At 43.1% G+C, this 288,358-nt stretch overlaps 3 protein-coding genes across 6 annotated transcripts; all 3 read right to left on the bottom strand.

Annotated features, from left to right (window-relative positions):
- Window positions 1-56,311: 56,311 nt before the first annotated feature.
- On the bottom strand, window positions 56,312-58,247 carry LOC147616180 (uncharacterized). The gene has a single exon (XM_086778822.1). It carries the CDS (start codon window positions 58,184-58,186, stop codon window positions 57,029-57,031), a length of 1,158 nt encoding a protein of 385 aa, XP_086634948.1. The 5' UTR covers window positions 58,187-58,247; the 3' UTR covers window positions 56,312-57,028.
- Window positions 58,248-126,359: 68,112 nt separating this feature from the next.
- Window positions 126,360-267,304, bottom strand: LOC147616178 (uncharacterized). 4 transcript variants are annotated; one of them, XM_086778817.1, is made up of 14 exons: window positions 267,163-267,291; window positions 266,462-266,571; window positions 235,202-235,293; window positions 234,854-234,946; window positions 234,500-234,681; window positions 234,244-234,379; window positions 184,274-184,375; window positions 153,636-153,692; window positions 129,929-130,056; window positions 129,407-129,605; window positions 128,985-129,171; window positions 128,744-128,799; window positions 128,386-128,469; window positions 126,360-126,776 (listed from the first exon to the last, which is right to left on the bottom strand). In XM_086778817.1, exons 1-14 carry the CDS (start codon window positions 267,180-267,182, stop codon window positions 126,609-126,611), a joined length of 1,614 nt encoding a protein of 537 aa, XP_086634943.1. In that variant the 5' UTR covers window positions 267,183-267,291; the 3' UTR covers window positions 126,360-126,608. The 4 variants fall into 4 exon arrangements, with proteins under 4 accessions (XP_086634943.1, XP_086634945.1, XP_086634942.1 ...); XM_086778819.1 differs by lacking the exon at window positions 266,462-266,571 and having other exon boundaries at window positions 267,163-267,304; XM_086778816.1 differs by lacking the exon at window positions 267,163-267,291 and having other exon boundaries at window positions 266,462-267,149.
- Window positions 150,928-152,165, bottom strand: LOC147616179 (uncharacterized). Its single transcript, XM_086778820.1, has 2 exons — window positions 151,953-152,165; window positions 150,928-151,910 (listed from the first exon to the last, which is right to left on the bottom strand). The coding sequence occupies exons 1-2, from the start codon at window positions 152,151-152,153 to the stop codon at window positions 151,458-151,460; spliced, it is 654 nt and encodes a 217-aa protein (XP_086634946.1). The 5' UTR covers window positions 152,154-152,165; the 3' UTR covers window positions 150,928-151,457.
- Window positions 267,305-288,358: the final 21,054 nt, after the last annotated feature.

Raw genomic sequence — 288,358 nt, 5'->3', positions numbered from 1 at the left:
GTGTAACAAGGTCGGCCGAGGTCTTGACGAGCCTCGGTTTAATTTAAATGGTGAGCTTCCGGTACGGTGGATGAGGGACTAAGGAAGCGGTCTATGAGTGAAGCGATAGGTGACCTGCGAAGGATCCTAGAGGGTGCTGACCATATGGTGCTCGGGCTCTGAGTCGCCGAAGATACCCACACATACGCCGTGGAGGATATTGGAACAAGTAGTAAGAGTTGTTTTCTGAATTCGGGCATGGATCTGGTTGATTTACCTTGCTGGTCCTCAACGGATGAGTCCATGGCTCTTTTATATGGAGATGTTGGTTGATCTTGTTGATCTTCGACGGAGATTCCATTTTATTTGTTTTAAGTGAATATATTACCGGGTACTATGAGCTAGGAACTCTTGAAAAGGCCCCTGAGTGGATAGGTGGTGAGCGTTCTGGTTGCCAATGATGCCATAAGTACATCGATGAAGGAAAAATAGGGAATTAAGATTCAATCGGATATTTTGGAGGTTTATGATCAGTGATACTATAGTTTCATTAAAAGATTGTTTTAAAGACAGCTGAATCTGTGAAAAAGGCAATTTCATATTGGGTGTGTAAGTGGTGTGACTAGTTCTAAGTTTGCATGAATATCCGGCTAGGGGGCTTGGGAACTCTTTTCCCTGGTACCCAGGACAAAACCTAACCAAATTCTTAAATGGATCCCATCACACTAGTGGTTGGGTAGTTGGCTAACCCACGGGATTGGATGGGGTTAGGCTGGACTGATAGATCCCTAAAATGAGACTCAATTCTGTTATGGTATGATAGATGTATTAAATCCTGGATAAAAATTGTTCTATGGAAAAGAATCAACGGCTGTGTCTCTCAATGAGGAAAAAAGCGTTGGTCTCTATGATCCAAGCGCAAGTCTTTTCCTTGATTTGACTATGGGATTTATGGATTCGGTCAGATCAGTTCAATTAGTTAAGGCTCTTGACTACGTTAGAGTAAATTTATCCTGGAGGAATCGCCCGTGCTTTTCGAGCGAGAGAAGTTTTTTCGGGTTCGGTTTTGGAAGAACCGATGGATTACTCATCTGGATATCCATGGGCGAGGCCCTGAGTGAGGGACCCTTCCCCGCATAAGAAGTGCTACTTTAGTTGCTAGCACCCCTGAATTCATTGCGCGGAGGGAGAGGGATCTTTCAGGTGGTATCAGAGCGAATTGGCTAAAGTGGATCAACCGAGAAGCCAAAAATGTCAAAAATTTATGAAGTAACAAAAAAAAGTTGGAAATGTGATGAAATTCATACTAATTGATATTCAGACTGAAATTCATAATTTAGTAATTAGGTCTTCAGATGGAAGTACCACAATTGCATGGAATCCCTGACTTGCTTGAGGCCTAAACATGATGGTATTTACCTTATAATTTCAAGGACTGTGACTACCCGTATATACCGAGGGTATAACTGTAGCTCTTTACTGGCATTATATACGCGTAAGTCTAAGACCTTGAAATTATAAGCATAAATGCTATCCAAATGATGAATTCGAATGCGGTTGATATGATTTTAAAACTCTAGTTGAGAACTGATGAGTTGATTTGGATTCTGATTGAAAAATGATGATTCTTGAATTGTGGTTGAAAAGTGATAAGCTGAGCAAAACCACAATGAGGATGAATGGGACGAGTCCCTGTGATGATGTTCGTAACTGCAATGATGATAATGACTTCAGCAAATCACTATGAGATTAGTGGATTGTGCTGACAGATTGCTGCTGTTAACACTTGACCCAGTGGATCAAGTTAAGGGATGACAAATTAAAAATCTGTATAATTGAAATTCTCATGGAGGTAGTTCTATATAAGGGATCTTTATCCCAGGATTCTGTTGGGTTCACTAGACTATAAGGAACCTCGGAATTAGTTGGATCTTAAGGGAAAGAGTTGTCCTCTAATTTGCGAGATGAGGACATCTCGCGTTTTTTAAGTGGGGTAGGATGTAAGATTTCTCCCTCCAGCTTTTGAGGTGTACAGGTGTAAGAACCTTCCCTTCTGATCTTAAAATGATTCCCCTCTCTGAAATAAAAGACAGATCTTGTTTTACCCTGTTTTGGCCTGGAGAGAGAAAATGTCTAGAGGGAGGTAATTCAAAATTGAGATATTTTTGGATATAAAAATCCTCCTAGTGTCTAAAATGGTTTCCCCTGAAATAGAAATTCAAAAAGAACTTTCCAATGTGCAATTGGAATTAATTGAAAATAGGAATGAAGGACCTTAGCCTAAGGATCCATATTTTTAGAAATTTTTGGATTATGGTCCAATTAAGCTTCCTATGGGTCAATAGGATCAATCCAAGTGTAGGGAGGAGATAAATTGAAGAATAAAAGAAAACCCCTCCAAAAATGAGTAAATGCTCACATAAGATGAAGAGTGGACTAAGGAGACCAAAGAAAACAATTAAAAAATTTGAGTTTTGACACTCAGTGTGGGGATCTCCCCTCATGAAGTGGGTGCCTTTTTCTCATCATTATCCACAATTTTTAAATGAGTTATTTTCATCTCTCCTCTCTCCTATCTCAAAACTAGATACAAAAAGTAAGCTGAACTAACCCAAAAATGGTCAATTATTAACCAAAGTGATCTAGAAAATTCTAGAATCGGTTTGCTTGGTTAGAGGCTCACTTTTTCCTATAAATAGAAGCCTCCCCGCTTTGTAAAAGCTTAATGGTGTTTATGCAATGTTACTCTGCTCCTGTCCTGAGCCATCTACATTGAATTTTTTAATAATTCAATTGTTTTTGACCTAATCCTCTCCAAAGTGAATTGGTTGGTGGCCACTCTTGCTTCAAACACGAGTAGAACCCTCAATCCCTCAAGCTACTTTTCTTACTTTACTTACAAATTTTAATGAAAAGTCTATGGTTTTCTTTTGATTTTTTTGTTTTGCTAATGTTGAATTAAATTCAAATGCTATGCCTTTGATTTGTCCATTGGCTTCTCTTGCAAGACCATTGTCTATAGGGATGAGTTTAAGTTTTCCCAATGGCACCCAAGTGTCTATTTTCATGATGTTATGGCTAGCGCGAGGGCTAATCAATGTGCGTTTACGCTTAACATCATTGCCTGTAGGGAAATCTAACCATACCATGATAGAATCTTCAAGAGGAACCATGGATGTTTTAGTTTGTGTTTTAGCTTGAGATCCCGTTTCGGTTTCATATTCCTATTCACTCTCATCCTCTTTTTGTCTCTCAATTTTTTTAATAGTACCCCAATGTGTACAATGGTACACTCGGTCCTCTGACAACTTTAACTAAGTTCGGTTTGAAAACTTGTGAATCCTTACAATCCTCTTCTATGTAGCTCTTTATATCTTAGTATAACTCATGTTGAGCCCTTAAAGGTGCAAGTGCTGACGCTATGTTGGCTTCACGAAGAGCATTCCTCGAAATAAGGTTTTGAGAGACTGTTTTAATTTTGTAAGGGATTCATCGAATTTCTCATGTGCTTTCTCAATCACATAATTCGTAAAATCTGTCACTAATGACTCTTCTGTAGAGAGTATGTCTTCCTCTTGAAAGGGGAAGCGATACTCCTCCAAGTTTTATATTTTTTGGTTGTTTTTTTAGGATTGGCATTATGAGGTTCAATCACAACCGGTGATCCTATAAGACACTCAACCATGCTAAGCATTCTCTCCTGAGCTTGCTTTTTGTGTTCCGTATATGTCATATGATCATGATTTTCAGTTTGGAGTATTTGGGTAGGTTCTAGTTTCTTGATTGGTATATTAAGTGCAAGTGCTGAGTGACAAATCAGAACTTGTTTCATCCTCACTAAGTGAAATACTAGAACTTGTTTCATCTTCTGACTTTCTTTGGATCGTCAGGTTTTCATTATGTTTGCTCATGCGATGAGATCAAATTTTCTTTTGGGCTTTTGTATCCTATGTCACACATATGGGTTTTGTGGTTTGTGTGGTAGCCCTTGGTGGATGCTTCTTGAGACAATGATGGAAAATAGGTTTTAGGCCCTCCTCTTCCATCTCGGAAGTTACTATCATGTACTTTTTTTCAGACAAATATCCCTAAGAGGTTGTTCATGTTGTCGTGCCACGGCACGTCTATGGTGTGAAACCATGCATGTGAGGCCATTAAATATAAATCTAGATGCATGGGATTAAGTGCCATGACTTGAGTCATTATATGATGCCTAAGTACATATGCTCATATTGTAAATGAGGTTCAATAAGACGAGCTGAGGTTGAGCCAGGTCTCGAACCCTCTATACATAAGTGTGGTGTGAATCATGAAGTTTTTATGCTTATGGTGAACCTTGAGGTCTCACAGGACCATAAACAAAAAAAAACATAGCACTGTTGGAGGCTGGGGGTTGGCTCGGGCATTAATAAGGCAATGATGAAGCTAATGGAGGGAAAGGTCTTGGGTGGTGGCTTTCATCCCCACCACCCAGAATTAAGAACAAGGCTAGGGTGTAGATGGGAGGTTATCAACACCAAGAACCTCCATCATGATTAAGGTTGGGAGAGACTGAAGAGGGCGGCTACTGCTTAGCTAACTGTGAGCTTTTTGAGAGAGAAGGCAAGGGAAGAATCAAGAGAGCAAGAGCCCGTTTGCACTTCATGCTGGCGTCAAATATGCTGCTTGTGGCCCAGTTGTGAGAATATCTTGGCGGTGTTTCTATACATGCTTCTTCTATGGATGCACTTGAGAGTTGTTGTGTCATGAGCAGGTTGTTATTGAGTGTTTTTGCTAGAGATGTGAGAATATGAAGGATTTGAGTGCAGTGTGTATCTACTGAAACTGGGGATCACTCCATTAGAAGTATGGTTTGGATGTTTGTATTTTATGGTGTGTGAGTGTCAAGTGGGACTGTGCAGTGTTATTCTTGAGGAGTCGTGTGGTTTTAAATGGATGTGAAGCATTTCGTATAGTATACACTCAAACCCACACAACCATTTCTGGTGGCGATGCGGGTTACACATTGGCTTTGCAGTTTCTCTGAGTGTTGATCTTTAGTGCCACTCATGGGGTCATTGGAGAAGGAAGTTCTGCATGTGCTTATAGAGGAACTAGATGCAATGACCAGGGTGCGTCATATGAGAGTGGGGAGTGATGCGCATCACTCTGATAATGATTATGTGGAACATGCTTTTTACAAAGGCAAAAGCATCATTCGCATGACGCCTAGCAAGGGCAGCAGCTGCAGACGCAAGGTGGTGGCTTGCGTGGCAAAAATGCGAAGAATTTTTTTTAAAAGGGAATATTCGAATATTAAGCATGAAAAAAGGAGGCGCAGCGTATTTTTAATTTAGGAAATCCGAATTTTTGGTTGCAAAAGGGGATGGGGACCGAATTCCCTACGGGAAAGAGAAGAAAACCAGAGAAACAGCGCATATTGAAGGGGGGTGCATAAAAAAAAGAGAACCAGAGTTGAATTCGACCAGAGATTCAAAAATTGTGAGGAAGGCTGCTGTTTAGGGCATCCTGGGGTTTTAATTAAAGAGAAAAGGGAGCACTATCGAATGACATGATCTTCAAAAATCCCACAATACACAAGCGAAATGATGTCAAAAACATTACGAATGCTGATTTTGGCGCATACTGCAGTGAAGCAAAACATGGGAGAATCAAGATTCATGAATTCACTTCTTTTTTTTAAAATTACTCTGAGATAAGTATTTTTGTTGTTTTCTTACTTACGATTTTCTATAATCGTATAGTCTTTGGATAAAAATATTACCCTTTTAGCTTTTTGGTGGAGGAGAAGGCTTTGAAAAAGAGTCTTGGTATATGAAAGTAGAAAGGTACAGAGAGTTTCCTGGATTTGGATTTTATTTGGTAAGAAGCTACTCGGTTGGATTTTGGATTTCTAAACATGGAGTTTTCTAAAATCACATGAATATATTGTACATATGCCATATGCCATCTTTTGCTTTGTGAGTTGTTGGAATCTGAAAGCAGGTTTTTATGAGATCAAGAGACATCTTGAAATGATGGAGTTGGCAATATATAATATATGTGATGTGAATGGTCACATGTATATGGAAATCTTTTGTAGATTGTGTTATGCCTACATGTGATATGATTGAGGCATTTGGAAAAAGAGTCAGGAGATCTATGCTTGGAACTGGTCATGCTCTTGACACACAATTTATGTGCAATCATCAAGCTGAATTTGGGAATGTATTGAAGTGAATTGGCACATGTACATGTCATCAAAAATGGAGATGTCTTATGCTCCTTGAAGAGTTATGTGTTTTTGTTTTCCTTGCTGGGATTTGAAGCTACTCTCACAGCTAGAAGTCTCGCACTTTCCCAGCAATACCGTCCACATCACGACAGCTTTTTGGTGAACCCGACGTGAAACTGCTGGGGCGAGAGTGTGGTGAAATACACAGGGAAGCTATGGCTGAGAATCCTAAGGGACAGGGGGTTCATTTTGACCCCGGGGTTATGCAAATGTTTCAGATGTTTACTATGTATATGCAACAGCAGCAAGCTGCTGAGAGGGGGCAAATTTCCACGACTAAAGCACTGCAGTCAATTGTGAAAAAGGTGGATCAATTTGATGGTAAGGACATCACAAAGTACCTGCGCAATTACACAAAGGAAATGGAGCTAAACAGGGTGACTGAGGAGGATATGGTTCGAAGCTTTGAGCTGGTATGTGTTCCTGAAATAAGAGAGCGCATAAGAGGATTACAGGCAGCACATGGTGGCAGGAATTGGGAGGAGTTCAAGCTTGCTTTGAAGGATGATTATTTCATGGAGGATTCCGAGCGGGTGACCAAACGAACTTTCTTGGAATGGGTCACAAAACCCAAAATGGGAATTTCTGCCACAGAGTTGCTAAGAGAGTTTGAGAAGCGCTATGCCCAGCTGTCAAGTCAAAAACCACAAGAGCAAGCAAAACCTTCTAAACCCAAGAAAAAAAAGGGGCAACAAACTATCTAATCCAAAGCTAAAATAAAGAACATGTATAAAGAGCTTGTGGAGGACATAACCCCAAAAGAGCCAAAAGCTACACATGATGCAGACGCATCCACCTCAAAGGCCACCACTCAAACCACAACACCCACATGTGTGACATAGGATACAAAAACCCGAATTCGATCTCATCGCATGAGCAAACATAATAAAATCTAACGATCCAAATAAAGTTAGAAGATGAAACAAGTTCTAGTATGTTACTTATAGTGAGGATGAAAGAAGTTCTGATTCATCACTTAGTGCACTTAATAGACCAATCAAGAAACTAGAATCCATCCAATCACCCAAAATTAAAATTCATGATCACATGACATATGCGGAATGAAGAAAGCAAGCTCAGGAGACCATGCTTAGCATGGTTGAGTGTCTTACATGATCACCGGTTGTGATTGATCCTCATAATGCTAATTTTAAAAAAGAAACCAAAATACAAAACCCGAAGAACATACTTTATATAGAAGATTCATTAGAGACAGATTGCAGGAATTATGCAGTTGAGAAAGCACGTGAGGAATTCGATGAATCCCTTACGAAATTAAAGCAATCTTTCAAAACCTCATTTGGAGGAATGCTCTTTTCTCATGGTGAAGCCAGGATAACATCAGCACTTGCACCTTTAAGGGCTCAACATGAGTTATACCAAGACATAAAAAGCTCCATAGAACAGGACTGTAAGGATTGACAAGTTTCCAAACAGAATTCAGTTAGAATTGTTAGAGGACCAAGTGTGCCATTGTACACATTAGGTACTCTTAAAAAAGCTGAGAGCCAAAAAGAGGATGAAAGTGAATGGGAATATGAAACATAAATGGGATCTGAAGCCAAAACACAAATTGAAACATCTAGGGTTCCTCTTGAAGATTCTATCATGGTATGGTTAGATTTCTCTACAGGCAATGATGTTAAGCACAAATGCGCATTGATTAGCCCTTGAGCTAGTCATAACATCATGATAATAGATACTTGGGTGTCATTGGGACAACCTAAACTCATCCCTACAGACAATGGTCTTGCAAGAGGAGCCAATGGAAAAAACATTGAAGTTCCCGGTTACTTTAGCTATGCTACTAAAAATATCGATGGAGATGTGGAATTTAGATTCCATGTTACCACAAATCCCCTTGAGTATGATATCATCCTTGGTGGAACTTGGATACGTGACTCGTTGTATTCAATTGTTATGCAAACAGTCACCTTGAACACTCTTGTAGGCATTGTACAATTGCTATTACGGGAGGAAGAGACCTTACAGGAGTTGGAACTTCTAACATATCTTACTGAAAATATCCCTAGGATTCTTGGATTCCCAAGCGCATCAAAAAGTCCCCTAAGCATGTTCAAAGAAACAAACATCAACACCAAAGGCATCAGCCACACTAATTTATAATGTTCATCAAAGATGGGTGCCTATGCACGTGCTTCAACAACAAGGATATTATGAACGCCATGAATTGCACCTTGCTAGTTCACGATGTGAAAGAGGTTCCGTTGGCAACAAAAAAAACATGCTCACACAAATATAAAAATGCAATCACACACAAAAAACTCCACCCTCCCACCCCGTTAGGAATTCCAAATAAACCACTAACCTTTTCATTGACTAACTAGCTTTTCGCATTCCTTCCAGAGGAACAAAGAACATTGAAGGTCACTCAACATCAAATCCATCTACAAGCTTGTCACTTCTCCCCACATAAAAGTCTTCAACGTGCGATCACGAGGACATGATCGCCATCAGGAAGGGGGGAATGTTAACCCATTCCTAGGGTTAACAAGAGATACCGCCATTATCTTACATCAAGAAGTCAAGGTAAATACACCAAAAGGTCAAGATATGAGGCAATGGTATCCAAAGCTACAACTTGGAAGGGTGCCCGTAATGGTCCGATGGAATACTTAAGGTAATTCCTACTTCAAGAGCATATGGTAACAAGTTAGGATGAAGTCCCAAGTGATGTACTTCATGGATATATTATGAGAGGAATCATTGTAATAGCATTAGGCCTCTTATGAGCCCAAAGTGCTCGGTTGGCCAGAGTTTAAGTGAGTGTGAACACTTATGGCCATGTATATAAGTGAATATCTCTCATAATACAACATACTCTCCCATTGTTCAATAGAGTCTTGCTCTTGGTAATCTCTCTCCCTAATGCATGCTATTGAGTGTGTGTGAGAGTGAAGTGAGGTGAGAGTAGGGACGAGTACACATAGTGCAACGCGGTAAAGTCCCTTTGTATGGCAGGATTCTTGTCAAATGTTAGAGTAGGACCTATTCTGCATGCTCCTTCCCATGTGCTTTTTATGCTTTTATGTATATTGAAGTGCTCTTAGAAAGCAAATATACATGAAGTACAAGAATTGAGTCATATAAACTTTTATTGAACTACTAAGTGTTAAAGTAGCCACTCATTAGTGAAACTTGAAAGAATTACGTCGACTTACGAAGCTAAGATATCTCTACTAAGGATTAGAGATCATTGTGCTGTGAAGATTTTTGTTTAGAGAGATTTTCAATTTGAAAGAAAGTTCTAGGCGATGGATTGTACCATTGACCAGGCTTTTGCCCACCATGACCCCCCCATCTAGAGATGTACCTGCTGGAAGTTGTCGATGGTGAGGCTTTGGTGCAAATTTTCTCTAGTGCATGAGTATGGATATATACTCCTGGAGCAACTGCTACATTAACTTAGCCAAAAGAATAGTAAGCTATAAGCTTAACAAAAATGGAATCGCTATTTAAGATCCTTGTTGGTAGTTGTTTGTGTTATTATATCACTTGTAGGTAGGCCATATGTGTGACTCTGTAAGGTTTCTCCCTTCCAAAATAGGGGAAACACTTAAGATAGTCCACTAACTCTTATCTTGGAGAAAATTTCCTACTCATCGACACCTTAACTATGCAGAGATTCAAGGATACAATTCATAGGTGATAAGACCTAGTGTGATCTTCTAAAAATCAAATCACCCATAGGATAATTGATCATAATTTGGGCAACTACTAGTCTTGATTCCTAGAGACAACACTTTTTTCCTCATCCATATGCAAGGCACAGCCCGCTGGCCTAGTCTTCTAGAATAGAATTGCCCGAGAACCTATTTATCCACCGTAAGGCTTTCACTTAATTTGTTGTAAAGCTACCCGACTAATTGGGTCCACCCGTCCGTATAGGATGGTGCCGTCGGGGCATTCCATCCTCCCACTCTCCACCCTCTTCACGCGTGAATTTGTTTTCTAATTAATCCTACCACACTGTTTGACATAAATAAACATGTTCCTTAATTAAGGCCCTACAAGCCAAACTGGCTCTCTTATTCTTTTCCTTTATACTGTCGCGATGATCTAGAATTCCGTCTTCCAGCCTCTACATGCTGGGCAAAACCCTACGGGACCATACACCTCATCGTCGGCCGCCGCTGGCGAGGACTCAAGCCGCCCCTCAGGCTACTCTATCACTCGATCCTCCCGCCCCTCAGAGGGATGTCTACACACTAGGGTGGGCTAATCACCACACTAGCCTAGGCCCTCAGAACTAGGTAGCATCACAATCACTTGCCTCAATCAGCGAACCTCATTCTCCCAATGGTATGAGGATACCATGGGCCAACTTCGGGCCTTACTAATATCTCCGTCGTCCGGCTATATGAACGGGGCAGCGTCAAGGCAGGGAGAGTTGTACATATACCTTAATTTAACCAAGATAATAATCCATTTACTCAACTAAACCATAGGACTAGAATCCACGTTACCTTCTTAAGAAAACAATCCTTTTCACAAAGATTTTAGCATTTCAACTTGAGATTGTGATAAGACATTCTTTATTAAGGCATATGTTGTTATTTAAAAGAATACAAACTTTAACTAGTAAATCAATCAAATAGATCACTATTAACAATTAATAGAGAAGTCGGGGCTATACCTCAACCCCTAAGAATGATATATAATTAAAAAACAATATATATATATATACCTTATAGAAATTTATCATTTATCATTGTCTTTGCTTGTTAATAAGAGTTTCAGAACTTGATATATGAGAATAGAGAGTCTTCTAATACCTTCTCTTATGAATTGAAATCATCATCCCCAAGATTTATCTCCTCTTACTCGTACTTTGACTTTTCTCTCTTTCGAAGGTCTATGGCAAAATAGCCTTCTCTTGCGACTACGACATACTATTCTTTCTTTAAAAGAAAAGCTATGGAGTTTTTTTGGTCTCTTCCTTTGAAAGACCATAGTAATCTAACCTTCTCTTCTAAGAGATTAGATAAGAATGAAGGGATATATACATCTCAAGCTCTAGGATTACCTTGATGCTACGTGCTGCCTTCTTATAGTTTTTCCTATATAGAGACCTTGACATAATTAGAAAATAATTTTGGCCATAACTCTCTGATAAAAACTTAGAATATGGTCATATAACTAGTCAAAAGAACCGGAAGGCATTTAGTCTACAAGCCAATGCAGGTAGAATAGGCAAAAATATGTGTATATAGCCGTAAACGCACTAGCTTTAGAAATGCATTACTTTTTCACATTTTTAGTATGCATGGACTCTAAATATGACCTCCTATCACCTAAATTTGAATTTTTATTTTTGGAGATACTTCTCTTAAATAGAACTATTCTTGTCTTCTTATTTCTTTTAGGATTTTTGGAGCTAATATTTTTATTCTAACACTTTCCTAATGTTTCTAGCCTTATTGTCTCACTCTTCTCTAAGTGCACTCTCTTTCCTTATTGAAATCTATATTAAAAGAGACATATACATACATGGCCTTGGAGAGACCTTACAATCTCCCCCACTTAAAAGATTCAAGATGTCCTCATCTCGCGATCTAGGGTAGTATCTAAGTAAATCCTCTTGTCTCATCCAAAGTGGTATCCCCACTAGGTAGAAATCTTCTTTTATCTAAACATTGTTCTTAGAGAGTCCCTTATTTCATGTGTTTGGCTCATTTTGTTGTGCCTCCAAAAGGTCTCTAAGTGCACTCTCTTTCCTTATTGAAATCTATATTAAAAGAGACATATACATACATGGCTTTGGAGGGACCTTACAATCTCCCCCAGATTCAAGATGTCCTCATCTCGCGAGCTAGGGTAGTATCTAAGTAAATCCTCTTGTCTCATCCAAAGTGGTGTCCCCACTAGGTAGAAATCTTCTTTTATCTAAACACTGTTCTTTCATGTGTTTGGCTCATTTTATTGTGCCTCCAAAAGGTCTTTATTATTCTAAATTTGATTGGCCTTATTATCCTAATTTCATGCATCCATATACCTCTCATATGATATGAACCTTTTCTCTCTTTCGAAGGTCTATGGCAAAATAGCCTTCTCTTGCGGCGGCTATGACATACTATTCTTTCTTTAAAAGAAAAGATATGGAGTTTTTTTGGTCATCCTCTGAAAGACCATAGCAATCTAACCTTCTCTTCTGAGAGATTAGATAAGAATGAAGGGATATATACACCTCAAGCTCTAGGATTACCTTGATACTACTTGCTGCCTTCTTACAGTTTTCCCTGTGTAGAGACCCTGACAGAATCACAAAATTATTTCAGCCATAACTCTCTGATAAAAACTCAGAATATGGTCATATAACTAGTCAAAAGAACCAAAAGGCAACTAGTCTACAAGCCATCATCACGGGTAGAATAGGCAAAAACATCTGTATATAGCGGTAAACACACTATCTTTAGAAATGAGTTGCTTTTCCACATTTTTAGTATGCATGGACTCCATATATGTAAAAGTACTTTAAATATAACCTCCTATCACCTTAATTCAAATTTTTATTTTCGGAGATACTTATCTCTTAATATAGAACTATTCTTGTCTTCTTATTTCTTTTAGGATTTTTGGAGCTAATATTTTTATTCTAACACTAGCCTTATTGTCTCACTCTTCTCTAAGTGCACTCTCTTTTCTTATTGAAATCTATATTAAAAGAGACACATACATACATGGCTTGGGAGGGATCTTACAGATTCCCTTGTGTTTGTGTTTTTTTTTGGTTGTCACCTTGAGAGTAACAGTTTCTTATGGCTACTCTCCTTTTTAAGAGAGTAGGTTCTTATGTCTGCCTCGTGGCTTCTGCACTTACATTTCACATCTAGAGGGGTGAAAAGAGTATTGTGAGTTTGTATTTGATATGCTCATAAGTCTCCATTTTTACAAATGCGGGAATTGATTCTTGAATTTTTGGCTCAAATATTATCGAGGCAATAGGTAAGACTGCTGGTTGGTTTTCATTTGGGTTGCTTAAACACACAAGCCTTATGTAGGTGCTGAATGCACGAGAGTGGTTAAGTGACTTGCTTGGTGTTGCTTGGGCCTCCATTCTTGTCAAACTTTAGGTGAAGCTATTGGGGTTAAGGAAATAGCGAGGTTGTCTTCACTTTGTTCGATTTTGGCAACCATATGATGGCAGACCTCACGGATTTTATCAAATTTGATTTTGTTTTTTACTGTTCCATGCTATGAGATGCTTAGTGGTTCACGCTGTGAAATGCTTAGGGTTTCACGCCCCATGAATCGGACTTCACAAAAAAAAATTTGATTTTTTTATTTTTTGAGTGTGGATTGTTTCATGCCATGCTTAGTGGTTTATGCCATGAAATGCTTAGGGTTTCACGCCGTGAACCAGACTTTACAAAAAATTTAAATTTGATTTTATTTTTTATGTGGACTCTTAGGACATGAGACGTTAAGGCGTGAGAGTGCAGAAATGGTTCACACATGAACCATTTTTTCAATTTTTATTTTTGGGCACGGACCCCTAGGACATGAGACGTTAAGGCATGAGAGTGCAAAAATGGTTCACGTATGAACCGATTTTTGTTTTTTTTTTTTGCACAGACCCCTATGACATGAGACCTGAAGGCGTGAGAGTGCAGAAATGGTTCACGTGTGAACCGATTTTTGATTATTATTATTTTTGCATAGACCCCTAGGACGTGAGACCTTAAGGCATGAGAGTGCAAAAATGGTTCATACGTGAAACATTTTATTGATTTTTTTTTGGGCACGGATCCCTAGGACGTGAGATGTTAAGGTGTGAGAGTGCAGAATTGGTTCACGCATGAACTGATTTTTGATTATTTTTTTTTGTGCTGACCCTTAGGATGTGAGACCTTAAGGCGTGAGAGTATATAAGTGGTTCACACGTGAACTGATTTTTGATTTTTGATTTTTTTTTTTGCATAGACCCCTAGGATGTGAGACCTTAAGGCATGAGAGTGCAGAAATGTTTCATGCATGAACCATTTTTTTGATTTTTTTGGGGCACGAACCCCTAGAATGTGAGACGTTAAGGCATGAAAGTGCAGAAACGGTTCACACGTGAACCGATTTTTGATTTTTTTTTTGTCTAGTGGGAAATTCAAATTTCCTTGTTTTTGGAGGGAATATTTTTTGAATTTTAAAGTAGCTGGGCATTTTTCCAAAAAGGTAAGTGGGAATCAAAAAAGTCAACCTTTTTATGACACCTCCTTACACCCTTCATAAATGACCCCCAAAATGGACAATTTGACAACTCATGGGCATCTACTCATTGAACTCATTAGCCCTAATAAGTTATGTAGTGATTAAGAATTCATCAAGGATTAATCTTTTCGCTAATCTTTCTCTCTTTTAGAATAATCAAAGGCTCTAATTAATCTGTCACTAATTAATTCACAAAATTGAGTACATCATTGGATAGAGCAAGGAATTTCTAAGCTATGTGCATCAACTAATGTGTAAATTAATGTATAATTAGAGATCAATCAGGCTATTAATTTTGGTCTCTTATTTTAAGGTAAAATTAAGCAAAAGAGAGTCAAATTCCTCCAATTGATGTAATTAGGTGTTTTGATGCATCTAGATGCTCTCAAAACACTTAAAAACACTAATTTTGACTACTTACATGATTAATTTGGATCCCAAATAACATATTTTCTAATTTTTTATCTATTGAAGTGGATTAATCACCCTTAATGACAAAAACCAATCAATTAAAAGAAATTAATCATTTTCAAGAGTTTTTTGATGTTTTTGAGAATGTTTTTCAATGATTAAGGTACTCCTAATGCTTGGTAACACTTTAATGCATACAATTCCAATAAAAAACACACAATTTAAGCTAAAATTAATGACAAAGAAAGGGAGAGAGAACACTGCACTTCTATTGCATAAATGGGAGAATGAGCTACAAACAAGAGAAATTGGCTTTTATAGTTCCAAACTAGGTCGCCCGGGAGTAAGTGACCCAAGGCACTCAAAACATAGTTACAAGAAGGCTTTCTTTATGGTTTGACCAACTAACCGTGATCCTCTTGTCTATCCTTTGAAGCTCAAGAATTGGAAGCGTCTTTAGGACATTTCCCTCAAACGACGAGATTTACGAGTGCCCATTACATAAGTGTGCAGACATAGTTGTCATAGAAATGTGTTAACCATATATGGTTGACATACGCCCCTTGCTAAACTCAATCGTGTCCTCGTGATTAATAAGAAGTTGTCGAGGCACGCTAGGGAGTGCAAAAATGCTTCACGCATGAACCGAATTTTGATTATTATTTTTTTGTGCCGACCCTTAGGACGTGAGACCTTAAGGCATGAGAGTACATAAGTGGTTCACGTGTGAACTGATTTTTGATTTTATTTTATTTTTTGCATAGACCCCTAGGACGTGATACTTTAAGGCGTGAGAGTGCAAAAATGGTTCATGCGTGAACCATTTTGTTGATTTTTTTTGGGGCACGAACCCCTAGGATGTGAGACGTTAAGGCATGAAAGTGCAGAAACGGTTCACGCATGAACCGATTTTTGGTTTTTTTTGGTCTAGTGGGAAATTCAAATTTTCTTGTTTTGAGGGAATATTTTTTGAATTTTAAAGTAGCGCGATGTGGGCATTTTCCCAAAAAGGTAAGTGAGAATCAAAAAAGACAACCTTTTTATGACACCCCCTTACACCCTTCATAAATGACCCCCAAAATGGACAATTTGACAACTCATGGTCATCTACTCATTGAACGCTCATTAGCCCTAATAAGTTATGTAAAAAGTAATTAAGAATTCATCAATGATTAATCTTTTCACTAATCTTTTCCTCTTTTAGACTAATCAAAGGCTCTAATTAATCCTTAATCACTAATTAATTCACACAATTGAGCATATCATTGGATAGAGCAAGGAATTTCTAAGCTATGTGCATCAACTAATGCGTAAATTAATGTATAATTAGAGATCAATCAGGCTCTTAATTTTGGTCTCTTCTTTTAAGGTAAAATTAATCAAAAGAGAGTCAAATTCCTCCAATTGATGTAATTAGGTGCTTTGATGCATCTAGATGCTCTCAAAACACTCAAAAACACTAATTTTGACTACTTACATGATCAATTTGGACCCCAAATAACATATTTTCTAATTTTTTTGTCTATTGAAGTGGATTAATCACCCTTAATGATAAAAATCAATCAATTAAGAGAAATTAATCATTTTCAAGAGTTTTTTGATGTTTTTGAGAATGTTTTTCAATGATTAAGATACTCCTACTGCTTGGTAACACTCTAATGCATACAATTCCAACAAAAAACACACAATTTAAGCTAAAATTAACGATTCTAATTCTATGTTTAACTCTAAAGAGAGCTAACATTCACTAAGAATTATATTCTAATGCATTGTTTGATGTAATGGATGCAAACTAAGCCTAATACACTCTATGTGCAAGCCCTAAGAACATTAAAAACCATATTAAAAACAATAAAAACAAAAAATTCAACTAAAATTTAAGCAAAAAAAACTTTCTTGTACCTCATCTAGTGCGGCTAAAAGTTAAATCAAACCACTAAGACCCATCACCCAACCCACTACCTTGAAATGAGAACAAGACTCTTGTCAAGAGTCGTAGAGGGCAAACACCATGCTCAAATTTATCAATTTAACTAAGTCAATAGTTGACTTACCATGCTCAAATTTATTGAATTAACTAAGTCAATAGTTGACATTGAGCCACATCTTGTTAAACTTAAAAGAATGCTTCATGTTAAGCTCACCCTAACTTGTTATGGGAAGTTGCCGATCTAGTGAGCTCCAGCTATGCTCAAGAGCTCCATTATCGCGTGTGGATAGCCGCTCGTCGCCCGCCCGTAACCTCTCGTACTCATCACACCGAGGTGGTTCCTAATCCTACGGGTGGTGCAACCTCTCTTGCTTCTAGGAAGATCATGTGGGATATGCACCGTGGAAGACAATCACAGAGTGATAGTCTAATCACTCAAGCAAGAGGGAGAGGGTAAGAAAGAGGGACACAAGAGAGAACGTGCGATTACACTAATCACACCCACACCCTAACCCTAAAGCATACCATGCATGCTAGATTAGAGTCGCAAGAAAGGGAGAGAGAACACTGCACTTCTACTCATAAATGGGAGAATGAGTTACAAACAAGAGAAATTGGCTTTTATAGTTCCAAACTAGGTCGCCTGGGAGTAAGTGACCCAAGGTGCCCAAAACATAGTTACAAGGCTTTCTTTATGGTTTGGCCAACCATATGTGGTTGACATACTCCCCTTGCTAAACTCAATCGTGTCCTCGTGATCGATAAGAAGTTGTCGAGGCATGCTAGGAAGTGTCACACTTAGTTGGTTCTCTTGTCTCTCCAAGAATGAGAGGGGGTGGGGAGTTAGTAAGATGGAAAGAAGTTAGTGGAATACTGGCAATTACGTATCCGGCTAGTCGTATTTATGGGCTCTTATATGAGAGGGGGTGGGGAGTTAGTAAGATGGAAAGAAGTTAGTGGAATACTGGCAATTAAGTATCCAGCTAGTCGTATTTATGGGCTCTTATACAAATATTGCTTTCGTGTATGTGCTCAGCAGGAGTTCTTTATTTTGTTTTATTATTTTATTTTATTTTTGTCGCCTTTGTGGCTAGAAATCCTCTTGAGAGGAGTCAGAGTACTTGAATGAGTAGACTAGCACATAATACTAATGACTAGAATCCAAGTGGTGTGGTGTTGATGAGAGGTTAGCAAAACAATGGTGTTAGTAAGCAAGTGGCGAAGTGGGATTCTGAAGCGACAAGGAGGTAACTCACCTGGAAACTACTTACACTCTGAGATGTTGCATTTTTATGACGATGTACATGTAGTTGTAGCATCAAGGAGGTAACTCACCTGGAAACTACTTGCACTCCGAGATGTTGTATTTTGATGACGATGTACATGTAGCTGTAGCATCTTCATCAAGACACCTTAATGGGTATCTTGGCTCCCATGGGTGTTAATCTATTGGGGGTCAGTGTTATCTCTTTCTCTTTTAGTGGTTTGTCTTCTTCTATCATTGTTGCTCATGGGATGATTGGGATTCTCTATTGATGAGAGTGGTAGTTGATGGGGAGGATCCATAGGAGTAGCAACTTTTGAGTATGGAAGTAGAAGTTACTTTGGATTATTTGGCGTCCAAAGCTAAGGTAGCATAAGAAGAAGTTATGGGTAGGATTGATGAGGCATGAAGCACAATTATTTGGGCAAAGCGGGGGTGAGGGTGATTAAGAAGTTCCAGGCGATGGGTTGTACCATTGACCACGCTTGCGCCCTCCATGGTCTCCCCATCTAGAGATGTACCTAGATGGCTGTCGATGATGGAGCTTTGTATGGTGTGTGCATAAATGACAGAGCCCAGTGAGAATTATAGGTTTTGTGCATGGGCGAGGGCAAAAGGTGGGCTTGTGGTCCTAATCACCTAGAGACTTTTTTTTTGGGCCCCCTTGGATGAGGACTTGAAAGATGTTTATTGGTCAGCACCCCAAAAGAGGGTTTTGTATTGATGAGTCCATTTGGCTAGATTGGTGAGCTTACCCTTGAGGTTGTCTTTGAGTGGGTGTATAAGCTCTGACATTTGTGCCAATTCCCTTGGTGTGGTGATGAAGTGGAGGGGCTAGGTGGAGCTTCATGGACAAGGCTCATTTTCATTGAAAGGACTGGGCACATTGAACTTGTGAGTGCCCATGGGCCAAGTCAGTGGTATGTGGTTGATGAAGAGGGGACTTGGCTCCTCGTTGGTGGCTGCCAAACTAGATGTGTGGAGTGGACAGGTATTGGCACAGTTTTTGTGGATATGGCAAACCTTTGATGGTTATTATGCAGGACCCAAATGATGGAGTTACCAAGATTGAAGAATTGGTTTTCTAAGATATGTCTTGGCACCCATCGTAGTGATGAGGGTATGTGGTTGAAAAGGCTTTTTGGTTTTTTTTCGATGGGTTTTTGAGCTAACGGATAGGTTGTCGACATCGAGGAAAAGAGTTGTATTGTGGCTTTGGGGGCCATAGGTGTGTGTTTCCTTCATGGAAGCCTTTAGCTTTGAGAACATTGGAAGGCACCCATCATTGTTGGGCTTCGATGTGCTTGGGGTTGCATAACCTTCGGGGGCCTTTTGTTCGCATCTCCTTGGGGAGTTGTTGTGGTGGATGAGCATAGGTTGCATTTTTGGTGGTAGCCAGAGGTGAATGTTGCCTTCATAGTAGCCTTGTTCTCTTAGCAGGCGGTCGAGGACTAGCCAACGTTGCAGGTTTGGCTTAGGGTTGGTTTTTGTCGAATTGGTTTTCTTTTTGCTCTGGTGTTTTTGAGATGGCCATTTTGGGATCCAAAGTTCTATGTAGCCATCATAGAATCCTTGAGCTTTAAGAAGATGCTTGGGCACCCACCATTGATTATCATGATAGTGGTAAGAGATTGGGGTGTTGGCAGTGTGGATGGTCGAGGATGTAGAGTTGAGGGTGATTATCAACGATGAGGCTTGATTGTCAATGTTGGATGGTGTTGACAATACCCTTGTGATGACTAGATTTGGTGAGGCACAAGGTGTGGTAACATGAGAGACTACCGGTGATGAGGATGGGACTTGAATGTGGAGGGAAATCATCAAGGGTGAGGCTATGTGTATGATTTCCTCTTGTGGTGGACACAAGAGGACTGTGGCTTTTTTGTCGTTGACTTCCATGGTGGTTGTTTCTTCTCACCAATTGATTTGGCAATAAGTGGTATCAATCCACTCTTTTCCAATTAAAATCTGACCTTGAAGTGCTCCTGCATCTATGAGATAAAATCTGCACTCCAACTGGTTTTTTCTAATAGAGATTTTAGGAATGAAATACCCAACACTCATTAGATGCATTTCATGTGAGTTGACTGTACATAGGGCATTTTTGACCCAGCTCCCTCCAAGGATGACTGCTTCTTTGGTCTCACCTATGGGAACCACATAGAACTTACAAGCCAATGGGTTAGAGACAATACGTATCGTTTGTGTAAAGGACCCAAGGTTTCGTATCCATTTTCCATGCTAGGAAGCTGAATTTTGGCATGAGCACTGTGAAGAGATGGTTTGCCTAGGGAGACCCATGTTTCCCATGGCAAAAGATTGTGGCTAGCTATGGGAGACAGCAAGGCATGCTTTCTTTGTATATTTTTGCTAAAGGGAAAATCTAACCATACGTGAAGCGTTGCCGTTCATGTTGGGGAGCTGAGCTTACACTCATGGTGTTAAGTGAGGCAAAGGACTTGTAGGGTTCATGAAGGTACCGGAAGGTTGGGACCACAAATTGTATTCCGAGTTTGTGATTTGGGAGTGTATCAAGTGTACCTAGGATTTTCATCCAGCCATGGTAGTCTGCTTCGGCATCACGGATAGAAGCGACTATTTATGGCTCCCGCGCGCATCATCAAGGATTTAATGAAAACTTTCATAAATAAAGAAATTGTTAGTCCTCGCGGTGGTCACAGAATCTTCAGTGAAGGGACATCTCATCATGGGATGTGTCTTCCATGTACGTAAGTTCACTTTAAGCATGCGATATCGTTTACAGAGGTAGACATGATTTTTGTCCCTGTCATGGACCAGTCATGTCAGTCTCATGAAGGTGTTGAGATTCAAGCTCGATGTCAGTGTGTGCCAGCCATGTTATGTGCTGGCATGTTAGGTAGCAGCATGTGTGACATAAATGACCGCGTCCAGCTGGTCATAGTGTGTGGACATTAGCTAGGGTTAGATGTGTGTGGACACAATTCATAGCGTGTCTTGTGTATTATGGATTATGGCTTTATGCATTGTGTGAGAAGGGAGATGGCTTCCCTCTATGGTTAGGGTTTGCAATATATAGTACGGTTTGCTCCTGTGTGTGTGTCTCCTCTCCCTCTACTTGTTTTTCAACATGGTATCAGAGCTTGGTGCTCTCTATTAGGGTTTATGAGTGAGTGAGAGAAGAGGGAGAAGAAGCTGTGAAGAAAAGCTGTGAAGCCTGCCATTGAAGCTGTGAAGCTTGGAGCACACCAATTTCTATTAGATCTGAGAGCTTGGCCTACCAGGTAAGGTATTCTAAACATCCTTGAGCAGATTGCAGGTGATTCAAGCTGAAACAAAGCAAATTAGGGTTGCCCAAAGCAAAGGAAAATTCTAGTTTTTTGGAAGCTTTCAATTGAAGCTTGGAAGCGGTGATGTATGGGGTTTGACAAAATTGGTATGTACGCATCTTGGATAGTGTTGATATTCAACATTGAGGTTGTTTAGGTGTCAATGCAAGTTATCCACACTTGATTGAACCACTACATTGCAATTTGGAGCCTTGGAAAGCGCATCAAAATAGGGTATCTTGGACTGCGTAAACCAGTTCATTTTGGATGCATACAGCTTGATTTTCTACATCAAAATTGAAGTTTGTTGACTACTTTGGAGTATCTGGAACACTCAGTAGAGTGTGGTTGAGCCGAGGAAGGCTCATTTACAGATTTGGAAGTGTGCGGAAGGTGCATTTACATTGAGCAAATATGTTGGATAATCCAGTACAAATTGTGGGTGAAAAGCTGGATAGGAAGAACTTCCAGGCATGGAAGTACAGAATCAAAAGTTTTCTGAAGGAAAAAGGTTTTTGGAATCTTATTATAGGTGTGCTGAGCCAGAGCCGGAACTACCCCGACAACCTACACAGCACAACAGGTTATCGCTCATAAAAGCAATGGTCAGAAAGAGCATACAAAGTGTTGCATTATCTGTCTATATGTATTTCAGATGCCATACTCATACACATACATGATGCTAAGAATCCCAAGGATGCATGGGATACATTGGTAAAGTTGTTTGATACAGACACGAGTGCTCGCAAGTCTCAGTTACGAAACAACAGATTCATAATGTGAAATGGAATAGAAGGAGCATCCATGATTATGTACAAGAGATAAAGAAGTATGCAGATGCATTGGCAACAATAAATGCCCCCATGCCTGATGATGATTTGGTAGACATTACCTTGCGTGGTCTTGGCAAGGAGTATAAGTCTTTTGATACATCCATCTCGGTTCGGAGTACAGGTTTACCAGACTTTGATGAGTTGGTTTCACTCTTGCTTGTTGAGGAAATCAAACTCAGTGACACTTTTCATGATGCATCTACTAGCCATGATGATAATGGTAGAAATCAAGCTTTCTATTCACGTAGAGGATCTAGAGGCAGGGGGAGATTTGTATCACGTGGCCGTGGTAATGGTCGTGGATGGCAGGACAGGTCACCACAACAGAATTTTTAGCCTACATATGGTGCTAGAGGTGGTTGTGGATATACACCTCAGAGAGGCAGAGGTAATCCTCGTGGTAGAGGACATTGGCAAGGCCAACAATCATCTATGTAAGATGTGGAATGCCATTACTGTGGGAAATTTGATCATATGGCACGTGATTGTTTCCGCAAACAAAATGATTTGAGAGGGGGTAGAGCACATCATGGTGGACATTATGCACAACATGGTGGAAATTATGCATCAAGTAGTAATGATGGCAGTGTAAATCACTTGTTTGCCATGAAACATGTTGTGGGATCTATGATGACAAATGCTGAAAATGATGACACTTGGTATATGGACTCTGGAGCATCAAACCATATGACTTGTCATGGTGAATGGTTTAAGCATATGAAGCCTATGGATGTGAAAGGCTATGTGGAGACTGGAGATGATACCCAACATGCTATCACACTTGTTTGCCATGAAACATGATGGCAGTGCAAATCACTTGTTTGCCATGAAACATGTTGTGGGATCTATGATGACAAATGCTGAAAATGATGACACTTGGTATATGGACTCTGGAGCATCAAACCATATGACTTGCCATGGTGAATGGTTTAAGCATATGAAGCCTATGGATGTGAAAGGCTATGTGGAGACTGGAGATGATACCCAACATGCTATCACACATGTTGGTGGAAGTGTACCATTGGTTATGCATAATGGGTGAAACAAAATCTATGTCAGATGTATTGTATGTGCCTTCTATTACAAAAAGCTTGGCCTCAGTTGGTCAAATGGTGGAATAGGGATTACAGGTTCGTTTCAACGAGCATGGTTGCTTCGTTGAGGATTTCAAAAATGGATGTAGAGCCATTGCCAAAGGCAAGAAAGAAGGTAGGTTGTTTAAGCTGGATGCTGGGATTCCTAAGTTGAAATCAGCCATGTTCTCTAAAAGCCGAAATGTGGCACACAGGACATTGATATATGGCATAAGAGGATTGGACATGTGAATATACAAAGGTTAAAGAACATGCAGGCAAGGGGCATTGTTAGTGGCCTGCCTAGATTCAAGTATGATGGGAATATGCATGTTTGTGAAGCCTGTCAGTTTGGAAAGCAGGCGAGGTTGCGGTTTCCTAGAGAAGGCAACATGAGTAGCAGGCCACTTGAGATAGTGCATAGCGATGTATGGGGTCCTGCACAAAATCCATCTATTAAAGGCAGTTTATATTATGTGACATTCATTGATGATTTCAGCAGAATGACATGGATTTACTTTCTCAGAGAGAAAAGTGAAGTGTTGGAAAAGTTTATGGATTTCAAAGCTTTTGCAGAGAAGCAATATGGCTCTTGGATAAAATGTTTGAGGACAGATGGAGGTGGTGAATACACCTCACATGCTTTTGAGCATTTCTTGAGAAAGCATGGCATAAGAAGACAGTTAACTTGTAGGTACACACCTCAGCAAAATGGTGTTGCTGAGAGAAAGAATAGAGTCATTTGTGAAGTGGCCAGGGCGATGCTCAATGAAAAGAGCATGCCAGATTATTATTGGGCAGAAGCATGTGCCACTGCAGTGTATATACTGAATAAGACACCCACAGCCATACATGGAAGTATGCCAGAGATGCGGCTTACAGGTTTTAGGCCAGACATTGGACACCTCAAAGTGTTTGGATGCATAGCTTATGTACATGTGCCTGATGAAAGAAGGAGGAAGTTGGATCCTAAGGCAAAAAAGTGTGTATTTGTTGGATATGCATAGGATCATAAGGCATACAAATGTTACAATCTACAAACTAGGCAAGTGGTTATCTCACGAGATGTGGTGTTTGATGAACTTGCTAGTTTGGTACAAAGCAAAGGATGAAGGTGTCATTGAGTCACCTGATGCTGATGTGCATGTGAACTTGCCACAAGCAAGTTCTAGTTCTACTTCTATGTCTGGGCCAGCAGAGGCTGAGAGTAGCACTATACGTCCATGGTCAGGACACTTGAGGCATGAGAGTGTGAGCACTGGGAGCAGTGCTGTGGATAAAGGAAAGAAGAAGGTTGAAGGAATTGGAATTACAGGTTATGAGTCGTCAAGTTCAGAGAGTTTGGATGAGGAACTTGGCATACCTGTTTTACGCACACCTGGTGCAAGGCAGGATAGATATGTGCCACCACATGCTAGAGTGACAGGTGTTCAGAGTGATCCGCATGCATTGCGGAGATCCCAAAGGGTCAAATATCTAATTTTGACAGGTTGACATATCGTGATTTTGCTATGCATTATGCATATATGACCTCTTTAGTGAAGCATGTGGAACCTACATGCTATACAGAAGCTATTGGAAAGCATGTATGGGAGAAGGCAATGGATGTTGAGATGGACGCATTGGTTCATAATGATACATGGGATTTGGTTGCATTACCACAGGATAAAAATGTCATTCGTTGTAAATGGGTTTACATAGTGAAATGCAAATCAGATGGTTCCATTGAATGCCATAAAGCAAGATTGGTAGCTAAGGGTTATGCACAAACCCAAGGCTTGGACTATGATGAAACATTTAGTCCAGTGGTGAAGATGGGAACAGTGAGAGTAGTCATTGCTTTCTATGGCTGCAGAGCAAATGGTTGGGAAATGCATTAAATGGATGTGAAAAAAACCACATATAGCAGCTGCATCAAGGCTACTTGGAGTTCATCGAAAGGAATTTTTATGCAGCTAGATCTCAAATGAAGCAACATGACTCACAGCTGTCATTGCATTTGTGTGAGCGACAACGACAACATAGAAGTATAATCACAGAGGAAGTGAAAGATTTAGTCATTGCATATTGGACAAACAATACACGTGTGTCGCCGAACAAAAAGGATGTATGTCGAAAGTGTGTTGGACGAAAGACGAAAGCTATATGAGAAGCATCCGCCGGTGCATCTGCTTGAACAACCTCAGGTTTGTCTTCCTTGTTATGCCATACTTTTTAAATATCCCTAAGTACCTCTTGGTTGTACATTGGTCGGTAGTGCAGGGCTGAAGTTAGTAGGCACCAGCTTCATAGTGTGTAATACTAGTCTACCATGGTAACCCTTGTAGATAAATAGCTACCACTTTCAATTACAGTTTCATCCTCGTAAAGGTGGCTAGCAAAGGAAGCCACGAAGGTGGTGGTAGGCTCACAGATTGGTAGCAAAGGTTTTGCTCAAGCTGATGTGTTATTAGGCCAGCATCAAGCTAGAAGCATCAGGTTAGGATTTCTGTCATACCAATGAACTCCAAGCCTGGGAGCTGATAAGAGTGGTATCTTCATGGTAGGTACTATGCTAAGAGTGGTGGCTCCCAGGCTTGGAGCTCAGTTACCAAGCTTGGAGCTCATAGGCATGAGGCTGGGAGTGATTTAGGTGGTATCTTGATGATAGGTACTATGCTAAGAGTTAAGGTAGCCACCACTGTTTACATTGCAGCTATTGTTCCAAAGCTGGTAGTTACCTTTCTATCCCTAAAAGCCACCATTGTCAACCTGGTAGCTTCCACTCTTAAGATGGTTGCTACCTTACCTACCTACTGGCTTTCACTCTATACAGGTAGCTACCATTGTTAACATGGCAGCTACTGTTCCAAACCTGGTAGTTACCTTTCTGCCTTTAAAAGCCACCATTGTCAACCTGGTAGCTTCCACTCTTAACATGGTTGCTACCTTACCTAGCTGGTGGCTCTCACTCTATACAGGTAGCTACCACTATTAACATGGCAACTACTGTTCCAAAGCTGGTAGTTACCTTTCTGTCTTTAAAAGCCACTATTGTCAACCTGGTAGCTTCCACTCTTAACATGATTGCTACCTTACCTACCTGGTGGCTTTCACTCTTAATAGGCGGCTACCTGGTGGCTTTCACTCTTAATAGGCAGCTACCACTGTTAACATGGCAGCTACTATTCCAAAGCTGGTAGTTACCTTTCTGTCCCTAAAAGCCACCATTGTTCACCTAGTAGCTTCCACTCTTAACATGGTTGCTACCTTATCTACCTGGTGGTGTCCACTCTAACCAAATAGCTACCACTCTTAACACGGCAGCTGTTGTTCCAAACCTTTAACCTAAAAGCTATTGTTTATTTTTGGCATGAAAAATTTCTAAATTACCAAGTTAGTTCTAATTCTTTGACTTCTATAAGCTATATATGTTGTTCATAGGCTGATGTATTGTCCTGATTTATTGCAGGTAGAATTCTTTCTTGCTTTCAAACAGAGTCATCCAGAGGTACAGATTCACCAAAGAGCATTTGAAAAGCTGAAGCCTTATTTTGTATGCAAGCTTCGAGATCGGTACAGTTGTTGTTGCATCACACATGTCCAGATGTCATTCTTACGAGATGCTATCAACCATTTACACCAAGCTGGTCCAGGTGTGCATGGAAAAGAGTGTATATGTCAATGTAACATTTGTGGTGTTGGAGAAAAATGCACAGCTCACACACAAACTTACTCAAGCCTTACAAATTTATGGGAGAATCAGTATTGTGTTTGAAGCTTAGCAATTCAGACTTCTTTGCTTTGAAGTGTTTGATGGGAGAGTGCCCATCTTGTGGACCCTCAAAGAAGCTTTCGACATGTCCTATGGAGGAATCAAGTAGCGTACGCACAATAAAGGTGAAGATTTTTGAAGACATTCAAGTTGGTGAAACAGATTCTGGCAAGAAAAAGAAAAGAAAAGTTCTCTCCCACAAGGAGATGCAACCTGGGGAACTATTTGACCTCTTTAGGGATCACTTACAAAAGTTCATAAAGCACAACTTTATCTACAGATGGCAAGCTGAGCAATTTAAAGAGTGTCTACATGTATTTCCTGACGATGTGGTTGTTTCAGTTTTGTAGACTTTGCTGAAAATTATACATTCAAAGAATAAAATGAGATTCAATCAATGCATTGGTTTTCTTGCCAAGTTACAATATTTGTCCATATCACATATGTGCAGATTACAGGAAGTCTTCAAAAGTATTATCATTTTTATATTTCTGATGATAAAACTCATGATACTCTTTTTGTTTAACATTGCTTCATGCTCCATCATGGATGGTTGAAAGAGCTAGGCTTATCCCTCAAGGATGGGTGTGGTCAGACGGGGCAGCCTCGCAGTTTAAGGCAAAGAGGCCTTTCTACTTTGTTGCCCGGCATGGGACTCTCACAGGGTTAAAGATGACACATCATTTCTCGGGATCTGGTCATGGGAAGGGTGAACATGATGGTGCAGGTGCTGTTATCAAAAGACATTTGACTCAAGAGCAGCTCAGACTATAGAAAATTGCAATGTGCAGAGGATGTGGTTGCCTTTTTAAGACAAACCATGTGTAATGGGGCTGCTGCCACATATGTATCCAAAGTAAGACTGTTACCAGGGTGTTTTGGGAAGTTAAGGAAGGCGACGTGGATAAATCTGTGGATGGCGCTCGTGGGATACATTGTGTCTCAGGTTACTCTTTAACAAATGGAAAAGCTCTCAGATGCAGGCCACTATCATGCTTTTGCAATTCTTGTATGCAAGGCCCTTGGAGGAGGTGCTGTAGGAAGTCACATGTCAAGAAGTGGGAGTATGTTACCCTTGAACCTTCAGAAGATGTCAGAGATACTAATGAAGTTGAAGATTTTGCATATGAAGGACACCATGATGCTTTGAGTGATGCACTTTGCATTGGTGACAATTTTGCTATCATAGCTCCTCATGACAATGAGGAGCTTGCAGATTTTATGTCTTGAAATGCACAGCTCAGAAGCAAAAATCTGATACTAAGCTAACAGATGGCTGGGGGAATGTTTGCCTTGCTGGTTCATTTGTTGTCAAGGGAATATGGTACAAACAAGCGAAAGGAAATCCCTATGAGTATAAGCTATTACGGCGCAAGCCTGAAGCTATTTTGCCATCCCACCTTGTAAGATCCATCAAGTTCCCAATGGAAAAGGTTCAAGGACGTGGGATGAGATTTTTGATTTCCCCAGAAGCATATGAGGCTATTTACAATACCACTCCCTTTGATGTATAGCTTGTTGAAAATAATTCAAGCTGTTTCTTTTGGACATACTTGTTTTTTTTGGATCCTCGTCTACTCATGCTGATCTCTTGCAGGCAAGGGTCACCAAGAGATCTTTCTTAGGGATGCTCAAATTGTGGTACATGGTAAATCTTACTAGGCACATTCCATACATGTCAAGGTATTCTTTTACACTATGGGTCTTATGATGTGGCATGACCATATTGCTCAAGATGCACACTTCTACAGTATACCACTATACCACTACCTAGCAGGAGGACCTTGGTAGCACTTGGTAGTAGGCTACAAGCATCTCGGTAGTAGCACCAAGATAGCAGAAGATAGTGATACGGTATCAAGCAGGTAGTAGTAGTATGGTAGCACCTGCATACTAGCCTAGCAGCACCTAGGAATAAACCAAGCATCTGCATACTAACCTAGCAGCATCTGGAAATAAATCTATCACCCACCAGTATACCAGTACCTAGCAGCAGGAACTTGGTAGCACTTGGTAGTAGCCTGCAAACACCTAGGTAGCACCAAGGTAGCAGTCTACAGATTATACTAGTGTTTCAAATTTAGTAGTGCAAAAACATTATAGCAAAAATTGAAAAACTTTACATTATACCAGTGTTTCAAATTTAGACTAAATGATACCTGTAATCAAGACAATAACTTATATATCCAAGTCTACAGCTTTGCAAGAGTGCAAAAACGGCCATCGCATTATGTCAGTTAGAACACTTCTACAACATATACAAGGTTCCAAAGTGGACTCCATAATAAAAATTTACATTTAGTTTGTTGGGAACATAATGGGCTGATCACAAGTCTCGCTATACTACAGTTCGTTCATATGTTCGTCCATCCACCTCCTTCGCACAGCTATGATATCATCATCTTTCATGATTGGTAGCGGCGTATCTATAGTATAGGTGACGCGATCCTCGACACCAAGCCATGTATCAAGCTAGCCTCTGAGGACTATCGTAAGATAATCCTGCATTTCCCCAGGGTCTTGATCTTCCATTTTCTTTACTATACATGCGGTTTCTTGAGGATTCCATAAAGTTTTGTACTCGCTATCATCCACCATGATAGTGTTTGTTGGTGAATACTGAGGATAAGCCTCCCAAAACACGGTCAACTTCTTATAAAACACTGGTTTCTTGGTAATTCTCTAGAACTTAGTCTCCTTTGTGCAGAACTCTTGCGTAAGCACGCCTTTGAACCAGTGGACATGAAAAGGCATAAAGCACGTCAAAATTCTATTTGCATTGACCTTGTTAGCACAAGTCCATATAAAGACATCAAAGCGTTCCAAGCACCAATGCACAAACCTCTCAGCATCATGCTTTTGCCCTAACAATTTCCTGCCACACCCATATCTGTCACTTCAAGCATATTCCAATAGGGGGGGGTTTGTGCATATCTGCAGTCAACCGTTGTGAGTAGCACTCCATTGAGATCCAAAATTAAAGCTGGCCGTAATTGAAATGAAGGGCTGGTTGGATCCTCCCAGGCGCGATACATCTTTGCATTAGGATGTCTCACACTACCTGCTGCAATCGATTTGATATCATCTCTCAGTTCAGTTCTCTGATTACTCTCATGCTTTTCAAACAACTCTGATGCTTTCTCATCAACAGCAATATGGGCACTTACATCACCCTCCACTGAAGCTATGTCTTGTGCCTCATAATGCTCCTTGCTGGGTCATTTCCTGAGCTCTGAGAGCTGTCCTTTTCAGTCCCACATTCACCTTTTACCTCACTTTTTTCCTGAAATGCATCATAAAAACTAACAGCCTGTGCTTTAATCTGTCTTAGCATGTTAGCAGCATTGTTCACAGGAACACCACAATCCTATGTTTTCCTTGCATTCTGTACTATGGCTGCAAGGCATGATGTCTGGACAAAACACCAAAAACCCGCCTTTTCCCAGACATCATTATCCTCCTCTGTGACTTTATTACCATCCTGCACTATATCAACATCCTGCACTTTTTCACCATCCAGCACTTTATCACCACCATCCTGCACTTTTTCACCATCATCCTGCACTTTATCACCACCATCCTGCTTTTTATCACCATCCTGCACTTTATCACCACCATCCTGCACTTTTTCACCATCATCCTGCACTTTATCACCACCATCCTGCTTTTTATCATCACCATCCAGCACTTTATTTACACCATCATGCACTTTATCACTATCTTGCAGTGTATCACCATTATGGCTTGGGGACATTGCTAGATATTTCAGCTAGTCCATCCACACTAACAGTGTCTGCAATGATAAATTTCATACATTGGAAAAGAACTGAATAAAATACATAACAATGAGAGATATATAAGAAACAAAATAGTCAGACTCTTTTCATTCATTAAATAGAAAATGTCAACAATTTGGTTACAGAGCTAGAATGGCTATTGATGGGACAAACCCAAAAAAGGGGGTTGACATGCATTCATGGGGAGAACTAGCAAAATTTAGGGTTGCAATCTTTTTCTGACTTTGGCAGTAGCACCTTTTCGTCCCGATCCTTCAGAGATATTGGTGGCAGGTTCCTCCTTGTCCGGTTGATCATCTGTTATATTGGAAGCTTTATCTAGGTCCTTATTGCTTGAAGTTGGAGGATGCTAGCTAGAAGATCCTCCTGCATGGAAAACAATCATTAGCAAGTGAAAACATATTAGTCTACATTCAATTATAAAAGTGAACACAACCTTTCATTTTCCTCTTTCTTCCCCTTTTCAACATTTTAAAGGCTTGTAGCAGTGAAGGACTCTCTTCTTGATGATTCTCCTTGTCCATGTCACTATCTAAAGGACTTTCTACACCCAAGTCCACAAGTTCTCTCTCCTTGATAGTGTCATCCTTTGGATCAGGTTCCTTGTTTTTTCCACGGAAATCTGCCACGGTCTCAAGTTCCGTGTCCAACTGTATATTTTCTACATTACAACCTGGTGTTGAAAAAACTTTATCCACTGGCTGAATATTTTTGGCATCCTCATTATCTGCAATAAATTCAATGATTAGAAAATATTTTCCCACCTTAGTAGACAATAAACCATACCAAATTGAAAGTAAACCCTCACAACTTAACACAAGCTCTACCGATTCCAGCTACAAAAGTTACATACTAGAAGCTATCATACTTACTAGAAGCTATCATACTTACCTTCAAACCTCCCAGCTTTGGTAGCTTTCAGCATGCCTTAACATCTTGGTATCCCTTGGTAGCTTTTAGCATGGAAGACTCAAGCCTATCTTGGTAGCTTTTAGGCATCCCTTGGTAGCTACCAAGCTTCCAAGAGTAGCTGTTAGGCTTCCTAAGGTAGCTACGAGGCTTCAAAGGGTAGCTATCAGGCTTTTAAGGATAGTTGAGAGGCTTCAAGGATAGTTACTAGGTACCTCTCAGGCTTCCATGGGGAAGCTCTCAGGCTTTTAAGGGTAGCTGAAAAGCTGGAAGATAGCTACCAGGTAACTACCACGATTCCAAATATAACTTTTAGGATATTAAGGGTAGCTGATAGGCTTTGAAGGTAGCTACCAAGCTTTCAAGGGTTAACACCAGTCTTCAAAGAGTAGCTATCAGGCTTGAAAGGGTAGCTATCAGGCTTTTAAGGGTAGCTGATAGCCTTTCCAGGTAGCTACCAGGTAGCTACCAGGAATCTAAGTAGCTCCCAAGCAGCATAAGATAGCTACCTTGCTACCAGAATCAGCTGCCATGCTATAGATGACAACTCTAGGTGGTACCATTTATCCACATGCATCTTACCCTCACCCACCTTACAAAAAAAGGTACACAAAATAAACCAGTAATGAAGACAAGGGTTAGAGAGCATAACGGTATGCTACGTACCGTGGAAAAAGCACGATTTGGTAGCAGTGTTTGGAAGCATGGAGGGTATTGTGCTTCGTGACTCCCTTGCATAACCGGGGGTGTCAATGTGGCTAAGCATCCATCAAAGACCTTGTAGCAGGCGAGATCATTTGCGTGCATCCCATAGCCATGCAAATCTCTTTGCATGTAGCAAGGTGAGCAAAACAATAAATATGATAAGCATGACCACAAGGAAGTATAAACATGCAAAGACCATCTGAATCATACATGACCAATCCACAAGCAGAACAAATATTGTGCGCATCCGATAAGCCCAGATCTGCATGTGGTAATTTAGGTGTTGGCAAGGATAGGAACACTTTGTTCCTTCTTGCCTGCATGTCTTTCACAAAATCCACCTGAGCACGCACATGCATCTCTATTTGTTTTGCATTTTCTAGAAACTCTTGACTTTCACAGCCCACACTAGCAGGAACAGTACCCATAACAACTCCATCCACAGTTTGGATGGTCAGCGACAATCTGTCCACTTTCATCCTCAGCTCCTGTAACTTCTCAGCATCTGCTGGGTCTGACACATTTTCAACCTTTTGCAACTCAGATTGTGCATCTTCCAAGTGTCTTTTCAAACTACTAACCAGGAGTTGTGCCCCTTCATCTCGATGCATATCCGCTTTGTACTTCTCAACTTTTCTCGTAGCTTCGTTGAGCTGTGCATCCATAGCCGCTATCATGCTCTCAGAAAATAAAGCCTAATTGACTGGCCCTTTTGTACACTCATGCAGAAAACCTCTTGCAAATGCCTTGGTCACCTCCATCCCATAGTTGCTGGGGAGGTTCCTAATATACCGAAGTAAAAAGGGTGTAGAACCTGGGCCACAACTCTAGCTTCAAAGTCCTGCATTTTACTTTACTGCCCCTTCTTGGCACCTCATCAAAACATGATAGCCAATCTACATATGTAAAATTAGCCTCACCCAATGTTCGTGCATCCACTCCAGAATCTGAAAGACTGTAGACTTCATGTGCTTGGGCTTTGGTCATACAGAAAACTGACTTTCTTTCAAACTGGACATATGGAGGGTACCAACGCGATTTGCCCTGCAACATTCCATAGCACAACTAGAATCAGTCCAACACATTTTGCTAACATATTTTCATGTATGACCTGCTTGCTTTGGGCATGCACCTTCCATATATATGCATGAGTCTACAAGTATGCTTATGTTAACAATGCTTGTGCGCATGCATAGAAAGTGTGGGAGTATCAAAGGTGTAGAAAATGTATTCTCCAGTGTGTTGTCAGCATGCAATATGCAATGTAGTGTTACTAAAACTCAATAAAGCACTATTGCCCACAACTTGAATTTTTCTAGAGATGTTTTGGTATGCAACACACTTATTACAATACACGACAAGTGAGGAGTCACCATTGAAGCAAAAAATTTATTTTGTAAGGTATTCAATAGGGACATTGTTTCATGGATGACATTGTGAGCACACTCACTCCATTACCCCCTGGAACAGCATGGTAATACCCTAGCATGTATGTGCAACACACCTCTAGAAAAATTCACACAAGCCAAGCAGCTGAACAAAAAATGGTTGCACAACATGTGTAAAGATGCTCACCTCTGTGCTTGGAGTGGCATTTGAGCCCAGCTGCATGTTGAACTTCTTGCTTGGTGTAGTAGGTGATTTGGGTGAAAGAGGATAATGCCCCTTTCTTATAGCTCCTTTGGCCTTTGCTGCAGCTGAGGAAGCAGAGGAGGAAGCTAGCACCCTGCGAGATTTCCTGGCTGGGGATGGCTCTGGAGAAGATTCAAAGCCTGAGGAAGCAGGAGAAGAAGTGGGAGAGGAAGTTCTGCCTGCAGCATTTTCCCTGTGTGTCCTGCTGTCTAACCTCCCTCTCGGCTGCTTTGTTGTTGCTCTCAAGCTTCTAGCATTTCCACGCTGGCAAGCTTCCCCCCCAGACGAGGGCCCCTGCTGCTGCAACCGACGGGCACTCCTCAAATTTCCACGCTGGCAGAGGCTTCCCCCCAGACGAGGGCCCCTGCTCTGCTACTGCAACCGACGGGCACTCCTCATGATGGTTGCAAGACATGCAAAGGTAGTGCCCCCACTCCTTTGAATAAAATAAAAAACTTATTGAAGTCTTTTAAAATTCCCAACACTCCTATGACTACCAACTGAGCTACCTCCCAGCTCCCAACCCTGAAATCTGGTAGCTAGTGTACCACCTATTCATGCATATACCCTGTAGCCTTTGTGGTGTATTACTTTGGGAGAGAAATATAGAAGTGAGACTTTGTGGAAGCAAGACTATTGTGAGTATATGCAAGTATTATTGTGAGTAGTCATGTATGCTAGAGGCAAGCCATCTATGCTTGCTCTCTTGTGCAATAGATTGGGAATACTCTTTGTTAATTTTTGTGTTGTGTATCTAAGTATACAACCTCTTGTTAATCAAGTACACTAATGTTTGTGTTTATCTTTATCTTATGATGATTGCTAACCAATATTTTGTTATGGTATTAGAGCGACTTTCCTAGGCCTTCATTTCATGTGTGGGAATCATGGGTGAAGTAGTGGGATGTTTTGCTAACCTTATTTGTGAAGATTTTTGTTATTTGTAACTAACCTCTTTGTGAGTTGAGCTTTTCATTTTTCTTGTGGGAAGATGTGGGAATAGTCTTCCTTCATTTATCTACTAATCTTCATTTTGAGTGGCACATGTTGGGATTAGGGAGACCTTGTATATGTTGGAAGTTATATTGATTCTCATTTTCATTGAACTAATCTCTTAATCATTATTAGTTGCAAATCAACAAGGTTGAGAGAGAGAGAGAGTTTGTTTGGGTAACACCATTGTGGGTGTTTTTTTTCACATTGGTGAGCTAATGTATGTGTTACTAATTCTCATTTCCTCTTAATGCTAGTGTCAATAGAGAAAGAGTGAGAGAGAGAGGATTTCATTTATTTGATAAAAGAGAGATTCACTCTCTTTAATTAGTGTGTGAGAGGGAGAGACTCTCATTTTGTGGAAATCATAAAAATACTTTCTACATTCTCTAAACTAAGTGTAAGAGAGAGAGAGAGAGAGAGTGTGTATATTTGAGTGACCCCTTGTAAGGCATTCATTTTGTGTGTGTGTGGGTGTGTGTGAGAGAGAGAGAGAGAGAGAGAGAGAGAGAGATTCTCACTTTTCTCTAATCAAAATCTGTGTGGGAAGAGTGGTTCATGCATCTGTGTGGCAAGAAGAGAGGAACAAGTTGAGTAAGAGTTGCTTGGCATATTTATTTAAACAAGCAATATTGTGCGAGGGTATTAGGGCAAACATTATTACCTTAGGTGTAGGGTTTCAACAGTCCAAGAAAGGGAATACTCATGGATGCATAGTCACCATCTTACTTACTGTGTGGTGGTTCCTCATTTGTGTAAGGTTGTGACTTTCAAAACAACCAACAACTCCATGTGGTGGTATCTCATCGGTGGAAGGTCGACCTCTACAAATAACCACAACTGTGGTAAAGTCTCTATGAGAGAACAAGCATGCTTGCTATGCATGCTAGTGTAGAGCAAAGGCTTCTCAGCAAGCCTTGGAGGGAGCTAGCCAATCTCTCTATAATCTTGAAGAGCTGAAGCTGGACAGAAAGGTTTGAATAGCTATAGCCGGGCAAGTCCTTGAAACACAGCAGTATGGGCCAAGTCTGAGAAGAGCGCAATGATAAAAACTCTGGTCAGCCAGCTTCAAACGAGTGTGTGTTTATGTATGGTTGTGAGCTATGCAGTGGTGGCTGCAGTAAAGAGGTCGTAGTGGCTGCTTGCCTCATTCGGTGGCCTCATCAAGCCGGCACAGTAGAGAACGTGATGGCCTGCAGCATTGAAATGGCCAGCTTGAATCCACTTGGCACTTTCATTCTATTTTTGGGGTTTGAAAGGTATGCCACCATGATTATCTTCTTGAAAAAATATTTTGTTGTGGTGTAAAGTCCACCTTTATGCATTAGTGTTCACACTCTTTGTGAGTGAATAAAGAAAGAAAGAAAAAACATTGTAAAAAAGTCCTCCTCAAATAAATAACTTTCATCCGTCATCATCTGCTTATGGTCCATTTTCTCATGGTGGTGAGGAAGAATGGCATCCTCATGTGAATCCAACAATGTGGTAAAACCAAAGGCTCAAGTGAGATCTAGGAGCAAACACTTGAAGAAATTGAAAAGATTTATAAACTAAGGGGAAGAAAGTTCCATCTTATTGTAGTGCAGCTAGGTCTTGGGGATTTAGGGATTTTTTAAGTAAAATTTTGGATTGGTATGGTGAGGGAGACTTCTTCGTGAAGCAGGAAGAGTAGTAGTACTCTTATCATCTCTTGTTATACAAACCCTCATCTATAAAGCCTGGGGTTTAGTGAAGGTAGCCTTCTCATTTTATAGCAATGAGGAACAATAGAAATGGGTATTTCAAAAAGGGATAAAGATTTGATGGATCTAAGTACCACCCTTGGGCCATCAAGATGCAAATGGCTTTAACACATAGAGAGAGCTTTGGGGAATTGTGAATGGGATTGACAAGAAACCATACGAGGAATCCTGATATGGTTACGAAATGGGAGAGAAATGATGCAAAATCCCTCTTACATTATCAATGGCTTAAGTGATAACCAAATACATCAAGTTAGTTCCTTTCCTACCTCTAATGATTTTTGGCTAAGGTTAAGAGAAATTTTTGGTCAAGTAAATGCTGCATCTCATCTCTTCTTAAGGGAAAAATTATACAAATTGGAGAAGACCACAGTGGCTTCTCACATTAATGACATAAGATGCCTAATAGACTAGCTTAATGGAGTTTCTCTAGTAGTTCAAGAAAAAGAAGTTTTCATTTTTCTTACAAGTATGCCTGCAACCTATGAGCAATATGTTAGTGTCATTGCAAATCAATCCAATCTAACTCTTGTCATTGTATCGTCTTCACTCATTCTCGAGGAGACAAGATTGGAAGGAAGGAAAGCCTCTACTTCAACTACTTCTCTTGCCGTTGATACAACAACCCCTCAACACCCGAGTGAGACAGGTTTTTTGATGGGATGGTCAAAAGAAAAGGTTCAAGACTCCAAGGTCTTGTTTCTATTGCAAAAAGAAGGGCCATGTCATCAAGGATTGCTACAAGAAGAAGAGAGATGAGGAAAATGAAGCTAAAGGCAAGAAGGAAGAAACTGCAAGGCATAAACCAAACCTTGTAGACAACCTGTTCTAGAAATGGGCCAAGGCCTTTTGTATTAGCCAAGGGGCTAACTTTTTTTTTTGTAATAGGCAGTGGGCAACCCATCTGTGTTTTTCAATTTGTGTGATTATGTTAGTCTACATACCTTGTGAGGTATGTATGTAGATCAAGAGAGGGTGTTGAAAGATGTGATCTACATTAGTTGTAGACACACTACCTTAGGATGGTGGATTTAATACTTGGAGACCTTAGACTATGATTTTATCAATCATAGTTAACTTGGGTAACATTGGGAACTCAAGTAGTAAGTGGACTAGGTCCACTTGGCATGGCAAGTGGGATGCAAGTGGCATAGCAACTTGATCTAGGTGCCTTCCTCTCCATTGGTGTATAAATACCCCCTTGCCCTATGTGCGCAGACACTTCTTTGTTGTAGCCTTTGTGGTGTATTCCTTTGGGAGAGAAATATAGAAGTGAGCCTTTGTGGCAACAAGACTCTTGTCATTGTCTCTTGTTTATGCAAGTATTATTTCATTTGTTAGTAGGCCTCTATGCTAGAAACAAGCCATCTATGCTTGCTCTCTTGTGCAATAGATTGTTACTCTTTACTAATTGTTGTGCTGTCTATTTGAGTATATAACCTCGTGTTAATCAAGTAGACTAATGTTTGATGATTGCTAACCAATATTTTGTCAGTCTGTGGGTGCAAATGTTGTGCCACTCCCCTTCCAGTAGCTTGTGTTAGGCTCGCCATGTCAATTTGAGGATCAAGGGGAGGTGGTGGGAATAGGCCCATGGTTATAGGAGGAGGCATGTGTGTGTGCTCGGGGTATCTTTTCACGTGGTGGTGCATGTATAGAGGTGCACCACTAAGATGAGGGCTCTTCGTAAATCATTTCGCCCACACTACCAAACGTGTTTGGCATGTCGGCCACATGTGAATGTACAATGACCGGGGTGCCGTCCAATGGAGTGGGGACACTTGGGACATGTAACCATGGCCGAAAGGTGTCCATGGTGTGCATCAAGGTTTAGAAAACCTTCAACAATGCGTGCACGGATCAAAATTAGAAGTTTTTGCTCTCTTTGTCCTTGTGCTTGAATGCACCCTCAAGGTGAAATAAGGTCTTTTTAGGTGTTTTGTGTGTGTAAAAACCACCCTAGTGAGTCGAGGAGGTAGATCTTAAGTACCTCTAAAGATTTGAAATTTTTAAAAATTTTCTTTTTTTCTCAAAAAATTTGGGAAGCGTACGTCTGCATGCTTAGGTGTGTACGTTTGTACGCTTAGGTGTGTACGGTCGTACGCTTAGGAGTGAACGACCGTGGCCTTAGGAGTGAATCGCCGTCACGGCAAAGTTTTCAAAAAAAGAAAATTAAGGAAAAAAAATTGGGAAGCATACATTCGTACGCTTAGGAGTGAACGATCGTGGCTTTAGGTGTGAACGGTCGCGGTAAAGTTTTTTAATAATAATATTTTTTAAAGAAATTATTTTTTGGGAAACGTACGCCCGTACGGTTAGGAGTGTACAGCCGTGGCTTTAAGTGTGAACGGTCGTAGCTTCGTGAAGGTACGGCCATGGAAAAGTTTAGGAGTGTACGGCCATGGCTTTAGGTGTGAACGGTCGTGGCTTCATGAAGGTACGGTCATTGGCAAAGTTTTTTTTAAACAAAAGTTTTTTTGGGAAGCGTATGTCCATATGCTCAGGAGTGTACAACCGTACACTTAGGAGTGTGGCCGTGACTTAGCTGTGAACGACCGTGGCTTCTTGAAGGTACGACCGTGGCAAATGTTTTTTTGAAGCGTACGGTCGTACGCTTAGGAGTAAAAAGCCATATGCTTAGCAGTGAACGGTCACAAGCTTATAAGTGAATAGCCATGTCTTTAGGTGTGAATGACAGCCATATGCTTAGGAGTTCATGTTTTTTTTTATAAAAAAAAGGTTTTTTTGGGGGGAGAAGCATATGTCTGTACGCTTAGGAGTGTACAACCATACGCTTAGTAGTGAACAGCTGTAGCTTTAGGTGTGAATGGCTGCAGCTTTAGGTGTGAACGGTCGCGGCGGCTTCGTGAAGGTACGACCGTGGTAAAGTTTTTTTTTTCAAAAAAAGTCTTTTTTGGAAGCGTATGTCCTTACGCTTAGGAGTGAATGGTCGCGCATGCTTATAAGTTAACGGTCATGGCTTCGTCAAGGTACGGCCGTGGCAAAGCTTTTTTAAAAAAAAAATTTGGAGGCGTACGTCCGTATGCTTAGGAGTGAAAGTTTGGCCATAGCAATTTTTTTTCCAATTTTTATTTTTTGGAAGCGTACGTCCATACACGTAGTACGATCATGGTAAAAAAATAATAATTTATTTATTTGAAGCGTACGTCCATAAACTTAGGAGTGAACGGTCATGGCTTTAGGTGTGAACGATTGTGGCTTAGGAGTACACGTTTTTTTTAAATCAAAAAAATACTTTTTTTAGGAAGCGTACCTCCGTACTTAGGAGTAAATGGCTGTGGCCTTATAAGTGAACGGCCATGGCTAAAGAGCGTACGTTTGTTTTTTAGCATTTTTGAAAAAAAATGTTTTTTTTCCCAGCTATGTCCATACGTCTGTACATCATGTGATTTTGAATTTGGGTTGGGTGGAGATTTGAATTTTAAGTAGGGGACAACTAAGATTCCCTCTTAATGACAAGTAGGTGGGAGGAGGCTAAAGTTAGAGTTTAACTCCAAATTAGTGGTTTTTAACTAATCTAGAGACTCCCTAACTTAACTTAAAATTAATCTTTCCTAATTTCACTATTAATTACCCTTTAACCCTCTTTCTTTGCTCTCTAATTACTTCCTAATTAAAGATTTTTAAGATGGGGATTTGATAGGTGGATTAGCAATGTTAAGGCTAAACTAATGATATAATCATCCCTAATTAATCCTTCTAATTAAGTCTCTAATTAACCCAGTCAGAAGAGAAAAAATTAGGCTAATAAGACCTAATTAGTGCTAATTCTCACTAATTGTGACCTAATGGGAGTGATCTAAACATGGATTTAGGTCAAGATAAGTGATTAGAACACTAATTCCGCTCCAATTAGTCTAATTATAAGTAATTAGGCTCAATGTTTTTGGTTTTTATCTCTTTAAGCTCACTAATCACACTAACTAGTAGATTAGTGATAATTAGTGATTGTTTGTGATTTTTTATGTTTTTTGATTGATTAGGGTTCTATCTTACATTCTTAACCTACCTATATACACGAATCTAACAAAAAACAAGATTGGAAGCTAAAAATTAGCAAAAAAAGCACTCTAGGTTTAAGCCAAAACCCTCTCTTTGGAGCTCTCTAATCACTCAAACCTCTAGTTTTTTTAGCTTAAACATTTGTTAATCCTACTACCAACCATAAGCTATGCATAAAATCAAACCAAAAACAACCAACATAATCAACAAAACAAATCAAACAACCCAAAAACTGAATGCCATAGTTACCTACTTGGAACTGAGCAATGAAGACTCCGTCGGATTCGAACAAGGGAGGCTTTATGAACAAGAAAAGAAGTGGATTGGCACTCCCCGATGCCAAAGATGTTAAGCTCACCCTAATGTGTCATGGGAAGTTCCTGATCCGCCAAGGTTGAGCTATGCTCAAGAGCTCCACCGTCGCGTGTGGATAGCCGCTCGTCATTGTGATCCTCCTGCACTCGTTGTCACACCGAGGTGGTTCCTAATCCTGTGATGAGTGGTGCAACCTCTCTCGTGAAGATCATGTGGGATCTCCGTGGAAGAAGATCACGGTGATAGCCTAATCACTCAAGTAAGAGGGAGAGGAGAAGCAAGAGGGAAGCAAGAGAGAATGAGTGATTAGCCCCGAGGGATTCAATCTTAGAAAAATTATGATATCACATGAGTATATAACAGGGGGTTTTTGAAATGAGGCATAAGATTATAAGGTAGGGGTAAGGCCATGTATTTAGGTGAATACTAATCTTAAATTTAAGTTAGGGGAGGGGTGGAAAGGGGGGGGGAGGGGGAGGGATATAGCAACATTAAGAATATGTCATAAGTACTTCAATAATGATTCAAGTAGATTGTGGTGATTTATATAGTGATGATTTCCTGGTACTTAACATATATTTCTTGGTTGCATGAAGTACTTACATTCGCTCAATAAGGTTCCAAGTGACATAATTTAATCTAAGGAGAGGGGGGGTAAATGCTAGAGAAAAGACATAAATATAAGGAAGGGGGGTGACATAATCATTTTTAAAGGTATCCTTATAAGCTGAAATAGGGGGTATTATCATAGCATCATATATAGGGGGTTCTCTTGAGTTTCATGCACGGAAGTGATGTCCCCCTTTATTGTAAGTGAATCCCCCAGGCGATTAGCACTAATCACACCCAAACCCTAACCCTACTAGCATACCACGCATACTAGATTAGAGTTGCAAGAGAGAGGGAGAGAGAACACTCCACTTCTATATTGCATAAATGGGAGAACGAGTTACAAAAAAGAGAAATTGGCTGTTGTATTTCCAAGCCTTTTTCCATTAGGCCGCTCGGGAGTAAGTGACCCAAGGTGCACAAAACATAGTTACAAGGCTTTTCTTTATGGTTTGGCCAACTAACTGAGATCCTCTTTTTTTATGTCCTTTGAAGCTCAAGGCTTGGGAGCATCTTGAGGGCATTTCCCTCATCAAATGATGGGATTTGCAATATAGTACAGGCGGGCATTACATAAGTGTGCGGACACATTTGTCATAGAAATGTGTTAACAATATGTGGTTTTTAACACCACAAAACCAACAAGAAGAGGAGTATCGATTCCCCTTTTAAGAGGAAGAAGTACTCACTATATACCAAAACCAATCCAAAAAACCATATTGACGATAAATCAGAAGAAGAATCTATAGATGATTTTACAAGTCATACTATAAGTCAATATTCACCTGAGAATGAGATTGAAAGATCTAGAAAATATGTGATGAAGGATGTTGCTACACCTCATTTCAAATTTACAGAGGGAACCTCATCTTATGATGATGTAACTTTCATCTTTACACACCTCCAATGTAATATCGTGACTCATACCTAGATCTAAAAGCCTACATAGAAGGGTATTCTAATGCCACACATGAACCTCCAAGGTCTTCTCTCACAAGAATCTAAATAAGTCTCAACAAACACATTAAGGGGATATATAGTGCCATTGTTCACATTAGGCACCACATTGGATACCCTTTAGAATGTTGAGAGCCAAAATGAGGAAAAACCATGCTTTAGAAAAATTCTTTAGGAATAAATCGAGGAATGAAGATTCAATGCCTCCATCTCAAAGTGAATGGGAAATTAAAAATTGAAGGTGAAACTGAGACATCCATGATTCCATTTAAGGGCCTATCAAAGTTTGGCTAGATTTCCTTATGAGAGATAATGTTGAATGAAAAAAAGTAGTGTGATTAGTCCTAAAGCTAGTCACAACATCCTCACTAGGAAAACCTGGGTATCTTCACCCCTAGACACATTGATGTGATAAATTCTAATGGGGAATACCTAGAAATTCGAGGCTATTTCACTTTTCTCATTGAGGGAATTAAATGAAATGGGAGTTCTAGTTTATATGCTGATGACCTCAAAAAAATCATATTGGTGGGTGGCTTTTGGATCTCACTGCTCTATTAACCAATCAATGCAAACTATCACTTAGAACACCAGTCAATACATTCACACTACTCTTACAAGAAGAAGTGGCATTGCTAGAAATAGAACCTTTACTAACTAAACCCATGGAACTTAAAACCCCAGACCCTACTCTAAATCTTCCAAGAGTTAATGTTGGATTTAATCCATTTGGAAAATCAACACACTTCAAGCTCAACTTTGTCCATGGCATGAACATAATCTCATAACCCTTGAGCTATGCAAATTATTAGGTTAACCTACAATACGAGTGGGTTCCCCACCATGACATCGAGTGGGTTCCCCACCATGACATGAATATACCATGTTTGGTATACTTTGAATATATAATCTATATGCAAACTAACCCCCTTAACTGTAAGTTCTTTGTGATTGAGTTTATGTTAGAAACACACTTTATTCTAGGATGGGAATGGATTATTACTACCAATGCTAAACCATAATTTGTTAGCAATACAATCACCTTGAAGGTCCAAAACAAGGATATTGGTAACACCATTTTGTGACAAAAAGGATATAACTGACCCGCTCCTAGAAAGATCCTTATCCTAAAAACTTACCTTCTCCATCAAAAGACCTTCTCAATAAAGCCTCTATCTATTCAACTCCATCCTCATTACCTCTAACTTCACAACCTCAGTAGGTTCATAGCCACTCTAGAATGTGTCCCTTCTTATACCCTATCAATACCAATGACGCAGATTGAATCTTACTCTCTTAAGGTAGCCCCCCACCAAGCTTCAACATTAATAGATATTTTGTTTGAGTAAATAGCTAGTCTAGTGACCACCATTGATAATAAAGACTTACCCTCTACATCATAAGTGCCTGGACTAGTATAGGGTCTACTCTGTGAGAGCCCCTCTTTAACCAACCTCACAAAAGGCATTATAGGCTTCTATCATACAAACCTCGTCATTGACAACCCCTCTTGAAATCCATCCTAATCAAATATTATCATTGTAGCTAACAAAAGTAAATCCATCCAAGTGACCTCGCTCACCACATCCTCTCCCAAGCCTCATCATGATCTATGATGCGTCCAAACCAATAACTATCACTACACAATTGCAAGCAAATGAAAAAAAAGGTACCAAACCTTTAGTTCCATAAAAAAAGGTATGTCTGCCACATTAATCAATGTCAAGACATCTTCATAGTGTCAAAAAATGGGTATAAATGTAGTTACCAGTAGCTCAAGACTTATATAAGGGTGACAATCCCATTTGCCTACCTCACCAACACAGGCAACACTCACAACAATGCTTATAATATAAATATCGAGAGCTTGGAAAGTAGAGTATTTGTCAACCTCTCCACTAAAAACCAAAAATATCTCGACAAGATCTTCTTCTTCCATCTCATTAGTCATGGGACCTATTATGAGACTAATAGGAAACACTTTAAGGTAAGACTAGAAAAGATTATTCATATGTAAAAGATTTTCATATAAATAAGGTTCAGGGGATTTCAAATTGGAAATACCTAAAGCAATCGTTAATAGGGATTAAGGTTAAAGTAAAAGGGATGTACATGGTGCACAAAGGAAGCCCAAAGGCCACAAAAGTAGGCACCCCGTCTAGGGAGAGTTGAGGAGGCATTGGAGAGTGAAAAGGCCATGCCTAGCCAATAAAAGGTCAAGGGGATGATGTTGGAAGGTCATGCATCACTTACCATGTGTGTAGCGTCCATTTAGGATATGGTTGGGTGGGTGGAGAATCAAAGTTCCAGTTTTACCAGCCCTCAAGCTTATAATGCAAGGAGCATTACATTGGTATCCAAGCTAAGTTCTACCTCTTCCATGTTTCCATTGAGCTACTCATTTTGCTAACTCTAATCTCCACTCCTTAATCTCTTCTATATTCATTTCAATAAGCTAAATACTTCTCAAATCTTCTCCATACAAATACCTATTGCTTAATAGAGTGGGCATACCTCTTGCCTAATAGATTGAGCATACCTCTTGCTTAATAGATTGAGCATACCTCTTGCTTAATAGATTGGGCATACTTTGGAGAATCTACATGAAGCAAGGGGAGTACATGATAACCTTGAAGAATCATTAAAGCAAATATCAACATGGAGGAATCAACAGAAGTTTTCTTTACATCATTAGAGACAATTCATAATTACCCAACCAAGTAAGGTCATTGTGTTGCATCTTTTTTGCTTTATAAGAAACTTTCCATTTTGCTTATTGTTAGAGTAAATGGCATCTCAAGGTGGGAAGGATGAAAATGGGGAGAAGGGGGAAAACCCAATATCCTCTTTCCACATGGAAGAGGATATTACAAAAACAAATGAAATAGATATGTAAGATTTAGATCTTAATGAGTATGAGGATATAGAAATGAAAGAAAAAATATCTAATATAGAGAATAAACTTGAGGAAATGATGGGTCTTCTTAGCTCCTTGATGGGAGGGGAAGGATTGGGAGTAAAAATATTATCTAAAAATAACATTGATGAGGAAAGAGAAAAAACTCTAGAAAAAGGATTGAATGAAACCATAATTGAAGAGGGTCCCAAAACTAGAGACCAGGGTATGGTATTTAAAGATTTAAAGGCACCCACTTTTAGTGAAGAAGAGAAGGAGAGAAATAAAGATGTGGTCCATACTTTTCTACAAAAATTACAAGATTTGCATCTTTTAAGAAATGTGCTTGATCATAATCACCCCATTGAAGCTAGCCTATCCTTTACAAGGCAAAGTTTATAAGTGGTGGGAATGAGTTTAGCAAGATCTAGGCAAGTACCTAATTCTTGGGATTCATTCAAGGAATTGTTCTTAAAGGAATATCTTCCTAAAAATGAAGAAGATCAAAATTGGGAGGAGTGGGATAATTGTTCTATGGAAAAAAAGAATTTAAATCTCACTCAATATATAGCTTGCTATAGAGAAATTATCTTAAAATTTAAGGGCATAGACAATTTTCAAAAAGTTGGAGGCTTTATTAGAGACCTAAAAAGGGAGTACAATCTCCAAAAAAACTTAGACGAGGCTATAAGATTTGAAAAAAAATTTAACGATACCATGGGTAATGGTAATCATAAAGAAAAAGATAAGAATTTTTCATATAAGCCTCATGGAGAAAATTTTGGCTCTTTAAATAAATAAATAAATAATCTTTAAAAGAGATGGACCTTCAAAAAAGCAAAAATCCAATCCTAGTAAGTTTCTAAAAAAGCAAGATTTTGAGACAGTGATGTTTAAAGAAAAACTTTGTTTCTCTTGTCTTGAGCCAGGACATGATAAAAAGCATTTTCCTAAGTCCTAAGAACAAGAACTTACTGGGAATGGTAATGATAAACCAAAAGGAAAATCAGTGCACACTACTCAAGTGTTAACACTTAAGGATTCTCCTAAATATAAATCGGTCAAGGTTTGTCATTCTGATGAAAAGCATTGTTGTATGGTGGCAACATCTATCTGGGAACCATCATTTGGACCACATGATTTGGTTCAAGTTCATGGAAATATTAAAGATAAAAAAAGTTAGATGATACAGCCACACAACTTTTTAAATTACAACTTGGTTAAGAAATTAAGTTGCCTCAAGTCCTAAGTTCTCATAAGTATATTATATCATTAGCCAATGGCTATGATAAAGATGAGCGGGATAGTGTGGTAAACCAAGTTGTGATAAAGATTCAAGAGTATGAATCACTTTTGGATTTTCAACTGATTCGTTTGTTAACCACAGATGAAATTCTTGGGAGAGAATGGTTATTTTCATTAGGGGAAACACTTTCGAGAAGCTATTTGCATAATACACTAACATTTGAGCATAAATGAAAATTTATTGCATTGCAAGGAGAGCACAATCTACCATCTTCTTCTTTAGTATGTAAAATTTATTGCATTGCAAGGAGAGCACAAACTACCATCTTCTTCTTTAATATGTAATATTAATCTACCATCTTCTTCTTTAATATGTAATATTGAGCTCCAAAAGCTTCATCAAGATAATGGAATAGAACAAATGTTTTTCTCTTATATGTAATGCCTCATTTTAAAAACCATTATGAAAAGTTTGATTCAATTATTTGTGAAGTAGTTAATTCTTCTTTGAAGAATTTAAAGATGTTTTTCGAGAAACATTGCAAAAAGGTTTACCTCAGGATAGAGGGATGGATCATCCCATAAGAGGTTTAAAGGATTCAAAGAAGCCAATTAGTAAGCCACCTTATAGAGTCAGTTTAACTGAAAGATAAGAAGTTGGTTGAATATTTAAAACAAGGCTTTATTAGGCCAAGTAAGTCTCTCTGGGCTTTACCAGATGGATCTATGCGCTTGTGCATAGATTAGCATGGATTGAATGCAATCACAATATTTTAAAAAAATCATATTCCCAAGATAAATGAGTTATTTGATCAACTCAAAGGTGCTACATATTTTAGTAAGATAGATTTAAGGTATGGATATCATCAAGTAAGAACTAGAATTGAAGATGTGCCAAAAACAGCATTTAGGACATGTTTTGGGCACTATGAGTTTTGGTTATGTACTTTGGTCTAACTAATGCTCCCACTACTTTTATGACCATGATGAACACTATACCTCATCCTTATTTAGGGAAGTTTGTGGTGGTTTTTATTGATGATATATTAGTCTTTAGTCAAAACGAACAAGAACATATTGAGCACCTTAGAAAAGTATTTCAATTATTGAGGAAAATAAAATGATTTGTTAAAAAAATCTAAATGTGATTTCTTCAAAAAAAGAAGTGCAATATCTTAGATACATAGTGTCTGAGGAAGGGATTTGTATAGATCCTGATAAAGTTAAAGATATATTGAGATGGAAGGCCCCATCTAATATAGATGAGTTACAAACCTTTTTAGGACTTGTTGTGTTATATAAGAAATTATGCTAAGACGGTTGTTCTAATGACGAACCAGCTTAAAGGAGAAGGAAAATAATTTAGTTGGACTCATGATCAATAAACTAGTTTTAAAAAATTAAAAGTAGCAATAGCTATTGCTTCTATTTTGCAAATAATGGATCCAAATGAACCACTTATATTGGAAACAGATGTTAGTAATTTTGTTGTAAGAGCATTATTATTACAGAAGGGAATGCCAGTTACATTTGAAAGTAAAAAGTTGGACAAAGCTCAAAGTAACTATTCAACTTATGAGAAAGAATTATTTGCAATTGTGCATGCTCTTAAAAAGTGGCATCATTATTTGTATGGTGCCAATTTTGAAGTATTATCTGACATGAAAGTCTTAAATGGTTAAGTACTCAAAAGGAGTTAAAAGGCAAAAAGACTAGATGGACTGAAATCCTACAAGAGTTTGATTTTCAAATCAGATATAGAAAAGGAAAATTTAATGTCGTGCAGGTAGATGCTCTAAGTCAAGCACCCATGATAAATGAGTTGAGTTTTACTCAGCTAAAAATTGAGTTGCTGGCTCACTTAAAAAGAAAATATGCTAATGACCCTAGCTATCAAGTAGTTTGGAATTACTTGATTAAAAAAGATAACTCTTAAATAGAGAGTAAAGAAAATGTAATTGCTATTGATAAAAGAGTGTCACTTAAAAAAGATAGTGGTTCAAAGGAATCACTTAAAGAAGGGTCAATAAGTGAAAAATATCATTGAAAAAAAATTTCCATCCGATAATGGGTACTTGTTATATAAAGGTCACATTTGTGTACCCAAAGTAGAAAATATTCGTGAGAATATTTTATTGGAATGTCATGACAATCCAAGTGCGGGGCACCCAAAAATTTCTAAGACCTATGAACTTATTAAAAGATAATTTTATTGGGCAGTTTTAAAGAAGGACGTCCAAAATTATGTTATAAAATTCCCTAAGTTCCAAGTCAATAAAGCTAAGTACCTAAACTAGGTGGAATGCTACAACCACTACAAATACGTGAGGGTAAGTGAAAAAGTATTTCTATGGATTTCATAGTAAGACTACCCTGAACAAGTAAAGGGCATGATTCGGTGTGGGTAGTAGTGGATAGGTTAACCAAGTTGGTACAATTTATACCAACTCTAAAAGATAAGTAAAAACACCAAAATTGGCTAGAATGTTTATCCATCATTTACATAGATTGTATGGATTGCCAGCAAATATAGTAAGTGACCGAGATATAAAATTTACAAGCCATTTTTGGAATAAAGTGTTCAAAAAGTTGGATGCCAAACTTAGTGAGTACGTCTGAACATCCACAAAACAGATAGAAAGGGGTAATCAAGTCCAAGAAGATATGCTTCGAGCATAATATGTTAATCATAAACAAAACAATTGGGATGAGTATCTTCCATTATTAGAATTTGCATATAATAGTGCTAAACATTCTACTACCGGTTTTAGTCCATTCATGCTAATGTATGGATTTCAACCTAAAGTACCCATAGTTGTTGGGTTACAAAAAGAAAAATTACACAGTGTAAAAGACTTTCTCAAAGACATGCAAGACATGTAAACGTTGCAAGAAGCAATGTTTAAAGAGCGTAGGTTTGTTCTATTAGTTATGATAAAGGTAAAAGAAGGCCAATTAACTTTGAGAAAGGTGATTTAGTCTATGTTAAAATTTCTGAAAAGTCAAAAACTCTAAAAAATGGAAAAGTTCCAAAGTTAATTCCAAGGTATTGTGGTCCTTATATACTTTCAAAATTGGAAGTGTAGCTTACAAGGTAGCTTTACTTGAAGGATCCAAAGTGCATCCTGTGTTTCATGTTAATAGACTGAAACACAAGACGGGAAACAATGACAACATCATTGGAAAAGAAGCAATATTTGATCTCATAGAACCACCTATTCTTCCACATGAGCCTGAAAAGATTCTCGAATATCGAGAAAAGAAAACTAGACATTTTGTGTTTGAATAACGTTTAATAAAGTGGAAAGATAGACCAAAAGAACAACATACATGGGAAAGAGTGGCTACACTGAAGAAAAGGTTTCTTGAGTTTGTTTGAGGAAGAAAACTTTTCTTTCAAGGGGGAGGAAATGTTATGAGACTAACAAGAAACACTATAAGGTAAGACTATAAAAGATTATTTATATGTAAAAGGTTTGCATATAAATAAGGTTCATGGAATTTCAAATTGAAAATACCTAAACCAATGGTTAATAGGCATAAGGTTAAAGTAAAAGGGATGTAGATGGTGCACAAGGGAAGCCCAAAGGCCACAGAGGTAGGTGCCCCTTCTAGGGGAAGTTGAGGAGGCATTGGAGAGTGAAAAGGCCATGCCTAGCCAATGAAAGGTCAAGGAGATGAAGTTGGAAGGTCATGCATCACTTAGGCCTATATAACCATGTGTTTAGGGTCCATTTGGGATATGGTTGAGTGGAGAATCAAAGTTCTAGTCTTACAAGTCCTCAAGCTTATATTGCAAGGAGAGCATTACAGGACCGGTCCCCCCAAGAAATTATTGCAACAAGCACAGGGATCTATGAAGGTAATAAAAAAGTGTGCATTCTAAAGAAATCCACAAGAGTCACTCAACTTACATAAGGAAGCAACCTAGACAACAAAGGCACCGACCCCCACATCATTCTAAAGAAATCCACAAGAGTCGCTCAACTTACATAAGGAAGCAACCTAGACAACAAAGGCACCGACCCCCACATCATAAAGTCCATTAAAATGGGTGCCTATGTGTTACTCATTGCTCAAGGGTATTATGATGGTAATTCTACCATCTCGATGTACAAAGCCATCAAATAACCAACTTTTGTGTCAAAAAGAAGCACACCCACATCTCGAATGGTGTGGAGGCAACATCAAGTAGAACCCTCTAGATAAAATGGAGAAGAAGACACAACACCCTTCTTCTGAACAACAAAATTCACCTCATCAGATGCATCAATAACACCGAAAGAACTACCAATAGTCAAAGCTTTAACATCAAAAATTACTATTGCCACACCAAGGTCATATAAACTATTTGTCAACTCACTTTAAGAGGAACTACTACAAAGGTCATCAAAGCTTAGCCGATAGACATAAGAACTTGCTCTCTTAAAAAAGAGAGCAAACATAAGAACACTCACAAAGAGGTAAAAATAATAACAAGAGAGCCACAAGAAACATAGTAACAAGAGAGCCACAAGAAACATCTGCCAAAAAAAGGAAGAGTGCCACAAGAATCTCCTACAAAAGGATCCAAACAATCCTCATCAACTATCTACAAGCTCCTCAATCATCAACATCCAATCACATCACTGTGGGTAAGCTCATCATCTTACCATTCTTATTTTAATTGGCTAACTACTATAGTAGTATCTCCTCAATCATCTACATCTAATCACATCAATGTGGGTAAGCTCATCATATTATCATTCTTATTTCAATTGGCAAACTACTATAGTAGTAGTCCAATCACATCAATGTGGGTAAGCTCATCATATTATCATTCTTATTTCAATTGGTAAACTACTATAGTAGTAGTGAGTAAACACAATTACTCACCCAGTAGTGGGGAAAATAATCAAAACTGCTATGGTAGTAACTCTTGCATGAGTAAACACAATTACTCACCCTTTAGTGGGGAAAATAAATGCAATTCTGTATACACCATAGCCTCATCATCGACATCCTTCTAGGTACATCTTTGGATGGGGGGCCCAGGGCAAACAACGATGAAAGCCTGGTCAACAATGGTATTACCCATCACCTGGATTTCCCTTTAAAGCTACAAGCACAATATGTTATCCTCAATGACACCCATTCAAGATTTTCTGCCCACTAGCAGCAGTGAACTCCTTCAACAATAATACCCATTCAAGCCTTGTCTCACTAGCAGTCAACCCCTTCCAACAATAATACCCATTTAGAACTTGCCAACAAAAATGAACTCAATATTGTGGTGGGTGAAAGCCTAGTCAATGGTATGACCCATTGCTTGGAATTTCCTTTAAAAGTGCAAGCACAACATGTTATCATCGATGACACTCATTCAAACCTTGCCAGCAATAAACTCCTTCAACAATAAAATTTTGACCATAGAATCCCACACTTCTCTCAAGATAAACTTTTTTATTAACCTTTCAAGCCAAAAGAATTCATTTATGCCTCTCCAGGTGATTTTAACTTCAACAACAACAGTTATTTCAAGATTTTGCTTGACTTACATTAATGCACTTCATTGTATATCTTCTTGTAATAGCATAAAATATATTTCTACATTTAAAAAGAAGAAGCAATGGGATGAAGAATTTAGGGACAAGTTCACTTCAAGATCATTTGACAAAGTCTTACAAATAACAAGGAAAGAAATAACTAAGAAGCTATGTTTTCATCGCTTTAATGTATCAAATGAGAAAATGTGATTCACTCTCTCTTTCTGATGCTTTGTGTCAACATTTGTCTAAACCCCCCATATCTTCTCCTCCATTTTCTAACAAGCCTTAGAATCACTGGTGTTGACTTGAAATAGACAATGTAAACCTACTTGGGATTGGAAAAAAAAGGAGTGAACATAATTTCTTTTTAAAGATCTCACATAAAGATAAGAAAATGCAATGAATCACATAAACCCCACCCTGTTCACTAACTTCATCATTTACTGACTACCCTTTCCCATTCCTTCTAGAAGAAGGAATAGGTAAGGCTAGTTGTACATGATTAATTTCAATGTTCATTATTTCTTCCAGAGAAACAATGACCATTGAACATTCATGCAGCTTCATAAGCATCAACAAAATAGCTTCTCAATTCTCCCCACAATAAAATCTTTTGCCTGATCATGAGTACGGGATGACATCAAGAAGGGGGGAATGCTAACCTAATTTGGGGTTAACACGAGTTGCTGCTAATTCTATATCAAATAGCAACGATGGAGACACCAAAAATCATGTAGCATTTATGATCAAACTATCAAGCAACAGTGTCTAAATATACAATGTTAACCCATTTTGGGATTAACAAGAGTTACTTCTATAATTCTACATCAAATAGCAAAGTTGGAGACACTAAAAAGCATGTATAATCAAACAATGAAGAAATGGTGTGTCCAAATCTATAACTTGGATGAGCGCCCAAAAATGGTTCGATGGAGTACTTATGTGGCGATTTTTCTACTCCAAGAGCGTGTAGCACGCTAGAATGGATCCCCTTTGAATTTACTTCATGCATATAATATAAGATTAAGTATTGTATAATCAATAGGCCACTTGTGAGCCTTAGTTTCTCAATTAGCTACATTTTAAGTGTGTGTGAATACTTATGGCCTTGTATATAAGTCACTTTATCTCCTAATGATGCAACACACTCTCCCATTGTGCAATAGACTATTACTCTTACTAATACTCTTGCTAATTGCCTTCTCTAATGCATGCTAAAGAGTACGTGTGAGTGATTTGAGGTGAAAGGAGGGACGAGGACCCATAGTCCAGCACAATGATGCGACAATGCTCATGGGATGACATCAACAGTGGGGAATCAACTCGAATTTCAACCCATAGTTCACCCTATTTATGAGGCAATTATGGATGATACAGTGTATGAGGAAAGGGTAGCTATAAGGGGTCCAAGAGTATGTCAAAATGGCTACAGACATTACACGGGATAGCAAATTAGCTACTCCTTTACCTAGTAGGACACGTGCAGATTCTCATCATGTATCTTATTCTTTTCTGGATCATGCTCTCATTGCCAATATATGAATGAAGAGGAACATGTTTCCTTTGAGGAAATACATAAAAATGATCATTGGATGCATGCCATACAGGATGAGTACGACTCAATCCTTAAAAATGACACTTGGTACTTAGCACATTTGCCTTATGGTAAAAAGCCCATTAGTACGAAGACTTAGTGGGTTTATAAGCTTAAGCATAAAGCTAATGGTAGTGTTGATCGTTACAAGGTAAGGCTTGCTACAAAGAGTTATGCTCAAGAGAAAGGCATAAATTATGACAAGACCTTTGCATCCACATCTCATATGACTATGATTAGGTGTATTATTGCATTAATAGTGCATCATGGTTAGAATATACATCAGTTGGATATTAAGACTATCTTCTTAAATGGTGACTTACATGAGGAGGTTTATATATCTCAACCTCATGGTTTTGTTGAGAAGGAGTAGGAATCTAAAGTATGCAGGTTAAGAAAAGCTTTATATAGTCTTGAGCATGCTCCCAGAGCATATTATGAGAAGATAAATGCACACTTGGTTATAAATGGTTTTTGCAAAAACAGTCTAATTAAGAGTACTCTAGGGTTTTGTAGTAAAGATTATTTTTTGGTCATCATTTTTTCTATGTTCTACTTATAGGCCTTAATAAGGAGAAGATTTCAGTTCTTAAGGTTGAATTACATGTGTCATTTGAGATGGCAAATTTGGGCTCATTATGTTATTATTTGGGCATACACTTTATGCAGTGTGATGATGGTATTGTGATGTTGCAGTCAAAGTACATATAGAGACTGCTTATACAGTTTGGTCTTGAAGATAGTATACATGTTGCTACACCAATAGAGACAAGTGCTAGGCTTAGTCTCTGCAGGATGCAGGTGAACCATTTGATGTATCGTTTTATCCGAGTAGGCTATTGGATGCCTTATCTATCTATGTAATACAAGGTTAGACATTCAGATTGGGACATCCCAGTTGAGAAGATTTATGCACGCGGTCCCAGAAGTAAGCATTGGAAGACTGCCAAGCGAGTATTTAGATACATATAGGGCACTCAGTCCCTTGGCTTATTCTATGCCAAGGGGGTGATGTTCAGTTGCATACTTTTAGTGATTCTGATTGGACTGGATATTATGACACGCGAGTGTCCACTAGTGGCTTTTGCTTTCACCTTGGTGATTCATGTATATCATAGCTCAGCAACAACAACAGTGGCCACTTCGAGTTGTGAAGCTGAGTACAGGGTTTCTTTTACAGTGTGTGTATGGCTCAGATGCCTTTTGGTAGATCTTGGTGTTGGACAGTAGTCTCCCACCTCCATCTTCGTTGACAATCAGAGTACATTAGCCATTTGCGAAGAACCAATTGTTTCATGCTCGCACAAAGCACATTGAGATCCATTATCATTATGTCAGGGAGAGGCTCATTGCATAAGCGATTAGTTTAGCTTATTGTCTCTACACATGATAATGTGGTAGATATGTTCATGAAAGCTCTCTCATGAGGGAAGTTTGGAGCTTTTCGCAAAGCTTTGAGCTTACTATTTGGGGATTGATCAACCACATGATCCCTGTACATGTTTATATATCACTACAAGGGAGATTTATAACCATTTATATATAGTGAGGCTGTGGACATAGGCTAATAATGGGCCCGGTTACTTTTTTGCTCTTTATTAGGAGGTTTTTTTTTCCCGAATGTATATACGCACTCTTATGAGTATGTATAAGTGACCTTATCATATCACTTCACTTGTATTTCACTCATTCTCATCAATCTACTTTGAGTGTTGTGCTTCCATTTATCTCTCCTTGCTTGTTACATCTGTGTATGTGTTGTTACTTTGATCTCCACTCCAACACGATGGACACTTTAAAAGGCCCTCAAAAAAGTATCGCCTATTTTTAAAGAGAAAATACATGCTATTTTTTCAAAAAAAATCTCCCAAAAGTTCTCAATTTGAGTAGTTATGGAAACCAAATGGCTAAAATAACATTACATGTCAGCACATATAAAAGATTTTTAAAAGCACCGTCTAATATTCCTTTACTGTCTAATATTCCTTTACTTTCATGTTCAAAGAAAAATTACCCTTTTATTGATTCAACCTTATTAGACACTTCATTTTTAGTTGTTGATAGTTTAATTCTATGTTAATGGCTTACTAACATCATTGCATGTACTTAATGACATTAAGAACTATAGTAGAAGAGCAAAATATGAGAAGATAAACTTTGCGAAGCTGAGAAAAAGCAAGAAGAATGGCCTTCACAATGATTTGCAACTTTTAAACAACCTTGCTATTACACTAAGCATACACATGCACATCATGGTAATGCAAATTATTCGAAGCTTACATTAGTGGCTTAGGTAAGAAACAACTTCATTTTTCAGGTGCAATGCTCGAAAAAAGTGTTTTTTTCGACCCTTAAAATTAAGGTATATACAGAGAATCCTATTTGTTCACTAATGATCAAAGCAACCCCCTCAAAACTAATCTCAGTGTGCTGCAGCTGGATCCCTTGATGTCTTCTTTGGGCATTGAGAAGTCTGATTGATATTTAGATTTTGCCCAGCAGTTCTCTTGGATATCAATTTTGTATACAAGCCTGATCGAGAAGACTGATTGGATATTTAGGTATCACTCACTATTTCTCTTGGAAATCAATTCTGTATACAAGCCTGCACTCTTTCTTGCCTGCTTAACACCTCACAGAACTCTGGCGCGGTAACTGCGAATTCGAGCTCATTCATTGCAAACATGAGTGTGTGAATGCCCTGATTCCACACTAAAAATAAGCCTTGCCAGAACTGACACGCCATGTAGTCTATGAGCATTAGCTCATATGGTATCTGATTGTATTGCTTGCACTCTCTTAAGCATCCAAGAAGAATGCCATGTAGTCTAAAAGCATAATGCAGAGATGAACATATCAATTTTCACGTTTTCTGTAAGATCACGCATTGTGCTTGTCATGCTCACTTTCTAGAATGCCCTCTATAATCACCCTTCTCCTGTGATGCCAGCACAAGACTGCACCATCGATGCTGTTGGTGCTCAGCCTTCTTTCGCAGGACGCAGCTCCGTGATGCTGTGGGCCTTACATTATGTTACAATCCACAGAGATGTGGGATAGCATACCACCAGCAAACCACCACGGCGGCCGCGAGAATTTTCCCCCCAAGCAATCCAGCCAGGCCCATCAGGAGACCACAGGTTGCAAAGATGGTGCCTGGGATTGATCCCTGCTGCTTAGCAACATGGTGCACAGGCTTGTGTTGCTCTTGTTGCCAGGAAGGTCTGCTCTGATTTGGTAAGGGAGAAGCCTGATGATGAGCATTAGGGGGGCTCACTTCCTTTTTCTTCTTTCTCTGTTTCCAGCACCTAAAGTTCAGCACGGAGTGATGCTTGTGTGCGTGGTTGGGGCTTGACGCGACAGGGATCATAGCGGGAGAAGCACGAGATGATGGCAAGGATGCTTGAGCAACTGGAGATGGGGATGGTGTGGATGGAATTGAGGATGGAGACACAAGGGCAGAGGCAGGAAGGGGGGTTACCTTGCCGCCGAAGGAGGATGTATGCCTGCTGGGGGCAATGTGGGATATGGCATGCAGAAGCTTGAAAGCTATGGTCATGGTCATGCCAGCCCCCTTTCCTATGGCAACCAGGAAGGCAGCTGATTGAGGCATTGGGCGATCAAGCCGGGAGACCCAACTGCAGTTTAGTTTATAATGGGGCGAAGCGAAGGCTTCGATCTCTGAAGGCTTAGCTTCATCATAGGTGAAGCCATTAACCTTATCTTCTTCATGGAGGGTAGATGCTGTGATGCTCATGGGTATAATAAGGATCTGCTCTTGCTGAGTTGCGGCATGGGTTGGGGATGAGCTTGTTGGCTGTGGACTCTTCTGAGATGGGATGATAAAGGGCACCCAGTCCTTCGCTTGCTTTGCGAGAGTGAACTTCACTGAGGCGGCGGCCGGCTTGCCAGTGTGGGCAGAGACGAGGAGCTCGCGCTTGGCAGAGAGCTCTGCACAGAGCTGCGCGAACTTGTCCAGCCCTCTCTCTGCATATGGATTGTTGGGCAAGGGAGGAGGCTGCTGCTGCTGCTGCTGCTGCTTCTTCTTCTTCTTCTTTTTCATCATGTTGTGGTAGTAGTAGGAGGGAGCTACAAGCCCGTGGCCACGCCTCGCAGCAGGACAGCCTTCCGTTTCCTCAGCGGCGGCCGTGGTGGAAGAGGAGGACTGGCGAAGAAAGCCACAGAATGGCATCTACTAACGTGCCCTTTCACACGAGATGGGAAGAATGAAGATGTGATGTTTCATGAATGAAGATGGATGGATGGCCCCCTTAGATAGTTGCTACCCTTTCGCATTTGACCTTTCTTTGGCCTTACTTGCACTCCACTTCTTCGGCTATGAGCTTTTGAAGTCAATGCCTCAGCTTGGGCTTCACTCCTCCACATTCATGTTCTCCTCTTGCAAACCAGATGCCATCACTCCTCAACCCACTGCCATGTGCCCTTGTAACATGGCTTGCACAACCCCTCAAGGATGCAACTATCCACATCACTCAATCCAAATTCCTTAAAGTGACCTCCAGTGCACCCTCCCTTATCATTGAGTTTATACCTACCCAACGATCTACCCTCCCTTATCATTGAGTTTATACCTACCCCACTGCACACATTCTAGGCAAATACACAAAGATGGTGTTAAATAATAAGTTCCATTTGAACTTTCTCTATGAGGCCTCGCCTGACACATCCTAACACCCCACCACCTCATGTACATATGTGCAAGCTTATCATATCCATCTTTAGCTTCCATACTGCATTTGACTTTTGACTTGTTTCATTCAAGACCACCTCCACCCACTTCATCATGTCACCCTCTTGCCATCACGATAAAGGCAATCATGCATCCCACCCCAATCTCCTTTCTTTTCTATCCTTGCACACTCTTCTCTTATGATACCAAGCACATTGATTAGAGTGCCTACTTCTTTTCTAATACATAAGACTCACACATATAAAGGCAATTCTCTTTATGAGCTTCTCATTTTCAACAAGGTATGTAAATATATATAAAGTGGCATAAACAAGCTCGATTTAGTTAGTCACACAATAAGAAAGTTAATGATAATTGGAAAGAAAAATGCACATAAACGAAGACTATAAATATATGTAACTCCATGTGTCATACATTTGATTTTTAGGACTATATTTTATGAGTTTGTATAAATACTTATAATTATGGTATGATTTGTGAGCTTTCTTCCCTTTCACATATACATTACGTTGCTTTCTTTTTATTCCCTTTGTTTTTCAATTGCCTTTTCCTCTTTTAAAACGCTACAATGATTCTTTATGAATCATCATGAGAGACAAAGAGCTTTCTAATAATATTTATAGTGGGGGTAAATGATGTAACTATCTTTATTTTCTTACACACTTCACATATTCTTTTTTCTTATTAGGTAAATAACCCTTAAAAATTGTAGTTTGTTTGCACATGCTGTGTGAAGCGCGGCTAACAAATGGAAATCATAATAAAACTCATGTTACCCTCTTGCTTTTTTGATAAATTGATAATTGGTTCTCGATTCCCCTTGTGATTGGGGATGTGGATTTTAAAATTGCATCAATTTCAATTCACCTTAGTGGTGGTTGAGTATATATTCTAGTGTTGATACACACCTCTTCCATTAGTGCATTCATGTCATGGCATAATCTCGCTTGACACATCTTATGAAAGAAGCTTATTGTTCTTAATATCCTCTTTGATATTTGTATTTTTTATTCTCCCAACAAATACCTCTTCATCATGACTTGCATTTTTGAAATGTAACCTTACTCTAGAAATTTGTTGTGATGATATTGTCAAATCCCAGAATCCACCTTAGTGGTGGTTGAGTATATATTCTAGTGTTGATACTCACCTCTTCCATTAGTGCATTCATATCATGGCACAATCTCGATTGACACATCTTATGAAAGAAGCTTATTGTTCTTAATATCCTCTTTGATATTTGTATTTTTTATTCTCCCAATGACCTCTTCATCATGACTTGCATTTTTGAAATGTAAACTTACTCTAGAAATTTGTTGATGATATTGCCAATCACCTCTTTGCCAATTGGCAAAGAGGTGATGACAAAGAGGGGATGTAGGATTTCATTACCCCAAAGACCTCTTCATGACTTGCATTACTTACTCTAGAATAATACGATGCCTTTTTTGCCGATCTCATGACTTGCATTTTTGAAAAGTAAGCTTACTCTAGAAATGTGTTGACAATATTGCTAATTGTTGGCAAAGAGGTGATTTAGGATTTTATTATCCCAAAGATCTCCATGACTTGCATTACTTACTCTAGAAATTTGTTAACAATATGATGCTTTTTTTGCCAATCGGTAAAGAGGCGGTGACATCAGTGATGTACGAATAATGATAATATCAATACTCTGTTTCCAAATAATCCAAGCACTTTTTAACAAAAATCTCAAAGTCTCTTGACTATACGTAATACCACTATCTTCTAGTTCCTTTCGTTAGTTCACGACGATAAAATGAACACTTCAAATTCAATTTAAATAGGAGTTTAAAATAATGCAAAATTTGCCAAAATGAAGGTTAAAAATTTGAGAAATGAGTGCTACACTTTAGTTGTGAATTCAAGCTAGTTAGTCACATTGATGACTTGTGCCAAGAATTTAGGTAGCTCACATTACCAAAAGTGGTTTGACATTTTGCTCACTATTTATATCAATTAAAATAATTTATCATCATGGGAGGAGTTTAATTTTACTAAAACTAGGGTGAATGAATTACTAACACTTCAAACTTGTAGATGTTTCAATATTTTCATGATCTCACTATGTGCTAGCCGACTGGAGGGAGCAGGTCGTGGGCAGTTATGATGGCTGTCGGTTGTTTTTCAGCAGGCTAACTGGCTGCCTGGGGCCATATAAAATGGCCCCTTCCCCCCCACACTCTACATCTTGTATTCCGAGATTTTCTTGTGTATATATAGCAGAGTTATACGCTTCTATCTCTCTCTCATGTCTGTGTTTTTCTGATGTACACTTGCTCTAGGTGTTTTCAAATCTTGTCTTCATCTCCGCTGCATATTCTGGCATGGTATCAGAGCTCTAGGCTCTTGGAAGATCTTGGGAACTGTGTGAGCAAGAGGGGGGCTATTTGTAGTGCTGATTGGAGGACTATTTTTGGGCCGTACACGAGAAGAGGAGAAGCAAGCGAAAGGCAGGCAGTGTTGCTGGATAGCCACTTGCAGGTTTAGTTCTTCATTTTTTCCCACCCACCCTCCCTTTTCAGTTACACCCCCGTAATGGCATATTTACTTGAGATGGTTGAGAAGCACGTGAAGATCCCAACACTCTCCACGTTCTCGGTGGACCGTCAGTTGGACGGGAACAACTATGGCATATGGAAGGTAATGATGGAATCTGTTTTGGAGTCTTATGACTTGGCTGATTTCATTGTTGTTGTTCACGGTCGGAGTTAGAGGAAGGGGAGTTACCCTCTATTCGGAAGGAACGAGAGGCACATGCACAGTTATGGGATCGTGTCAATGCCAGAGTCCGTTCTTTCATCTTCCTCAATTGCACACCACAGGTAATCAATCATATAAAGTATATGACGATGGCCAGAGGTATTTAGCAGGATTTGGCTTCTCTCCACTACAACAGGGTATCTCACCCATGAAGAGAATCTCCTTGGAAGTTCAGATGCGGGTGATGAATCCTGCAAAGTCGTTGATGACGATGCGGGAGCACATCAACAAGCTACAGGCTCTTCAGTAGGAAATTCTCCAGGCAGGGAAAGAGATATCGTCAAAGGATATGGCCATAACGTTGCTGTCATATTTGCCGTCTCAGTACTCAAACTTTTACTCTTCGTTGATTACCAGTGGTGGCAGGCTCAGCACCATCACATGGGAGGAGCTTATGCCCATGGTCTTGGACCAGGAAGAGCGATTCACGAACCCTCCATAGGGCGGAGGTTCTGAGGCCTTAACTGGCCAACGATCGAAAGGCCGTAATACGAACAACAAGGGCAAAGGGAAGGCTTCATCAGAGAAGTCTTTTGAGAAGAAGCCCGATTCAGACCGAGAGAAACTGAAGGCTGAGAGGACCTATAATTATTGTGGCCACTATTGGAGGAAGTGTCCTAAGCGAACTGGGAAGAGTGCTGATTCTTCAGCTTCAGCTCTACAAAGACTCCAACCTTTGTGCACTTAGAGATGATGGACATGGATGCTTCATCTTCTTCGAGAGCGAGGAGGCAGTTGGCTTCACCGCAAAGGATACTTGGGAATGGATTCTTGATAGTGGTTCTTCTAGGCACATGACTCCTTCCCCTGTGACTTCTTTCTGGATCTGAAAAATGGCAGTCATGTCGCATTTTTATTGGCGACAACTCCACCATACCGATACACAGTGAGGGCCGGATGGAGATCATTCCCGATGGCAGAGGGGGGAAGCATTCCTCTTGTGTTCTTTATATCCCCCAGCACTTGGTTTTCATCTGTTTCAGTGCATGAGGTATGCAAGACTGGCTTCCAGGTAGAGTTTGAGGAGCATTTTGTTGCTCTATGAGACTGCGTGACTAGCCAAGTTGTTTGGGAAGGTGGCGTGGAGAATGGTATATACAAACTCTCCGCACTCTCCTCTTTGATAGGTTCTTAGGTTGATGACTTGTGGCACCTTCGGTGTGGCCACTTGACGTTGAGGCGAGCTTTCCGGGACCAGATGGTGGTTGGCTTGCCAGATGTTGGCAGCATGCAAGCACACTGCTGTTCTTACATTCGTGGTGGTAAGCAGCACCCAGGGAATCTTTTCCAAAGCAGGCTTCCAGGTGGCTTCGTAACCATTGGAGTTGGTACACATTGACTTGTGTGGACCTATGCAGACAGCATCCTTGGGAGGTTCTTTGTACTTTATGTTGCTTGTTGATGATTGTTTCAGATTCACATGGGTTTATTTCCTTTCACAAAAGGACCAAGCTTTTGCTTGGTTCAAGGAGTGGCATGTAATGGTGGAGAAAGAGTCTAGCTCGTAGGTAAAGACTCTTCGGGGGCTGACGAAGGAGGTGAATTTTCTTCCAATGCTTTCGTGAGATTTTGTGCAGAACATGCCAATACAAGTTCACCGTCAGAGAATGGAGTAGTTGAATGCAAGAACAGGACTGTGGTGGAGATGGCGAGGACGATGCTGGAGCATCGTGATCTTTCTCATCCACTTTGGGGAGAGGCTATGGCTACGACTGTCCATATCCTCAACCAGCCTCCGACGACTTCAGTACCGAACATGACTCCCTTTGAGGCATATTTTGGCAAGAAACCTGATGTCTCCCATTTTCGTGTGTTTGGGAGCGATGCATATGTTCACATTCCAAAGAAGCAGAGGGGAAAGCTTGACTCAAAGTCCCAAAAGCTTGACTTTGTGGGATATAACTCTCTTTCCAAGGGCTATAGGTTATATGATCCAGAGAGGAACGAGGTTGTTGTCAGCAGGGATGTGGTCTTTGATGAGCATGTTTCGGTTTCCACCTGTTGTTGATAAGCCGCCACTTCTTGGAGACCTAGAGGATTTTGATGATGATTCCCAATCGATTGTTCCAGCTGGACAACCTCAATTAGTTCAGGAGGTTGAGCCCGTAGCCCCGCCAGCAGGAGGCTCCGCGTTTTGTTCAAGTACCCAGGTGGTTAGTTGACACCCTTCCGGAGTCAGGTGTCTCATGGAGCTTCCCTCCGAATGGATCACAGAGGATGGACCTCGAAGATCGCACAGAGTTCGTGAGCGATAAAAGTCATTCAGCAGAGCTTTTATAGGTAAACTATGCTTTGATGTCTCGTATCATACAGGACACTCTCGTCAAGGAAGCCCTTGCATAGGATACTTGGAGGAAAGCCATGCAGGTAGAACTAGATGCCATTGAGAAGAATAACACTTGGGAGTTGGTACGCGAGGCCATCGAAACCGTCTGTCATTGGTGTCAAGTGGGTCTTTAAGACCAAGTATACATCAGATGGGTTGGTGGACAAACACAAAGCTAGACTTGTGGCTAAGGGTTATGCTCAGCGGCCTAGCATCGACTATGAGGATACCTTTGCACACCGACAATGAGGATGACCACGATTCGGACCATTCTTGCCCTTACCTCTTCTTAGTAGTGGCCCGTATATCAGATGGATGTCAAATCTCTGTTCCTTAATGGTGGTGACTTGCAGGAGGAGGTGTATGTTGAGCAGCCTCGAGGCTTTGAGGTTCCAAGATAAAAGGGGATGATTTACAGGTTACGAAAGGCCTTGTATGGTCTTAAACAGGCTCCCAAGGCTTGGAATCAGAAGATTGATTCCTCCTTTCTGGGCTAGGTTTCAGAGATCAATTTGCAGATCCCAACCTATATCTCTTTTGGGAACGCGGCATGGTCACGTTGATCATCCTGATGTGGATGACCTCATTCTCACCGGCGGTCATATGGAGCACATTATATAGTGTTGAAGGCTGCCTTGTCAAAGGAGTTTGAGATGACCGGCTTAGTCTTACTCCACTTCTTCTTGGGATTGGAGATCTGGCAAACCCAGAGGGGGTTTTTTTGTCTCTCAGCAGCAGCAGCGGGCCAACTATTGCCTTGTCTTTGACAGAGGCAGAGTATCGGGCTGCTTGTGGTGCTGCTTGCGAGGTTGTGTGGTGCTGCTTGTGGTGTTGCTTGCGAGGTTGTGTGGCTGCGGAGGTTGCTTGGTGAGATTGGGTTTCCATAGAAGGAGCCCATAGTCATCCAGTACGATAACTAGAGCTGTATAGCTATTGCTTGGAACCCAGTCTTCCATGCCCAAACCAAGCACATAGAGATACAATATTACTTTGTTCGTGAGAAGATCTTGGCTGATGACATCTTGCTTCTTTATTGTTCGATGGAGGACAATGCGGTGGACCTCTTCATGATCTCTACCTTGGGCTATGCTCCGGCGGCGCTCCAGCTCACTGGTTTGGTTCCACATCCAAGAACTGAGAGGGGGTGCTAGCAGTCATCTCCTGTCTGTATATTTACACCAGGGCCTGTGTTGTGGGTGTGCCTGTTAGATTTAGGTGTTTTCTCATTTTTCCCCACTCTCCATATTTTTTCCCTTGGTGTGGAGGGTTGTATGATTGCTTTGCTACCCCGAGGATCTCCCCTGTATGCTGGCCGACTATCCAGTGCTGGCCAACAGGTGTCTACTGCTGCTGGCCGATTGGAGGGAGAAGGTCGTGGGCAATTTTGATGGTTGTTAGCTATTTTTCAGCAGGCCAACTGGCTACCTGGGGCCATATAAAATGGCCCCTTCCCCCCCACACTCTACATCTTGTATAGCAGAGTTATACGCTTCTCACTCTCTTTTCTGTGTTTTTCTGTTGTGTACTTGCTCTAGGTGTTTTCAGATCTTGTCTTCATCTCTGCTGCATATTCTGACAGAGAGTAGACATGCTCATGTCGTGCACATGGCCACATGGTGGAGTACATAGGTTGGCATGTCAAAGACGTTTGGCTTTGGTGGCATGGGGAAGTAGAGTTAGACATGGGCCCTAGCCTTAGCTCAGATCGATGTGGATGCCAGTGTGATGGTTTGGAGTTGAGCTACCTAATGATTTGGTTTAGTACTAACCATGTATTCAAGTGTGTTTATGAATTCACTAAAAGGGGGGTACCGGCTCCCCTATGCACCCCCTCCACCAAGTAGCTAAATGTAGTTATATACCCCTACTCAATGAGGCCTTCTTGGAGGTTGTCTTGGAGGTGGTTGTGAGCTCGTCTACTTTAGGAACTATGCCAAACCAAAGTAAGGGGCTAAAGTAGTGCAATGAGGTGTTTATCATGTGCACACTTTCCCAATTGTGATGTGGACATGCCATTGGCAAGCTTAGAGTCGATTACGTGGTGAAATTTATGTGTTTGTAAGGGCTATTGTGCTAGATCATTGTAATATTGTGCCTAATGAGCATGTGGATAGAGTCATTGGGTTATTGTGTGAACAGACATTATTATGAGGGTTGGTAGAGTTGATAGCCAACTCACCAATGAGTGTGTACAGAGTTATTGGGTTATTATGTGAACAGACTTATTTGGAAAATATTATGAGGGTTGGTAGAGTTGATAACCAACTCACCAAAATTATTATGAGCGTGTACAAAGTTATTGGGTTATGATGTGAATAGATTTATTTGGGCATTATTATAAGTGTTGCTAGAGTTAATAGAGCCAACTCACCAACACTAGATGCTAAAAATAGGAATGTAGTCCTTAGTCATATTCATTTATTGACCAGTCATTGCTTAGGAGCAGTGCTACCATTAATTATATCTATTCAACATTTTATATAGTTCATTTTAGTAATACACAATAGATTAGGTTATCTCTCACTACTGTGTGTATTGAGCATGAAGAAGAAGTAGTAGTTTGTGCATGGGTTTAAGTCTCTAATTAGGCACTAAAAAGAATTCATTAAACATGCCCATATCACATTGGTATCAGAGCATCAAGTTTTGATGGTAGAAAGACTATAACGTTTTTCTCTCATAAGGGCATGTAGGTCTATCATGAAGATCCCCATACTCATCATCGTTTTTACTCAGGTTTGTGCTTTTTTCATCAAGGCTGCATTTTGCAAATGTTGTACTAGTAGATAGCTCTTATGTGTGCAAGGGGCACTTGGTAGTTGGTGCAACCTCTCCAACTCACCTCAAAACTTTGGTATAAACCATACATGGATGAGCCAACTTGGTGTTAGTGCTGCCCTTGAAAGAACTATATCTTGATTTAGGGAGTCTCAAGAATATATATAATACCCTTCTTGGAACTCTTCATCATTTCTTGTAATCTCTTGATATTACTCTTGTATTGTTGAAGCAATGCTTGCATCTTTTTGTTTCTTAACCATCATTGGTACATTTCTTGCAATCTCTTGGTATTACTCTTGTATTGTTAAGGAATGCTTGCATCTTTTTGTTTCTTAACCATCATTGGTACACTGATCTTGTGCCCATATAATGCTTCAAATGCTGACATGTTAATACTCACACAATGAATACTATTGTAAGCAAACTCGGCAAGAACCACCAATCAGTGTCTCAAAATAAGTCTCCACTCACTTCTTTACGCTCTCTGTTTGACCAGGTCTTGGGGTGATAAGTCAACGTGGTTCAGCTAGTCTCAGATAGAGTTTCCAAAATGAATTCATGAATTTGGCATCTCGATCACTAACAATTTGATATGGCATACGATGCAATTTAAACACATACTCATCACTTCTTACATATAAGTGACTCCCATAAAGGTAATGATTCCACTTCTTGATGGCATGTATTATACTCAAGTATTTGCATTTCCTTCTTATTCAACTTATAGATCTCATAAGCAATCACACCAGGACCTTGGTATAAAATTACCTAAATTCCTTTTCCACATGCATTGGTCGTGTCATGGTAAATGGTTTAGAGAAGTTCGGGCAAACCAAAATAGGGGTTGAAGAGAGCATACTTTTGGGCTCCTCAAAGCTCTTGTTTGCTATTGCATCCCAAAACAAGGCTTCCTCTTGTCAATAAGAGAGGCTACAATTTCCACATACCTCTTAGTGAACCTCCTATAGAAAGAAGATAATCCCAAAATTCCTCTTAGTTTACTGGGTGTAGGGACCAATTCTTCACACATTCAATCTTCTTAGGATCCACCTCGATGCCCTCTTTGCTCACAATGTGACCATTCTTGAGCCATAAAAGTACATTTTCTCTCCTTTGCATATGAGTGGTTGTTTCTCAACACCTCAAGAGCTTCTCTAACATGCATCAAATGATCATCCTCATTCTTGATATAGATGAGGATATAACCTGGATATAATCAAATGACACCAATTTAAATTTGGAGAGGAAAGGTTTTATTGCTTTGTTCATCAATGCTTGGAAAGTAACGGGCACATTGCATAACCCAAATGGCATCAACATGAAATGAAATAGCCCTCTTTCCATTCTAAAAGTTGTTTTGAACTCATCACCTTCCTTCATTCTAATTTGATGGTACCCCAACCTTAGAAAAGTACTTTGCATGGATCCTTCAATTCATCAAGAAGATCATCCACACAAGGTATTGGAAACCTATTCTTGATGGTGATCTTATTGAGATTACAATATTCAACACACATATGGAATGTTCTATCCTTCTTCTTCACCAAGAGTATGGGTGAAGCAAATGTTTGGTTCAATCCATCCCATATTAAAGCTCTATGATTTGGCTTGGAAATTTATGGTTTTCTATGTTAGAGAGCCTATATGAGGGCTTATTGATTGCCTTTGGTTCAAGCTCAATACCATGATCAACATATCTTTTTTTTGTAGTAAACTCTTGGGAATTTGAAACACATCTTTGTAATCATCCATTTTCCACTTGAACCATATACAAAGAAGATAAAGCCATACGATGCAACTTGAGACCAACATATCCATCATAAGAGAGTGAACACAAGGTAGCATTAGGCCTTGATAAATTCATAACAAACATGGTAGTGGGTCATCCATCATCATAATCCCCATTTTAAATACCATTGGCATCAAAAGGAAATTCCCCACTAAGCTCATGGTGTTAACCCCATTTTAAATACCATCGGCATCAAAAGGAAATTCCCCACTAAGCTCATGGTGTTAACCCCATTTTGGGTTAACTTAGCATCTCTCCATTACATAAGAGAGATAGCACAATAAGTATCATGAAATGGAATTCTAAACATTGTAATTATGAGAATAGTTGGCTATGCCAAAATTTAACTATGTAACCTATAAGCTTCTAGTTCATCTGTCATTAAGTTTTCGGTGCCCAAGTGTGAATAAGGGCTAGTTTCGTAAATAACATTATTCTCATAATGCAAGGGACAATCCCCCGTTATGCCAATTGAGACAATCCCCCTTTGTGCCAATTGATTCTAGTCTTATCTTCTTGATGTCTTATGTGTCTATGGTATGAGAAAGAGTTGAGAGGAGAGAGATATATATTCTTGGTGCATGTTCCTGGTATGCTTGTGTTCTTGAGTGTGAGAGTAGAGAGGAGAGAGATATATATTCTTGGTGCATGTTCCTGGTATGCTTGTGTTCTTGAGTGTGAGAGTAGAGAGGAGTGAGTGTCCTTGTATAGAGAAAGGCAACCTCATGGTGACAGCTTGAGGAGGAGGCAAGAGAGTGGTGCTAGCTACCACTAGCAAAGCTTGGAGTCTACCAAGATACAAGCTTAGATATCAACAAGTCCCCCCATGACAAGTTAAGCTAAGCATTTTCCATTACACTAGGAGAGGGATGGTGTAGCCTAAAACTTTTTGGTGCCATTTTTGGGGATACATTGGTCTTCTTCTACTCTACTTGTGTTCCCTATCATATCTTCTCACAAGATTCTTTTCCCTTAATATGGTTGTTTGAAGCTGTGTAATTGGTACGAAAGAGAATAAGATGTGAATAAGGTTGTGAAGAAAAAGAAAAAAAGAGATAAACAAAAGATGTTTTGCATTGTTTTAGCATTTGAAGTTGTTATTTTCATTGTTTGAGAGTTAGAAAAACAACAAAACAAGCATTTATATCAACACTTGCATGGTGAGAATCCCATAATCACGACCATGATTATCAAGGAACACACATTTACTGCATTTTTAAAAATCTTAAAAAAATAAATTAAAAAATAAAGAGCCATTGATTCCATTGCTTGATGTCATTTGTATATTCTTGTTACAAAGGAAAATCTGGAAAATATGAACTAGAAAACGTAAGATTTGCATCCCTTTATCATTGATTTTTGGTTGATATCACATCGTCTCATGATTCTATAGTCTGCAAAATGATGGCCATTATTTTTTATCACGACGTGATTATTGGTGGTCAATCCAATAGGCAAGATAGTCACCACTGATTAGAAGCAAATCTATCAATGCCTAAGCCTAATGGGTTCAGAACTCACAAGCCCTCAACTTGATCAAATAATGCACACAAAAGCTCACTCTCTCACTCACTCACTCAGACAATACACAATGAATAATGCTTAAGCACTCTGTATTACTATACTCAAACTTGTACAATGCTATTCTACTCCAGACTAACTCGGTTTGACTTGACTCTTCTCTTTATCCCTCTATATCTCTATCTTCTACCTGCTAATTGCTTCCTCCTTTACTATCTTAGAAGGACCTTCTTCTTGTCCCATCCAGTCGTTTCCCTTACTATTCCAAGAACATTCTATTATCAAATTCTTACAATAGATTATATATGCCTACAATAAGCGCACATGTGCGTTGCCGTCTGTGCACAATTGTCGGTGTACTTCCTTTTTATTGTCCGCCTATGTTCTGCGAACTAGTTCCTCAGGTCCCACCAGGCTGCGGGATTCTGTTGGACATTCAACACTTGTCATGCCCGGTAGCTTTGTGCCATCAAAGTTGCCTAAGTTGCCTTAGAGGTTGATCGGAAGATTTGATGGATGGGTGCGGGTGGCCTATGGCCGTTGGACTGGGAGTCGACCCATTATTTTTATGCTAATGCTTGTTTGCTTTCTCTGGATCACATCCTAAGCCTCCCCTATTATCATGGGGTTGAATCATATGAAAAACTCTATTTGTATTAGCATGCATCACTTGGTAGTTTAAAGAAAGAATAATTTAGTAGATATATGTATCTATGGGTTGGATTCTAGCTGGGGCCTCTCTGTCTTCATCACATAAATATCTGGTTCCGCTTCATTTTGCCCCGTAAGCTATATGCACCATCATTTCGGATTTGCTGATGAAGATCCTGGAGTCTGGGATGTGGACCTTTCCTCTGGTATATATTTGCTGAGAATTTCATTGAGCTTCTATGGGTTTATAGGCAGGTCCCATTCTTCTTTATCATACTGTTGTTTGAACTTAGAGAGCTAGCAGGCAGCATACTCCAGATTCTATGCTCTAACCTTTGGTTGTTCTGTTGCTTGTGCTTACTATTGTTGATTTGCCTTCTAAAGATTCACAACCTGCTAATAATGTTTACTTGATTGGTTATGGCAGTGTGGCAGAGTTGATGATCTCAATTGTTGCTTAACTATTAGTAGCTCTTCATGTAGCTTTCGTTGTTTTATTTGCTCTTGCATGAGTTGTGTTCAGACTCGTTAACAAGGGTCCTAGTACTGGCAAAGAAATCTAGGATAGCATTCCCTCAATAGGTGATATGAAAGCCATACATTATAATCCTTTTGTCGCTTTGTAAAATCGTGATATCCTTGTAAGAGTGTGAGTCAAGGGAGGGAAGTTTGAGTCAGTTTTCTTGGAAGGTTAGCATGTGTTGCCCCAAGTTTGAGTGAGTTCAAAAGTTGTTCTACTTTGGTTGTATGGGTTGGGTGAGATTGAGATTAGTTTGAAGACAACACACATATCACACACTTCATCTTGTTCCTAGTGCTGATTTATTGAGGCCACTGGGTGTGACATTTGAGTGTAGTACAGTACCGTTGCAGAAAATACAACAGTTTGTGCAAGACAAACCAGAGTGCTGTTTCTGGTAAATTTGTGTGTCTGGAAAGATGTGAAATAATGGCATAAACCAGATTGTTGCTGAGAAGCTTGATAAGAATAACTTCTATGCTTGGAGGTCCATGTTGACAAATTTCCTGATGGGAAAGGGTTACTGCTGCTGGGACTACATAGAAGGTGAGCATGAAGAGGCACTAGAGATACCGGAGATCAATCCGACTGCTACAGAGATGTGAAAGAGTTCAAGGATTGGAACCAAGGAGCCAGAAAAGTTATGTATTGGCTCTCTATCAATATACAAGACACCATGATTGGATGCCAAGTCCCCCAAGGAGTCATGGGACATCTTGGTAAAACTCTATGAAACGAATACCAAGGCACAAAAGATACAGTTGAAGAATGAACTTCATACTGTGGAGAAAAAGAGTATGTCTGTGAATGACTATGCATTGAAGATCAAGGGTATTGTGGAATCCCTTGCATCTATTGGCATTTCAGTAGATGATGATGATAAAGTGGAAGTCTGTCTATGTGGTCTCGGGCCATAATACAAGGCGTTTAAGACGTCTATTCAAGCTCGGGAAAACATTCCCAAGTTCACAGATTTGGTGTCTTTGTTGATTATAGAAGAGAAGAGCTTGGGTGAAGACCAACAGCCTTCACAAAACAAAAACAGTTCAGAGCAACGAGCCTTCTACACAAGTTCAGGAAGAGGACAAGGTAGAGGAGGCTGTGGACGTGGCCAAGGAGGTGGCCGAACAGGTAATCAAAATTATGGCCAGTAGAGCAGCAACAACAACAGTCCCAAAATTCACAACAACAACAACACGTAGGTGGAAGAGGCCAATTCAGAGACAGGGGGAGTCAAAGAGGTTGTGGAAATTGGCAAAGGCAGTATAATGATACACGTGGATACTTTTATTGTGGTAAGCCTGGACATGTGCAAGCAGATTGTTATAAGAAGCAGGCTGACATATGCAGGCAGATTGTTATTATGGTAAGCTTGGACATGTGCAGGCAGATTGTTATAAGAAGCAGGTTGACATGTGCTGCAGGCAGATTGTTATTATGGTAAGCCTGGACAAGTGCAAGCAGATTGTTATAAAAGAAGCAGGCTGACATGCAAAATGGAAAATTACAGCAAAACAACTATGCATCCTCAAGCAGAAACAATGAGGATAATGAAAGGTTATTTGTTATGCAGCATGTCGTTAATGCCATGTCTGAAAATGTTGAAGCAGCACATAAAGATGATGTATGGTATGTTGATTCAGGTGCTTCGAACCACATGATAAGTCATGGGGAGTGGTTCAAGGAGATGAAAACCCTTGAAAGACCAGGTTTTGTGGAAACAGGGGGGGATGACACTGCTCATCCAATTGCCCGATGTGCCATTGTCTATGCAGGATGGCAAAGTGAAGTACCTTGCAGATGTACTTCATGTTCCGAACATAACAAAGAATATGGTTTTAGTTGGCCAGATGATTAAGCAGGGTTTGCAGGTTCTGTTTAACCTTGATGGTTATTATATTGAAGACTTTAAAGACAAGTGCAGGTTGGTTGTTGTGCAAAAGGTAACAGAGTGGACAGAATATTTACATTGAATGTAAACATGCTTGAAGTGAGTGCTGCGATGTTTGCAAATGGTTTAGGAATTGTTGCAGACATAGACATTTGGCATAAAAGAATTAGACATGTGAATGTGCAAAGAATGAAGTCTATGCAGACTAAAGGAATTGTGATAGGGCTGCCAAAGTTTAAAGTTGAAGGTATGCAGAAAATATGTGAAGCATGCCAATTTGGAAAGCAAACAAAGCATGTATTTTCACGTGACAAAGATGTGAGCAGAAATGCACTAGATGTTGTGCATTCAGATGTATGGGGTCCTACGAAGACCATGTCTATGGGAGGCTGCAGGTATGATGTGACACTTATTGATGACCACACAAGGAAAGTGTGGGTATACTTCATGAAGGAGAAGGGTGAGGTGTTCACTCATTTTCAGAATTTCAGAGTTATGGTTGAAAAGCAAATAGGGAAATATGTAAAGTGCCTAAGGTCAGATAGAGGGGGAGAGTACTTCTCCAATGAGTTCTCTGAATTTTTGAAGAAGAATGGTATTCGGAGACAGTTTACATACAGATACACTCCGCAGAGCAAAATAGAGTTGCTAAGTGAAAAAACAGGCACATTGCTGAGATTGCGCGAGCATTGATAGGAGAGAAGAATATGGCGCATAGCTATTGGTCTGAGGCTATTTTTACAGCAGTTTACATCATGAACAGGACTCCAACTGCAGCCATACTTGATGTAACTCCAAAGGAGAGGTTTACTGGTGGCAGAAAACCTGATTTGTCTCATCTGAAAGTCTTTGGATGCATTGCATATGTGCATGTGCCAGATGAGTTGAGAACTAAGCTGGATCCAAAAGCTAAAAAATGTGTGTTTATTGGATATTTCCTTGAGCAAAAGAGATACAAGTGTTATAACCCTGCTACTACACGTGAGTTGAGGGTAAGCAGGGATGTTGTTTTTGATGAGATGAGCAGCTGGTATGCTGCTGAAAAAGAAGCTGTTGGGGCTGATGTGAGTGGAAATGTGGTTGCACAGAATGCAAGTCAGCAATCACAGTCTTTGAGTGGACCAGGAGAGTCCTCATTTAGTGGTTCAGTTGATTGACCATGGAGTGACAGGCTGCGTCATAATACCACTCCTGCAAATGTGATTAGTACACCACGTAAAGGCAAAGAGAAAGTGGTTGAGCCTCTTAATATGCCTGACATTTCTGGAGGGCATTCTCATGTTGATGGAGAGTCTAGTGGCTCAGAGATGAGCCTTGATGAGGATCTTGAGATACCAGCCATGAGAACACTTGGTGTAAAGAAGGCTATGGAAGCCATGAATGCAAAGCTGCGAAGATCTAGGAGAGTGAAGAATCATGTGCAGAGGTTTACCTATGATGGTTATGTGGCACATCACTATGCATACATGGCAAAATTTGTACAAGTTGTAGAGCCCACATGCATTGATGAGGCTGTTGGAAATGTGTGTTGGGAGAAAGCTATGGATGAGGAGATGGATGCACTATATGGAAATGAGACTTGGGATTTAGTGCAATTGCCTGAAGGTAAGAAAGCCATTGGATGCAAGTGGGTGTACAAAGTAAAACATAACAGTGATGGAAGTATAAGCAGATACAAGGCTAGATTGGTAGCTAAAGGATATGTGCAAACATATGGCATTGATTATTATGAGAAAACTTTCAGCCCAGTTGCCAAGATGGGAACAGTGAGAGTTGTGATAGTAGTGGCTGCATCAAAGTAATGGTCTTTACATCAGATGGATGTAAAGAATGCATTCTTGCATGGGGATTTGTAGGAAGAGGTGTATATGTTGCAGCCACTTTGGTTATGAGAATGTGAGTCACCCCGAGCATGTTTGCAGGTTGAAGAAAGCCTTGTATGGCTTAAAACAAGCACCAAGAGCATGGTCTGACAAGATTTCTAAATATCTTGTCACTATTGGCTTTCATGTAGCTAATGCAGATTTCTCGTTGTATGTGAGACACAGTGATAGAGGGGTTGTGCTTGTTGTCATCTATGTAGATGACCTGATCATTACGAGGGACCATGATGCAGAGATCTTTGATGTAAAGATCTTGCTTAGATAGAAGTTTGAGATGAAGGATCTGGGGGAGCTCAGATATTTCTTGGGCATTGAGGTGATTAGGTCACCACATGGTATTGGATTAATGCAGAGACAATATGGCTTGGACATGTTGTCCAAGTATGGTATGACAGCAGGCTGTAAGCCTATCTCAGTGTCATTGGATCAGAATAGCAAGTTGAGTGCAGATTCAAGAGAGATTTTGGAGGATCCTGCTATGTATAGGTGCATAGTAGGAAGCTTGATCTACATGACGATCACCAGGCCAGATTTGAGCTATGCTATTGGGTTGGTGAGTCAGTTTATGTAGGTTCCTCGGAAGCTGCATTTGGATGCATTGAGACGCATACTGAGGTATGTGAGGTCTACTTTGCATTGTGGACTATTTTATGAAACTGGGACAGAGATATGTGTACACATGGGTACACAGATGCTGATTGGGCTGGTAGTATCTCAAATAGAAGGTCTACTAGTGGCTTCATGTTTTCTTGGGGAGTGCTGCTGTAACTTGGAGCAGCAAGAAGCAGCCTATAGTTGCTCTATCCAGTACAGAGGCCGAGTACAGAGGTGCTGCTATGGCAGCATTTGAGGTAGCTTGGTTGAGAAAGTTACTTGTAGATTTGGGTCTATCAGTGGATAGACAAGTTGTCATTTTTTGTGACAACATTATCAGTATACAGTTGGCCAGGAACCTAGTTTTTCATGCTCGCACAAAGCATATAGAGGTCCACTACCATTTTGTCAGAGAGAAGGTTTTGGTAGGAGACATTGACCTTGTTTATGTCAGCACACAGGATCAGGTCACTGACATCTTCACCAAAGCATTGGGTACAAAGAAGCTCCGCAGATTCAGGGCTTCGCTTGGTGTACATGAGATGGAGTTGAGCTTGAGGGGGAGTATTGAGATATCGAGCTCATCTAGTGAGGTAGTGGACACTGATGACCCGCCTGGGGGATAGGCCCCACACTTACACCATACTGGCATGGTTGGTGAGATCATAGGTGATATGCCAGTGGGATGACAGGCTGTGTGACAGCCATTCTAGAGACTAGCATAGTTATAGCGCCAGCTCATTTAGTTGGGTTTACACTATAGAGAACCCTAGTATGTATTTGGTTGAGTACCTTTTCATATTGTGTGTACTCTTATCTTTGTATATGGTGTGTTGAGTGTTGTGTGAAGAAGAAGATTTTTAGCCTCTCACCTGTGTGTTCTCTTTTAGGGTTTTGTGAGTGTGTGTGTGCTTGCAAGAGCTCAAGCTCTCTTCTGCCCTGCATCTTTTCAGTTCTCCCCTTTCAAAATAGGGGAAAAACTTAAGATAGTCTACTAAGTTTTAACTTGGAGAAAATTTCCTACTCATCAACACCTTAACCATGCAGAGATTCAAGGATACGATTCATACATAAGACCTAGTCCTATCTCATAGGGGGAGCATGGTCTTCTAAAAATCAAATCACCCATAGGGTAATTGATCATAATTTGGGCACCTACTAATCTTGATTTCTAGAGACAACGCTATTTTCCTCAGCCATGCAAGGCATAGCCGCCGCTGGCCTAGTCTTCTAGAAAGAATAGAGTTGCTCGAGAACCTACTTATCTAGCATAGGGCTTTCACTTAATCTGTTGGAAAGCTACCCGACTAATCAGGTCTACCCGTCCGTAAGATGGTGTCGTCGGGGCATTCCATCCTCCCACTTTCCACCCTACTCACGCGTCAATTTGTTTTCTAATCAATCCTATCACTAATATAATTAGTCTTTATTCGTCACTCATGAAGGGAAATTCCTAAGCTCGACTATGACATAAGGGTAGATGTAAGGTTCCTCCCTTTAAAATTGGGAGAAACACTTAAGATAGTCCGCTAAGTCTTATCTTGGGAAAAATTTCCTATTCATCGACACCTTGACCCTGTAGAGATTCAAGGATACGATTCATAGGTATGACCTAGCTCTATCCCGCAGGGGGAGCGTGATTTTCTAAACATCAAATCACCCATAGGGCAATTGATCAAAAATTTGGGCAACTACTAGACTTGATTTCTAGAGACAACGCTTTTTTTCTCATCTTATGCAAGGCACAGCCGCTGGCCTAGTCTTCTAGAATAGAGTTGCCCAAGAACCTAACTATCTAACGTAGGGCTTTCACTTAATCCGTTGGAAAGCTACCCGACTAATCGGGTCCACCCGTCCGTAGGATGGTGCCATCAGGGCATTCCATCCTCCCACTTTCCACCCTACTCACGCATCAATTTGTTTTCTAATTAATCCTACCACACTGTTTGACATAAATAAACATGTTCCTTAATTAAGGCCCTTTTCACAAGGTTTATTAAAACAGCCTTTTTCTACAATACAATCCTACCAAAGACAAGATTTATAAAAACAAAGTTTAAACATGAATCAATTTCATACAAGCCAAACCGGCTCTCTTATTCTTTTCCTTTATACCACCGATGACTAGAATTCGGCCTTCCAGCCTCTACATGCTGGGCAAAATCCTACGCGACCATACACCTCATCGTCGGCCGCCGCTGGTGAGGACTCAAGCCGGCCTGTCGCCCTCTCAGGCTCCATCGCTCGATCCTCCCGCCCCTCAGAGGGATGTCTGCGCACTAGGGTGGGCTAATTCACCGCACTAGCCTGGGCCCTCAGAACTAGGCAGCATCATCACAATCACTTGCCTCAATCGGCAAACCTCATTCTCCCAATGGTATGAGGGATACCATGGGCCAACTCCGGGCCTTACTAACGTCTTCGCTGTTCGGCTACACAAGCACAAGAACGGGGTAGCGTCAAGGCAGGAAAAAGTTATCCCTGTACCTTAATTTAACCAAGATAATAATCCATTTACTCACTAAACCATATGACTATGATCCATATCACCTTCTTTAAGAAAACAATCTTTTTCACAAAGATTTTAGCATTTCAACTTGAGATTGCGATAAGACATTCTTTATTAAGGTATATGCTGTTGTTTAAATAAATACAAACTTTAAATGGTAAATCAATCAAATAGATCACTGTAACAATCAATAGAGAAGCCGGGGCCATACCTCAACCCCTAAGAATGATATATAATTGAAAAACAAAATATGTATATACCTTATAGAAATTTGTCGTTTATCGTTGTCTTTGCTCGTATTAACAAGAGCTTTAGAACTTGACATATGAGAATAGAGTCTTCTAATACCTTGTCTTTTGATTGAAATCATCCAATAATCTCCAAGCTTTATCTCCTCTTACTCATACTGTGACTCTTCTCTCTTTCTAAGATCTATGGCAAAATAACCTTCTCTTACAGGGCTACGACATACTATTCTTTCTCTAAAAGAAAAGCTATGGAGTTTTGGTCTCTTTCTCCGAAAGACTATAGCAATCTAAGCTTCTTTTCTGAGATATTAGATAAGAATGAAGGGATAAATGCATCTCAAACTCTAGGATTACCTTGAGGCTACTTGCTATCTTCTCACAGTTTTCTCTATGTAAAGACCCTGACAGAAACAGCAAATTGTTTCGGCCATAACTCTCTGATAAAAACTCAAAATATGGTCATGTAACCAGTCAAAAGAACAGGAAGGTATCTGGGCTACAAGCCTACGCGGGAAGAATAGGCAAAAACGTCTGTATATAGCCGCAAACGCATCATCTTTAAAAACGCATTGTTTTTTCACATTTTTAGTATGCATGGACTCTAAATGTGTAAAAGTACTCTAAATATGACCTCTTATCACCTAAAATCGAAATTCTATTTTTGGGGATACTTATCTCTTAATAGAACTATTCTCATGTTCTTATTTCTTTTAGGATTTTTGGAGCTAATATTTTTTTTCTAACACTTTTCTAATGTTTCTAGCCTTATTGTCTCACTCTTTCTAATTACACTCTCTTTTCTTATTGAAATCTATATTAAAAGAGACACATACATACATGGCTTGGGAGGGACGTTACAATCTCCCCCACTTAAAAGATTCGAGATGTCCTCATCTCGCGAGCTGGGGTGGTATCTAAGTAAATCCTCCTGTCTCTTTCAAATTGGTGTCCCCACCACTAGGTAAAAATCTTCTTTTATCTAAACATTGTTCTTAAAGAGTCTTTTATTTCATGTACTTGGCTCGTTTTATTGTGCCTCCAAAAGGTCTTTATTATTCTAAAGTTAATTGGCCTTATTATCCTAATTTCATGCATCCATATACCTCTCATATGATATGAACCTTCGAATTCCTTATTCTATACCCCCATGTAGTATGGTACTTAATAAATTATCATGGAGAAACATAAGGGAATCAATCCTTTACGCAATCTAACCTATGATAACAATTTCATAATCTTAGTATCGTCTTGTAGAATACCTCTATTCATCATGCACATTACTTCACATGAATCTTGCACCAATCCTCTTCTATTTACTCATAGAAATACTTGTTGAATTCGGTTATCTTTAATCCTGCTATCCCTATTACTTGACCTAATTTTTGCTCTAGCTCATGATTCCTTGTAGCCAAGGGTGGGCTTGACATTCCTCTTGAATTAGGAGACCTCTTCTTGATTAACATGGAAGCTTCTCGACACTTTCTATATAAAAAAAAACTTTATCACAGCCTCTGGCTATAATTATGGCTTCTGAAATAGAGGATGGTTTCACATTCTTGATGAGGTTATTCAAAGGTAGATTAAGCTTCTAGATGAATTGATGGAGAAGAGTTACCTCATCCATCTCTGCAGCAAATCAGAGAAGTTTAACAAAAGTTTAACAAAAGTTTGGTGGTATTCTTTTAGGGTCTTCCTTTCTTGGATTAGCTCAGAAAATTCATTCATTTTATCCTCTCAAAATCCTGGAGGACAAAACCTTTCACGAAGGTATACTTTCATGGCATCTCATAATTGATTCTAGCTCCAGTGGTTAGATTGACAACAATGCTTCTAACTTTTTAGCTCCAATGGTTAGATTGACAACAATGCTTCCAACTAATTTGGCATTTCTTACGAATTTTAGATGCGAGCAAGGGTGAGCTTGCTTCTTTCATTGTATCCATTAAAAGTTCAAAACTATCAAATACTTATCATAGCACCACATTTGAAGGCAGTCAGGATTAATACATCTGAGATCTTCATTTTTTTGAGAATTACACATCTAGTACCTTGGGATTGACACATCCAAAGATTATCAGGATTGACATATCTGAGATGATTAGTTTTCTAAAAATTACACATCTAGTATCTTGGGATTAACACATCTAAGAGCATGATCCTCTGGGAATTACACATCTGAAGTTAGACTCATGTTTGTCTGAGATGGGTTCTAGATCTTGGATGATCGTCCTAGTGTAAAGCATCCAATGGATATGACATTCACACGTCAACTATTCAAGCCTTAATGGAGTTATAATCTTAATAATTTATAATATGCAAGTTAATGAGATATATCCTGAAAATTTCTCTAAATAAGTTTCGGTCTATCCTTCTAGTCATTCAGTCTCTCACTAGTTTCTTAATTTGATCACCCTATGATTTTCCTCACAAAAGGTTTTCTCCCCAATCTCATTTCTCAAATTTATTGTACAAATATCTTGCGTGTGCACCCCCAAGATACAAGCACAATTTCATAAGATGATTGTCTCAACATGTGAGGATATTCAAATCACTTCTATGGCCAGTAGAGATGATTGATTCGTCCTCATATGATAAACAATCACTTGTTTTAATCCCTTGTGACAGTTAACCTTGAAAAACAAATCCTAGGAACTAAGATCGGCTCTGATACCACTTGTAAGGTTCCTCCCCTTCCAAAATAGGGGAAACACTTAAGATAGTCCACTAAGTCTTAACTTGGAGAAAATTTCCTATTCATCGACACCTTGACCCTGTAGAGATTCAAGGATACGATTCATAGGTATGACCTAGCTCTATCCCGCAGGGGGAGCGTGATTTTCTAAACATCAAATCACCCATAGGGCAATTGATCAAAAATTTGGGCAACTACTAGACTTGATTTCTAGAGACAACGCTTTTTTCCTCATCTTATGCAAGGCACAGCCGCTGGCCTAGTCTTCTAGAATAGAGTTGCCCAAGAACCTAACTATCTAACGTAGGGCTTTCACTTAATCCATTGGAAAGCTACCCGACTAATCGGGTCCACCCGTCCGTAGGATGGTGCCGTCAGGGCATTCCATCCTCCCACTTTCCACCCTACTCACGCATCAATTTGTTTTCTAATTAATCCTACCACACTGTTTGACATAAATAAACATGTTCCTTAATTAAGGCCCTTTTCACAAGGTTTATTAAAACAGCCTTTTTCTACAATACAATCCTACCAAAGACAAGATTTATAAAAACAAAGTTTAAACATGAATCAATTTCATACAAGCCAAACCGGCTCTCTTATTCTTTTCCTTTATACCGCCGATGATCTAGAATTCGGCCTTCCAGCCTCTATATGCTGGGCAAAACCCTACGGGACCATACACCTCATCGTCGACCGCCGCTGGTGAGGACTCAAGCCGGCCTGTCGCCCTCTCAGGCTCCATCGCTCGATCCTCCTGCCCCTCAGAGGGATGTCTGCGCACTAGGGTGGGCTAATTCACTGCACTAGCCTGGGCCCTCAGAACTAGGCAGCATCATCACAATCACTTGCCTCAATCGGCAAACCTCATTCTCCCAATGGTATGAGGGATACCATGGGCCAACTCGGGGCCTTACTAACGTCTCTGCCATTCGGCTACACAAGCACAAGAACGGGGCAGCGTCAAGGCAGGGAAAAGTTATACCTGTACCTTAATTTAACCAAGATAATAATCTATTTACTCACTAAACCATATGACTATGATCCATGTCACCTTCTTTAAGAAAACAATCTTTTTCACAAAGATTTTAGCATTTCAACTTGAGATTGCGATAAGACATTCTTTATTAAGGTATATGCTGTTGTTTAAATAAATACAAACTTTAAATGGTAAATCAATCAAATAAATCACTGTAACAATCAATAGAGAAGCCGGGGCCATACCTCAACCCCTAAGAATGATATATAATTGAAAAACAAAATATGTATATACCTTATAGAAATTTGTCGTTTATCGTTGTCTTTGCTCGTATTAACAAGAGCTTTAGAACTTGACATATGAGAATAGAGTCTTCTAATACCTTGTCTTTTGATTGAAATCATCTAATAATCTCCAAGCTTTATCTCCTCTTACTCATACTGTGACTCTTCTCTCTTTCTAAGATCTATGGCAAAATAACCTTCTCTTACAGGGCTACGGCATACTATTCTTTCTCTAAAAGAAAAGCTATGGAGTTTTGGTCTCTTCCTCCGAAAGACTATAGCAATCTAAGCTTCTTTTCTGAGATATTAGATAAGAATGAAGGGATAAATGCATCTCAAACTCTAGGATTACCTTGAGGCTACTTGCTATCTTCTCACAGTTTTCTCTATGTAAAGACCCTGACAGAAACAGCAAATTGTTTCGGCCATAACTCTCTGATAAAAACTCAGAATATAGTCATATAACCAGTCAAAAGAACGGAAAGGCATCTGGGCTACAAGCCAACACGGGCAGAATAGGCAAAAACGTCTGTATATAGCCGCAAACGCATCATCTTTAAAAACGCGTTGTTTTTCCACATTTTTAGTATGCATGGACTCTAAATGTGTAAAAGTACTCTAAATATGACCTCTTATCACCTAAAATCGAAATTCTATTTTTGGGGATACTTATCTCTTAATAGAACTATTCTTATGTTCTTATTTCTTTTAGGATTTTTGGAGCTAATATTTTTTTTCTAACACTTTTCTAATGTTTCTAGCCTTATTGTCTCACTCTTTCTAATTACACTCTCTTTTCTTATTGAAATCTATATTAAAAGAGACACATACATACATGGCTTGGGAGGGACGTTACAGTAGAGCAGTCCACATAGGTGAAGTATGGGGGTTCCGCTGTAGTTTCTAAGACTCGAAAAACGGAACGGTGGTAGACTCTGGATTGGGGTAGGTTCCAACACAGCTACTTTGTCAGTAGGTAAGATCTGCATCACTCGGTCATACACCCAGTGATCTTATGGAATGCGAATCCCGTCTATAGTCACAGACGTATTAGGCTTGGGAGTACCCATGGACCAAAATAAACGGACCATCTTCAACTTTTCAATCCAACGAATCCGCTTTAGGTCAGTGGTAAGGTTCCCAACTTGATTCGCTCGGATGAAGAAATATCTCGGCCCACGACTCCAAAAATATCTACCCCATCCTCTTTCGATACGAGAGAAATGGGGGAGGGACATCTTCTCTAGTATCTACACCATGGTGTCACAGAACTCGAAATTTGAAGAGTGACAAGCGGTCTCAAAGACGCATTGGAAAACTAGAAACTTTGAGTAGGCATCTTCCTCTTCCTAAAATCATTCAAACATCAATTCAATTTGTTCTTAGTAAGGCATTTTTATTAATTAGCATTATGTTAGGTAAAACATACATTGCAAAACAGTCCTTAAATGGCAAGTCCTAGGAGCTAAGATCAGCTCTGATACCAATTGTAAGGTTCCCCCCTTCCAAAATAGGGGAAACACTTAAGATAGTCTACTAAGTCTTAACTTGGAGAAAATTTCTTACTCATCGACACCTTGACCATGCAGAGATTCAACAATATGATTCATAGGTAAGACCTAGTCCTATCCCACAGAGGGGGAACGTGGTCTTCTAAAAATCAAATCACCCATAGGATAAATGATCATAATTTGGAAAACTACTAATCTTGATTCCTATAGACAATGCTTTTTTCCTCATCCATGCAAGGCACAGCTGTTGGCCTAGTCTTCTAGAATAGAGTTGCCCGAGAGTTCGTAGGATGGTGCCGTCAGGGCATTCCATCCTCCCACTTTCCACCCTACTCATACGTCAATTTGTTTTCTAATTAATCCTACCATACTGTTTAACATAAATAAACAATTAAGGTCCTTTTCACAAGGTTCGTTAAAACAATATTTTTCCACAGTACAATAATGCCAAAGACAAGATTTATAAAAAAAATTTATATATGAATCAATTCCATACAAGCCAAACCGACTCTCTTATTCTTTTCCTTTATACTGCCGATGATCTAGAATTCGGCCTTCCAGCCTCTACATGCTGGGCAAAACCCTACGAGACTATACACCTCGTCGGCCCGCTGGGGCGAGAACTCAAGCCGGCGGCCTGTTGCCCCCTCAGGCTCCATCGCTCGATCCTCCTGTCCCTCAGAGGGATGTCTACGCACTAGGGTGGGCTTATTCACCGCACTAGCTTGGGCCCTCAGAACTAGACAGCATCATAATCACTCACCTCAATCGACGAACCTCATTCTCCCAATGGTATGAGGGATACCATGGGTCAATCCCGGGCTTTGCTCTAATGACGCCGCCCGACTACACAAGCACAAAAATGGAGTTAGCGTCGAAGCCAAGAGAAAAAAACAAATACTTGTACTCTTTTTCTTAAAAATAGTGGTTTCAATACAAACCATTACAAAATGCAACATCACTTCAAATAGCTTCATAAAATTTCTAACATTTTTTAATGGAAAAGATACGAATCTTCTTTCTTGATTTATTGATATTAATAATAAATAATAATTTAAAACTCCTTTTAAAAGATAATCAAGCTAACTTGGCCACCGCTCCCTTGTGGAGCTTGCAAATGGGAGGGTTGTAGCCGCATTAGGAGCATCTTCTCCAATCTCATTGTTGCGCACTCCTCTCGAGGTGATATTTTGGCATTTTTGAGATGGGGCCATCTTGAATTTCGCCTTGTAGTGCTCGTCGATGCTGCGATCATAATGCTTTAGTCAGATCTCGATTCTGAGATCGTTTGCTCACTCTATGGACCAAAAATTACAGCGTGCGAACCTTCTCTAAGGTAGAAAACCTCTTGCAAAAGTCCACGCAAATGGGGGGGAGGATTTGTAAGATGTTCCTAAGGAAAAGGCAAAAACGTTTTGCTGAGAGGTGAGGGCTACTGTAAGTCTCTTCACACGAGGGGAAAAGAAGAGGTAAGGACACTCTCTCTTCACACAAGGGTAGGTTGGCTGGAAATGGGCATATCTGAGAGTTGACAGATTAGGGGGTGCTGAGAGTAAGGCTACAAGGGACGGCTGCTGGCCATGGAGTACCCCGGGGGTTTATATAGCTATGGGGTACAGGTGTGGGTGTTGAGCAAAGTATGGTTGAAAGGACAGTGTACCGTCAAAGAGTGCCGATCAGTGGTTTGCATGGGCCTAGGGAAAGGTACAGTGGCGATGCACAGGCAAAGGAGTGGTACGCATATACCCTTTTGGTTAGAGGCAGCATGGATGTCGACGTGGCGGTGCGTGTGGACCATACAGTGGGCGATCGACCTTTGGTCCTTACACGGCCATTGTACGGGCACCCTGGTGAGTGGGTACGGTCCTTTTTTGGAGCGGGGTCCCCAAATTTGGGGTGTCGGCGCCTCGATTTACGTGTCGGACCGCCCGAGAGGGTGAAATTTGTTTTTTTGGCAAAAATGTCTGGGATGTTCCCCAAGTCATTGGGGTGCAGACCGTTCGTCAATCGGATGCTCGGTCGTGCATTTATTAAGGTTTAAAGGTCGTCAATTTTTAACTAAAAATAACTAAAATTCGTGTATAAGCTTGATCTGGTGTCTGTTTTGGATGCTGTAAAATCCTATATTAGGGTAAAATCGCATGTAGATTCTAAATTTAGACTTGGAATTTGAAGATTCTAAGTAGAAATGGTTTGTTTAATAAAATCATTGATTTTTACACCATAAAAACTCATAAATTTATCTATTACATGGACATTTCTTTATTAATGAAGATGGGAATGTTACAATGTGACTCATGCTCATCATTCTGAGAGTGGCTATCCTCAACATCCTCATCAATGTCATCCCCTTCCCACTCTAGCTGCTGTGATCTCTTTTTGGGCGTTGCTGTCTCACGGTCGTGGATAATGGAGGCTTCTCGTTTGTTGATTTCTTGCCCTTCTTCGAGGGCTCGGTGCCAGGCTTCTTGCCCTTATTTGCTCCTGCATTCAACCAACATAGGAACTTTAAACTCCCAAAAAATGTACTTCATAGTTCATACGAATGTGCTACCCTACACAATGAAACGTACTCTGAAACTGCTTAGCCTCCTCTGGAGGAAACTCCCCCTCAGGGTAGTCTATCCACTATGGGCACACTATCCGAGTGTCCCTGCTCCTCATCTCGTCGATCCACGGCTTGGGGTACAATTTTGTCTCCTCTTTCTCAGACTATACCCATGCGTCTGAAGGGTGCTCGGAAATATATACCCAATTACACACACTAGTTCTCCACCACCTAATACAAAAACATTAAAATCCTCTAACAAAACGATAAAATAAAATTAATAATATTGTGGCATGCTACTACATACCTATACAAGAGGCATCGTTCCATGCACGACAAGTGTGGTTTTTGCTGGTTAGAATCCAAGGTGGCACACATTTGCCCTTTCTACCTTACGAACACCTTCTCAAAGTGAGTCTTCCTAAAAGCTTTGAGGGCAACCATGATACCTACCCTAGAGTCCAATGTGGCTCTCTTGTGCATGTCAGCTATAGCAGGTAAGCTTGTCTCCAACTTTGCATACAGTTGTAGCATAAGCTTGTCTCCAACTTCGCATACAGTTGTAGCATGTCCAATCATGGAAGGTTCGAGACCAACCAGGCAGAAGCCATACCAGATGAATCCTAAGTATGCGCAGCAATTGTAAAGGAGGAAATTGACAAGCTCATCGTGCTGCGGATCTTATCTTTGAAATCGAACATACGGATTGGTTGTCACCAATCGTGATAGTGCCAAAAAAGAATGGAAAGCTTAGGGTATGTGTTGATCTTAAAAAGGTTAATGTAGCCACTAGGAAAGACCATTATCCATTGCCTTATATAGAACACGTTTTGGAAAGAGTGGCTGAGAGAAGCTTACAGCTTCTTAGATGGATTCTCCAGCTACAATCAGGTGTCCAGCACAAGACCACTTTCAACACAATGTGGGGGACATTTGCATACAAGGTTATGCCGTTCGGCCTCACAAACGCCCCAGCAACTTTTCAAAATGGTTGATGTGCACAGCCTTCAAGGACTACTTACAAAAGTGGTTAGAGGTATTCATTCACAATCTATGTGCACACTCTCGATGGGTAGACCATCTGGCCTGCTTGAGGAAAGTGTTTGAGTGGTGTCGATTATATCGTATATCACTGAACCCCTTGAAGTGTCAGTTTTGGGTCAAGCATGGTGTGATATTGGGACACATTATCTCAAAGAGTGGTATATCCACAGATGATAGCAAGGTCAAGCTGATATTGGAGCTGCCTCTACCTACCACTACAAGAGAGTGCAAAGGTTTATGGGTCATGTGGGTTATTATCACCGCTTCATAATTTTTTATGCTGAAATAGCCAGACCCTTGTACCAGCTCCTCATTGTCTTTGAGTGGACCGAGGAGTGTCAGGAAGCATATGATCAACTGAAGCAAGCATTGGCAAGCGTGCCAATTCTACAACCCCCCAATCGGGATCTCATATTTCACGTGCATATTGATGCATCGAATTCTGCTATTGGTTGCGTACTAGCCCAGCCTGGTGAGTTCAAATTGGACTATCCAGTTTGCTTTGCCAGTCATCAAATGAATGATGGAGAGAGGTGAATTACACCACCACAGAGAGAGAAGGATTGGCCATGGTTTACACCGTCAAGAAATATCGACATTACCTCTTGGGTAACAAATTTATATTTTTCGTGGACCATCAAGCCTTACTATACCTAGTAAATAAACCTTGCACCACGGGGAGAATCACATGATGGTTACTATTGTTATTGGAATTCAACTTTGCAATTACGGTGGTAAGGAAGGGAACATAGCATGTGTTGGCCGACCACATGTCAAGAATTCCAAATGGGAAACTAGTTGGTGTTGATGATGACCTTCTTGATGCTTGTTTATTTAAGTTGGACATGGTACCCGAATGGAGTGAAGAAATCTCAGAGTATCTAGCTTATGGTTTTCCACAGGAAATACCTTTAAACAAAGATAAAATACGACGGCTTATCAAACTGGCTGCACCTTATCAAAATTGATTTGCAAAAGAGAACTATATTACACTCCTTTCCATCTAGCTTATGGTGTGGAAGCAGTTATGAGTTATGTCTATGGAATACCTAGTCCCAAGCTTAAGGATTACCGTACAAGAGCGTCTAATGGAGAATGCATTAGCTAAAAGGCTAATTGACTTAGAAAAGCTTGATGAGACTAGACTGATAGCATCACATGAACTCATGGTTGAAAAATTACGAAGGAAACATTGATTTGACAAAAACTTTAAGCAAAAAGAATTTGAAACGGGGGACCTTGTCCTCATGTATAGGGTGAGTAGTGCCAGGAAAAAGAAACTTAAATACCAAGGCCTGGGACCATTCCAAGTATCGAAAATCACACCTCAGGGGTCTGTTCGAATTGAGACAATTGACAAATGGAGGGCTATATAAATGGAAGTAAATTAAAAAAATACTTTGGACCACTGACCCAAGAGATGCTCTTGCAAGCTCTTGAAACAACAGAAATAGCTTGCAAAAGAAAAGATACAATAAGCACAAGAAGAGGCTAAGACTAGAGAGATCAAAGCCAAACAATTACTGCACAAAAGATTGATACATGTCAACATGACTTCTGTGACCCTTTTGGACGAAGGGGAACTAAACATTGAGCTATCACGACTCAAGGTGGGACTTACTACAGCTAAAGGCTATGCAACAAGCATTGCATTGATAGATATGGGTTCAAGTCATAACTTAATCTCATATGAGACCTGGGTAGCATTAGGTAAACCACACCTTGAACCCCTTGATGCACAAGTTCATAGCATTCACTTGATATTCATAAAAGCCAAGGGATTTTTAAATGTTAACATTTCTATCAAAAATAATTCCTTGTTCGGGAAGGTGTTTGTCATGCCTATAGGTTCCATGAAAGAAGAGATGATTCTAGGACGATCTTGGATCTATGCCAGTAAATGCAATATCCAATGGGAAGAATGAACAGCACTGATAAGCACAGGCAAGAAGGTCATGTACATACCCTTATGGAGCTCGACAAATAGAGGGAAGCACATCATAACTGATGAACAAACAACGGGTGCAATGGCAACACCTCAAAGGAAAAAACCAACAAACGTTCCGCTGACGCTTACCCACACAATACCCCACATCTAAGGGTACACATACGTGGGTGCCCAAGAATCAACTAACAGATCAACCAAACAAGATGGACACCATAAATGATAAAAAGAACCCAAGAAGGGCCTGCAAACAATTCAAAAGTTAGACCTTATTGACTCAAACCAATTGGTAGGACTCCAAGCATCCAAAGAGACCCAGGGAGCCCATGAGCAATGGGTCTGAAAGGACTTATTGGCGAGCACAAGGATACTATCAAGGCAATGCACAATATGGGTACCCAAACCCCACTCAATGGCCAATACCACAAACAGGTCGAGTCATCAAAAAGAAGGTGGTAAAAGTGTGCAACGTCAACTCGCGACTCAAGCAAGCACCACACCAACCCCTGTGTGGAGGAAAAAGCAGCCCCAACCAAATAGGTTGGGAATTCCCAAAGCAACGAAAGTACCCACTTTGGCTACAGAACTGAACAGGAAACTTAAGGGTAAAAACAAAGAAATTCAACAACAAGGAGATACAGATGGAAGCCCTCCACAACCAGACACAGGAACAAAATTGTTTAGTTGGGTGAAAGAAACAATAAAAAACTCCCACATGGAACTAAAACGACTGCATCAACAAATGCCCAAAAGTGCCCAGAGGTGACCCCTTTGTTCTCATGGCGATAAACAAAAGGTATCTAATGATCCTATGTGCATAATACAAATGTCAGTCTCCTCGGAGTCCGAAGCCCACGAGAACCCATCTACAACTCAAGCAAGACAGTGCCACTGGATCCCCAGCTAGTCAGAAAAGACGGGGAACATAGAGACCAAAGCTGAACTACTTGGGTCCTTATGCCCCTTTCCATGGGACCATCATCTGCCCGAAGGAAGCTCATATAGCGCATGTCAAGGTAGCCCTCCAGCACCACAGCCCAGAATGTCTAGAGATACTGGAAGAGGCAAAAGTTAAGACAAAATTAGACAAAGTCGATCTCGGAAGGACGGCACAGATACTCCCCCGCACTATCGACACAGAACTCTGCGCAAAGTACCTGAAGACCTACAACAAGGGGAATAAAAGAGGGAGAATCACCAAGGCAGACGGCACTACAGAAGAACTCCTCATCATAGAGAAGCTCTGCAACTTCTAGCCACAATCAGTGCCCACCATCATAGAGAAGCTCTGCAACTTCCAACCGCAATCAGGGCCCACTAACACAACATTGACAAGATGCCTTTGAAGGACATGCTGAAGAAACCTTCCTACAATTCGAATGGTGCAGAGTACGAGAATATCCAAGATGAGGCTATAGAGAAGGCTTGCAGGGCCATGTCTTTAATGATGCATATAAAGCCAGTAGACAGATACAACAGAGTGGGTCTCAATAGAATAGCAAAAGTACATGAAGAGAAAGAATAAGATTGGGCATTCTATCTACATAAGGAGATGGAGAACTATTTGAAGGCCCACCAATCTAATATATCTAACCCATACCTTCTCACACAGGTTCTCAATCATGTAGCCAAAAGACCTCTTAAGGAGCCTGAATCGGAGGAGCATATGTAGTTGGCACTGCTACCAGACCAGCCCACATTAACAATTGAAGACATACACGAAGGGCAAGTCATCTTGATGGAGACCAAGGATATAATAAAGCAGATGAAGAAAGATCGCAAGAAGAGAATAAATAGAAGGATGAGGGGGGTGTTCACCGATGTTGTTGCTGAGTCACAAAGACTAGAGGAAGAAGTGGCCACAGAAATCCTTACTTACCAAGAGGCTCTGAAGGAAAATATTCTCAGCCATACCACACAGGAACCCCAGCAACAGATCACTCCTCCAACAAGCCCTTCCCAACTTATATTTACAGACTTATCTCCTCTTAAAGACTCAAGTTTGGCAGACACACCAATAGAGACAGCTCACAAGAACCAGCAATGCTCATACAAGTGGAGGAAAGACAATATGTAGATGCAGCCACCACAGCCCAAGTACTAGAGCCAGAGGTCCCCATGGATGACAAAGAACTCCAGAGCCGTCAAGTCCAAGCAAGAGGAGAATATTGGAAGACGAAGAAATGAACCAAATGCAACTGTAAGGAAGGACAAGAGTGGGTTTGTCCAAGTTGTCTCCAAAAAGTTTGGACCGACCACCAGAGGGATACATTTGTCCTACCATAACAATGTGAGAAAGTAATCTTTAAATCAAATCCAAAGGATCCAAGGTGGGTGCTTGTAGTCCAAGTTGCTCCTCATAGCAAATTAATTTTTGAAGGCAAGCAACTAGAAGAAGAACAACAGAGTCATAATGATGGAGTTGATGTTATTGAAACTCAAGAGCCAAATAATAGAGTTGATGTTGAAATCCAAGAACTAATTGCCTTGAGTATATTAGTCATTGCCTGGAAGCTCGTTGTTGGGAGTTTCTTTTGTGATATTCTACGATTTTTAGGTAGGCCATACTGTGAGTCCCTTTTGTTGTTGTCTTTTTTCTTTTCTTTTCTTTTACTTCTCTTTCTTTTTCTTTTTCTTTTTGGTTACCACCTTGTGACAAGTTCTTGTGGTGGCTACTCTCCTTTTTGAGAGAATAGGTTCTTATGCTTGTCGTGTATCTTCTGCACTCTCAAGAAATTTTCTATGATTACTTGGTTAAATTTATGAAAGTATTCTTTGATGATTTTAGTGTCTTTAGCAAAATGGTGCACCATCTCCTGTTTTTGGCACTCTTTCTTGAAAGGTGCCGGGCTGCCCGTCGATCGGGCTAAATGTGCATTTGCAGTCCTCACCAGTGGAATTCTATTGGAGAATGCCAGAATTTTGATAGATTCCCAGAAGGTGAAAGTAATTGAAGCTTTATTGGCACCCTACAATATCAAAGAATTTACAAAGATTTTAGGGATTAAATGGCATAATAGATTCTTTTGCGATACCTGATGGATGTGGCTTATCCAATGTATCTTCTCACACACAAAGAAAGATGTTTCGTATGTGTCGAGAGAGGCCTATCATCAATCTTTTCGGTATTTACAACTCATGTTGGGCAGTCGCACCCAGTTGTTCAACTGCTGCCAGATTGGTCCAGACCATTCCATGCCTTTGTTGATGTCTCTGATCTAGCAATTGGAAATGTAATTATGCAAGAATCTGAGGATGGATGGTTCCAACCAGTTTATTATGCCAGCTGGATGTTATCCAACCAGTTTATTATGCCAGCTAGATGGTTCCAACCAGTTTATTATGCTAGCTGGATGTTATCCAACAGCAGAAAGAAATTATTCTTACTACAAATAGAGAAGTACTTGGAATGATTTACTCAGTGAAAAAAAATGGCATTATCTTTTGAGCAATAAATTTACTTTTATGTAGATCATCAAGCATAGGTATTCTTGGTCTCAACAAGCCTAGTTTATCATGAAAATTAGCAAGCTGGATGCTGATATTGCAAGAATTTGAATTTATTGTTCACCATACACTAGGCAATCAACATGCAGATTTTCTAACTTAAATAGACACTGGGAGAAGCTCTGAAAGGTGTATCAGATTAGTTACCAAATGCAGATTTGTTCTGGATTACTGCAGCTCCGAATTGGTACGACGAAATGCTTATGTTTTTAACAAAAGGAAATTTTCCAGATGGCATGAGCAGAGATCTCCAGAAGCATTTAGCTCTCTGAAATAAGACCTTTTTGGTAATTGCGGGTCAATTATATAAAATGGGCATTGATCAAATAATATGCCGATGTTTCCAAGTACATGAGCAACAAGCAGTATCGATGGAAGCACACCAAGGTGTAAGTGGCCATTTTTCAAATAATATGCCGATGTTTCCAAGTACATGAGCAACAAGCAGTATCGATGGAAGCACACCAAGGTGTAAGTGGCCATTTTTCAAAAGAAGTAAATGACCGAAAACTATTTCAAGCTGGATTATGGTGGCCAACAGTGATTAAAGATGCATGGAAGTTTGCTCGAGAATGTGATGTTTGCCATTGGGTCAGCCAAGTGCATTAGACCGGATGTCCCACAATCCAATGCTTCCAATGGAACCTTTTCAGAAATGGGGTCTAGATTCGGAGAACCAGCAACAAATATATTCTGGTAGCCACAGATTATTGTACCAAATGTGTGGAAGCCAAAGCATTAAAAGATAATAAAGCCAGTTCTGTTGCAAAATTTCTTTATGGCCAGATTCAGATGCCCAATTGAGTTAGTTATTAGTGATCCAAGAGGACATCTTTTGAATGGAGTAATTAAAAGATTAACTCAATACCACATGATTATCTCATGATTATTCATAAAAAGCCTATAGTATATTATCCGCAAGCTAATGGTCAAGCTGAATCTTTTAATAAAATCTAGATGAGAATCTTGAAGAAAGTGGTCAATGCAAACCGGACAAATTGGGATCAAAAAGTTGTATTCCACACTTTGGGCATTCCAGACAGCTTACAAGTCAAGCAACAGGACAAACGTCGTTTTCCATGGTTTACGGACTGAAGGCAGTAGTTCTAATGAAATTTGTGGTAGTAGTTCTAATGAAATTTTCCATGGTCTACGGACTAAAGGTAGTAGTTCTAATGAAATTTGTGGTACCCAGCTTAAGAGTGGCGGTGTCTCCCAGATTATTTTTCGATGAATCTAAAGCACACCGATTAGAACATTTATTGGCTCTGGAAGAAAAGCAATTGCAAAGTGTCTGGACATATGATATTATCCAGTGGGGGCCGGAGGAAGTTGTGGATAAATCGCAATACAAAATTCTAAATTTTAGATGTTAATGATCCGATTTTATTGTTTAATTCTAGGATGAGTCCACATTCGGGTAAATTAAAGTTGCAGTCGATGGGCCCACACTGGATATTTTCCAGACTTGGCACTGCACTTTCGAGTTAGTGATACTAGATGGTGTGAAACTTTTGAAGCCTGTAAATGGTTTCTAGTTAAAACCTTATTTCGGACAATTACTTGAACCAACGTCTGTTCCAATGTATACTGTTTTTGCCATACATGCATCTCCCATGTGTCATAGTCCATGTTACACTCATTCATTGGTTCGTGAATTACCAAATTGGGCTATTATTACCATAAAATGGGGTGGCCTTTCTTTACTCATTATTAACTCACATCGTCACCCTATTCTTTCAAATAGAGTGCATCTTCGTTATTGACATTATCATGAAATCGTGGATAAATCTTTTTTCCATTAGGTTATCATTACCATGGTTTAATGTTCTTCTTGCCTATAATATTTTATCAAAGTTTGTGTTTTCATGGCTTTCAACGTGTTCACAATCTTTTCTGCTCTCTTTCCATTATTTTCCTTCACAGCATTCATCTACAATGTGATAACTAGAGTTGCATGGGGAGAGCAGCCCTATGGATCCACTTGCAAAGTTTCACCCCATATCGGATGTCGGATGGGTGTGATGTACTACCTAAACCCGCCCTTTTTTTGTATACAGGACTCCTTAGGCCGTGGAAAAAAGAGTGGGTGGCAACACACCATGACACCCATCATTCTGTGTCTAATGGGAATAAAACTTTACAGCTTGGGAGAGAGCAGCCCATGGACCGCCAACTTGCAAAGTTTCATCCCATCGGACAAAATATAATGGGTTTGGGGTTGCCAAGTTTATGAGAGTGGTAATAATGTTGCTAAACTCATCTTGGGTTAAGCTCTTTTAAGAGAACCAACTCTATGACCACATCCTCATCTACATTTTTCTTAATGCCTACAAGTTGGGTAAGGAGGTGCTTCATATAATTGAGATAATTTGGGAGTGACTCACCTAGGTTCATTTTAAGCTCAAAAAACTTTATGAGTAGCCCAATATTTGCATTCTTTGATTGTGCCCAAATAATGTGTCAGGTGTGTTCCGTGCATCATGAGATCTATCTTTTCCATCTATGTGAATGGATATATGTATCACTAAGGGCCAAAGTAATGATTTCCAATGCTTTCTCATTGCTAGCACGAGAGGTAGGAGGAGTAGGGGGGTGATCTATGGAAGACTCGATAGCTCGTCCAAAATGTAGTCTCCATCATGTCTTAAAACGTCTGAAGGCGCCAAGCAGGCATCCACATGATGCACTCGTAGTAGCCAAAAATTTTCTTAAGTGTCGTCCTTTTGTTGATGTCAAAGGCCAAGCCCTGCGTACCTTCATGGTAGTGGTCCCAGTCAAGGAAGGCCTCCAGCAGCGTGATGATCAAGTTGAAGAATCTGATCGTTGCTATCACGGATGGGTCTGGAACCTGATCATATCTTTGTATGAACTCGTGGAAGCGCTTGATCATGGTCTCTTCCTTGTGGGGCTACTGGGGCGTCGGAGGAATGAGGGAGGAGCGAACCATGGGAAGTTGAACTGCAACTTGGGGCTCTTTTGCTCCTCCTTGTGGAAAAGGTTCCAAGCGCCCACCTTCTTTGGATCATCAGGTACTTTGGGTTGATGCAAAGGGGGCATGGTGCCTTTTAGTAGATCTCCTAAATGAAGGGCTTGATTAGAAAGGGGCGCCGCTCGCCCCCCCATGAGATCGAAAGTGATGGGGCAAGCAGTGTGGCAAGTGGCCAATGGCAGCCTCCTCGCTATTAGAGTGGATGCTCTCGCCGTCATGTGTGATGCTTGGCCTCTATGTATGAACACAGGACATGGATATCCATGCGATCCGTGATGCGGGTGATCGGTGCCACCTTGAGTTGTTGACCAAGCAAGATTTGGATGGCTTGCTCAAACTTTGTTCTGTTGAGAGGATCCTACCAATTGAGTGGATAAAGCAGAGGATTGACTTCCTCACACTCAAGGGGTGGTGGGGCGGTGGAATTTTACCTTCTTCCAGGGGTGGGGGGAGGGGTGATTAGCCCGTTATATGAGGGTGGAGGGATAGGCGATAAAGAGGCTCCAGTGGTGAGGCTCGCATGAAGTATGTAGGGAGGCTTTGATGATGTTGACACTAAATCAGTTAGGGCTGTGTGCATGCCTAAATTCAAGGATAAGGATGGAGGTGAGGGTGGGGTTGGTGAAGGAGGCGGAGTGGGAAACGAAGTGGTGGAGATGATTGGGGGGGAAAGGTGGAGGGTTGAGGTGGTGGGGGTGGCAGTGGTTGGGTTCTGGTGCTTGGATGAGAGGGGTCGAGGGGTGGAGGTTGATGTGGGAGAGATGAGGGTGGTGAGGTGGAGGTGGTTGTGCCCCTTGAGCTTACAAGCTCCATGTAAGCTAATTTTCTTACTTTGTTTACGAATTTTAATAAAAAATCTATGGTTTTCTTGATTTTTTATGTTTTGCAAATGATTGAATTAAATTCAAATGCTATGCCTTTGATGAAAAGGCCACCTCCTTCTCTTCTTTACATTCCAACCTTTCTTAATCTTAGAAAGATTAACTAAGTGATTAATTAAACTCTTCTTATTGTTTACTCTCTTGAATTTAGAAAATTGTGTAGATTAAAGTTCTATAATTCTAAATTGGGTTAAGTGGAGATAGATAAAAATGAGAAATGGTCAGCCATATGGCAAAATTTTCCAGAATTTTGTGAGAAAGAAAGTTTGTTTTTATGTTATTCCAAAAGAGTAATTCCCACCATTTTTATATCTAAAAGAAATATTCTAATTACTCCATGTATATATTCACCTATGAATATGCATGGATATCACTGATATTAATTATTAAATTTAATTTTTATGCATAGAAAGATGCATAAAGGAATTTTTTTTATTACAAAAGTGTTATTCGTATTAAATTTAAATTTTATGCATATAGAAAGATGCATAAAGGAATTTGTTTTATTACAAAAGTGTTATTCTTATTAAATTTGATTTTTATGCATAGAAAGATGCATAAAGTAAATTTTTTTATTACAAAAGTGTCATTCTTATTAAATTTGATTTTCATGCATAGAAGGATGCATAAAGGAATTTTTTTTTATTTTTCATGCATAGAAAGATGCATAAAGGAATTTTTTTAATTACAAAAGTGTTATTCTTATTAAATTTGATTTTCATGCATAGAAAGATGCATAAAGAAATTTTTTTAATTACAAAAGTGTTATTCTTATTAAATTTGTTTTTTATGCATAGAAAGATGCATAAAGAAATTTTTTTATTATAAAAGTGTTATTCTTATTAAATTTGATTTCTATGCATAGAAAGATGCATAAAGGAATTTTTTTATTATAAAAGCGTTATACTAATAAAAATTGATTTTTATGCATAAATAGATGCATAAAGAAACTCTTTTTATTTTAAAACTGTTATTCCTATCAAATTTGATTTTATGCATAAAAGGATTTTTTTAAATAAAAGTGTTATTCCCCTTTGAAGTTGATTTTTATGCATAAATAGATGCATAAAGAATTTTTATATCAAGATTAGAATTCTCTTAAATTCTATGTTTAAATTCTGTGAGTATTTGATAAATGAATAATTCAATACTCTAAGAGAGAAATTTCTATCGTTTTATATTCACACGGATTGTAAAAAGAAAATTCAAGAAATCTATCGAGATCGAAATATTCAGATAAATGATTAATTTATTCCTCATTGGAATTCGTAACTAATTTAGAAATCAGTTAAGTGAATATTCAAAGAAAGAAATTTAGTAAAATAGTAAATGAATTATCAAACCTTTTCGAGAAAGATAGTTCAGGAAAAATCTTATCTGACTCGAACCTTGAATCAGACTATGACCAAGACCAAACTCTTTCGTCAGGTTTCGAGGAAAGAAGGAGTGACCAGTTTAGAAAAATACACTCAAAACTACCGCCAAATCTGAAACTAAGTTTGAGACCCTTCGAATTGATCTATGGATCAAGGTTATAAAATTCGAGGAATTCTGGTATGAAATTCAGAATTCCGATCAAGAAGTTTTGGGATACTGATTCAAGAAATACTCCTTGTATTCAAAAGAAAATCAAACTGAAAACTTGCATAGAAACCCTGTTTTTTTAAAGGACTGTCTTATGCCAGAATACTAGAGGGGACAGAGGGGTCTCACAGCTCATCTCCGAGCCACTAGACTCTCCATCAACAAGAGAATGCCCTATAGAAATATCAAGCATACCAAGGGGCTCAACCACTTTCTCTTTACCTTTATGTGATGTCATGTGAATCGGGATGTAAATGAATGATATGGGATGTGATGTGAATAGATGTGATGAGATATTATGTGAATCAGATAGATGTGAATGAATGGATAGATGGGATGTGATGTGAATAGATGTGATGAGATGTGATGTGAATCAGATAGATGTGAATGAATGGATGTAGATGTATGTGAAAAAATGGATGTGGATGTGTATGTGAAGAATGGATGTGGATGTGTATGTAAAAGAATGGATGTGGATGTGTATGTATGGATGTGGATGTATGTGAAAGAATGGATGTGGATGTGTATGCAAAAGAATGGATGTGGATGTGTATGTGAAAGAATGGATGTGGATGTATGTGAAAGAATGGATGTGTATGTGAAAGAATGGATGTGGATGTATGTGAAAGAATGGATGTGGATAAGTATGTGAAAGAATGTGATGGATGTGGATGTGTATGTGAAAGAATGTGATGAGATGTAAAGAGATGTGATATGACATGAATATATGTGGATGTGAAGTGATAAATGCGAATGTATGGATAGATGTGGGTAGTCGTATATGTGAATGATTGGATGGATGTGGATGATGATGTGATGTGAAATGGATAGATGTGAGCGAATGAGATGTGATGTGAATCGGGATGTGAATGAATGAGATGTGATGTCATGTGAATCGGGATAGATGTGAATAAATGAGATGTGATGTGAATGGATGAGATGTGATGGGATGTGAATCGAGATAGATGTGAATGAATGAGATGTGAGGTGAAATGGATGTGATGTGATGTGGATCGAGGTAGATATGAATGGATGAGATGTAAATGAATGTAATGTGATGAGATGTGGATATGGGTAGATGTGAGTGGATGAGATCTGATGAGGATAAATGAGGAAAGAAGTGATGTCCTATAGTGGCCCAACCTACAAGGATCCCACGCATAGGTATTCACGAGGTGACTGGCACATGCTACCTGTGCATTTGTGAGCTAGGTCATGGAATATTAGATTCTCGATTAAGCTATTTAATGCTCCTGTCGGGGAATAGCCCTATCGCATAGCCATAGTGCACCTTGATTGCTTGTGTGTGGTTCATTTTTGTGAAAATTTATTTTTTGACAAGAAATCAACATAAGAAAAATCTCAGAAGTTTGTCTATTTTGCTGCATTATTTATGTTTCTTGTTGCATTTTGTTATTATATTTGCAAATCTGTGTTTAATTTAGGTTGATTTCTTTAAAAACTATATGTTTTTCAATTCTACATTTCATGTTTTAGTTTATTTCTACATTTTTGGTTTTTTACATTTTTTTTCAATTTTGAAAATGAAAAACAGTAATTTGGACATGAAATTGAATTCCTCTAGGTAAACATACCTCAAAATTGGTTTTTGAGCGTAGGGTTTATCCTGTCTTAAACTCCTTACATGAAGAAATCAGGATTGAAACAAAAATTCAGGAAGGATTTGCAAGGCTAATTAAATTCTGCGTTTTGTAAATTTTTTGCATTTTTGCTTTAGTGTAATTAACACAGATTAAGTTAGCTTAATCTCCTTGTAATTTGGGCCACTAGGTGCTAGACTTGATTGGCTAGCCGCATTTAATACGTGCAAGCTTTTAGGCCACCAGCCGACAAAGTCCAAAAGCCTGTCAATACTCATTTTCAAGCAAGTTTTAAGTGGCTCGACGCATTGAATGTGTGTAGGAAATCAAAAATGTAATTTTTTAAAAAAGTAAAAAATAAAAATCAAAGTTTTAAAAACAGAAAAAGTAAAAGGGAAAAGGTAAAAGGTACATGGGCAATATATATAAATATATAGAAAAGTGCACACACCCAAGGTATTACTACCTCAAGTCCATACACCATCTTAAATGTCATGTAACCAATTGCAAATGTGTATGATGTGCGATAGGCCCATAAAGCTGCTATGTGCTTAGACTCCCAATCATTACATCGAGCCTTAACAATATTTTGTCAATATCAAAATAAGAACCTTGTTGGTGCTCTCTCCTTGGGCGTTTGCCTGTGGGTAATACGGCATTGAATTATGGTGTACGATCATGAATATGTTAATGAGATTTTTGATAACATCGTTAATGAAATTCTTACCTTGATCACTCACTAGCTCAAATGGACATCCAAAACAAGTACCTAATGGTGAAGCACCAATCAAAGTATTTAACGGGGAAGCAACAATCAGAGTTGGTGAGATGAGTTATTGGATGCTACACTATTCAAGGTTGAGGCTATTTCAAAGTGGAGCAAGAAAATCGTGAACATTTTAGCTAATGGTTTTCCAAAAGGAAAGGAACTGAGGAAAGATTTAGCAAGAAAGTTTCTAAAAGAAAGTGCACCTTACCAACTTACTGCCGAAACTCTTTATAGTTCTACTACACGTGGCACACAAGCATGCTTCATCATTTTTGTCATAGATTATGCAACCAAATGGGTTGAAGCAAGAGCTTCAAAAAATTGGATGCCCGACTGATAAGTTTATCTATGAGAACATCATTACCCGCTTTAGATGTCCATTTAAGTTAGTTAGTGATCAAGGCAAGCATTTCATCAACGATGTTATCAAAAATATCACTAACACATTCATGATCGCACAGCATAATTCAACGCCATATTACCCACATGAAAATGGCCAAACAAAGAGAACCAACAAGGTTTTTATTTCAATATTAACAAAGACTGTTGAGGCTTGATGCACTGACTAAGAGTCTAAGCTCACAGAAGCTTTATGGGCCTATCACAACACATCATACAAAGTTGCAATTGGTTGCACACCGTTTATGGACTTGAGGTAGTAATGTCTTGGGATTTTGTGAACCCTAGCTTAAGGGTAACTATAAATGAAAAGCTTAATGGTAATGAAGCTGATCGGTTTTTTTGTTTTAGAACAATTGTGCAAAACATGCTGACAGAAAAGGACCAAAGTAAGAAGTGGTTTGACCAAAATCTCAAGGACAAGGATATCAAGGTAGAAGATCTTGTACTTATGTATGGGGTCCATGGTGAAACGAAAAAGCTTAAATATACTGAAAAGGACCATTTAGGGTTTGTGAAGTTACTCCACAAGGTATGATACATGTTGAGACTCTTGACAGAGTTGAAATTGTCAGTTTCGTTAATGGTAGTAAGTTTAAAAAATACTATGGACCCCCTATCGAAGAATCCTTACGTGGACAAGAAAGATGCCATGGAAAGAGCCTCTCAAAACAAGATCCAAGCCCAATATGATGCAAGGGAAAGATGGGCAAAACTTCAACAACGTCAGGAAAAAAAACTTGGACCTACTGCACAAGCTTATGTTGGAGAGGTAATTGGGACAACATGGAGGATCACATCCCAACTCTCATAACACTCATTAAATTTCCTAGCCCCTATGATAAAATCTTCTATAATGCTATGCTTGACATGAGTGCTAGTCACAATCTATCAGTTGGGTAAACCCAAACTTGAAAATTCAAACATGAGAATAAAGGGTATAAGTGCAAAAAATACTTGAAAGTACTTGGGTTTCTTAGAGTTACCATCTATGGTGATATTGGGCACTTGGTTGGTAGCTTTTTGGTCATGCCCACAGGAACTTTAAAAGGACATGTCATTCTTAGATGGACTTGGATGTAGAATCAACTAGGCCACAAGGAGTGTCTTGATATTGGGCACTTGGTTGGTAGCTTTTTGGTCATGCCCACAGGAACTTTAAAAGGACATGTCATTCTTAGATGGACTTGGATGTAGAATCAACTAGGCCACAAGGAGTGTCTTAATGGGGTAAAAAAATTCTAACCCTACACTTTTACACTCCATGAACATTGCCTCCACATCAAATGCACTAAACTAGCAATAAACATTTGAATGCTGCCAATAACAAAGCCTCAACATCGACACAATCCAATGTCGTTCCCTCCCCATCACATTCACTTCACACCACCATAAGGCTCCTTGTCTTCAAGCTCCACAGCTGCATCTACCTCTATACCGAACCAACTACCAGTAAAGCATCAGCAACAAAGAAAGCCTCAACCTACCCTTCAATGGGTCCCTAAAGCCTCTCCACTACATCTAAATTGTCAACCCACTCAAAAAACCCAGAAGGCCCCATCGGGCAACAAAAATCAATGCAAACCACATGTTGCCTTCTCGATGGATTCCAAATCCTCTCTTCTTGAAGCTCAAGGCTATTAAGAGGGTAACACATGGATTTAGGTGCCGAAGAGGATGAAGATGTCTATAACCTCATCATTCATAGACACATTTGTTAGCCAATGACCAATCTCTACCAACCCTAATGCCACAAAAGATAAGGGAAAACAAATTGATATACCTTCATTGCCAACATCCCACAAGCTTTGGATTTCAAAATTTGTTCAAAAGATGGCTTGCCCCTTAAGAAAAGAAGAATTTGATAAAAGCTTGCTGTAAGGTTCCCCCCTTCTAAAATAGGAGAAACACTTAAGATAGTCCACTAAGTCTTAACTTGGAGAAAATTTCCTATTTATCGACACCTTGACCATGTAGAGATTCAAGGATACGATTCATAGGTAAGACCTAGTCCTATCCCGCAGGAGAAGCGTGATCTTCTAAAAGTCAAATCACCCATAGGGTAATTTATCATAAATTGGGCAACTACTAGACTTGATTTCTAGAGGCAAAGCTTTTTTCCTCATCCATACAAGGCACAGCCACACCCACTGACCTAGTCTTCTAGAATAGAGTTGCCCAAAAACCTAATTATCTAGCATAGGGCTTTCACTTAATCTGTTAGAAAGCTACCCGACTAATCGGGTCCACCTGTCCATAGGATGGTGCCATCGGGGCATTCCATCCTCCCACTTTTCACCCTACTCACGCGTCAATTTGTTTTCTAATTAATCCTACCACACTGTTTGACATAAATAAACATGTTCCTTAATTAAGGCCCTTCTCACAAGATTTGTTAAAACGGCCTTTTTACACAATACAATAATGCCAAGACAATATTTTAAAAAAAGTTTATACATGAATCAACTTCATACAAGCCAAACCGTCTTTCTTATTCTTTTTCTTTATACCGTCGATGATCTAGAATTTGGCCTTCCAGCCTCTACATGCTGGGCAAAACCCTACGGGACCATACACCTCATTGTCGACCGCTAGTGGGAGAGGACTTAAGCCGGCCTGTCGCCCTCTCAGGCTCCATCGCTCGATCCTCCCGCCCCTCAGAGGGATGTCTGCACACTAGGGTGGGCTAATTCACCACACTAGCCTGGGCCCTCAGAACTAGGCAGCATCACAATCACTCGCCTCAATCGGCAAACCTCATTCTCCCAATGGTATGAGGGATACTATGGGCCAACTCCGGGCCTTACTAACGTCTCCGCCGTCCGGCTATATAAGCACAAGAATGGAGCAGCGTCAAGGCAGGGAGAGTTGTAACTGTACCTTAATTTAACTAAGATAACAATCCATTCTCACTAAACCATAGGACTAGAATCCATGTTACCTTCTTAAGAAAACAATCCTTTTCACAAAGATTTTAGTATTTCAACTCGAGATTGCGATAAGACATTCTTTATTAAGGTATATGCTGTTGTTTAAAAGAATACAAACTTTAAATAGTAAATCAATCAAATAGATCACTATTAACAATTAATAGAGAAGTTGGGGCCATACCTCAACCCCTAAGAATGATATATAATTGAAAAACAAAATATGTATATACCTTATAGAAATTTGTCGTTTATCGTTGTTGCCTTTGCTCGTTAACAAGAGCTTTAGAACTTGACATATGAGAATAGAGTCTTCTAATACCTTCTCTTATGATTGAGATCATCCAATCATCCCCAAGCTTTATCTCCTCTTACTCGTACTATGACTCTTCTCTCTTTCTAAGGTCTATGGCAAAATAGCCTTCTCTTACAGGGCTTCGACATACTATTCTTTCTCTAAAAGAAAAGCTACGGAGTTTTGGTCTCTTTCCCCGAAAGACCATGGCAATCTAAGCTTCTTTTCTAAGATATTAGATAAGAATGAAGGGATATATACATCTCAAACTCTAGGATTACCTTGAGGCTACTTGCTGCCTTCTCACAGTTTTCTCTGTGTAGAGACCCTGATAGAAACAGCAAATTGTTTTGGCCATAACTCTCTGATAAAAACTCAGAATATAGTCATATAACCAGTCAAAAGAACGGGAAGGCATCTGGTCTACCCGTTCTTTAGAAGGCAGTGGGTAGAATAGGCAAAAACGTCTATATAGCCACAAATACACCATCTTTAGAAACATATTGTTTTTCCACATTTTTAGTATGCATGGACTCTAAATATGTAAAAGTACTCTAAATACGACCTCTTATCACCTAAATTCGAATTTGTATTTTTGGAGATACTTATCTCTTAATATAACTATTCTTATCTTCTTATTTCTTTTAGGATTTTTGGAGCTAATATTTTTATTCTAACACTTTCCTAATGTTTCTAGCCTTATTGTCTTACTCTTCTCTAAGTGCACTCTCTTTCCTTCTTGAAATCTATATTAAAAGAGACACACATACGTGGCTTGGGAGAGACCTTACAATATTCCCCACTTAAAAGAGTCGAGATGTCCTCATCATCCATATTTTGTGCTTGCCGACAATGTTTGCAAGACATGGAACAATGGTGGCTACAGGAGATCACTTGATCAAAATTATTTTTGAGTTTGAGGAAATCACGTCTTTGCCAAATATGTGTGGTGCCTTAGATGGGACACACATCAAGTTGCAACGAAAGCCACCACAAGAGTGTTTTCCGACTTAGTACATGAGTCGACATGGTTTTCCGAGCATTGTGCTGCAAGGGATTGTAGATACCCGTAAGATGTTTTAGAGTGTTGTGTGTAGTTCTCCCGGTGGTATGCATGACTCTACACATTTTAAGGGGTGTTCACTTTACAAAAGTTTGAAGAGGGGTAAGGTATTGGACACTCTAATAGTGACTTGTATGGACAAACTATATGAACTTATATTATTGTTTTGCTGACTCAGCGTATAAGCCCACTAGTTTCCTTGTGAAGCCATTTAGGCAGGTTGTAGGACAAATTCTTGAGACCAAAATAGAGTTTGATAGGAATTTTTCCAAAGGTAGAGTGAAAGTTGAAAATGCATTTGGAATTTTAAAGAACACGTGGCGCATATTGAGAGAGTTGAATGTCGCATTGCATTTTGTCGTAAAAGTGGTTGGTGCTTGTTGTGTGTTACATAATTTTGTGTAGATGCATGGTGAGGTAGAACCACAGGAACAACATGATCCTCGTCCAAATGGTGGTGGCAATAGGGTTGGCATGGGGATTTCGACAATGAGTACTTGGATGGAAGCTGCGTTCCGCCTTGTTTCGTCATTTTCGTTTGCGATTGAGAAGGGAGATGTAAAGACAAATGAGATAATTTGTTGTTTTTTTAATCATTTTCTCTCTTTTTAACTTTTATTAACTATGGGAGGTGGGTAGGGGACCTACCATACATGGCTGCTTAGGGGTTTGATTTCCCTCAGGCTCGATTACTTTGTTTGTGCATGTTTACAAATGTGGTGGTCGACTGGCTGGTCGGACTTTCATGTGCGAGATCCATCCAAGACATCCGGTCAACAATGTCCAAAAGGTTCTTTGCCACTGGTTGTACTTTTTGGAGATCATGTGCGAGATACCACTCCGTCCGGTGAGGTCGGATTGGTCACTCTTTTGTCGGACAGAGACCACCAGTGTCAGAGACATGTACGTAGGCTATCTCTCTCTCTCTCTCTCTCTCCCACCACTACCCTCCATGCCACTTAGACCCTCTCAACAATACCTATCTCCCCCAAGCTCCATCCCCTTGAAATTTTGCATGTCACCTTGCATCTCGTCTCTTCTTAAGGGAAAAATTATACATATATGGAGAAGACCACAGTGGCTTCTCACATTAATGACATAAGATGCCTAATAGACTAGCTTAATGGAGTTTCTCTAGTAGTTCAAGAAGAAGAAGTTGTTTTCATTTTTCTTACAAGTATGCCTACAACCTATGAGCAGTATGTTAATGTCATTGCAAATCAATCCAATCTAACTCTTATCATTGTATCGTCTTCACTAAGTGATCAAAGCTTTTCTTTTGGCTCTTTTGACAAGGTTGTGCCTTTTTCTATTTTACCTTTCTTTTATGCTTTTGACAAGGTTTTGCGGTGCATGATGTGCCCTTGTGCATTTAATGAAAGAGAAAGAAAGATGAGCTTATTTTCAATGACTAACTTCAAGAACTTGGTCATAGTAAAGCTAACCATTATGGTTTTGTAGTGAGAGAGTGGGTGAGGGTGTGAGAGAGGCATTGAAAGAGACATTGAGAGCATCTGAGAGTGATAAAGCAAGAGAGTGTGTGAGCGGACTAAGAGAAAGAGAGAGCAAGAATAGCCTCTATTGGACAACACCACCAACCCCTTCCCAAACCTTCCACGCCAATAACACCATAAATTGGCAACATCACTAGCCACACCAAGCCATCCTAAGCCAACCCCAACATCTCCAACAACACCTAGCCTCCTTCCCACAGCACCACCACAATCCAACCCCTGCCACTCGAACAACTAACCTCCTACCCACTGCACCACCAGAAGCCACCTTTATCGGCCTCTCCTCCTAGCCACATCATAGAAATGCCTACAAGGCACCCAACACCATCCTTACCGACACACTAACACCCACAACTAGCATGACCACAAGCAACCAACCAACAACAACAATGCAACCCTACTTTGTCGCAAAAGAAAGCACTAGCATGAAGAAGCACCTACTATTGGGATTCTGACAAGTGACAATTAATGCAACACCGATTTCCTTATGCTCTTCATGGCATGATGGTGCCACATCCACATCATCACCCTTGTGTTGGGAGATTAGAAAAAGAATCCTTTGGATCTTCCGTATCCATTCATCAAAATGTCTATCACTATTTGAGATAACTCCAACTCCCTCAACCCTAAAATGCGATGCACTGTCTGAGGTTGCCTACTCCATTCCCAAGTTAGAACACCCACCTCGGTAACCTCTTCATGGTCACCTACCCATCAGTAAAGTGTCATGCAATATTCAATTTAATCAAAGTAGCCCCTTTCCTTGACAAGGTTGGCCTCATGGCCTTCCGTAAACCAATCCTCGTGGGGCCTATATCTCCCTCTTACCCTCCACTACATTGACTCCTACCATAATATAAACAATAATTTAGGGGAGGTTAAGATGTTAGATGGGTCACTTCTTCGGGTTGCATGATCCTCCCACTCCTCCATCTTGTTGCATCTAACTCGTACACTTTAGTGCCAAGGGTCTTGAGCCATAAAGGCACGGGAAAGGCTCTTGATATTTTAACCATTTTCACAATAATAAATACCACACACAAGAAATTTGTATCATGTTATTTCAATATTTTATCCCCTAATAATGATAACTATCCAAACCCTCCTTTGATCTACCATTATCACTTGGAATGGGGTTGGTTGCATTGTTGTGATCCCCAACTTCTTTGCTAGGGCCTTTGACATTATGTTCACAACAAACTCTCCATCCAAGATTACTTGGGACACCTCCTGTGCTCTTATATTGGTAGTCACTTTAGGAACTGCAGTGTCACAATCTTGTACTTTCTCCACATTCTTATAGTTTGTGGGGCCTAGCGTGTCTATATCAATGCTTGGGAGTTTTGATAGCTTCTATGTGGGTACTATCTTCTAGAGAAATTTTTACCTGTAATTTGGCACCAAGTTCAGGAACTGGTCTAGAGTAAGTAGGTATTCTCCCTATAGTTGATTAGCATGCTGGCTCACCCCACCATTTTTTATTGGTCTCAACTATCTGTCTAGATCAAGCCATAATGCATTATCTATCGATAACGTATTAGTCCTGATGGATCTCCCTCATCCTCTGTGCATAGCTTTGAAGAATCACTTGCCACAACTCCTATTCTGACACACTAATCCCATTATCTTCATTATTGGTTAGGCTAATCCCCACTTCTAAATTCACAGTGGCTAATTTCTAGCAATCATTCTCCCAACTAGCTAGTCACCCCAAACTAGATAGAATTTCCCTAGCAAGATCACTAAAAGTGTCACTATCTAGTCAAGACTCAACACTTAAATGGTTTTGGACCACATATCTAACATCACACCTAGCCAATCTATCCAAATATACCCAATAGGATAAGAGGGCAGAAATTACACACACCGACTATATTTCAAGAGGACTTCTTGAAGTTAATCTAGATACCCAGAGTGCACATTACCTTGTCTCGAAAGAACACTACTAGCATCTAATTACTATGACATGACGACTTCAATTATAATGGTGCTAAATTTGATGACATAGTTAACTTAGAATGGGTGCCATCAGCCCCTTCTCATCTTCTTCACTCACTAGAAGGCCCGAGACTGCGATAATAGGGTGTCCCTCACCGTTCTTGCCAGCTGCTTTCTGTTCATCTAATAAATTGGGTAAAGCCTTCACTGTTGAGCTCCAAAGATCTTGAAAAAACCCAAGAAGCAAGGTACATTTTGTATATATGCTCACCAAGATCCTATGCCCCACCATTGATAAAGGCCTTCCACCCTCATGCCTTGCCCATCCCATTTCTAATCCTCTATGGATCCACTTTTGGTATAAAACCCATGTCCATGGGTACTATACACAAGTTGCCTAAAAAAAAGAGTGGAGGAAATTAGAACATAAAATAGACACATATACACTATTCTTTTATGAACTTCAATTGAACCTCATTGTCACCAACCCTCCGGGTAAATTTTTGGATGGGGGAACCATGGTGATGAGTGCAAGCTTGGCCCATGGTATGACCCATCGCCCTGGGCCTTCCTCAAATTAGCAGTAACCTTCAATAGCCTCATCTTCAACACAACACCCATTTTATCCCCATTAAATGCCCGCCGACACCAAATCCATCAAACCACCCAACACCATTGCTGCCCTTGTTGAAATAATACACAAAAATACTCATGTATATGACATTGGGGCTAAGGGCAATATGTTCTAAGTCTAAAAGCCAACATTAGAAAAGGTAATGATGGTCTATTTAGCCCTCCACATTATTAAAAAGAACTCATGGTGGATAGCTAGTGGAGAGAAGGATATTTCATGTAATTAAATCTAGGCAAAGGGTGCGCTTTTGGTGATGCTCAAATCTAGGAAAGATTATGAGAGAAGATTAATAGTTAATCATCATTTTGACACTATTTAAAGCCTCTATTCTAATGCAAGAGTACACTCTCATTCTCTACTCTCATCATTTATCTAATCACCTTGATTAACTTTAATCTCTTTACTTAAGTTAGTTATGTTAATCTATCAATAATCTTTCCATTCAAACCACCATGATTCTAACATGGTATCAAAGCTTATATCCATAGTCTTTGCTTGCATTAATGCTAGTTTTACTATCTACTCTAATTAACTTAGGGCATCTACCTAGGCCCTAGGCATATCCCTCCACCACCTTAATGCTCAAAACAAATCACACGTAGCAATTGCTACACAATAGCTGAGCAAAGAAGATAGGGGTTTTTCCAAAAATTGAAGGCTACAAATCAAATTGGATCAAATCCTTAGAGAACTAGGGATTTTGGAGCATGGAAAATCCAATGGAGGGCTCAGAATCACGAATGGTAGCTGTGGAAGAAGTAGATTCAACACTGTGCACTCAATTGAAATCCTATCCTAGTAAATTTAAGATTAAACATTGATAATTATTTCCTAATGAAGTGTTTAAGGGCTTGAGTCTCAGCTAGATACAATGCTGTTAATGTCCCTTGAAGGTTTGCTGAAGTAGATTTGTGGAATTCCTTCAAAACAATGCTCTAAGTGAATTCTCTAAGTGAGCTCTATTTTGAGCCTTCTAAAAATAGTGAATTACTCAGTAATTAGTGATTAAGATTATCACCATTAATCTTAGTTTTTGGACTCATAAGAGGTGGTCAAGATGCCTCTTCATATGAGTCATCAAATGCAAAAGGCATTAAACCAAGGAAGAAAATTAAGGCGTCTAGAGCCAAATCTAATTCCCATCATTTTGCTCATGTAAAGAACTTCCAGGGTTCCCATAACTTATTTCAACACATGCATTTATATAGAAAAGGGGGATATTAGCACTCCTTAATATTTATTATAAGTGTTTAGGCACTACTCTTACATTGATAAGCTATGGTAGGACCTACCCAAGTCATTGCAAAATCTTTCAAACGATAAATTTGAAGGCCATGATTAATCTTAACCTAATGAGGAAGAGATTATGGTGAGTTACTAATGGAAAGAAAAAGATGCCCAATACTAGAGATGAAAAGTCATTGTATGTTAGAAGAGAAAATGAGAAAGCATTGGCAATCATTACTTTGGTCCTTAATGATACATATATCCATCACATAGAAGGAAAAGATAGTTCTCATGATGCATGGAACACACTTGACACATTATTTGGGCACAATCAAACAAATAATTCAAATTGGGCTACTCATAAAAAAATTTAAGCTTAAAATGAACCTACGTGAGTCACTCCCAACTCATCTCAATTATATGAAGCACCTCCTTACACAACTTGTAGAAATCAAGAAAAATGTAGATGAGGATGTGGTCATAGTTGGTTCTCTTAAAGAGCTTAACCCAAGATGAGTTTAGCAACATTTTTACTACTCTCACAAACTTGACAACCCCAAACCCATTAGATGTTGTCCGATCGGATAAAACTTTGCAAGTCACGGTCCATGGGTTGCTCTCTCCTGAGTTGTAAAGTTTTATTCCCATCAGATACAAGATGTTGGGTGTGACGGTGTGTTTCCACCTGCTCTTTTTTGCATGGCCCAAGAAGTCCCGTATACAAAAAAAAGTGCGGGTTTAGGTAGGAAATCACACCCATCCGGCATCTGATATGCCGTGAAACTTTGCAAGTGGATCCATAGGGTTGCTCTCCCCATGCAACTCTAGTTATCACATTGTAGCATTGTAGGTTGCTTCTACACACCACAACTTTATCTTGTAAAAACCTTCTCATCCACAATGACACATGATTCAAATCATGAAGCTTTGTTCTAAACCTCTATCAAAGAGGGTGTCATAGTAGGCTATTTCTTACCGATTCAAGAAATGCATCCAAAACCAAGAAGAAACAATGTGTATGATCAATCATAGATTATGGCACACTAATAAGGAGCTGATACATAACCTTGTTGGTCCTCTCATGCCAAGCCTCGAAGGCATGCACCTATTATGGAGTGGAATTTTCTTTTGGAATCTTGAGAATATTCTCGTCACCTGTAATAAATTTCCAATATCCTTTTCCCATGAGGAAGTTTATCATCCTAAACTTCCACACTTGGAAGTTGTTGTTATCCAGCGTCTCGCTCACAATAATTTGGGATAGACTATCAAACATTGTTACCTATAGTGACTTTCACTTGCATCAAATATGGTATTCTATAGGCCAAACATAATTTCTAGTAGCTTCTGCACTCACAACAATCCTACAATCTCCAATAATCTATTTGATAGATACATATACAATTACCAACAATATTGTAAACATGCTATGAATTTGCTTTATGTGAACCAATCACATAAACATACATTAGTAGTAGGTACTTCAAATCAATCACTATTTACACGAATCTATGCGAAACATGCACAAAAAATACTACACAACCATAAAAAATACTACACAACCATAAACAGTTTGTCACCATTTTTGTAAAGTGTACAAAAACCTTGCAGGGCAAAACCAAAATAACAAATGATAAACAAAACTTCATGTAATTAATTGCTAATGACAATCCTATCATGGTATCAAAGGATTTTTATTAAAATTTATACAGAATTCTAAACTTTTTTTTAAGGTCATAACTTTTATATTAATTCTAATGATACAAGTTTGTGTTGTTTCATGACGATATCCATTATTTAAAAAAAAACAATTTCGGGTTAATGTGACACAAGTAAAGTGCATCGTTAATGTGATGCGTATCTTCTCTCTCTCTCTCTCTCAATTTCCTATTTTGAATTAAAACAATAATATAAACTTTGATACAAAACTAAATGAAGGCTTACATCCATGTAAGGTAAACAAAATTTTTAATTGGTTGCACCAATTAAAATCAATGCTTATATCAATGGAAGGCAAACAAAACTTTTAAGTAAATTGGTCACACCAATTTACTTAAGGGGTGCTGTAAGATAACCACCCATCCCATCACCAGGGATAAAGCGACATCTCACTCGGTAAGATCAATTCAAACCTTTGTGAGAGCTATCTCATCGGTGCTTCTCCTAGACGATCCAACTTATAAGCAATCTTCACAGGGCTGGGGGTCCTACCGAAATATGTCAAGGATCTCTTTTTAGTTTCTAGTCTCTTGTAAAGGAAACACCTGACTCATCAGGTCCACGCAACCACCCACTTCCCAGTGACTAGAACCGTTCATCTTTGAGGTTTATCTAAATTACTAGGCACATTGTTTCACTGATGTGCAAGTTACAACATGATTCATTTATTTATCCTTGTGCACAGGTTCCTTTATATCTTAATGAATACATTCATTTATTTATCCCACTTCCCAGTGACTAGAACCGTTCATCTTTGAGGTTTATCTAAATTACTAGGCACATTGTTTCACTGATGTGCAAGTTACAACATGATTCATTTATTTATCCTTGTGCACAGGTTCCTTTATATCTTAATGAATACATTCTTTTCCAAAAAAGCTAGCTACACATAGAAAGGTAATTTCAAACCCTCGATGTCCCGAGTTTCATCCATCTCTAATTCCTCAGCTCACCGAGTCACAAAACAATCTAGAGCTTACAACCATCGTGGCAAAAATCACTTGCATATTAGAACAAGAAGTGTCCCCTTCACCCTCTTCTTGCTATGGAAGACCTTTCCAACTTAGAAACTACTAGAAAGAACCCTCAGCCCTCCCCGTGGTTGGTTACCCCTCCCAACGAAACCCTCCCAATGAAAGCGATTGCCCATATCTCTAAATATTTCTAGAGTCGGCTGCCCCAGGTGGGGAGTACTTGGTTGCCCCCCATACCAATCACTAAATAGATCACATGTAAATAGTTTCCTCGAACCAATCTCGTTCAAAATGGTTACCCTAAAAGAAGTTCCCTAGTTCACAAATTCATCATCATTCACACTTTGAGACCATTCTTGTCACCAAATAAATAACTCCATATAAGAAAATCACATTTCTATAAGAATAACATAAACAATCCTGATTTTTGTCAATGGATAACAACTAAGATCTTGTTTGAGTACTCAAGAGAACAATTGCATTCCCAAGCCAAATACTAGGCCTTGGGAAATCACATAGGCCTTGGTACAAATTGACTGTTTACTGGATGGAATCAAGTTCTAGCAAGTGATGGCCAAGCCAACTAGGGATAATTTAGTCACAATCCCAAAAACCTCATTTTATATCATTTCATCAATCAACTTAAGTCCTCACTTTTCAAAAACAAAATCAGTTTACTATGATCTCAAGTAGTGAACTAAAAGGTTTTCAGTTAAGATTAACTTACTTGTCATTCCGAATTTAGCTAACCTAGAAGCAAGTAGAGTAGTTGACAATCTAAATTTTCCTTTATACGTTGCCTTGGTGTGCTTTATCTTTTCACATCATTCCACCTCGTCCTTGAAATATAAACTCGTTTTACAATCCTTGGCCTAGTCATATACTTGGGTCTTGTTGGTCTTGGACAAGAGCAAGTTGTACGTGGTGGGGTTGTCAATGAGGGCATCATGTCGATGACATCTGAGTAAGCTCTTTAAAAATTAGATTCTATAACTCTTGTTGTCAGTCTCAGTCCCTATTTTTAAGTATCATCATTGACTTGGATGAGTTTAACTATGAACACCCTTTGATTTTTCCTAAGGTCCTTTTACAATTTGCATGTTTATTAACAGTGACTAGGTCTTCCCATTCTCTTGAGGTTACTGCTTCTTGAGACTTTTCTAGTCTCACAATTGAGGGTGGCATAAGTTTTCTTCTAACCAATCCATGCCAAGATTATCATTTATAGACCCCTAAGGACATCATGTGAAAAGTAGTCTTGGGTTGGTTTTCCATTTACCTCTAAGATTTCATCCACTACGAGGACTCCAAAGATATGAAGTATTACAAAACCCTAATTTTTTCTAAAACTGAGAGCAAGTATACTTCAACATCTAGGATCCTAATCCTACTTGCATTAATGAGTAAATGAGGATAATAAAATTTCTAGTCCACTGATGATGATTGGTAATGGTCCAAGTATTTTGCTTAGGCCTTTTGTTTGACAATTAGCATAACTACCAAATGGTCAAAGGTCCCTTTAAACTATACCAATGTGGTCACCTTTAGTATAAGGTCATACGTGTGAAGTCAAATCTATAAATTTAAGAGTCCTTACTACCACAAACCTAGCTCTGATACCACCTGTATAAGCCTATGCATGCTTTCATAAATCATGTATGCATTAAGCTTATGCATAAGCCTATGCAAAAGCTCTATGTATTAAGCCTAAGCATGTATGCAAAAGCCTGTGCATAAGCTTAACGCATAGAGCTTATGCATGGGCTTCATGCATAAGCTCTATTTATGCATAAAGCTTATGCATAGAGCTTGTGCATTAAGCCTATTCATAAGCTTAATGCATAGAGCTTAATGCATAAGCCTATGCATGAGCTTAATGCATAAGCTCTATGTATACATTAAACCTATGCATAAGCTATATGCATTAAGCCTATGCATAATCTTAATGCATAGAGCTTGTGAATTAAGCCTAAGCTTATGCATAAGCTTATGCATAAGCATAAGCCTATGCATAAGTTTATTACATAGAGCTTGTGCATTAAGCCTAAGCCTATGCATAAGCATAATAGAGCTCTATGTATGCATAAAGCTTAATGCATAGAACTCTACATATGTATAAAGTTTATGCAAAGATCTTGTGCATTAAGCATGTTAAAGCTTATGTATAGATCTTTTACATTAATCATGTGCATTAAGCCTATGCATAAGCTTAATGCATAGAGCTTATACATGATCTTAATGCATAAGCCTATGGACAAGCTCTATGCATAGAGCTTATGCATGAGCTTCTATACATAAGCTTAATGCATAGAGCTTGTGCATTAAGCCTATGCGTAAGCTTATCTATGCATAAGCTTGTGCATGAGCTTAATGCATAGAGATTGTGCATTAAGCCTATGTATAAGCTTATGCATGAGATTTTATACATAGATATTCTATGCATGAGCCTAATGCATATGGTCTCATACATTAGCATAATGCATGAGGCTAATACATAAGCGTCATGCATGAGGCTTATACATAGAGCCTCATGAGTTTCTTTGCATAGACGCTTATGCATGAGCTTCTATGCATACATGCAAGCATTAGCCTCATGAATTATGCATGAGTCTCATGCCTAATGCATGAGCCTCATGCATGAGTCTTATGCATTATATGCCTCATGCATTATGCATGAGGCGTATACATATGTTTCATACATTAGCCTAATGCATAAGACTAATGCATAAGCCTCGTACATGAAAATTTTGCATAGAGCCTCATGAGTTTCTATGCAAGAGGCTTATGCATGAGCTTCTAAGCATATAGGCAAGCATTAGCCTCATGCATGAGTCTCATGCCTAATGCATGACTCTTATACATTATATGCCTCATGCATTATGGATGAAGAGCCTAATACATATGGCCTTATGCATAAGCCTCATGCATGAGGCTTATGCATAAGTATTATGCTTAGGCTAATGCCCCCGATGTGTTGTAGTGTCTTTACTAATAAGTAGGGCATATGTAAGTTTATGTTTTATCTCACTGAAGATTTAAACTTTTAGATTCTTACATGATATTTCACATAGAGTAAGCAACCCTATCCTCCACACAAGGTAAGCAAACCCCTCTCTCATTTTTTTGCAAATAAGATTTGTGTTTATGGTTTATGATTCATGCGTTTATAGGTCTTCTTTTTTCTTTTGGTCCAACACCTTACCCTTCCTATATATTTAGGTGAGCTCTGTACCCTAAACCCTTTCTATTGATTGTACACCCTCGAGTGCTATGGGATTTTTTTTCATGTTACTAGTATGCATAAAGGGCTCTATGCATAAAGAGGCGTCTATGCATAGAGGGCTCTATGCATACAAATATTATGTATAAGAAGCCTATATGCATGCATATTAGAGCATACACATAGATTATAATAGAGATCTAATATGTATTCTCTATGCATGCATATTAGAGCTTTTTGCATACATGCATAGAGCATATTAGATCTATGTGTATGCTCTAATATACATGCCTATAGGCCTCTTAAGAGGCCTCTTATAGGCCTCTAATATACATGCCTATAGGCCTCTTATACATGTATGCTCTAATATACATGCCTATAGGCCTCTTATACATGTATGCTCTAATATACATGCCTATAGGCCTCTTATACATGTATGCGTTATGTATGATTCATATAGACTATGCATAAGAGTTTTAAGTATTTAGGTTTATTCACGGCGGATAGATGGCAAATAACTTGTAGTACTGTTACACGTGAAAGAGTAGATATCCCAACAGTCTTTGTAAGTATATTGCCTTGAACTGTATCTTGTCTTTTAAGAAAAAAAGGTTACCTTAACAACATAAAATCAATGTTCATTTTTTTGTATATCTATAACTTGAAGCACTGGACCACCTCCCTAGCAGGATGATTATGATTTAGCATTACACAACAGAGTTTGAAAGCTCTCTTTAAAAGGGTGCAATATGAAAGATGAATTGTTATTTCTAGAGACCATGCTTGGCAAGCATGGTACACGTAAGTACATTCCTAAAACCATAACCTCTTTGTTTTTTCAAATCCGAGTTTCACTTGCATTAGTTTTGTTGTGTTTTGCGATCATGTCACTACAAACCATTAGGGGAAGGTTGAGGTCTATAGGGGCCCTTTAAGATGCCATGTGATTAAAAGGTTATTAAGGAAAAGAGCCAATCATGTGATGCCATGTATACAAAAATGTTGGGTGATTAAAGGTGGTCAAAAGATACTCTAGAAGATACCTTTTTGTACTTTTCATTCCCAAAAAGTGGGGGGGAAAGTTTTTGAAATTTCGGACATCCATAACTTCTACATATGAGCTCAAAATTTGTCAGAGATTAGAGATCGAGAATCTACTCTCGCTGAGCTCTTTCCATAGATATGTCACATGATATGGTTTTGCCCACTCAATTTTAAATTCAATTTTGGCTGAAAACTTTGAAATTCAAACTTTTAGCCATTTGAAAAATAAGAAGGTATCTAAAGTCGAAGAAACTTAACATTTTTACAAAAAGTCATTAAAATCATAATATGGCAGCTTAAAGGACCCCTATAGACCTCAACCTTCCCCTAATGCCATGTTACTGTAAGAAGTAATGGAAATATAAGCGAAGAGGGTGGAGTTGCAAGGAACCATAATAATTGGAATGGGTGAGATGAGGACCTCAATGCATCTTCTAACTCTATAGATGTTTATTATTCTTTATTTTGTATATGGCCTTTTTGGACTCAATCAACTTATGTAATTTTTTGGGAACATAGTTTTTTTTAAAACATTTGCCAAGTATTGTAATGTTCATGAAGTGTATGAATTACAATTGGTTTTTTTTTGTATCTGTAATGTTTTATATATGTCCCAAAAAAACGAGAACACATCTCTCACATTCTATCCCTATTTTTTTTGTTGCAGACTATAGTGTGGCTATAGGCATGGCTATTACCCTCTACCCATGCTAGCCGCATGCATAGCCGTGCCAAGGAAATTTTAAACCCCAAATTTCCTTGTTAGCATGCAGTTGCGAACAAAGGGTCTTAAATGAACATGGTAGACGGGATTTATGACCACAAGCGATCTTGCCACTAGCCGCCACTTCGAGGATGTCCGATCTTGGTAAAGTAGGAAAAATGTGAATTAGGGGTGAAAAATTAGGAATACTGAGGCGAGAAGTAAATGAGGGGGGTTGATGATCATTGTGGATTTAGGAGCTAGAGAAATAAGTCAATGAGGGAATCCTAAAGTAAAATCAAGAAAACTAGGGGCAATAAACTAAAGAAAAAAAAGTAGGCAAATCAAGTAAACTATGGATAGTAAACTAAAGAATAAAGTAAACTAGAGAAAAGCAATCTAGAAACTATGGAATTTATGGTTTAGAAAAAAACACGGATGGAATTCTTGGGAGATAGTATAGTGGTTTGAGTTTGTCTCTCTAAATTGGAAGTTAAGAGCTTGAATCCTAGGATTTTTTTGGCTACTGAAACTTTGAACGTAGAAATGTTTTTGAGGCAAAGGTTTTTGTGTCCCTAGGTTCCTCCTTCCCTCCATAGTTTACTCCCCACAGTTGCGCCAGTAATCCTAGTTTACTTCTCATTGGCAACCCTAGTTTACAAGGGTTTGATGAACTAGAAGCAACAGGATCACCTATGGTTGTAGATCCCATCGGCCATGTGCATTTGAAACCCCGTGTTACTTAGTCTTTTAGGATCGCCAATGTATGTCGAGATACTTTGGGAGCACCCTACCAAATCACCTAGCTTTCAAGAGCACCTAGGATATGTTCACATGCTTGTGTAAATTCATGCATTTTAACCACTGGAACCCACTCTTGCACTAGTTCCCACATGAAGCAGCCACTTAGAACACCTGAAGGCCATGGTGCCCACCAACTAGGTGCCACAAGTATCATTGCCTAGGTCACCCGAGACATGTTCACATGGGGGTTGTGGGACATAAAAAAAGCTCCAGCTTTGGAGAATCCTTGTATAGATATAACACATCATCAGGAAACAAGTTGTGGACTACAGTGAATAAGCTAGAGACGATCAAGAGCCGCTACCAAAATAAGCCCTTAGAGAGAATGGGTTCATTTCACAGCCACATGATTACTCTTATTAAACTAATTAAAAAGTAAAAACAACAAGTAAGACCATATTAGGGAGTTTGGGAAAGTCCAATTACTTTGGGAATTTTCTTTTCAATATCTTCAAGATACCAAATCCAAACATGTCGAAAAATGTGGATTTAGAACCTACTCTTCACACGAGAGCTTTCCAACAATATGTTAGATGAGCTAGTTTTGACAAAAGCTTAGAAGGGTTCACCGTGCCCCCTTTTTTTTAATCTTGCAAAATTAAAATTGAAAATTTTTCAAACTCCTTAATATGATCTTCAATCAAAAATTGCTCTCACAACATAGAAACTAGGTTGATATAGAATGACGTGACATTGACCTTTGTAGACAAGAAGGGGTGATTTTGTTAACTACCACATCCATTTTGTGCATTTTGATCGCAATTATCTTGCAAAAATTTCAAGGATTTGTCAAAATAAACATGTGAAACTTCAAAAAAAAACACATCAAAATTAAGTACACTAAGTCTTGGCACCTTCATCTCTGAATCAAAACTGTGAAAATACACAAATGGTGTTTTATATCATTGGAAGTTTGAATAAATAGGCAAGTTTCTTAGCTAATGCATTTCCTTGACCTTGGATTAAGTATACTTAATTTATGAAGTCTTAGTGGTAGCATATTTTCATTTACAATATCTCACACTTTGCTTGGCCTCTTATCTTCGCCAAAACTCTTGGCCTTCTAACTTTCATGCTATAGCTTGATTACTTCTTTGAAAGCCTTACACTCTTTATCCTCTATCACTTACTATTTATGGTTTGAGAGTTACCTCAATGTGCTTGCTCTCTCTCTTTCCCTTCTGTTTCTCTCTTCTCTTTCTCTTGTATGCATGCCTTAATAGTTCACTTAAGATATTAAATAAAAGTTTTACTTATTTTTTAAAATTTTTATGGCTAGGTTAAGGTAAGTGGCCCACATTTTGGCAAGGAGGCTTGGATCTTAGGCTTCTCCAAACTCCCTCAACCACCCGCAAGCTTCTAGTAATCATAAGAGCTAAACCCTTGACTTGAATCTTTGCTATTTTTGCAACTCTTGGTGCCGAGGATTTATTCTTGTGTTTTTTTTGGTCTATTCATAAGCTTCATGCCCAAGCCTATGCATAAGATTTATGTATGCATAAGATTTATGTATGCATAGAGCTTATGCATGAGGTTGATGCATAAGCTCTTTTTATGCATTAAACTGATGCATAAGCTATATGCATTTAGCCTATGTATGCTTTCATAAAGCACGTATGCATAAGCATATCCATAAGCTCTATGCATTAAGCCTATGCATAAGCTCTATGCATTAAGCTTATGAATGCTTTCATAAAGCATCTATGCAAAAGCCTATGCATAAGCTTAACACATAGAGCTTATGTATGAGCTTAATGTATAAGCCTATGCATAAGTTCTATGTATGCATAAAGCTTATGCATAGAGCTTGTGCAGGTTGTGCATTAAGCCTATGCATAATGAATTAAGCCTATTCATGCTTTCATAAAGCATGGATGCATTAATCTTATGCATAAGCTTAATGCATAGAGCTTGTGCATTAAGCCTATGCATAAGCTTATGCACAGAGCTCTATCTATGCATTAAGCTAAATGCATTGAGCTCTATGTATGCATGAAGTTTATGCATAGAGCGTGTGCATTAATTCTATGCATAAGCTTCATGCATAGAGTCTATGCATGAGCTTAATGCATAAGCTCTCTATAAGCATTAAACCTATGCATTAAGCATATGCATGCGTTTATAAAGCATGTATGAAAAAGCCTATAAATAAGCTTAACGCATAGAGCTTTTGCATAAGTTTAATGCATAAGCTCTATGCATTAATCCTATACATGTTTTCATAAAGCATGTATGCATTAAGCCTAATGCACGCTTTATGAGAACATGCATACGCTTAATGCATGTATACATTAAGCTCTATGCATTAACCCTATGCATACATGCTTTATGAAAACATGCATAGGCTTAATGCATGTATGCATTAAGCTTATGCATGTTTTCATAAATCATGTATGCATAAGCTTAATGCATACAGTTTATACATGAGCTTAATGTATAAGCTCTATGTATTAAGCCTATGCATGAGCTTAATGTATAAGCTCTATGTATTAAGCCTATGCATGTTTTCATAAATCATGTATGCATTAAGCTTATGCATAAGCTTAATACATGGAGTTTTTACATGATCTTAATGCATAAGCTCTATGCATGCTTTTATAAAGTATGTATGAAAAAGCCTATGTATAAGCTTAACGCATAAAGCTTATGCATAAGTTTAATGCATAATCTCTATGCATTAAGCCTATACATGTTTTCATAAAGCATGTATGCATTAAGCTTATGCATAAGCTTAATGCATACATGCTTTATGAAAACATGCATAGGCTTAATGCATGTATGCATTAAGCTTATGCATAAGCTTATTAAGCTTGTGCATAGAGTTTATACATGAGCTTAATGCATTAAGCATATGCATGTTTTCATAAATCATGTATGCATTATGCTTACGCATAAGCTTAATGCATCGCGTTTATACATGAGCTTAATGCATAAGCTCTATGCATTAAGCCTATGCATAAGCTTAATGCATCGCGTTTATACATGAGCTTAATGCATAAGCTCTATGCATTAAGCCTATGCATAGAGCTTATGAATGAGATTCTATGCATAGAGCTTGTGCATTAAGCCTGTGCATAAGCTTGTGCATAGAGCCTATGTATAAGTTTGTGCATGAGCTTAATGCAAAGAGCTTGCGCATTAAGCCTATGCATGAGCTTGTGCATGAGTTTTTATGCATATGGTCATAGATGCATAAATATATTATGCATGAGCCTAATGCATATGGTCTCATGCATGAGCATAATGGATGAGTCTAATGCATAAGCCTCATGCCTGAGACTTTTGCATAGAGCCTCATAAGTTTCTTTGCATATAGGATTATTCATGAGCTTCTATGCATACATGCAAGCATTAGACTCATGCATGAGTCTCATGCCTAATGCATGAGCCTCATGTATGAGACTTATGCATTATATGCCTCATGCATTATGCATGAGCCTAATGCATATGGTTCCATGCATTAGCCTAATGTATAAGGCTAATGCATAAGCCTCATATATAAGACTTATGCATAGAGCCTCATGAGTTTCTATGCATAGAGGCTTATGCATATAGGGGCGTTATGCATGAGTCTCATGTCTAATGCATGAGGCTTATGCATTATATGCTGCATACATTATGCATGAGCCTAATGCATATGACCTCATGCATGAGGCTAATGTACGAGGCTTCGGCATAAGTATTATACTTAGGTTAATGCCCCCATGTGTCGTAAATCTTTACTAATAGGTAGGGCATATGTAAGTTTATGTTTTATCTCACCTAATATTTGAACTTTTATATTTTTACTGGATATTTTCACATGTATTGAGAGCAACCCTCTCCTCCACGTAAGGTGAGCAACCCTCTCTCTCATTTTTTTTGCAATAAGATTTATGTTTATGGTTTATGATTCATGTGTTTGTAGGTCTTTTTTTTTTGGGGTCCAACACCTTACCCTTCCTATATATTCAGGTAAGCTCTAAACCCTAAATCCTTTCTATTAATTGTACACCCTCAGTGCTATGGGAGTTTTTTTTAAATGTTACTACTATGCATAAAGAGACATCTATGCATAGAGAGCTCTATGCATAAAGAGACCTCTATAACTAGAGATATTATGTATAAGAGACTTATATGCATGCATATTAGAGCATAATATCTCTACAACTAGAGATATTATGTATAAGAGACTTATGTGCATGCATGCATATTAGAGCATACACGTAGAGCATAATAGTGATCTAATATGTATGCTCTATGCATGCATATTACAACTTTTTGCATGCATACATAGAGCATATTAGATCTATGTATATGCTCTAATATGCATGCATATACGCCTCTTCTACATGTATGCTCTATATAGACTATGCATAGGTATTTTAAGTATTTATGTTTATGTATGAACAGATAGCAAACAACTTGCAATGCTATTGTTGTTTACACGTGAAGGAAGAGTAAATATCCCAATAGTCTTTGTAAGTATATTGCCTCAAACTGTATCTCGTCTGTTAAGAAAAAAAAGGTCACCTTATAACAACATAAAATCAATGTTCATTTGTTTGTATATCTAGAACTTAAAGCACTAGACTACCTCCCTACCCATGATAAATATGATTTCGCATTATACAACAAAGTTTGTAAGATCTCTTTGAAAGGGTTTAAGACGAAGGATGGATTGTTATTTATGGTAGCCATGCTTGGCAAGTATGGTAAGTAAGTACATTCCTAAACCATAACCTCTTTGTTTTTCCGAAATCGAGTTTCACTTGTATGAGTTTTGTTGTGTTTTAAGATCATGTTACTACAAACGGTGTTACTGCAAATAGTGCCCATGTGCAAACGAGAAGTAATGGAAATGTAAGAGAGGAGGGTGAAGCCCCAAAGGGCGATAATAATCGAAATGCATGAGATGAGGACCTCGATGTAATCCCTAACTCCATAGATTTTCATTATGCTTATGTGGTCTTTTTGGATTCAATCAACTAATGTAATTTGTTGGGGATGGAGAACATGTAATATACTGACATTTGCCAAGTATTGTAATGTTCATGCAGTGTATGAATTGCAATTGTTTTTTTAATATTTGTAATGTTTTATATACGTCCCCAAAAAATGGGAACAGAATGGGAGAGATGTGGAGACACATCTCACTCATTCTGTCCCCATTTGTTTTGTTGTAGACTGCAGTGCGGCTATAGGCGTGGCTTCTACACAACTGTAGCTGCGCTAGCCACGTGCATAGCCACGCGAAGAGATTTAAAATACCAAATTTCCTTGTTGACACGCGATTGCAGACATAGGGTCTTAAATGCACATAATAGATGGGATTTATGACCACAAGCAATCTTGCCACTAGCCGCCCCTTCCAGGCTGGTCATTCTTGGTAAACTAGAAAAAAGGTGAATTAGGGATGAAAAATTAGAAATATTGAGGTGAGAAGTAAACTAGGGGAGCCGATAATCATTGTGGATTTAGAAACTAGAAAAATAAGTCACAAGAAGGGAATGGTAAAGTAGGCAAATCAAGTATACTACGGACACTAAACCAAAGAAAAAAGAAGGCAAATCAAGTAAACTAGGGAATAGTAAACCAAAGAAAAAAGTAAACTAGAGAAAAAAGTAAGCTAGAAATATTAGAATTTATGGTTTAGGAAGACGGATGGTGATCTTGCGGGATAGTATAGTGGTTTGGGTTTGTCTCTCTAAACTGGAAGTCTAGAGCCTACCATTTTCCTAGTTTACAAGGGTTCGATAAACTAGAAGTGACGGGATCACTTGTTGTAGATCACATTTGCCATGTGCATTTAAGACCCCAAGTTACTTAGTCTTTTAAGCTCACCAATGTATGTCAAGATACTTTGGGAGCACCCTACCAAATCACCTAGCTTGCAAGAGCACCTAGGATGTGTTCACATGCTTGTGTAAATGCACGCATTTCAACCACTGGACCCTCCTCCCTCGTTGGTTCCCACATGCAACAACCATTTAGAACACTTGATAGCCACAACCCCACCAACTAGGGGCTACAAGAGTCATTGCCTAGGTCACCCGAGGCATGTTCACATGGGGACTGTGGCGCACAAAAAAGCTCCATCTTTGGAGCATTGTTGTATAGGTAGAACGCATCATCAAGAAACCAGTTGTAGAGCACAATCAATGAGCTAGAGACCATCAAGAAACGCCACCAGAATAAGCCCTTGGAGAGGATGGGTTCATTTCACAACCACATGAGTACTCTTATTAAACTAACTGAAAAGTAGAAACAACCACCTGTAAGACCATATTAGGGAGTTTAGGAAAATCCTATTACTTTGGGAATTTTCTTTTCAATATACTTTTTGGTATATCTTCAACATACGAAATCCAAACTTGTCGGAGAATGTAGATTTAGAACCTACTCTTCACAAGAACTTTCTAACGATATGTCAGATGAGCTGGTTTTGACAAAAGCTTAGAAGGGTTCACTGTGCCCCCATTTTTTCTCTCTTGCAAAATGGAAATTGAAAAATTTTCAAACTCCCTTATAAGGTCTTCAGTCAAAAATTGCTCATAGCATGATAACTAGGTTGATATAGAATGACGTGACAGTGACCTTTGTAGACAAGCAAGGGTGATTTTGTCAACTACTAAGCCCATTTTGTGCATTTCGATTGCAATTATCTTGCAAAAATTTCAAGGACTGGTCCAAACAAACATGTGATACTTCAAAAATTTTTGCAATTATCTTGCAAAAATTTCAAGGACTGGTCCAAACAAACATGTGATACTTCAAAAAAAACACATCAAAATTCAGTACACTGAGTCCTGGCACCTTCATCTCTAAATCAAAACTGTCAAAATACACAATTGGTGTTTTGTATCATTGGAATTTGAATAATTAGGCAAAGTCTTGCCCAATGAATTCCCTTGACCTTGGATTAAGTATATCCTCCTTCAATTCCCACTTAGGCAAGGTCTTGCCCAATGCGTTCCCTTCACCTTGGATTAAGTATATCCTCCTTCAAATCCCACTTATTTTATGAAGTCTTAGTGGTAGCAACCTTTTTTTTTAAAGGTCTTATTCCATTTCTAGTCACACACGAAAATTTCACACACACACACACCATACTAACCACACACACACCCGAGTGCCACAAGGGGTTTCCACCCTTTTCAGATATTAGCCACTTTATAGGCCATGGACAAGCTGCGGGATGAACCCCACAAGTCTTAGTGGTAGCACCTTTTCATTTGCAATATCTCACACTTAGCTTGGCCTCTTATCGTCCCTAAAACTCTTGGCCTTCTAACATTCATACTATAGATTGATTACTTCTTTGAAACCCTTACATTCTTTATCCCCTATCACTTACTATGAACAATCAGGTCAATTAGATGCTTTAACAGTACAAGTTTTAATCAAGAAAGTTTTCGTTCACGAAAAGTACTCATCTTTAGTCAAGAACCTTTCCCATACCTTACCGATGAAAAAAAAAGGGGGGGAGGGGGGGGGGGGGGGAAGTGGTACTGTCCCATCCTACAAGAATGTGCATTTGAATGAGGAAAAAGCATTTTCAAAATATACCACACTGCAGCTCATGTTTACTGAAGCAGATTGTTTTTTGATGCAATGCTCTGGATCACTTTAGTACCCATCCCATGAGAGGGAAATGGTATGCAATGGGAGCCACTGCTGTAGGAGTGCCATGGTAACTGCATGATTAGCTCTTCCATAAGCTTGTGAAAATCCATACACATGAATGACACGTTCTTTCAACTGATGTTCTATTCGCCCACCACCCAACACTTGCACCTGCCACGCAGTCAAATCCAATCTCATCATCAGACAGAATATAGAACATCATGCCTTCAAAAACCTCTGAAAATCTTTTCCTTGGCCAAATAATCCCCTAGTTAAAACCTTGGTAACACATTGCCATGAGTCTACAGCCAGCCCGAGCTAAAACCTTAGTAACACACTGTCATGACTGCAGACAGCACAAAACCGACTGACTGCAGCTAACTCCTATGTGAATTCAGCATTCAAATCTCCACTATGTAAGTGTCAGTGAACATTGCCTGTGTGCAGTTACCAAAGCATGTGCTTGGAATGATGACAACAAGTTAGCCTTTTCCCTTCTTATTGATAGGAAACAGCTGTCGTTCGCTCAAATCAAATTTGGATCCCATATTGCATGGCTGTATATGCCATCCTCTCTGGCGCCACTATCGTTTAAAAGCTGAGTGTGCATTTAGTTTGGCTACATGCTGAGCTATTTCAGCACTAGCAAGCAAGCGACACTGGGTTGACTGCAAGATAACATCAATCAGCTGCCAATCTATAGGATCTGTAAATAGTACATACATACATACATATATATATATGTGTGTGTGTGTGTGTGTGTGTGTGTGTGTGTAAAGATCTCCTATTTTTTATCTCTCAGATTTCCTGCACACAGGTTCTACAAGTTTTTCTGGATGTTTGGCACCTTATCAGCTTCTTTGTCACAGTATTCTCTTTTCTTCCATTGAATCAGATACTGGGCCTTATGGACCCTCTGGCTACAGCGAAATCATACATATCTGAATTCACCCCTTCAGCACCCTTATGAGTTCTTCCGAGCCTCGTTGCGGCAGTCCTTATATGATGCTGTGCATGAGGGAGATTTGGATGTTTCTTGTGTTCAGCTTTTCTTTTACTGTTTCTGATGGATAGGGCATAGGCTCTTTTCTTGAGCACTGCCCTGCTCTTGCATAGAACTTTTTTTACTGCTGTTTTTAAGTTCTAGGGTTTAGACATCCTCCTGATGTCAAACCCTTTTGTACATTTATGATATAATGCAATTTCAACTAGTTTTACAAAAAAAAAAAAAGTGTGTGTGTGTGTGTGTGTGTGTGTGTGTACATGCACACATACTTATGTATGTATATAAGCATTCATTCATACATAAAGCATCAGCTGTATGCAAGTTGATGTACAAAAAGGTAACTAAAAGAGCTGGACAAGCTCTACATACTTCAGCATATTGACGTAATTAAGCGTTCCTGCTACTAGGTCATCATCATGATCGCCATCATTGTCATTTTGTTATTGGATTAACAACATCCACCATCCTCACAATCTTTGCCCCTTATGTTCATCAAGTATTTACATCTAGCTTTTAAAGAATGTAATTAATCTAGCTTCTCAACGTAGACTGTTGTGTCTATCAACTATTTACATCTAGCTTTAAAGACTATAATTTATCTAGGTCCTTAACATTTAAAACACATGCATGTGCCTTTCTTACAAGTGGCATATCTCTTAGGTTGTAGCTTATTAGAACACAAAACATGAGAGACTTCAGAGTGAATTTCAACAGAATATCAAAATTTTTGCTTGATTAACAAAAGTTGCCTAGGCATAAGATGTAATATAATACCTGAAGCTCCATGTTCTTGAGTTTCTCCTTAGTGTTATTAAAGATGTCTGCATGATATGCCATTCTTTTATTGCCTCGTACTACCTACAAAAATCATGTGAATTCCATTAAAGGGGGGTGCATGTTTTTGCCTTTTTTTTTAAAACCCTACCTTCTTGTATCAAAAGGACAGAAGGGCATACGGGGTCAATGTAGTAAAATCATTGCATGGGTGAATAGAATAAACACCAATGGTTGGCACGAGTGCACCACCGTTGAGAAGCACATGGACACACACGGTAAGATGGTCCCCCCAACACACACACCCCGGCCCAAATCTTCAGTGCATTGTCATAAAAATAATGGTAGAGAACTTTACCAATTTCTGGTTCCCACAACCATCACACACACGAATAAGCACATACTTGAAAACACCTGCACGGCCCAAGGGAAAAAAATGGTAAATAAAAGATTTTTCTAACATGTGCCATCAATCTTGAATCCTCGACGAATGTCCCAAGTACCCCTATAAAAACACAGAAAATTGACTTGCATGCTTTCTTCTCAAAGCCTGTGAAGTTCCCTTTGAATTTAAGAGTTTTCTTTTGTTGGGCACATACCTTCATCAATCTCCACAGTAGCAATTTGGTTGCCTGCCCACTCTGTTTCCTTATGATGGGCGACCCACTGTTGCATGAGAAAATGTGCAATCGCATGCTTCCCAGGAACACTAAACATGGCAGTACCAGGAGATGGAGTTTCTTGGAGGACTGCTCGTAGGAAGCTTCTGTGTATCCATCTGGCATCCTATAAAAAAACAAGATTAGGACACCCACTCATCTACGTTCTCGCTCCCCACTCAGGCTGCTGCAAAGATGAGGCACCAAGCAAGCATTACGATCAAGATAAATCCACAAATTAGGCACTAAAAAGGGTTCAAATTGAGGTACATGCGAACAACCAAGAGGGCCAATAAAATACAAGTCGAATGCACCCTGACGAAAATGAAAAATTACAAAGCAAAGAATAGTCAGCTTCATACTTCAAGCTCTTTTGTGTCTACTTCAATTGTTGGAAGGCTTTTCCTCTGTATCAACTTGCGGAGACTCTCATTACCAACAGGCACCACGTTGTCAACTTGATCAAGATTCAAACATGAAGAATCGAGCTTTTCTTTTGCCTCGGCAATAAAACCAACCATTAGAGATGACGGAAATGGCCAGGGTTGGCTCGCAATATACCTAATTAGAAAGAAAAAGTGAATCATTCAACAGCACAAGTATCGTCTTCGTATGCCTCTGCATGCACGCACACACACATTCATGTGCGTGAGCAGTACACTATATGATACATTTCAAGCAAAAGGTTAGAGTACCATAGCAATCATTGCATATATACCTAGATGAACCTAGGAACATGCCCAAATTCACCTTTTAGGAACAGCATAGTTCACTTTCTTTCTTACCAATGAATCAAATTGTAAACATGCAATCCAATTGTACACATGCACCAACCCTCAAAGCACATCTCATACCAGAGAGTTCCAAATAGGTGTCCCACTCACTTGATAGTTTTGAACTCCAACTCGATCCCAGCCTCTTCTTGTACCTCCCTCCCAACAGCTGTTTCAAATGTCTCTCCAACCTCGACAAATCCTGCCAATAAAGAGTAGCGGCCTTGATCCCATCTGCTCTGCTCACAAAAAGTAAGTTATGTTCTCTCTCTCTCTCTCTCTCTCCCTCTCTCTCCCGCATCCCCTCCCCCACTCATTGTACTTATTGCACACCCAGATTCAGCTTTTTAGTTCAGTACTTTTTCATTTTGTTGGGATGACAGAGGATACCCCACACAGGTACACTGATTTGTCTCATAGGCCGAGTTCGGTCTTTTGGAAGACGTTAATAAAATCTTTCTTTATGCAGGATTGTTTGAGAAGCACTCTTCACTACATCAGTTGATGGAGGCCTCGGACCAGTGACAGCTTGGCAGACTACTACTAGAGCTTCATAGTTCTCCAGAGAGACTCCTCCAGACACCCGCTCCCACTAGGGGTGGGAGACAGTCCCAGCTCACAGATTTCTTCCAGAGAGCTATGCCAGTGCCAGTTGATGTACCACGTGGGGTGACCGCACAGAGAGCAGAGGAATTGAGAGCCAGGAGGAGACCTAGACAGACTGGACACAGAGCACCCGACTCCGTCACCGAGAGATAGCAGCTATCCGGATGAGACGCCAGATGGAGACAGGAGAGGCTAGCTCGCTTTCATTCAGACTCAGGGTACATGTTCATTGAACCCCCCACCCTATTTCATCCATTTCTTCTCTTTCTCTCCCACATATTTACTTGCTCCTTTCAAACATTCCCTCCCTCTACAATGGGAGGGTCTGTAGATGACAAAATCAGCCAGCTTGATCATATCCTTAGGGATCTTATCAAGGACCAGAAGAAGACATTGGACAGCACCATCACCGCCAACAAGAAGGACTTATTGATGCGCATGGGGAAGCTGGAGGCCAAAGCGGAAATATGGAAGGAAGAGAAGCTTACCATGCAAGAGGAGTGGCAGAAGGAAAAGCTCGCCATGCAGGAGGAAATCAACCTTTTGAAGGGTGAAGTGGCATCCTTACGCGATCGTCCACGGGAGGAAGGAGAGACTCTTGAGGTGGACGAAGAGGCAATCAAAGAAGAGATCACCAAAACCCTCACCCACACAATCGAGGGGAAAATGGAGGCGGCCCGCGAAGGATGGGTAGAAGTGATGAAGAAGAACATCAAAAAGGAGGTGCAAGAAGCTGTACAAGTGATGAAGAAGAACATTAAGGAGGAGGTACAAGAAGATGTACACATGATGCAGTCTACTCTTGATGAAGAGAAGATGCGACGGATCCGGCGCCTCAACATCCGAGTCACAGGGATACCAGAGAGCACTGCCTCCACGCCCGAGATTGACGGGTAGAACCTATGTACCAAGTTGGGACTAAAGGAGGATGAGCTGCTCCCGTTTACTAGAGTATGGAGGACAACCCCAAAAGACTCCACCAAAGGCAAGGCCTTAGTGCTACAGTTCCCGGATGAGGAGAGTAGGATGGGCTTTATGAGAAGACGGGCTATCTTGAGGAGCTTGCCACGGGACCCCATCTACTTCGATGATGACCTCACGTGGATGCAGCTGGAGCACAGAAGATTATGCATGCCGAAGATCAAGGCGGCACGCAAAGAAGGGAAGAAGGCACATTATAGGGATGGTCACATCTACATTGATGGGAAGAGGGTCAAATAGCGCCATCTGGCCTATGAGACACGGAGGAAACAACATGAAGACAAAGAGATACACATAGTAGTCTGGAACTGTAATGGAGTCCTATGGACACATCCAGGGAGACTTGAGGAGGTGATGGAGGGCAGGGATATCATCTTGATGACAGAGACACATGAGAGCCCGGAGAGGGGCTTACCACGGGTTGAGGGTTATCAGTGGGAGTCAGCTCACCGACGGGGGATGAGACAGGCCACCTCCCAAGGTTCAGGAGGTATTGCATCGCTTTTCAGACATGGGTTACATGAGCATGTTCTAATCGTAGCATGAGACTCGGAATTAGCTTACGCCTCTCGGAGACCAGATGGATTTATATCGCCCTTTGCTACTTTCCTCCGAAGGGGTCGTGGTTTGCCACCACCGAGGAGCCGGGTGGAGGAGAGGCTAGTGAGTCTCCATACTCTGTCTTATCTGAGGAGATCTTACCCTATTGGACACTGGGAGAAGTCTTCTTGATGGGGGACTTCAATGCACGGACTCAGAGCAGACAGTGCGAGATCTATGACTTTGATAGTGGACTATGTGGGGGATCCCGGGAGGCAGTAGATATGGTGTCTCACTTCACCGTACCACCATGCCCCATTGGGGCGGATCATACATACCTATCCCTCACTTTGAGGAGCTTATTGGAGACCCACCCACCCATCATACAACCACCATGCACTATTTTCCACTTCACTCAGGACCTAGCCGATGTGTACGACTATCATGATCAGCTATTTGCCTTAGACCCATCGGCACCCATGGCTATGCTCACCTCCCAGCTCTCACATGTACTGCACTCCGCAGCCACGAGGAGTTTCCCATACCACATACAGACAGGACAGCCACCTACATCTGGGAGCATGTCCCAGAACCGATGGTATGATGATGAGTGCAGAAACCTTTACCGCAGTCTCCGAGTGCAGAGGACTCGCGAGGAGATCACCCAGAGACAGGCAGGCAGGAGGATGCATACTCTCACCCGCCGTAAGTGGCGAGCTTATGAGGAGGCTCAATACTGGGACACATATCACATGCTCATGAGCAGAGAGGCCATAGTTTTGTGCCACGAGAGATAGAGAGACAGAGAGAGAAAGAAAGAAAGATATATTAATCTTCTACTAAAGACCCAATGGGCCTATGAGACCAACATGATACAATAATGTCCATGGCATATCTCATCATGGAACGGAAACTAAAATAAAACAAATGAAAACTATCTCCCTCAAGTGACACAAAATTGTCCATGGAAATCTCATCATAGAATACCAGAGGCATCAGACCTGAGAGAAGCATCAACCCCCTAAAAATGGTATACCACTCTCCAAAATATCAAGCATGGGGCTAATGAGTATGGTCGAGAGGTCTCCCTCAGCTAGGTCACGTGGAAAGGTGGCTCGATGGTGATGGAGCATGTCCTGGATCTAGAGCTCATGAGGGGGGCGGGGCCGTCCGGCACACTAGGATATAGTGGCCCAGTCTGAGGTAACTCCCCTCGGTTTAGGTGGGTCCATAGCAGCCTGAGGTGGGTCCATGGGATTCACTGTATGGGTGTCCTCCTCATCCTAGGTCAGGAAAAACCTAGTGATGGTTGGCTTGTGAGAGAGGGGTCAAGGTGACTAGGGCTGAAGCTCTCTCAAGCAAGTGTCCCTGTGTCTACAAAGCTTGAGCAGGAAAAGCCCTAGGCCATGGTTGCTCAGGAAGTCAATGATCCTCAAAAGTGGGCTGAATGTCTTATGGAACAGATACTGAAACCTCCCGCGGATCTCATAATATATTGGGCAGCAACATATGTAATGCTCCTCTATCTCAAACTCTACGTGGCATAATCGATAAATCCTCTCCTCCTTGAGTCTCCATATTAACTCCCCGACTCTGAAGATCCTATCTCCTTGTCTCCACCCTGAGGCTGTGGGGGGATGAAACCCGTATTTGGCCAATCCCAATCTGCATGGCCTGGGACATGTGAACATTGGTTGCTAGATAAAGCCATCCTCATTGAGCGTAAGGAAGTGATCTCTGTTTGGTGGGAGCTCCAAAGGTGTGATCCATGTGCAGTGGGTGTAGAGGCTGAGAAGATCTAACCCATGATCTGGCGAAGTGAGGGATGTCCACTAAAGATGGTGCTGTATCTCTCTCTAATGACACTATATGCTTTGCATCTGCATACATAATGCTCCTCACTCTCAACCTCCTCCCCTGGCATAGTCTGCATATCCTCTCTGCTTTGGGAATCCGTGCTGCCCTACTTGCCTCAATCTCAAGCTCGTGTGATGACACTCTGAGCTGGCCAATCGCCACTCGGGCACTGTGAGGCATGTACACATCCATATATCCGGGTCGCTAAATGAATCCATCCGCTAAGATACGCATAAACTGATCTCTGTAGTATAGCATCTTCGGCGGTAGAGGCTGACTGGCTGTATCGCTGCCATAAATCCTACCGAAGGACTCTGTTCCTCTCATTGTGAGAGAGCTGGATGTGTGGTGCATGTATATCATACTAGAAACGTGGCAGGTGATCTATGTGGAGACCATGCTGAGTGAGCCACTGTATCATCTATGAATACCATGATCTCCTATCTCCACTCTCTGGGAGCTGCGTGGACGCCTCAAAAGCTCTATGTGAGAGTCGATCTGATGGCATATCTCTGATCCTTTGTATGAAGCAGATCGTCTGGAAGAGGGCCTCTACTAGCATAGGAGGTGCAGCAAACTCCGCTCGGACAATGTCATGTGGGATGGAGGGTTTGCTGCGGATCATCCGTGAGAGCATGAGAATCTGAGGTCTCTCTATCTGAGACCATGTGGACGTGGCGAGCCCACGCGCCCATACTACTGCAACATACATCAAAGCATGGGTGACTAGTGTGTCAAAAAACCACCCCTTCGTGCGGGGCTCTTGGAAGTGTGCCAGGTGACATTGTCTCTCTAGCATGGCCAAAGTTGCATACCCTCGTGTGAGTCTACCCCTGGCTGCCTGTGCCATAGTAAATCTTCCTGGCGGAGTCACGAATGTAATCCCCAAGTACACATATGAGTCTGCCACCTCTACCTGTCCTCCTGCTAGTGTCTGTCGTGTAACCGGCCCTGAGGTGTGGAAAATCATGACCATGGTTTTCCCAAGGTTCATTGTAAGTCCCCTCTCTGTGCAGAAGTCATCGAGTGCATGGAGATGATGCTGTAGTCCCATCTGCAACTCACAAACCAAAATGATATCATCTGCATATAGCATAATGTGCACTGTGGTACCTCAAATGTCTACCCCGTCCCAAACACCGTGAACAACGAAGTCAGCCACCTTATCAATGTATAGCCCAAATAGTGTAGGAGAGAGTGGGCATCCTTGCTTCACACCTATGGTGCTAGCAATAACATCAAATAGCCCCCGGGGCATCGTATGCGCCCGATGACCTGCTCATATAAAGCATAGATGCCCCAGACCATCTCTGATGGGATCCCCAATGACTGGAGGCGCTAGAAGAGTCTTTCCCGTGGCACCGTGTCAAATGCTTTGCGGAAATCCACAAAGCAGCAGTATAATCTCCTCTCCCGCGCCCTAGCCTGACAAATCAAACATCTCAGAGTGAATATATGGTCAATAGTGGAGAAAGCTCGTTGGAATCCAGCCTGCCCTAGCGCTCGCAGTCCCTCCTTCTCTGCATATGAGCTCAACTCTGCCTCGAGCACTACGCCATAAAGTTTGGCCAATGTATGACCAATCATGATAGTCCTGTAGTTGCTGGGGTCTAGCATGTCTCCCGCTTTGTGGAGAGGCACGATAGTGTGCATAGTCCATTCAACTGGTAGGCTCTCCACTAGTGCCCTATTAAAGAGGTGAGCAACAAAGGGTGCCAGTGCGTTAGCTGCATAAATAAGATGCTCACTCTCTATACTTGTGTGGTCAGCCGATCTCCCATGCTGTAACCGGTGGATAGCTCTCTCTACCATCGAGGCAATAAAGAAAGTAGAGGTGGTGGTAGGGCGGGGCTCCTGTGAATGTGGTATGGGCGGTTGGTAAGGGATATGGTACAGGCTCTTTGAATATGTGTGCCATGTGTGTGGATCCGCAATTGGGGTACGAGGGCGAGGCTCTCTCATCTTGCGCCATGCAGTGGTGGCTGTATCTCTGCTCATGAGAAGGTGGTACATATCCCAGTACTGTGCCTCCTCATATGCACGCCTCTTAAGGCATGTGAGGGTCTGTATCTGTCGGCTCGCCTCTCTGTGCAATGGTCCCCGATGCTCTCTGGGCACGGAGGTGTCAGTATAGCTCTCTGCAATCATCATCATACCACCGATTCTGGGGCATGCTCCCAGATCTATCTGTGTGCGCGATGTGTGTATGGTGGGGGAAGCTGCGGGTGGCGGCCGTATGTAGTAGAGATGACATCTGAGTGGTGAGTGTGTCTAGGGGTGATAGGGGATCCATCTGGAGTAGCCCGTCATATACATGATGCTCATATATGTGTGCCAGGTCATGGGTGAAGTAGAAATTGGTATGCCATGCATGTGTGGGTTGTGTGGGTGCTGGTGTGGAGCTCGCCAGTGATAGCAAGAGGTACGTGTGATCCGCACCAGTAGGACAGGGGGGGGATGGTGAAAGATGTCACTACCTGTGTGGTCTCCATGGACCCCATGATGTAGTCCACTATGCTACCTCCACCTGACCGTGGAAAGCATGCCAGTGGTCCTGAATCCTGCCACTGTCTCATCCCGCTATAAATAACGAGATGGTGTCGGGCTCCCAACTCAAGTAGGTGATGACCATATCTAGTGTTATCCGGACCCATGTCCTCTGACACCCTGCAAGCTCCCGTGTCCTCCACCTCGTGTGTGCATCACCTCGGGGTGCTCGAAATCATAAATGTCGCACTGTCGGCTCTGTGTCCGTGCATTGAAGTCCCCCATAAGGAGGACTTCCCCCAGGTTGGAGTAGTGTATGATTTTATCTGAAAGCATATGGTGACTCTCCTAATGGCCCTGTGTCCTCCTTCGCCTCTCTACTCTCCTCCTCTGCTGTCATGGCATATCTCGATCCTCTAGGAGAGAAGTAGCATAGAGCCATGTATAACACCCTGTCTGCCGAGAGCTGCAGTCTGATCCACATGTATCTAGCCTCTTGGTCACGTGCTACCACCCGTAGGCACCCATGTAGCTCTCGCCTGAAGAGTACCGCTATACCTCCAGATCCTCTCGATGTGCTCTGTCATGTGGTCCCCCTGTGTGTAGACTCCCACTGATAACCGTCTACTTTGGGTAGCCCCCTCTCTAGGCTCTGGTGTGTCTCTGTAGGAAGTAGTATGATGTCCCGTCCCTCCATGACCTCCTCCATCCTCCCAGGATGTGTCCAAAGTGCTCCATTGCAGTTCCAAACTGCTATGTGTATCTGTGAATCTGGATCCTCCATAGCCGATGTCCCATAGGCCGCCTGGCGCTAATCGGTGGCCTTGCCGTCGATGATGACTCGACCATCGCGATAGAATGCTCGAGAGAAATCAAATGAAATGAAATGTTATATTAACGTCTTCAAAAGGCCAAAGTGACCTATGAGACCAAAGTTACAACCATGTGACATCTGATACACTGTCTGGAAAAGAAAAGAAAGAACTGAAGGTAAGTATCTAGCCCTACAATACATCAGTAGGGAGCATCCGGAAGCACCAACTAGGGAGAGTGGGAAGCTAATGTTACTAGTCAAAATGGGGTACATGAGTACATGGATACCTGAATACATGAATATGGGGAGGTACAAAAGTGACACTGAGTACAACAGTATATGGCTAGAGTGGTAATCATCCTAGGAGCTCTAGCATGGGTCTCTGTCGGATGGCCTGGATATCTGCCATAGTGAGATGCGTGGTCAGACGAGCCCGATACCTCGAAATGATGCTCTGAATCCTCCGGTGTATGCACCATCTCCGATGTGAGGATCCGCGAACCCTCAGCGTTTGGATCTGCCCAACAAGTTAACTCTCTCAACAAAGTCTTACGGGGTGCCTGTTGCTGGGCTGTCAGCTGTGTGTCCTTCCAGGTAGTCCCTCTAAAGAACTCAGTAATCTATCTCTGTGTGGACTCCCTGCCAATCGGGCGTCTGCTCCTGATAATGGACTGGGGGTGTAATATGCGTAGGGTATACAAGAATGCAATGCAGATCTGTCTAGCTCTAACCATTACCATAATGGGGGTGTAATATGTGATACAAAGGCGATGGCGAGGCAAAAATACCTCGGAGCATGATCTCCGGGTGTGAGTGTAAGTGAGCCAGCCGCTCTTGGATATGGTGCTGATGTCGAGCCCGTATCTTGGTGAACTCCCTATGCTGTAGTTTGGGAGTATGGTAGCCTGGTGCTCTCGGTCTCCGTCTGGCTCGGAGGTCCGCAGCGCGCTGAAGTGTAACCCCCTCCTGTGTCAGGGTAGGCACTGGGATAGATCTCTGGAAGAAATCAGTGGGCTGGAGCTGTCGCCCACCTCTGCCTCTTGTATGAGTCCGTATCAGTGTCTCTCTGTGGCGCTATCTCTAACAAGAACTGGCCAAATCTGCGCTAGTCTGCAGACTCCATGATCTGTCGGAGTGAGGGATGTCCACTGAAGATGGTGGTATATCTCTCTCTAATGACACTATATGCTTTGCATCTGCATACATAATGTTCCTCACTCTCAACCTCCTCGTGGCATAGTTTGCATATCCTCTCTGCTTTGGGGATCCGTGCTGCCCTACCTGCCTCAATCTCAAGCTCGTGTGATGACACTCTGAGCTGGCCAATCGCCACTCGGGCACTGTGAGGCATGTACACATAAACTGATCTCTGTAGTATAGCATCTTTGGCGGTAGAGGCTGACTGGGTGCAATCCAAGTCTCTTGAGTGTATCGCTGCCATAAATCTTGCCGAAGGATTCTATTCCTCTCACTGTGAGAGAGCTGGATCTGTGGTGCATGTATATCATACTGGAAAGGTGGCAGGTGATCTATGTCGAGACCATGCTAAGTCAGCCACTGTATCATCTGTGAATACCATGATCTCCTATCTCCACTCTCTGCGAGCTGCCTGGACGCCTCAAAAGCTCTATGTGAGAGTCCATCTGATGGCATATCTCCGATCCTCTGTATGAAGCAGATCGTCTGGAAGAGGGCCTCTACTAGCATAGGAGGTGCAGCAAACTCCGTCTGGACAATGTCATGTGGGACGGAGGGTTTCCTACGGATCATCCGTGAGAGCATGACAATCTCAGGCCTCTCTATCTGAGACCATGTGGAGGTGGTGAGCCCAGTGCCCATACTGCTGCAGCATACATCAAAGCATGGGTGACTAGTGTGTCAAAAAACCACCCCTTTGCGCGGGGCTCCTGGAAGTGTGCCTAGTGACACTCTCTCTCTAGCAAGGCTAGAGCTGCATACCCTCGTGTGAGTCTATCCCTGGCTGCCTGTGCCATAGTAAATCTTCTTGGCAGAGTCGTAAATGTAATCCCCAAGTACACATGAGTCTACCACCTCTACCTGTCCTCGTGCTAGTGTGAAGATGGCCTGTCATCGAACCGGCCTTGAGGTGTGGAAAATCATGGCCTTGGTTTTACCAAGGTTCACTGTAAGCCCCCTCCGTGTGCAAAAGTCATCGAGTGCATGGAGATGGTGCTGTAGTCCCATCCGCGACTCAGAGACCAGAATAATATCATCTGCATATAGCATAATGTGGACTGTGGTACCTGAGATGTTTACCCCGCCACCACATCGATGTATAGCAGAAATAGTGTAGGAGAGAGTGGGCATCCTTGCTTCACACCTATGGTGCTACCACTAACATCAGATAGCCCCCTGGGGCATCGTATGCACCCGATGACCTGCTCATATAAAGCATAGATGCCCCAAATCATCTCTGATGGGATCCCCAATGACTATAGGCGCTGGAAGAGTCTCTCTCTTGGCACCGTGTCAAATGCTTTGTGGAAATCCACAAAGCAGCAGTATAATCTCTTCTCCCGTGCCCTAGCCTGGTCAATCAAACATCTCAGAGTGAATATATGGTCAATAGTGGAGAAAGCTCGTCGGAATCCAGCCTGCACTGGTGCTCAGGGTCCCTCCTTCTCTGCATATGAGCTCAACTTTCCCTCAAGCACTGCGCGATGGTAGGGCGGGACTCCTATGGCTGTGGTATGGGCGGCTGCTGAGGGATATGGTAGAGGCTCTTTGCATATGTGTGACGTGTGTGGATCCTCAATCAAGGTACGAGGGCGAGGCTCTCTCATCCTGCGCCATGGAGTGGCTGCATCTCTGCTCATGAGTAGGTGGTATATATCCCAGTACTGTGCTTCCTCATATGCACGCCTCTTACGGCGTGTGAGGGTCCTCATCTGTCAGCTCGCATGTCTCTGTGTAATGGTCCCGAGTGCTCTCTGGGCACGGAGGTGTCTATATAGCTCTCTACACTCATCATCATACCACCGATTCTGGGGCATGCTCCCAGATCTATCTGTGTGTGCAATGTGTGTATGATGGGGGAAGCTGCGGGTGGCAACCGTATATGTATTAGAGATGATAGCTAGGTGGTGAGTGTGTCTAGATGTGACAGGGGATCCATCTGGAATAGCCCCTCATATACATGATGCTGATATATGTCTGCCAAGTCATGGGTGAAGTAGAAAGTTGAATGCGATGCTTGTGTGGGCTGTGTGGGTGCTGGTGTGTAGCTCACCAATGACAGTAAGAGGTACGTGTGATCTGCACCAATAGGACAGGAAGGGGTGGTGAAAGATGTCACTGCCTGTGTGGTCTCCATGGACCCCATGATGTAGTACACTGTGCTACCCCCCTGATCGTGGAAAGCATGTTAGTGCTCCTGAATCCTGCCACTGTCTCATCCCGTTATAAATAACGAGATGGTGTCGGGCTCCTAGCTCAAGCAAGTGATGACCATATCTGGTGTTATCCGGCCCCATGTCCTCTGACACCCTGCAAGCTCCCGTGTCCTCCACCTCTAGTGTGTGCATCACCTCGGGGTGCTCGAAATCATAAATGTCGCACTGTCGGCTCTATGTCCGTGCATTGAAGTCCCCCATAAGGAGGACTTCCCCTAGGTTGGAGTAGTGTATGATCTCATCTGAAACGGCTGCATATGGTAACTCTCCCAATGGCCCTGTGTCCTCCTCCTCCCCTCTACTCTCCTCCTCTGTTGTCATGGCATATATCGATCCTCTAGGAGAGAAGTAGCATAGAGCAATGTATAACACCCTGTCTGCTGAGAGCTGCAGTCTAATCCACGTGTATCTAGCCTACTTGTCACGTGCTACCAACTATAGGCGCTCCTGCAGTTCTTGCTTGAAGAGTACCGCTATACCTCCAGATCCTCTCGATGTGCTCTACCGTGTCGTCCCCCCTGTATGTAAACTCCCACTGATAGCCCTCTACTTTGGGTAGCCCCCTCTCTGGGCGCTGGTGCGTCTCTGTAAGTAGTATGATGTCCCGTCCCTCCATGACCTCCTCCATCCTCCCAGGATGTGTCCAAAGTGCTCCATTGCAGTTCCAAACTGCTGTGTGTATCTCTGAATCTGGATCCTCCATAGCCGATGTCCCATTGGCCGCCTAGCGCTAATCGGTGGCCTTGCCATCGATGATGACACGGCCATCGCGATAGAATGCTCTCTTGCCCTCTTTCCGGGCCTGTAGGACTGTCGGCATGCATGTTTTCCTATGTTCTATCTGCATCCTTGTAAGGTCGTCATCCAAATAGATGGGATCTCCCTGTAACCCTCGTAGAATCACCCTCTTCCTCATGAAGGTGACACTCTCCGTCTCTCGTGCAAACTGGAAGATGAGGGCTCGCTTGCGTGTTGAGTCTTTCCCGGCTCTCCATGCTTTGGTGAAGGGGAGAGGGTCCTCTTCCCTGTAGCCGAGCTTCGTGCATAGAAGCTGTCCATCTTTCTCGGGAGTGGAGGCGGGTGTCTCGGCTATACCTGTGACTCGAATGTTGAGGCAGCGGGCATGCCTCATCTTCTCCTCCTCAGTGGTGGTGTGAATGATTTGGTATTCTTCCCTTTGAGTCTCCTCCATCACTTCTTTACGGATGTTCTTCTTCACCACTTCAACCCATCCTGACTGCTTGGCTTCGAGTTTTCCCTCCATGTCCTTTGTGATCTCCTTGGAGATCTCTTCTTTGATGGCCGTGAGAGTGTTGTCATTGATCTCCCCTTCTTCCTTCTCGGTGTTCTTGACGGCTACCAGTTCCACTTTCAATGCACTCACCTCCTCCTTGAGTGCCGTGTTCTCTTGTTCAAGGTCCATGACCCATGCTTCGAGGGCCATGATGTGCCGGTGTAATTTGGTCTCCACCTCATTGAGGTTGGAATCAGATGTCTTCTTGTTCTCCTTGATTAGTGCCTTCATTGCCGTCTCGAGGGCCTCGAGCTTCTCTTGGAGACCTGGAGCCATTCCTCGAGGTTACTCTGCAGCGCTTCCCACAGGCAGGGAGTAGCGAGGGAGAGAGAAAGAAAAAAAGAAAGAAAGATATATTAACGTCTACGAGAGGCCAAAGCCGGCCTATGAGACAAAAAATAATACAACTGTGTTCTTCCGGTCATCGGAAGAGAAGAAAGAAAAGAAAAAGTGTGCATGTGTCTGGACCAAAGTTACAACCATGAGACATCTGATACACTGTCTGCTGGAAAAGAAAAGAAAGAACTGAAGGTAAGTATCTAGCCCTACAATACATCACTAGGAAGAGAGAGAGAAAGAGAGAGGAGAGAGAGAAATGAAATGAAATGATATTTTAACGTCCTCAAAAGGCCAAAATGACCTATGAGACCAAAAAGGTTACAACAATTGGTGGATCTGATACAATGTCTGTGTAAGAAAAGCTAAAACAACTAAACAACTAACTGAAACTGAAACAACAACTATGGGGAAAAGTAAGGTACTAGGAGCTCCTAATGGATAACATTTGGGAAGGAAAACTCCAGTAACAAAGGTAAGCATCATATACATCACTATCCAAAGATGTCTCTCATGGGTCGATGGCGGATATCCTCAATGTCCTCCATGGTGAGTACTCTGACTGGACGTCTCCCATGCCGTGCTAGTATGGTCCTGATCCTCTGTTGTAGTCTCCACCGGTGTCGGGATGGGCCTCTCATCTTGAGGCGCTTCGACCGCCCCAGCTCTATAGCCCGATCAATCGGTGTACCTCTGGTGCGGCTATACTCTGGGCAGATTACAGACTTCTTTCGACCAGAGATTGAGCAGTCAGGCCAGCAAGCATTGTTGCTTATCCTAGAGTATAGCCGCACCAGAGGTACACTGATTGATCGGGCTATAGAGCTTGGGCCAGAGGATCAGGACCATACTAGCACGGCATGGGAAACGTCCAGTCAGAGTACTCACCATGGAGGACATTGAGGATATCTGCCATCGACTGATGAGAGTACTCACCATGGAGGACATTGAGGATATCTGCCATTGACCGATGAGAGACATCTTTGGATAGTGATGTATATGATGCTTACCTTTGTTGCTGGGGTTTTCGTACCTTACTTTTCCTCATAGTTGTTGTTTCAATTTCAGTTAGTTGTTTAGTTTTTTTAGCTTTTCTTACACAGACATTGTATCAGATCCACCAATTGTTGTAACCTTTTTGGTCTCATAGGTCATTTTGGACTTTTGAGGACATTAATATATCATTTCATTTCATTTCTCTCTCTCTCTCTCTCTCTCGGAGGCGAGATACATGTGGATTAGCTTACGCCTCTCAGCGACCAGATGGATTTATATCGCCCTTTGCTACTTTCCTCCGAAGGGGTCGCGGTTTGCCACCACCGAGGAACCGGGTGGAGGAGAGGCTAGTGAGTCTCCATACTCTGTCTTATCTGAGGAGATCTTACACTATTCAACATTGGGAGAAGTCTTCTTGATGGGGGACTTCAATGCACGGACTCAGAGCAGACAGTGCGAGATCTATGACTTTGAGGATCCCCTGAGACTAGAGCCGCTAGCTACAGAGGATACAGGGACCACTCGGATCTCCGCTGATGGAGGAGCTGACAGCACTGGATATGGGCAACATCTGCTGGAGCTTGGGGGCCGACACCATCTCGTTATTTATAATGGGATGACTCAGTGGCCAGATTCAGGTGGGTTGACTTGCTTTCCAGTGGGAGGCGGCAGTAGTACAGTGGATTATGTGATGGGATCCCAGGAGGCAGTAGATATGGTGTCTCACTTCACCGTACCACCATGCCCCATTGGGGCGGATCATACATACCTATCCCTCACTTTTAGGAGCTTATTGGAGACCCACCCACCCATCATACAGCCACCACGCACTATTTTTCACTTCACTCAGGACCTAGCCGAGGTGTACGACTATCATGTTCATGATCAGCTATTTGCCTTAGATCCGTCGGCACCCATGGCCATGCTTACCTCCCAGCTCTCACATGTACTTCACTCCGCAGCCGCGAGGAGTTTCCCATACCACATACAGACAGGACGGCCACCTACATCTGGGAGCATGTCCCAGAACCGATGGTACGATGATGAGTGCAGAAACCTTTACCGCAGTCTCCGAGTGCAGAGGGCTCGCGGGGAGATCACCCGGAGGCAGGCAGGCAGGAGGATGCATACTCTCACCCGCCGTAAGCGGCGAGCTTATGAGGAGGCTCAGTACTGGGACACATATCACATGCTCATGAGCAGAGATGCTGCTGCTGCTTGGAGGAGACTCAGAGAGCCCCGTCCTCCCACACCTATTGCCGATCCTCAGACCTGGCAGACATATGCAGAGAGACTTTATGATGTGCCTGCACAGCCCCCTATACCACAGCCCACAGAGCCATGCCCCACAGTCTCCACCTTCTTCACCCCACCTATGGTTAGGAGGGCCATAGGCCGACTCCAACATGGACGGGCGACAGATCATACAGGATTACAGGGAGAGCATCTCATCTATGCTATTGATACATTGGCACCATTTCTTGCTCATCTCTTCAACAGAGCTCTATCAGAGGGGTTTCCGGCTGAGTGGACGATGCACACTATTGTGCCGATCCATAAAGCGGGAGATGTACTAGACCCCGGGAACTACAGGACCATCATGATTGGCCATATATTGGCCAAACTATACGGGGCAGTTTTGGAGGCAGAGCTGAGCACTCATGCAGAGGTTGGAGGATTGAGAGCAGCAGGCCAGGCAGGCTTCCGTCGAGCCTTCTCGACCATCGACCACATTTTTACATTGAGGTGCCTGATTGATCAGGCCAAGGCACGGAGGCAACGGCTCTATTGTTGCTTTGTGGATTTCCGCAAGGCATTTGATACTGTGCCCAGAGAGCGCCTCTTTCGGCGACTACAGACACTACGCATACCTTCAGACATGATGTGGGGCATATACAGGCTATATGAGCAGGTCTTTGGGAGAGTCCGATGCCCAGGAGGCTTGTCCGACACAGTTGCTAGCACCATTGGTGTGAAGCAGGGGTGCCCGCTCTCCCCCACGCTCTTTGGGCTCTATATTGATGAGGTGGTCGACTACATCACACAGGGAGGAGGCTCTGGGGTTGAGCTATCAGGTATTACTGTCCATGTTATGCTTTATGCTGATGACATCATCTTGGTATCTGACACGCAGGTTGGGCTTCAAAGACACCTTGTGGCTCTTGATGACTTCTGCGCACAGCAGGGGCTCACAGTGAACCTTGGGAAAACCAAGGTTATGATCTTCCACACTTCACCCGCAGTCAGGAGCCACACTACTCTCACATTAGCAGGAGGGCGGATCGAGGTGGTGAGCTCTTATGTTTACCTTGGCATCACATTTACTAGCTCAGCTGGACGCTTCTCCATGGCTCAGGCAGTCCGAGACAGAGTGACCCGGGGGTATGCAGCTCTTGCTGGCCTTGAGCGTCAGTGTTATCAGGCACATTTTCAGGAACCCTGCACGAAGGGGTGGCTCTTTGATACATTAGTGACACCAGCCTTGATGTATGCAGCAGCGGTTTGGGCACCAGGGCTTGCAGCCTCCACATGGGTACAGCTGGAGAGACCACAGATCTTGATGCTCTCGAGGATGATACGCAGCAAACCATCCGTCCCGCACGACATTGTTCGAGCTGAGTTTGCTGCACCACCTATGGCAGTGGAGGCATTGTTCCAGACGATCTCCTTTATATACAGGATGAGGGAGATGCCCATGGAGAGATTATCCCGCCGAGCTTTTGAGGCATCCAGACAGCTGGCCGAGGCTGGACACACTGGATCTTGGTATGCACAGATGCTACAGTGGTTCTCACATCATGGTATAGACATTGAGCGGTTGCCACCTTTTCAGTATGATCAGTCTGCTCCACGGGGTTACCTCTCTCTCAATGAGAGGAACAGAGTGATGAGACAGGACATATGGCAGCACTACATACAGGAGACATGGACAGCACCAGAGAGCCCACTACCACCGAAGATGCTGTACTACAGAGACCACTTTATGAGCATCTCAGGGGATGGGTTTATACATCGACCGCGGTACATGGATGTATACATGCCACACAGCTCTCGCGTTGCTATTGGACAGCTACGAGTCTCATCACATCAGCTAGAGATAGAGGCTGGGAGAGCGGCACGGGTTCCTAGAGCTGAGCGGATATGCAGATTGTGCCGCGAGGAGGTGGAGACTGAGGATCACTTTGTATGTAGATGTAGAGCCCACCAGGGGGTCAGAGATAGATATGCAGGATTGTTTGAGGAGCACTCTTCACTACATCAGTTGATGGAGGCCTCGGACCAGCGACAGCTTGGCAGACTACTACGTTCTCGAGAGAGACTCCTCCAGACACCCGCTCCCACTAGGGGTGGGAGACAGTCCCAGCTCACAGATTTCTTCCAGAGAGCTATGCCAGTGCCAGCTGATGTACCTCGTGGGGTGACCGCACAGAGAGCAGAGGAATTGAGAGCCAGGAGGAGACCTAGACAGACTGGACATAGAGCACCCCGACTCCGTCACCGAGAGATAGCAGCTATCCGAATGAGACACCAGATGGAGACACAGGAGAGGCTAGCTCGCTTTCATTCAGACTCAGGGTACATGTTCATGCCATTCACAGCCTCAGCATCGGCGATGTATGATATCTTATATCCCTCTTATGGCACTGGATGGAGTTAGACATAGATCTGCATAGCATGCTTGTACCACCCCTTCAGCATATAGAGATGCATCTTGCCTTAGCACTCTATCCACATCCCCACCCCCCCTTACATTGTTTGTATATGGGCTCCACCGATCCATGATGATTCACAGTTGTATCCAGACACATGCACACTTTTTCTTTTGTTTCTTTTCTTCCGATGACCGGAAGAACAGAGTTGTATTATTTTTTGTCTCATAGGCCGACTTTGGCCTCTCGTAGACGTTAATATATCTTTCTTTCTTTCTTTCTTTCTCCCTCCCTCCCTACTAATGTATTGTAGGGCTAGATACTTACCTTCAGTTCTTTCTTTTCTTTTCCAGACAGTGTATCACATGTCTCATGGTTGTAACTTTGGTCTCATAGGTCACTTTGGCCTTTTGAAGACGTGAATATAACATTTCATTTCTCTCTCTCTCCCCCGCTACTCCCTGCCTGTGGGAAGCGCTGAGGAATGGCTCCAGGTCTCCAAGAGAAGCTCGAGGCCCTTGAGACGGCAATGAAGGCACTAATCAAGGAGAACAAGAAGACATCCGATTCCAACCTCAATGAGGTGGAGACCTGGAGCCATTCCTCGAGATTACTCGGCAGCACTTCCCACAGGCAGGGAGTAGCGAGGGAGAGAGAAAGAAGAAAGAAAGAAAGATATATTAACGTCTACGAGAGGCCAAAGTCGGCCTATGAGACAAAAAATAATACAACTGTGTTCTTCCGGTCATCGGAAGAAAAGAAAGAAAAGAAAAACTGTGCATCTGTCTGGATACAACTGTGAATCATCATGGATCGGTGGAGCCCATATACAAACAATATAAGGGGGGATGGGGATGTGGATGGAGTGCTAAGGCAAGATGCATCTCTATATGCTGAAGGGGTAGTACAAGCATGCTATGCAGATTTATGTCTAACTCCATCCAGTGCCATAAGAGGGATATAAGATATCATACATCGCCGATGTTGAGGCTGTGAATGGCGTGAACATGTACCCTGAGTCTGAATGAAAGCGAGCTAGCCTCTCCTGTGTCTCCATCTTGTGTCTTATTCGGATAGCTGCTATCTCTCGGTGACGGAGTCGGGGTGCTCTATGTCCAGTCTATCTAGGTATCCTCCTGGCTCTCAATTCCTCTGCTCTCTGTGCGGTCACCCCACGTGGTACATCAGCTGGCACTGGCATAGCTCTCTGGAAGAAATCTGTGAGCTGGGACTGTCTCCCACCCCTAGTGGGAGCGGGTGTCTGGAGGAGTCTCTCTCGAGAACTATGAAGCTCTAGTAGTAGTCTGCCAAGCTGTCGCTAGTCCGAGGCCTCCATCAACTGATGTAGTGAAGAGTGCTCCTCAAACAATCCTGCATATCTATCTCTGACCCCCTGGTGGGCTCTACATCTACATACAAAGTGATCCTCAGTCTCCACCTCCTCGCGGCACAATCTACATATCCGCTCAGCTCTGGGAACCCGTGCCGCTCTCCCAGCCTCTATCTCTAGCTGATGTGATGAGACTCGTAGCTATCCAATAGCAGCGCGAGAGCTGTGTGGCATGTATACATCCATGTACCGGGGTCGATGTATAAACCCATCCCCTGAGATGCTCATAAAGTGGTCTCTGTAATACAGCATCTTCAGTGGTGGTGGGCTCTCTGGTGCTGTCCATGTCTCCTGTCTCATCACTCTGTTCCTCTCATTGAGAGAGAGGTAACCCCGTGGAGCAGACTGATCATACTGAAAAGGTGGCAACCGCTCGATGTCTATCCCATGATGTGAGAACCACTGTAGCATCTGTGCATACCAAGATCCAGTGTGTCCAGCCTCGGCCAGCTGTCTGGATGCCTCAAAAGCTCAGCGGGATAATCTCTCCGTGGGCATCTCCCTCATCCTGTATATAAAAGAGATTGTCTAGAACAATGCCTCCACTGCCATAGGTGGTGCAGAAAACTCAGCTCGAACAATGTCGTGCGGGACGGATGGTTTGCTGCGTATCATCCTCGAGAGCATCAAGATCTGTGGTCTCTCCAGCTGTACGCATGTGGAGGCTGCCAGCCCTGGTGCCCAAACCGCTGCTGCATATATCAAGGCTGGTGTCACTAATGTATCAAAGAGCCACCCCTTCGTGCGGGGTTCCTGAAAATGTGCCTGATGACACTGACGCTCAAGGCCAGCAAGAGCTGCATACCCCCGAGTCACTCTGTCTCGGATTGCCTGAGCCATGGAGAAGCATCCAGCTGAGCTAGTAAATGTGATGCCAAGGTAAACATAAGAGCTCACCACCTCGACCCGCCCTCCTGCTAATGTGAGAGTAGTGTGGCTCCTGACTGCGGGTGAAGTGTGGAAGATCATAACCTTGGTTTTCCCAAGGTTCACTGTGAGCCCCTGCTGTGCGCAGAAGTCATCAAGAGCCACAAGGTGTCTTTGAAGCCCAACCTGCGTGTCGGATACCAAGACGATGTCATCAGCATAAAGCATCACATGGATACTAATACCTGATAGCTCAACCCCAGAGCCTCCTCCCTGTGTGATGTAATCGACCACCTCATCAATATAGAGCCCAAAGAGGGTGGGGGAGAGCGGGCACCCCTGCTTCACACCAATGGTGCTAGCAACTGTGTCGGACAAGCCTCCTGGGCATCGGACTCTCCCAAAGACGTGCTCATATAGCCTACATATGCCCCACATCATGTCTGAAGGTATGCCTAGTGTCTGTAGTCGCCGAAAGAGGCGCTCTCTGGGCACAGTATCAAATGCCTTGTGGAAATCCACAAAGCAACAATAGAGCCGTTGCCTCCGTGCCTTGGCCTGATCAATCAGGCACCTCAATGTAAAAATGTGGTCGATGGTCGAGAAGGCTCGACGGAAGCCTGCCTGGCCTGCTGCTCTCAATCCCCCAACCTCTGCATGAGTGCTCAGCTCTGCCTCCAAAACTGCCCCGTATAGTTTGGCCAATATATGGCCAATCATGATGGTCCTGTAGTTCCCGGGGTCTAGTACATCTCCCGCTTTATGGATCGGCACAATAGTGTGCATCGTCCACTCAGCCGGAAACCCCTCTGACAAAGCTCTGTTGAAGAGATGAGCAAGAAATGGTGCCAATGTATCAATAGCATAGATGAGATGCTCTCCCTGTAATCCTGTATGATCTGTCGCCCATCCATGTTGGAGTCGGCATATGGCCCTCCTAACCATAGGTGGGGTGAAGAAGGTGGAGACTGTAGAGCATGGCTCTGTGGGCTGTGGTATAGGAGGCTGTGCAGGCACATCATAAAGTCTCTCTGCATATGTCTTCCAGGTCTGAGGATCGGCAATAGGTGTGGGAGGACGGGGCTCTCTGAGTCTCCTCCAAGCAGCAGCAGCATCTCTGCTCATGAGCATGTGATATGTGTCCCAGTACTGAGCCTCCTCATAAGCTCGCCGCTTAGGGCGGGTGAGAGTATGCATCCTCCTACCTGCCTGCCTCTGGGTGATCTCCCCGCGAGCCCTCTGCACTCGGAGACTACGGTAAAGGTTTCTGCACTCATCATCATACCATCGGTTCTGGGGCATGCTCCCACATGTAGGTGGTCGTCCTGTTTGTATGTGGTATGGGAAACTCCTCGCGGCTGCGGAGTGCAGTACATGTGAGAGCTGGGAGGTGAGCATGGCCATGGGTGCCGATGGATCTAAGGCAAATAGCTGATCATGAACATGATAGTCGTACACCTCGGCTAGGTCCTGAGTGAAGTGAAAAATAGTGCATGGTGGCTGTATGATGGGTGGGTGGGTCTCCAGTAAGCTCCTGAAAGTCAGGGATAGGTATGTATGATCCGCCCCAATGGGGCATGGTGGTACGGTGAAGTGAGACACCATATCTGCTGCCTCCCGGGATCCCATCACATAATCCACTGTACTACTGCCGCCTCCCACTGGAAAGCAAGTCAACCCACCTGAATCTGGCCACTGAGTCATCCCCTTATAAATAACGAGATGGTGTCGGGCCTGAAGCTCCAGCAAATGTTCCCCATATCCAGTGCTGTCAGCTCCTCCATCAGCGGAGATCCGAGTGGTCCCTGTATCCTCTGTAGCTAGCGGCTCTAGTCTCAAGGGATACTCAAAGTCATAGATCTCGCATTGTCTGCTCTGAGTCCGTGCATTGAAGTCCCCCATCAAGAAGACTTCTCCCAGTGTCGAATAGTGTAAGATCTCCTCAGATAAGACAGAGTATGGAGACTCACTAGCCTCTCCTCCACCCGGCTCCTCGGTGGTGGCAAACCGCGACCCCTTCGGAGGAAAGTAGCAAAGGGCGATATAAATCCATCTGGTCTCCGAGAGGCGTAAGCTAATCCACATGTATCTCGCCTCCGAGTCTCGTGCTACGACTCGAACATGCTCATGTAACCCATGTCTGAAAAGCACTGCAATACCTCCTGAACCTCGGGAGGTGGCCTGTCTCATCCCCTGTCGGTGAGCTGACTCCCACTGATAACCCTCAACCCGTGGTAAGCCCCTCTCCGGGCTCTCATGTGTCTCTGTCATCAAGATGATATCCTTGCCCTCCATCACCTCCTCAAGTCTCCCTGGATGTGTCCATAGGACTCCATTACAGTTCCAGATTGCTATGTGTATCTCTTTGTCTTCATGTTGTTTCCTCCATGTCTCATAGGCCAGATGGCGTTATTCGACCCTCTTCCCATCAATGTAGATGTGACCATCCCTATAATGTGCCTTCTTCCCTTCTTTGCGTGCCGCCTTGATCTTCGGCACGCATAATCTTCTGTGCTCTAGTTGCATCCATGTGAGGTCATCATCGAAGTAGATGGGGTCCCCTGGCAAGCTCCTCAAGATAGCCCGTCTTCTCATAAAGCTCATCCTACTCTCCTCGTCCGGGAACTGTAGCACTAAGGCCTTGCCTTTGGTGGAGTCCTTTGGGATTGTCCTCCATACTCTAGTGAATGGGAGCGGCTCATCCTCCTTTAGTCCTAGCTTGATACATAGGTTCCGCTCGTCAATCTCGGGCGTGGAGGTAGTGCTCTCTGGTATCCCTGTGACTCGGATGTTGAGGCGCCGGATCCGTCGCATCTTCTCTTCATCAAGAGTAGACTGCATCATGTGTACATCTTCTTGTACCTCCTTGATGTTCTTCTTCATCACTTGTACATCTTCTTGCACCTCCTTTTTGATGTTCTTCTTCATCACTTCTACCCATCCTTCGCGGGCCGCCTCCATTTTCCCCTCGATTGTGTGGGTGAGGGTTTTGGTGATCTCTTCTTTGATTGCCTCTTTGTCCACCTCAAGAGTCTCTCCTTCCTCCCGTGGACGATCGCGTAAGGATGCCACTTCGCCCTTCAAAAGGTTGATTTCCTCCTGCATGGCGAGCTTTTCCTTCTCCGACTCCTCTTGCATGGTAAGCTTCTCTTCCTTCCATATTTCCGCTTCGGCCTCCAGCTTCCCCATGCGCGTCAATAAGTCCTTCTTGATGGCGGTGATGGTGCTGTCCAATGTCTTCTTCTGGTCCTTGATAAGATCCCTAAGGATATGATCAAGCTAGCTGATTTTGTCATCTACAGACCCTCCCATTGTAGAGGGAGGGAATGTTTGAAAGGAGCAGGTAAATATGTGGGAGAGAAAGAGAAAAAATGGAAGAAATGGATGAAATTCAAGTCCCCATTATGTTGCTGCCTTGGGGGCCTGAGCAAGGGTGGGTGCGGAAAAGGGCGCAAGCAAGGGTGGGTTTAGGGTTTAGGGTTTAGGGTTTAGGGTGCGGAAAAGGGTGCGAGCAAGGGTGGGTGACAGAGAGGCCTGACGAGAGAGACGGGCTACACACAGAGGGGGCGAATGCAGGCGAACGGTGACAGAGAGGCCTGGCGAAGCGAACCGGTGACAGAGAGGCCTGACGAGATCCCTCATGGGCCGCTGTGACATGGTGCTCAAGGTGGTAAATGTGAGCTGGCGCGAGAAGGTCTTGTGATTATGAGAGATGATGGCCGAGATCCTCCTGTGGTGGCGTGGCCGTGGCCGTGGGCGAGGGCCATGGGGTCTGGGGTGTCAAGCTCTGCATAACTCAGTGGCTCTGTCGAGTGTCACACCTCTCGGCCGAGCTCCTGCACTAGCCTGTGGTCTGGGTATGATGGGTGGATCGGCCCTCGGAGTGCTGGTATGGAAGAAGTCAGTGAGAGCTCTTTGTGCTGGTCCTTTAGCAAGTACAGCTGATCTGGATCTCACTAAGGACTAGCTGTGTCTACGAAGCTCTTGAAGAAAAAGTCCCAAGCATCTCTGATCCGCGAAGCCCATGATCCTGGAAAGTGGTCCGAACCCAGCTCGGAAGAGGCAGTAGAACCTCCCCCAAATCTCATAGTATACAAGGCATCGGCATATGTAATGATCCTCTGTCTCAGGCTCTGTGTGGCAAAGCTGGCATATCATGTCCTCTGGTGCGGCCGCCCTAGGCCCATATCTGGCAGTCTCCACTCTCAGCTGGTGGGACGAGGTGCGGATCTGGCCGATCGCACAACTCACCCCAAAGGATAGGTGTGTGCCATGTAACGTGGGCGGATGATGAACCCATCCTTTGTCAGGCATAGGAGGTGATCTCTGTTGTAGAAAGCCATCTTCGTCCCCACTGGACGACTAGGTGAACAGAAGAAGAAGAAGAAGAAGAAACAGAAGAAGAAAAAATATATTAATGTCTTACATGCACACACACAGACAACAACACAGAAAAACAGAGACACTTCCTTACAAGTAAACTCTAATCCATGACTTCTTACCTGTCTTACATGCAGACGCATACACACCAACAAAGAAAACAAGAGACACCTCCTTACCAATAAACTCTAATCCATGACTTCATACCTGTCTACCCAAGAGGAGGTAGTCGCCACAGGTCACAAGCACTATAATTGCTGGATCCTGCAGGATCAATTGTTAGAACATTACATTCTAGATACGAACACTAAACGAAGGATGAGGTTCAGGGTAACAGCCTAAAAGAAGAGCACTAAGAGTGGAATAAAACGCTTCTTATGCACTAGTACAAGTACAATACCATCATATAATGCACAGATTTTCTCAATTAATATGATTTGTGGAGATTTATATGCACAATTACTGATCTGTTGGTGTGGATCAAATGAAGGCCACACTTTAAAAGCTTGCATTGGCCTTGCTGTTCCCTGTACAGCATATGCAGATGCATTAACTCCAGGTTGTGCCAGCACACTACCCTGTGCCCCTTCTCAACTGTATACAATGCAATTCTGCCTCAAACCTCCAACTTCCTGTTTTGCACACAACAGCCTGCTGCCTTTCCCGTGCTACATGATGCTTTGCCCATCCTGCCCAGTGCCCTGCACAACTGTCTCACCCACTGCTGCCTGCATGACCTGCCCACTGTAGTCCTGTTGCTCATTGCCTCCAAGTGCTGCCCCCCCCCTCCTTTCCCTTCCCCTTCACCACCCCCTCTCTCCCCTCTTCAAAACCATATATTAACACAACTCAACCAAGAACATCGTAACCTCCTGCCAGCACAAGCATCAACAATTTATGAAAAAAAACTTCAACAAACTGAAACAAAACATTTGTAGATCCGGGTTCTAAAGAGGACCCTACAAATCTAGCCAAGGATAGTCTCCAAACAAACATGCAAGTCAGCCACATGGGTTGCGTGTGTACACCACATGTATCCTCTTACATGCAGGTGGCCCTAGATGCTCCCTCTAAGCTACATCATAAAGGAGGGAGACGGCTCTAATGCACTCCCTTTAAAAGCCATGTCTCAAAATCCGTTCACACAATCCCAAGTCCACATATCGCAAAATTCACCCAGAAATTAGCTAAAGTTTGGGTACTCCTAAAAAACAAGCTTTGCCTAGAGCATATGCTTTGATACCATGCCTATGTGTCACATTGCACCTTACTGCATGTAGTTTGCTATTTGAAGGCAGATTTGGAGAGATGGCCCAACTTGCAAATAACACAACAGCTCATACTCACCCTCCACCTTTTGGTGATGGGAAGTTGGATGGGACAAATTACACTCTTTGGAAGTTCAAGATTACGTCTATTCTTGATTCATATGAGTTGTGGGAAACCACAACAGGGGTCGATGCAAATCCAGTCCTCTTCTAGATCTAATAGATCCACTACATACCATACCACTAGATCCTAACATGAGAGAATAGCATGTTGGCCCAATTTTATAAATTTTTTTTATTAGGGCAATGTATGAAACTCCACCTTAGGCTAAAGCAGACGTTTTCATACCTACTATTCTTTCAAATTTTCATACCTATGATTCCTCCAAACGTTTGTTTTTTTCAAGCGTATGATTGGAACTATGCTTCAGACCAAGTGTCATGTCTAGTGTTTGGACATAACGAGACTAGCATCAGGCCACACAATTTAGTGTCAAGTGGATTATGGGCTATATAGTTGGCTTGTGGCTTATTAGTGAGGGTTTCTCTCTGTGGGACTCAAACCTTGGTAGAGAAGCCTCCCAAGGGCCCCCGCTACTAGTTTGGCCACTACCAGGATTGTGGGTGTAAATGTCCCGAAAGGAGTTGAGGACAATCTTGCCCCACGGTTAAAGTATTAATATTCTTCCAAACATTTGTTGTTTTCAAGCGTATGATTGGAACTATGCTTCAGACCAAGTGTCATGTCTAGTGTTTGGACATGACGAGACTAACATTAGGCCACACAATTTACTTAGCGTCAAGTGGATTATGGGCTATATAGTTGGCTTGCGGCTTATTAGTGAGGGTTTCTCCATGGGACTCAAACCTTGGTAGAGAAGTCTCCCAAGAGCCCCTACTGGTTTTCCCACTGCGAGGATTGTGGGTGTAATTGTCCCGAGAGGAGTTGAGCACAATCTTGCCACACAGTTAAAGCATTAATACTATTAAACAAGATGAAATGGCACAAAACCAAACAAGAAAGCAATGCTGAAATTAAAATGACTATCGGTGAATGCCCTTCGAAGCAAGGAAGTCATCAAATAGTACAAACTCGCCACCATTATCAGTCCGGAGGAATGAAACTCACCCCCAGAGACTGATTTTCCACCATCACGATCCAAGTCCTGAAACTAGAAAAAGCATCTAACTTGCGAGCCAGAAAACATACCAAAACGTTGCGAGTGAAATCATCCACAAGAAGAAGAAAATATCGAGCCCCGCCAAGAGACTCAACCTCCATAGGTCCTGCAAAATCTGCATGTATAAGCTCCAGTCCTCGGGTTGCTCGATGAGTGGCCTCCTCTGGAAATGCATCTCAATGATGCTTGCCCATCATGTAGGATGAGCAGATGTGTGAGAGAGACCTGAGCTGAGGTAGTCCACTGACAACCTGCTTAGAATGGAACTTCTGTAGGGCAGCAATGGGTACATGACCGAAGCGAGAATACCACAAAGAAATATCTGCCTCAGAAACCAAAGCCAACACGAGTGAGAAAAGCTGATGAATATGAGAATCAGTGTGAGGGATCTGGGAAGAAAAATTGGTGATCTTGTAGAGACCCCCATCATGGACTCCACTGGCAACAACCAAGAGAGTCTTCCTATCGATTACTTCGATGACCTCATCATCAAAGTACACACCAAGTCCCTTCTAAGAAGCTTTGTATACCGAAAACAGATTTTTGGAAATTCATGGTACATGCAGAACATCGTGTAAGGTGGCAAAGGAACCCAAAGAAACATTATCAACACTGGTAACAGGAAGCGAAGAGTTGTCGCCGATACAAACTGAAGAAGAGATAGTCTAGTAGTCCTCCAAGATATGGGCTTGATTGGTCATGTGGGCAGAAGCACCACTATCACCAACCCATTCCACCGCTTCAAGTGTGACACTAACCTCTTCAGGAGAAGTCATATCTGTGATCACGAGGAATGAATCCTTCGAAGGAGTGGATGAATCTGTGACTGCCATGTATGCAACTTTGGCAGATCCCTCCCCTGAAACTTTGCCTTTATCTTTGGTGTTGTCCTTGTCAGATGCTTTCAAAGCATCCTAGGCTTTATACTTGGCTTTTGCTGCTCAAGAATCATCACGATAAGCAACGCAGCGAGCCTTAGTATGACCTGTCCTGCCACAATAATCACATTCATTGCTTTTGTCCTTGGATTCCTTAGAATCGTGTTTACCCTTGCCTTTGCCTTTGTTTTTGTTGTTGTTGCTAATGTGGTTGGAGTTCCCTTTTCCGCCTTTGCCTTTGCCCTTGTCAGAGGCAACAAAAGCAGACTCCGACTTGCCTTTTCCGCAAAGCATTATAGGCATATGCTCACTTATGGTAGTGCTATGTGTGAACAGGGCTTAACCAAGGGCACTTTTTCCCATGTGGTTTTTCCCCTTGGACATCAAGTGTGAAAGGACACTCTAACATATAATATTTTGTACTTCTATATTATATGGATGTGGCACACATGCAAGAGTGGACTTGCATTTTGTGGATACCACACTTTTGGCTCTCTCTCTCTCTCTCATTTCTGTGTGTGAGCTTCTCTACCCTGCACCTAATCCTAATGTGCAGGTTTGTGTGTGTGAGTGTGTGAGTCCAACACCCAACATTTGGTATCAGAGCTGGGAGCTGGCCCTGAAATTCTGTTGCTGGAAGAAACCTGCGAAATTCCGTCGACGCTGTGTTTTTCCGTCGCCGTCCGTCCGTGGATTCTGTCCGCCCGTTCTGCCTTTGCTCCACCGTCCGGCCGCCAGAAACGGGCGGCCCTAGTGGGGAGCCCACCACCTTCGCCCAGCCTCGCGGGCGGCACCCTCCTCTGCAGCCGGCGTCCTAGCTGCACCTCCCACCTCCCGTCCGTCAATCGGTGCTTGGGAACTCCATCGACTACTTTCCAGCAAGAGCCGTCGACGGTCCACACGTCGCCTCTCCCGTTCCGGCCACTCAGAAACGCGCCGTCTCGACCACGGATCAGCCTTCGTCGCCGTCGCCCAGCGTCGACCCCCCATTCTCCTCCGTCGCCGTCGACCACACCCGTTCTGTTCGGTCGACAGCCGTTCTGTTCGCGTCGCCGTCGACTCACGACTAGAGCTGCTAGCCCACGGAAACCCTGGTCCGATACCAGCGCCCAGCGCTCGCCTGTGGGGGCTGGACCCTTCCGGACGTGTATAGCCGCCGTCGCCGTCCTGCGCCCTCCGTGCTAATCCAAGGCCGCCGGCGGGTCCTGCCCGACGCCAGCGACCGCATCTGTCAACGCCCTCTGCTTTCGCTTACCTGGGGCCCGTCTGCATCTCAGAGCGCTCCAGCTCCAGCTCGGCCTGCCGACAGCCCTCCGCCGCCCTGCAGACCTCCTGGACATTTGCAGCTACGTGTGTTCCTCATCGTTGAGTCTCCAGCTGCTGGCTCCCTCCAACGCCCGTTAGCTCTGTTCGACTGTCTGGTTTAAGCCTGCTACCCTTGCTTGAAGGTATTTCACTGTACAAGTTTTTGGTCAAACACAAATACAAAATTCGCAGCCATTCCAGTGCAGGTCATATGCAGATTTTGCAGGCACTTCTGTGCAAGTCAGATTGAAAGAAAAATTGTAGGTCCAATTTGGGGGATTTATCAATTTCAAGACAAATTGAAAAAATTGGGCATTTTCCTTTGCCTGCAATTTGGGGTTTTTCGAAATTGAGGTCAAAATCAGCAAATTGAACATCTTTCACTTGCAAAAATTTGGGGATTTTGTGAAAATTGGCCAATTAGATGCACATTGAAGCGTTTGGAGTGCATAAAAATTGGGGATTTTCAGATTGGAGCATGTAATTGGGTATTACAGCTGCGATTTGTCGCGTATGTATACACATTGTGTGTAATTAGACAATTTGGTGCAGGTTTACACTTGCTTTGGTTTGCAGGCATACATTTGCACATGACATTTGGTTGCCTGGCAGTGCACATTGGTACTTGGTTTGCTTGCAGATATATTTTGTTGACATGGCACAAAATGCTACAGATGTATTTGGTGTGCTCACCCAGGAGGACAAGCTGGATGGATCTAACTACTCCCTCTGGAGTTTCATGATCTGTAATTTGCTGGTAGCCAAAGGGCTTTGGGGCATCGTGTGTGGTGATGACACACGCCCACATACCATACAGCCAGCCACGCCTCAAAGGGGAGGTGCTCAAAGAGCTCCTGATGTAGATCCTGCTCCCACACAAGAGCAGAAGAGATGGGACTCTAGAGATGCACAGGCCATGTCATTGATAGCCCTTTTAGTGAAAAGGACTATTATTCCGCACATTCGTTCATGCAAGACATCGAAGCTTGCATGGGACACATTGGAAGCAATGTATCAGGTACGCAACGAGGCAAGAGTTGCCTACTTGAAGAGGCAATTAGATCTTCTTTCTATGGATGAGGGTGACTCCATGGCAGATCATCTCACCAAAGTGAAAGATTTCAGGAACAATTGCTCAACATTGATGAGGTTATCCCAGACAAACAGATGGTCACCAACACTCTTCATTCAATACCGCCTTCCTACTTGGGCTTTCACACCTCTCTCAACCTCTCAATGAGAGGAGGTGGTGATCCCGTCACTTTTGAAGAGCTCGTGGGCTTACTCTTGCAGGAAGAGCAAACTTATCGAGCAACCGTGGTGGAGAAAAGGCATTTACAGCCAAGGATAAGGGTAAAGCAAAGAGCTTTAGGCATGGGGGACAACAATCTAGCAAGGCTGGTCATGGACAGCCCTCTTCTAGTGGTGAAAAGTCTAACAAAGGGGATGCAAACAAGCCCAAAAAGAAGGGCAAATGTCACTACTGGAGCCACATCACTTCATGCAAAGATGTATTTCAGCACTTGGTTTATGCTTCAAATGGCCGCACTGTATCATGTGCAGATCATACCACATATCCAGTAAAGGGAATTGGTAATGTCATACTTATTGCAGCCAATGGTGCCAATATATGTATGAAAAATGTATTGTATATTCCAGGGATAAAGAAAAATCTGCTCTCCATCTCAGCCATAAACGACCAAGGTTTAAAGGTTGAATTTGAAGATGGGAAGTGTTTGGTAAAAGACCCATCAAAGGGTTATGAAATAGTCACTTCTGGAACACGATACAAAGGCTTGTATAAGCTAGACAGCTATGACAAGCGCACTTATGATGCAAATACAGTGGCTGCCCATCACTCCTGCTATGCATGATGCAGAACTATGGAATGCTCGTTTTGGGCATGTAAATTTTCAGAGTTTGATGCTTTTGCAGAAGCATCATATGGTTGATAATATGCCGCCTCTTGAGTCTCCACCAAGACATGTATGTGAGGGGTGTATTTTGGGAAAGATGCAACGAAAACCATTCCCCAAAGATGGAGCTGTTAGAGCTGAAAGTAAATTACAGCTCATACATAGTGATGTATGTGGTCCAATGCGGACACCATCCATAGGGGGGCATCTTTACTTCGTCACATTCATTGATGACTACTCCAGGTTTGCTTGGGCTTACCCTTTGAAAGCGAAAGCAGATGTGTCTACATGCTTTCTTTGTAGCAATGGCTGAAAATATGTGTGAATGTAAAGTCCAAACACTCCGCTCAAATAGAGGTGGAGAATACATGTCAAATGCATTCAATGATTATATGCTTCAAAGGGCATCAAACACCAATGTACTGTGCCTTATACACTGGTGTAGCTGAAAGGAAAAATAGATCTCTCATGGAGATGGCAAGATGCATGGTGAAAGCACAAAAGTTGCCTCACAAATTTTGGATGGAAGCTATAATGTGTGCAGCTCATGTGTTGAACAGGTGTCCAACAAAAGCTTTGAAAACCATAACACCATTTGAGGCTTGGTATAGCCGAAAGCCAACAGTGGATTATATGCGTACATTTGGGTGTTTGGCATATGCACATGTGCCAGAACAACTCCGAACAAAGCTAGATGACAAAGCAATTAAATGCATTTTTGTGGGCTACAGCAATGAAAGCAAAGGATACCGTCTTTATAATCCAACTACACAAGGATTTTTGTGAGTACAGATGTGGTATTTGCTGAAAATTCAGAACAGCCCATGGTCAGCTTGTATAAAAGCAATGATACAGGCATACAAGACATGTTTGATGGACTTTTACCCATTGCAATTAGGGGGGATTCAGATCAGCCAGCCCCTACACAAGAAAATCCTCATGTAGAACATGTGGAACAGCCAGCCATTCAGCCCCCTTCTATGGAAGAAGTGGAAGATCTTGTCAGGGAAGAGCAAACAGCCATAGACACAGCCAAGTCAGTGCCAAGATGGTTGCTGAAAACTTTGCAAGAAAGCAAACTTGCAGCTCCACTCACAGGTAGAACAAGGGCTAGTTCCAGCCATGCTTTGAATGTACATCGTGGGGAGTCTGCATTCGCAATGGGTGGTCTCTTTGATTCAGAAGAGCCTTCTTCTTATAAAGAAGCACATGAGAATGAGCATTGGTTGCAAGCTATGCAAGCTGAAATTTCTTCTATCATGAAGAACAATACATGGGATCTTGTGGAATTGCCTAAAGGCAAGCATGTAATTGGAACAAAGTGGGTGTACAAAGTCAAAAGAAAGTCTGATGGTACTATTGACAAGTACAAAGCAAGACTTGTGGCTAAAGGCTACTCCCAGAAAAAGGGAATAGATTATGAAGAGACTTTTGCTCCTACTTCGAGAATGACCACAATAAGATCAGTGATTGCATTGGCTGCCCATAAAGGATGGAAAGTACATCAATTGGACATCAAAACTGCATTCTTAAATGGGGATTTATAGGAGGAAGTATATGTAAATCAGCCCATTGGTTTTGTAGTTCCTGGTGAGGAACATAAAGTATGCAGGTTGCACAAAGCATTGTATGGGTTAAAGCAAGCTCCAAGAGCTTGGTATGATAAGATACATGCTCATCTAACCAGCCAAGGTTATGAGAATAGTCCAGCTGAAAGCACATTGTATGTGAAGAAAACCGATGCCGATATTCTCATAGTCATCTTGTATGTAGATAACATGCTCATTACAGGTACAAGAAAAGCACAGATTTCAGATTTCAAAGCTGAATTTGATATGTCAGATTTGGGGCCTTTACACTACTATCTCGGCATACAGTTTATGCATAGAGATGATGGCATTGTTATGCAGCAAACTAAGTACATAAAAAGTTTGCTAAAAAGGTTTCACATGGATGAATGTAAGCCCATTTCTACTCCGGTAGAACCAGGTGTACGGCTTACTATGCATGATATTCGAGAGCCTTTTGAGGCTGGCATTTACTTGTGTAACACGAGGCCAGACATATCTTTTGGGGTGTCTTTGTTGAGCAAATTCATGCACAGCCCAGGCACAAAGCATTGGCAAGCAGTCAAACGCATCTTTCGTTATCTTAAGGGTACCCTGGATCTTGGTTTGTTCTATCCCAGGGGGGGCAACTTGCAGCTTTATGCATACAGTGATTCAGATTGGGCTGGTGATTATGATACCAGGCAATCCACCAGTGGGAATTGTTTTTTTCTTGGCAGTTCATGCATATCTTGGTTGAGTAAAAAGCAACCCACTGTTGCTACATCTACTTGTTGTTGGGGTAAAGGCATTATGCCCACCCTTATAGTGTGTACAAGCCCATAAGTTTTATAGTACATAATACACTTAGTACATTAAAAGTACTAAGTGCACTATATGCACTAGAGCAAATATACATGTGTGATAGGGGAGTCACACACTCATACTTTGTGAGTTGACTTATCCCCACATGTCTCTCTCTCTCTCTCTCTCTCTCTCTCTCTCTCTCTCTCTCCCCCTTCTTCTTTGTGTGTGTCTCCCACATGAAACCCTAACTGTTTCAGCTGAGCTTCTTTAGCTCCTTCAACTGGTATCAGAGCTTGATCACCTCCCTCTTCTCACAGTCCCCTGTTGATTACTCTACTGGTCGCTTCCTACTGGCCGTACCATCTACACGTGATCACTGTGCTGTTGGTCGCACTGTCTATTGTGCGCCTGCTGGTCTTACTTAGCTGGTCGAAGAGCCCTGTCTATTGCTGGTCGTACTGCCCTAGCTGCCCAACGTAGGTAGCCAACAGACCACGCAGCTGAGCCAGGCGTGCCCAACCACAGCATGGGCTGCTCAGCTGCTGCCCAGCAGCAGCCACACAGCCAGCCAACAGCTGCTGCTCAGCCAGGCGCACCACAGCGCAGCAGCAGCATCATAGCGCAGCCAGCTCCCAGCCTGCACAGCAGCAGCTCTCAGCTCGCAGCACCAAGTCCAGCAGCAGCTCCCTTCAACATCCGTACCTGCACAGCAGCATCCGTACCTGCACAGCAGCAGCATCAGCACACAAGTCAGCAAATACGACGCCCCCCTTCCTGCAACAGAAATCAAGAAATTCAATCTGCAAATCGCAAGAAATCAAAAATTTCAGAGGTATTTGCTTCAATTTTGGGATTTGCATGTCCATTATCATCACTTGAGCAGGTACAGGTCCTAATGGCTCAGATTTGAGCACAATTGGCAACATTGGGTGACATTGGTCACATTCCAAGTCAATTGGCAGGAAATTGGGTGTTAACATTTGGGGCTTTTTGATGTAATTGTGCCATTGGGCATTCATACATGCTCTATGATGTGAGCAATCTCACATTCGGGGCTAAATTGCAGGAAATTGGAGTGCAAATCAAAGGGCTTTTGTGCCAATTGGGTTGATTTGCATGCAGGCACTGGCATTTGATGCTTTGGGCAATGTGTTGATGCCTGTCAAGCACTCAATGTGCCAGTAAATCAAGGGGCTTTTATGTATTGGATGTATATGTGGCCAGGGGGAAGCATTGTGAAGACTTTGGATGCCTTCATGTGCATTAATGTACCATTCATGATCAGAAATTGATCTTGAATCAAGGGGCTTTTTCAAGATTTTGTGCTTGTTGAGCTTGGCAAAGCAGCAGGGAAGACTTTTATGCCTTGAACCCTCAGTAATCCACTTGCAGTCAAGGAGCTTTTGCCCAATTTCTGTCCGGGACTGTTGTATGCAGTGGTGGGGACTGTCAAGAGCTGATTTTCACTCATTTGGACAGCCAGGAGAGCATTTATTGCTACTGTACTTGCTGGTACAGATTTGGTACAACTTTGTACAAGTTTTGGCATGGCTGTACATTGATTTGAGTGAGGAAAAGGCTCATTTTCAGCTGCTGTACTTGCCAGTACAGATTTGGTACATCATTGGTGAGCACTTAGTACTGTTGTACAGTATTTTGGAAGGGGAACAGAGCACATCTAAGGTGCTGTCATAAATCTGCAGCAACCAAATTTTGGTGATTTTATCACATTCAGTGGGAGGAGAATTGCATTTGTGCTTCCGCAGTGGGAGATAAACTTTGGGAGAACAACTATGAGCACTTTGTGTGCTTTGGTGCAGTGTTTGCACATCTTGCAGGGAGTCAAGCATTGACTGTGTCAAAGGTTGCATATTGCTATGGCAACCACAGGTGAGAGCTCTTCATTGCTTCACATCAAGAAGCTTGAAGGCTCACATAATTATGACATTTGGCAAACCCAGTGCTATAATGTGTTGCTCCAGAAGAAGCAGCACAAGCCCATCAAAGAAAGGGATGTAATGCCCGCTTCTCTTACTGCTGAAGAATGGGAAGATATGGATGAGCTGGCAAGATCCACCATCATGTTGTCTGTGTCAGACTCTTTACTTTTCAGCATACGTGAAGAGAAGACAGCTTGGGGAATGTGGCAAAGATTGCAGGACTTGTATGCCCAGCAAAGTGCCTCAAGCAAAGTGTATTGGTTGAAGAAACTCATAGGTCTTCAAATGAAGGAAGGGACGTCTATGACAGCCCATCTAAATGAGTTTAATGGTGTTGTCAGCCAGGTCATCAATCAAAAGTTGGCAATGGACGATGAGTTCAAAGCCACCTTTCTCTTATGCACTTTGCCAGAGAGTTGGGACACATCAGGACAGCCACTAGCAATTCAAATGCTATGCTGTCATATGCAGATGTGGAGGGTGCTCTCCTTCAAGAGGAGATGAACAAGAAGAACAACTCTGTTGGAAAGTCCAATGCAATGAATGCACGTGGGAGATCCCAACAAAGGGGTAAAAGCCAAGAACGGGGAAGGAGCAAGTCCCGCTCCAAAAAGGACTTGGAATGCCATTATTGTGGCAAGAAGGGACATTTCAAAAAGCAATGCTACGATGAAGCCAAAGATGCAAAGCCAAAGGGCAAAAGTGGAGTCAAGATTGAAGAAGTCAATGTGTCACATGCAGGTGACAGTGAGGATGAAGTCCTATTCATGTCTTCACTTGATGCCCATTCACTCCATGCACGAGATGGTCATGGTATGCACTCATGGATCATTGATTCAGGTGCCTCCTTTCATGTCATAGGTTGCAGAGACTTGTTTGTCAGGTATACTGCTGGCAATGAAAGAGTAGTTTATTTGGGTGACAACCATGCATGCCAGATTCTTGGCAGAGGTGATGTGAGGCTTGTGTTTTCAGATGGCTCACAACTTATGCTCCATGATGTTAGGCATGTGCCTGAAATCAAGAAGAACCTGCTTTCTACTGGACAGCTTGATGATGCTGGTTATGTTACCACATTTGGTAGTGGAAAGTGGAAGATTAGTAAGGGCTCACTGGTTGTTGCCACAGGCTCTAAGGTGGACACTCTTTACTTCATGCATGCTGATGTTTGTCACCATGCTAATATAAATGCAACCGAGCTGCACCCTCAATGGACGACTCTTGTACGACTTCGCCTGCGAGCTCCACCTCCCCCCCCCCGCTGCTTCTCGCCGTCGCGCCCCCCTCTCCCCCCCCCGCCAGTCCCCCGCATTCTCCTCCGTCCTCTCCCCCGCCTCCTTCATTGCGCCCTTCCTCGCCTTTTCTCCCCCGCCTTCTGCCTCGCATCCTCCCCCGCCTCCTTCCTCGTTACCTCCCCCGCCTTCTCCCCCCCCCCGCCTTATCCGCCTCCGCCTCCTTCCACGCTGCCTCTCCCGCCATCCCCCCCCCCCCCCCCCCCCCCCCCCCCCCCCCGCTTGCTTCCTTCCCCCGACTTCTCTTCCCCCGCCTCTCTACCCCCCTCGCCTTCGTCTCCTCTCTCTCTCCCCCGCCACCTCTCCCCCCTCCGCCTTCTCCTCCGCTGCGCGTTTTTTGTTTTTTTTTTGCTTTTTTTTGCTTTTTTGTTTTTTTGTTTTTTTTTTCTCCGCCGCCTTCTCCCTCTCCTCCCCTTCCGTCTCGCCCCTCCCCCCACCGCCAGCTCCCCCCTCCCCCCCCCCCCCCCCCCCCCCCCCCCCCCGCCCCCGCTATCCTGTAGCCCTCCGCCTCTCCTTTTCCTCGCAGGGCTGTGTCACTCCCGTTGGTGACCCCGGTTTCTGGCCTTTTCCCTCTGGAGGACTCCATGGAAGCCGCTCCGACTACCCCTGCCGATTCCGGTCTCCGTCTGGAGTTCACAGCTGAAGATCTTCAGTTGTTTGTTTCCACAGTATCCGCTCTTGAGGCCTCCTCCTTGGTCTGCAAGATAGTGGGTAGCCGTCCGATGCGGAGAGAGCTTCGCGACCTTCTGCAAGGCAGCCTTGTTGGCGTGCCCGCCAAGATTGTCAGCATACATTTTTTGGGACGTGGCTACTACCAGGTGGATTTCGAGTCCCCCCAGGCAGCTCAGATGGTGCTGGCTCGGAGCCCCATTGCCCTCCGCTCATCCCGGGCGTTCCTGGCGCGATGGACTCATGGTTTCGACCCCGCTTCTGACCCCTAGCAGGCGCGACAGGTTTCCCCGTCACTATTTGCTTTCCTGGACTCCGTAGGGAGTACTTGCCCCTCTTGTCATCCATTGGCAAGGCGTTCGGGCAGGTGGTGGAGACGCCTCAGATAGCGGCTTCAGTGATTGCTCGGGCAGCAGGACTCCCGGCCATTCGTGTTGTGGTTCCGTCACCGGAGTCCCTCCCGAAGACGATCCTCCTCCCTTGTCTTTCTGGAGGACATCTGATACAGCGCGTGGAGTATTCGGGCCTCCCCGGCCAGTGTTACACATGTCGGGAGATGGGCCATCTCGCACGCGCCTGTCCCCGCAAGGGGGTTCATCCTTCACGCTATGCCGCCTCTGGACCCCCTGCCCGAATGGTGGCCATCCACCTCAGAGACCGGACATCCCTGGCTCGCCACAGCAGGCGCCATCATCTGACGAGCAGGCCCCGGCGGAGGATGCCGCGCAGACCCAGGAGGCTGGCGGATGGCAGGAGGTTCGCCGGCGGAAACGCCCGGCCCGCAGGGACCGTCGCAGACGCCAGCAGGTAGCACAGGCTAGCGGACAGGCTGGCGGACAGGCGACCCCAGCTGGCGGACAGGCACCTACCCGCACTTATGCTCCAGTCAGGGATAGGCGGCCAGCAGGTCCCACCCTGATGGACGAGGATTCAGACTCAGTGCCCGTTGAGGCCGCTGGTGGAGCCTCCCACGTGGAGACCCCGCTCCCGCCTCCCCCCGCGGAGGGCCCCGCCCCCTCCTTGGAGCAGATTCCTGAGGATCCCGGGCCGCACTCTGCGACCCCCGGCTCCCCTTCCCCTCACCCGGAGAGCACTCCTTCCACCCCCCCCTCTCCCCCCCCAGCCCCCCCCCCTCCCGCCTCCCCCGGCGGCCCCCCCTGACACCTATCCTCTGGCAGATGCCTCTCCATCCTCTCCTCGCTCTCCCCCCTCCTCGCCGCGAGCCCCCATCCCTCCCTCGGCCTCTCCAGGATACTTCGCCAGACCACCCACTGCCCCGGGGGCAGCGCAGCTGGGTAGGCCAGAGTTCAGTCCAGCGGCTGTTCCACCGCCACTCTGGGCTGGTGGAGATGGCGATCCTAGCTTCGCCCGCCACAGAGTTCTCTCCAGCCTCCCCTGGGGGGGCCCCCGCGAGTGATGGGGCTACCAGTGGATTACGGTTTTTTCAGGTGCCTCCAGCTGGATGCTGGCCCGTTCGAGACACTGGTCGCGCCCTTGCGAGTTTGCGTGGTGTGCCATCCCTCTCGTTCTCCTTCAGTGGTGAGCAGCATGGTGGCCTTCTCCTTTCCTCTCAGTGTTGCCCCAGACACAGCATGGGATTGCAACTCTGTAGAGGAAGTTTTGCATGATCAGATACTGGAGTTTTCTCACCACTTCAGCGACTTGGGGCTCACGGACCTATTGCAGACCCGATTACACTCAGCCCGCATGAGCTTGTTTGGTATAGGAGATTGGCGGGCGGATCCGGTCCACACCTCAGTTGAGGCGGTGCTGCTGATTCTCCTCCATGCCGCCCCGAGGGTGCAGCCGACCTTTAGATACATATATGCAGAGGATTGGTCTCACGCCTATGCCCTGGACAGGGCGAAGGCGGAGTGGGGCTGGACACAGAGACAGGTCACCCTCTTTTTGGAGAGACTCCGCACCCGGACAGACAGTGACTATTCTCCCTCCAAGCCGGCGCCCAAGACTCACAGAGTGGAGGGCAGATCATCCGGGCCGGCTGAGAGGGGTGAGCCAGTGGCGGCTGCTTCACTTGCCATAGCTCATCCATGAGGATCCTCTCATGGAACATCCAGGGTCTCGGTGGACATCGCTGCTACATTGGTTGGGGCAGACTTCGCCAGGAGATCCAGAGGGCTCTCGTTGGAGGACCCATAGATATCCTTTTCATCCAGGAGCACCACCTTTCTGCCGGGCGTACCCGCACCTGCGGGAAGATCTTGCCAGGCAGGAGTCACACTTTTTGGTCACCGGCATATGGCTCCCAGGGGAACCAGGGTGGAGTATGCATCTCAGTCAACGAGCAGCTTCTATCCGAGGTTGTGGACTCTGGCACTCTGGTCCAGGGTCGAGCACAGTGGATCATCCTTCAAGTTGGGGAAGACCGCATTGGCTTCCTCAACTTCTATGCCCCTAATGGGGCGACCGGGAGAGCCGAGTTCTGGAGCACCATTAGGCAATCCCTCCCCTTGGCAGACCACTGGTGCCTAGGAGGGGATTGCAACATGCTGGAGGATGCAGAGGACAGGATGGGGGGCAGCCAGGAGACCATTCATGGGCCGGAGCTCGCTGCCTGGGAGGAACTAGTGCTGCAGGTGAGAGGCAAGGATCCGTGGACTCTCCCGGAGTTTGGCAGGTTGCAAGGGAGTCTATCTTTTTCGCGCTCGGATAGACGAGCCACAGGAGTTAACCTTTCCCGCATCAACAGGTTCTACATTGATGAGTGGGCTTGTGATAGAGGTGGCACTGTGGGCATACTTGCAGGCTCCTCGTTTTCAGACCACTTTCCAGTGCTTCTCCCCAGATCGAGGACCCTACAAGAGGAGAGCGGGGCCAGAGCATCCGGATTCCAGATTGTCTCATAGAGGAGCCCGAGATTGCGATCAGAGTTGAGCAGGTCTGGCAGGAGCTGCAGTTCAGGAGAGGAACGGCAGCCAGCGATCTTGCCAGTGGCTTGCAGGAGATCAGTCGGATGCTCAGACAGGCTGCCTTGGACCGTCTGGAGGCCTTCAGTGAGCAGGAGAGGAGCCTACGGAGGAGTCTAGCGTCCCTCCAGAGACTCCAGGAGAGGGATCCTACGAGCCCTTGGATCTCAGAGCAGATGGAGTCAGCTCGCACTGAGATCAGATCCATCGAGGAGAGGAGGGTGGAGTTCCGATTCCATGCTCGGGCTTCTTTTTGGACACAGGCTGGAGACAGAGTGACTCGAGATTTCTTTGAGGCGACAGGGCCTCGCTTCAGACGAGAGGGTCTCAGGCGTCTTCGGCAGGCTGATGGCCAGGTTGTGGTGGATCCCCCCAGGGTTCGGGCGATAGCCACAGATTTTTACAGGGATCTTCTCTCTGCTGAGCCAGCAGATGACAGGGTGAGAGAGGCTCGGGAGGCAGTCTGGAGCTTCACGAGACCGGTTGTGCCGGCCCATTTGCAGCACTCCCTTCTCTCCCCCTTCTCGGATACGGAACTGGAGGAGGCTCTTCAGGCATTACCTCGGGGCAAATGCCCAGGAGAGGACGGTCTCTCAGTGGCTTTCTTCCAGAGGTATTGGGGCCTATTACATAGGGGCTTCAGATTGGCATTCCAGGAGATTATGGAGTCGGGAGTCATGCCGGACAGCATGGCAGAGGGGTTGATTCACTTGATCCCCAAAGAGGGAGGAGACAGACTGGAGATTAGACAGTGGAGACCGATCACCTTGCTAGGCACGGCCTACAAGGTCCTAGCTAAGGCGATCAACAGGCGGCTTCAGCCTCACCTTCCGGACATCATCCACTCCACGTAGACAGGCTTCATCCAGGATAGGAGCATTCTGGATAACATTTTCTCTTTCTGGGAGGCTACGGCTTTGGCTAGATTTCGGCAGGAGGATCTGGCAGTGCTCCTTCTCGACTTCGAGAAGGCATATGATCGGGTGGACTGGGCCTTCTTGGAAGGCACTATGGAGAGGATGGGCTTCCCCCCTCTCTGGATCCGTGGGGTCTCTGCACTCTACACATCGGCTCATAGCCAGGTACTGATACAGGGCGTGCAGCACGGAGAGAGGTTCCAGCTCTCGCGCTCGGTGCTGCAGGGGTGCCCCTTGGCGCCCTTTCTTTTTCTTTTTGTGGCGGAGGCCATAAGCACTTTTTTGACGGCACAGGATACAGGTTTGCGGGGCCTCCAGCTTCCCATCCGCACCTCGGAGGAGCTCCTAGACTCGGAGTTTGCGGATGACACTGCTGTCTATCTTCAGGGAGGTGAGGAGAACCTCCGCCGCTTCGCCTCAGCCATGGACAGGTTTTGCAAAGCTTCGGGTGCTTTGATCAACTGGCACAAGTCGTGTGGGTTGTGGGTCAGTTCTATGCCCCCCCCGACTTGGAGGCCAGTTGATGGTTTTCAGTGGCTGCCCCCCGGCACTACAGTGCGTTATTTGGGATGCTACGTGGGCATTGACATATCTCCGGAGCAGCAGATAGCCCCCCTTCTTCTGAGCATTCGGAAGAAGCTTCTGTATTGGAGTACCGCTCGTTTATCTCTGGCTGGCCGAGTAGTTGTGGCCAACCAAGTTCTGCTTGCTACCATGTGGTACATCACTTCTTGCTGGGCCTTCTCGCGGGCGTGCATTGGCCAGGTGCAGAGGCTCATCAGGAACTTTCTTTGGTCCGGTGGCGACGGGCGGCCCGCCAAGGCCAAGGTGGCATGGGCTGTGATCACTCAGCCGAGGGAGAGAGGCGGCATGGGCATTGTTGATCCTATTTGCCAAAGCCGAGCTTTGCTTGGCAAGTTGGTAGTTCGTGGCCTCCTGCCAGGCGCTGAGCCGTGGAAGGAGTTTCTTGTTTCCAGGATGCTCAGCCGCACTCCTTCTCTTAGCGGCCCCTGGACCCCCAGCATCAGGTGGATCTTTACAGAGCAGCGATCCAGAGGAGTAGGCCTTGGCTTTGAGGAGCGTTTTGCAGCTAGCCTTCTGAGGGCCTGGGCGCATCTGAGGCCGTCACTCTTCCAGACTCCCCCGGGCACCGATGAGGAGCGCCTGAGGCAGCCATTGATCTGGAACCCCTTGATTCGACTTCCCAGCGGCCATATGGTTGGATCGCGGCCTCACGTGTCGTGGGGCCCGTTGAGCTCCGGCCCAGCCCAGTCCCTAGACGACTGGATATGTTTTCAGCAGCTGCCTCTAGAGGCTCAGGAGAGGAGACTCAGTGGGATGAGGGGCAGAGAGTCGATGAGACAGGACATTGAGGCGGCCATCTCCCGGGAGTGGCGGACCCCAGTACAGGACCCTCCACCTCCACAGTGGATGGGTGTCTTTACTCGGCATGAGATCCTTCTAGCGGTTTGCGGCACAGCGGAGAGAGTCGCCCCACTCACTTTCGAGGTGGGAGAGGGTGGCCAGCTTCAGAGGACACGACTGGATTTGGATGGGCTCCAGGGTTGTATTCTTCAGAGGGTGCGGGTGGTCGGCTTTCATCAGAGACAGTGGCACGTAGACCCCTCACCGGCCTCAATAGGGGAGGACTGTTCTTGGAGATTATGGGCTTGGGACAGCAGGCCTCTTATTCGCCTTCAGTGGGATCCAGGTGAGTGGTTTTGGCGAGATCCCTACTCGGCCCCCACCAGCCCAGGCATCCCCTTTTTTCAGTACACAGCGAGGCTCGGGCGGCGGATTCAAAGGCACAGGGTAGCGAGCACCCCGGCGGCGGCCGAGCATTGGCGGCGACAGGGGCTCTCCCCTGCCTTTCTTAGGGACTTCTGGCAGCGCCTTTGGACCAGCTTCCGGCCCCGGAAGGTGACGCTTTTTCTCTGGCTCACAGCACATAGAGAACTGGCTGTGGGGGCTTGGCTAGCTTTTGGCAGACACCCAGCGTCCTGCCCTCGGTGCGGCCATGCACAGGAGTCGCAGCGGCACTGCTTATGGGATTGCCCACAGGCACAGCAGGTATGGCAGCGCGCTCTCAGGATGGTTTTGCAGGCTCACCAGGTGAGATGCTGGTGACGTGGGGTGCGGTGGCTTGGGCCACGAACAGCGGCCCGGCCCTTGGATATGAGGACGTCCCTGGCAGTGCGACCATCCAGGTCTCTGACAGGGCGATGGCGGTGGTTCCGACGCCAGACTTCTCTTTGGCAGCCCCTCAGGAGGGGGTCGGGCACAGATGGGAGATGATCAGCAGCATGACGGCTTGGCACATATGGAGAGCCCGATGCACGGAGGCCATTGACCGCCAGGCGACTCCACCGGCGGAGGTCATAGAGGCCCTCTGGGTGGACATCATTCACACCTTGAGAGGACACTGGGGGAAACTCCAGGGCGACTCGGACCGCATGAGAGGGCGCCGCAAGGCTTTCCTCCGCACGTGGTAGCCTGGCCCTTTCCTCACCACGAGGGGCGAGGATGTCACTTGGCACTATAGGCCTCCAGTTTGGCTTTTCTCACCTCCCACATGTACTACTAGGTAGCCCCCCCCAGAGAGCGGCCAGCCACACGGGAGTGGAGCTCAGGTGTTCACTGTGTTTTTATCCCTCCTTGCGAGGTGAGCTTTGTAGCCTTATGGCGTTTTCTCATTAACTAATAGAAGGATCGTTTTTCCGGGAAAAAAAAAATTGCAACCGAGCTGCCGGAAATCTGTGGCATAGCTGGTTGGGACACATGAGTGTCGAAGGAATGGAGCAATTGTCTCGTTTTGGTTACTTGCCTTCTCTAAAGTTCTCAAGTTTTCAGTTTTGTGAGCATTGTATATATGGCAGGCAACTCCAGTGCCCCCACAAGAAAGCTCTTGGACAGAAAGATGCTCAGTTAGAGCTTGTGCATACAGATGTATGTGAGATGCCTCAGCTTTCTTTGGGGGGGGCAAAATATTTTGTGTCTTTAATTGATGATGCCACACGCAAGGTGTGGGTTTATCCTCTTCGTTTGAAGAGTGATACATTCTCAGTGTTTGAGAAGTTTGTTGCTCATGTTGAGAATCAAACTGGCAAAACACTGAAGGCTTTGCGTTCCGACAATGGTGGAGAGTATATGTCCAAACAGTTTCAGGACTTTTGTGATGCTGAAGGCATCAAGAGGGAGCTCTCTACTCCTTATGATCCTCCACAAAACGGGACAGCAGAGAGGATGAACAGGACCATTCAGGAGAAGGTCCGTTCTATGTTGTCACATGCTGCGTTACCTCATGGTTTTTGTGCTGAAGCTGTTATGACAACCGTTCATCTTATAAACAGGTCACCCAATACGAGGCTTGGTGGGAAAGTGCCAGAGGAAGTATGGACAGGGAAGCCTCCGTCCGAAAAGCACTTGAGTGTTTGGTTGCGTTGCGTACGTGCACATATGCAGGGAAATACGCACCAAACTTGATCCTAAGTCTCACAAATGCATATTCCTAGGATATGGTGACAGAGGTGAAATGGGGTATAGACTTTGGGATCCAGTGAATAGAAAAATTACACGCAGCAATGATGTCATTTTTTGATGAAACATGCATGTATAAGGAGCCTACAAGGCAACAGGAGCCTTGCAGAGTCATCTTTGATGATGATGGACATCATGGACAACAACCAAGGGCTGTAAATCAGCCATTACAGCAACAAAACCAGCCCTTAAATGGTGCTGAAAATGGTCCAAATGGACAGCCAGAGATGGCAGAAGATATCCCTATGGATATCCCACAGTTAGAGGAGATACCGGGCATGATCTTTCAACCTTATGGCATGGAACAGGAGCCACCAATAGGTGATATGCAGGCTGGACAGCAACCTGCAAATGATGATCATTGGGTACGGAGGTCCACAAGACCCTCCAGACCCCCTGACAGGTTTGTTCCAGGGGTTGACTACTTGATGCTCACTGACTGTGGGGAGCCCTCTTGTTATAAGGAGGCTTTACAGAGGGCAGACAAGGCTCTTTGGGAGCGTGCTATGAAGTTAGAGATGGATTCTCTGCACAAAATGTCTACAGGCAAGAAGGTTTTGCCATGCAAGTGGGTTTACAGGCTCAAAGTTGCACCTGATGCAAAGCCAAGATACAAAGCCAGGTTAGTGGCTAAGGGCTTCAAGCAGGAATATGGAGTGGACTTTGATGAGATCTTCTCTCCAGTGGTCACAATGACCACACTTAGAGCTGTATTAGCTTTGGTTGCTCATGATGATCTGGATTTGATTTAGATGGATGTGAATGGAAAGGAGAAGCTTGTATGCAAGCTGGAAAAAGAGTCTTTATGGGCTCAAACAGGCACCAAGGGAATGGTATCATAAATTTGATACATTCATGAAATCCCAGGATTTCAGGAGTGACATAGATCACTGCTTATACACCAAGAAAGCTTTGGATGGCAGTCTATTGATCCTCATCTTGTACGTTGATGATATGTTGATTGCCGGGAAATCTCGTAAAGAGATGGATACCTTGAAGAAGAGGCAGCATCAGACCTTTGATATGAAGGATTTGGGTGATGCAAATCACATTTTGGGTATGCGGATACTTCGGGACAGAAATCAGCATGTGTTGTATTTGTCTCAGAAGGAATACATTGGCAAAGTTTTGCAGAGGTTCAATATGGAGGGGGGAAGAAGACTAGTACTCCTTTGCCTCCATATGTGAAACTCAGTGCTATGGACAGCCCACAGTCGGACAGTGACAGGGCTGATATGGCCAAGATTCCGTATGCTTCAGCTTGTGGCAGTCTCACGTATGCCATGGTTGCTACCAGGCCGGACATTGCATTTGTAGTGGGAGTGGTTATTAGATACATGGCCAACCCTGGCAAGAAGCATTGGGAAGCAGTGAAAGGTGTCATGAGATACCTGAAGGGCACACAGGATATGTGCATCTGCTTAGGCAAACAGGATGCATTAGTGCATGGTTACACAGATTCGGATTATGCCGGTCATCCAGATAACCGGAAGTCTACTACCGGTTATGTGTTTACATTCACAGGAGGTGCTGTGTCATGGATATCCAGGATGCAGAAGTGCATTGCCTTATCTACTCCAGAGGCCGAGTATATTGCAGCCACAGAGGCTTGCAAGGAGGCATTATGGCTATCTCGGTTAGTGGTTGATTTGGGTTATGCAGGGGATATTCCATTGTTGCATTGTGACAGTCAAAGTGCCATCCAGTTGGCAAAGAACCCTGTCTTTCATGCAAAGACGAAGCATGTGGATGTGAAGTATCACTTCATCAGAGAGGTGATAGAGGACAAGCTGATTCAGCTTGTTAAGATTCATACGGATGACAACCCGGCTGATCTGTTGACAAAGAGTTTGCCTCCAGAGCGGTTTGCTCATTGCAGACACTTGATGGGCATTGGATGAGGCCAGTTTCAGCCTTGATATGGCCTTGTATATTATCATGTATATGCTGATTTTTTTCTTTTCCTTCACTTAAGGGCACATTGCCTTTAAGTGGGAGGTTGTTGGGGTAAAGGCATTATGCCCACCCTTATAGTGTGTACAAGCCCATAAGTTTTATAGTACATAGTACACTTAGTACATTAAAAGTACTAAGTGCACTATGTGCACTAGAGCAAATATACATGTGTGATAGGGGAGTCACACACTCATACTTTGTGAGTTGACTTATCCCCACATGTCTCTCTCTCTCTCTCTCTCTCTCTCTCTCTCTCTCTCCCTTCTTCTCTGTGTGTGTCTCCCACATGAAACCCTAACTGTTTCAGCTAAGCTTCTTTAGCTCCTTCACTTGTGAGGCTAAGTATAGGGCAGTCTTTACAGCTACAGTAGATTGTGTATGGTTGAGGAGACTATTGGCTGATCTTCGTGAGTGTCAGCAAACACCCACCACCATTCTCACTGATAGCCAGAGTGCTATGGCCGTGGCACGAAATCCAGTATTTCATGCACGTACCAAGCACATAGAGATTCATTATCACTATGTCAGAGAGAGGCTACATGCAGGGGAGATCAGTTTATCTTACTGCCCTACACAGGATAATGCTGCAGATCTATTCACAAAGGCTTTACCTCGAGAAAAGTTTGAAGCTTTCCGCAAAGCTTTGGGCTTACTCTCGTGCAAAGAGTGATCTGCTACCTTGTACAGGTTCACACTTCCACTACAGGGGGGATTTGTAGGCATATGCTCACTTATGGTAGTGCTATGTGTGAACAGGGCTTAACCAAGGGCACTTTTTCCCATGTGGTTTTTCCCCTTGGACATCAAGTATGAAAGGACACTCTAACATATAATATTTTGTACTTCTATATTATATGGATGTGGCACACATGCAAGAGTGGACTTGCATTTTGTGGATACCACACTTTTGGCTCTCTCTCTCTCTCTCATTTCTGTGTGTGAGCTTCTCTACCCTGCACCTAATCCTAATGTGCAGGTTTGTGTGTGTGAGTGTGTGAGTCCAACACCCAACAAGCATGCACTTGTCGTGGAGATAACTCACGACTTCCTCAAAAGGAGGGAGAGGATCACGGAAATAAATATTATCCCTAAAAGAATCAAAGGAAGCAAGCAACTTACCATGACGTTTATGGATGGGATTGTTGATGGTGCTCCCGTACTCCTCAAGATGCAGCTTGATACGGGAAAACTCTCCAATATTCTCAATCAAGTTATCTGACTCAGTGATGGTAAGCTTCTCCAGATCTAACTCCAATTTGGCAATCTTCACTGTCGAAACTCTCCCATACCTCCTTTGGATCTCTGTCCACATCTAATAAGCATTACTCCAAGAGGAGACAAATTGTGCCCGTATGGATGGAGTCATGCAATGGATGATGATAAGACGAGCCCGAGCATCCAATATGCTTCTCAAAGCAGGATCCACTAAGTGAGGTGTGGAGATAGCCATCCATACACCGGCTCCTTCCAGCAACAACTGAGTGTAGAAAGACCAAGTATGATAGTTGGTTGTGGTAAGCTTCATGGAGTCACTAACTTGGAGAGGATTGTAGGATGGTATGTGGGTAGGGGTGGGAGCAAGACCTGGTTGAGAGAAACTCAGAGAGGACAGACTGGGAATAGAAACCACCTGTGGACCGACGGGAGCAGGGGATCCAAGTTGTGATGGTGCTGGAGAGTCAACAGGAGGAGCAGCAGTAGAGAAATCTCATGAAGCCATATCCTCTAACAAGAAAACTTCTCTGAAGAAAAAAAGGGGCTGAAAAAAATCAGCAAGTCCTCTTAGGTTGTGCACAGCAAGCAGAAAGGGAGGGAGGGTGGGAGAAGAAGATATCTCCAAGATGTAGTTCCCTGTCCTCAGCACCTACAAGAGGGCTTCAGCAATCAGAAAAATCAGCAATCTTTGCTGAAAATTGGGCAAAAGTTATATTGGCTGCCCTTCCCTTCAAATCACCCATCAGGGTGTATTCTTCCTGACCTTGAAGTTTTATAGCAAATCTGAAGTTTTATAGCATCTTCTTGGCTTCCTTTTCTTCTTCTCTGGTTGAGGGCTTATGTCAAATTAGACATGTTTTCCTTTCTTAGAAGACGGTTCAGCTTCCGCCATTGTACTTCTTGTCCTCTTGGCCACGGGCATGATCTCTGGGATGGTCTCCACTCCTATCAAGCTAAGAGCCGGTCCCTTTCCTTTATCTTCCCATTAAACTCCACTGGTAGAGGGCTGATTTGGATCTTTTACCTCATTGACAATACTGTGATCTCCTGATCTATCATTAGTTCTTTGCATCACGGGATACATTCCACCACCTTTCACAAGTCAGCGTTTTTCTGATACCATGAAAGAAAGTGAAGCAAATATAAAACACAGATGTAGGCCCAGGTACAAGTCCTGTAAATGCTTTCTTCTGCTCACAGGTCAGCGTTTTTCTCTAATACCATGAAAGAAAGTGAAGTAAATATAAAACACATATGTAGGCCCAGGTACAAGACCTGTAAATGCTGGAAACTAATGTTTATTGCTGAAATCTGAGCACGAGGGAAGCCTGAAGGTGCTGTACAATGGTGAGAAGCAGTAGCAGCTGCTTATGAGCTCAACTGAATGCTGAAAAATGAGATGAATTGAGGGAAAGGGAGCCAGCCCTTTTATACTCCCTCAGGATGCTGGTCGGCCAGCTGTAGCAGGCCGACAGCATGGCAGTAGCATAAAATGCTACATAAAATGCCTAAAAATACCCAAAAAATGGTAGAAAAATGCTGAATAATCTCTGCTAAGATATGCCAATGCAGGGCCTCATAAATGGCCAATACAAGCATGAAAAAGGTGATGTAGACCCTCTGGAGATGATATAATCCAACAAAAACCCTAGCTGTACCTACAAGTATAGGCTGAAACCCTAACTGTACCTACAAGTACATGAGAGTAATGCACGTATAACACATGCTTCTCATGGGGATGATGGACACATGCTAGCCGCAAGACATTGCCTCTAGAATGAGCAAGGGAAAAGCCTCGCCATGGGCTGAAAATGGAGCATAATGGTGGGACAGCCAAGGATACACATGTTTCACATGCTACTCGTGCCACCAAGTATGCTCATAGTGAAAGAACATCATGCAGGCATGGAAATGTGAATGCAAATCAAGGAAGGCCACCCTTGTATGGGCCAGGACACATGCCTCCGTGCCACATGTTTCGCATCATGGTTATGCGCATGCACCCAATGCTGTCCCGTTGGACGAGGGTAAGAGAAAGCTTGATGAAGAGAATCACCATGTAAAGAGTCTCAAGGAATTCAAGGCACGTCACAAGTCTATTAAGTTTGAAGCCTATCATGGAGAGTTCGATGCAAGCAACTCAATGGCTTTCATTACCCAATATATTGCTTTTAGTGACAAGGAGTTTACAGAGTAATCAAAGATTTGCCATGTTAGCATGTTTCTAATGGGCTCGGCTGCTCGTTGGTGGATCACAACGAAAATCTCTAGTAGCCCCATCCTCACGTGGGAGGACTTCAAAGTTCAAAAAAGAAAAGTTTTATGCCCCGTTTCTACTTCCCAATGTTGTGGAGAACATTATGAGCAAATGGGATAAAATTGAGCAGAAGGAGAATGAATCTGTGAAAACTTATGTCAATACATTTTTGAAGACCTTATAGGTTTTACCTTTCTTGTTCAGAGAGTTTAAATCGGGGTTACAACCGAGCTACAAATCTGGTTTGGATACGCATCATGATGCTACTTTGCAGGACTATATCGTAGCCACTCTTGCCACTGAGCAACTAGAGCATAAGTTACAGCATTCTGGCAAGGGAAAACATGCATTTAAGGGCAAAGTAAGGGCTGGTCCAAACCTGCAAAAAGGTGGACAGCACTTGAAAGGCAATGGGAAAGATGTGTACCACAAAGGATAACCCCCATAAAAAGACAAAATTTGGTTTAACCCAGAGCAAAGAGAGCAATATGCAAAGGAGGGTAAATGTTTATGTTGTGGCAGCTAGGATCACATGTTTAGGGAATACCCGCAACATAAGAAGAAGGAAAATGAGAAGCAACTGAAGGTAAATGTGCATGACATTCAAGAGAATACAAATTATGATCACAAAGAGAGAATGGTATCTAAATCATGGGGACAACTCAAAGATCAACTTGCTCTCATTATGTTTGATGATTGTGCCACACATAATTTCATTTCTATGGAAATGCCAGCCACTTTGGGTATTGAAGTAGAGGACATGGGACCCCAAATAGAAGCGGAGGCTGCATTTGTGGTAAAGAACTACAGGTAATCCCTCCCATTGGGAAAGTTGCGCATACATATCCAGGGTTACCTTGATCATGAGAACTTTTTGGTTGCACCACTCAATGGATGTGATGTATTGCTTGGGAAACCATGGCATCACTGCATAGAGCCATGTAAGGACGATAGAACCAATAGGATTACTTTTATGCATAAAGACCACATGCATGTTATAGATTCTGGCCATGAGGGAGACTCCATCCCAATTGTATCTCATATCCAGATTAATAAAGCAATGAAGAACAATGTTTCCGCGTACTTAGTCTTTGTTCGTGATAAGGTTGAATGTAATGATGTATGTGTGGATACTCTCACAAGTGAAAGGCTGAAATTTTTAAATGCACACAAGCATTGCTTTGCGGATGCATTACCAAGAGAGCTAGATCCTCAGAGACCCAAGAATCATCGCATTGATTTGGTGTTGGGTAGCTCCCCACCAAATAGACCCGCATATAGGATAGGTGGAGCACAGCAAGAGAAGATTATGAAACAGGTGACGGAGCTTTTGGACCGAGTGTCGGTTCAACCAAGCTCTTTGCCATATTGCTCATCAGTCTTGCTAGTGCAAATGAAGGATAGTTCCTTTCTTATCTGTGTGGAATAACGGGCTTTAAATAAGCTTACTATCAAGAATTGGTATCCAATCCTACGCATAGATGACATCCTCGATAAACTTGATGGGTCTGCATGTTTCAGCCACATTGACCTCAAGAGTGGGTATCACCAGGTGCATGTGGCACCATAGGATGTAAACAAAACGACATTCAAGACACACAGGAGTTTTTGGTTATGCCATTTGGTCTCACAGATGCCCCAGCCACGTTTAATAGAATGATGGATCGCATTTACCATGAGCATTAGAAATTCACATGTGTGTTTTTCGATGATATCTTGGTATTTTCCAAGAATAAGCAGAAACATTGCCAGCATTTGGCCATTGTGTTTAAAAAGCTTCATAACCACAAGCTCTTCATTAATGCAAAAAAGAGTGAGTTTTCCCTTTCCAAGATTCACTATTTGGGACATATTGTATCAAAGGATCACATCATGATGGATCCTGCAAAGATTGAAGCCATTGGAGATTGGCCTGGGCTATCTTCCGTACATGAAGTACGAAGCTTTTTTGGTTTATGCTCATATTACAGGCATTTTATCAGGCACTTTGCTTGCATTGCTCTACCATTGCATGAGCTCACTAAGAAGAAGGCGGTCTTCAAATGGAAAGCTCATGAGAAAGAGGCTTTCATTCACCTCAAGGATGCGATTATGAGCGGGCCTATGTTAGTTATTCCACACTGGTAGAAACCCCTCTGTGTGGAGTGTGCTACATCCGGAAGTTGCATTGGGGTTGTCCTAATTCAAGGACATGCCATAGCTTATGAAAGTCGTCGTTTGCATGATGCAGAGCTTTCTTTGAGCATTTATGAGAGGAAGTTGTTGGTTATGATTCATGCCTTGACTATTTGGAAACACCGCCTTCTTGGGGCTGATTTTATGGTCAAGACAGATCATCAACAACTGAGGTACTTCGACGTAAACAAAGCTTTTGGAAAAGCATATGAGGATGAAAAACTTCTTGTCCATGTTTCGTTTTCAGATTATGCGCACTCCAGGAAAGAAGAATGTGGTGGCAGATGCATTGTCCAGAAAGCCGTATGTGGCTGCAGTGTCAATTGCCTCAAATGGGAACTCGTCTGCCATGCGTGAATTGTACCATACGGATCCTAATTTTGGGCATATATGGACTGATTTAGTGGCTAGACATGCACATGCCTCTTATGTAATGAAAGAGGGGTATCTCATGAAGAATAACTGCCTATGTGTTGTCAAACATGAGGCAGAAGGTCATTGATAAGTGCCCTTCATTAAAGGTCGGCACTGCCACATGTCAAATGGGGGTTGGACGCCTTCCACCCCCCTTCACCAACTTATCCCAAGAGTGCTTCTCTCCCTCTCTCTCTCATTGGAAAAGAAGCATATCATTGTTGGGCTATCATTCTGCAAGTCGACTCTCTCTCTCTCACAGGATTCTCCCCTTAGCTACTGTACCTATTGTGTACCTGTTGTACCTGTGTACCTACTGTATCCACCTACTGTACCTACTGTGTACTTGTTGTACCTGTGTACCTACTGTATCCGCCTACTGTACCTGCTGTAGCCGCCTATTGTACCTGATGTTCCTGCTGAGTACTTGTTGTACCTCATGTGTACCTGTTGTACTTGCTGTGTACCTGCTGTAGCTGCCTGACTGTGTACCTGCTGAAAACCCAACTGTGCCTGCAAGTACAGGCTGAAACCCTAACTGTGCCTACAAGTACAGGCTAAAACCCTGACTGTACCTGCAAGTACCTGCTGAATATCATCCTACATCTACAGAACCCGATGTACGTGTTGTGAACCGGCGCCATGTGTACCTGTTTGAGTACCTGCTATTGACACTGCGTACCAGTACCTGCTCGTGTACTTGTAACTGTTCGTGTGCAAGTACCTGTCTGAGTACTCACACCAAGGAGGCTTGAGCCACGGTCTCTAAAAGGGTGTGAGCCAAGCTCCAATACGGGAATGCTTGTTTGTGCATGGTCTCAGAACGACAATTTTCGCGTTCACTCCCCTCCACGTGTATGAGATTGTCGCCAGGCTGTTTTGACTCAGTCCACTAGTCCGGCATCAACAGTCTACTCCAACATACTTTTGTTTGGCAACTTATCTTCATACTTGCATTACATTTGATTGTCTGGCAGCAGGTGAGCCCTTGGAGCTTTGTACAAGTTAAAATACTCCAATAATATACTCCAGTATTGGGGGGGGGGGGGGGGGGGGGGGGGGGCATTCGCGGCCCTAGTAGTGGTGTCATTGTGCAGTTCTACTTTCAGCTTTGTTATTTACTTTGATGCATCCTCCAAGTGTGAAAAAGGCTAGCAGAAAACCTGTTCTCAGAAGAGTTGTACTCCTGCAGGGGAGCCTCAGAGAAGATCCATTAGATGCTGGGGGTCCAGGGAAGGAACCCTCCAGGAGATGCGGCTGATGAGAAAATCCTTCCAAGGCTATGCTCCTAGCTGAAGACTGTGCACTATTAATTTGCCCAGAGGGACTCTGCTCAGGACTGCCTGGTTAATCAAGTCAAGGCTGAATAAGCACACCAGGCTACCATGGCCCACGCATGTCAACCATCTCCTCCCGACCAAAAAAAGATCTGGAACAGCCTCTGTACCTGTCCAATACAAGAGCGATGGAAGGCCTGGCAAGAAGTGATGTACCACATGGTGGCTAATCGTTTTGCAATATTCCGCTCAGTTTGCCAGGGATGCCCACTAGCACCCCGGTCCCCCACATACTACTCTCTATGCTGCTCATGTTCATACCAAGACTCTAACCAGTTTATGCCACAACTCTAATGCAGATGCTCCATGTCAACACTCAGCAATTTGGGAAATTATTTGAGTTTGACAGATTGGTAAATTTGCAGGGCTAACTGCTCAAAGGCCATATAGTCACTATCTATAACTCAGGCTGAACCCACTCACACATTATCTGGTACCTGAAGCACGATTCAGGATGACTGACAGATGCAACACACTGATTTCAAGAGAATCAGATCCCTGGGGAGAAACCTTTTCTATCATCTTCCTCACTAGACACACAGCGATTGCATCTATGAGAAGTCCTTTAAGTTTGGATGACTTCTTACTCTTCCATGTTTTTTTAATACTTGAAGAAGATATATGATTTGCAGCTATGAAAGATAATAATAAAGCCAAAAATAACATTAGTTTTTGATTGGTGAGCGAGGAAAAATGTTTCTTTCCATGCTTGTAAACACCCAGTGAGCTTGTCAAGGATTAATAGCTCACTTATTTAACTATAGACCAATGTTGAGGCAAAAACGTAGCAGCATATGTGCTAGCTAGTGGCATGGCTCTCTCGATACAAGCATTCAAGCACGGCTTAAACACTTCAAGTAAACATAACTCGCTCACTATAAACAAATGAATGTGGCTTGTTCAGCACATACCAATCCATAGCTAAGGACCAAAGACTTCAACAACTCCTTGTGTATACAAATGCTATTCATTTTAGAAAAACTGAGGTGATGTTGTATCACACCCTTGGTCACAATATTCTTTCAAGATCCAAACGCCCAAATTGACCCCCTAATCAAAGCTTGAATTTGACCTGATAACAGACTCAAGTCTAGCCCAATGCATTGCCCTAGCTTAGATGCACACAATATAGCAAGTGACCATTTTTTTGGTAAACATAGAGGCATTTCCATGAGCCATCCTTGTTGAGTCAGCACTTTTAAACTATGTTAAGTAAAATTCATGATGCCCTTTGAAATTATGTATCCCATGAAAACAGTCTAATACAGGGAAGAGACAATGCAACGATTGGAGTGTCAAGATCATACCAGTCGTGGGTAGGCTGAACTTCCACACGTTGTCGACGAGCATTGCAAGCTATGACCTCCTTCTTTGAATTCCATCTTCTCACCACAACAGCCACAAAACCTCTGAATCCAGTGACAAAATAAAATTTGTTTCTTATTTGAACTAGAGTAAAATTTGCACTTTCGTGAGAATAGAAAAAATTGAGCACATGATAAAGAATAAACTACAAATCTTTGTCGTTATGGCAAATGTGAAAAAGTATACCACACGAGTGAAGAAGGAGAAGAAGAAGATATATTAACATCTTGCAAAAGACCCAATGGGCCTATGAGACAAAAGGTGTACAATGTGTCCATGGAATCTCATCATGGGGAAAAAAGACAACATAACCAGAAATAAAACTAACACTAATCCTTAGGTAAAATGTAGATATGTATCGATCATCATCGTCATCCTCATCATGGAAGATCACCATCCTCATCATCATGGATACAAAATGGGTGTAGAGGATACAGGGGTGTGTGGAGAGGGAGCTATCCATCGATGTGTGGTAGGGGTCCATAGAGGATGTCCAACATCGGCAAGGGGGTGAGGAGGGCCCTAGATATGCACGGCCGAGGAGAAGCTGGGATGAGGAAGCAACTACTCATGCTTGGTGGCATGCGAGGATCTCATCAATCTGGGGCTGGTGAGCCTAGGGTGCTCGAGGTCGAGGAGGGTGAGACGGTCTAGCTCTCCGAAGTGCGGTGGCATGAGGCAAGGTAACTCCAGTCGAGGGGTGACATGGTGGGCCCCTCGTCGGTACTGTGGTGGCCTCAGCTGTCTAAGTGCCCTCCTCCTGTGGTCACAAAAAACTCGTGATACTAGAGGAGGGCCCCTAGATCTGCAGGGCTGAGGAGAAGCTGGGATGAGGTAGCAGCTACTAATGCTCAGTGGCGCACGAGGATCTCATCAATCTAGGGCTGGTGAGCCTGGGTACTCGAGGTCTGGGAGGGCGAGACAGTCTAGCTCTCCGAAGTGCAGTGGCATGAGGCAAGGTAACTCCAGTTGGTGGGCCCCTCGTACTGTGGTGGCCTCATCCATCTGACTATCCTCCTCCTGTGGGCGGAAAAAACTGGTAATGCTAAACTGAGATGCATGCCAGGGTCGAGGATCTCTCAATAGTATCTCTCTGGGTTGTCGAATCTCCAACAGGAAGAGTCCAAGACAACGATGATCTCGATACTCCATAACCTAAGATAATGGCCCAAACCCCTCTTTGAAAAGGCAGTGCAATCTCCCCATGATCTCATAATACACCAGGCACTGACAAATATAACGCTCCTTAGACTCTACTCCCCGTGGCACAAACTACAAAGTCACTCTCTCTAGGAATCCCTGCTGCTCTGCCAACCTCAATCTCGAGCCTATGGTATGAGACCCTGATGTGACCAAGTGTTATCCTTATGGCATGTGCCATGAAAACATCCAGGTACCCTGGCCTCTATATGAATCGATCCTCTATAAGCCTCAGAAAATTGTCATTGTAGTACTGCATCTTGGGTGGTAGGGGCTCTCCTAGGGTAATACATGTATCTTCAATATGTAGCTATAGCAAGTCATATCGAATTACCCGGTTTCCATCCACATGTGTGAGCCTCGTGTAGGAGTCGTCTCGGTCATACTGAAATGGGGGTAGGTGCAGTCCGTGTGTGGTGAACCATGTGAGTACAGAAGAATACCATGATGGATGCACACCTCTCTCTGCTATTGCCCAAGAAGACCGTAGTGTCAGGTATGGTAACCGTGACGAATCCATCACCGGTATCCTCTGTATGTACGTGATAGTCTGGAATAAGGCCTCTACCACCATAGCTGTTGTAGCAAACTTTGGTCACATGATATGGTGAAGGATAGATGGTTTGTTGCCTATCAATCTGGATAGCATCAAAATCTAAGGACGCTCTATGCACTGCCAATCTGTCGTTGATAAGCTAGGTGCCGAGAATGACGATGCATACATCATCGCTGGAGTGACTAGTGTGCAAAAAGCCATCCCTTTGTCCTGGGTTCCTGGAAGTGTGTCTGGTGGCACTGTCTCTCTAGGATGGCAAGTGCAGCATTACCCTTAGTCAAATTGTCCTCTAATGCCTGCCTCATAGAGAAGCGTCTGTCAGAGCTCGTGAAAGTGACCCCCAAATAGACATATGAGTTTATTGCCTCCACCCAGCTGCCAATGTAGGTGATCTCTATATGTCTCCTCACACTAGGGGAAGTATACAAGACCATGACCTTGGTCTTCCCAAGGTTAACTGACAGGCCCCTCTCCAAACAAAAGTCCTGTAGGACATCCATGTGCTTCTGTAGTCCCTCTTGTGAGTCTGCAATAAGCACTATATCATCAGCATATAAGAGAATAGACACAAGTTTGCCTGCTCTAGGAATGCCCCTCCACCTCCTGCTCTGACAAAAAAGTCTAAGATCTCATCAATGTATAGCCCGAAGAGGCTGGCAGATAGCGGGCAGCCCTGTTTCACCTCAATAGTACTAGTTATCTCCTCTGAGAGTCCTCCAAGGCATCTCACCCTCCCGAAGAGGCTGGCAGATAGCGGGCAGCCCTGTTTCACCTCAATAGTACTAGTTATCTCCTCTGAGAGTCCTCCAAGGCATCTCACCCTCCCAACCACCAATTCATATAAAGCAATTATGCATCAAATCATGTTTGGAACCCCAAGGATCTGTAGGCGCTATAGTAGGCGATCACATGGCACCGTATCAAAGGCTTTGAGGAAATCCACAAAGCAATAGTAGAGGCGTCGGCTATTAGCCTTAGCTTGCTCAATGAGGCTCCTGAGTGTAAAGATGTGATCCAGGGTGGAGAAGGTCTGCCTAAACCTAACTTGGCCTTGTGCTATATGTCCCTCTCTATTTCATGCAGGATGAAATCAGAAAAGAATTGCAAGAGGAAGTGCATGCAATGATTGCAGAGAAAGACAGTATGATCTTGGAATAAAGGGCAGAGCTGAATGCATGCAAGGAAAAGTTAGACCATCAAAATGAGGGACAAGGCATGGCTGCAGCACCTCAAATGCAGGAGGAAATAAAAGAACTAAAAATACAGGTGGAGAAGGAGATAAAAATCTTCGCCGAGGTTGCACAGCGCACCAAGGCGGAGGTGGAAGAAAATGCTAAGTGGATTGATGTGGTAAAAAAGCACAAGGGAATTCCTGACAATAAAGTGGAGGTGATGAATGCAACCCTCGAAGAAGCGGCTAAACGGCGAGCCAGAGCCCTACATGTACGGGTTATAGGGTGGGGGGAGAAAGATACTCCTCAAGAAGATGCTAAGACACTGAGTACAAAGATAGGAGCCACAGAGATTCCCATAGCAGAGGCCTGGAGAGTGGGAAAGGATGCCACCAAAGCACGAGCATTGATATTGAAATTTGCAGATATGGAGAAGAAGAAAGCATTTCTTGCTAAGAGGGCCGTGCTTAAGGGAGAGAAAATTTATCTAGATGAGGATCTTACGCCGGCCCAGGTAGCACACCGGAAGGAAAACATGCCTCGAGTGTTCGAAGCACGTAAGGAGGGGAAGTGGGCTGTATATAGAGATGGGCAAGTATTCATCCGGGAGCGCCGGTCATCCTGACAGGGCGTGGACTATGGGACCTTGAAGCTATCGGTGTGGAACTACAATGGAGCCCTACGGGTAGATGCAGGGTACTTCGAGGACACTTTCAAAGGCCGGGATATTGCCATGTATACAGAGACATACCATTGTGCATACCCAAGATATCACTTTACTCGGGAGACCTCTAGGGTATATGGCAGTGCAGCATATGATGGTTTGTTCGCTCTTGACCCAAGCAGGCCACTTGATAAGCTCACAAAAGAGTTGACAAATGTATTACATGGTTCAACAGCATATGCTTTCCCGTATACCCCCCCTCTTTCTACCCCTCCTCGCCATACGGCCCCACAAAATGGTTGGTACGATGATGAATGCCGCGAGACTCGTGACCGCTTGCAGCGGGAGATCACCCTTGGCATCCACACACATAGACAGGCTAGAACGCTCTTCAAACGCCTTGTGCGGAAGAAGCAGCGGGATTACCTGGCCAAGCTTGAGAGGGAGATATACCAACTATTTTTGGGGCAAGACAGCAAGAGGGCATGGAAGATGTTCCATGAGCGACAGCCACCCACACCTATCACAGCACCTGAGGCATGGCATGAATATGCAAGAACTTTATATGAAGTACCAGGGCAGCCCCCCATCCCTCATCTGTCAGCGACTCGCCCGGATCATAGTACTTTTGTCACCATTCGGATGGTTTTGGATGTTATTGACAGACTACATAATGGAAGAGCCCAAGACCAAGATGGTCTGGTGGCAGAACATTTTTCACATGCCAAAGATGTATTGACACCACTGCTAGTACACATGTTTAACAGGGCCATTTGCGAAGGTTTCCCAGACAGTTGGTCGGCACATACTATTGTTGTTGGAAATAAGTGCTCACTAGGAGTACTTTTAGTCTTGGTCATCTCAGTGTATGCCACGTGGCACTCAGGGATTTATCCCATATGCACTCATGCTCTATCTTGTACTTCTCACCTATATATTGTAGGTGTCACATCAATGAAAGTATCAATCTTGTGTCTTGTCTACACTCATCTCAAGGTATGTCTAAGCTTTGTGTTTCCTTTTAGTCTTGCTCTCATTTCAGTTTCAGTTTTAGCTTTGTCTTTCCCCCATTTTCCTACATGGTATCAGAGCAGGTTTATCCTGGCTCCCTTCAACCCACCATAGCCTCAGCTCACCGACTATCTACTCGCTGCTCTTGCTTTCCACAGTCGGTTAGTTCAGAACAGGCCGCCGCCTTTGCTGTTGGCCGTCCAAATGCATGCCATAGCGAAGCTCGCTTCTGCGCCGTCTCTCTCCTCTTCATCTGCTTCACCTCCCATGTCTCGTTCTTCTTCTGTCTCTCTGCCTCGCTTCGCAGGCTTGAAAACCTACCCTGTTTCTACACAGACGCCATATTCTGCTTCTTCTTTCTCTGCGCGTCGTTTCAGCCATGGCCCTGTTTAGCCCTCAATTCCTGTGTATATGTGCCCCTCTCTCTCTCTCTCTCTCTCTCCCTCTCTTTCTGTCTCAGTTTGGAACATTCTCTTTCTTATGCACTGCGCACCGGCCTCCCCCTCATCAATCGCTCTTCAACCAGCTCATCTTCGCCTGGCCTTCGCCTCATTTGGGACCGTGCGGAATCTACTCTTCCCAATTCAGTCCTCTCCTCGTTGCCATGGTGGGATACACGCTCACGACAGCCGCCTTGCCGCAGAAGCCAGAGTGGCTAGAAGCTTTGCTTTCCGAGAAGTTCTTTGCAGCTTGCGTTAACGATCACCTTCATCTGAAGAAAAATAAGAGGAATATCTTCTGCGTGGATTGCAGCGTGGGCATCTGCCGACACTGCCTTCCAAACCATCCGCTGCTACGTATACCACGATGTCATCAGATTGCACGATATACAGAAGCTCTGTGGCCTCCTTGCAGCTTGGGTCTTCGCCTACCTCATCAGAACCTACATGTTAAGTCAATGTCGGATCTGTTCTCATCTCTGCTGCCATGTTAGGGTTTGCAATCATCTGCATCCATGCCACTCTCTTCTTCATCAACATGTGGGTTAGCTGTCCATTGGACCAGCCAGACCTACAGCAGCAGCAAATTTAAAGCAGAAATCAAGTGTCTGTCTACTCTCTATCTCTTGAAAAATTAAAAATTAAAAAAAAATAAAAATCTCAATACTGAATTTCATTTACTTCTCTATCTTGTACGGGATTAGACACTGCCAAATCTGGTAAGACCTTCCCATCTCTCTCATAATTATCTATGTTTTTCATACTATCTACCACCATTGATCACCAATGATGTAGATCATGGGGTAATATCATGTTTATTTGTCTACATGGACTTATCTTGTTCCTATCCAAGAGGCACCCTTGCATTACCCACTCTAGCAAGAGGATTGCCCTTGAGGAGGGATTATCAATCAAGGTCCATCTCTCTGTCTATCTACAATCAGTCAGTCTCTCTGTCTATGTGTCTATCCTGTGTGTCTATCTTGTCACATGTCTTTGACACTCTATCTATCAGTCTATATGCCTCTCTTTTGTGGATTAGCTACCCACATTCTCTTGGCATTTTTTGTCTATGTCCCCATTTATCTTCTATTTGTCAGTCTCTCTCATGTCTATCTGAAAGTCTCTCTCTCTGTGGGACCACTCTACTGGCGGATTGTCTCTCTCTCTCTCTGTCTATGATCCACTCTTGTCCCTACCCTTGTGGACCCATATGAGGATATCACTTGAGGAGGGGTGTCTCAGGATCTTTTGTCTCTCATGTCTTGTCTCTCAGTGGATCAGTCTTTATGTCTGTCTTCTAGTCTTGTCCATCTTGTCTTCTAGCTTGTCTCTCAATCCTTGTCTAGTCTCTCTGTCTTGGTCTTATCTTTTGTCATGTCATAGTCTTGTCTTTTTGTCTTCCTCCTAGTGTCCACTTAAGGAGGGTGTTGGAAATAAGTGCTCACTAGGAGTACTTTTAGTCTTGGTCATCTCAGTGTATGCCACGTGGCACTCAGGGATTTATCCCATATGCACTCATGCTCTATCTTGTACTTCTCACCTATATATTGTAGGTGTCACATCAATGAAAGTATCAATCTTGTGTCTTGTCTACACTCATCTCAAGGTATGTCTAAGCTTTGTGTTTCCTTTTAGTCTTGCTCTCATTTCAATTTCAGTTTTAGCTTTGTCTTTCCCCCATTTTCCTACAATTGTACCTCTATTTAAGAGTGGTAACCCCATGATACTAGGGAACTACATGACCATCATGATTGGCCATTGCTTGGCCAAGATATTGGGATCTATTTTGGATCAAGAGCTGAGTAGATGGGCTGAGACACATGGACTCAGAGCACCTGGGCAGGCAGGTTTCAGACGAGGTTTCACGACTTTGGATCACATATTTACCCTCAGGGCTCTCATTGAGGAGGGACGAGCACGGGGGAAGAGGATATATTGCTGATTTGTGGACTTCCGCAAAGCCTTTGACACAGTGCCCCGTGCCAGACTCATGAGGAGATTGCATGACATTGATGTTCCCAAGGAGATGCAGCGGGGCATTTATGCATTATATGAGGTGGTGATAGGCAAGGTACGGACTCCCGGAGGCATGTCGGATACAGTGACTAGCACCATTGGGGTGAAGCAGGGATGCCCACTGTCACCCACCCTTTTTGGACTTTACATTGATGAGATATCGGACTACATTGACAGGATGGGGGGGCAAGGGTCAGTCTGGCAGGGGTTTGGATACCCATACTGCTATATGTCGATGACATTGTACTTATTGCAGACTCCCCTGAGCGTTTGCAACAGCATTTGGATGCTTTGCAGTCGTTTTGTGCAGATAAGGACCTACCGTGAACCTTGGGAAGACTAAGATTATGGTCTTCAATACCGCACAGGCCTGGGTAACTAGATCCGAACATCAGTTCACTTTTAGAGGTGAATCAGTGGAGTACACCAGATCATGTGTACCTAGGAGTCACATTCAGTGGACCACAGCTCTCTATGAGGCAGGCAGCAAAGGCTAGATTGGCACGTGGATATGCAGCCCTAGGGGCACTAGAGAGACAATGTGCCTACATTCAGTTTCAAGAGCCGTGCACCAAACTCTAGTAGTTTGACACATTGGTCACACCTACACTCTTATATGGCTCACCCATATGGAGACCCACCCTCTACCACACGAGGAGGGAGCCGCTTGTCGACTAGGTCGGACCAGAGAGAGATTTCTATGATGGATGGCAAGTACTAGAGAAACCACTGGTGACTATGATCACACGCATGATTCGGAGCAAACCATCGGTAGATTGTCAAAGCAGAGAATCGAGATAGGAGCCGCACCAGTGGTTACTGAAGCCTTGTTCCAGTCAGTGACATTTTTGCAGAGGATATGGGACATAGTCACAAGGGACGGAAGCGACGAGGGCTTGGAACGGAGGGACGCCGAAACGGGACGGACCAGCGTCGGGGCGGCAGGGGACGGACGAACGTCCCCTAGGAATTGTCACTCACAGGGGACGGGGACGCCTTCAGGAACGGAACACCGGTGGGGGACGGCAGGGAGCCGTTGCGTGTTTTTCTACCCATTTTTATGCCCGTTTCGTTCGCCGTTTCTAGCCGTTTATTGTTGTTGTCTTGGCCGTTTGGCCTTGGGCCTTGGGCCTTGGCCCCTTGGCCCTTGAGCCTTGAGGCTTGGCCCAGACTATGGGACTGGATGGAGTTAGGAGTAGATAACATATCATACTTGTATCACCCCTTCAGCATCTAGAGATGCATTAGTAGCCCTAGTACTCCATCCACACCCTCTCGTTTGTACACCACCATTGAGTCCCCTATGGTCGTGTTGTCATACTTGTACATTTTATTCTCACTCCACATTTTCCTCTTGATGACTGGAGGAACATCATTGTACTACTTGTTTGTCTCATAGGCCAATTTTGGCCTTTTGCAGACGTTAATATATCTTTCTTTCTTTCTTCTTTCTCTTGCCCTTGAGGCTTGCCTCTCTCTCTTACCTATCTATATAAGTTCCAAGCCTCTCACACAAGGCCCGCGGGCCGCCACCCTACTCTCTACTATCTAGACATTGTCCGGACGGATTTTACTACACCTCCTATGCTAGTAGAGGCCCTCTTCCAGACGATTTGCTTCATACAAAGGATCAGAGATATGCCATCAGATCGACTCTCACATATAGCTTTTGAGGCGTCCAGGCAACTCGCAGAGAGTGGAGATAGGAGATCATGGTATTCACATATGATACAGTGGCTCACTCAGCATGGTCTCGACATAGATCACCTGCCACCTTTCCAGTATGATATACATGCACCACACATCTAGCTCTCTCACAGTGAGAGGAACAGAGTCCTTCGGCAAGATTTATGGTAGCGATACACTCAAGAGACTTAGATTACACCCAGTCAGCCTCTACCGCCGAAGATGCTATACTACAGAGATCAGTTTATGCGTATCTCAGCGGATGGATTCATACAGAGACCTGGATACATGGATGTGTACATGCCTCACAGTGCCCAAGTGGCGATTGGCCAACTCGTAGTGTCATCACACCAGCTTGAGATTGAGGCAGGTAGGGCAGCACGGATCCCCAGAGCAGAGAGGATATGCAGACTATGCCAGGACGAGGTTGAGAGTGAGGAACATTATGTATGCAGATGCAGAGCATATAGTGTCATTAGAGAGAGATACACCACCATCTTCAGTGGACATCCCTCACTCCGCCAGATCATGGAGTCCGCAGACCAGCGCAGACTTGGCCAGTTCTTGTTAGAGACACAGCGCAACAGAGAGACACTGATACGGACTTATACCACAGGGAGAGGTGGGCGACAGCTCCAGCTCACTGATCTCTTCTAGAGATCTATCCCAGTGCCTACCCTAACAGAAGAGGGGGTTACACTTCAACGCGCTGCGGACCTCCGAGCCAGACGGAGACCGAGAGTACGAGGCTACCAGACTACATCAGAGGGAGATCACAGAGATACGGGCTCGCCATCAGCACCATATCCAGGAGCGGCTAGCTCACTTACACTCACACCCGAAGATCATGCTCTGAGTTAATTTGGCCTCGCCATCGCCTATGTATCACATATTACACCCCCATTATGGTACTGGTTGGAGCTAGACAGAACAGCATTGCATTGTATACCCCACCCATATAGGTTGCATACTGAGCCTCTAGCAATAGTGCTCCATCCATCACACCCCCCCACTGACTCAGTACTTTCATAGTTTATTTCATATTCATTTAGTCCTTTTTTTTTCTGGACATCCAGAAGACATTGACAGTTGTACATTGATTTGTCTCATAGGTCGAGTTCGGCCTCTAGTAGACGTTAATATAGCTTTCTTTCTTTCTTTCTTTCTCTCTCACCTCTCCCTCAAGCCTCTTGAGTCTTCCAACTTCCAAGCCTCTAGGCTCTAGGGAGTTCTCCAGGGATGGTGACATCATTCTCCTGGGAGACTTCAATGCCAGGACTGCCCATAACCAGACAGTATCTTATGACACCTCAGAGGACATGTTGAGGGAGCTTGATGCTAGCGATATCGGCCTATCTAGACTCTCACAGGATGAGGAACACACTGAGCATGGGCGGTATTTGATAGACATGGGGACTGCACATGGATTGGCCATCCTGAATGGCCTACAGAGATTCCTGGGCAACGGGCGGTTTCACTTGCTTTCCACATCGGCATGGTGCTAGTACAGTGGACTATGTTATGGCTCAGCCCAATCTCATCCCCTCTTTTCAGGATTTTATGGTAGGCACTAGGCCAGTTGGAGTAGCATGGTGCTGTGTATAGGGATGCTGCATACTCACCCCAAATCTCTGTGGAGGTAATGGCTGGTGATGGTGAATGCTCATGGAATAGTCTCCATGCCTCGCCTGAGTCCTGACTCATAAATAACTGATACAAATCCCTCTCTAACTGAGCAAGATAAGCCCTCTTCTTCCATCGCACTAGGCGCCGGAAGGTAATCCGTGACTATCTGTGAGTGGTAGCACCCATGAGCACCTCTCTCTATAATCTGATCCTCATCTCTCTGCAGTCCTCATCATACCAGCTGTTCTGGGGCATGTTCCCAGATCGTCTCCGTGTAGGCTGACTATGGGGATATGCCTCTGATGCTGCAGCATGAAGCGTCTCTATCAATATCTAAGTGAGCTCATCTAATGGTTGTCCCGGCTCCTCGGCACATAAGCGTCTGTATATCTCATCCGTGTACGGTGTCAGTCTCCCTCATAAAGGTATAACGAGTGTGTGTGGATGCCTGTCCCAATGGAGCGGTGTTGAACTGAAATGTGAGAGTGAAGGACAAGATAGCACGATCCCCTGCCAGACCCATCAGAGCCATGCCCAGAGACATGTGCTTTCTTTATTGCTGAGATGGTAAGGAAAGCTATTGACAAGATGAGGACTGGGAGAGCATATGATCAGTAGAGCACTTTATTCATGCCAGAGATATGCTTGCAGAACTTATTGCTATGATGTTTAACCGAGCCATGTGTGAGGGTTTTCCTGAGACTTGGAATATGTCCACGATTGTCCCTATCTTCAAATTAGGGGATCCCATGCTTCTTGGAAATTATCGTACCATCATGATTGGTCACACATTGGCTAGATTATATGCATCTATTCTTGAGCAAGAGTTGAGTAGATGGGCAGAGAGAGAGGGCATACGTGCATCAGGGCAGGCAGGGTTCAGGAGAGGTTTCTCCACTCTTGACCATATCTTGACACTCAGAGCTATTATTGAGGAGGGCAGATCATATGGCAGGAGGATTTATTGTTGCTTTGTGGATTTCCGCAAAGCTTTTGACACAGTACCAAGAGCCAGACTGATGCGCAGACTACAGGAGATGGGAGTGCCCACAGAGCTGATTTGGGGAATCATGGCTTTATACAGGACAGTTGTGGGGCAGGTACATACTACTCAGGGTATATCTGAGATGGTTCACTCCACTATTGGGGTAAAACAAGGCTGCCCCCTTTCTCCCACCTTATTTGGGATATATGTGGATGAGGTTTCGGACTATGTAGAGCGGGAGGGTGATAGAGGAGCACAGCTAGCAGGGACATGGATTCTGCTGTTATTGTATGCTGATGAAATTGTGTTGATCTTAGATTCTCCAGAGGGGATGTAGCGTCATTTGGATGCATTGCACATGTTTTCACAAGACAGTGGATTGTCTGTTAACCTTGGTAAAACCAAGGTGATGGTGTTTAACACCACAGCACAGTGGATTAGGCGATCAGCATATACTTATCTCGGTGTGGTTTTTAGTGGCCTAGTATTTTCCTTGAGAGCAGCGGAGACCAGATTGACCAGAGCTTATGCAGCATTGGGGAGACTAGAGAGGATGTGTTCGCAAGTTCAGTTTCAGGAACCTCGAACAAAGCTCTGGCTCTTTGACACTTTGATCACTTCAGCCATGCTGTATGGAGTGGAGATATGGGGATCCTCAGTGGATCACCACAGCCGAGCTGGTAGCACTGATGGATGGACATGTATGGAGAGGCCCTTGGTTTCTATGATTTCCCGGATGATTAGGGCCAAGGCCTCCGTACCACATGATATTATCCGTGCAGAGATGGCTGCCCCCCCATTGGTAGTAGAGGCACTCACTCGATCAGTCTCCTTTATACATAGCACTTGGGCTCTCCCTAGAGACAGATATGCTCGCTTAGCCTTGGAGTCTTCACGACAGTTGGCATCACAGGGAGACGGATCATGTTGGTATGCACAGATGACAGCTTGGTTCCAATTGCATGGCTTTAGTATGGACAGGCTACCTCCATTTCAGTACTCCCTAGATGCACCCTCCCTCTCTCACATGGGCAGAGATTACCAAACTTATCAGGCAGGACTTGACTCAATTGGACACTAGGAGGACATGGATACAGCCAACACACGAGCTGGGTACGCAGATGGCTTTCTATAGAGATCATCTTCTCCAGCTCATGGAGGATGGGTTTGTGATTAGACCCAACTACATGGATACTCATCTTTCTCATGGGGTACGGTGTGCTATTGGTCACATGCGCACATCCTCACACCGGCTAGAGATTGAGACGGGCACATTCCGAGGAGTACCAGCTGACGCCAGGATTTGTCAATTGTGCCAGATGGAGCCAGAGACAGAGTTACATTACATATGTCACTGTCCAGTATATTATGAGATACGAGGCCATTTTCACTGCCTGTTCAGAAAGGGTTTCGGACCACTTTCCAGAGTCATGAGATACCAGGATCAGAGATGCCTCAGATTATACTTGCTGGAGCTGCATAGACATAGAGAGGGTCTCTTGAGAGGGAGGGGATCAGAGAGGGAGAGACACCTTCAGAGGCAGATTACAGACTTCTTTCGACCAGAGATTGAGCAGTCAGGCGAGCAAGCATTGCAGCTAGCCCCAGTATAGCCGCACCAGAGGTACACTCATTGATAGGGCTATAGAGCTAGGGCGGTCCAGGCGCCCCAAGATGAGAGGCCCATCTCGACACCGGCGGAGACTACAACAGAGGATCAGGACCATACTAGCACGGCATGGGAGACGTCCAGTCAGAGTACTCACCATGGAGGACATTGAGGATATCCGCCATCGACTGATGAGAGACATCTTTGGATAGTGATGTATATGATGCTTACCTTTGTTGATGGAGTTTTCCTTCCCAAATGTTATCCATTAGGAGCTCCTAGTACCTTACTTTTCCCCATAGTTGTTGTTTCAGTTTCAGTTAGTTGTTTAGTTGTTTTAGCTTTTCTTACACAGACATTGTATCAGATCCACCAATTGTTGTAACCTTTTTGGTCTCATAGGTCATTTTGGCCTTTTGAAGACGTTAATATACTACTTCATTTCTCTCGCCATTGCCTATGTATCACGTATTACACCCCCATTATGGTACTGGTTGGAGCTAGACAGATCTGCATTGCATTCTTGTAAACCCTACGCATATAAGTTGCATACTGAGCCTCTAGCAGTGGTGCTCCATCCATCACACCCCCCCACTAGCTCAGTACTTTCATACTTCATTTCATGTTCATTTTGTCCTTTTTTTTTCTGGACATCCAGAAGACATTGACAGTTGTACATTGATTTGTCTCATAGGTCGAGTTCGGCCTCTAGTAGACGTTAATACAGCTTTCTTTCTTCTTTCTTTCTCTCTCTCTCTCTCTCTCTCTCATTGATCGGGCTATAGAGCTGGGGCGGTCCAGGCGCCCCAAGATGAGAGGCCCATCTCGACACCAGCGGAGACTACAACAGAGGATCAGGATCATACTAGCACGGCATGGGAGACGTCCAGCTAGAGTACTCACCATGGAGGACATTGAGGATATCCACCATCGACCGATGAGAGACATCTTTGGATAGTGATGTGTATGATGCTTACCTTTGTTGCTGGAGTTTTCCTCCTAGATGTTATCCATTAGGAGCTCCTAGTACCGTACTTTTCCTCATAGTTGTTTCAGTTTCAGTTATTAGTTGTTTTTAGCTTTTCTTACACATACATTGTATCAGATCCACTAATTGTCGTAACCTTTTTGGTCTCATAGGTCATTTTGGCCTTCTGAAGACATTAATATATCATTTCATTTCATTTCACCTCTCTCTCTCTCTCTCTCTCTCTCTCTCTCTCTCTCTCTCTCAATTCCTCAAGACTCAAGAGTCAAGCCATCTTCAACCATGGCATCCTCCTCACGTGTCGGGGCTTCCCATGGAAGGACAACGGGATGGACATGGTGGGAGGAGGTTAACTACACCCCATCCGCTCATGGAGGCAATTCTCGGCCATGGGCATGCAAGCTTTGCCCATACCGGCCAACGGGTGGTGCCGACAAAGTGGAAGCCCACCTCTTGCATGAGAGTGGGCATGAGGTGAGGTTTTGCACAAATGTCACGCCCGAGAAGAGACGAAAACTTCTTGACAAGCTTAGCGTCTACGAGGCGGTCGAAGCGGCAAGAAGGACACCACGAGTGGCCGTGGATCCCGCAACAATGGGGAGAGGAACTCAAGCCTCTACAATGGAGTCATGTGGTGGATCGGAATCATGCACACCATAACCTTCACCATCAAGTCGGAATGTTACTCCATCCACGACCCCGGCACCCTCCATCTCCACGGCCTCTCAACCATTATGTGGCCCACGATGACAATCTACACTTGGGGAGAATTGGAACCCCAAGTTGAAGGAGGAGGTGGATATGGCAATGGCCCGCTTCTTCTTCCACCACCACATTGCCTTTCAAGCAGCTAGGTAAGTGCAATCGATCATTGCCAATTCATCATTGATGTTTTCATCATCCTAATCCCCTTCTCATTAGTAAATTACTTTCTTGAATAGGTCCGAATACTTCAAGGTCATGGTTAAGAAGATTGGGGAGTATGGCTCAACCGATATGGCCTCCTCATCCGAGAGCTTGCGCACTACATTGCTCGAGAACGAGAAGCGCATTGTAGAGCAAGCGGCCGACAACACAAAGCGGCAATGGGAGAGGAACGGAGTCTCCCTCATTGTGGATGGATGGAGTGACACCCGCAAGAGGAGTATTCACGGCGTGGTTGCATATTCCCGCGGAGAGATGTACTTCATCTCATCTCATGATGCATCCAGCACCAGGAAGCGAGCGGATGTGCTAGCGGCGGAGTGGGCTACCACCATGGAGATCGTTGGCCCCGAGCATGTAGTGAACTTTGTTGCGGATGGGGAATCTTCCAATAGGGCGGCACGAGCTATTCTCCAAGGTATGTATGGACATGTCACGGTGTCCTTTTGTATGGCTCATTGCCTAAACAACCTCCTCAAGGACATCGGGGCATTGCCATGGATCAGCCCGCTCATTGAGGAGCCCAACACCATGGTCTCCTTTGTCCTCGACCACCAAAGACTTCGGCAGGATCATCTTGGATCGTCTTGTGCATGATGCATCGGTTAGGCGCAAGATCAAGGACCAGCTTTCGATGTACAGGTCATTTCATGGCTCCTATGGCTGTCATGATGCACAGGTTGACCGCTCCAAAGTTGGTGCCGCTCTATGGTGGGAGGACTTTGGTTCGGATGGACCGGAGCTACAGCAGCTTGCCATCTGCATACTTAGCTAGGCCATCAGCTCCTCTTGCTTGGAGCAACTTTGGAGTACCTCCAGCCACATTGCCTCTAGGAAGAGGAACCGACTCAAGGTAGAGCGTGCCAATGACCTTGTCTTCGTCAACGCGAACTTGCGAATGTTTTGCAAGAGCGTGACCAAGAAGGCAAATTCCTTCACCGAGTGGGAGATGAGTCAACAAGACGAGCAACAAGAGGATGAGATGTAGGAGCAACATGCCAGTGAGGATGAGCTTGATGCTTCTTTGGCACAAGCTACCCATGACCATGAGGTGAGCACTTCACGTGGATGATCATTCATGGATCATGATTCATGGGCCTTACTACTTAGCTCTAGTCTCTAGCCTCTAGCCTCTAGTCTTTAGCACTTTTTTGTCATTGACTCATTTGAGTCCGTCCATGTATTATGCCTCCTTAAGGCTTAGTCCTGACTCCTGAGTCATGACTCATTTTGTATCTATTTAATTATTAATACAATCAACCGTGAACGCCTTCACTCTTTGATTGGCGTATTTTGTTAATATGACTCTGTAAATTTGTGCTCATTTTGATGTACTTCCGAAGTAGAATAAGTGTAGAGTAGAAAATTTAAAAAAAAGGTATTTTTTGAGTGTCGTTCCCTCCCCCTGTCCCCGTTCCCTACTTATGGCCGTCCCCGTCCCCGTCCCCCGTCCCTTGTGACTATGATATGGGAGCTCCCCAGACAGAGATACCCACACCTAGCACTTATCTCTTCCAAGCAGTTAGCAACAAACGGCGGGCGATACACGATGTTGGTACACCCAAATGTGTACCTGGCTAAGATTACATGGCATGACGATTGATGCACTTCCTCCATATGATTACAGCCTGGACTGCCCCTTCTTGGACCTCAGTCGCTCTGAGCAAAATAGGGTGATCAGGATGGACATCATGAGGCTAGATACAGAAAGGACATCGTGAGGCTAGATACAGAAAGGACATGGTCCAGCCCCCCCCCCCCCCTACCACTAGGCACGAAGATGGCCCACTATCGGGACCATTTTCTACATCTCTCCCTGGATGGCTTTGTGACACAGTCTACATACATGGACACCCATCTCTCACATGGCATTCGCAGTGCCATTGGATAGATCCGCACTTCATCACATCAGCTGAGGATAGAGACTGGCAGATACGAGGGGATGAAGCCAGAAGATCGCATTTGTCAGCTATGTCACTAGGAAGCGGAGTCAGAGGAGCACTACATATGCCGATGTACTGTGTGCTACGAGATACGAGGGAGATACTGATGTCTCTTCCGAGAGGGTTTTGGACCATTACGACATGTGATGGAGTTTGAGGATCAGAGGTGTCTGGGGCTTTTCTTATTGAAGCTTAGACACCATCAACAAGCTCTCCTACAAGCCAGGACAGCACACCAAGATCCACCCCGCCACCCAGCGAGCCATGATAGATTTTTTCAAGGCCAGGACCACCCCGGCAGATACGACCAGGACCTCCACTACCCCCTCGGCGAGCCAGACGTCCCATAGACGTCCTTCAGGAGGAGTCACCCTTGATAGAGCCATAGCACTTTGTCGAGTGAGACGCCCACGCTTACCGGGACCTCGTCCACGGACGCTTCATCATTGGTGGATTAGAGCAATCATCACCCGCCGCCAGAGGAGACAACTGCCCCGCCACTTTAGTTTCTCTATCTTACAGCACCCCATGAGAGAGATACTGAGATGAGCAGATTACACCAGTCTTATGCTAGTTATAGATATTATACACTTTTGTTGTACCTCAGTAGGAGTTTTTTCCTTTCATAGCTGTTTAGGACTTTTTAGTCCTTTTTGTCTTACTTTTGATGAGACACCATCAGCTGTGTACTATGTTTTGGTCTCATAGGCCACTTTGGCCTTTCGCAGACGTTAATATTTCTTTCTTTCTCACTGATTTCTTCCAGAGATCTATCCCAGTGCCTACCCTGACACAAGAGGGGGTTACACTTCAGCGTGCTGCGGACCTCCGAGCCAGACAGAGACCGAGAGCACCAAGCTACTAGACTCCCAAACTACATGAGAGAGAGATCACAGAGATACGGGCTCAACATCAGCACCCAAGAGCGGCTAGCTCACTTACACTCACACCCGGAGATCATGCTCCCAAGGTATTTTTGCCTCGCCATCGCCTATGTATCACATATGACAACCCCATTATGGTACTGGTTGGAGCTAGACAGATCTGCATTGCATTCTAGTATACCCTATGCATATAGGTTGCATACTAAGCCTCTAGCAGTAGTGCTCTATCCATCACACCCCCCCACTAGCTCAGTACTTTCATACTTTATTTCATGTTTATTTTGTCCTTTTTTTTTCTGGACATCCAGAAGACATTGACAGTTGTACACTGATTTGTCTCATAGGTCGAGTTCGGCCTCTAGTAGACGTTAATACAGGTTTCTTTCTTTCTTTCTTTCTACCAACCAGTTGAGCTCCCTCTCCAACACGGATCCATATAGCTTGGCCAAGGTATGGCCGATCATGATGGTTCTATACTTAATGGGCCTCCATAGTGTCCCTAGCTTTGTGTATGGGTGAGATGATGTGTGATGACCAAGTGTGGGGAAAGCCTTCTGTCAATGCCTTGGTAAACATGTAAGCAAAGAGGAGTGCAAGGGTGTCGGCTGCATGTGAAAGGTGCTCCGATCTAATGCACTCATGATCCTAGGAGCGGCCAATTTGGAGTTTCCAGATGGCATTTTCCACCATGGTTGATGTAAAGAAAGTGGATGTTGGGAGGAGGGTGTGGGAATGAAGACTGATTGGGAATAGTGACAAATGTGAGGATCTATGATGGATGTGGGTGGGCGTCGTCCCCTCAACCTATGCCATGCCTCGTTTTAGAGTTGCCAAGTATATCTTTATCACATATGCTCGTTTCTTGCAGAGCCAATGAGAGGGCGGTTAATCCTTTGAGCATCAAGCTCGATGATTTGACCAATCAGTACCTCTCACTTGAAATGAGCACGTGTGGTGTCGCACTCATCATCATACCAACCTTTCTAGGGCATGGCACCCATCCGAGGCTTACCATTGGAGCAGATGGTGTATGGAAAGTTGGCTGTGGCTGCAGAATGTATGGTATCGGTGAGTTGGGACGTGCGGATGGCAAGGGGAACTGATGGGTCCATATCTACCAAACCACGATGAATGTTGTTGGCATATATGTAGGTCACATTCATGTGCGAAGTGGATTTTGGTATAGTGGGAGGTGGGTGGGGTGGCGGCAGCGCTAGGCTAGGTGGTGTACAGGCAATGGAGAAGGAAAGGTAGGTGTGGTCGGCTCCAAGAGGGCATGTGGGAATGTTGAACTCGGAGATGAGTGAAGCAAGCTGAGTGGGTCCAATAATATAATCCACCATGCTCAATCCTCCACTACATGGAAAGTTTGTGAGTCTGCCGAATAGGCACCACTGTGCCATTAGAAATAACGACACCATGCTGAGAACACCTCCAAGAGGTGCCTCTCATATCTAGTGATAGCTCCAAGAGATGATGGTGGGAGGAGGCGAGACTACAATCAGGAGGCAAAAAGGAGGCAAAGGTGTGTGCAAGCGGGGCTAGCCAACGAAGGGAGCAGCAGAAGATATGGCTGCTTGAGTGGAAGGGTTGCACGGGAAGGCCAGCAGTGCTCGCAGTCGAAAGAGAGCTGACCAAAGAGAAGGGTCACTGGCGAGGCAGATGATAAAAAAAGGTGCGTTGGGCAATCGTGGAGATGCATGACACGTGGTGTAGGACCTAAAGTAATAGTTTCTGGAAGTGCGCGCGTGTAACGAGGACAAGGCAACGAGTAGAGCGTCTGCTCAAGATGGGCGAAGGCAAGTGATGGGAGCTGCACAATGGAAGGACTATTCAAAGCGGGGCTGCAGATTCAAGTGGCCCAACAGAGATCGACGGGCAACACAAATAGACAAGGCGAGCGCACTACCACTGTGCTCTGGAAACAAAAGGTGCATGTGGTGAGTTGAAGAATGAGCAACACGAGTAGTGTAACCGCTCCCTACAGGAGGCCTGACAAATCGGAAGATAAAATACACATATTTTAGATCACGTAACTAATTCAAACAATGGACAGTACTTGCAACATTAAAACTCAAAATGATAAAGAACACTTGACACCATCACTGGGGCCAGAAAGGGGCCCGCCCCCCCCCCCCTCCCTCCTCCTCAATACTGTTGTATTTCTTGGAGTATTTATATGTACAAGTGTTCACGGGCCCTAGGCGAGATTTCTCCATAACAAGGAGTGAGTACAGCTGGTAAACAATAAGATTTTGTCGGTGAAGAATCAGTTGTCGGAGTAGACCAAGTCACCCACCTTCACTGGGTGAACACGTGTCCTCACTGGTCTTCCGGGTCCATGCACCAACAGGCCTGGTGCTCCCGAATCAGCTTTGCTCCCAGTTTTCGTCATACCCCAGATGACCTTCACTTGGCTCCTCAAAAATGTGAGGACGCGCTCAGGGTAATCATGGGAAAAAGTCACCATTCCGGTGGCCTTACTTAATGAAGACAACATGATGGATATTTTTACCTAACAAGACTTGTACAAACAACATTTAATTTTAATAATTACTGAATCTGATAATACAAAGATAAATACTTGATATATTCAAATTCAATTCTTAGGAGAGAAGCTCATCTCCTTTTTATTGTAGGCAGGTCCTGGCAACAGTAGATGCTAGACAGCAACTGCAGGTACGATTGGATATGGCACAATATTGGTCACACACGGATGGCACAAAACTGGTTTCCGTCTATGTGACACCAAATGACTGACCCTTTCACATGGGGCACTAGCCTGGCCACATGTTAACATGGTGCAAATCTGGCCGCTCTATGGAGTGAGAGTCCCATAGAAGTGGCTCCAGAAATGGAGATGGACCAAATGGTGACATCCCCTCCGGCTTCTAATCAGTTAACCTCAACTGAAAAGCCTCAAAATATGTCTGCAAAAGCTACGAGTAGTCAACAAAGTAATCCTCATCTACCCACTTTGCATCAATGGGTAAGTAGTTCTTAAATTTCACGAGGTATCTCCTAGAAAGCTTCCCATGTGGTAACTTTCCCTCCTTGTGAAATACAATCTGCTCTGGCTAGAGAATCTCCTGAAGCTCATTAATCTCGGGTGGATCTTCTGTGACACGCTGTGTGGACAAAATAGGAGTTGGTAATGTGTACATACGTGTGCATGGCGTGTGTGAAGAGTTTGGTTTTGAGGGCGTTGCCAGGTGTACAGAGTAAATGGTTTTGATGTGAGCATGTACAGGCCTATCCGGAACGTGGTCTCCTGAAGGTCAGCTCTGCAGGTAATATCAGCTGTTTGGCAGCTCTCGGTGTGCGCGCGTCAAAGAATATGAGTGGGCAATTAAAGGCTGTATTCAAGTGTATGAAGGCATGGGGAGCAATTTAAAGGTTAAAGGGCCTTTGTTGCCTTTAAATTGGTGGGAATTGGAAGGTATTGAGGAGGCCATCTTATAGGCCTTAAAAGAAATAATAAAAAATGATATAAAAACGTGGCCAATTTGTGCAAAGCCACATGGAAGGCTTGGTTGGCCGCCAGCAGATGTTCGAGAAGGTGGCGAGGCGCTGCGAAGAGTAGAGAAGTGGCCGCCTTGAAGTTGAGACAGCCGGATGCAGTGAAAGGGTCGCTGAGACGGAGGCGCTGCGAAGACAGAGGGAGTGGACGCCTGGGGTCAAGGTCTGGTGGCAGCGCTGAAGTGGCTGTGAGGAGAGGATCGCCAACGAAGGGAGCCGTGTGGAGGCGGCCTTTGTGTACATGGTTGGCTGCTTAAAAAAGTGGAACCGGGGTCTAGAAGGAAGACGCCTTGCTGGCGCTGCAGAGACCGGAGCAGAGGCTGGCGAAGAAGCGCTGTATGGCCGCCTTGAGAAAGCTGTGGAGAGGCTTCTTTAAAGCCTGGCGGGTATTGTTGCTGTGAAGAGCTCACGGCTGGAGCACAGCACAGAGGTGGCTGGTAAGCCTTGGGTTAGAAATGGGCCGCCTAGTGCGAGTACACAGGTTGTGTGGGCTAGGGAAAGAGTAAAGCAGTGAAGGATCTTGGCAGCTAGTGGACAGCGTGGCTGCAGAGAAGTGAGACAACGTGGGGAGTTGCCGCCTGGAGAAAGACTGCAGGTACTGTAGAGGGGAGCCACCTTGGTGTATGTGTTTTGGGCTGGCTGTTGTGCAGGCGACAGAGAGTGCCTAGTTTTGTATTGGACACGGCTGGTGGCTGGTGAGGACAAAGAAGTTGCTTTAAGTTTTTGGCTTTGAGAACTGGCAGTGTGCTGGCAGGGGTTGGTAGCCAAAAGAAGGGTATGAAGCTGGCCGCCAAGATGTAAAAGAAGGGCTGTGTATAGGAAGACAGAAAGAGAGCCGCAAAGGAGAGACATCTTTTTTATCTTTTGTGGTGGTCTGCAGGCACAGAGAGCCAGAGAGAGAGGGGGTGTGTGTTTTTTTTGTGGATTTCTACCTCTTCTGGATACTCAGGCCAGAGTTGTAGATTCTCTTGATTAGCTGTGGCTGGTGTTTGGTGATGCCAGAGAGTTCTTTTTGTTTCTTTGTTTGTTTGGGTACAAGTTGTGACAGCCAGATCTGAAATATAAATCTTGTTCATGCTCTTGGGCCTGGTTTTCTGGTGTATTTATATGCGTGTGTGGAAGTGTGGCACCCTATAAGGGCGTAAACAGCTTTACCGCTTCTGTGCCATCACTTTTTGGTGCCTCCACAGAGGAGCAGATTTCCTCTGGTTTGTGAAAGAAGACAGGGGTTGTGTGAAGGAAGATTTGGGAAATGGCTCAAGATTTTCCAGAGTATTGGGGATTGCCACAGGAGAGTGCAATCAGGTTTCTGGAGAAGATGGAATTTACAGCCTTGATGAAAGACAGGGCAACCCCGGAGATCCTCTCTCAGATTTTGACTTATTGCTTGCAGGGTGATGCAAAAACATGGCTACAGATGTTTGTGACTACACACAGGAACATTCATCAACAGGATCCTAAGTACCGTGTAGTCAGAGCTGCATTTTTGGCACAGTTTGCCCGAGTGAGGAGTCCGAATGAAGTGTGGAAGGAGTTGTGTAACATTCAGCAGAAGGACGGTCAGGATGTGGATCAATATCTGATAGAGTTTGGTAGACTGTGGAGTCTATGGTGTGAGGCTTTGATTCCTGAAGTACCCCCGCAGATGATAAAGAGAGACCGGTTTGTGGGGCTGGTCTGGAGCCAACCCTCCGTCTGAAGGTGGAGCTGAAGAACCTGGATAGCTTTGAGGAGGCTGTCAGAGTAGCTCGAGAGAAGGAGTGGAAGGTGAAGCGTCTGAGGCAGATGGGAATACAGGAAGAGCCGAAGAAGTTTGTGAAGATGCCAGAGATTGAGAGTATACATCCTGAAAGGGAAGCTGCTGTTGTTCCTGAACAGGAGGACACTTTGAAGAGGGACATACATGATGCAGTGGAGCTCATGAAGTCTCTAAGTTTGAATTGGATGGAAGCAGGTGGAAAGGGAAGAAGCCGAGGTGCACCAAATAATAGAAGAGACAATATGTCAACAGGTGCAGGGAATATGGGAGGAACATGGAGAGGACGGGGCTACTATTTAAGCAATGTCCAATGTTGGAACTGTGGGGAGCGGGGACATATTAGCCCTCAATGTGACAAACCGCCCAGAGCAGGTGGTGGAATGTATCCTGTAATGCAGAGGACTAATGATAGATCGGGGGATCATAGTGTTGAAGTAAAAGATCCAAATCAACCCTCTACCAGTGGAGTTAAATGGGAGGATAAAGGAAAGGGACCGGCTCTCAGCTTGATAGGAGTAGAGGCCATTCCAGAGATCATGCCTGTGGCCAAGAGGACGAGAAGTACAATGGCAGAACCTGAACCATCTTCTAAGAAAGGTAAACATGTCCAATTTGATATAAGCCCTCAACCAGAGAAGAAGAAGAGGAAGCCAAGAAGACATTATAAAACTTCAGATTTGCATATTGGTCAAGGTCAGGAGGAGTATACATTGATGGGAGATTTAAAGGGAAGGGTAGCCAATATAATTTTTACCCAATTGCTTGGATTGTGTCCGAAGCTTAAGAGAGAGTGGAAGAAGTTGGCAAATCCGAGGAAAGTAAATGAGCAGGAGCCCACACAAGGCGAAATGGAGCTGATGTCTGTGGAAGACCTTCCTGATATTTGTCCATCAGTTGATGCTTGGTGTGGAAGTGTGAGTGTTGGAGAAGCATATGTTGATGGCGGTGCACAAATTAGTGTAATGACTCAGTCCTGTATGGAGAGATTGGGGTTAAAGCTGAATGCTAGTTCAGATTTTAGACTCCGTTTGGCAAATCATGCAAAAGTGAAGTGTCTGGGTATATGTACAGAAGTGCCAGTGACTGCTTTTGGTGTGGTTTGCAACATAAATTGTCATATTATGCCGGCTGGTTTGGGAGCTTATCCACTAATTTTGGGCAGACCCTGGCTCAGACAGGTAGGTGCCATCCAAAATTGGAAAAGAGGGACTATAACAGTACATAATAAGAGAGGAAGAGCCAGGAAGTTCAATATGAGTAGTAAGCGGGAAATGAAGAGTGAGCCTGAAGAAACAAGTGCTGATGAGTATACAGATAGTGAAACTGAAGAAGAGAGTTCTACTTCTGATGATGAGAGCCAGGTATCATTTATAATGAAGGAAGAAAATGAGTATGTGATGCAAGCTGAAGAGGAGTTAAAGAAGGAAGAAGAGAGCAGACTTGAAGATATGGACAGTCTGATGCAGCCTCCATCACCCAGTACAGAGAAAGAGAAGCTGTTACAGGGCATGCTGAATCCTAGATTGCAGCCAGTGGAGGAAGAAGAGTATATGAAGGTAATACATAAATTCCCTCATTTGTTCATTACTTCATACGAAGAGATTCGAGGATTCAAATGTGAACCAATGCCTATAGTATTGAAAGAGAGTGTGAGGCCAGTGTTTCAAAAACTGAGGAGGATAAATAGAGAGCTATTGCCTGTATTAAGAGAGGAGTTGAGTAAGTTGTTAAAAGCAGGGTTAATTTATCCAGTAGATCACTCAGATTGGGCAAATCCAGTGGTCTTTACTCCAAAGCATACAAGTGGGTGGAGAGTCTGTATTGATTACAAGCCTCTGAATGCTGCAACAAAAAGCAATCACTATCCTCTGCCGTTCATTGATGATATTTTGGACAGGGTAGCTGGATATGAGAGGTATAGTGTATGCGATGGCTTCTCTGGGTATTTTCAGATCTCAATTGCTGAGGAAGACCAGGCTAAAACCACTATCATTACACCGTGGGGTTGCTTCTGTTACCGAGTAGTATGGTTTGAAAAATGCACCCTCGTGGTATCAAAGGAACACTGATAGAGTACTTGCACCTCTTACAGATCATTTTGTGAGAGCTTTTTTGGATGATATATGTGTATATAGTTCTCAAAAGGAGCATGGTAATAAATTGGAGCAAGTATTTTCTAAAATGGATGATGCAGGTGGACAGCTGAATCCAAAGAAGTGTCATTTAGGATATTCAAAGGTGAAGCTGTTGGGGCATATGATATCTCAGAATGGAATTGAACCTGATGCAGAGAAGATAAAAGCTCTTGTCTTATTATCTGCACCATCAACATCCAGGCAGCTACAGACTTTTGTCCAGAAGGTAAAATATATGGTAAGATTTGTTCCTTTAATGTCTCAATTGCTTTACCCTCTTCAGCAGGCTATGAAGAAAGAACCATTGCAATGGAATGAAGAGTGCGAGGAAGTGTTTGAGAAAGTGAAGGAGGTATTGGGAGGTATTTCCAGTGTAAAAGCTCCGGATTTCTCTCAGGTCTTTTATGTGAATCCATCTTTTGGTCCGGATGTAGTTGGAGCAATCTTAATGCAGAGAGGAGATGAATCCAGATATATGAAGCCTGTGTATTATGCAAGTAGAGTGAAGACAGAAGCAGAGAGGAAATATACTGAGGCTGAATTGGTTTTGTCAAGTCTGGTGTATGCTTGCAGGAAATTCAGGTCATATCTTCTGATGAAACCATTTGTGGTTCTGACAAACTATACTTTACTCCCTCAGCTGGTGAATGGTACTTCACTCTCAAAAGATATGATGCGATGGTTAGTGGAGCTTCAAGAGTATGATTTCTCATTTTTTATTGAAGATACTTGCAAGGCAACTCTGGCAGATCTTCTAACATACAAGGACGGTCCGATCTTGGTGAAGGAAGTAGATTCAAAGATAGAAAAAGAGGAACAAATTATCATTCCTGGAGCTCATGTTTTATTCTTTGACGGTTCATATAAGAGGAGTATACATCAGGCCACCGGGGGGTATATAATCCAGGATTCAGAAGGCGTGCTGATTCTAAAGGATGGGATACTTCTGGAAGCTGAAAGTAACAACGAGGCTGAATACACAGCATTGTTTCAAGGGCTGCAGGCTGCTTTAAAACAGAAAATTCAAAAGCTAATCATAAAGGGAGATTCTCTATTAGTAGTAAAGCAGGTCTTGGGTAGCTGGCGAGCAAAGAATCCGAGATTAAAAGAATGTCTGGCTGATGTTAGAAGGCTGCTACATCAATTTACAGCATGGAGTATTCAACATGTGCGGCGGGAGGAAAATCATATGGCACATGAGTTGGCTCAGGAGGCAATTAATCAGGATCCAGTAATTGCAAAAATCGAAGAGCCATTATACAGAGGGAGGGAATACCTGTCCAGAGTGGTGGATTACTTACTCTCAGGTCGCTTGCCTGAAGAGCTCAAAAAAGGCCAAAAGTATCATTTTATCAGGAAAAGTAAGCATTATGTCATGATTGGAGATGAATTATACATGCAAGGAGCTGATCAGGTATTAAGAAGAATTCCCTGGAGGGAAGAAATTTACTATATTCTATCTTCAAATCATGAGGGAGCATGTGGGGGTCATTATGCATTTAAGATCACCTTGCAGAAGATATTACTGGAGGGTTATGTATGGCCTTCCATCCAGAAGGATATTCAGCACTGGTGCAGGTCTTGCCATGAGTGCCAGAGAATGGGGAAGAGAATCTTAAAAATGGAGCCGAGAAATATCATGCTAGATGGGGAGTGGATGCAGTTGGACCACTTCCCAGGACAGCCAGAGGAAAGTGTTATGTGCTTACTGCAGTGGATTACCTATCAAAATGGGCAGAAGTGAAGGCAGTGAAGAGAGTGGATAGTAAAGAGGTGGCTGATTTTGTGCATGAACATATATGCTGCAGATTTGGTATTCCTCTGGAGATATTATCAAATAATGGTCCTGAATTTCGAGGAGACGTAGTTGACCATTTATGCAGAAGATTGAATATCAACCACAAGTACTCCACTCCTTATCACCCTCAATGCAATGGCTTGAATGAAAGATTCAATGGTGAATTTAAGTTGATGATAACCAAAATGACAGAAGGCCATATCAAGAATTGGGATATAGAGATGAATCGTGTATTATGGGCATACAGGGTTGCAGTAAAATCTGGTACACAATTCTCACCCTTTCATTAAGTTTATGGGAAAGAAGCACTCATGCCTATTGATGTGGAAATTCCAGCTTTGAAGTTCCTGGTTGAAGAAGGACATGAGCCTATTAATTGTTACAGAGAAAGATTACTGGCCTTGCAAACTGTCACGACCCTGTGTTTTTCTCTGGATAATATGCAGGTGTGCACGGGGACATGGTGGACAGTGTGAATGGCATCAGGTGGGAGTGAAGATGGAAGCCCATGTGTGGATAACCCCATGTGTGAAAGGGGGCAAAGGAATTTTAACTTAAAAGGTTTTAAAAACCTTTAAAGTAATTTTTAATGCCATTTATGAAGAAAACGTGGCCCATAAGCTATTTTGGGGCCACGTGTGCTTTTTGGGAAGAAGAGGGGCTGGCAGGCAAAAAAGAGGCGCCTATCTGATGAGGAAGGGTGTGCTTTTTGGAAGAGGTGGGCTGCAAGGAAGCATGGGGATGAACAGCACGTTGGCTTTTCTCTCTCTCTTGCTAAGAGTCGACTGCAGCATGCACATGTGCTTTTCTCTTGGAAAGGGTGGGCGGCTGGACTGCAGCTACACGCAGGAGATTTAGTTCATGGGAAAGCTGGCGACTGGTTGGGCTGCACGCTGAAGCTTTTCCCTCTTTGCCACAGGCTTGTGTACTGGTCGGGCAGCACTCAGTTTCTCTCTCTTTTGTTTTAGGAAGGCTGGCGGGCTGGGCTATTAAGGCACAGAAGCTACAGGCGCAAGTGAATAGTTCCACACGCATGATTTTTGGGGAGAGAATACTGGCTGTCTGCTGCGCTACAGAAAGCACAGGCGCAGATTGAACCTCTCTTTCTCTCGTGGCTTTTGGAAGGAGGTTGTCTGGCTGCTGCGCAACAGTACACACAGGCGCCTATTGAATCCCTCTTTCCCCTTTGCTTTTGGCATGAAGCTGGCTGGCTGTCCATTCAGGCAGAGTTGGACACAAAGGCGTGGACTGCAGGACAAGAAGGCAGGACACTACGGGGCTTTTCCTCGTGTCTTTTTCTCTCTTGTGGAAAGTGACATCAAGACTGTAAGTTTCTCTTTCTTTGTGAGCAAGTGGGACTGCAGGTGATGTCTTTCGGAGTCTCTCTCTTTTCACTGGCTCAAGACTGTTATAGAGTGGTTCTCTCTAGCCCTTTGTGAGAGGAAGGGTTTGACAGTTCAGAGGGTGGAAACAGGACAATTTATGGGCTGTTTTTGCTTGGCTGCAAATTCAGCTATGTGCTTGGGTTTTTGGCTGTAAGTACAAGGTCATTGGCATGGGAGTGATGCAAGCTCGCATGGCTGCGTACTCATGGAGCAGATTGTTTTCTTCCTGCTAGAAAGGAACAGTGGGACCTACAGTTATGAGTATCTCTATGTTGCCAGATGTTTCATGAGGGAATAGGTAACTAGATGTCTGGGAAACATGACAGAAGTTTCAAAGGGAAACATGTCTAAGGGTTTCATGTGGAAACAGGTCGTCGGTTTCTCGAGGAAACATGTTTTTGGGTTTCTCCAGGAGATAGGTCACATGCAGGCAGAAGGTACAGGAATGGACACATGTTTGGTACAGCCTTGCTACTGATTGGGCAGGGGATAGGGAATCCATGACAGAGATGGATAGTACCCTTGGAAGGTAGACAGGGTTGGTACAGGTGTGTCGACTGTATGGTATGCTGTGCTGTGATGCGAGTTCTCTTTTGAGAGACAGTTTGGGAGTCTGTGTTGTGATGCAGAAGCACTGGATGTGTCACGGTGTGATGCTATTCATAGTGTGAGAGGCTATGGATGGTTGTGGCAGCCTTGATCATGGGAGAAAGCTTCTGTATGCAGACTCAATGTGAGAAGAGTCTTTTGATATGAACAATGGCTGGACTTGTTTGTGGATGCCGTGTGGACAAGAAGCCAGATGCAAGTTCTTTGCAGGCTTCAGGAGTTCTACTGAGACGGCTGAATTACCAGTCTTATATTGTAATCAAAGCTCTTATAATCAATTAAAGAAATACCGCAAGGGACGCCACTGCGATTTGGGGCCAATCGGTGTCCGTGTACTATTTGCAGGAGCACTCTAGCTCCCCCTGTTTGTTTTCCTTTTCTAGGTCCTCAATGGTGTTGAAGTGTTTTATGTGCGAGTGTTTGTTCCACCGCCCTTTGGTTTCTGAAGGCCGGTTTTCAAGGTTCCGTTGCCGGGACACATCGTCGACTTTCTCAAGGAGGCGAGTCCGTGGTTGCTTTGGTCGGGACAATCGCCAACTTTCCTAAGGGGGCGAGCTCGTGGTTGTCTCATGAGAGTCACATCAAAAGCTTCAACATGAGGAAAGTGAAAAGGAAGTGCAGGACACAGTGCAGGATTGTGTCTTTGCCTATATGAGGTGAAGAGCAAGAGCTGAAGATGAAGCTCAGGAGAAAAGACACCAAGGACAAGAAGTAGTCGGCAAGGAACAAGAAGCAGTTGAAGTATTATGGTGCAAAACATTCGACAGTTAGTAACTGGTCGTATCTTCATAGAGGCTTCATGGGTTCGGAAGACAGTTTGTGGTGATCTACTATGCTTCATCGAGGACTTGTGCTTACTACTTGGGTGGAGTGCAAGCAGGTTTTGGGTGCCTGAGGATGTATCAGATGAGGCTCAGATGGAAGTGGAGGAACTTGACGAGGTTCTTATTCCTGAGCATATACTGGCACATTAGGTACAGGGTAAAGTTTCCCGTCGCTATCCTGTGAAGTTCAAGAGCTGTTCACTGATGGATACGAAGTGGATGGAGGAGGTTCACTGATGGATGCGAAGTGGATGGAGGAGGGTGACTTAGCAGATTCACCTCAGGAGTTGCAGCTTTATCTTGATGCCTTTGAGTTGGAGTCGACTCTTGTTACGGCTCATTCAGGTTCAGCAGAGCATAGGTCTGGAGTATTGCCTGATGCTCAAGAGGGGGGTAGCACCTCCGCTCCCTTGTTGTTACAGACAGGCTCATTTGTTATCTAGGAGTCGCTTGGTGACATCTTTGTATTCACCCGAAGGTACTGAGGCTGACAGTACATCTGCTTATGGGACTTGTATGATCTTGTGTTCTAGACACATGAGATGATGGTTGAGTATGGTTCACAGTCGCGCGCACCTGGAACTCTAACTGCAACTATGGCTAACTCTATGGAGGACATAAGTCTTGCGAGCAGTCCTAGAGTTGGTTTGGTTCATGGAAATATGGATCGAACTTTGTTTGTGCATGTATGCATACACTTTTTGAGGTAAAGGTATTTTTGTATTCTGGTGCCATTGGATCCTGGTACCATTGAGAATACATTGGGAAATACTCTGCATTGTGTTGAGTGCTGCATGTATGTTGTATGATACATCAAGTACTTTATTATGTGCATGGATGCACCACTAGGTGACTCCTGCGGGATGGCCATGAGACATATGTGGGAAAGTACTTAGTGGATGTAGTGTTTGGATGCATTGAATGCTTTCATATGCTCATGTTTTACCATCAGTCGTGGGTCCTGCGGGATGCCCATGGGCGTAAGGCTTGCGAGCAGCCCTTAGACTGTTACTTTGGAGTAGGTAGAGCATCTTGAGGAGCATATTGTTTGCGAATGCATATGTGTGTCATGCATATGTGTGCCATATGTAGCATGATGCATGGTTTTGTTTTTGGCTAACACCGTTAACGTGTTTCCATTTGGTTTTAGACTTTTGCTGTAGGTTCTGAAGGAACAAGCAAGAGGACAGTGTGGCTTATTGTGCAGGATGATTGTTTTATCATCCAGATGCATTGGAGAGCCATTGTTTTTGCCGTATGGGGTGTCTTTGCTCATGAGATGCTTTACTGTGCCATTGAGTGCAATCGAGGACGCTTGCCATTTTTCAAGAGGGGGGTATGTCACGACCCTGTGTTTTTCTCTGGATAATATGCAGGTGTGCACGGGGACATGGTGGACAGTGTGAATGGCATCAGGTGGGAGTGAAGATGGAAGCCCATGTGTGGATAACCCCATGTGTGAAAGGGGGCAAAGGAATTTTAACTTAAAAGGTTTTAAAAACCTTTAAAGTAATTTTTAATGCCATTTATGAAGAAAACGTGGCCCATAAGCTATTTTGGAGCCACGTGTGCTTTTTGGGAAGAAGAGGGGCTGGCAGGCAAAAAAGAGGCGCCTATCTGATGAGGAAGGGTGTGCTTTTTGGAAGAGGTGGGCTGCAAGGAAGCATGGGGATGAACAGCACGTTGGCTTTTCTCTCTCTCTTGCTAAGAGTCGACTGCAGCATGCACATGTGCTTTTCTCTTGGAAAGGGTGGGCGGCTGGACTGCAGCTACACGCAGGAGATTTAGTTCATGGGAAAGCTGGCGACTGGTTGGGCTGCACGCTGAAGCTTTTCCCTCTTTGCCACAGGCTTGTGTACTGGTCGGGCAGCACTCAGTTTCTCTCTCTTTTGTTTTAGGAAGGCTGGCGGGCTGGGCTATTAAGGCACAGAAGCTACAGGCGCAAGTGAATAGTTCCACACGCATGATTTTTGGGGAGAGAATACTGGCTGTCTGCTGCGCTACAGAAAGCACAGGCGCAGACTGAACCTCTCTTTCTCTCGTGGCTTTTGGAAGGAGGTTGTCTGGCTGCTGCGCAACAGTACACACAGGCGCCTATTGAATCCCTCTTTCCCCTTTGCTTTTGGCATGAAGCTGGCTGGCTGTCCATTCAGGCAGAGTTGGACACAAAGGCGTGGACTGCAGGACAAGAAGGCAGGACACTACGGGGCTTTTCCTCGTGTCTTTTTCTCTCTTGTGGAAAGTGACATCAAGACTGTAAGTTTCTCTTTCTTTGTGAGCAAGTGGGACTGCAGGTGATGTCTTTCGGAGTCTCTCTCTTTTCACTGGCTCAAGACTGTTATAGAGTGGTTCTCTCTAGCCCTTTGTGAGAGGAAGGGTTTGACAGTTCAGAGGGTGGAAACAGGACAATTTATGGGCTGTTTTTGCTTGGCTGCAAATTCATCTATGTGCTTGGGTTTTTGGCTGTAAGTACAAGGTCATTTGGTTATGTTTCTTGGCATGGGAGTGATGCAAGCTTGCATGGCTGCGTGCTCATGGAGTAGATTGTTTTCTTCCTGCTAGAAAGGAACAGTGGGACCTACAGTTATGAGTATCTCTATGTTGCCAGATGTTTCATGAGGGAATAGGTAACTAGATGTATGGGAAACATGACAGAAGTTTCAAAGGGAAACATGTCTAAGGGTTTCATGTGGAAACAGGTCGTCGGTTTCTCGAGGAAACATGTTTTTGGGTTTCTCCAGGAGATAGGTCACATGCAGGCAGAAGGTACAGGAATGGACACATGTTTGGTACAGCCTTTCTACTGATTGGGTAGGGGATAGGGAATCCATGACAGAGATGGATAGTACCCTTGGAAGGTAGACAGGGTTGGTACAGGTGTGTCGACTGTATGGTATGCTGTGCTGTGATGCGAGTTCTCTTTTGAGAGACAGTTTGGGAGTCTGTGTTGTGATGCAGAAGCACTGGATGTGTCACGGTGTGATGCTATTCATAGTGTGAGAGGCTATGGATGGTTGTGGCAGCCTTGATCATGGGAGAAAGCTTCTGTATGCAGACTCAATGTGAGAAGAGTCTTTTGATATGAACAATGGCTGGACTTGTTTGTGGATGTCGTGTGGACAAGAAGCCAGATGCAGGTTCTTTGCAGGCTTTAGGAGTTCTACTGAGACGGCTGAATTACCAGCCTTATATTGTAATCAAAGCTCTTATAATCAATTAAAGAAATACCGCAAGGGGCGCCACTGCGATTTGGGGCCAATCGGTGTCCGTGTACTATTTGCAGGAGCACTCTAGCTCCCCCTGTTTGTTTTCCTTTTCTAGGTCCTCAATGGTGTTGAAGTGTTTTATGTGCGAGTGTTTGTTCCACCGCCCTTTGGTTTCTAAAGGCCGGTTTACACAAACAGTCCAATTGGACAGAGAGCTAGCTTTTGATCATTATGCAGCTATGCAATTGAAAAGACAAGAGAGAGAGAATGAGAAGGTGGAGCAGAAAGAAATTGAAGAGGGTGATCTGGTTCTCAGGTATAATAGCCAACTGGATAGTACTTTTCATACTGCATTCCAGACAAAGTGGGAAGGTCCGTATAAAGTTGAGAGAAAATTTGATAATGGGATTGCTGATTTGAATGGAAAGAAACATAAAAGGAGAGTGAATGGTTTACGACTGAAGAAATATTTTGCTCGATTGATGTTAGCCGTGAAAGAAGAAGATCAGGAAGCTTGTGATGCATGTCAGGAGGTTGTGAAAGATACAGAGGAAAATCTGAATATTTCATCCCTGTTTGTACAGCTGCTGGACATGAATGTCTCAGCAGAAATAGGGGGTTGCTAAATATGTGTGGACAAAATAGGAGTTGGTAATGTGTACAGACGTGTGCATGGCGTGTGTGAAGAGTTTGGTTTTGAGGGCGTTGCCAGGTGTACAGAGTAAATGGTTTTGATGTGAGCATGTACAGGCCTATCCGGAACGTGGTCTCCTGAAGGTCAGCTCTGCAGGTAATATCAGCTGTTTGGCAGCTCTCGGTGTGTGCGCGTCAAAGAATATGAGTGGGCAATTAAAGGCTGTATTCAAGTGTATGAAGGCATGGGGAGCAATTTAAAGGTTAAAGGGCCTTTGTTGCCTTTAAATTGGTGGGAATTGGAAGGTATTGAGGAGGCCATCTTATAGGCCTTAAAAGAAATAATAAAAAATGATATAAAAACGTGGCCAATTTGTGCAAAGCCACATGGAAGGCTTGGTTGGCCGCCAGCAGATGTTCGAGAAGGTGGCGAGGCGCTGCGAAGAGTAGAGAAGTGGCCGCCTTGAAGTTGAGACAGCCGGATGCAGTGAAAGGGTCGCTGAGATGGAGGCGCTGCGAAGACAGAGGGAGTGGACGCCTGGGGTCAAGGTCTGGTGGCAGCGCTGAAGTGGCTGTGAGGAGAGGATCGCCAACGAAGGGAGCCGTGTGGAGGCGGCCTCTGTGTACATGGTTGGCTGCTTAAAAAAGTGAAACCGGGGTCCAGAAGGAAGACGCCTTGCTGGCGCTGCAGAGACCGGAGCAGAGGCTGGCGAAGAAGCGCTGTATGGCCGCCTTGTGAAAGCTGTGGAGAGGCTTCTTTAAAGCCTGGTGAGTATTGTTGCTGCGAAGAGCTCACGGCTGGAGCACAGCGCAGAGGTGGCTGGTAAGCTTTGGGTTAAAAATGGGCCGCCTGGTGCGAGTACACAGGTTGTGTGGGCTAGGGAAAGAGTAAAGCAGTGAAGGATCTTGGCAGCTAGTGGACAAGCAAGCCTGTAGGACACTTCATTGATCTTTTCAATCACTTTGAAGGGTCCATAATATCGAGTAGAAAGCTTTGGATATGATCCCTCTCATCGTGGCCTCTTCCGAAGCCTAGCTTTCTCAAATTTCAGCAATACCCAATCACCTTCCTTGACTTGCATGTCCCTTCTATTCTTGTCGGCACCCCTCTTATGCTTGTCTTGTGACCTTGCAATGGCTGTCCGCACCTAAGCAAAGGCAACATCCAAGTCACGCACATACTCATCGATTGCAAAAATCTCATCCTTTGTACAAAGGATGAGTGACAAGATCACTCTGCCATAAATAATATCAAACGGGGCCTTTCCCATGGAGGCATGTACTGTGTTATTGTACGCAAACTCTACTAGTGGAAAATACTTCTCCCAGGTACTCTTTTGATCTGCCACATAACACTTCAACAAATCCAACAAAATTTGCAGCCTCACTTTGACCATTTGTTTGGGGGTGATAAGCAGATGAGAACTCAAGCTTAGTGCCCATGTTATCAAATAAAGCCCTCCAAAGAGGCTCGTAGTCCTGGGATCTCTATCCCCAACAATGGACTTAGGCATACCATGATGCTTGAATATATGAGCAAGGAAAAGCTTCACCATATGATCAACTTTAGTGGTTTTCTTGATGAGCAAGAAGTGAGCTTGTTGCTAAACCTGTCAACTATGGTCCAAATAGCATCATTCCCAATGCTGGGATCTAGGTAAGTCCATAATGAAGTCCATAGTAACGCTTTCCCACGACTGCGAGGAAATAGGCAATGGCTGAAGTAAACCTAGAGGCTTTTGCCTATCAAATTTCACCTTTTGACAGGTAATATATACGCATACATATGCCTCAATGTCTTTACGCATGTTTGGCCAAAAGAAATATCTTTCTATCATGCGTGTGTGGTGGTTAAAATACCTCTATGACCAGCATAAGGTGGAGTGTGACATTCTTCCATAAGCTTTGGACGCATATCCTTCACCACACATAGACATTTATCCTTCATAAGATAACCTTCTTTGATCATATAGGAGGCATGTGAGTGACCACCATCAAATCAGTCCATATATGGAAAAAATCAGTATCCAAATGATACAAATCACGCATGGCAAATAAGTCCCCATGAGAGGCCACTGAAACTGTAGCTATATAAGGCTTCCTGGACAAAGCATCTGCCACTAGATTCTTCTTTCCCGGAGTATGTACAATCTGAAAATGAAACATGGAAAGAAAGTTTGCCATTTTCATTTGCTTCTCTGAGAGCTTTGTTTGAGATAGAAAGTACCTCAAGCTTTGGTGATCTGTCTTGGCTACAAATTCAACCCCAAGAAGATAATGCTTCCATATTTTTAAGGCATGATTACAACCAAGAGCTCTTTTTCATAAATGTCCATATGTATCTCGGTGGCCTTACTTAATGAAGACAACATGATGTGATATTTTTACCTGACAAGACTTGTACAAACAACATTTAATTTTAATAATTACTGAATCTGATAATACAAAGATAAATACCTGACAAATATTCAAATTCAATTCTCAAGAAAGAAAGAAAGAAAGAAAAGGAAGAGGTGTATCCAAGAAGCCGCCTATCAAAAAGCCAGTCAGTAAGCCTATCTTGTTCTTGAAGGTTAGGCATTGGTTGTAATTGTTGCATCATTTCCATAACGACCCTCCAAATTGACCTAGATGCAATCCCAAGTGATAATGTCGAACGGCTTGAGGAAATGAGAAAACCATACCATCAATAACATCCCGTATGTAGTGAATTCCAAGCATGGATAGGTTGTAGGCCTTCCTTGGCTGAGACAATGCAAGAGGCACATCAAACACACTACTCCAATGAATGTTCTCCATAGCCAAAGAGTTTCCCTAATCAGGTGGCCGTACCAACCAATGTAAGTGGTGCAACAAAACTTTCCAATCATGAATGAGAGCATTAGCATAGGGAGAACCCATGATTCTGCCATCAAAATGTCCAAAAACTATATCATCATAACCGATGATCCAAAATCCATATACTTCTAAACACATGGAGACACACATACTACCCAACATGCAAGCCCATGGCTTTGACTGTGCCACAAAATCAGGTAGAAGCATTGCCTTTCTAGAGAGAACATGATAATGGATATTGAGAATGTTAAGACCACCATGCATCTTGGGCAAGCAAACCAAATCTTTCTTCATCAAACGGAGGGCTTTTCTGTCCGCTTTTGTTTTCCACAAGATTCTAGAGCTTTAGACATGAAAATAAGAATATGTCTGCAAGACCAAGGCAGCAAAGGGAGATAAAATCGCACATATGCCATGATTATAGATTGCACTATTCGCAGACGTACATGCAAAGGCCAAGTACACAGCTCCCACTATTCAATTTTGTGATGTAGCTTGTTCATCACCCATTCAATCTCTTCTCTAAGGGAGATCTCCCTTCCAATGGGGTATCCAAGATGCCTGACTATCTGATCAAGTGCCAGAATTTGTCCTGGCCAAAGTGTCACACAGTGCATGGTGACAAGATGGCTCATCATCAGCAGTGCAACAGTTGTACATTATTAGAACCCAGTAGGATGATAATTGTCGTACGCCGTGACCCCATTGTACATCCTCAGTCCAGGATAAGTCAGGCACGAGCTACGTAGGTCATTCCTCAGTCTTAGCGGTGTCATGACGTGTGCGGTATCGCTGGGCAAGTGCGAGACTTTTGGCTGTGAGTGTAGCTTCAAATCCCAGCAAAGAAAACAAAACATATAACTCTTCAAGGGGGTTATGACATCTTAATTTTGGTCGACATGTACATGTGCCAATTCACTTGAAAGCAACCCCAAATTCAGCTTGATGAATGCATATTCGTTACGAGTCAAGAGCATGACCCGCTTCAAGCATAGATCTCCTGACCCTTTATCCAAGTGCCTCATACATAACACATGTAGGCATAGCACAATCTTCAAAAGATTCCCATATACATGTGACCATTCACATCACATGTTTCACATAATGTCAACATCACCATTTCAAGATGACTCTTGATCTCATGAAAACTTGCTTTCAGATTCCAACAACTCACAAAGCAAAAGATGGCATATGGCATATATACATCATCACATGAATTCCAAAACCCAAGAAAACATATAACATTATGACATTAAGACCTCTGCAAGCTTTCCACTTTAGATGAACTGGCTCTTCAAAATTCTATTCACTGTATATCATCTCATGCAAATTCTGCAGCATATGCTCACCATTCATGGCGCATAAAAAAAAAGCACAAACATCAAGTAGAACTGTCATACCCATCACCTTGCACACACAGAGACCACTCCCTCTTTGCTTCACGCCTGTAGATACCCTGGACTCTTCACTTGGTCATCTATGAGGCGGCGACTATACTCGCCCAGCATGCCTCTGCGCCAACCTCCAGTTCCCTGTACACACGGCGGCCACCTCTTCCAGCGCTTTCGCTTCTGGTCCCGCCGAATCCCACCCGGCTCTGCCCACACCAGCTTCTTCTCTGTCTGTAGCTGCTTCCCAGAGCCCCAACAGCTCGACCCAAGGCGGTCACACCAGAATCACTAGCCCGGCGTCCGTTTCAACGAGCGGCTACTACTCGAATCTTCGCCAGCCTCCTAGACGACGTGCTGGCAGCCATGTAAAATCTCCACGTATCTATTCCCAAGCTGGCCACTTGTGGTATATATTTTTGGCATCCACGACTTCCGTCCAGAACAGATGTAAGAAGTGCCCACATCCCATAATCATCAGCACCTCTCCTCACCAAAATACGACCAATTCCATCGGTGCCATGCACTGCCGGCCATCTCCATATTCATGCTAAAAATGGAGTGCCATCTCTGCATCCTCAGACTGACCAACCATCATCACATTCGGAGTTTCCGTAACACTTTCACGTGCAGGGATCACCATCAGCTCGTCTTATTGAACCTCATTTACAATATGAACATATGTACATAGGCATCATAAAATGACTCAAGTCATGGCACTTAATCCCATGCATCTGAATTTGTATTTAATGGCCTCACATGCATGGTTTCACACCATAGACGTGCCATGGCACGACATCCACCCCCTCTAAACCTGCACATCCTCCGGTATGTGCCAAGTCATCATCAAGATCCACATATATCTGAATGTCATCTTCATACATTAATCAGCAAAAAGAACCTGTCATCTGGCCAACCCCCATGTTTGGAACACTTTAAAGTGTTTCAAACCAAGCTTTGGTATCCATAAATATCAAACAAGTAAAAAAAACAAAGCCTTCCTGATTATCCACCATTGTTCTGCATTCAATCCCCAAATACATTTGTCATGGTTGCCAACAATCCATATACCACGATCAAATACCCATTTGCATTCCACATGAGCCTGCTCCATTGACTTATAACATATCCTTGGTTCAAATACACATAATGGCATCATAGCAAGCCGTTCATCACATTGTGCTCTTTTGCATATTACCTCCTCATCTATCTTCACCACCAATATGCTGTCAAAGCCTTTACATGCTTCACATGCATCTATGCAAACTGGTGCAAGAAAATCAAGGTGTGATGCTACATCAAAATGTCCCGGTCCATCAATAACATAAACATCAAAAGCATCATCTTTGCCATGTAAACAAAACACATCTCTAGCATCATCAAGAGTGCAAGAAGCCTCATTCATAGATTGTTGGTTACCGATGTTTGCAAATAAAAACTCATCATCATCAAACAGCTGAGCCATCCCAAGATCCTCACTGTCTTGAGCAATAGACTCATCCACATAAACATTAACTTCACTAAACTGATCCTCTAACAAAACCTCCTTGTCTTGAAAGAGAAACTCCAAACAAAAACCACCATCTGCAAAGCAAACATCCTTTGAAACAACATTCGTATGACTTCCGGTCACATATGCACTATCCTCCATAACATCATTAGCAACATGCATATCATCAACACCTTGAACACTATCAAACAAACATGGCAAAGCACTCATAGAAGCATCATAACCATCATCCATGGCATCTCCTTCGTCATTTTCCCTCTTACGCTTTTCCTCTACCTGTGCCTCATTATTCTGGCATTTTGCAATGTACGCATGAACAGATAAAGAATCCACAGGTTCTTCCCAGCCAGTCTCAAGACGTATACAGTCTCCTGCCTCATGCAAAGCCTGCTTAGACACCTTCTCTGACGCAATTAGCTCCATCGTTGATGGCCAAAAATCTTCATTCTCATAGTCTTCATCCTTCTCAGTTTCCTGCTTTGATTGACCGGCCTTTAATCCATAGGTTGCTGCCTCAACCATAGAGATGGCATGGCTGGCAGCCATATCTTCAACCAACTTTTTCATCCCTCCTTTCCCAAAGTTTGTGCTTAACGGAAGACCAGTCTCTGTAAGGTGGATTTTTCCATCTTTGAAAAATACAAGTTGGTTTCTGAGGGCTTCCTTATAGCTGGCACAGTCTTTTTTCGCATGTTCTGGGTCATCACACCATATACATATGAATGTAGACCCTGCCTTGCTTTGAGGCTTTTGCATAGAAGCCTGCCCTAATGGTAGCCCTTTTTCCTCAATCCTAGACATCTTCAATTTTAGGTCTCGTATGCCCTTAATAAGCTCATCCATCGGCCCTTCTACCTTTGGGATTGCAGCAACAGGTTTTGGTAGATTCTCAGGGGAAACAGTTATAGGAGTTGCCGAGCTCATCACCATTTTATCCCTCCTTCGCTGTCGCTTTGCTAGCATGGTGACCGCATCCTCGTTATCACTCCAATCATTCTTTAACCCCTGCTCCGTATCCTTATCCTCAAGGAGAATTTCCAGTTTTTCTTGGAGATCTTTCCCAGCTGCTTGTAAGAAGAGCTCTGTTTTTTCCCTGTCTAAGGTTGTGCGCTCTATCCTTGACAGCTGGGCATAGCGCTTCTCAAACTCTCTTAGCAACTCTGTGGCAGAAATTCCAATTTTGGGTTTTGTAACCCACTCCAAGAAAGTTCGCTTGGTCACCCGCTCGGAATCCTCCATGAAATAATTATCCTTCAAAGCAAGCTTGAACTCCTCCCAATTTCTGCCACCATGTGCTGCCTGTAATCCTCTTATGCGCTCTCTTATTTCGGGAACACATACCAGCTCAAAGCTTCGAGCCATATCCTCCTCAGTCACCCTGTTTAGCTCCATTTCCTTTGTGTAATTGCGCAGATACTTTGTGATGTCTTTACCATCAAATTGATCCACCTTCTTCACGATTGACTGCAGTGCTTTAGTCGTGAAAATTTGCCCCCTCTCAGCCGCTTGCTGCTGTTGCATATACATAGTAAACATCTGAAACATTTGCATAACCCCGGGGTCAAAATGAACCCCCTGTCCCTCAAGATTCTCAACCATAGTTTGCACTGTGTATTTCACCACTAACTCTCACCCCAGCAGTTTCACGTCGGGTTCACCAAATGCTGTCGTGACGTGTGCGGTATCGCTGGGCAAGTGCGAGACTTCTGGCTGTGAGTGTAGCTTCAAATCCCAGCAAAGAAAACAAAACATATAACTCTTCAAGGGGGTTATGACATCTCAATTTTGGTCGACATGTACATGTGCCAATTCACTTGAAAGCAACCCCAAATTCAGCTTGATGAATGCATATTCATTACGAGTCAAGAGCATGACCCGCTTCAAGCATAGATCTCCTGACCCTTTATCCAAGTGCCTCATACATAACACATGTAGGCATAGCACAATCTTCAAAAGATTCCCATATACATGTGACCATTCACATCACATGTTTCACATAATGTCAACATCACCATTTCAAGATGACTCTTGATCTCATGAAAACCTGCTTTCAGATTCCAACAACTCACAAAGCAAAAGATGGCATATGGCATATATACATCATCACATGAATTCCAAAACCCAAGAAAACATATAATATTATGACATTAAGACCTCTGCAAGCTTTCCACTTTAGATGAACTGGCTCTTCAAAATTCTATTCACTGTATATCATCTCATGCAGATTCTGCAGCATATGCTCACCATTCATGGCGCATAAAAAAAAAGCACAAACATCAAGTAGAACTGTCATACCCATCACCTTGCACACACACAGACCGCTCCCTCTTTGCTTCACGCCTGCAGATACCCCGGACTCTTCACTTGGTCATCTATGAGGCGGCGACTATACTCGCCCAGCATGCCTCTGCGCCAACCTCCACTTTCCTGTACACACGGCGGCCACCTCTTCCAGCGCTTTCGCTTCTGGTCCCGCCAAATCCCAGCCGGCTCTGCCCACACCAGCTTCTTCTCTGTCTGCAGCTTCTTCTCTGTCTGTAGCTGCTTCCCAGAGCCCCAACAGCTCGACCCAAGGCGGTCACACCAGAATCACTAGCCCGGCGTCCGTTTCAACGAGCGGCTACTACTCGAATCTTCGCCAGCCTCCTAGACGACGTGCTGGCAGCCATGTAAAATCTCCACGTATCTATTCCCAAGCTGGCCACTTGTGGTATATATTTTTGTTTATTTATTTATTTTTTTTAAAGATTCAAAATGATGGCCACACATGCCTCCTTATTACCTTGCTTCAAGTTCAAGTGCGGCATCCACGACTTCCTTCCAGAACAGATGTAAGAAGTGCCCACATCCCATAATCATCAACACCTCTCCTCACCAAAATACGACCAATTCCATCGGTGCCATGCACTGCCGGCCATCTCCATATTCATGCTAAAAATGGAGTGCCATCTCTGCATCCAGAATCCGCTCAGACTGACCAACCATCATCACATTTGGAGTTCCCGTAACACTTTCACGTGCAAGCATCACCATCAGCTCGTCTTATTGAACCTCATTTACAATATGAACATATGTACATAGGCATCATAAAATGACTCAAGTCATGGCACTTTATCCCATGCATCTGAATTTGTATTTAATGGCCTCACATGCATGGTTTCACACCATAGACGTGCCATGGCACGACAGCGGGTCAGTCAGTCAGTCAAGTCCCTTAACCCACTTGGAGAGAATCATTCATGCATGTAGAGTCAGTAGAAGCCTTAGGGTTTGCATCAGAAAGCACTCTGCATTCTGCATAATATGCATTCATATGCCTGTGCATCATTTAGAACATCCCAGAAGCCTTAGGGAATTTACTAGGATTTATCTGGTATTTTTTTCATATTTTTTGGTATTTATTTAGCATTTATTGTCATTTATAAATATAAACTTTATTAAATAAATGACCAGCCAACTTGACCAGCCTCTAGTTAGTATAAATAGGCTTGCATAGGGCTTAGTTTCTCATTCAGTCTTCAGTGTGCTAAGAGCTTTCCTCCTCAGCCCTAGGAGTTCCCTTGCCTTCAGCACTAGACTAGTCTCATCCAGCCCTTGGAGTGCTTGAGTTTGCTTCAGCCAACCTTGGTTCTCCAACGCATGCGATTCAGCAATCCCTACAGCCATAAGCGCATCAGATCAGCCCCAAATCAGCATATACACCTGCGTTTTCTGCGTATGAACAGCCACCTGCAGTTCAGTCCATTGCAGCCTGCGTTTACAGATCTTCGGCCCCCACAGATCAGCATTTCTGTCCAGCAGCAGCCCAGTAGCATTGCGTTTCAGTTCAGCATCAGTCCAACGCCAGAAACCTGCTCCATAGCCCTGCGTTTGCAGATTTCCAGCAGTCCTTCCATGCGTTTTCAGTCCCACAGCAGTTTACATCAGTATTCAGCCTTCAGTACATCATCCAATCATACTCCAACCCTCTGGTGAAGGTAACACAGCATTCATAAGCATTTACAGCATTCTAACATAACTTAGAACAGTCCACCATCTCCTTTTCTCAGCCTCAGGTGTGCAGCCCTTCCTCATGCCCTTGGGAAGAGTGCACAGGCTCGAGATCAGTTCATCGAGGTGTTTCTACAGCCATGTACAGTTCAGCCAAGCTTCCGATCCTTCAAGATCTTGCGTTTGTCTTATCTACAGTCCACAGTCATTCTCTCTAAAGAAATAAACCAAATACTATCTCGTTATCGGGATAGGGGGCCCTTTAGTGGGTAATTTGGGACCCAATCTGGTGTATAGTTCTCATATCTCTCTCATCTCTCTTTAAAGTTTGAAGTATTAAAGTGGATTGCTAAACTCACGAAACTTGGGATACAGAAGACGGTGTGAGCATTTGTGTGACAGGATCTTCCAATACAAAGATTTCCGCTATGCCAATCATAATTTTATTTTATTTTTCAGGAAAGAGACTTCTATTAAGTAAGGTGATTTCAACCACTAAGGAGCATCATGATGCCATGAGAGACCTGTGGGACTAGAGGAAAAGAAAATGCCATGGTCCCACTCCCGCATAAATACAACGCGCTTGGCATGCGCGGAACGAGAGGACCCTTGAATACGAGCCCAAGTAGCCATAGAGAGTATGGATGATATCACCCCATATAGTAATAATGCATTGAGAACCAAAAATCTGGACACCCTCTATAGCCTCCGTGCATCTAGCTCTCCAAAACTACCATGCTGTAATACTGGCAACAATCTCTCAACTGGTGTCAATCTTCTGTCTGGGGGGTGTATAATCAGAGTGAGGGACATCCTGCAATAAACCTGTTATGAAAAATGGGGAAGAGACAAGACAAAACTGAAACTGAAATGAGAGCATAACTAGAAGGAAACACAAACCATAGACATACCTTGAGATGAGTGTAGACAAGACACAAGATTGATTTTTTCATTGATGTGACACCTACGATTTATAGGTGAGAAGTACAAGATTGAGTAGACTCACTTATGGGATAAATGTAGAAGTGCCACATGGCACTAGACTCAAGACACAAAGACTGAACTGAAACTAGACTAGAGAAATAGTACACCTAGTGTGCACTTATTTCCAACACCCTCCTTAAGTGGACACTAGGAGGAAGACAAAAAGACAAGACTATAACATGACAAAAGATAAGACCAAGACAGAGAGACTAGACAAGGATTGAGAGACAAGCTAGAAGACAAGATGGACAAGACTAGAAGACAGACATAAAGACTGATAGACTGAGAGACAAGACATGAGAGACAAAAGATCCTGAGACACCCCTCCTCAAGTGATATCCTCATATGGGTCCACAAGGGTAGGGACAAGAGTGGATCATAGACAGACAGAGAGAGAGACAATCAGCCAGTAGAGTGGTCCCACAGAGAGAGAGACTGACAAATAGAAGATAAATGGGGACATAGACAAAATGCCAAAGAGAATGTGGATAGCTAATCCACAAAAGAGAGGCATATAGACTGATAGACAGAGTGTCAGAGACATATGATTGTAAGATCACACAAGATAGACACATAGACAGAGAGACTGACTGATTGTAGATAGACAAAGAGATGGACCTTGATAGATAATCCCTCCTCAAGGGCAATCCTCCTGCTAGAGTGAGTAATGTAGGGGTGCCTCTTGGATAGGGACAAAGATAAGTCCATGTAGACAAATAGACATGATATTACCCCATGATCTACATCATTGGTGATCAATGGTGGTAGATAGCATGAAAAACATAGATAATTATGAGAGAGATGGGAAGGTCTTACCAGATTTGGCAGTGTCTAATCCCGTACAAGATAGAGAAGTAAATAAAATTCAGAACTGAGATTTTTATTTTTCAAGAGATAGAGAGTAGACTGAAAATAGAACACAACATACACTTGATTTCTGCTTTAAATTTGCTGCTGCAGGTCTGGCTGGTCCAATGGACAGCTAACCCACATGTGAAGATGAAGAGGAAATGGGAAATAACAAAGGGGGAAATGCCCTTTGCACAGATGTTGCAAATCAGGTCCAAGATCAGCATTGGAGTTTGCCTTCACAAAAGGAGATGTCGAGCTGATGTCGAGAAGACCAGAGATCCAAAAATGACGAGTTGTTGCATGAGTTGAATGTCCAGGAGGTCCACGACTTGAGAAGAGGCGCAGATCTGGAGTTGCACGGTGGAGCGGAATCAACAGGCCGAGCAGAGACAAACGGGGCAGGTTGGTATGGCAGGCAGAAAAAAACGCAACTATGGCTGCAGCAGACATTCGTGTATTTGGAGGTCGATGAGTTGAGGTTAAGATATCACAAAGCAAAGAAGCAAACTTGCCGCCACATGTTCTTGGACCAAGCGAGCAGACATAGAAGATTAGAAACTGCGTAAATTTTGACTTGTATGTATCATATTTGGCACGGGCAAGAAAGCTCGCAAGATAGGCTGCAGCAAACTGTGGATAGGCTGAGGGGAGAGGCGGGCAGATCCAGCAGAAGATGGCGCAGAGAATGGCGCTGCTGACTGATATGACGGGCTGCAGAAGTAACATGCTGGCACGCTGCTCTAATACCATGTTATGAAAAATGGGGAAGAGACAAGACAAAACTGAAACTGAAATGAGAGCATAACTAGAAGGAAACACAAACCATAGACATACCTTGAGATGAGTGTAGACAAGACACAAGATTGATTTTTTCATTGATGTGACACCTACGATTTATAGGTGAGAAGTACAAGATTGAGTAGACTCACTTATGGGATAAATGTAGAAGTGCCACATGGCACTAGACTCAAGACACAAAGACTGAACTGAAACTAGACTACAGAAATAGTACACCTAGTGTGCACTTATTTCCAACAAAACCATGCTAGGCAATAAATCAACTATGCCCAGACGCCTCGAACGAAGCCTTGAACGCCTCTAACGGTTAGAGGCGCGCCTCGTAACAACTATGGATAGCATAAAGGAGAGCACTGGGAGGACATCCCTGTCTGACAGATTTCCCTAACTTCCAAGAAGCTGAAAGTTCATCTCCCAAAATGCATCTCGTTGTGCCTTCCTGATACAACCAGTAAATAACATTTCTCACTTTGTACCCAAATCCCATTCTATCCATTACCTATGCTATAAAATCCCATCGAATAGCATCAAAGGCTTTCGCTATGTCCACTTGCATAATGAGGACATCCTCATGCGTGTAATTGGCATATTCTATGCCAATATAAGCATTGGCTATATTGTCCATAATTTGCCTTCTTGGGACAAAACCATACTGGTTTGAATGAAGACCAGCATGCAATATACCTTTGATTCTATTGACAAGCATCTTAGTGACAAGCTTGTACACCCCACAGGCATGAGACAAATGGGACGCCAATCCATTAAACCTTCACAAAGCTGTTTTTTGGGCAGCAATTTAAGTAAGGCTTCTTTCCAAGAGGATGGTAAAAGTCCGATAGACCAACAATGATTAACCATCAAGAGGATGGGCTGTTTTAGGACGTCCCAAAATGCATGAAAAAACTCAACCGTAAGGCCATCCCATCCTGGAGATTTCCATTTACCCAAATTTTTGAGAGCAACATCCAATTCTTCCTCAGTAAAAGGTGCATCCAAAGTGGCTGCCTCATGTGGAGTGACTATAGGGTGAACATTATGCAGAGTTCATAACGTGCACGTAATACTTCCTCAAAAGGGGGCTGAGGGGCAACAAAAATGTATGCAAAATAGGAATGACAAACATTTGCAAGCTATGCTTTGTTACATGTCCAATTTCCATCAAGTAATTTAACTCTTGCAATAGAGTGTTTTTGTCTAGCTGAGTGCAAAGTTTTGAAAAAGAATTTGGAAGAACAGCCTTTATCAAGAAGGGGCTTTTGTCAAGCTGGAGTTTGCCACTTGTTCAACTTACAAGTATCGTTTTGGTCAAGACAAAATTTGGCTTGTGTCATACTCCAATGCTCATCAGCAGTCAAAGGTCACAATTGGCTAGTTTCAGTATATTGTTGCAGGGCTGATTTGGCATGAGCCTAGTTTCCCCCATATGCCATCTACCATAATCTTGAATAACAGCCTGCATGTGCATCACAAAACTGTACCAAGAAACATCCAAATCTTTTGTCATGTGGAGTACCAGAGGATGGAGAGCAGCATGTACCATATGTATAAAGTGAGCATGCAATAGATAGTTGTTATTTAGCATCAACAATCTTTTGTCATGCAAAGCATCATCACAAATGGACATACCAAAATATAAACCAAGCCATATAGACACATGATCTGAAAACCTCAATGTATGATCAATCCACATTTTCCATGTATATACATCATATTGGGCAGCATGAAGAAGGTACCATCTGTCCAAACGAGCCCAATAGTCTTGAAGTGCATCGTGATGAAAAGTAAATGTCAAACCCCCAGAGTCACCTCGTGGAGCAAACCTGCTACAAGATTCGAAACCTACAATACAAAGCCATAAACCATGAAGGGGATGCAGGCCTGACTCACCACCCAACCATGACAGCTGTGGGCAAAGCCCACAAGACTTGGCTGTCCCCATCGAGCCACGAGCTGAGCTAACTAGCTAGACGTACCGACTAGTCTCTACTCCATGACGTCCCATACCGCCACGGAGCTACCCTCGCGGGCCTCGAGACTGTTGCCGGCCTCGGTTGCACGTGCACGTCTGCACTAGATCCAAGCTCTTGACCGACAGAGCTCTTGCATAACCTCGCAAGACTCTGACTAACTGACTAACCCGGGCCACCCTTTGATATGCTCTTGGCCGGTCATCGGACGTCCACACATGGGCGCCCGCCCGTCAGTCCATCCCTAGCTCATCTCGCCGATCTGCTTGCCTAGCTCCAAGCTACCCCGAAGCCTCAAAGCTAGTCTTGTGTGTGTGCTGCACACGTTAGATACACTATGTGCACATGCCAAGTAGTGTCAAGGTGGGATTGAGAAGGAATTGATCACTCCAACTTAACTTATGTCTAAAGGGGATCTTGTATGGAGTATATCCTAGTGGTATGGGACACTAGGATCCACTATATGCAGGTTTTTGGATACATCCGTATTCCTATTTGGTGGATTTTTGGACTGAGAGAAAGCAGCAGTTGATTTGAGAAATCAACAACAAGAAGGAAGAATGAGATTGTTGACTGCAGATGATCGGAGAGAGTGTTATGTAGTTGCTTGGCATTTGCAACTATGATTCGGTCTATGTGTTTTTGGATAAAGTGGTTATGCTTTGCCAGATGTTGGGTGAAGCTTTTTTGCTTCGCAAAGACAGTTCCGAGGGATCTTGGCACACGCACATATATTTTGTAGAGATCCAAATTCAGAGCAAATTTTGCTCATATTGAAATCAGTAGGTTTCTCGAGTAGATTTGTTCTCCCAAGAAGGTTCGGTTTGTATGCCGAAAGAGATGCTAGCAACCTTTGGTAATCTTTCGGAAGACTTGTAAGCTAAGTGATGTATTTGTAAGACACATATGGGGTACATTCTACTGATATGGGATGCTAGGATGTATGACGTGTGGGTTTACAGGATTCCATCATGGCAGGTGTTTTAACTTCTAATGGGATAGTTATCAAGAACTTAGGATTGCTAGGTACCTAGTTCATGCGGTAAGTGCACTAGCCTCTATAATGGCAAATGTCCAGTTCATTAGCCACACCTTTGATGTGGCAAATGTATGGTTTATGGGTCACGCATCTGACGTGGCAGATATCCAAATTATCAGTTTTTATTATGGCTGATATCCAAGGCTATGTAGCAGGGTATTGACTGGCGGGGTTATTCCAGATTCACCTGGCTCTAGTAGAGTGTTGATGTTAGCAGATTTGACTTGTATCTTTACCTTGACACAGTAGGTTGAGTTGGGACTTGAAGTTTCTCGATACTTCAGGCAATCAGAGACTAACTGGGATAGGTTCCTACTCATGATAATTGTTCTCGGTCTGTCAGGCAGCAGAGAGGATAAATCAGTTCTAGTGGAACGTTGCACAAGTTCAGTACCAAGAGATCTCGAAGATGTGATTCTAGGTGCAAATAGCCAAGAAAGACTTGACCTACTATACAACCAATTCCACAGTTGTGCATTTGGCAGAGAATATGGTACTGTAGGAGAGTTATATCATGCATGTTCTGGTTTGGACACGGTCTCGATAGGGAAGCCCCATGGCATACCACTAGGCCGCCCCTCGCAAGCCCAGTTAGACACACGCACCATCGGGCAATGCGGCCACAAACGCCGATCCCCCCGAGCAAGCCAGGGGGGAGCAGATCACCCTTGCGGCGTCTCACCACACGGTGCTGTCGATGCATTTCAGCCGACCGCAACACGGTCGCCCTGCCATCACCCCGTGGGGCGGAGGGGGAGGTGTGCCTCGTTGAAGAGTTCAAGCTATGAACAGGGCAACTATTTTCTACCCACAAGCAAAAACAAATGCCTAGGATCCCTCTTGACCCCTAGCTCTTACCTAGTCATTGTCCACGGCAGACCCACAATTTGAAAACCCTGAAATAGTGCCTAAGTACTCATGTCAAGATGCAATAAATATTTTTATTTTCTTAAAACTAGCATTGAGCGTACATTTCTTGTGTGCCATTCCACCATCCCCCTAGCATAAGCCAAAAGTCCAGCATCATCAATCCGCAGTTGTGACCCATATCTTCGAAGATCCACCCATTCAGTTCCTCCCAGCCATGATGGCATCTCTGAACCTTCACTGTTCACATAGACAAATTGGATAACCCTTAGTGCTCACCTATTGGAAATAAAAAAAGCCACCAACCCCATAAAAACAAAAACATCATTCACAAATGCACACATTCTCAGAGATTTCTACCTGCAAATGCCACTGACCTCGACTACAAAAACGGGTTCGTTTGTGGTTTCGGTTAAACCCAAAAAGATGGGTTTGCTAAGGCATCCCATCTCCATAATTTTATTTGTTGGAAAGCTTGTTGACGGTAACAAGACAGGCTCCCCGGATTTTATTAAGTTTTTGTTCCCTAGCAAGGGAATAATCTACAAAAACAATTACATTTGATGAAATGCAGGTACAAGCACACAAAGGCAATAACTGAATGCAATACAAGACCCCTTACAAGAGCTGCAGTTGAAAAAACTTTAGAAAGCCGGTACATGCACACAAAGGCAATAACTAGCACACAAAGGCAATAACTAAAAGAGCCTTTACAAGAGCTGTGGTTGAGAAAACTTCAGAAAGCCAGTTGGAATCAGAACGTTTTTCCACAGCCCTGTTGAATGCTGGTTGAGGAAGAGCAGTCCCCTGCATAACTCAAACTTATGATTTAATCAGATGCTTTCAAATTCAGTCTGTTCATGTATGCATGCTTGTGTGACACACACATATATGTATGTACATAATCTATCTGGTTGCTTCACCTTCCAATTCACAAGGATGTGTATGTGTGCACACGTGCACGCGCGCGCGCGCACACACACACACACACACACACACATACAAACATAAGCACAAATAAGAAAGACAAGAAATTTCCTTCTTAACACAAAACATGCCCACCTCAGTACCACCAAAAGCATTGGTAGACATCCAAAAAGCGCACAGATTTTTATGCTCGTTCCTACTCCCCCCAGCCACCTTTATCCAGATTCCTAAACAAAGTAAGCATAAGCAAAGAACCACTTATAAATTTATTTAATGCTGCAACAAACAACAATCTTGAATTTCTAGCAAGCCCAACTCAATAGCATGCATCAAAAAGAACGCCATGTTCAGTCCCTTTGAAACATGCAAAACTTATGTTCAGTTGCTATGTGAGAAAGTGGAGGGGATGTGAACGGGCAGGCCGGTATTGGGAGGATAGAGAGTCCGTCAGATCTCCCTAGGGGAGCTCCTGCCCAATGTTGGGGCTTTTGCTGCTGATGCTGATGCTGATGCCCACTAACTATGATTGGACCGGTTATAGTTGCCCTTCTATCACTCCCGAGCCTTTTGAAAGTGAGATGAAGGAGCCCATCCAGTAATTGTAGATCTTTGGTACAATGGTTGGAACATTCATTTTGAGTTCTATGTATTTTCAGATGCCCCGAAGATTCAGATGATAAGAGGTCCCCTAAGGGAACAACCTTGCTTTGGTGGAGAGGGTTCAGAAACTAACCCAACAAAGAGTTCCTCCAAGAGGGGGATAGTTGAGTCTGAGTTCCTCCTTATGTCAATCTCAAGGCTTTTGGGATTGAGACGAAGGAGCACATCTAGTAGTTGTAGATCTTTGGTACAACGGTTGGAACATTCATTTTGAGTTCTATGTATTTCCGGATGCCCCGAAGATTCAGATGATAAGGGGTCCCCTAAGGGAACAACCTTGCTTTGGTGGAGAGGATTGGGAAACTAACCCAACAACAAGTTCCTCCAGGCGGGGGATAGTTGAGTCTGAGGTTCATAGAAAACTCTTTGACTCTGAGATGCAGGATAGGTGGTATCTTTTGATACTTATTCTTTGACCTGTATGGTGAAGAAGAAGGGGGGACATATTTTTATTGTGTGGATCCTTACAGGTGCAGACTACCTAGTATATACCAAGAGTTGATGCAAAGGATCGATAGCATGACTTGGACAATGCTATGCACTTTCCTGATTTTATTTTGCCGACAGAGTTGTCATGATCGACAGTTCCTTCATGCATCCAAGAAAAATATCAGTTAGTTCTAGATAGATAGATTCCAATACAGAAGAATGCACAAGGTATGTGAAGCATGCCAATTGGGCAAACAATCTAAGTAGGCATTTCCACATGATAGGAATGTGAATCAAAGACCATTGGATGTGGTGCATTTTGATGTTTAAGATTCAACAAAAACGGCATCAATCAAAGGATGCCACTATAATGTATCATTCATTAATGACCACACTAGGAAGATGTGGGCTTACTTCATGAAAGAGAAAAGCGAAGTGCTTACACACTTTCAGAGCTTCAAGGCTATGGTTGAGAAAGGCAAAGGCATGCACATCTACCAATTCCAGTGGTTGGGTGGTGGCTAACCCATGGGCCGGATGGGGTTAGGCTGGAATCAGTAGAGTTTCAATAATGAAATTGAATAATAGGAATATGCTTAGAACTTGAATAGTTAAATAACAACCTGAAGACTTCTCAAATGGATAGATCAACGGCTGTGCCTGATTCAATCAGGAAAAAAGCGTTGATTTCTTCAAGTTAAGTATGTAATAGTTTTCCTTCTATCTGGTTTAATGAGGTGAAGGTTAGTTTAGACTCTTGACCCCGTTAGAAAATTCGTTAAGGAAATCAAAAAAGGCGAAATCGTCCCCATTTTCTGGGCATCCCGGTTTCGGTTTCGGAATGACCATGAGATTAGTCTTGTGTCCGAACATTTGAGGGCGAGGCCCCGAGTGGGAAACCCTGCCCCACGCAAGAAGAAGATACTTCCGCTACTAGCAACCGGGAATCCGGTGCGCGGAGGGGGCAGTGGGATCTCACTCATGTTCATGAAGTTCGAGGGTGTGTGGAAGGTGAATCACACTCATGAAAATGTTTTGGATGAAAGAAAGAGGGATCAATTCTAGGACATATTCGAAGATATACCAAATGAATGGGTGTCCAAGTATGAGATATACCACTTCCTCACCTTCTAGGTGCTAAGGGAGGCATTCCCCAAAAGGTTTCGGACTATCAAAACGACCTCTAAATTTTAAGGCAAGATAAGAAGTCTGAAAGAGAAGACGCTACCAATCAAAGACTATGGAACCAAGTTCCACACTCTCCGTGCAAGGCTATCTCTAGCAGATATACCATCAGAAGCAATTCTAATGGTCTAAACAAGAAATTTAAGCCAAGGGTAGCATACCATCAAAACCAGTCCGCTATTTTTACAAACTGGTTCCTACATGGTCTGGAACAATAAATTAAAGCCAAAGGTAGCGGCCACCAACATCGACAATGAAGGGTTCGACGGGCTCGTGGTGGAAGCTACAAAATAAGAAAAACAAAATATGGGCTTGGAGAAGAAGTCCAAGAAAAAGAAAAGTAAGAAGTGCAACTCTTCACACAGTGACTCTGGAAACGAGTTGGAATCAGAAGTCTTAGAATCTAAGTCTATTATGGGAATATATTTTAAGCTCTCTTAAAAATGGAGTAAAAATGTTATTCTACTCTCTTACATAATTCAAGGACGCTTGGAATATCTTTATGTCAAGCCAAATCATGTTAATACCATGGGTGATGCCATTATAAATATTAATATGTTTAGTATACATTGAAAATGCCTAAGATCAGATGGGGAGGGGGGGGGTATGAGTTCAGTGATTATCTAAGAAAGCATGGAATAAAGAGGTAGGGGAAAAATCTTCTCCAATGAGTTCAGAGATTATCTAAGAAAGCACGAGATAAAGAGGTAGTTCACATGTAGGTACACCCCGCAACAAAATGGGATAGCAGAAAGGAAAAACAGGCACATTGCAAAAGTCGCCAGTGCGTTGATGAATGAAAAAGGAATGCCTCGTTACTTTTGGGCTAAAGCAATAGCAATTTACATTATAAACAAGACTCTAACTGCAGTAGTTCATGGCATAACGCCTAAATAGAAATTTATTGGCAGAAAACCAAATTTAGCACACTTGAAAGTGTTTGGCTGCATTGCCTATGAGCATGTACCAAATAAAGTGAGAAGCAAAATGGATCCCAAAGCAAAAAAATGTATCTTCGTTGGATACCCCCTTGAGAAAAAAGGTTATAGATGCTATAACCCTACTACTCGTGAGATGCAAGTGAGAAGGAATATTATTTTTGATGAGATGAGTAGGTGGTATACTCCATTGAAGGATTCCATAGAGGCTGATGTAAACAACAATGTGGCTGTAGCAAATAGAGAGCAGCAATCACATGTGCTTAGTGGACCTACAGAGTCCTCTCGCAATGGGTATATTGTTAGACCTTGGTCAAGAAGGTTGACGCAGAAGGCCAAGAATTTAGACACATCATTTGGTGGTACTACAAGTGCTGAAACTTCAACAAATTCACGTGTATCACCTAAGGGAAAAGACAAGTTGGACTAGCCTTTCATAATGCCTGATGTTTCAGTAGGTCATTAATACCGAGGTGGTCTCCGGAAGAAGCCACGAGAAGATCGAGAAGATATCGAAGACAAAACACCAGGATCAATCTGGAGAGAGAAGCCCTCAGGAGATGGAACCATAGATAACTCCGAAAAATGTTGTACCTCCGCTGCATCAACAACAAGTATCGGGACCAAAGCAGAATCTTGCTCTGAAGAAGAAGAAAATGAAACAACCACTGGAACAAACTGATCATCAGTGATAGCTAAATTTGTCAAGTTCGAAGTAGGAACAGGCTCCAAGATAGTGGAAGATGCCTTCTCTGAAACACAAGAAGAAGATACAACTGCCAGGAGAGAAGCCGCCAAAGTAGAAAGCTCCAGAATATGTGAGGATATCTCAACAAAATCATCCACCTGCTCTATAGAAGAACCGTTATCCTCCTCTGAAAGATCTGCAATAATAGCATCAGCATGGAACAACACAAGAGAAGGAAGATACTCATCCAAAGGGATTAGAGGAACTGATAAGGTCTCTATCAGAAACTCTTGTGAATAATCCTCCGTTGCGGATAGGGCACTAACTTCTAAATCAGAAGTCTCCTGTGTGACCACCAGGATGGACTCATCCTGCTCCTGTGAAGATGAAAGAACAGGGGATCATAGACAGCAAGAAAAGCCATCTTAAGCATGAGACTTCGTACTCTCCTCTGTCGTTGGTGAAGTATCTGAGCCATCTATTGTGGATGAAGTGTCTGAGCCATCGGACGAGAACTCCTGTTTTGCTTTAGCTTTAGCTTTGGCTTTAGCTTTGCGGGAAGTAGCCTGTCGGGCAAAACATTTGGCCTCTGAATGACCAAGTCGGCCACAAAACTCACAAGAATCCTGCATCCTGGAACCCTTGATGCTCTTAGAATTGTCAGAATCATCGTCGTCAAAAGATGACTTTGTGGTGACTTTCTGCTTGTTGTTGGAGTTCCCTTTTCTGCCTTTGCCTTTGCCCTTGTTAGAGGTAACATAAGCAGACTCCGACTTGCCTTTTTCGCGAAGCATGCACTTGTCGTGGAGATACCTCACGACTTCCTCAAAAGGGGAAAGAGGATCACGGAAATAAATATTATCACTGAAAGAATCAAAGGAAGCATGCAACTTAGGCAACTTACCAAGAAGTTTATGGATAGGATTGTTGATGGTGCTCCCGTACTCCTCAAGTTGCAACTTGATACGGGAGAGCTCTCCAATCTTCTCAATCAAGTTATTTGTCTCAGTGATGGTAAGCTTCTCCAGATCTAACTCCAATTTGGCAATCTTCACTGTCGAAACTCTCCCATACCTCCTCTGGATCTCTGTCCACATTTGATGAGCATTACTCCGAGAGGAGACAAACTGTGCCTATATGGATGGAGTCATGCAATGGATGATGATAAGATGAGCCTAAGCATCCAATATGCTTTGCAAAGCAGGATCCACCAAGTGAGGTGTGGAGATAGCCATCCACGCACCGGCTCCTTCCAGCAACAACTGAGTGTAGAAAGACTAAGTATGATAGTTGATTGCGGTAAGCTTCATGGAGTCACTGACTTGGGGAGGATTGTAGGATGGTATGTTGGCAAGGGTGGGAGCAAGACCTGGATGAGAGAAACTCAGAGAGGAAAGATTGGGAATAGGAACCACATGTGGAGCGGCGGGAGCAGGGGATCCAGGTTGTGATGGAGCGGGTGAAGAGATAGGAGAAGGAATGGCTGTAGAGAAGTGGTCTCCTGAAGCCATGTCTGCAAACAAATAATCCTCCTCTATCTCAGGTGGTCGGCTGACAACCTCCTCTCAAGCTGTGCACAGCAAGAGAAAGAAGAAAGAAAGAGAAGGGAGGGTGGGAATCTGAAAATAGAAGAAGCAGACTATCTCAGGGTTCCAATCCTCAGCACCTATGAAGAGAGTTTCAGCTAATAACAGCAAAACGCAGAAGCTATGCAGAAAATGCAGCGGACAGTAGCAAGAAATTTGCAGCACTTGAGGCAGTCCCGCAGCTCCACTGTAAAACGCAGGTTGCTAATGAAGAAACGCAGCAATAAACAGCTCCTATATGCTGAAAATAGTCAACAGCAGCATGGGAAAAGAAACGTAGGTTCCTGTAGATGTTACCCGCTCTGATACCATGAAAGAATGGGTACTATGCTCAGATACCCACTCAGAAATGCTGCAAGAACTGTACAACACTGTATATGGACAGCAAGCATAAAGGAGAAAAGAAGATCACTGTTGAAGATCACCAGAAAAGGTAGTACATCATGTGGAGCAGCATGAGGGAGGTCCCATAGATGCTGCCTATCACTGCAGAAGCTGAAAAATGCGATAATAATGATGCTAAGCCAAGCCACTCATATATATGTGGGAGAGGAGCTGGTCGGCCAGCTGTAGCAGGCCGACAACTTGGCTGTAGCAAAGAAATGCTAAAAATGCCTAAAAAATACCAAAAAATGGTAGAAAAAATGTTGAATAATCTCTGCTAACATATGCCAATGCAGGGCTTCATATGGAGCCAGATACAAGCATGAATATGCATGGGAAAGTCCATCTGAGGATGAAATAATTTCCAACATAATTCCATGAAGTGTAATTCCGTGAGATGGAATTCCGTGAAATTGCAAGTTTTGACCCCGTGAAGTTGCAGGTTTTGACCTCGTGGTTTTTTATTCTAATTGATTTTATGGATCAGCTAGGGCATGACTTGCGAGCAACAGGTTCTTGTGCTCTTATTTTTCACATCCAAAGGAGTGACGAGCATTGTTATTTTGTCCTTGATGCGCTTATAAGTCTCCGTTGCAGACGTGGGTATTGATTCTTGAATTTGTTGCTCAAATGTTGTCAAGGCAGTAGGTAAGACTGCTAGTTGTTTGCTTGAATACACAAGCTCTTGTGTATGTGCTCAATGCACGAGAGTGATTGAGTGATTTGCTTGTTGTTGCTTAGGCTTCCATTCTTGTCGAACTTTAGGTGAAGCTGTTGAGGTTGAAGTCGGTGGTGAGGTTTTCTTCACATTCGTCAACTTTTTATCGTTGTCCATCATAATGACTCTGTAACACGCGGAAACTCTGGGAGTCTTCTTTCAGCCCTAAACACCACTGAGAACATGCTGATGCAAAAACGCCGACAGAAGGAAGAGTAGAGAGGAAACTACTGGTTGACTGCCTACATGTACTTGTGTGTACTTGTGTGTACTTGCTGTACCAGCTTCAGTACCTGCTGGTTGCCCACGTATACCTGACAGTACCACTTGTACCTGTTGGCTGCCCACGTGTACTTAACAATATCTGCTGTACTTGCAGGCTACCCATAAGTACCTGCTGTACTTGCAGGCTGTCCATAAGTACCTGCTGTACCTATCTTGTGTACCTGTTGGTTGTTTTGTTGAAGCTTCCATTTTGGAGTACAATACGAGGGAAATGATCTTCACTACTGAGATTTGAATTAAAATCCATGCCAAGTATTTATTTCAATATTTTATCTCAAATTCAGATAATGATTCAAGTTCAATGCTGTTATTCCAAGCTTTGTGTAGGTAAGTTCTTCTCCAGTTGCATACACTCTGGAGGATCATTGGAAAGAGGTTTCTACCATGACTGCCCTGACCACACCCTCATTTATAGAGGAGCCACAGATGAAGGTCAAGAGGGTATGAGGAAAAACCAAGCACAAAGCTTAATTGGAAGAACCGGAAAGCGTTCCCTCCGCGGTGTACACTGTTGCCTGCGTTAGTACAGGCGTGCCCATTCGTGCACGGTCCCGGAAGACCAGTGAAAGGCAAGTGTACACCCAATAAAGGTGGGAATGAGCCTGTGATTTGGGGCTACTCCGACCAACACCTCTTCATCAACTTAACCAGTTTTATTTGGTTGTTTTCACTCCCTTGTGGAGAAATCTGGCCTATCAGGCCCGTGACACTTGTACAAATATAAATACTCCAAGATATACAAAAAGTATTGAGGGGAGGGGCTGCCCTTTTCGGCCCCAATATTGGTGTCATTTGTTTTTTCAGTATTTCCAGCATTTGTGTTGCTGACGTTATTTCCATTGTTTAATAACAGTTAAGTGTTCTAAATATGTGTATATTGTCTTCCGATCTCTAGGCCTCCTGTAGGGAGCGGTCACATTGGTATCAGAGCCCGGTCGTCTCTCTTTCTCAAGAGGAGACACGGAGTTTTGAGATCGGAAGCAAGCACGCACACTTAATTCAATGGACAGCCAGGGCAACCCATTGGAAATGCCGAATTCGAGGGGCCAATCAAGTGCTTCACGGGATTCCGATGCATTGCATGGAAGACATAAGCCTCTTGAGAGAGTCTATGGCTCTTGTAGGCAAAAGATCAAGGGCTGAAATTCTTGCATAAAGATCCTCATGTACAAAGTGTCATAGAAGCCAAGAAAGCTGATGCTATGGTGGACATGACTTTTGAGTCTATGGCTCAAGAAGTGGGCAAGAAGCCAAGGGAGCTGGCACTCTCTTATCTTATCCGCAAGGGTGACCTTAAAGAGGGAGAGGATGGACAGCTTATGTTCAAGAATCCACCCCGTTTGCAGCATGGAAACCCAGCCTCTCAAAGGTTGAGATCATACTTGCATAAAGAAGAAGTTTCGGTCACCTCTCGCCATGCATCCACTCCTCAAGGCACAGGAGGAAACAAATTTATGCATGCTCAAGGCCATTTGGATTCCAAGAATGTACATCATGGGGAGAGTGATCGACATGCAAGCCGAAAGACTTTGCCCATTGAGTTGTCCCGTGGTGAGACATTGCATCATTTGGGGAGGTCACATGCATCGGGGCCACATATTCATAATGCACATGCCACCGTGCCTTTTGAAACATCTTTGGTTGCCCATGAAGCCCATGCAGAGAAAGCTGCCCCGTTGGATAAGGAGAAGAGAAAAAAAGAAGAACATGTATCACATCCCAAGAAGCTCAAGGAGTTCAAGGCAAGGGACAAGTCCGTGAAATTTGATGCCTTTCATGGAGAGTATGATGCCTCTAAGGTGCTAGCTTTTGAGGCCCAGTTTGATATTGCTTTTAGTTATGAGGACTTCACTGAGAAGTCCAAAATTCGTCATGCAAGCATGTTCTTGAAGGGGACAGCTGCCCATTGGTGGATCACTGAAATGACCGCCAAAGATCCCATTTGCACTTGGAAAGAGTTTAAGAACAGATTTTATGCCCAATTCTTGCCTCCTAATGCGGAGCAAACTCTCACCCAAAAGTGGGACAAACTTGAGCAAAAAGATTATGAAAGTGCAACAGTATGTCAATAAGTTTTGGAAAGTTTTGCTCGAGGTTACTCCTTTCATGCAACTCTCTGAGAATGAAAAGAAAAGAAAGTTTCGTTCCGCGTTGCAACCAGTCTATCGTTCGGGCATTGAATTGCACCCGAAACACTCTTCAGCAGCTTATAGCATCCACTCTTGCTACGGTGCAATTGGTACTCCAAATCAAGCAAAATCAAGGTGGTTCCAAGGGCAAAGAGAAGGCTATCCCAAACCTGCAAAAACGTGGACAGCCACCTGAAAAGAGCTTCCGGGATGTCCAGAAGGGAGGTAAAGCTGAAAATACCTCATCCAAGGATCATGGGCCAAAGAAGAACAAATTTAGCTTGACCCCCAAGCAAAGGGAGCAATATGCAAAGGACGGGAAATGCTTTTCTTGTGGCAGCAAAGAGCATCTGTTTAGACAATGCCCCAACCGCAAACCAAAGCATGAGGACAAGCAACCCAAGGCAAATGTGCATGCAGTTCCCGATGTGCAGAGAAACACAAAGCATGATGGAAAAGAGCGGATGGTAAGCAAAGCATGGGGTCAAATCAAGGATCAGCCCACTCTATTTATGTTTGATGATTGTGCAACATATAATTTCATCTCTACCCAGATGGCAACCGCCTTGGGTATTGAGGTTGAGGACATGGGACCTCTAATTGAAGCAGAAGCTACCTTTATTGGTAAAGAGGTGCAGGTTACCCCACTTATTGGGAAGTTGCGCATACATATTCAGGGTTATCTTGATCATGAGCATTTCTTTTTGCCCCACTTAATGGATGTAATGTATTGCTTGGCAAGCCATGGCATCATAGACTTGAGCCCCGCAAAGAGTACAAGACAAACACAATTTCCTTTATGCATAAAGGCCGCATGCATGTTATTGATGCTGGCAAGGAAGGGGATTCTATCCCAGTTGTATCTCACATCCAGATTAATAAAGCAATGAAAAAGAGTCTTTTTGCATACTTGGTTTTTGTTTGTGATAGCATTGAACCAAGTCATGAAAATGTGGATGTTTTGACTCGGGATAGGCTGAATTTTCTTCATGCATACAAAGATTGTTTTGTTGATGCATTGCCTCGTGAACTACCTCCTCAAAGGCCCGAGGATCATCGCATAGATCTTGTGCTAGGTAGTTCTCCACCTAACAAACCTGCATATCATGTGAGTGCCGCACAACAAGAAGAGATCATGAAGCAGGTTAATGAGCTTTTGGAGAAAGGTTTGGTTCAACCAAGTTCCTCACCTTATTGCTCTCCCGTGCTTCTTGTTCAAAAGAAAGATGGATCATTCCGCATGTGTGTTGATTATAGAGCTCTAAATAAGCTCACCATCAAGAATAGATTTCCAATTCCGCGTATTGATGACATTCTGGATAAGCTTGATGGCTCGGCTTGTTTCAACCGTATTGATTTGAAGAGTGGTTATCACCAGATACGAGTGGTGCCACAGGATGTCCACAAAACTGATAGAATGTGCAGTGGAAAAAGGAAAAGTGGAAACACAGGAGAGAGAGTGAGAGAGAAAGATGGAGAGAAAACACAGGTGAGAACCTGCTCTCAATATCATCATCAAAAGAAATACATGTCCCGAGCAAGAGGGGAGAACCTCGTAAGTGAGGGACTGCAGCTAGACAAGCTAGGCAAGCAGTGCAAGCAGTAAAATATGAGGGAGGCATGCAGGCTATATATACCTCTACATGAAGGCAGCCGACTAGTGATAAATACCTCCACGACTGGGAAAAATCCCAAGACCATAAAATGGGGAATAAATATAGGTAAAATATGAGTGAGGGGTGACCAGCCCCTCTGACTAACATGGTCAGTCCTAGAGGCTAAAATAGGACACCAAATAGGAAGCCAGCAAGTAGGGGATGATGTCTAACACCCCCTCTCAGCACCGGATGCTGAGCAAACTCCAAGAAGTCAGAGACGCCGTCCTCGATCAAAGATGAAAGACTACAGAAATAGGTACCAAGAAAGCTCCACAAGCAATCTCCTCAGCAACTCAGCTACAAAAGTAACTGAACAAGCTGCCAAGTACACCATTCCTCTGAAAGAAAACAACCATATAGGCTACTACGTGCTACTCCAAATAATGGTTCCAAACACAAGTGTAAGAACACTCCCCGAAGTCGAATGTAGTGTATCCAGCCTGGAGAAGGTATGAAAAACCTCATAACTAACCAAGGTCAGATCCTGTATATAATCAATCCTGGGAGAAGTAAATTGCTCCTCACTGGAACCCTCAAAAGAAATAGAGTCAATCTGCTCCAACTCTGTACCAAGAGTAGCCAAATGCTGTATAAAAGCATCCTCTGAAAAGGTAGGCATCGCAAGATGTAAAGAGTCTGTAGAAAATATGGGATCCATCTGCTTAAACTCCATAACATGAGTTGCCCAATGCTGTACATAAGTACATGCCACTGAGGTTGACATCGCAAGATGGGACTCCACATCCCCCTCTGAAAAATGATATCGTCGGACTCGTACAAGCCCAACCTGATTCTGATCCAAATCCAAAAAACTCTGGAAGTACCACTGTGCCCCAGGCACGGTTAGCAACCACAGATCCAAAGCATCCCACCGGGTCCAAAAAACCATCCTCCAAAACAACAAGCCATCAGAACTGGCAGGGGGAGGGGCATCCTCAGAAGCATCACAAAGAGAGGTAGAGGTAGACTCCTCACAATGAGGAAGGGAAGCAGGAATATAAACTGCAGTGGCAACAAAGTCCTCAAAAGCATCACAGATAGCAGAAGACTGTTCCAGAAGTAGAACCAGATCCCAAGAATCAGCAACAGATAAAAGATCCATATAAAAGGATCACACCGCAAAAGGGCAAAACACCCTCCTTGTTCTGCAAATACTGCAAAGAACACAAGCTCGGACAAAATAAACTTTGCTCACGATCTCTGAAAAGATCACTGCTCTCCTCCAAATAACTGTAAACTCCTGTCAAAGAAGAATGTCTCCACAGATACAACACAGCTCCCGAAACTGATCCTCAAGTGAAGTAGCTAGAGAAGGGCCCCCTCTAAGTGTAGAAAACTCTTGTGGGAAGCAAAACGCAGCCAAAACACTGCTATCCAGAAAAAATAGCACTCCACCGCCAACAGAAGGCAAGGAACATGTAGAAACCGGGAAACTGTGTAGGCCAAGAACAAAACACAGGTATAGATGCTTCAAAATCAACAAAACGCTGACTGAAATCAGAAATTCAGAATCCTCCTCAAGTACCAAACTGCCTCCAAAGCCACAATCCAACCAAGAAACCCCCTCTGCAAGTGATCTGTGTCCACTAGAGAAGAAAACGCAGCCAAACAAGGGCTCCAAACCTGAAAATTCAGGCCAACCAGTGTCCACACCTCCTATGAAGAAAAACGCTGAAGAGAAGGTACCTTCGGGTCCAATAGATGAAGCCCAGTTGAAGGTAGAGCTACCAGCAAGATCGGTTCAGAAAAAACGCAGCAACCATGGCTGCAAATCTGAAAACGCAGAGGTATAAGGGGCTGAATATGGAAACGCTGAAGAAATAGGTACGCCCAAGCCTCAAATCAGCAAATCAGCATCAGAAACCTGTAGAAGAAAAAAAACAGCAAACATGCTCCTGCTGGCCTGTACAAAACAGCTGACCAGCACTACGGGGGGGGGGGGGTATGAATGCCAAGAACTGCTGTAGACAGCCACCTGAAGAAAAAACGCAGCAACCTATGTGCTGCTGCCCTTGCTGAAAATGCAAAAACGTAGGTCTGTCCAGGGGCGGAAAAAATGCAGATATGAAGAGATATAGGAGGGAGCATCCAACGCTGAAAATCACCGGCGCTCTGATACCATGATAGAATGTGCAGTGGAAGAAGAGAAAGTGGAAACATAGGAGAAAGATGGAGAGGAAACACGGGTGAGAACCTGCTCTCAATATCATCATCAAAAGGAATACATGTCCCGAGCAAGAGGGAAGAACCTCGTAAGTGAGGGACTGCAGCTAGACAAGCTAGGCAAGCAATGCAAGCAGTAAAATATGAGGGAGGCATGCCGGCTGTATATACCTCTACATGAAGCAGCCGACTAGTGATAAATACCTCCACGATTGGGGAAAATCCCAAGACCATAAAATGGGGAATAAATATGGATAAAATATGAGTGAGGGGTGACCAGCCCCTCTGACTAACATGGTCAGTCCTAGAGGCTAAAATAGGACACCAAATAGGAAGCCAGCAAGTAGGGAATGATGTCTAACAAAAACTGCATTCAGGACAGCTTTTGGATTGTATGAATTTTTGGTGATGCCTTTTGGTCTCACCAATGCCCGAGCCACATTCAATCGTATGATGGATAGGATATTCCGACCCCATCGAAAATTCACAGGTGTATTCTTTGATGACATCTTGGTTTTCTCCAAGAATGAGCAGGAGTATAGGACTCATTTAGCCACAGTGTTTGAAGAGTTGCGGAAGCATTAACTCTTCATTAATGCCAAGAAAAGTGAGTTCTTTCTTTCAGAGATACACTATTTGGGTCACATTGTATGCAAGGATGGTGTAAGAATGGATCCTGCCAAGATTGAAACCATTCGGAATTGACCAGAGCTGCAAAATGTACATCAAGTACGTAGTTTTCTGGGTTTATGTTCATATTATAGACGCTTCATAAGGCATTTTGCCATGATTGCCACGCCTCTACATGATCTCACGAAGAAGAAAGCCACTTTTAAATAGACCCCAAAGGAGCATCCTTCAGGCTTGCTTTACCCAGCCATTGGAAGATTCACAATGCTTTTCATGTGAGTCTTTTGCGGAAGTATGTGGAGCCAGATCCAGAGGAGCTTGTCACAGAAGATCCGCCAGAAGTTGATGAGCTTGAGGAGATCCTTCAGCCAGAGCAGATGGTATTTCACAAGGAGAGAAAGTTACCACATGGTAAGCTTTCCAGGAGATACCTTGTGAAATTTAAAAATTATTTACCAATTGATGCAAAGTGGGTAGATGAGAATTATTTTGCTGACTACCCTCAGCTTCTATAGGCATACTTGAGGCTTTTCAGTTGAGATCAACTGTTTGGAAGCCCGGGGGGATGTCACCATTTGGTCCATCTCCATTTCTGGAGCCACTTCTATGGGACTGTCACTCCATAGAGCGGCCATGTTTGTGCCATGTTCACATGGGGCCAAGCCACTGTCCCATATGAAAGGGCCAGTTTTATGGTGTCACATGGACGGGCGCCAGATCAGTGTCACCCGTGTGCGACCAGTGCTGCATCACATGGACGGGAACCAGTTTCGTGCCACCCGTGTGTGATTTGCTTCGTGCTCTATGGACGGGAGCCTGTTGGTGCCACCCGTGTATGGCCAAGATAGTGTCTTACCTATGGGACTGTCACTCCATAGGAAGACGAGGACATATTTATTTATATTTGTCACGCCAGTTTTGTGCCCGACAGGAACCTCTTGTACAAGTTTCATGAAAGGGAAATTTCATCCATTATTTGTGCACATGCATTTTATGCCTGCATGCATAAATTTGTTTTTGCATGACTTATTTGCGTGTGTCTGCCTGTTATGCCATGCCAATACACTGGACAGGGACACCCTCAGTGTGCCATAGAGTGCTGTTTGCTGACTTGGTGGTGTGGCGTGTGAACAGGTGGTAAGTATTTTTTGTTTTGGCCTTTTAAAATGGCAAAACCCATAAACTTGAGTGAACTTTAATGTTTATAAGGTATTGTGTTCACACTCAATTCAAATACGGGCTGGACACTTGCTTATGTGGGGAGGGCCCAAAGTAATTAGATGAACTAAGATTTTATAACCTTTTAAAAAAAGGCTTGCATGGGGATTCCCACGTGTGGGTTGGTGGATTGACTTGCCATCTTCATCACCTGCTGTAACCCCCTGCCTCTCCACACTTGGCTACCCATTTTTTTCTCCACGCCTGGCTACATCTATCATCTCCACGCTTGGTAACCTGCTGCCCAGCCACCCCTGGCTGCATCTATCATCTCCACGCTTAGTGTAAATGCTGCCCAGCCATGCCTGGCTGCACCTATCATCTCCACGCTTTGTGTACTTGCTGTACCACCTACAGTACTCGCCTGTGTGCTGCCCACGTGTACCTGCAGTACTCGCCTGTGTGCTGCCCTTGTGTACCTGCTGTACCGCCTGCAGATTGCTATAGCCCTTGTGTACCTGTTGTACCACCTGCAGATTGCTATAGCCCATGTGTACCTGCTGTACCTACAACTGTTGGCTGCTCACGTGTACCTGTTGGCTGCCCATGTGTACTTGCTGGATGCCCACATGTACCTAACCAGTACCTGATGTACCTGCAAACTACTGGTTGCCTACATGTACTTGTGTACCTGCTGTACCAACTTCAGTACCTGTTGGCTGCCCACGTATATCTGACAGTACCACCTGCTGTACCTACTAGCTGCCCATCAGTACCTGCTGGCTGCCCACGTGTACTTGACAGTATCTGCTGTACCTGCAGGCCGCCCATAAGTACCTTCTGTACCTATCTTGTGTACCTGCTGGTTGTCTTGTTGAAACTTCCATTTTGGAGTACAATACAAGGGAAATAGTCTTCACTACTGAGATTTGAATTGAAATCCATGCCAAGTATTTATTTCAATATTTTATCTCAAATTCAGATAATAATTCAAGTTAAATGTTGTTATTCCAAGCTTTGTGTAGGTAAGTTCTTCTCCAGGTGCATACACTCTGGAGGATCATTGGAAAAAGGTTTCTACCATGATTGCCCTGACCACGCCCTCATTTATAGAGGAGCCAGTGAAGGTCAAGAGGGTATGAGGAAAAACCAAGTACAAAGCTTAATTGGAAGAACCAAAAAACGTTCCCTCCGCGGTGTACACTGTCGCCTGCGTTAGTACGAGTGTGCCCGTTTGTGCACGGTCTCGGAAGACCAGTGATGAAAGGCAAGTGTACACCCAATGAAGGTGGGAATGAGCATGTGATTTGGGGCTACTCCGACCAACACCTCTTCATCGACTTGATCCAGTTTTATTTGATTGTTTTCACTCCCTTGTGGAGAAATCTGGCCTGTCAGGCCCGTGACACTTGTACAAATATAAATACTCCAAGAAATACAAAAAGTATTAAGGGGGGGGCGGCCCTTTCCGGCCCCAGTGCTGGTGTCATTTGTTTTTTTCAGTATTTCTAGTATTTGTGTTGCTGATGTTGTTTCCATTGTTTAATAACAGTTAAATTAAGTGTTCTAAATATGTGTATATTGTCTTCCGATCTATAGGCCTCTTGTAGGGAGCGGTCACAATAGCCCTTGGCTGCCTTCTTGAAAAGGTGAACATCACCAAAACAGTCCTAGTCTAGGGACCCTAAGGACCCACTCTTATGGGAGTGAATGCCTAACACAACGAGCACCCTATGCCTTTTATAGGCTCTTGGATCATAGGACTCAGGAGTACTAGAGTTGGCCGCACCTTGTGCTCCAAATCCTAGCTCTAATGATCTTTTTCTTGGCTGTCCCTTCTGGATTAGCTCTGGGAATCTTCATGGCAATGCTTGCACATGACATCCCCCTCTGCTAAACTTGATGACGGGCTTCCAATCTGCTTCTTGGATGATTGTCATCATCCCATTCTATTTCCAGAGTCCCATTCTGTCATCCATCCATCTATGGCAACCCTTTTCTCTGAAAAACCCAGTCCGGTCTCCGAAACCACTCTGACTCTAAATAATATCTATGCATCTGCTCCATCCAGTCCCCAATCCATTCTTGCCCTGACTCTGAACACTGTCTTGGTCTTCATTCCTGAGAAATGAGTCTGGCACTCTCACATCACCCCTTGGAGGATAATCCTCCCTTGGGACCGTTGCCCGAGAACCTATCTGGCTCACAGGACTGCCATCCTCTCTGGCTTAACACCACCAACAAACCCCCTGGGAGCTCTTCCCGATCTTGTGTTCCTTGCCTTGAGCTTCGTACCCGTGTACTTTCACGTACTTTAGACCTGTACACCATCATATGGGATTGAATCAGTGTTTAGCTTTGCTGAGCCTAATGCTCTGATACCAACATAACACGCGGAAGCTCTAGGAGTCTTCTTTCAGCCCTATCACCATTGAGAACATGATGATGCAAAAACGCAGACAAAAGGGAGAGTAGAGAGAGAGATATGGCTGGAAATTCAGTATATTTCTGATGGTACAAAAAGATACCTACAATCTACAGCCCTTGGCTGCCTTCTTGAAAAGGTGAACATCACCAAAACAGTCCTAGTCTAGGGACCCTAAGGACCCACTCCTTATGGGAGTGAATGCCTAACACAATGAGCACCCTATGCCTTTTATAGGCTCTTGGATCATAGGAGTACTACAGTCGGCCAGCCGACTGGGCCTATTTTCTCCATAAATGCTAGTCGGCCATCTTGACTATGCTCGTTCTCCATAAACGCTGAAGCGCCTATAGCCGTTTCTTCTGCTACAGCCGACACCCTGGTCATGCAGCCGACAGCACCAGTCTTGGCAACCGACAGCCTCTTCCATGCCATGCTCCAAGTCCACCCTAGCCACATTCTGCACCTTGTGCTCCAAACATAGTAGCAGGGGAACCCCGTTTCCCCCCATTGGGAACGGTGGAACGCGTTCCCCCATCGCGTGGACCAGTGGAACACTGGAAACGAATGGTGGAACGTTGAGGTGGTCGAAAAAAGGTGGAACGGCAGGGAACGTTGGTCGAACGGTAGGTGGAAAGGGCCAGGGAATGCTAGCCTGCCGTTCCCCCACGTGGGAACGTGCAGATGACGTGGATTTTTTTTAAAAAAAATGAAGCCCGTAAGCCTTGCGCTAGGCGCTTTTCGGAAATTCGCACCAGTCCCGTACGCCTTTCGCCGCCCGTCGCTTTTCGGAGTTCACGCCTGTACCCGCCGTTGCTGTCCACGACTGCCCGTACAGCAGCGCCCGTACTGTCCTGCCCGTACAGCAGCTGTTCTGACATTCTGTACTGCATAGTACAGTCGCCCCAGCCATTGGCAGCCAGGCCCCCAGCCCTTGCACTGTGTAGACTACATTCATCTAAAAGGCAAGGCAGCAAGAAGCTTTTCTCTTTCTTCTCTCTCTCTTTTTTTGTTTGAACTTTGAACTTTTGGTGTTTTAAAAATTACCTATGGTGAATCACAATCTGGACTGCACACTGCACAGTGCACAGTCTCTCCCCATTAAACAGAAGAAAAAAAAGGACTCATTTCTCTGAAATGGTTAACTTTGAAAGCCTATTCAACTTTTTGCCCGAATTTGCAGACATCATGGCTTACTCGGGTTCAAAGCGATCGGCTTCGAATGCTACTTGGTGGGACGAGGTTGAAAGGCTAGAAAGGTATTCATCTAAGGGAGGTGCAACACGATGGAAATGCAAGCAATGTAACAAAGAGAAGTCAGGAGGAGCAAACCGTGTGAGAGCACATCTATGCCATGTGAACAATGAAAAAGCACAAGTGAACAAATGCCCAGGGACAACACCTGAAATGCGTAGAGAGCTTTTGGCAAAGTACCCAAGTGAAGAGGAGAAAGCATGTGCACGAAAGAAACCGGCAATTGATGCATCTTACTTCAGTAGACAAGGGGAAGATGTACACTTGGGAGATGGACAACAGTATGGAGGACTTGGGAGCTTTGCATTTTCCCAAGATTTGCAGTCTATGGGTGCAAGTTCCGGCAAGCAGCAAACCTTGGGAGCAGCTTGGGATCCCCGCAAGAAAGAGAGGGTAGATGCAGCTGTTGCAAGGTTCTTTTATCATGATCATGTAGCATTCAATGTTGCCAGGTCTCCATATTTCATTGAAATGGTCCAGGAGATTGCACGGTATGGCCCAACATACAAGCCTCCTTCATATGAGACCATACGCACCACCTTGTTGCAAAAGGAGAAAGCTGCAATTGAATGTGCTTTAGAGTCTGTGCATGAAAGTTGGGCAAAGAATGGTGTGTCACTTATTGCAGATGGTTGGAGTGACACTCGAAAAAGGTCCATTTATGGCATGGTTGCTTATTCTCGAGGAAGAATGCAATTCATTTCCTCACATGATGCTTCTGGGACTGGAAAAACTGCAGATCAGCTTGTGGAAGAGTGGGCCGAAGGTATTGAGAAAGTTGGACCAGAGAATGTTATTCAGTTCTTAGCTGATGGTGAGGCAACAAATAGAGCAGCTGGTCTTAAGCTTGAAGACAGGTATCCGCATATCACATTCAGTCCATGCTTTGCTCATTGTTTGAGCAACTTATTGAAGGATGTTGGCAGCTTGCCATGGGTTGATCCACACATTCAAAAAGGCAAGGAGATAATAAGCTTCATTCAAAACCATCAGTTTATTTTGAATGAATTCCGCAAGAGATCGGCCAAAAAGGATCTCTTGAAGTACTCAGAGACACGCTTTGGTTATAACTTTCTCATGATGAAGAGGTTATCCAAAGTGCAATTGCCTTTGAAGCAGTTGGTTGTATGCAATGAGTGGATGGGATGGGCACTTTCTCGCTCAAGAGCCGGCATAGAGGTTGCAAGAACCATACAAGACTTCACATTTTGGGATGAAGTCAATACTATCAATGCTATGATGAAGCCGATCATGCGCTTGATGCGGATTGCAGATGGACGGGAGCCATGCATTGGCAAGGTTTATGAGGGGGCTGACCGAATGATCGAGAAAATAGGGGAAATGGGCTTGTCTGATGAGAAATATGCAGAGGTTCGAGAATTATGTGAAGCACGATGGAATGGTTATCATTCTCCTATGCATGCTGCAGCGTATGTCTTGGATCCCGAGTTCCAAGGATGTGGACAAGAGGCCGATGATGAGGTGATGGATGGTTGGGAGACAGTGCTTTCTAGGCAGGTTCGTGATGCAGATAAACGAAGGTTGGTGAAAGACCAACTTGGATTTTATCGCAGCAAGTTGGGAAGGTTTGGATCGGCTGATGCTCAAAGAGATAGGTTTAAGATAGGGCTGCTTTATGGTGGGAGGATTATGGGGCTCGTACACCACAGCTTCAATCATTGGCAGTAAGGATCTTGTCTCAAGGTGCAAGCTCCTCTCCGATTGAGCAGCTATGGAGTGTGTTCGGCCATGTTGCATCCAAGAAGAGGAACAAATTTGGGACAAAACAAGTCAATGACTTGATTTTTGTAAGTGCTAATTTGCGCTTGCTTGGTGATATGGCATCTCCCAAACCAAAGAAGTTTATATTGCTTGATGAGGAGTCCTCGGATGATGAGGAGACACATGGACTTGCAGATCCTGGTCAGGATGGGATTGAAGATTTGGATGCTGCAGATGTTGGTCTTGATGATATGGCTTTCTTGGATGACATAGATGATAGTCTCCTTGATGGCATCACTGGCAGTAGCCATGCATGATATCTCCTTACTATTTGCAATGTGCATGTCACCTTGAGGCTTGGACTTTGGACTTGGATTGTTTCTTTTATCTAGGCTGTGCCATGTAGGCCACATTTTGTGCTTTTTGTCACTTATGTCATGTATGATGTGGGCTAATTTATTTTGACTTGTGAGATCTGTTCAGTGTTAGTATCTAGCCATGCAAATTATGGTGCACTAGACTTTAGTGTGTCTCTGATTTGGTTATATAAATGAGCATTGTATGTTAAGATTTATCGTCATTTCTAGGAATTATCTAGGTCGTTCCCTGTTTCCGTTCCCCCTCGTTCCCGTTCCCCCTTTTTCTCGTTCCCGTTCCCCTGGTGGTGCTTTCGTTCCGTTCCCATTCCCGTTCCGTTGCTACTATGGCTCCAAATCCTAGCTCTAATGATCTTTTTCTTGGCTGCCTCTTCTGGATTAGCTCTGGGAATGTTCATGGCAATGCTTGCACATGACAGACTCTATCGCCAGCAAAGCACAGTGGTGCTTAGGCAACAATAGTCCATTTATGTCCCAAGATCGAATCTACTTCCAACACATACTCAACTACAAAAAACTTGCAAGTAAGAGGGTTAGTTCCAATATACATTGTATGTTCAAAGTACCCCAAACATGGCATGTTCAAGTCTTGTGTAAAGGGAATTCTTTAAGGATATACCGTGAGTGTTGGTTGACCTAACAAATCCCATAGCTCGAGGGTCATGAGATTGTGTTCTCATGTTGGATAAAGCTGTGCTTGAGCTGTGGTGATTTTATTTGAAATTTCCAGTCCAACCAAAATCCTAGGGATCTTTTCAGTAAGATATATTGGAAGTTCCAGCTCCTCTATGGTCGCGTTCTCTCGTAAAAGCAATTGTACAATGTTTGCAAGAGTGTTCAAGGTGACTATTTGCATGGATTCATCTATTAAATACAACGATTCACCTATCCAAGTTCCACCACGAACGACATCATACTCAAGGGAATCTAGGGTAACATAGAATGTAAATTTTATATCTCCACCGATTGTTTGAGTAGTGTAGCTAAAGTAACCTAGAACTTCAATGTTTTGGCCATTGGCTCCTCTTGCAAGACTATTGCTTATAGGGATAAGTTTAGGTTGTCCCAATGACACCCAAGTGTCTATTGTCATGATATTATGACTAGCTCGAGTGCTAATCAATGTCCATTTACACTTAACATCCTTACCTGTAAGAAAATCCAACCATATCACGATAGAATCTTCAAGAGAAACCATGGATGTTTCAGTTTTTGTTTCAGCTTTAGATCCTGTTTCTGTTTCATATTCCCATTCACTTTCGTCCTCTATTTGGCTCTCAGCTTTTTCAAGAGTATCCAATGTGTACACTGGCACACTTGGCCCTCTGACAATTCTAAATAAGGTCTGTTTGGAAGCTTGTGAATCCTCACAGTCCTGTTCTATGGAGTTCTTTATATCTTGGTATAACTCATGTTGAGCCCTTAAAGGTGCAAGTGTTGATGTTATGCTGGCTTCACCATGAGATAAGAGTATTCCTCCAAATGAGGTTTTGAATTATCGAATTCCTCACGTGCTTTCTCAAGCGTATAGTTCGTGCAATCTGTCTCAAATGACTCTTCTGTGTAGAGAGTATGGCTTCCTCTTGAAAGAGGAAGCGGTACTTCTCTAGGCTTTGTATTTTGGTTGCTTTTTTAGGATTGATATTAAGAGGCTCAATCACAACCGGTGACCTTGTAAGACACTCTCAACAAAGCTAAGCATGCTCTCCTGAGCTTGCTTTTTGCGTTCCGCATATATCATGTGATCATTATTATCAATTTGGGGTGGTTGGGTGGATTCTAGTTTCTTGATTGGTTTATGTGGTGCACTAAGTAAAGAGTCAGAACTTGTTTCATCCTCACTTAGTGACGTACTAAAACTTGTTTCGTTTTCTGACTTTTTTTAGATTCTCAGTTTTTCATTATGCGACGAGATCGAATTTTCTTTTGGGCTTTTGTACCATGTGTCGCACATATGGGTTTTGAGGTTTGTGAGGTGGTCTTTGAGATTGATGCTTGTGCACCATGTATAGCTTTTGACTCTTCACTCTTTTGGGTTTATGTCCCCTTTTGGTTTTATGTCCTCTACATGCTCCTTTTCCCTGTTGTTCTTTAATTCAACCTTGGTTTCGATAGTTTGTTGTCCCTTGTCTTTCTTGGGTTTAGAAGGTTTTGTTGTCTGTTTTGGGTTCTGCTTTACAGCATATTCTTCTACCTATGTTGAGGTATTGTCTTTTGCGTTCTTTTTTATTGTCTCTCGTGCCTTGGCTTGTAAGCGTGTAAGCACATGCAAGGGTATCGTGGACAATTGTCCGTTTTGTCCACTTAAGATGTTAAGAGTCGTATTTTGTGAGACAAGTTGCATTGAAGCAACTCGTCTTGGGCAATCTTGGAACATGCGATCAATGCCACATCGTTCACACATGGGTCGCAAAGTGTCAATGACTATGGGCATGGAAGTATTCCAAACTGTACAGTCTACCACCTTGTGAGGTCCACGACAATAGAAACACTGAAGAGTTCAATTAACTGCTTCCTGAGCAGTTTCTACCCTTTGGACTATTTCTGTTTGGTGCACTGGAGATGGAGGTTTTAAGTCAATTATGGATGAAGTGTGACACTTTTTAGTATCGTGATAAAAGGTTTTACAATATATGCAGTATAGAAAAACAGGTGCCTTGTATGCACAATGGGGATTGGGATGGTCATAGTGATTGCACTTAATACAAGGCATTTCATTCCTCACTTGTAGAGGCATTAACGATGTTTGGTTTTAAAGATTCTCATCCTCTCTTAGAGATGTCGATTGAAAGCTTTTAAGCAAGGCTGCATAGAATTCAGGAAATGTCAATTCCCAGACCGATCATTCTTTAGCCATTGCTTCACTTGGTTTAGATGAGGAACATCTCATAGCATGATCATCTTCCAGCATGTTGTCATCTAAACGTATTGCTTTGTTACAACATTGATCGAATGTTTCCGGATTGGATACAATGATCAAGTTGTGTAAGCTGTTATTGTTTAAGCCCATCATGAAACATCTCTTCAATTAAAAATCGTTTAATTTTTCCCATGACTCACATCGTAAGTCCAAGAGTTTTATCCAAAGGATAAAATCTCTAATGGATTCATTTAGTTGACGCTCAATTGAATAGAGTTCTTTTACTGCACTCCACCTATCACCTTGTCTGGAAAAGCCATGTATAAAGCTAGATTTCAAGGTTCTAAAGTTGGTTGTCATGACCCTGTGAAAGTGGAACAGCACAAATGTGAGCATGGTGGTTGGTGAGCAAGATAATCTTTTTTTAAAGATGCATACTTGGGTGTCGGGACAAAAAGTAATATGTGTGGACAACCCCAGGTGTGAAGGGGGACCAAGGTATTTAACTTTCTAAGGTTTATAAACCTTGGGTGGCCCTTAGAAAGCTTAATAAACTTTAAAGGGCCACTAGGATATTTATGGAGGGAGAGCTATTCTACTTTTAGAGTACACGCCTCTCTCTCTCTCTCTCTCTCTCTCTCTCTCTCTCTCTCTCTCTCTCTCTCTCTCTCTCTCTCTCTCTCTCTCTCTCTCTCTCTCTCTCGCTTTTTGGAGGAGGGGTCGGCTAGCTGCGTGGAGGGTACTATTGGCTGGTTGCGCAGCATGGAGGGAGGCTGGAACAGGTCGCCTGAAGAGAAGCCGTACACACGTGTGCTGCAGGTACAAACTTGTACAGACAGGTACAGGCAGGTACAGACAGTCCTGTCCAGTAGGTACATGCGAGTACAGTTCAGTCCAGTCCAACTGGTACAAGCGGCGCATCACAAAGGCGGCTGCAGGTGCATACGGGTACAGACAGGTTCAGTCTGGCTGCTGCAGACTGGCTGACGTAGGCAGCTGCAGGTATATACTGGTACGGACAAGTACAGGTGGCTGCTGCAGATTTGCTGACGCTGGGTGGCAGCTGCAAGTACAGTCTGGTACGGTCAAGTCGACTAGTGCAGAACTGTGCAGAGCAGTTGGAATACATTGAACACTTCTTTTTCTCTCTCTTTCCACTAGCTTATGTCTGCTTCAGAGTTGTTTCTTCTGGCCCTTTGTGAGAGGAGGGGTATGGCAGTTTGAAGGGTGGAAACAGAGTTGGACAATGGATTTGTACTTTGGCTGAGTTTGAAGCCATGAACATGGAACAGCCAGATGCGTGCTCAAGGCTGCCCTGTTGTATTGTCTTGGTTGATTAGAGGAGACCACAGTGTGTTGCTTTCGTGGAACACAGATCTGTATGTGAATCCTCTATGCTAAGAGGTCTTGAGGGCTGCCAGATTGGACATGCAGGTTTACTTTCCTTGATTGGCTTTGTTGTACTCAGTTAAACTTTTCCATTGAATTTGAATAAAGAAATACCGAAAGGGGCGCCAAGCTTTGGGACCAACAAGTGTCGTTTTTCCTTTCTGTTATGGAGCATTCTAGCTCTTGTTCACTTCTTAATTGTCTGGACTACAATTGGATAGGTGACTGCTAGTCTACCGCAGTTTGGTTTCTACTAGAGGCCGGTTTCAAGGTTCCGTTGCCGGGACCTATCATCAACTTTCTTAAGGGGGTGAGCTCGTGGTTGTCTCGAGGAAAGCCATTGTTGAAAAATTCAGCAACATGTCAGACACAGAAGATGAATATTTTTATAATGAAGAGGAAGAGCAAGAGGCCTCTCTTGAGAGAAAAGAATCTGAGGATATTCTTGCAGGAGAACAGGCTGTAGAAGATGCACAATATAAGGATGTAACACAACCAGAAGACATGCCTCGTAAAGAGGAAGATGATGCTCAGTTTAAAAATCGTTTGGCAGGGGTAATGGATGTGTATATGCAGCTCACTCAAAGTGAGAAGTTTGCTAAATTTATGAGATCCCGTTCTGAGCCTGAGAAGAAGAAGAAAGTGCGTTCTAGGAACCCACCTCAGGGCAATAGTGGTGCCTTCCCACAGAATCCTTCTTTTGGACAGTTTCTGAACATGCAAAACACTTTTGGTGCAAACTCGCAGACACTGTGTTGCTTTCGTGGGACACAGATCTGTATGGGAATCCTCTATGCTAAGAGGTCTTGAGGGCTGCTAGATTGGATATGTAGGTTTACTTTCCTTGCCTGGCTTTATTGTACTCATTAAAACTTTTCCATCGAATTTGAATAAAGAAATACCGAAAGGAGCGCCAAGCTTTGGGGCCAACAGGTGTCGTTTTTCCTTTCTGTTCTGGAGCATTCTAGCTCTTGTTCACTTCTTAATTGTCTGGACTACGATTGAATAGGTGACTGCTAGTCTACCGCACTTTGGTTTCTACTAGAGGCCGGTTTCATTGGTCTTGATCGCGGGTATCAATGTGATGAACCATCGACTAGCTTTTCCCTCTAAGCATAGGTTCAACACATGTACCTTGTTGGGATTTCCAAAGGCTTCACATCTCTGTTCAAACATTTGAATGAATTAAACAAGGTCTGTTGTTCCGTCGTATTTGCCCATAATTTTGAAAATTTGTACAGCCGTATTTCTGTACGAGTCACTGAGACCATATATGAGTATTCTTGTTGGGAGAGACTCACTTAGTCCTTGGGCTACCCCTCTTCCTAGACTAGTCAGTATGTACAAGATGTGGGCATCCAGGAAAGGGTTGGTACTTATAGGATTTGTGGGAGAGACTCACTGAGTCCTTAGACTACCCCTCTTCCTAGACTAGTCAGTATGTACAAGATGTGGGCATCCAAGAAAGGGTTGGTACTTATATGATTTGTGGGAATGTTTGGTAAGGGACCAAAGCCTGGTCAGATCGAGGTGACAGGGAGTGTAAAACCCGATAACACGCTTGTTTCCATGAGTCGTTCGTGATTTTGTCGTTTAGACCTTCAAAAAGTAGCCCGAATATAGTTCGTCGTCATTTTTGCGTTGCTTTTTGTGATTTTTCGTGGTTTTTGGACTGTTTTTTGCCTAGATTTTCAGGTCGAATTTTGAGGCTGCTAGTCGAAGGCCAAAATGATCGATTTTAACTTCGGATGGTCGGGTCCAAAGTCGAAGAGCTCGATGTCAACTTTCCGATGAGCCCTAAAACGCCTTCATCGAATATACGGTTTAGAAGATACTGATCTCCAAACAGAGGTGTTTTCAAGAGTCTTTTTTTTTTGGGGGCCATCGGACCCCTTTTCACGTCATGAACTAGCAGGGTGTAATTCACGTTGTGAAGCGGACTTCACAATTTTTTTTTTTTTTGGGTCGCGTGAACGAAGGGTCTCACGTTGTAAACTGGACTTCACGAAAAAATTAAATTCGATTTTTTTTTTAACCGCGTGAACGAAAGGTCTCACACCATAAACCCTTAACGGTTCATGTCGTAAATCGGACTTCACGGAAAAGTTAAATTTGAATTTTTTTTTGTTTCGGCCGCGTGAATGAAGAGTCTCATGTCGTGAACCCTTAACGATTCACGTCGTGAACCGAACTTCACGGAAAAATCAAATTCGGTATTCTTTTCCGCGTGAACGAAGGGTCTTACACCGTGAACCCTTAACGATTCACGTCGTAAACCGGACTTCACGAAAGAGTTAAATTCGAAATTTTTTTCAGCCGCGTGAACGAAAGGTCTCACATCGTGAACCCTTAACAGTTTATGTCGTGAACCGAACTTCACGAAAAGTTAAATTTATTTTTATTTTTTTCGCGGGCTCATAGGACATAAACCCTTAGATCGTGAAGTTTCAAAAATGGTTCACGGCGTGAACCATTTTTCAATTTTTATTTTTTTTAGTCTAGTAAAAAATACGAATTTTCTTTTTTGGAGGGGATATTTTTTGAATTTAAAATTAAGAAGATATGGACATTTTTCCAAAAAGATAAATAGGAATCAAAAAGTCAACCTTTTTATGACACCCCTTACACCTTTCATAAATGACCCCCAAAATAAACAATTTGATAACTCATGAGCATCTACATTAGTCTTAATGAGTTATATAAAAAAAATGATTAAGAATTAATCTAAAATTAATCTTTTCACTAATCTTTTTCTCTTTTATACTAATCAAAGACTCCAATTAATCACTAATTCTTAATTAATTCACAATTGAGCACATCATTAGATAGAACAAGAAAATGCTAATCTTTGTACATCAATAAATGTGTAAATTAATCTAAAATAAAAGATTAATTACTCTTAATTATAATTTTTTCTTTTAAAGCAAAATTAAGCAAATAGAGTCAAATTTCTCTAATTAATAAAAAAATTGATGTAATTAGGTATTTTGATGCATCTAAATGCTTTCAAACCATTCAAAAACACCAATTTCGACTACTCATATGATCAATTTAGACCCCATGTAACGCGCAGAAGCTCTGGGAGTCTTCTTTCAGCCCTAAACACTCTTGAAGACCTCCTGATGCAAAAACGCACCATGATGCAAAAACGCAGGTAGAGAGAGAGTAGAGAGAGAGAGTGAGAAGTGCTGGAATTTCAGTATATACTATGTACAAAAAAGGTACAGATCTTTGCAGCCATGGGCTGCCTTCATAAAAAGGTTCCTAACCCTAAATTCTGTCCCCTATGGGACCTCCTATTGACTCACACCCCTAGTGGGTGGAATGAATAAAACAAGGAGCACTTGGTGGCTTTTATAGGGTCTTGGACAAGGTGGGAGCTGGCCGACTGCTGGTCGGCCAGTATTAATGCATTAAATTCTCTATTAATTCAGCCGACTGGGGGTTCTTCCTTGATCTTGATACGCATGCTGCCTACACCTTGCTGACGTCAGCCGACAGCTCTCTTCTGGCAGCCAGCACCCTTTGTCCTGCAGCCGACAGCCCCTCTGACCCATGCTTTGCTCCAAGTCTACACTGCCATCCATGTTCTGTGCTCTAGCATCCTGATTCTACTCTTTATCTGGCTGCCTCTTCTGGATCTAGCCCTAGAAATGTCCATGGCATCTGTGCACATGACATCCCCCTCTGCTAAACTTGATGACGGGAATCCAATCTGCTCTTGGATGACTATCATCATCCCACTCCTGTTCCGAAGTCCCTCTGATACCAATGTAACGCGCGGAAGCTCTGGGTAGTCTTCTTTCAGCCCTAAACACTCTTGAAAACCTTTTGATGCAAAAACGCACCATGATGCAAAAACGCAGGTAGAGAGAGAGTAGAGAGAGAGTGAGAAGTACTGGAATTTCAGTATATACTATGTACAAAAAAGGTACAAATCTGTACAGCCATGGGCTGCCTTCATAAAAAGGTTCCTAACCCTAATTTCTGTCCCCTATGGGACCTCTAAGTGACCCACACCCCTAGTGGGTGGAATGAATAAAACAAGGAGCACTTGGTGGCTTTTATAGGGTCTTGGACAAGGTGGGAGCTGGCCGACTGCTGGTCGGCCAGTTCTAAAAGCATTAAATGCTTATTAAATCAGCCGACTGGTCCTGACTTTGGCGCCTGCTTGCTGCCCTTATCTGCTGGCTCAGCCGACCACTCCAGTATGCTGCCGACAGCTCTTTGACCATGCTGATGTCAGCCGACAGCATCCCTTTGGTTCTTTCTCCAAGCCTTGCTTCAGTCTGCACTGCAGAGGTGCTCTGAGTTCTGTGCTCCATCATCCTGACTTTATCTGGTTCCTAGTCTTTATCTGCTTGCCTCTTCTGGATCTAGCCCTGGAAATGTCCATGGCATCTGTGATGCACATGACATCCCCCTCTGCTAAACTTGATGACGGGAATCCAACCTGCTCTTGGATGACTGTCATCATCCCAATCCTGTTCCGAAGTCCCTCTGTCATCATCCATCCCTGGCAAACCTTTTTCTCTGAAACTCCGTTCTGTTCTCCAAACCACTCTGTCTCTGATGAAGATCTATGCATCTGGTCTTCCTCTAGTCCACAATCCATTCCTGCCCTGGCTCTGAACACCGTCTTGGTCTTCGTTCCTGGAACTGAGTCTGGCACTCTCACATCACCCTTGGAGGATCAACCTCCCTTGGGACCGTTCCCTTAGAACCCATCTGGCTCACGGAACTGACATCCCCATCTGGCACTGTGGAACACCACCAACAAACCTCCTGGGAGTTCTTCCCGATCTGTGTTCCTGCCTTGGGCTTCGAATCCGTGTACTTTCCTGTACCTTGGACCTGTACACCATCATCTGGGACTGAATCAGTGTTTAGCTTTGCTGAGCCTGATGCTCTGATACCAATGTAACGCGCGGAAGCTCTGGGAGTCTTCTTTCAGCCCTAAACACTCTTGAAGACCTCCTGATGCAAAAACGCACCATGATGCAAAAACGCAGGTAGAGAGAGAGTAGAGAGAGAGAGTGAGAAGTGCTGGAATTTCAGTATATACTATGTACAAAAAAGGTACAGATCTTTGCAGCCATGGGCTGCCTTCATAAAAAGGTTCCTAACCCTAAATTCTGTCCCCTATGGGACCTCCTATTGACTCACACCCCTAGTGGGTGGAATGAATAAAACAAGGAGCACTTGGTGGCTTTTATAGGGTCTTGGACAAGGTGGGAGCTGGCCGACTGCTGGTCGGCCAGTATTAATGCATTAAATTCTCTATTAATTCAGCCGACTGGGGGTTCTTCCTTGATCTTGATGCGCATGCTGCCTACACCTTGCTGACGTCAGCCGACAGCTCTCTTCTGGCAGCCAGCACCCTTTGTCCTGCAGCCGACAGCCCCTCTGACCCATGCTTTGCTCCAAGTCTACACTGCCATCCATGTTCTGTGCTCTAGCATCCTGATTCTACTCTTTATCTGGCTGCCTCTTCTGGATCTAGCCCTAGAAATGTCCATGGCATCTGTGATGCACATGACACCCCAATTAACACATTTTTTAAATTTTTTTACCTCTTGAACAAGATTAATCACTCTTAATGACAAAAACCAGTCCATTAAAAAAAATTAGTCAAATTTAAAGATTTTGTAATGGTTTTAAAAAAAATTTTGAAAGATTAAGCTACTCCTAATGCTTACTAACACTCTAATGCAAACAATTTCAACACCAAAAACACAATTAAGCTAAAATTAATGATTTTAGTTCTATGTTTAACACTATAGAAAGCTAGCATTCACTAAAAATTGTATTCTATTGTATTGTTTGATGCAATGGATGCAAACTAAACATAATACAAACTACGTGCAAGCCCTAAGACATGAAAAAATACAAGAAAAATCCTAACACCAATCTCTCTTTTCTGTCTTAATCATGTTTAAATCTTAGTTACGAAAAACGCTTGAAATGACTGTTTTTGAGGACTGAAACGCGTTTCAGGGTAGGTAGGAGACTAAAACATGTTTCGGTCACCGAAACGTTTCGGTAACCTCGAAACGGCTGCCTAAAACATTTCAGCTAATAAGGAAAACGTTTCAACTTGCCGGTTTCCACAACACCACACGTTTCAGAGATCTTTCCGTCCAAATCAATATGAACAACTAAGAAAATGTCACATTACAACAACTAATATCCATTTTATTCCCCTTTTATTCTTATAAACCATAAAATTCATGTCATAATGGGATCACATGTGCATACAAACAATCATGAACTTTCAATCCCTCCCCTCCCTTATCCCTCCTTGTTGACATGGCATTTCCATTTCCGTTTCAGCTCTCCTCAAAATTTTCATTTCCGTATCCGTATCCATTTCTGTTTCCGTTTCTTTTTTCCCATTTCCCTCAACTATGGTTTAGATCAACATCTTGTTCTTAATCAAGCTTACGGCAATGGATCAGTACATCAAGGCTCCCACACATGCAACAACAAACATATGTCACATTGCCATGCACATCTCGCAAGTGGACAGATCCATGTCTCATCTCAGTGCCTCACAGTGGGACAGGGAGAGCCAAGGGACATGCCGAGAGGACACGACTTGTAGACTATGCTCTATAAAGGTCAAGACGGAAGAGCACTATATTTGCAAATGCCCAGCATACTATGAGATGCATAGGAGATTCCACTACCTCTTCTGAGAGATTGTCTATTGTGCAAAATCCTTGATTTTTCGGACCAGCATTCCTTCGGACTTTACCTGATAGAGCTCGGAGGGAAACAGATACACTCCTCAATGAGAGCAAAGCACCATTACTAGCTTCTTCCGGGTAGAGAGTGGCAGCACAAGTCGGTGACCCAGAGAGGTACCTAAATCCGCAAAACCACCCAGGAGGACCAGTCAGCAACCTTCCACACAGCATCTCCAGAGTGGGGAGATTCTCAAGCACCCCCACTCATGATGGACATGGCGAGACTCTTGATAGTCATAGACTCCCCCATGCTAGATATTCTAGATCGAAATTGTACACACACATGAGGTCTTCTTTGTCCTGATATGGATAAGTATTTGCACATGTACCCATCACTAGGATACTCGCTATGATGATGTTGCTGATGATCATGATATGATAAGACATACAGCTAATCTATCCTCCTGTATGAGTCTTTTCGTTTCTTTTAGGCTTTTCCATTTCTCAGTATCACGTGCAGCCCTTGTACTGCTTTTGGTCTCAAAGACCCACTGGGTCTTATGAAGAAGATAATATAACTGTCTTTCTCGCTCAGGAGACAGACCTTACAGAGAGATCCTTGTGTTGTTTTTGAACTAACACCTTCCATCATCCACATGCAACAGAGGGAACGTCGCACCATCCAGCAATTCTTTCATAACCAAGCGTGCAAATCATACATTAATCATCTCTTTACCATTTTGTTAATCTCAAAAAGCCCAATGCTGACCTCTGGTGGGACTGTTCCATCGGCGATACACAAGTTGCGAGAAGCGACTGTAGCGTGGGAGGAAGTGTCGCGATAAAGTCGACCACATTGCCTCCACAGCACCAAAAATGTAAAGTAATCAATCCTGTCCTTGTACGTAAGCTCGCCTTGCGGACGCTCGCTAAAAGAAATTAGTGCAAAAAAAATATTATATGTTCAAAAAAAATATTATATGTTCAAAAACACATTAGAAATTATTAAGAATTTTTATTGTCAATTCTTTGCAACTTTTGAATGTCACGAAAGCATCACCAACACTAAAAATTGTCTTTACATCAGATGGTTTGAGTCTCATAGACCCTTGGGGTCTTTTGTAGACATTAATATAGGCCTTTGAGTGCATCTAGATGCATGAGGTAAAGCCTAGGTCTCTCTCTCTCTCTCTCTCTCTCTACTCTCATCCCTACTCTCTACACCTATTAACTTCATGTAGAGCCACTTAGCAGTGCAACAAAAACAACTTGTGTTTGTTCTGCTTAATCAAGCCCAGCTTCATGTTAGATATAATGCTTCACCCTTTGTCGAGGCACCGACTAGCTCATGTTTATGCAGCTCTTATTTTTAGGAGTAACCATGGTTGAGCAGCTTGGGCGCTCGATATCCCCATATTCACATAAGATGATGACCTAGGAGACCAGATGGTTTAGAGATGGCTTCGATTAGATATGGCACATTACCAAATAGGCTACATGTTACAGTGGATCATTACTTGATAACAATCCATACATGGAGCAAGTAGACGTTACTCTTGGACACCCTGTCCTGACATTTCGACCAGATGGTTTAGAGATGGCTTCGATTAGATATGGCACATTACCAAATAGGCTACATGTTACAGTGGATCATTACTTGATAACAATCCATACATGGAGCAAGTAGACGTTACTCTTGGACACCCTGTCCTGACATTTCGCGAGGTAGCCCAAGATAAGACCAAATGACTATGGAAGGTGAGGTTGACTCCTATAGACTCCTATGCATACATCTTTACAAGTTGCATTGTGGATAGGGGAAACAACTATGACCACAAACCTATAAGGTCATGCCCCACCCCTCGCCCCCACACGTATACAAACATATAGACCTATATAAATACATTGTGAGCCACTTATCCACACCGTGTGTCAAACCATGATAATGAGTTTACTCCCTAGCTCCTATTAACATGCAATCTCTGTCTTAACGGTTCAAAGCTCTCTTCACAAGAGCATGGGGCTTTGCTATCTATTGTATTAGTAGTATAATACTATTCTCTATTATTGTGTAATTTGAGTTTTGAAGTTTTGTAGACCCTACTTCATGTGAATCTTCTCTTATATACACCACACATTATATCCTCTTACATGATATTATTCTCTAATATCATATAATTTGAGATTTGAAGTTTTGTAGACCCTACTTCATATGAGTGTTCTCTTATATACACTGCACATTATATCCTCTTACATGATATTAGAGTACAAAACTTCTTTTCTAGTTACTGTTATAGGAGAAATGACATCTTCCTCAAGATCTCATCCACCACTAATTGTCCTCTTTAAAAGTACAAGCTCAAGGCTATCCTATCCTTCTATAAGATTTGGAACATTGTGTTCATGGGTGAGAACACTCAAGCCTTGCAAGATAGAGAGAAGGAGAGAAGAATGCAAGGGTCATACTAGTTTGTACCTCAAGCCACTCTTGGTAAAGTAACTCTCTCTTGTGGAGAGCTAGGGTCCTCAACCTTACCTCCTTTGTTGTCACCACAAAGGAGCTTTGCAAATGGGTGGGGAGAAAAGAGAGAGACAGCTATGAAAAGCTCAACCTCTACTTCGATTATGCCACGGTGAGAGAAAGCATAAGAGAGTAGACAAGAGAAGGAGTGAGGTCAAAGAGAGAATTACATCAACACCATCACTCACCCACACAATCCCTAAGCATGCAAGGAAGAAAAGAGAAGACAAGATAAGGAGAGAGGGCGAAGAGAGCATTACATCAACACCATCACTCACCCACACAATCCCTAAGCATGCAACAAGGAAGAAGAGAAAAGCAAGCATGCAAGCAACTTCAATCACAAGAGCAAGAAGACTCAAACTCTATTGTGAGAATGGGATTATGTGTTTTCTCATTACTCAAAATGTCTTATATGCAATACTCATTTGTACAATGCCCAGCCACCCAAGTAATGTCTGCAGGTCCAATGAGCTAGTCTAAGCTAATTTCCTAGTCTAATTGTACATCATCAGCATTACACAAGGAGTAAGCTTGGTGTTTGACTATTTTATATCATTACACAAGTCATAATCTTAGAGATTTTTCATAATCATTTTACATGAAGGGCATTGCACAGTACAAAAGTATGGCTTGAAGAAGTTGCCACATGTGGAGTAATATTAGCTAATGTGGTTAACATACCCCCCTCCCTAATCACGGTTCCATCCTCAAAATCGACAATGAAGCTCTATGGGAGGCTAGTGGTAGAAGCCATTTTGAAGTTCTAGTAGAAGTCAAAATGGGACTTCGTGTACTGGGTGGTTCGATGGAAGGCTTTGTAGGATATCCAAAAGGTGGTTTCGAATATATCTTCGAAACTGAATGAGTGCAAGCTCATGGAGGACAAGGAGTGTTTGAGGCAGAGGGATCCATGGGAAGTTAAACTATATCTTTGGGTTCTTTTCCATCTCCTGCTTGAGAGAGGTTCCAAGCCCCATCTGAGATGACAATATGCTTTATCTATGGCATGCCACTCGTGTATGTGCATCCACTGGATTGCTCGACTAATGATGTCGGTGGAGGGGAGCTATGTGTATAACTCCATGGGAATGAAGAGGTCAATGAAGTCCCCCTTGTTCAGGCAGTCAGAGAAAGTGAGGACTCTGGGACTGGAGATTGAAATAGAGGACGTGATGAGAGAATTGAGTATGTTGTATTATGAGAGAAATTCACTTATATACATGGCCATAAGTGTCTACACTCACTTAAACTATGGCCAGCTGAGCACTCTAGGCTCATAAGAGGCCTAATGCTATTACAATGACTACTTTCATAATATATCCATGAAGTACATCACTTAGGACTTCATCCTAACTTGCTACCACATGCTCTTGAAGTAGGAATCGCCATAAATACTTCATCACACCATTACGGGCGCCCGTCCAAGCTGTAGCTTTGGACACTATTGCTTCATATCTTGAATGTATGACCCTTTGGTGTATCTATCGTGACTCCTTGATGTAAGATAATGGCAGAAGCTCTTCTTAAGCCTAGAATTGGGTTAACATCCCCCACTTCCTGATGGCGATCGTGTTGAAAATCTTTGTGTGGGGAGAATGGACAAGCTTTGTAGATGGCTTTGATGTTGATTGATGCTCAATGGTCTTTGTTCCTTTGGAAGGAATAAGAAAAGCTAGTTAGTGAATGAAAAGGTTATAGGTTTATTGAGAATTCCTAACGGGGTGGGGATGGGTTTTTTTATACGAATGATTGCATATTTATGCGAGCATTTTTTTTGTGGGCTTTTTGCTCACTTTGTTTTTAGCAATCATAAGAAATGTTACATGTGTTTTGTGTTAATGGGGATACTAAGAAATGTTAATATTGAGAGAGAAGAGAGGGAAGGATCCGGAGGAATGTAGACTTAATCATCAGAATGAGATGGTGATTCTCAATTCCTCATTTGATTCATTGAAGTGACATTCATCATTTGAAGGAATTGGCCTTTGATGATGTCTCTTTGTGTGGCAGGATTCTTGTCAAATGTTGAACATTGAGTAGGACCTGTTCCTGCTTTCTTCTGCCCAAGTGATTTTTATGTTTTTATGTATATTTAAGTGCTCTTATGTGAAGACGATTTATATGAAGTACAAAAATTGAGTCGTTTAGACTCTTCTTAAACTGCTGTGTGTTGAATTAGCCACTTGTTGTTGGTGAGGATTAAAAGAATTACGTCGACTTGCGAGGCTAATATAAATAGATCATTGATTTGTGAAGATGGAGAGGTTTGTAATTTGAAGGAAAATTCCATGCGATGGGTTGTACCATTGACTGGGCTGTCACCCACCATGGCCCCGCCATCCAGGGATGTACCTAGAAGTTGTCGATGGTGAGGAATTTGGTGCAAATGTTCTCTAGTGCATGAGTATGGATATGTACTCATGGAGCAACTGCTACATTAATTTAGCCAAAAGAATAGTAAGCAATAAGCTTAACAAATGTTCAATGGCTATTGAAGATCGTTTGAAAAAGTTTAATGCGTGAGATGGCTTAATCCATGATGAGGCATAAATCATGGAAGTGCAGGTTCTTAAGCCGTGAGACTATAATTCGTGAGAAACCCGAACTCATAAGATTGAAGGTTTTTTGGCCACGTGAAGAGATAATTTGTGAGATGGCTTAATCCCGTGAAAGTGCAGCCATGAGATGGAATTCCACGTCACTCGTGAGATGGCCTAATTCCGTGAGAGTTCATCCTGTGAAATGATGTTTCCGTGGGAAAGTGTAGGCCGTGAACTGGAATTCCGTGAAGTTGCAAGTTTTGACCTCAATGGTTTTTTTTTATAAATTAATTTTATGGGACAGCTAGGTCCTGACTTGCGAGCAATAGGTTCTTGTGCACTCATTTCTCACATCCAACAAGGTGACAAGAGCATTGTTATTTTGTTCTTGATGCACTTCATTTGCAGACGTGGGTATTGATTCTTGAATTTGTTGCTCAAATGTTATCGAGGCAGTAGGAAAGACTACTGATTGTTTGCTTGAACACACAAGCTTTGTGTTGGTGTTGAATGCACGAGAGCGGTTAAGTGATTTGCTTGTTGTTGCTTGGGCCTCCATTCTTGTCGAACTTTAGGTGAAGCTGTTGGGGTTGAAGTCGGTGGTGAGGTTTTCTTCACATTGTTCGATTTTGTCAACCATGTGATGGAATTACCATCATAGTATCCTTGTTGAAGCACATGCACAAGCACCCATCTTTGATGAACATTATAAACTGGTGGCTAATGTGCTTGGTATTGAGGCTTCCTTCTTTGTGCAAGCTTACGGGACTTTGTGATGTGCTTGGGAATCCAAGCTTTGGTATTACTTTGATTATACCCTTGTTGACTTGGTGGAGTTCTTTGAGGAACTCGCATTCGATTTTTGTGGACGGTGTTGTGGAGTACTTTTCTTTTTCTTTAGACTATGAGTACTGTGTTGAGGAAGAGGCTTTGACTGTCGTGGCACCCGAATTTGATTGGCACCTTCATAGTAGCCTTGAGCTAAAAGTAGATGTTTCTCCATCCACATCTTGATACTATTAAGATACCTTGATTGTGGTTATCTGGGTGGAGTTTTCTTTTGGGTTGATGTGAAAGGTTTGGGACACTCCTTGACTTTGGTTGGTGCTGAGGCTATAGGTTTGAGACTTTGGGCATTGTTAACGATGATGAGGCTAGAGTCTCTTGTGGAGTGTCTATCGACGAGGCCTTTGAGCATGTGTGTTTGTCTCCTATGGTGAGGTTTGTCGATGAAGATGTATAGGCTCCGGGGCCTTCCCTTTGAGTTCCTTGTTTTAGAGATAGATGGTTGGGCTATGGGGACTTCTTCAGGAATAGCTATTGATTGTGAGGTTTTGGCGTCGAACTTCGTAGGTGAGGATGGGGTTGAAGGAGTAGATGCTCTAACGGAGTCGGTTGTTGACACAGATGGTAGGTCATTGTGTAGAGGGGCTTTTGTGGAAGAGGCTTGTATCCTTTTACGTTCAGCATCATAGAAATCGATTAAAGTTGGATCCTCTTCCTTACAGTATGGCATTGTCAACTTATTGTTGTTGACCATCATGATGACTCTATCGCTATAGCAAAGCACACTGGTGCTTGGGTAACAATAGAGTTCAATTGTTGCTGCACTCCGTCGATCACCTTGTCTGGAAAAGCCATGTATAAAGGATGATTTCAAGGTTTTGAAGTTAGTCTTGATCGCAGGCATCAATGTGATGAACCATCGACTAGCTTTTCCCTACAAGCATAAATTCAACCCCTGTACCTTGGTGGGACAGTTGGGATTTCCAAAGGCTTCACATCTCTGTTCAAATATTTGAATGAATTGAATAGGGTCTATTGTTCCATCGTATTTGCCCATAATTTTAAAAATTTATATGGCTGTATTTCTGTATGAGTCACTGAGGCCATATGTGAGTGCTCTTGTTGGAAGAGACCCATTGAGTCCTTGGGCTACCCCCCTTCCTAGACTAGTCAGTATGTCCAAGGTGTGGTTATCCAAGAAAGGGTTGGTACTTATAGGATTTTTGAGATGTTAGGTAAGGGACCAAAGCCCGATGGGATCGAAGTGATAGGGATAAAAAACTTGATGACATGCTTGTTATAGGCATAGCCAATGGTATCAAGAGGTGCATTTGTGGCATAGAACTCAATGGCTCAAAGATGTCAGCCATTGGGTTCAGTCCTTGTGTGATCCTTGGCAATCCCTCTATCATGGCCATGTCGGAGTGCCTAAATGCTCCTTATTGAGCAAACACATGTTTTGTTTTTTTACTTTTTATATTCTCTCATAGCCTGTCAGCCTCAAGAGGCTTGGTGTACTCTTTGTTGGGTCAAACGGATGTCCGTTAGCTCTAATTAGCTTATTCGCTATACGCACGTGAACGACCTCTGAGAAATTTTCCGAAAAAAGCGTATGCTAGTAGCTTCCCAGAGATGGAAGAGGAGGTCCTAAAACCTATTTTCTATCATTGTCTTAAGACGAAAAAAATTTCGAGATTTTTTTCCCTGTTTCGTAGCACATTTTTGAGGGTGTTCAAAAGGAATTTTAAAAAACTCTCTAAGATGGAGTTCAGTATTTTTGGAGCACTACAACTTTGTTTCCCTGAGTTGTCCGTGATTTTGTCGTTTAGACCTTCAAAAAGTAGCCTGAATATGGCTCGTCGTCGTTTTCGCGTTGTTTTTTGCAATTTTTCGTGGTTAAGGCTATTTTTTGCCTCGATTTCCGAGTTGAATTTTGAGGCTGTTGGTCGAAGGCCAAAATGGTCGATTTTGACTTCGGATGACCAAGCTCAAAGTCGAAGAGCTCGATGTTAGCTTTTCGATGATCCATAGAGCACCTGGATACATGGTTTAGGAGATACGAGCCTCCAAACAGGGGTGTTTTCGAGAGTTTTGTTTTTGCCAACGGACCCCTTTTCACGCAGATGGACTTCACGGGTTTATAAATTTTGATTTTTTTTGTGCGGTTCCCAAGGATGTGAACCTTTTGGGCATGAACTCTAGTTTTGTGAAGTTGCAGAAAATGGTTCACGACGTGAACCGGACTTGACGGAATATTGAATTCATTTTTTTTTGGCGCATGGTTCTCGAGGACGTGAACCTTTTGTGCGTGAACTCTAGTTCCATATGAAGTTGCAGAAAATGGTTCACGCCGTGAACTAGACTTCACGGAATAGTAAATTCAATTTTTTTTGTACATGGTTCTCGAAGGACTTGAACTTTTTGCGCGTGAACTCTAGTTCCGTGAAGTTGCAGAAAATGGTTCAAGTTATGAATCAAACTTCATGGAATATTAAATTTATTTTTTTTTCGCACGGTTCTCGAGGACGTGAACCTTTTGCGCGTGAACTCTAGTTCCGTGAAGTTGTAGAAAATGGTTCACCCCGTAAAAAACTGGACTTCACGGAATATTAAATTCATTTTTTTTTTGGAGTCTAGTGGGAAATATAAATTTTTCTTTTTGGGGCGGGATATTTTTTAATTTAAAATGAAAGGTATATGGGCATTTTCCCAAAAAGGTAAGTGGGAATAAAAAAGTCAACCTTTTAAATGACATGCCTTACACCCTTCATAAATGACCCCCAAATTGGACAATTTGACAACTCATGAGCATCTACTCATTGAATGCTCATTAGCCTTAATGAGTTATGTAAAAAAGTGATTAAATATTAATCCAATATTAATCCTTTCACTAATCTTTCTCTCTTTTACACTAATCAAGAAGTCTAATTAACCACTGAACCCTAATTATGGAAGCTTTGGCAACATCTAGTGCAAGCATCGTAAGCAGCAGGAGGGGACAAATTCCATGTGCAATTGAGCAGGAGGCCTTTGGCCGTTATAGCTGGAGGAACTCACCTGCATTAACACCATTATCTCTACAATGCAGAGAGAATAGACAGAACACCGATAGAGAGTTTGAAGACACTATGGCTTGAGTTGGTGTGAAGAAGCATAGGTTGTAGTCAAATCAAGGTCCACAAGCAAAGAAGTAAGCGGCTGCCTTGGTTGCCGGGCAGGAGGAACCTTCAAGCAGCACCAAATTAAATTGCAAGAAATAGAAGATGAGGCATGACAGCCAAAGGTTTAGGAGTGTGATGATGGTTGTAGTGCTGCTAGGATGCTACACACAGTGTTAGAATAGAGAAGAGATAGTGGGTGGATAAGGGCTACCCACCATAGTCTGCGGAGAGGAAGCTCGAGAGGACTGTCCTAGCAGAGGATCGGTGGCCACCACCGTGAACTGTGAGTAGAAAAGAAGCTGTGAGTAGAAAAGAAGCTGTGAAGAGGAGCGAAGGGAAGCAGCCATAGAAGAGAGTTAGGCAATAAATGATTGGTAGAGATGGCCGCTTAGTACGTGTGAAGATGCGAGGCCATAGTTGAAGGAAAAGGTCGAGTCCTAGCTGGGAGATTTAAAGGATCATTGCTCAGAGAGAGCACACATTTTTGGGCAGAAGATTAGTAGCGAAACGGCGCTGATAGATAATATTGAGATAAGCCTCAATATTTTTTTTAAAAAATCTTATATTTTTTGGTGGAAAAAATACCCCATATAAGAGGTTGTTCACATGCCTTACAAACATAAGTGTAATCCTTTGAAAAATCTCCTGTGAATAGGTTGTTCACACACAAGGTTCACTGCCCGTCAGTTTTGGCCAAAAGACTTTGTAATTTTTTATTCTCACCCACAATTGATGATGGGTAACTGTACCCGAGCATGCATGCTCAAAACGAGAAATTTTTGTAACACCCACATTTGATGATGGGTAACTGTACCCGAGCATGCATGCTCAAAACGAGAAATTTTTGTAATCATCCACATTAGCATGAGGGTTGCCCTGCCCAAGCTCACCAAGAAGCTCGAAATGGTTATCGTGTGATGTGTGCATGAGCGATGCATGTGTGAGGTGCATGCACATGGGTTGGTTCCCACCCGAACTTCTACATTCAAATTGGACTCAGTGGTTCCGCTGTGAGCGAGTTGGCTCAAAATGGACTTGGTGTCTAAGATGGTAGACACACGCACACATGTTCGTTTGATGGACACTCCAATGTATTATTGAGGGGGAGTGTTGAGAGGTAGTGATTGCAGTTGTGCAATGCTACATTGATGGGGGTGAGTTGTGGAACACCTCGATTACGAGGGGGGTGTTGAGAGATGTAATCGCGGTGATGTGTGTATGTGGGAAAGCACCCTAGAGGTGCAAGATATTGTGGCAAAGATAAGAATGCCACATGTAATATTGAATGGTGTGTGAGTGTTGACCAAAAGAAGTCGAAAAGGGAGTGCCACATGGATGATGACATGTAAAGTGGGATAAGTGTTGGAATTAGGGTTGCAGTAAAGCACACAAAGCTTGGAGAAGAAGAAGCAAGAATGCACACAATACAAAGTGTATTAGATTGTGTCAATGTACAAAAGATAAGTTAGCCCTAGAAGAATGGGCGTATATACAAGCCAGGGGAAAAAACCTCTTAAAGAGGAAAAAAGTGCCCCGGCGGTCCTAAGTGTGTTCACACACATCACTGCCTATGTATATGGCAACAAATCCCCCCTGGGAGTGATGGTGTGAATGAGAGCTGGCACTCATGTATAGGGGAGTGCCATGCCCGAAGTAGATCAATCCACAAAGGGAGTAAGCCCAAAGCTTTGCGGAAAGCTTCGAACTTCTCACGAGGAAGCGCCTTTGTGAAAAGATCGCGAGGTTGTCCTGTGTTGGCACATAGGCCAAGCTGATCTCTCCTACTGAGAGTCTCTCCCTGACATAGTGATAATGCACCTCAATGTGCTTTGTGCGAGCATGAAAAACTGGGTTTCTCGCAACTGCCAATGCACTCTGACTGTCAGTGAAAATAGAGGTGGCAGACTCCTGTCCAACACCCAAGTCAGCCATAAGCCGTCTGAGCCACACACACTCAACTGTAGCTGTGAAAGCTGCCCTGTACTCAGCTTCATAACTAGAAGTGGCCACAGTAGGTTGCTTCTTGCTCAACCAAGATATGCATGAGCTACCGAGCATGAAACAAAAACCACTTGTGGACACTCTTGTGTCATAGCAACCAGCCCAATCTGAGTCCGAAAAAGCATGCAAATCTGGCGACAACGATCCCCCCTGGGATAAAACAACCCAAGATGTATGGTGCCACTCAAGTAGCGAAAGATGCGTTTAATTGCCTTCCAATGCTGAGACATTGGGCTATGCATAAACCTGCTCACCTGTGAGACTGCAAACTGAATGTCTGGCCTCGTAATGCATACATAAATGAGGCAACCAACAGCTGTCTGATAGAGTGTGACATCAAAGTGATCTCCAGCATCATGAAGACTCAACTTCAAACCTGTCTCCATTGGAGTAGCAATAGGCTTGCAGTCTTCAAGGCCAAATCTCCGCAACAATGTCTCAATATACTTTGTCTGACACAAAGCAATACCTCCATCACACTGCTTAAATTGTATCCCCAAATAATGATGCAAATGCCCCAAATCTGACATCTCAAAAGAGGCATTCAAATCAGCCTTAAAATCAGCAATATGACTCTCATTTGGTCCTGTGAGCAGCATGTCATCGACATAGAGAGCAATGATTAGATGTACACCATCCACACGTTTAACATACAAAGTGCTTTCTGTTGGACTATTCTAAAAACCATGTGCAGTCAAATATGCATGTATCTTTTCATACCAAGCTCGTGGAGCTTGCTTTAAACCATATAAAGCCTTTTTCAACCTGCACACTTTGTTTTCCTGCCCTCTTTGAACAAAACCACGAGGCTGCGATACATACACCTCCTCATGCAAATCTCCATTCAAGAACGCAGTCTTTATGTCCAACTGATGTACATTCCAACCATTATGAGCTGCCAATGCACAAATGCTACGAATAGTAGTCATACCACAAGTGGGAGCAAAGGTCTCATCAAAATCAATGCCCTTTTCTTGAGCATAACCCTTTGCAACAAGTCTAGCCTTATAGCGATCAACACTGCCATCTGGCTTTCGTTTCAATTTAAAAACCCACTTACATCCAATGGCCTTTTTACCAATAGGCAAATCACACAAAGACCATGTACCATTCTTCATTATAGCATCATATTCACTTTGCATTGCAGCCAACCAATTTTCTGAATTTTGTGCCTCATCAAATGAAAGAGGTTCTTCCTCTTCACACATACTAGACACAGCTAAAGCATAACAATCTGATGTATAAGAGGCATGCTGAAAACCTGAACGAGTACGACTAGTCATAGGTGCATCAATCTTACTATCACGCAAGGTTTGCACCAGCCATTTAGGCATACCTCTAGCCTGCTCATTTTTAGCCCTATCCTCATGAATTACATCCTGTAAATCTGCATCAGAAATAGGCTGATCTATGATATCGTTTGAAATCTGCATAGGCTGAATATTTGCCTCATTAGGACTTACATTTGAATTCCCACCTGTAAAGAGAGGCAACAACGTATCAAATACATCCCGTGAACTCACACCTCTCTTTGGTACATGATAACAAGGGCTGCACAGCATCTTCCACAAAAACAACATCTCGACTAATCAAGATACGCTTTGACTGTGGATGATACAATCTGTAATCCTTGCTTTCAGCACTGTAACCAACAAAAATGCATTTGACAGCCTTATCATCCAATTTTTTGCGTTGTTGCACAGGCACTAAAGCATAGGCCAAGCAACCAAAGACACGCAAGTGACCAATAGAAGGCTTCCTGCCATGCCAAGCTTCGTATGGAGTAATAGACTGCAAGGCCTTAGTGGGACACCTGTTGAGTACATATTCAGCACACATGACAGCCTCAAGCCAAAACGCATGTGGCAAAGCTTGGCTCTTGACCATACATCGTGCCATCTCCATAAGTGACCTGTTTTTCCTCTCAGCAACACCATTTTGCTGAGGGGTATACGGCACTGTACATTGGTGTTTTATCCCACGACTAGCCAGAAATGCATCAAACTCTTTAGACATGTACTCCCCCCCTCGATCAGAACGGAGGGTGCCCACAGTACAATTGGATACATTTTCAACCATAAGAAAAAATTGTTTGAAGCACAAAAACACTTCGGACTTTGCCTTCAATGGATATACCCATGCATGCCTTGAATAATCATCAATGAAAGTCACGAAGTACAAGTGTTTACCAAATGACGGAGTTTGCATAGGCCCACATACATCACTATGTACAAGTTGCAATTTGCGAGTGGCCCGCATAGAATCATCCTTTGGAAACGCAAAACGCTGCATTTTGCCCAAAATACAGCCTTCACAAACATGTTTCAATGGTGCCTCAAGAGGGGGCAATGAAGCAACCATATCAAATTTCTGCAAACGCAGCAAACTAGCAAAGTTCAGATAACCAAAACGAGCATGCCATAGTTTTGCATCTGAAATTGCCTTTTCATCAGAAACTGCATTTGCTGAATATTCCACACACTTGTCATAAGAATTGAGCCTATACAGCCTACGAAATAAGGTACCAGATACAATAATCATATCACTAGAAGTCAAATCATGAACAGTACATCTGTCATCCACAAATTTGACGACAAGTCCAAGTCTAGCAAGTGCAGAGACAGACAATAGATTCTTCTTTATCCCTGGCACATACAAAGCATCTGAAAGTGTGAAAGCGCTGCCATTTGCAGCCGTAAGCATAATTTTACCAATGCCCTTCACTGGGTAAGAAGAATTATTGGCACATGTGATAGTATTCCCATTAGGGACAGCCTCAAGAGAAGTGAACATATCACGATGCGAGGTAATGTGCTTTGTAGCACCACTGTCAAAATACCAAACATGAGAGTCAACAGAAACTGCCAAACATGCATCATGTACAGATGGGTTATACTAGCAATACACGCTAAACGCCCATTCTGTATCCTGCACAGCATTTGCAGAATCTGCATCTGTAGAAGCATCCGCTATTGTGGCTGCATTTGACTCTTTCTTCTTTGCCTCTTTAGCCTTTAGCTTAGGGCAATTCTTAATGACATGATCATTTGCCTTACAATAGTTGCATCTGGTCTTTTTCTTGCCTTTATCAAGAGTCTTCTCAGACTTATTGTTGCTACCTGTGGAAGGAGAAGAAGTTGCAGACCTACTAATAGGAGAAGAAACAGTGGAAGGGGCTGCCTTACCACTTCTTCTCTGCTGCTTGGCAGCAATAAATGCTTGATCAACTGCATGCTGCCTGGCCCTGTTTTTCCTAGACTGCGCTTCTTGCAAGAGCTTGTTGACTAAAGTATCATACTTGACAGCATCAGGTCTGTCCTCATTAAGAAGTCTCCATGTGCAAGCAAAAGTCTGATATGTCTCAGGTAAAGCATCAAGAACAGTCTGCATAAGAGAATGATCAAGAATAATCTCACCTGCAGAAATCAACTGTTCTTTGAGATCTTTAATCTCAGCAAGAAAAACATTCATGTCATCATCTTCTTGCATAATCTTCAATTCTAGCTCTTTACGCAGGTAAGCGATTTTTGCCTCGTTACGACCTGCATACAAACCAGCTAGAATATCCCAAGCCTGTTTTGCTGTTTTAGCTGAACGAATATGTGGGATGATGTTACGTTTGATAGAAAGTGCAATCAAGGCATGAGCCTACGCATCTTTACCATCCCAACGAGCTTGTTTAGCAGTGGGTAAAATAGCAGCAACAGTAGAGCTGCTAGAACTTGCAACATCCTCAACAGATCCTACATCCACAGAACGTGGACGTACATCCATACCCTGCACAATGTTCCACACTCCTTTTGCAACCAAAACATGCTGCATCATGTATGCCCAAAGTGGGTAGTTGCTGTCTCCATCCAGTTTGTCTTCAGCAGACATGCGAAATACATCATTGCTGTTATCAGCCATGGCCACTGACTGAAACTGATGCAAAAGCTGCCTGTAATGAAGCAAAGACTGAACAGAAACAACTCGTGCTATGTAGCACGGTCCACAATAGAGTACGTATGCCTGTTTTGCAGAAAACTGCATTGTCGAAATTTTTGCATAAAATGACGAAAACACCTGTGCAGAACTTGAAATGCAAAAACGGAGCCCGAAACGACCTCAGATGCCAATTCTGAGAACGCAAAGCCCTATTGGCTTATTTGCGGAGTATAGGGACTTGCAAGCGCTCGTGTGAAAACTCACCTCAATCGGAGAACGTGAGTCGGAGGGTGCTGGCGGCGTAGCCCTGGGAGCCGATGCCTGCTCTGATACCAATTGTTGGAATTAGGGTTGCAGTAAAGCACACAAAGCTTGGAGAAGAAGAAGCAAGAATGCACACAACACAAAGTGTATTAGATTGTGTCAATGTACAAAAGATAAGTTAGCCCTAGAAGAATGGGCGTATATACAAGCCGGGGGAAAAAACCTCCTAAAGAGGGAAAAAGTGCCCCGGCGGTCCTAAGTGTGTTCACACACATCACTGCCTATGTATATGGCAACAATAAGGCTAGAAAGCCTATATCATTGTATGGATTATTTGTATAATAGGCAATAGAATTGAGTGTTAAGTGTGCAATCTCTCTCTCTCATGGAGTTCTTAGTGTGGTATAATCCACCTTAATTCTTATGCTTAATCTATGTCTATCACCATGATCAATCCCATTTTAGGATTGTTTAACATAGATCTCACTCTTACCCTCTTGTTGGCGAAGCTTGAAAGAATTACGTCAACTTGCAAGACTTAGATAGATATGTTCACGAAGGATTAGATATCATTGTATTGTGAAGATTCTATCTTTGTTTAGAGAGGTTTGCAATTTGAAAGAAAGTTTCAGGAGGCGATGGGTTGTACCATTGACTAGGCTTTTGTCCACCATGGCTCCCCCATCTAGAGATGTACCTGGAAGTTGTCAATGGTGAGGCTTTGGTGCAAATGTTCTCCAGTTGAATTAGGCACAGCCGTTGATTTATTCATTTGAGAAGTCTTCAGGTTATTATTTAACTATTTGAATTCTACTGATTCCAGCCTAACCCCATCCGGCCCATGGGTTAGCCACCGCCCAACCACTGGAATAGTAGAACCAGACTTGTACTCACCCACCCATAATTAAAAACCTTTCTTAACTTTTGCTTTAGAATACAGATACTCACACACTTCTTTTTAAACTTTAATTTATAAAACAATCCATTGACAAACAATTATTGGGTATACTCATGGAGCCGCTGCTACATTAACATAGCCAAAAGAATAGTAAACTATAAGCTTAACAAAATATAATGGCTATTGAAGATCCGTGGGAGTTGCCATATGCATTACTCCCTTGTTTTTGTATGTGTGTGTGTGTGTTCTTTTTTTTTTGGGTTACCACCTTGTGACCAACAGGTTCTTGTGGCTACTCTCCTTTTTTAACAAAGAGGTTCTTATGTGTGCTGCATAGCTTTTTCATTTATGCTTCACATCCAGAGAGGTAAAAAGAGCATTGTGAATTTGTCTTTGATGTGCTCATAAGTCTTCGTTGTAGACGTGGGAATTGAATGTTGAATTTTTGGCGCAAGTGTTGTCGAGGCGGAAGCTTCTACTTTGTTGCCATTGGGTTTGACTGAACACACAAGCTCTTTTGTAGGTGCTAAATGCACGAGAGGTGTTGAGTGACTTGCTGGTTGGTGTTGCTTGGGTTTCCATTCTTGTCGAACTTTAGGTGACGTTGTTGGGGTTGAAGTCGATGGTGAGGATTTCTTCACTTTGTTTGATTTTGGTAACCATGTGATGGGATTACCATCATAGTATCCTTGTTGTTAAAGTACGTTCACAGACACCCATCTTTGGTGAACATTATAATGTGGTGGTGTGGCTGCTAAGGTTTCTTTCTTTGTACAGGCTTAGGTGACTTTTTGATGCGCTTGGGAATTCAAGATTTGGTATTACTTTGGTAGTAGTACCCTTGTGCTTGCAGTAATTTTTTTGGTACCCACACTTGTTGACTTGGTGGAGTTCTTTGAGGAACTTGCATAGGCTTTTGTGAATGGTGTTGTGGAGTAGGTTTCTTGGTTTTGGTGCTGAGGTTTCTTTCTTTGTGCAGGCTTAGGTGACTTTTTGATGCGCTTGGGAATCCAAGCTTTGGTATTACTTTGGTAGTACCCTTGTGCTTGCAGTAAATTTTTTGGCACCCACACTTGTTGACTTGGTGGAGTTCTTTGAGAGGAACTCGCATAGGCTTTTGTGGACGGTGTTGTGAAGTACTTTTAATTTTCCTTGACCTTTGAGTGCTGCATTGAGGACGAGGCTTGGTGCCTTTGTAGTAGCCTTAGGCTACAAGTAGCTTCTTCTCCACCCACCTTTTGATACCATTAAGATACCTTGATTTGTGTTGTCGTGGTGGATTTTTTTTTTGGTGGAAGTGGGAGGTTTTGGGCCCTCCTTCACATTGGTTGGCACTGAGGCTGTAGGTTTAAGACTCATGGGCATTGTTGATGATGAGGTTTGGGTCTCTTGTAGAGTGGTGGTTACTTATGTGGAGGCTTTTGAGCATGCAGCCCCCTCTTTGCGAGGTTAGGTGATGAAGAGGCGTTTGCTCTGGGGCTTTTGCTTTGAGTTCCTTGTTGGGGATAGATGGATGCGCATGGGGAAATTATTCAAGAATAGCTGTTGAATGCAAGGTTATGGTATTTGACTTTGTTGGTGAGAATGGAGCTAAAGGGGTAGATGATTTATCGGATTTGGTCATTGATGTAGATGGTAGGTCATTGTGTAGAGAGGGGCTTCCGTGGAAGAGGCTTGAACTTTTTGCATTCACCATCATAGAAATCTATTAGGGTTGGATCCTCTTCCATGTAGTATGGTATTGTTAACTCTGTGTCATTGACTGTCATGAGATGACCCTATCGCTAGCAAAGCACAGTGGTGCTTGGGCAACAATAGTTCATTTATGCCCCAAGATCAAATCTGCTTCCAACACATAACCACAAAAAACTTGCAAGTAAGGGGGGTTGGTTTCAATATACATTGTATGTTCAAAGTACCCCCTAGACATGGCATGTTCAAGTCTTGTGTAAATGGAATTCTTTGAGGATGAGCTGTGAGAGTGTTGGTTGATCTAACAAATCCCATAGCTCGAGGGTCATGAGATTCTGCTCTTGTGTTCGATAAAGTTATACTTGAATTGTGGTGATTTTATTGGAAAATTCTAATCCAACCATAATTCTTCGGATATTCTCAATAAGATATGTTGGAAGTTCCAGCTCGTCCAAGGTTTCTTCCTCTGTAAGAGCAATTGCACAATGTTTACAGGAGTATTCAAGCTGACTGTTTGCATGGATTCATCATCAAGTGAATACAACGAGTCACATATCCTAGTTCCACCAAGGATGACATTATACTCAAGGGGATCTGTGGTAACATGTAATCTAAATTCCACATCTCGACCAATTGTTTGAGTAGCACAGCTAAACTAACCTGTAACTTCAATGTTTTATCCATTGGCTCCTCTTGCAAGACCATTATCTTGAGGGATAAGTTTAGGTTTCCCCAATGACACCCAAGTGTCTATTGTCATGATGTTATGACTAGCTCGAGGGTTAATCAATGTGCGTTTGTGCTTAACATCATTGTCCGTAGGGAAATCCAACCATATTATGATAGAATCTTCAAGAGGAACCATGGATGTTTCAGTTTTTATTTCAATTTCAGATCCTGTTTCGGTTTCATATTCCCATTCACTCTCATCCTCTTTTTTGGCTCTTAGTTTTTTCAAAAGTACCCAATGTGTACAATGGCACACTTGGTCCTCTGACAATTCTGATTGAGGTCTATTTAGAAACTTGTGAATTCTCACAGTCCTGCCCTATGTAGCTCTTTATGTCTTGGTATAACTCATGTTTAACCTTTCAAGGTGCAAGGGCTGATGCTATGCTGGTGTCACCATGAGAGAAGAGCATTCCTCCAAATGAGGTTTTGAGAGACTGCTTTAATTTCGTAAAGGGATTCATTGAATTCCTCACGTGCTTTTTCAACTGCATAATTCGTGCAATCTGCCTCTAATGACTCTTCCATAGAGAGTACATCTTCCTCTTGAAAGGGAAAGCGGTACTCCTCCGGGTTTTGTATTTTGGTTGCTTTTTTAGGATTGGCATTATGAGGTTTAATCACAATTGGTGATCTTGTATAACACTCAACAATGCTAAGCATGCTCTCCTGCTTTTTGCGTTCCACATATGTCATGTGATCATGATTTTCAATTTGGGGTGGTTGGGTGGGTTCTAGTTTCTTGATTGGTCTGTGAGGTGCACCTAGTGCCAAATCAGAACTTGTTTCATCCTCACTTATCGACATACTAGAACTTGTTTCATCTTCTATGACTGTCGTTGGATCGTTAGGTTTTCATTATGTTTACCTATGTAGGGAGAATGAATTTTCTTTCAAGCTTTTGTATTCTGTATCGCACATGTGGGTGTTGTGGTTTGTGTGGTAGCCTTTGAGGTGGATGCTTCTGCATCATGTGTAGCTTTTGGATCTTTTGGAGTTATGTCCTCCACATGCTCCTTATCTCTATCCTTTATTTCAGCTTTAGTTTGGATAGTTATGTTGTCCCTTGTTTTTCTTGGGTTTAGAAGGTTTTGTTTTCTCTTTTGGTTTTTGCTTTAAGGCATGTTCTTCTACCCATTTTGAAGTGTTATCTTTTACGTTCGTTTTTACTATTTCTCGTGCCTTGGCTTGCAGTCACATAGGAACATTCAAGGGTACCGTGGACAATTGCCTGTTTTGTGCATTTAAGATGTTTAGAGTTGTATTCTATGAGATAGGTTATAGTGAAGCAACTCGCCTTGGGCAATCTTGAAACATGTGGTCGATGCCACAACATTCACATAGGGGTCGCAAAGTGTCAAAGATTGTGGGCATGGAAGTATTCCAAACTGTGCAATTAGCCACCTTGTGCAGTCCACGATAATAGAAACACTGAAGTGTTTGCTTAACTGCTTCTTTCTACCCGTCGGCGACAGTTTCTGTTTGGTGCTCGGTAGATAGAGGTTTTGATTCAATTGTTGATGAATTGGGATCCTGGGTAGTATCATGACCAAAGGTTTTGTAATATATGTAGTACAAAAAAACAAGTATCTTGTTCACACAATGGGGATTAGGATTGTCGTAGTGATTACACTTAACACAAGGCATTTTACTCATCATGTGGAGAGGCATTAAGGATGTTTGGTTTTGAAGGATCTCATCCTCTCTTAGAGATGTTGATTGAAAGCTTTTAAGCAAGGCTACATAGAATTACGGGAATGACAATTCCAAGATCAATCTTTCTTTTGCCATTGCTTCACTTGGTTTAGATGAGGAACATCTCATAGCATGATCATCTTCCATCATGTTGTCATCTAAACGTATTGCTTCTTTTTAACATTGATTAAATGTTTCTAGATTGGATACAATGATCAAGTTGTGTAAGCTGTTTTTCTTTAAGCCCATCATGAAATATCTCTTCAATTGAGAATCATTTAATTTTTCCCATGACTCACATTGTGACTCCAAGAGTTTTATCTGAAGGATAAAATCTCTAATGGTTTCGCTTGGTTTATGCTCAATTGAATATAGTTCGCTTGCTGCACTCCACCGATCACCTTGTCTTGAAAAGCCATGGATAAAGGTTGACTTTAAGGTTCTAAAGTTTGTCTTGATCTCACCGACATCAATGTGATGAACCATCGAGTAGACTTTCCCACTATGCATAGGTTCAACGCATGTACCTTGGTGGGAAAGTTGGGATTTCCAAAGGCTTTACATGTCTGTTTAAACATTTGAATGAATTGAACACGATCAATTGTGCCATCATATTTACCTGTGATTTTTGAAATTTGTATGGCTAGGTTTTTGTATGAGTCACTGAGACCGTATGTGAGTGCTCTTGTGGGTAGGGACTTACTTAGTCCTTGGGCAACCCCCCTTCCTAGACTAGTCAATATGCCCAAGGTGGGGGCATCGAGGGGTTGGAAAGGGTTAGTACCTATATGATTTGTGGAAATGTTAGGTAAAGGACCAAAGCCCAGTGGGATTGAAGTGATAGGGGATGCAAAACTCGATGACACGCTGTCGGGATGTGTGCGGTACAGCCAGGAAAGTACGAGACTTCTAGCTGTGAGAGTGAATGTCAAATCTAACAAGGAAACTCACACACAAAATTTCCCAAGGAGTATTGAACATCACTATTTCCAATGACAAATACATGTGTCGATTCACCTCAATACATCCTTGAATTTATCCTGATGATTGCACAAAATTGCATACCAAGTGTTTGTTCCTTTACTCACTGACTTCTCTCTCGAAATCCTTTGAACCATTCACATGTAGGCATAACAAGGCCTTCCAATTTTTCCAATATACATGTGACCAGTTACATCCTTTACATCCAGTGTCATCAAAACCTTCATTTCAAGATGCTCTTTATCACCTGAAAACTTGCCTTAATATTCTAACATCTCACAAGCAAAATAGCATGGCATATGTACCACATAATCTTGTAATTTTTGAAAGTTCCCTATCTTGCATTCTAAAGCCCGGCTAAATAGAATTTGAAATCCAAGCTTTAAGGTTCTCCAAAGTAATTAAAAAAAAAAAAACTTATACAAGACCTCATTCCAAAGCTTTTTGGAGGGAAACCTTAAAAAAAAAACATTCGCTTATCTCTTTTAAAGAAAAGAAACGAATTTCAAATTTCGCTTCTTTTTCTTTATTCGCCACCTCGCTGTAGGCGTGAGGACAATGTAACATGAAGCATGAAGGGTTTTCTGAGAATCGTATCTCCTTATCACTCTTCAATTCCTCTTTAGTTTGAGACCCAGGACATCATGTACAGTCGCCGTCGTCAAGAAATTGGGAGCACTGGTCATCTTTCCCTCTGGTTATGATTTCTGCAGACTGGTTTTCTTTCGCCCCCACGAACTGGTTATATCCCTCTGATTCCCGCAAGA

This window comes from Cibotium barometz, chromosome 39, assembly GCF_041138505.1.
Source record: "Cibotium barometz isolate CiBa-2024 chromosome 39, ASM4113850v1, whole genome shotgun sequence".
Lineage (NCBI taxonomy): Eukaryota > Viridiplantae > Streptophyta > Polypodiopsida > Cyatheales > Cibotiaceae > Cibotium > Cibotium barometz.
Note: the sequence above shows the minus strand (reverse complement) of the source record. Positions and strands in the feature narration are given on the sequence as shown.

What these genes read in the sequence shown, in the direction of transcription:
- LOC147616179 (XM_086778820.1), bottom strand. Translation starts at nt 152,153, where the DNA reads ATGCAGGAGGAAATCAACCTTTTGAAGGGCGAAGTGGCATCCTTACGC. An exon ending in AGAAGAACATCAAAAAGGAG is followed by an intron (nt 151,911 to 151,952) that starts GTGCAAGAAGAT and finishes AACATCAAGGAG; the next exon opens with GTACAAGAAGATGTACACAT.
- LOC147616178 (XM_086778816.1), bottom strand. Translation starts at nt 266,624, where the DNA reads ATGCTGTGTGGAAGGTTGCTGACTGGTCCTCCTGGGTGGTTTTGCGGA. An exon ending in GTTCAGCCTACCCACGACTG is followed by an intron (nt 153,693 to 184,273) that starts GTATGATCTTGA and finishes TTGATCCTGCAG; the next exon opens with GATCCAGCAATTATAGTGCT. An exon ending in TTGGAGTTCAAAACTATCAA is followed by an intron (nt 129,606 to 129,928) that starts GTGAGTGGGACA and finishes CTTTCTAATTAG; the next exon opens with GTATATTGCGAGCCAACCCT.
- LOC147616180 (XM_086778822.1), bottom strand. Translation starts at nt 58,186, where the DNA reads ATGCCATTCTGTGGCTTTCTTCGCCAGTCCTCCTCTTCCACCACGGCC.